We start from the raw sequence: 255,664 nt of genomic DNA on the forward strand, positions 1-255,664 counted from the left end.
CGGCATCAATGGCTTATCACCCAGCAACCATTCAAGCCATTAGCAGAGATTCTGCTCATTCACCATGCATTCAGCAGGTCCACAGGGATGCCGCTTTGTGCAAAGAGGCTCTTTGCCCTCACAAAACAAAACTTCATATAGAAAAAACTCCAGATAATCAAAATGGGAGCAGGAAGAGAATAATCCATATATGTCACTCTGTCTTTATTTTTATGAGTTTTATGCAAAAGAGTTGGTTCTGCGGTAGAGTGTGTTTACAGTTTTACACTAATCCAATGCCGTTTAATTTGGATTTTTGATTAATTTGGAAAAACTTTTGTTTGCATTATTCTTTCATTTTGAAAACAAAATAGATTAATTAAATATAGTTTCTGTACTTTTTTATTTAGTTAAATGTAATTAAATGTTACAATGGTATAAATTATATTTCTAATCTTAATTAAATTAAAATGTATATAATATATAATATTTTAATTAATATATCAGTTAATATCTGAATATACACAATCACAAAAAAATTATCATTTTGCATAATACGTTATCCTCCTGAGAACAAACTAGGCTAACTCAAATTTAACTATATTTCAATTTATTTAAAAGTTATTTATTGAAAATGTATTTGAATAATTTTTTTAAAATGTCATTTTAATAAATGTTATTTTTTGTGCTTAAATAAAAATGTATCTTCTCCACTATCTGAAGCCAGTTAATATCTAAATATATACAGATCCAAAAAAATGAATAACTTTACACTCCTGAAATCAAACTAGATTAACTAAATCTAAATACATTTAAATGTTTATTTATGTATTTATTTATACATTTTATACATTTTTTATTATTTATTTTATTTCTTATTTTTCTTGGCACTCCTGTGGTTTATTCAAAGAGGTCAAAAGGGAATTTCCATGCCTGTAATACTGGTGAACTTGAGTGGACATTTCCCCCTTCACATGACCTCACTGTGACCTCACTGTGACCATGAGCAATCACTCCCCCATAACCATATTCACACCACCATGTTGTTCAAAGAAAGAAAATCAGTCAAAAGCATGGAGCTGGGTGTTTGGGGAACAGAATCAAAAGGAAACAAAAGACACTTCCGAGTTCACACACTTGGGAGTGGTTCATGGTATATTGAGCAGTCAGCCTCAAAAGAAACTAAAGATGTTAACAGCACTAATATGAAGCAGATCCACCTTAATGAAGTAAAATCATAAATTTCATTAACATTAATAGAATGTTCGTTCAGATTTAAAAAAATATAAAAATAAAATGTAAAAAATTAATTAACCCTTTGAGAGGTACAGTCTCACATATGGGATGTCGAATGTTGGGTGATGTCACATAACTGTCAAATTCAAACTGTGCTTTCCTACTTTAGCTGGCATAGTGTTTTTAACCACATAATGTTTATTTTAGTTTTCAGATATTTAAATACACATAAGTACTAGTAAACAATACATTTATATGGAATTACATTTGCTTCAATAAAAATGAACGTGACTTTATAAAACTGAATGTAACTTTTCCAGAAACTACCAAAAATATGCCATTACAAAAGAAGAAAAACACAATGTAAATGAAAAAAATGAACTCAGTCGCACAAATTTAACAGGCTCTTTAAATATGCTTCATTCTTTGTTAATGTTTTTCAAAGATTAGTTTTCGAGAATCGTGGATTCTGAATTCATTGCCACAGATTTCGCTTACGCTTCGCAGTTTTTCGTTTAGTGTTTTGACACAAACCTCTCGTGGGGGCGGGCTTAACAGTGATCTACTCTGATTGGATAGTGAGCTTTTGATGGATAGCCATCAGTTTTATAAAGTTTCGTTCATTCTTATTGAACCAAATGTAATTCCATACATTTACAGCCATGGAAAGAGTGGGGAAACGTTCTAAAATAACGGTCGCCTTGAAGGGGTCATATTATTTGGCGTAATGAAATGTGTTTATGCGGTTAAAGATAAAAAAAAAAAATCTTTATTTTTCACATACTGTACATTATTGTTCCTCCTCTATGCCCCACCTTCTAAAACGCGTCGATTTTTACAAGGCTCATCGGTCTAAAAAATTAGGTGTGCTCTGATTGGCCAGCTATCCATTGCGTTGTGATTGGCCGAATACCTCAAGCGTGTGATGGAAATGTTACGCCTCTTAACATATTGTGATGCCCTGACTGGCCGGAGCGATGAGACAAACATAAAACCCATTATAAATGTGATATAAAATCTCAATGAAACAGTGTCACACACCACAGGCTTGAGTGAGTGGAGGCTGGCAGGCTTGAGAACGGTGCGGAAGACGGATTCTATGAAAGAACGTACCTTGTGCTTGCAGCAACCACATGTGATGACCCCGAGCTGAACGCCGCTTCATCCTCGGTGAAAGCCGATTCAGCGATCCACAATGCAAAGTTGATGTATTTCCTCAGTGACCAGCACGGATCAGCTCCAGGCATGACGAAGCAGATATAGTCCTCTTTAGGAAGGAATAAAAACATACAAAATCATAAGCATACATCACATAATATCAACCACAAAAATTAAATGGATACAAATCACAAGAAAGAATAAAATAAATCTAAAGATAAGATGGCCATCATCTAAACATGATTACACAAGGAGATCAAAGGCAGAGCAAATTCTAACAGTCCTTATAGCTTTCTTATTAGTAGACACTGAGATTACATTCAAATAGTTTTCCATTTCTTTTAGGAAGACAGAGAAGACACGTTTACAGTTGGAGGATTTAAATTTGTGAATGTGAAATTTGCTTAGGAAAAAAATAAATATCAAAACTGATATTTTCATTTGTGGGGTCGGAATCATAATGTCCAAATATAATATTTTTTATATGTACACACCAATATCCTCCCAAAGCTTCTGAGTGTAGTGACATGACCAAAATAAGTGTACCACGGTTTCTTCAGAATTCGAACAAAAAGAGCATGTAAGCTCAATGTCAGATTTAAATCTTTGTATAAACTTCTTTACAAGGTAGAACCTGTGTATGAGCTTAAAATACATTTCTTTCACTTTGTTGGTGAGAAAGAATTTTTGCGGTGGAGACCAGATTTTTTCCCAATTAAGGTTAACAAACAAATTATTCTTAAAGGAAATCAGATTTTTAAGAAATAAAGACCGTATTTTATCATTATGGGCTTTCGACTCAGAGGAACAAATTTGAATTTGAATTTTAAAAGCATGCATAAACCAGAGGGGATGGCTCCCAAAACTTTAGCAAATTCTTTTGGGGCTATTGGTATTTGGAAAGAAATTCGGAGTACCTGAACACCTTGAAGACCTTGCTCATTAAATAACTGCATAAACCATTACTTAACCAACTATCATAAAACAGAAACTTATTCTTGAATAAAATGTTCTTATTGTTCCAAATAAAACATCTTTGTGGTGAAAAGTTATGCTTATAAATTAGTGCATGCAAAGAGAAGCTGTCGATGAAAGTTGGAAAGTTTGGTAGGGAGTTTGGATATATCATAATTTACACATTAAGAGAAAATTAATGCCACCAAGTTGTGAAAAAACTAATTGAAGAAAAACATTGCAAATAGAAGATGGTTTGGCTAGATATTGGTACAGCCAATTCATTTTGAATGTATTGTTGAGGGAATCAAAATCAATAAAATTCAGACCACCATTATTTTGAGTATAATATGACTGATTTTCTCAAATAATGATATTTATTTTTCCATAGGAATTTTATTAAAACCTCATTAATTAATTTAGACGTGGGCTTATCGTCAAAAAGAGACTGAGCTGCATAGGCCAAACGAGACCTTTGTAACCAACAATTTATTTTTTGTGTGTGTTTTGATAATAATAGGTTTGAAGTTTGCTGAACACCTATATTCATCTTTAGTAATATAGCAATATGATCAACTGAAGTAAGAGAGCAATCTTTAATTGGTAGCAATTCGCATTGAGGTTATGTTTTAATAGTCTATTGTTATAGCCTAGCCTACCTCATATTTCTACCGTCTTTACCACACGATTCCAACAAATGAATTGTGGGATATAAACACAGAATTGTGATATTCCACAATTTTCATTCCTTTTCGGGAGCACGCTAACATAATTAGGAGGAAGCTTGACTGCAAAAAACTGAACTAAAGACCTACTTCTAGAATTATATAGCCTACTTGATGAAACATTTAAAATACATTGAAAATAGCCCATAAATTTACATTTAATCGTCAAGCCTGAGTATTTCGCCAAAACAAGTAGGCTTTTTGAAGGGGCCAAATTCAGAGGGTTCTCACCCGAGGCATTATATCTGTTCCCCTCCCTTCACCCTCATGCTCTATTCTCCATCACTAACACTCATTCTTCTATACAAACTCAACCGTTTGAATATCTGAGGACTGTTAACATGCAGAGAGGAGCAGCATTAGTATTCCACTCAGACAGCATCGCCCAGACTCTGCGGTAATGAGATCCGAACGAGTTAAACCTCTTTCACAGCTGGTCTCCATGTTAGCAGATCTCTTAAGAAAGGTTATGTGTTAACAAAAACTCTCGGTCTGATCAAAATGTCGATGTTGAGCGAAAGATCCAACAAATGAGACAACAACGTAAGAAGTGTTGCCTGTTTCTAATTTCGGTGTTGCTATGGTGATGCCACTTACTTAAGATACAATGTGGGATCAGATGGTTAAAGTTAAGGAGAGACACAGGACGGTTTTTAGAGAAAAGTCTCCAACTAACAGGAATTCTCACAGGGAGTTTTGAAGCGAATGCCAGAAACTCAAAAAGAATTAAAGATGAACTGATTGAAAAAGAACGCAGCACTCTTGGCTGTAAATGAGTTAAGGTTGAGACTTCTCTCACTGCTCAACCCAGCCTAAAGTAGTTTGCTGGTCTTAGAGGATTTAAACTGGTTTCCCAGCCTGACCTAGTGAAAAGTGCTCAAAACAACTCTAAAATCAGCCTTAGATCAGCCTGGGGTGCGTTTCCCAAAACCATAGTTGCTAACTAAGTTAGCAATACAATTTCCCATTGCCAACCAACTAAGTTGCTAACAGGTTAGCAACTATGCTTTTGGGAAACGCATCCCTGGTCAGGTTGAGAGCAGAATTATTACTGTAAAACTACAGTAAATAAATAACATTGCAAAAATTTATTTAGGCAATTCAAATTCAATGTTAATTTATATACAGCACACATAAACCTTTCAGAACTAGGTGTAAAACCAGACACGTTTTAAACACCATAGACAAAGATATTCGTTCATATCTAGTCTCACTAATTGGTCGCCACCATGTGGTCAGATTAAGAACTGCAATGTCAGATATACATACAATAACGGTTCAGTACCGACCTTGAGTTCAGTGTTCTCCTCTCTTGCTCTTGGACTATTGCTGGTGATACCAGTAAGAAACTGGCAGAAAAACTGTTGAAAATATAACACTTTGACAAAATGGATTTGCATTTGCAAAACAATGTTTTCCAAAATATTAATGTAAATAGTGCATCAGTCAGAAAACGTAGAAGCCGACCGTCAAAACTACAAAAATAATCTTTGCACATATAAAAGCATTACACCATCATTATACAGGTTTCATTTCCTTTTTATTATGACAAATGTACAAGATAGTAAATCATATGAAAGAAATTACAATACAGATAACAAAAAGAGAAACAGACTAACACAAAGGAGATTTCGAAAAGCCAAAACCAGACGGCCTCGGTCCATCTGCTGTCAAACTACATCAGCCAGATATCTTAAAACACTGGAGTCGACATCCCTCATGACATAATATCAAATTAAACAGATTTTTATGTATGAAATACAAATATATACTGTGTCATTATAGGCTGGGCCTCGATTTCAAATGGACATCTGTACCTTAAATTGTTTTAATGACACAAGAATTGAACACCAGCCCAATACTGTTGATAGACCACCTCGAGAGAAATGCATTGTGGTCCAGTACCTAATGCTGCTCTTAGTCTTAGCATGGTTAAAACTATATTTGTAAAAAATTATGGATGTTTTATTTTCAAAATCTGATGCCCTTATGCCGCAAGAGCAAATAACGGACTAGAATATAAGTGCATGCCAAGCATAAACATTAATGTACAAGACATTTTTACACCAATTAAACTGTCTGTTGGGCTTTACATCAAATGCTTTTTCCTCTAAGAACAGACCATTCTTGGAAATGTTTTAGCAACCAGTGGAAATAGGACAGTGAGACTGAAAACCCTCAAAGAAGACAAAACTGAAATAAAACGCATTAAAAGACAGACGTGCCCACTTTGGAGTGGTAAATGTACCTAGAAAACAAATTATAAACAGCTGCAATCATAAAAGGACTGCTATGTATACTTTAAATGATTTAAAAATGCTTCTAATATGTTACAGCAGAAAACTACAGATATACACACCAGGATAATGCAAGATCAAACAATGTTTCTCAGATGTGTTCTTACATCTCAGAGGGGCGTCTCACATCACGCTGCTTTCGGAAAGGTCGGAAATCATTCGAATGTCACCAGCAACATGAATTACGGTCTTAAAAACAGACAAAACCAGGAGATGATGAATCTCTTCCTGCATGTCTTGTAAGAAAAATGTATTGCTTTGTAATTGATGAACAACAAACAAATCATACACATCATTAGTATGCTTACAAAACTAAAGGAAAACATTACAATGATTATATTCATATATTTATATAAAGAAAATGAATATAGTGCACTGAAACACAGACATAAGCAGGACACAATGGGTGTCCATACAGATGGAATATCTGTATTAAAATGAGATGAACAGCACTAAACTTCAAGGAATCCCTCAGAGAAACAAACTGCGCATCGATGTGGGTGAGAGTCCTCAGCGTTTTATCATCCTCGAGTGGAAGATTTGGCATTTGATACATTGAAAAGCTGCCAGAGTAAATAGTGTTTGAATTCAAATCAAAATGTGGTGCTAAAACAGCCCAAAGCAAGAGAATTGGATGCAATGTTAGTATGTTGGCATAAGTAAATGAGCAATTTTTCACCATTAGACACCTTCCAGGAATCTTGTGCTCTAGTGGTGCGAGCAGCTGATAATTTCAGGTACAAATTCTATAATAAATAGTATAACAAAACAAAGCTTATAATGACATCACTTAATAAAAACATTAATTTTTTCCGCCACCAAATGACACTATGAAACCAATTGGTAGAAATTCAACTTCCACTCCAATTAGATTATGAAAGAATGTTAAAAATGGCCTCGGAGTGGATCAAACGCTAACGATATTTAGCGTTGCGTGGAGCATCGCTGAAATGAAGGCTCCGCCCCCCTCTGCACGGACTCCACCCACTTCCAGTTCTCTCTGAAATGTGCAACTGACATCAGTGGAGATCAAAACGCATGTAAACTTGACAAATGTCTACGTCAAGACGTGTGAGCGTGAGCATGGCTGTGTGATTAGTGTAAAAAGAGGTTTTAGAGGTTGTTTCCAGAGAGGGTGTGTTTGAGAGCGATTGCCCTTATCGAACAAAAACAATACTTTAGAAGGAATATCTCGGGGAGTCTCTTAGAAGGATTGTGGTCTCCTTCCCTTGATACTTTTGCTCAGTAAAATATTTACAGCTATTATTCATGTGCCACCTAGCACATTTAACAAGGGACTGTTGACGTGATCCGTGGTGAAAACAGGATGAGGGTCGAAAAAAAGAAAAATTGAAAAAAGAAAAAGAATACCAAGTTATAACTGTTCACTGTTGCATACATAGTCTACGAGGTCTGTGACGCCCAAAAGGTCATCTTCATCTTCGTCCGGCGCAACAAGCTCCATGCCATTCGGCACTATGGGTACTGCTGATGGGGCATTGCCATTTTTAGTCATCACTCCCACCCCGGGTCGTGGCATGAGACCCTCCAAACCCTTCACTTGGCTCTGTCCATTAGCTGGAGGAAGCTCCACCAAGTTGTAGTCCAGTGGATTGGGCCCTTTGCCAACAGTCTCCTCTGTCTCTTTCTCCGACGGGCTCTTCTTCACCTCCTCTTCACTCTCGCTGTCGTCAGAGTCGATGCGGTTCACACGCTTCCGGATGGGCCGCTCCTCTTCCTCGGATTCATCTGAATCGTCATCATCATCGTCATCCTCCGACTCCCTCCGGCGTTTAAGGGACAGGCGTCTGCGGCGTTTCCTGGATTCTTCCTCGGACGAGTCCGCTCTTATCTTCTTGGGCTTCCGGACTTCTTCATCAGATTCGACGGACTGGAAACTAACTGGAGGAGCAAGAGACATATAACATATAACCCAGACAGATTAATTGACCGTGTGGTGTGGTTTCCGGATGTTGATGGAGTTACTTGCATTGCTGTCTATGGGAGGGTCAAAGAGCGCTCAGAATGCATTAAAAAAAAAAATCTTAATTTGTGTTCCGAAGATGAATGGAGGTCTTATTTTGGAACAACATGAGAGTTGAGTAATTAATGAAAAAATGGGGTGGAGTAAGCCTTTAGATAGAAATCTTTTGTAACATAAATCTTTACGGTCACTTTTGACTGATGTATCCTTGCTGAATAAAAGTAATAATAATAATAAAAATAATAATCTAAATTTCAAACTTTGGAATGGTAAAGTATATTATTAAAGTACATAGTCATCCAGGTTTGAAATTGAAAAACCTCTATCAGTCAACCACAGAATAATTCTAGCAATATTATAACATTACTGTCATATTTATATAATGTCAAAATGATATAATGACTGAGCCTTATGCTGTGAAAATGCATAGGTGTAAATGGCACTGACCTTCACTGTCGGAGCTGGAAAGACGTCTGCGTTTCTTCTTCTTGTCTTTGTTGGTGCTGGCCTGTGAGCCGTCAGAATCTGTGCTTTCACAGTAATTCACCTCTTGCTTACGACTCCGATAGGACCGCCGACATCGGACGTCCAGGTCACTGGCACTGAATTCACTAGAGCCTTCTGTCGCTGCATGCACCCCACACATACACACACACACACACACACACACACACACACACACACACACATACACAACAAGACAAACAAACCGAAATATCAGTGAACAAACAGTAAACCAGATGTACAGTACAAATTCAACTAAATATTTTTATCCAATTTTTTCAACAGTTTTTCACCTTCAGAAAACACTGTCTACCTCCACAGTTCAAACTTAAATATTATACAAGCTTTTCATTTTTAAATATCTGAGACTCATAATTTGATTTTATTCATATTTATTTTTACACAAATAAAAAATAAACGACATAAAAAATTCAACAATTATATATAAAAAAAATTCAGAATACATGTTTGTATTAGTATAATTTTTTTAATTTTTTTTATAAATGCCTCACCCATCTCCTCCTCTTCCTCCTCTTCATCAGTTTCCAGCTCCTCCTCATCAGAGTATCCTTTAGGTCTGCGTCTTCTGCGTGGCGGCTGTCTTCTCCGTGGGCGGCCAACATCGCTGCCGAAGTCGCTGTCCTCAAAGGACGGGACTTCTGCTTCACTCTCCGCGTCATTATCAGAGGCCACAAACTCCTCACACTCTGAACTGCAGACCAATTAGAGCAGAGTAAGTGTTATTTCATTGACAAGACTCTGTGATTCTCTTAAATTTAAAGCTGTTTAATAGGGCTGCACGATATTGGGAAAAAATGACATTGCGATATTTTATTTTTCTGCGATATATATTGCGATATAAAATCTAATCTAATTTTTTCTTACAAACAAAAATGGGGTGAGCACACTTACATTCTCATTTTAAATGATTTAAACATCGACACCATCGTGCTAAATGATTAATATGCGTGAGGGAGAGAGAGCAAGACAGCGCTCATGTTGTTTGAAGACTGTGAGCTTGCGGCCGGGGCTCGCTCGCTCGCTCTCTCGCGCGCTGTCTCTCTCGCGCGCGCTGTCTCTCTCTCTCTCTCTCGTGCTCGCTCTCTCTCTCTCTCTCTCGCGCTCGCTCTCTCTCTCTCTCTCTCGCACTCTCTCTCTCTCTCTCTCGCTCTCGTGCGCGCGCTCTCTCTGCCCTGTTAAACTGACAAGACTTAAAAACACATGCATAATGTGTTTGATAAACATGATAAACTGTCACTCTATGATGGTTAAGTTGTGCAATAATTAATTAATTAATCCGCGAATCACAGTCGTCAAGGGCCAGGGAGCAGCTGGCCCGTACAGTTAATGAACAACGGATCAACTACGACAGCCTACATCGCACATCCTGCGATGTGACTATCGTGGATTCGTACATCGCGATATCGATGCTTAAACGACACATCGTGCAGCCCTACTGTTTAACATTACCTGTCGCTGAGACGGAACTCGTCTTCACTCTCTTCCTCGTCCACGGTGCTGTCGCTGTCTAGATCGTTCAGTCGCCGCCGCTTCTTCTTCTGAGCTGCAATGATTCGTCGTGGCCGCCCGTTCTCCTTCCCATCTTCCTGTAGGATGGTGGAAATGTCCTTCTCTCTGTGGCCTGTGATGTTCGCCATGTCCTTTCCCCGGCCTGCTCCTGTGCATTGACATCTTTGATCAGTCTAAACTTGAATTAAAAGCTCAAATATCAACACTATTGTGATGTATGAAAATGCTCCTCTACCTCCACCTTCAGCCTCTTTAATGTCTTCCTCGATTGCCTCTTCAATCGCTTCATCAAACTCATCAAATCTGACAAAAATGTAACAAACAGTGAATAAACGACTATGTATATAAACAGCACAAGATAATGAGCAAGCAGACTGACAAACCTGTAGCTTATGTATTTCTTTGCCCTGGTTGATCTCCGTCCCCAACCTTTGCTCTTCTTCACATCTTTCTTCTCTTTCACCACCTCCACCTTTTCTTCTTCCACTTCCACCTTCAAAAATATGTATAACTACAGTTTTACTACCATGGGGTACGAAAGATTTTTTTTTTAAGAAATTAATACTTTTATAATGTTATAAAGGATTTCAATGTCAAATAAACGTGTTTTCACAAAGGTTTTTTTTTTGTTCATCCAAGAATCCTGAAAAGTTTATCTCAGCTTCCACAAAATGATTAAGCAGCACCACTGTTTTTATTGATTATAATGTGTCTTGAGCACCAAATCAGCACATTATGATATTAAAGAGGAGTAATGGCTTGTGAAAAATCTGCTTTACCATCACAGGAAAAAAATGCATTTTAAAATACATTTAAATAGAAAACTGTAAAAATGTTTCTCAATATTGCTGTTTCTATTGACTTAGTGAGCATAAACCAATTCTCTCAAAAACAAAAATCATACTAACTTCAAACTTCTGAACGGTAGTGAAAATGATGATTATGCATTATAGAATTGAAAATACTCCAAATATTTCTTTACAATATAAAATTGCAATTAGGCTTAAAAAGGTAAACAAACTTTCTATGCTTTTTTATAATTTCCTCAAATCTATCCTACTATCTTAAAATAATAGCTTAGCTTTGTGATAGCAGACATTTCATACTTTAAAGTGTCTTTGGTAAAAAATAAATATAAATAAGTATTAAAACATCAATTAGCACTTTGGGCACTTACGGAAGGTGTGATGATGTTCTCTACACTGATGCCAACATACACCAGTCGCTCTTTCCTGTGACAGAAGAATGACAATGTTTCTGACAGGAAAATAATTTCTCACATAGGACATCATCCTATAGCACAATAGATTAACAGACTGATAAAGGTTAACTGGATTAATTTAGAAACTTTTCTGGAACTGGTTAAACTAATTCACTTGAGCTGGTCAAAATATCTCTTTATTCACCTTCGCTCAGCACGTTCTTTCTTTTTGAGGGCAGCATCCAAATTCTGCAATTGCTCTTCGAGCTTGTCGCAAAGTTGCTTCTGCAAGAGAAATGAAGGGCATCAGCATTTAAATAGCCAGAATTGTGCCTTTCTGTAAAGGAAGTCCTGAAATCTGAATTGACTCACATGCTGGCAGGGGGGGCAGAACCATTCCCCATCTGGAATGATCATGAGAGGAGGCCGCAGACAGGCAGTGTGGTAACCGCTGTCACAGGAATCACACAGGAGGATCTAGGGGAACAGAAATGAGAAGGTAAAAGCAGCACTTCTGACTGTGAGAACATGAAGATGTTTTGCAGAATAGTGTCACACCAGCTCGGGATGGTTGGGAAGGCCACAGTGTTTGCAGGGGTCATCATTAGGTTCATCTTCTGATGAAGAGGTAGAGTCGTCAGAGCTGTTTCGCTCTCGGTTTCTCCTTCTTTTCCTGGTCTTTTCCACCTTATAGTCTTCATCGCTGTCGTCCTCCTCCGTCTCCTCTTCCTCACTCTCGCTCTCCTCGACGACATCATCGTCATCGTCAGAACTTTTCCTTTTACGTCTCATGCGAGACCATGGTTGTCGTTTCCGACGTCTCCCCACCTGTTGAATGATAAGTTACATTATGAATGACCTTCAATTATGAAATCTCTACCACTCAAAAGGTGTTTTTTTTTAATTAATGCATATTTTTTTTTTAGCAAGGACCCATTAAATTGACCACAAGTCACAGTAAAGACATTTATAACGCTACAAAGAAAAAAACTAAGAAACCTGAAAATAACATCTTGTTTTCCAACAAATTAAGCAGCACAAATGTTTTCAATTAGAAGAAATTTTTCTTAAGCACCAAACCAGCATTTCTGAATGATTTTGAAGGACCATGTGACACTGAAGACTGGATTCATGTTGCTAAAAATTCAGTTTTGCCTCACAGAAAAACAAAAAACTATTACATATTAAAATTGAAAACATCTATTTTAAATTGTAATAACATTGCACTATATTACTGATTTTTTGTTAATTTTGTTATGGCCTATAAATTGCAAATATTAATTATACACTATTTTGCCTGAGTAAATGGAAAATAAAACACTAAAAAATACAATCAACCATTTAAATTGCTACAAGTGAATATAGTCATCACAACATTACAATGTACAGTATGCTGAATTCATATTTATTGAGATTTGCTAAAGAAAATGCATATTTAACTGTTATTAATCATGTTTTAAAAGATTAGATTTTAAGTGATCATAAAAAAAAAGCAATAACCAAAAATACTTTGTATGTCAAATGATTTTTCTTTTATGCCAAAAATCATTAGGAAATTAAGTAAAGATTGTGTTCTATGAAGATAATTTGTAAATTTCCTACCATAAATATATCTAAACCTAATTTTTGAGTAGTAATATGCATTGCTAAGAACTTCACTTGGAAAACTTTAAAGGTGATTTTCTCGCTATTTTGAATTTTTGGCACCCTTAGATTCCAGGTTTTCAAATAGTTCCAAATATTTTTCTATACTAACAATCCAAACATCAATGGAAAGCTTATTTAATCAGAAGGTGTATAAATCTCAATTCTAAAAATTGACCCCAATGACTGGTTTTGTGGTACAGGGACATATATTTAAGCAGAAAAAAAGGTACTCATACCTTTGGTTTTGTTTGGCCATCTGGCTCAGCTTTCCTTGGTTTGCTTGGTATAGAATCCTCATCCTCTTTGTCTTCGTTTTCCTCCTTTTCTTTCTCAGACACAGGAGTCACCTGCTTCCGTTCAACCCTCCTGTCCTGGATCTCCACAGCTTTAGCAGTGGGTCTGCTGATTCTCGGAGATCTCCGCAAGCACCTGCCGTCGGTCACCTCAGACTCTGAATCTCCCCTTACCTCTTCTCTCTGACGTTCTGCCTTCCTCCTGTGCCCTGGGATTTTGATCTTCATGCAAATTCCTTCCTGTTGTGCCTTTCCTTCTTGGTCTTCGCCTGTTTTATCCTCATCCTGACTCTCCAGAGCTTTCTTTGGAAGCCGTCCCGGTCTTTTACTGCTTTTCACAACAGCAGTGCTTTTTTCTTGAACATCCTCGGAAGCCTCACATTTTTCAGAAGTTGCGTCTTGCTTAGATTGTTTGCTAGAGGTTGTGTTTTGATCCACAGGAACATAAGTTTCCTTCTTACTTGCTGTTGTAGACTCACATCCCTCCTCAATAGCTGACTGAATTTTATCAGCTTTACTGATCTCTGAATCAATGTCCATTGGCTTCTCTTTGCTCCCTTCCTTTGAATCAGGTTCATTTTCATGTTCTCTATCAGAAGAAGGATTCTCCGAACTGTTGGATTCATCGGGTCGTTCTGTAGCTTTAACTTCTTCTGATTTTTTCACTGCAGATTCTTCTGAACTGTTTGCAGCTTCAACCTTTTTATCCTTGTCTTTTGACGTTTCCAAATCCTCTTTTTTATCAGTTTCAGCTGTATCACATTTTTCCTCACGGTCTACTTTCTCTGTGGTTTTTGGTGTGCTTGGCTTATTCGTTGAATCAGAAACAGATGGTTTTTCTAGATCACTTGATGCTGGCTTTAAGGATTCGGACTGCTCTTGCTCTTTGTCTTGAGGGCCACCTGTATCTTCAGAAGGTTTAAAGGCAATGGACTCACTTTCTTCGTTGGTTGAGAGCTTGTCTCCTTCAGATATACACTGTTTTTCAGTTTTTGAGACAATGGCAGTTGGCTCTTTTCCTGTGGTAGTGTCTGCAGAGCTGTGATGAGGTTTCGTTTCTTCAGTGTATACTGGCTTTTCTGTGCCAGAAAGTGGTTTCATTACTTCACAGGAAGAAGACTCCTCTGTTTTAGTTGATTGGAATGGTTCAGTTTCCATCGACGTGGAAGCAGTCGGATCTGGTTTTTCATGGTCTTTATTGGAGTCTTTGGGAGATTGCTGACTTTCTTCTGTGAGGACTTCGTGTGATTCTTCTTCTGCGAGATCTTTCTTGGATTGTTCATTTTTAAGATTTTTCATTGACTTTTCTTCTGATGTCTCTTCTTTCGAAAGATCTTTAATTGACTCTTTTGCAAGTTCATCTTTTGGAAGACTTTTTACAGACTCTTCTCTTACGAGATCTTTTGATGATTCTTTCACTGCTTCTTTTGAGAAGTCTTTTGTTGACTTTTCAATTGATGTGTCTTCTTCTGAGAGACATTTCGTTGACTGATCTTTTGCCAGATCTTTTGTTGGCTCATCTTTTAGGGAAATTTTCACTGACTTGTCTCTTGTAAGATTGTTTGATGATTCTTTGTTTGGGAAATCTTCTGTGTCTTCTTTTGAAAGCTCAATTGTTGACTCCTTGTTTGGGAGATCTTTCATTGATTCTTCTTTTGTTGACTCTCCAGGCAGTTTTGATGTATTTACTTCAGTGGCATCTGTATCATTACTACTGGAAGACTTTTTATTGTCAATTATGTCTCCAGAACCAGGGGTCTTTTCTGATTGTTCACTTACTGATGAGCGCTTTTCTTCTCCAGGGATCTTTTCATGAGATTGAGAAGTTTCAGATTTTTCCTTGTTCTCTTCTGCAGTGGCGGCACAGGATTCCTCAGATTTCTCCACTTCCATCTGCTCTTCAGCACACAATCTGGTTTCATTTGTGTCCATCTTCTTTTCCATCTGGTCATGCTTTCTTTCCTTTTTTCTCTCTTTGGATTTATCTAAAACAAGAGGGAGTTTCTCAGAATTATTCTCTTCTGTGCTTTCTTTTTGAAGACCCTCTGACCCTTTTTGCATTTCACTCTCAGATGTTGCAAGGTGAGGGACATGGCCGTTGATCTTTTCAGGATTCAATCTGCTGTCATCAAAACATGTCAGTGATTCTTTCACAGGAGCGTTTCGTACTCCCATGTTGCTGGTGTCAAAGTCTTCCCTTAGTTTCATTTCTCGCTTTTTCAGGGGGATTTTAGCTTGATGGTCATTTTTCAAAGCTCTTTGTGTCTCTTCTAAAGATTTTCTTTTTACATCCTCTGTCTGTGCTGCATTCTTTGAAGGTGTTGACAAATCCTTGACGTTCTCATTCTCATCCTGTGGTTCTTCTTTGATCGACCTAGTAGAGCCATTTGCCGTCTCCGAATGTTTCTGCAGCTCTTCCTTCACATTTAAGCCTTTTTCCGACAAAGCATCTTTGGTATCTGTATCTTCTTGCTTTGCATTTTCCTTCTCCAAGATGTTTTCCTTATTTTCAGATGCAGACAAATCATTTTGTGACTTCTCATCTCTGATCTCCACTGGAATCCAAAAACACAGAGATAAAACAAATCAGTAAAAACACTACTCAACTCCTAACTCAAGCTGTGTTCAGTCAATACTTAATATTAATTTTTAGATACCTTCAGTGCCCTCTTTTTTCTTGTCTTCTTCATTCTCTGGGTTCGGACTGTTACTAGATGAGCCATCTTCCTGATCCTTCTTTACTAAAAGTGCTGGATCAATCTGAGTCTTCAGCAGTCCAAGGATTTGAGCCAGGTCGTCTCTATTTCTGAAATGGAAAATAAAGTAGTTTTTTTTTAATAATTTTGTTATGAAGATGTGGTTTTTATGCCCACTGGAAATTGATTGCAGAATGCCTACCTTACTATACACTTCCAGGATGACCCATCCAGATCATCCTGTTCTTCCATATAGACCCTTACATTATTGTCTTGATCAAGCTGGAACCAGTACATGAGGCCATCTTTGTCTCTGCCAATCGGCTGAAGACGCATTTTATCTGGGTCCTCTTCATTGATAGCGGTTTTAAACTTGACATTGTCATCAAACTGGCATTCACACAAGTACTGTTTGAAAAACAGAATATTTTCAAATTACACTGGGTTAATAAAAACAGAAATACATTACAAATGCAACAACAGTTTTTACAGATGATGTGAGGCTCAAATGCAACTTCATTTGGAGGTGTGATATTAACAGATTTTCCCATCTTACCTTCAGTATTCCTGTCTTACACTCCACTGTCATCTCTCGATAACCCTTCTTTTCCAGCTCCCATGCCCATGTGGTGTTAAACTCCTGACAGACCTACAGAGTAATAAAGAAATCAAAAATTTTATATTGATGAGACTTCTATTGAATAAACACTGTCAAGTGCTTATTGTGCTCACAGCTATTCAAGAAATCATTACGAAATAATCCATAATTCACAGCTGTTTGAATGTGATTGTTAAAAGCAGAATGTGCAGTCATCTAATACTTAATTCACTGTTAACACTGATTTACTCACCTTAATGAGATATTTCTCCCATCTGTCTGCCGACACAGACTTGCCAATTTTCCTTAGTAACTTCACATGAAGATCCACAAGGAGTTTTGGTACTGAGGACATATAGATATTTCAATATTAAAGCAACACGTAGCACATACTTACAATTTACACAGCCATAACACATCTTATTAGTTTTTTGGTTTGCGGTTCTTAAAATGTTGTGACAGTGAATATTTAATTTCTGATTTGTGTATCTGTTCTTTCAGTAACATAACTAACACAACTGTGTTCTTAAGTGTTTGGTCTAACTTCTTAAGTAGCAACAGTAGGATCATTTATATCCATCAGCAAAAAAAAAAAAAGTTAAAAAGATTTAAAAAAAAAAAAAAAAAAAAGTAATACTAATGCCATTTCAGGATTTAAGAACTCTTTTAGGGCAAACTGGTAATGGTTTTTAACCACTAGTCTGAAACTTATTCATGCATGAACATTACATTTGCATTTAAAATAACTGCACTATGATAAAAACCTTCCTTGGCGTTTAATATTGCTGTTGTTCTTGTACCTGCCATAGTGGCAAAGTGTGTGTGTGTGTGTGTGTGAGAGAGAGAGAGAGAGAGAGAGAATGGATGGATATAAGTTAAATAAATCATGCTTCAGTTCATCTTAAAAACACCTGACGCGTATACAATGCAGCAAAACCATCAGAGATACAAATTAAAGTGCCTATTGTTAACAATAACCAAAGTTTGACAATCAAAATAATCCCATATTGTCATTTCTCCCTCTCAGCGTCTCCAACAGGAAGTTTACACGTTCTGCGCATGCGCGCTTTTCACATCCCACTAATTCATGCCAAATTATAATTTCACTATGAATAAACAGACTTATTTAATTCCTCTCAATATGCGTGTCGTTATATGCAAATACAAGTGATTTTCCATATGTAAAAGGTCGCATATAAACGCAAATAAAGCAGCAATGCGTTTCTGTGCGCTGTGATGAGTAAATAAAGCGCAATAAAAGCTCCCGTCGAGCGATACGCTGATATTAACGGCAGAAAAGGCGCTTTAGAGGCACAAACGGCGACAAAAACACCGACACCCACGGGTGGAGTACTAAACGGCCAGTTTAAACGCATGTAAAGCGGCTGTAGAGCAACAATGGAGGAGCGGCTCACCCGCGCTGCTCTCCTGCAGACTGCGCTCCAGCTCCGGGAACGACACCTCCGGAAGGTCCAGCAGAGCTCCGTACCGCTCCAGAAACGAGCAGATCACGGCGAAGCTCGGGCATAACTCCGGGGAAGAACCGTCCGCTGCCTCCGAGGCAGACATTATTCCGAACCGAGCCGCTGGAGGACCACAACCTCCCCACAATGCAACGCGACTATGGCAGACACATGGCCCAGAAGCCCTTGCGTCGAAGATACTGAACTGATGTAAACAAACCACGAGCAGCAGCAGAGAGACGGAGAGAGGAATTTAGAAACAAAGGCCCCTAAACCACACATTACAAGTGGCACAATATTTATATTCCAGATGTTAAGTAAAAACAAGACAAAAATGTAGACAAACGAAAGAAACACGAACACATTATAATGCAACAGTGGTAAACTGCAACAGAGAGAGAGAGATTTTGAAGAAAGAGGACATGAAAGAAATCCAGACAGACATAAATACTAATAGGGAGTGTATTTGTAACATCTCTCCTGTTACCTGAATACAAATGTAATAGTAGTTTTTATATTAAAGGATAGTAGTAAACACTGATCAGTAATAAAGTGAACTTGTGTGTATGAGTACATCTCATTATGCATTCATGAGTCCAGGTGAGTTAATGAACTGTTAAAGGAATATGTTACCAGCAGAGGGTGCTGTCAGTTAACTATATTTATCACACAGCCGTTTATTATTATAACCATTGCGTTCCCTCGATTTGCTAAATCGTGCGCACGTTTTATAAATCGAGTGAACGAAATAGTTAATATAGGGAACGCAATAGTAATCGTGCGCACATTTTAGTACACTGAGGGAACGAATTAGTAAATCGTGCACACGATTTAGCCTAATATTTTTTTTTCTGCATGGCATGTGCGGGGCTCCGTACAATGTAAAAAGAGGTAAGCTGCAATCATTGCCATAAATAGTTATTTCGTCCTGATTTACCACAAACATTTGTGTTGTTGCTATAAAAAATCATGTAGGTTGATTCAGTGTTGTTACAATATAATTTTGGTTTGAATGAAATTATTGTTTTCAGTGACCTGTTCATGCTGAAATTCATTCTGCTGTTGTTTCATAACCAATGCCTATTATTTCATAATAAATCCAATGATTTTGCTATTCCTGGTATAAACTAATAAATGAAACATCACATTCAAACATTTTTTCTGGCTTATTATTTTATTTGAGAATGTGTTAATGTATTTTTTACAAGTATATTTATTTATATTATTTATGGTCAGTAAGATTTGAGGCGATAATCAGGACAGAAAATTGTCTGGTTTGGAGAGTACATTCAGTTCTGGTTTAACTTGTGTCAGATTTCCTCATTGTTACTGGGAGATTCATGAAGTCAGCACAATTTTTGTTTAGTGGCTTGATGAGATAAGAAAATGAGACTAAATAAGCAATAATGAAAGCTGATGTTTTCTGTTCAAGTCAGTGGAGGTTTAGTATAACTTGTCGGCTTATTTTAAAGACATTTTAAACTTTATATTATTTTGTCATATACCTGTGATGTTCAAATCAATAAAAATGTGATAATGACAGTACAGTAACTGTATTCGGTAAAGCACAATGCCTATTCTATTTGGAGAATTGGCGTCTAAATCTTATGAATCTTACACTATTAAAGTGGAGCTATTTGTGTGTTGTGTACTGGGGTGGTCCTTTCCTTTCAATGAAGTTTGGATAATGAGGAGGGCAGAGTGTGTTTAAAACAGCCCATTGGCTGAAGCCAAAATCATTCCAGATGCTGTCTGCCATTTAGCAAGCATTACATAAGTTTATGAGCTTGATATGTAGGTCTGTAAGTCATTTAAATCATAAAAGTTTACAGTTTTTTTTTTTTTACCAAAAATTGTGGACTGACAAAAATGCAGCTATTTCATTGGATCATAGTCTGCTGAGTCATGACAAGACATGCTGGGAAAGTTTATGATAAGCAATATGAAATTACAGAACAATCATGTGACACCTTTGTTGCTTTGTACATATAAACTGAAGCACTTCTGCTTTCTTATAGTTTAATATATGCCTACAGAGTTTAGTGTGTGAGAACATCATATTATGCATTCTCAGCAACAATATAACTACATTAATTAAAAAATAAATTTAATTACATTTAAAATAAGGATTGATAAGGTTTTATTTGTATTTGCTGACTATAACTACACCAGTGACATTCACAACCCCAGGCAATTCCTCATTTCTTTCCCTCCCTGTGGTTATTCTCTTTCTTCTTTCTTGGAAACATGCAAATGTTTTCTTGCCATCACAAACACAACAATTTATACTAACAGGAACTTGAACCTAAATACATTCATACAGTCTCCTGAAATGTTTTGCTAAACAAATGTTAATGTAATATTACATTTACATATTGCATTGCTGATCATTTACTGCACATAACCAATTCTAATATGTTAATATAAAATATGTCTTTGTATTTCACTCTTTAAGGATACATATAAACCAATATGAAACTGGTAAAACTAATAGATCAATAGTTTTAAAGAAAAATGTTTGCGGAAAAGAAGGTTAAAATGTGAAATTACACCCAAAAAGTAGAACCACAAACAATTTCTCAGCAATATCTGATGGACAACAGCTATATTGTACAGAATTATTGCAATTCTGTGTTGTGGGAAGTGAATTTCTGGATACTTTCAACTGTCTTTAACTATTAAACGTGAAGTTTATTGGTTAAGGAGGAGAATGTTTTTTTTTTATTCCAACATTTATGCGCTATGTGTTAAAAAAAACCAATATTTAGATCACATGAGTGACTTTCTAAAGTTAATCGCCACTGATTTCCATGCAGCCAGCCAGCTGACACAGCAATTAGAGTTGTGACGTTCGCGAACGAACCGATTCTTTTGAACGGCTCATAAACATGAACGATGGGAGCCGAGTCGCGGCTGGAGGGGAGCCGTTCTTTCTGTCGTTCTTTTTTCCTATGCGTGTTTCACACAGATGCACACAAATGAGCCCTCGCGAGACAGAACAGTTATGGGGGAGGGGCGCACCCAGCGCAGGCAAACCCTTTATAGCGTGATGATATTAGTTATTAGTTGTGCACGCATCCTTCACGTGAGTAGGACTCCAGTGGAAAAAAAACCCTGCGTGCCTCTGTCATTGTCAGCTGTCACAGACATTCATTGCAGCCCACTTTGTTATTGTTCATTGACTTGAAGGGGCTGATGTCCTATTTGCAAAGTTTACAGTAGTATGTAGACATTTCCATTTTATTTATTAGAATTTTATCTACTTTAAATATTTTTAGTTTTCTATCAAAATGTTCTTGTGTGATAACAATGTTCTTGTGTGAAAGTGTTTGTAGTAAAAGCTGTTTTGCACAGAAATTCATTGCAGCTGGCTTTGTTTTTGATGTTTATTTGTGAGTAGGTATTGTATGAATAACATAAGTCAACGTAGCTTTACACACACACACACACACACACACACACACACACACATACACACACTTTGTACTAAAGGTAGATCCAAAATAGTGATGTCACTGTCTAAGCAGAGGGATTTGTGCAACCCTATGGAATATAGTCCACACATGACAAATGAGGTAATAATCAATATTTCAGAATAATTCAAACTCAGATATTGGTGTGTGATATCTGAGTTTTAATTATTTGACTACAAATCTCACCTCATCATTCCTCCCAGTGATTATTTCCAGGATAAACTGAGATGCCCCCAAGCTGGCTTCTTAAAACTGACTAAATATTTAAAAAGAGCCAAAAGAGCCGTTCTTTTGAACGGCTCTTTGAAAGGAACGGATCGCGAAGATCCGGATCCCCTCAAAGAGCCATAAATCCCATCACTAACAGCAATAGCCTGCACAGAATGATATGGCATAATGGGACAGCCATGTTAAGAATGACAGGAATACAGAACGCCATTTCTGAAGTCAGCAGTGACGTTAATGTGCAGTGCACCGCCTGTTTGTTGGTTAGGTTAGTGAGTGCACTCCTCTAACACACCTTTTAGGACCTTCAGGGGGTCAAGAAAATTACTAGTGCTACCAAAGAGTATAGAAGCCCAAGAGGCTAAACTCTTGTTGTGTTATGGGTAACAGTAAGTGTTGCCAAGTCCGCTTATTATAAGCGACTTTGGGCTTGTTTTTCTGTAAAGTCGCTTACAAATATTGGTAGTCGCGGGTCGCGTTTTTTGGGCTTGTTTCTAAAGTGCAGTTGCTTATTTGGGCTTGTTCCCAGCTCCATAATAAGTTATCAAGCAGATATTTTCTATATGTTATTTAAACGTAGTTCTAGCCTGTTCTCTGTCCCTCCCTTTCCCCCATACACACAGGAGCCAACTGAGTTTTTTCCCACCCACATCCTGCTTCTAATTGGCTCTGACCGAGATGGCAACGAGTACTAGCCAATCGTAGGCAGAGCAGGGCAATCAGTTTTTTTTTCTCGTTAGGAAAACGTCGTCATTGAGTGAAGTAAACTTTAAATAAATGCGCGCTTTGCGAGTTGCGACTGATGGTCATGGCAGCGCCGCCGCTTCCACCACGCGCATCACGCACTGTGCGTAGGGCACCAAGTGCTAAGGGGGCACCAAAAATAGCCTAATGATTTTTTTTTTTAATGCCAGTATTATTTCATTAGCCTATAGAAATATTAGCCACATTTTAGCCATGTATATGTAACAAAAAAGGGGGAACAAGAAAGATATTTAATAATTGCTCTAGTCTAGTCTAGAAAGTACACCCCCCCCCCCCCCCCCCCCGTGCCGGATGGTCTGTTCCGGTTGTTCGGGCGGGCGAACGTTTTTTTTTTTTCGGGGTCGGGGTGGGGGGCATCATAAAGGAATTATGCTTAGGGCACCAAAATGGCTAGCAGCGGCACTGGGTCATGGTGACTGACTGGACTTTTTAATTATCAGATGTTTACTGTGTATATAATACTCGGTACATCAGTCTATATTTGATATTTTCCTAAGGGTAATTAGGCCATGCATAACCAACACATAGACGTATATTTTCTGTCATTTAACGTCATTTAACGTCGGTCATCCTCATTAATGTATTTTAAATTGTTTTCATATTTAGATATGACGGCCAGAAAAAATTAAGTTCTGTTAAGTTTTTGTTATGTAAAGTTTTCAGTGCCATTGACTCCCATTATTTCTCGGCGTTTTCCTTCAGTTTTCAGTCCATAATGGCGGCCGCGCCGTCACGTCATGGGGGCAACTGTTGCTATGGAGCGTTCTATTGAGTTTCGCCTCTTGGGCTTCTATACTCTTTGGTGCTACATGATTCAAACTCCAGTATTATAAAAACAGGCCTGACATTCTTCAGTGTATTAACTACTAGATTATATAATTGTAGTATTTTAATTATACAATGAGACCAGTAGAGCATTATAAGAGAAAAACAGCAGAGTTTAAAAAAAATTAAACGGTAAATAAACTGATTAAAATGAAGAAAATAGACTTGGATTTGGATATTATGGTTCTCAAACATAGTAGAACTAAAAAAAAAATATATATTTTCCAAACTAAATATTTTATGCTGCATTTATTTAAAGAAAATGAACAAGTTTTACATTGTGCATGAAACAATAAATATACTGTACAAAATTAACATATTTGGACATTTTACAGTTTTAGATGTCATTGCAAGTAAAGTAAGAACAAAAGATCTAGCTTGATGCTGTTTGACATTTGGACATTTTCATGTGTCTTAATTTTTGGTTGACTGTTATATGATAAATGACCACTTATGGAGTTTTGATGAGATACTTGAATACCTTTCCATACACTGAGTGTGACCTACTGACCTTTGCTCGAGTACGGAAAAGTCTATTTTTAGATGTGCCTGTGCTTTCCGAGGAAATATTTATTCATACATAAAGCAGGTCTCAGTGGCAGCTGTCTATAGTAGACATGAATTCATGTCTGCATCTGCGTCAGCTTTGGATGTATCCGCTTTCAGTAAAGGATAGGGGGAGTGTGTGTCTGGCAGGACACAGGGGGTTGTTTACCTCTTTCATAAGCTGAAAGATCACAGGGTACATTGAAGAAACTGGTTCTAACTGGATGCAGACAGCATAGATATGGCATCAAGTTTGCAGATCAAACATTGTGGAAAACATACAAGGGATTCCAGTACTAGACACAAACACACAAACAAATCATGAAAATACAGAAGGTAACAGTGATGCAAACCCATTCTAGGAGCTCACAGGTCACTCATTAATACTAATAGACCTTAGTGCAGTACCTGCACAAACATGTCTGAGAAGAATATTTTGCTTTAATTTTTTTTTCAGCTGATCTTCCCATGTTTACAGGCCTAGACAGCAAATATTTCTCACCATTTATTGAAAGATGATAATGCCACTGTCACGTAACTGGCCATTTGGCCATTTGTTCAAAGCCATAGTTTAAATAGCAGCCAAATGGTAATGAATGATCATATTAACCAGACTAAAATAAGACAGAGAGAGAGAGAGAGAGAGAGAGAGAAAGAGAGAGAGAGAGAGAAAATTTCTCTATTTTTGACCCCTTGACACTTCTGGGAGAATCTTAATACAAAAATACATCTATACATATTAATTAATTAATTAATTAATTAATTAATTTTTTATTTTGTAAATATGACCTGGACTTTTCTTGACATTTCGATAAGGACGAGTAGCCTGTACCCTCTGGCTGGTCTAGACCTGATCTGGATTCATCCGGAATACAGAGGTTCCTGATTTACTGTTAGCAGATGCCTTACATTCACTCCCACCACGAGAAAAGCACAGATTGGCTGTTAAGAGTCAGCGTTCCCCAAACAACTTATACAACTTTAACAAGTTAGGAGGTGGAGCTCCATTTTGGTACATATTGTTGTGGCATGGATGTCAGGTGTATTTATGTAAGGTGTTGGTTTCTATTTATCCGGCAATGACCAAATGATTTGAAAAACCATTGTGTTTTTTAATAAATGGACAGCAACTTTTACTTGAAACACTGATCCCTTCTCTGTAAATAGCAGAAATGAAAATGATAGGTCAAAGCGACAAGCCCCCTGTTTCATAGGATGAACATATAGCCCAAAGAACACTCAGCAGCCAATGAGATCACACTCAGATTACAGAACAAAATTCCTGCTGGCCGCCCTCCCGAGGTGTTTTGGAAAGCAGGGGAAAGGTGACAAAGCAACACATGTGTGTCTATGAACATCAGTTTTTGTGAATAACTATAAACAAACAATAAAATTAACAATTTTAATTCGAACTGCACAAGACAATTCTATGACATTGACATGTATAACTAATTAAATTAGCAGTAAACATTCCAAAATGACATGTAACCTATGTGTGTTTATATATACACACAGTATAGATAGATAGATAGATAGATATAGATATAATTTATATGTAACATATTTTTAAATAAATAAATATATAATTTGTATTAAAAAATATATTTGTTATTTTTTTTAAATTTAAAACAATTAACATTAAAAATGAACATAAATGTTTAAGAATGTTAAATATATAATACTTTAATATATTTCTATTGTTTTTATTGATATGTGTGTAAATTTCATATAGAGGGCAGACAACAACCCTGTCAGTGACAACTAGTAAACAAGTGTACACGTTCTCCCGCCACACAGAGTTAAAATTAGAGTCATGTGTGATGAAAGGAATACATGGGACTGGCTGCAACCGGAACATTCACATATAAATTCAGGTTTGACAGACCGGTTCCACCATACTCAGGTGGAAAACACACTTGCTGGATTAAACCCAGGATGAAAATAATTATTTAGTTTTCCGTCAATTTGAACAATTTGGACTAACAATTTCATATTACCAGAAGGTTGGTGAGCACACTGTTTTTTATTATATTTTGCCCAATGTTGTATGCTGATATGTTTCTGGGTACCCAGAACTTAAGTAACGAGAGATAAGTAATATCTGTAATGTTGTACTCTATTGTTTCATACGATATAGTATGCTGATTTTTGTATTTATATCCATTGCTGAAATTACGAGAAATATTGAGTTAACAGTCATGGTTTATCTATAACCACAAATCACAGATGATTTGCTTTGATCCTGAATGTTTCTTTGTAGTGTTGTGCTGCTGGAATGCTGCTTTGGGACACTGAGCCACAAGTTTTTATGGCCAAAGGTGTTGAAACATTTAAAATAAAAGACAAGAGAGTTATTAACTTGGAAGAAACTTGATCTTGAATCAGCAGTCTGTTGAGGTAAATCGAAGCCTAAATATTTATTTTCAATTCTTGGATCTGAATCAAGATAGTTAATTTGCGATGATGAATCTTAATCAGTTTTGGCCTGCTTCTTATTCTCCCTCAGGTAGGGAAACACAAAAAGCGCTAGATAAAAATAAAAAAAGTTCCTTTCAGAAGCAGAGAAAAAATGGTTGGAATTAAACCTGCCGACCTGCCACCAACTGCTGCTATCAAGTTTTTTGGAGCTGGTACAGCGGCATGTTTTGCCGATCTGATCACTTTCCCACTGGACACAGCAAAAGTGAGACTTCAGGTGAGTACTTAGGTTTATAATTTATATAATTCTAATTTTACTAATATATAAGCTGTATATGCAAAAAGCGTGGCATAAAGAAAATAATTTTTGGTGCCATTAAGAGCTGTTTAAAATGTGTTTGCACTGTGACTGAAACAATCAAATAACTACACAAAAAGCATATTTTGCATATCATCCATCTGTCTTATTTCAGATCCAGGGAGAGTCTAGATCTGCCTCAGGGTCAGCTGTGGTGAAATATCGTGGAGTATTTGGCACTATCACCACAATGGTGCGTACAGAGGGTGCGAGGAGTCTGTACAATGGCCTGGTGGCAGGACTGCAACGACAAATGAGCTTTGCATCTGTTCGTATCGGTCTTTATGACTCAATGAAGCAATTCTACACCAGAGGATCTGAGAGTAAGTATCAGACTGGTGGTTTGAATAGAGACAGAAAGGATAGTGGTGACACTGATCCTTGCACTCTGCTCTTTTCTTCTCAGATGCAAATATTGTTACTCGCCTAATGGCTGGCTGCACCACTGGGGCCATGGCTGTCGTGTTTGCACAGCCCACAGATGTTGTAAAAGTGCGTTTTCAGGCTCAAGTGCGTGAATCTGACGGATTAAAGAGATACAATGGCACAATGGATGCATATCGGACTATTGCACGTGATGAGGGTGTTCGGGGGCTTTGGAAGGGTGAGCGAGAGTTCTTAAAAAGGAATACTTAACCTTCCCAAAAAAATCTATCAGAATTTACTCACCCTTATTGTTAAACCTTTATTTTCATTCCAAACCTGTATGACTTTCTAAAATAATAATGAAATAGCAATGTCAAAAGCAACAAAGGACCCCCACTGACTTTCACTGTATGGATACAAATACAAAATATCTTCTTTTTAGTTACACAGAAGAAATAAAAGTTTTGGGGAAACATGAGGGTGTGTAAATGATGACTGACATTTTTTGGTGCACTGGCCCTTTAAATTCAACTTTCACATGCTATTCTAAGTGAATGTGTTCTGGTTGAGATAAACATGCATGTGTTTCTCTATTTTAGGCTGCATGCCAAACATCACAAGGAATGCGATTGTAAACTGCGCAGAGCTGGTCACTTACGACATTATCAAGGAACTCGTATTAAAATATGACCTCATGACAGGTATGAAATCTATGAACCCCTATGCTTTTATTGTGGCTTTTTGTATGTTCTTGTTGTCTAACACATATGCCCTCATTAGATAACCTACCCTGCCACTTTACCGCTGCATTTGGAGCTGGTTTCTGCACCACGATTGTGGCGTCTCCAGTAGATGTAGTAAAGACCCGCTTCATGAACTCAACTGCAGGCCAGTACAGCAGTGCACTAAACTGTGCCCTCACTATGCTGACCAAAGAGGGACCAACAGCTTTCTATAAGGGGTAAGACAAATATGCTATGAACCAAACATAATTTGTATAGAACAAGATACAAGATACAAGATACAAGTCTTATTTTCAGTACCATAAATGTGTTATCTTGATCTTCCCCAACAGCTTTGTGCCCTCCTTCCTACGCTTGGGATCCTGGAACATTGTGATGTTTGTCTCCTATGAGCAAATCAAGAGAGGTCTGACTAGAATGCAGAGCTCATGGTAGTCACCTTTCTGAATGGACATTGTCAACATCTTCTGATTTAGATTAAACAGAGTGAAAATATAAGTCAAGTCCTCCGTCATGAGAATAAAGGGATTTTCGGGTTAAGTCTTATCACTGAAAAAGGCTGCAACTTGTTAAGGCCAAAGGTCAAGTTCATCGAAAATGAAAGATGAGCTGCCAAAAATTATGAGACGCATGAGTGAGAAAGCAAATGCAGATATGTCTTAGTTACATTGTCATTGTACACTGAGGATATATGTCCATTTTTTATGTAAATACTTTTAAATATGTCAGTAAACGGGTCCATAGCTCTAATTAATGAATTTATATTTATACTATAATTTGGAAACTGTACATTATTGAAAAATAAAACTTTTTTATGATATATCTGTTTCCTTGAATGAGGTCTAAATTGTTTTAAGCTTCAAATCAGGTACATGCAACTCATTAAGATCAGATGCATTTGTCTCCCCTAAAGTCTTTTAATCAATCAATGATCTAATCAACTGAGAGCCTGACACCCAGAGGGTAACTTTAATACTAATGGCATTCACATGACAAAGGAACTGAAAGTGGTTTCAAACTGCTCTCATGCTGACCTAGTAAAAGACAGACAAACAAAATCTTCGTTAGAATGAAGCTGTGAATTCCATGTGCCAAATTAACATTAAGACAAATGCAAATCTGTGAAGTGTGAATGACAAAAAGCACTCACATGTTTCAGGATACTGAGGATGTGTGATAGAAGAGATGCCTGATGCTCTCTGAAGACTGTTGTGCAAACATGAACCTTGAAATTAAAAGTCACACAATAATACGCAGCAGTGTGCAGTTCATGAAGCATGTGTGTCACTGTGTGTTTTTAACACAATTAGCTTTTTTGCCTTGAAGTTGAACCTTGTCTATTACAGTTCTGTGTTAACATATCTATGTGAAACTTAAATAGTAGCAGCTCTTTCTGCTTGATGTGGTGAAATGAAGTTCAGTTCATGTATGCAGTTTAAATGCTTTTGGTCATTTAGTTATAAATGTAATATGACAAATTCCTTGACAAATATCAAAAACAGCTTCTGCAACAACATATTTACATCAATTATCAATGCATGTGAAAAAGCAAATCCAGCAGATGTCCCTTTAAAATAGGGAGAAAGTCCTTTTTATGAATAACATATGTGCACATACTACACATTCAGAGTGACTCAGCATTTCGGTCAAATTGGGGAGACTGGGGCTAATTGTCAGACTTTTCTCAAATTTATAAAGACAAATTTGTTTTTGAAAAAGTCAACTACATGTGTATAAGCATATAGCCTACCTTAAAGTATTGGTATGTTGTCATTACATAAGTTGTCACAATAGAAATGCCATTCAAAATATTTTAAAGAGTGAATAATTCTGAAATACAAATCAACACCAGACCTCTATAACTTTAATATTCAACAAGTTTGAACAAGAGAAAATACAAAATATATTATTATTAATATTATTATTTTCTTGTACTAGTTGAGGAACGTTTAGCAGCATTTACCTGCACATTTTTAAACATAAACCGAAAACAATGAAAGCTCAACTTTGGAAAACGGGTTTCATGTTTTATCAGTAAAGTTGGTAGAGGCGTTAATTTATGCGCTGAATGACGCGTCACGTGACTCCTCGAAGGTGTTTAAAAGGCTCGCCGCTGCGTTCGAACCAGAACAGAGCACCTGCGGGTTTTAACTGTGTGCGTTCCGAGGAAGATATTTTTCGCTAGTAAACACTTTTCTTCGCAGACACTTTATACATTTTTGTTTAAGGTGAGTATTGTGACCTTACACGTCATTAAACAATAGACTTTCTTCTTTACTTTAAGTTGTTTTGTTGAATGATTAAATGTAGCCTAATGCAGAGCTGTATCTAACGCAAAACAATATTCTTGTCTTGCAGAATTTGGAGTATGTTTTTGATTTGTACTGGTTTTAAAAGTTTCTCTATGGAACAACGCGGCAACAAAATTCAAGTCGAAAGTCATTTCAACCAGAGAGATACTTTCAGAGAATCTTGAAGTTCTCATCCAAAACGGTTGGTACAAAAAGTTTCGTTAAAATGTTTATTCGCTTGTTTTAATCTATACGGTTAATACAGTTGATATAATATTATGCCAGCATAACATAAATTCGCCTTTTGTGTATATCCGCACTTCCTGTATTGAAGCTCCTTTGTGTGGTAGAAAGCCAACAAAGCGACACAAGATGTAAACAGGATGGTGACGTCAGCGTATAGATTAACACGTCAGAGAGAACATGATGTTCCTTTTGTGTGTTGACTCAACTGAACCTTTACATTTCATTTAAATTGTCCCACCCCAAATGACAAAAATTTGTTTAATGAAACGAAGGTATTAAATGCAAACCATAAGCTTCAAAAGAAAGTAATCATTATGTGTCTTCCTAATCCAGGTTAGGGTGGAGTTCACCTATCTTGTGTTCACTTCATTGGTTTTCAACGCATTCGATTTCAACTTTACATCCCTGTGATTCCAATTGCAATTAAACATGGTTGGATTCAGAGCTGGTGATGTGCCTCCTACAGCCACTGTGAAGTTTATTGGTGCAGGAACCGCAGCCTGCATTGCAGACCTCTTCACATTTCCATTGGACACCGCAAAAGTTAGACTTCAGGTGAGTCTTTGTAGAATTTGAGAACTTCGTTTAAATGACAAATTTTTGCTTCTGTGACAGCTGAGCCAGCAGTTGAGTCTGGAGACAACAGACGCGTGTGATGACTTGACCCAGATCAACTTGCATCAACCAAAAACTAACCTTTGATTTCAGGTGGAATGTTTAAAGTCAAACCTATACTGACATCAGCTTTATCTATCTCTCTTGACTCTCTTTACACTAGCAACGTAAGCAGGTCCAGGCCTTGATGATTGTCCTTGCTGACCCAGGATCACTATGGACCCTTTTAACCTGAAGATGCTGCTTCCCTCCCCTGTGATTCTGTAAAGTATCTCCATCCTCCTTTTGTTCTGTACAGATTCAGGGGGAGACCATAAGTCCCGTGAACGCAGGCCATGGTCCAGTGAAATATCGTGGAGTGTTTGGCACGATCCGCACCATGGTGCGTGTCGAGGGGCCGCGCAGTCTCTACAGCGGGCTGGTTGCGGGACTGCAGCGTCAGATGAGCTTTGCCTCTGTACGCATCGGCCTCTATGATTCGGTCAAGCAGTTTTACACCAAAGGCTCAGATCGTAAGTTGCCAAATGCTTGTATACAGGGAAGATTGGAAACCATTTGTTATGCAATACCTTTCATATTCATGCCATTCAATAAATAATTCTCCTTAGATGTTGGGATTGGCAGTCGGCTGATGGCTGGGTGTACGACTGGAGCCATGGCAGTGGCTCTGGCCCAACCCACCGATGTGGTGAAGGTACGATTTCAGGCTCAGATCAGTGCTGGGGCCAATAAACGTTACCGTGGTACTATGGATGCATATCGGACCATTGCAAAGGAAGAGGGGTTTCGTGGTTTGTGGAAAGGTGAGCCTGGACCAACTTGGGATGATAAAAATGATGATGATGATAAGATCAAAGTTAATTTAGTTATAATAAATATAAATAATACTAAAAACAATTTTTTTGTAAAAATGAGTTAAAATGTATGATTGTACTAATTTACTGTTAATTTTGATTATATTGTAAACCAATAACACTTTAAAATATTTTTAATTGGTTTCACTATTAAACTAAGTTTATTTTGATGTATTTGTAATACCTTTAGTTTTATTAAACTAAATTTAAAATGGTTTAATTGGTTAATAAGCTTATAATAAACATTTTATCATTTTTATTTTAACTTATTCTATTTTAGTTTATTATAATTATAAACTTTTTTTTTTAACCCTTTTAATAGGTTATTAGTTCATAATTTTATAAATGTTACTTTATAATACTAAATTTATTTTATTACGATTTATATATCTTAATGCCAATTACTTTTATCTATTCAGTTTATATTATAAACTTTTAATCGTTTTAATTTAATTAGTTTTAGTTAATAAAAGTAACATAAACTAAAGTTATGATTTTGTTTTTAGTTTATTTGTATATTGATCTGTATTGTTGTTGTCATCACCATGCTCTCCTTTTATAATCTATACTTTTTAGGAACTGGCCCAAATATCACCCGCAATGCCATAGTAAACTGCACTGAGCTGGTGACCTATGATCTCATCAAAGATGCACTTCTTAAATCATCGCTGATGACTGGTGAGATGAGATCGCAAAAAATGTATTGCACCCCTAAGTGTCATATGGTGACAAATATTTATAGCGGTTTTTCTTCACAGATGATCTTCCCTGCCACTTCACATCTGCATTTGGAGCTGGTTTCTGCACTACAGTTATTGCTTCTCCTGTTGATGTTGTGAAGACAAGATACATGAACTCTGCCCCGGGCCAGTACAGCAGTGCCCTCAACTGTGCTGTAGCCATGCTGACTAAAGAGGGACCAAAGGCTTTTTACAAGGGGTCAGCTCTATTTACCCACTATAGCTTTGCTTTAATGATTTGAGGATGAATGTTGAACTGACATCTGTTTGTTCTCTTTAGATTCATGCCATCGTTCCTGAGGCTGGGCTCCTGGAATGTGGTTATGTTTGTCACCTATGAACAGCTGAAACGGGCCATGATGGCAGCACGCCATAACTGGGCCACTCCTCTTTAAGTAGCGAGTGCAGTTAGTTGAGCATTGCTGATGTGGTTCTGACTTGTATCTCTTGGTTTGGTTTTTTTTTTTTTTTTAAGGTTTTCTATAAGAACTGTTTACAAGTCCATTAAACTTGATTTTGAATTTTACTCTTCTTGTGACTTGCTTGTGCCAAAAATTGGGCACTTAACACCAATTTCAAATTATAGTATTGAGTTGAAACGTTTTAATTCATTTAATGTATGTATTCATGACCGAATGGACTAAGATGCCTGAATGAGTTTGGATGAGAGGGCTTGTTTTAAAAGCCTTTTCTTTTCAGGTGAGCGCTTCTCTGGGAATTGTGTAATGAAGCGAATGATCAGGTCCCCTCTCTTGGACTGGTTGTTGGCTAGTGGCATTCCTTCCCCTGTCACAATTTTGGTGTACTGAGGGCTATAATATAAAGAAAATACTATATCATTTTCATTAAAACCACAACGTTTTGTTGAATTACATTAAGTGTTTGAGCAATGTCAAAGAGAGAAGGAGACTGTTACTCACTGCACAATGTCATTGATGGGGATGTTGAGAAGCCTGCCATCTAGTGTCTCAACTTCTACTGAGAAACCAGTCAAAGCCTGCAGAGTTGCCACAAATATTTATTCAAAATCCTATTAAACTAAAACATAATGTTGATTCAATTCAAGTGTTCGCTTTTAGAGTGGAGCTGGTAATTTTTAAAGTCCGATTGAAAACCCTATCACATATTCGGCATGAAAACTAGACCAAAAAAGGAAAATATGTTTGGTCATAAGCTATTTATCTAAATGAAATATATTTTTGCTTTTTTTTTACCTTCTCAAGGGAAATGTGTGCTGTGTAGTAAAGATCATCATTTTGGCGAACAAAGCGTGGATGATGCTTTTGGCGTATGACAAAAACAATATCTGCTGGGATGTTGTTTGGTCCCTGTGGAGAAAACAAACTTACATTCTGTGATGACTAAGATCAATTAAAAAACACAGTGAAATAAAATTGTGTTCAGCCATGCCTGGTCTCCCTCTTTTGGAAATGTGATCCGCGTCCCTTCATTCCATCCTGCTTTTACAGTGAAGGTTAAAATTTTATCCCTGATGCTGGATGTGTGTCCATCTTCATTCATGACCTATATCAAACACATCTCTGAAATAAATTTCTCATGAGTCCAAATTATGGTATTTGTACACCTGCATGCAGAACTTACCCTACGGGATATCTTAATTTTTTTAGTGCATCCATAAAAAAGGTCCTCCAAGGCGAGGTGAAGGTCTCTCTCTATTGGTGGATCCTGTAGCTTTTCTTTTTGTCCACGCAAGCTCTTAAGAGCTGTGTTGTCCTCACTGCCATCATTGGTGAAAAAATCTATGACACATTACTAATAAGAGCTGGGGTTCTTCAAAACACCAAGACGTTAATACATTATTCATTTAGGACTTAATTGCACCACACTATTTTTTTTAAATCTACATTCATGAAATGATACAAGGTCAATCATTGAAGAAACAAAAATACAGCCTTGTCATCCAATAAAAATAACCTGCAAAAGGATTATCTCCTCCAAAAAACTGTCTGAATGTTTCATCTGCATTTCCATGGTACACATATCCTGATGACCAGGCGCCATTCACTCCCAGCTCAGATGGGATCCCTCCTTTTAAACCCTCCTCTTCAAACTTATCATACGTGGCCTTTTTACGTGCTGCATTGGATAAAAAAACAGAAACATGATGACCAGTTTACCAGGATAAAACTGAGGGCTGAACTTTGTGACATTTGTAGGTTTGTCTGGGTGCTGTTTTCTTTAATGAAATGGTACAGTGATAGGATGAGATAGTAATAGGCCTACTTTGATGCTTTAATCCAAGTATATATGAAAAATAATAATTAATTACGAATGTTTTTTCCATAGTACCTCCAAGAATACCATTTCAGCAAGAATGTTCCCCTTTTGGGCTTAATTTGGTTGTTTTGGGAAACCAAATCTTAACGTTCTAAGATTATTTTAATGTGACAACAATACGAACTTATACACAACGTTCTCTAAAGGATATGTTAGGGTTTCTTTTTATAACTACAAACTAATCTTGCCAGAACTTTCTAGGAACCAATAATGTTGGGAAACATGGCCGTTACAATATCAAACCGTCTATAGTAAGCATTGCGACGCTGTGTCGCATATTCAAGAGCTGTTGTGGGGTTGTTTTGTGTATTTTATATTAAGTTTGTATTTAATAATTTGTCTCGTGAACTCACGGTCGCTCAGCACGTCATACGCCTCCGCGAGCAGAGTGAAGCGCTCGGCGGCGCGCGCGTGGCTGCTGCTGCGCGGGTGATGCTTCAGCGCGAGCCGCCGGTAGCTGATACACAAATAAAACGTCCTCAAAATTATAATATACCATATCGTTTTCTGCTTTTAGTGAAGTGTATACACATAATACTTCTTAGAAACAAAACAAATTGTAACTTACGCCTTCTTTACGTCAGCATCAGTGGCGTTGCGGTTTATTTCCAAAACAGCGTAATAGTCTCTTCCCATGGCTTGGTTATTTAACTCAATCTTTACACTTTAACCGAATTAACGCACAAATGCAAAGCCTTATTATTGAGCTCTTTCTGTTAAGTTAGTTTACTGTTGTCAAAAAGGTTGCTATGGAAACGGAGCCTGGAACTCTGGGAAATGCGTTCTTCTATATAAAATTAGAACACTGCCAATAACAGTGATGTGATATCCATAAGATTCATTTAAACTAGTGCTGTTAAACGATTAGTCGCGTCCAAAATAAAGTTTTTGTTAACATAATATGAGTGTGCACTATGTATATTATGTATATATAAATACAAACACATGCATGTATATATTAAAAAAATGTGTTATTTATATAATTTCTAATATAAATCATATGCATATACATATATACATGTAAATACTTGTCAATGTTTTCAAAATATATACTGTGTGTTCTTTATATATACATAATAAATATACACAGTACACACACATATTTTATGTAAACAAAAACTTATTTAAACACTTCTCAAATTACTGTTATTGCCTTCAAACGAAGACAAAAATGACTAAATATGGAAAACATTCATGGGGTAGTATATTGCTTCACAAATTCATTACAGCACACATGGGGCAGAAAACTGTCTGACACTTGTTATTTCACATGAAAATTTTTTTTTCAAAATAATTTATTAATTATTAATTTTTGCAAGAAGTCCCTCAAGCTCAGATCTTGTCTTGAACCATGCTTGAAAATCTGTATCCGAGTGCTGGGGAAAAAAACAAACAAAAAAACAATTAAGCCTTACAATTACCATAAAAGTTTATGGAAGTGTCAAATGCAGCCAGAAAGATTTAAACTAAAAATAAGAACAGTGTCAATAAGTGTAAAGTGTAATTTTCTAACCTGCTTTACACAGAATCGCACCCCCTCAGGCTGGTTCTTCAGAACAACGTCCATAAATATGGGAAAAAGTGTTGCCTTCATTTCACTGATCTAAAAAAACACACCACCAAGAAATCTGGTATAGCTACATGACCCCAGTATAAATTACATTCAATCATACAATTTAGTAATGTATTCATACGCCCAAACACGAACTCAAAGCATTCACCTGAACAATACGCTCATTGGTTTTCAGGACTGCATCTACATACATCTTAGTGCCTTGCTCCTGCATCACCATGACCTCTGTGCTTTTCGTAGGCCGGGCATAGCTTTCAAACATAAATGAGATCATTAATTTCACCACTTCCTAATAATAATTAATATGATGTACAATTAAATTAATTAAAACAATTATAAATTAATTCTCTGTTAAATAACTTGAAATCACTAAACTTGTTAAAATCACTTGATTACTGTCAGTTACCTATACATGTAAACACATACATATATGAAAATTAAACATATAACAACAGATTCTCTTACCCAAAGGCATCTGTGTAGTTAACACCTGACTTCTGTGACATTAGAGAGAAAAAACACCGATTCATTGTAAAACATCACTTTAATATATATGTAGATAGATAGATATCAAAGATTTATGTAGCATATTTAAAAATAAAATGAGACTTACTGAACCGATGCTGCTGCACACAACAGCGCCCTTGTGTTCTGCAACAATAAAACCTGAAACAAAAGATTTGCACAAACCAAAAATATGATTATAAATACAGTAAACTTATAAAAAATATATATAACACACTTATATCTGCTCTTCTTCTACGACCTTGGCTCGTGTCAACAGCATGTATCACTGCAAAACATCAACAACTTAGATGCCATACTCTAAATACTGCACCTTGTTCAGTAAAGTGTTCATTGTTTCCCGCTAATATTTAATTCAGCGGTAAAGTTTAAAGAGAAGCAGCCAAAACTCGTACCCGAGAGGCGTGTACTGCATCGATCTTCTTCACGGACTTCAGCAGGTGAATGAACGCTCGCTCGGTGCATTGTTGCCGCCTGCTGGAGCAGACGCGTCACATACTTGGATAGTTTTGCGATTAAAACCTGTTTTGTTTGTTTTAGCATTTTATAAGTTATTACTGTTATTACTGTTATTGCTGAAATATTATTTGGAAAAAAACAAAATTCACAAAATTGGCCTAATATCAACCTATTCTACACTAGGAACTTGAAATTATCATAAACAACCTCGAACACAGAAATCAAGCATTAGTGTAACTTATCTTGTATTTGCATATAATTGCATTATATCTTAAAATTGGCAGCGACAGAGTTATTCAATCCTGGCAAACTCCTACTTTGCACAGTTCCAGGGTTGATGCAGTCAAAGAGTATAGAAGTAACTTAAGTTACTTCTATACTCTTTGATGCAGTGCAGTGACATGGCAGTGACGTGGCGCTTGTAAAGCTCAATCTAACCTGTTTTGCGTCCCGCCTCGTTTCCATATATAGACAACATTCACACAAATAACAATTTAACTTTCATGAGCAAATACATTTTAAGAACTCAAAAAAATAGATCACATTTGAACACGGATGCGCATTAAACAGTTCAGCGAGCCTATTCAATTTACATGTTATAAAGAAAAGACATCAAATGAAATGTAACGCTCAAAAAATAATAAATCATATGACGAATGGTATTGACATAATATCTGAGTAGTTTCAGTGCGACCTAATTAATTATCCATCACTGTGTTATTAATTTGACAAGAACGACGTGTTGAATGGACGCATTTTATTGTTTTCTCTCAAATTCTATAGGCTGAGCTGAGCTGTCAATCACGCCTCTGTGAGAGTCACGTTAGGTTAGGTTGCGGCGTAGAACTGGGCCTGTATAGGCGTAAAGTAAAGTCTCGAACCGACCCGAATTGGAGGAATAGAGATAACGTTACTAGAGGATTTATTTTCTTGTTAAGACTATTTTAATAGTTATAGCAACACATTCACACGCAGAGAACTCTCTTTTCTATCGACATTCACACGCACGTTAGACCCAGCGGAACCGGCAGCATGTCTGCAACAGGAGATTTCGGCAACCCGCTCCGCAAATTCAAGCTGGTGTTTCTGGGAGAACAGAGCGGTGAGATTCGAACCGAACCTACTGGACCTGATCCAGTCTCTTTTTCTTCATGAGTGTGTGTTTGTATATATGACGGTTTGAATTTCTGCTTAAATATCTGTGTGTATGTAACATTATGAGTGAATGTGTGTATCTTGAATGAATGTATCATATTGCAAAATATATGTACTACTTTTTATAAATGTTTGTAGAACATATGTATTGTGTGTGTGTATATATATATATATATATATATATATATATATATATATATATATAATCTGACCTTTTTTGTGCCAAATATCTAACTAGAAGTGTGTGTTTGAATGTTTGTGCATATTTTGTTTTACTTTTGATAATTTGCTCACAAATATAGTGAAACCCTGTCCAAAACTAACTTGTGTTTTGAAGCCTTCATACATCAGTCAAAACTATAAATATCTCATAAACATCGGCTACGTTACTGTAAAGTCTGGTCTTGAACTTGTTTTCACAGTGTATTTTTGTCTGTCTCCTGTGTGAACAAGATATTCACATGCATGACTGTGCTTTGCTGGCATGCTGAAGTTATGTGGATCTTCTAACTATTGACTATTACGTTTCAAATGTTAGGAGAACTTAAGTGTATTCATCAGATAAAAACACTGACTAAAAGATACCACTTCATTCTCGGTATGAAGATCCATTCCCCTTTCTGAGATCTCTGGAGCAAACACAGGTGGTCTGTCAATCAGTTTTTAAAATAATGCTACTGAAAAAAATTACTGGCCCCAGAATTCAACAGTACAGCAGTGTTCTATGTAAATCAAGATAAAGCATAAACAAAGATCATTTGGCTTTTTAATTTTTTTTCTTAACTTTAGTTAAACTAGATGTGTAAAAATAGATTTTTTGGGTTTCTAACTGAAGTAAACATTGCAAATATTCAAACTGTTTGCATATATTTACATAGATACTGATGCATGTGTTCATTTCACATGCAGTTTTTAAATCTATTTTATCTTATGTTTCATTCATGTGAGAAGAATCTGATGTGAATCCACAATGAATGTGGACAGATTTATGTTTTCATGCAGACATTTGCTTCAGTCAGTTTTTTTTTTAAGTTGTGATTTTGGAATGAAATCAATTAACATGACAGCATCAAATGTTAGGTGTCTCAAAGGATGGATACACATGAAATGGAAATTTAATTTGTCTCCCTGGATGGATCTGTTCCTTCTAGGAAAATGTATTGGCATTAAAAGTGATGATCACTGATGCAGAAATGTCTCTGAATAAGAGTTGGCATACAGGTCACAACTTCACAATGATGTTATAAAGATATGTAATGTTTTGATAGTAACCGGTTAATTTCTCATTTGATTTTGCAGTGGGAAAGACATCTTTAATTACCAGATTTATGTATGACAGTTTCGATAATACCTACCAGGTGAGTGAATATTTTTTCCGACTCATTCTGGAACTTTACACAATGTTCTAATGTTCTTTTGAACTGGATGTTTCTGATCAGATGCATAAAGTAGTGTATTTTGTCCTGAAAATTTAGTTTCCTTGCTTTTAATTTTCAGGCCACAATAGGAATCGATTTCTTGTCGAAAACAATGTATCTTGAGGACAGAACAGTAAGTAAAATGTTTTTTTTTTTTTTTTTTAAACAGTAAATGCGCATTCCTTTCAGTTTTTCAAATGTACTAAATTGCAGGAACATATTCGTTTTATATAATAAATTTACCAGTGTGTAAATGTCCGGGATGCTATTTATTGACGACTGAGGGATTTATGGTTTACATTGCATGATATGTCATTTTTTAAAACATTTTTAAGTCTGCTAACATTGTAACCATAATCAAATTGGTATATTTATACTGTTGTAAAAACAATGCTGTTATATTGTTAATTTTCTTTAAATTATATTATAATTATTATTATTATTATAATTATTTAAATTTATAAAACTGTGTTTACCATGAATTTGCTACTGATATGGTGTTGAATAAATGATGGAATCAATCATTTTGATTGTAATGCATTCTACATTAAATTTACTTGTAGTTAACTATCCCTTTTATTATAGAAAATAATTTTAAATTGATTTGACAAATCAATGTTTGGTTCTTCTAATGACATATTATGATTACATTATGCATGAAATTAATTGTACATCACATTTTTCTCCTTGTGAAACCCTAGTATTTTTAATTTATTTGTTGAACGTTAATTTAAACATTTATATTGTGATGCATCTGTAAAAACCCAACATAAACCGCACCGTGAGAAACTCCTGTGCCTCTTTCCTCTGGTGTGTCTCTTATTTGTTTACATGTGTATGTTTCCTCCTATAAAGAATTGTTGAGTTTTTTTTGCATGGGAAGGTTTTACTCTGAAGATTTGCAGTCTTGATAACATAACCCAACCCTTAACCCGTCCTAACATGAGCCCATCCGAAGACTTACAACTTAACCCTTAACCTTAATCCGTTCCCTAGCCCAAATCCTGAACTTGAAGTCCTTTCAGTCCACTTTGCTTTTTCTTATTCCTTACATTTCATTCCACTCTTTTTTTTTTATCTATCATTTTTCCTTTTGAATGTTACATTTTCCCCCTTTTTTCCTTTATTCTCCTCCTTTTTCTTTTGTTTGTTTTCCATTCACACAGATCAGGCTGCAGCTTTGGGACACAGCGGGACAGGAGCGTTTCCGTAGCCTTATTCCCAGTTACATCAGAGACTCTGCTGCTGCTGTTGTAGTTTACGACATCACAAGTAGGTATCTGAGACCCGCACTGCGTCCAGTTCCCCTCTTCTTACCTCTTCCCCTTTCTCCCCCTCTCTCTCTCTCTCTTTCTCTTTCTCTCTCTCTCTCTGCTGGATCTCTGGTACTAAAATATTTGGCCAGGTGCGGCTGCAGCTTTGGGACACAGCAGGACAGGAGCGTTTCCGCAGTCTGATTCCCAGCTATATCCGGGACTCTACGGTTGCTGTGGTAGTCTATGACATCACAAGTGAGTGTGGATCCTAGGCCGGGGAACTTAAGGAAGAGGAAAGCTATCTTTCATCTCAGCGCAGTCTCTCTTTTTCTGTTACACCATATTTGTTTTTATGTCATTTCATTCTCTTTGTCTTCTTTTTATGACTTGGTTTTAGTTTTGCAATTGCAATTCAGTCTTAAAAACTGAGAGCACATAATTTGTTTTGTATGTATTTACATTTAAAGGTTAACAGATCTGTGTGTCACTGTAGCTGCTAATAAAACAATACAAAGCAGCGATGTAATACCATTTTTATAAAGACAAAAATTCCATATATTTTAAAAAAGAATAGAAGTATATTTTTGGCAGCTGTGGTCAGAAGTTTATTATACATCCTCAGTACTCAAAAGTAAGTTCCTACTAACAATTTCACTAGTCTATCCAGTTTTTTTTTAAACCATAATTTTTAGCAATGCATTTTTATATTTGCTAAAAATGTTATTTTCTTAATTCTTTGGTTCACTTAAAAAATATTTGAATTATTTATAAAAATGAATATGTATTCATTGACCATTTTACAGACTGATGAAATGTAGTTGATGTAGATGAGAGATAATTTGTCTATTTCTTTTCAGATTAACTCTTTCTGCAGACCACGTTCCTGTGACAGATTCATGAGCACAGAGACACTTCCAGCTTTAGAACTTTCTCCTTTCTTTCCTCTTATTTTTATCCCTGTTTTTTTTTCTTTTCTGTCTTTTGAGTTGTGTCTCTGTTTATGATCCTGGGATTCCCTCTGATAGACCCCTGAGGCTCATCTTGATTATTAACCCAGTGTTTCTGAAATACCCCTGACAGATGTCAACTCGTTCCAGCAGACCACCAAATGGATCGATGATGTCAGAACGGAAAGGGGAAGTGATGTCATAATCATGCTGGTGGGAAACAAAACAGACCTTGCAGATAAAAGGTATGTTTAAATAGTTGCGTTTACAAACATTACGCCATGGTTTTTTACACTATTAAATTGTGTTCAGCCAGTATATATTATTTTTTCACAGTATTACTGTTTTTTGATCAAATAAATGTAGCATTGTTCAGAATAAGAGACTTTTTTTCAAAAACAAAATCTTACAGCCCCCAAACCTTTGGTTAAGGTAATGTGTGTGCACAAAATTGCTGCAATTAAATTGTATTTTGTGCAATATTTACATAAATTTACTAAACTAACAGAAATGTATCTAATGACAAAAACATCTTTTTTTTTATGACCCAATGTAATACTAATACTCTCTTAATCTGCTCAAAAAAGCAAAATATCAGAAGTAGGGAAATATTAATTCCATGTTTTTGGGGATAATTTCAGGCAAGTTTCTATTGAGGAAGGGGAGAGGAAAGCCAAAGAACTGAATGTAATGTTTATTGAGACTAGCGCTAAAGCCGGATACAACGTCAAACAGGTGAGTGAAACTTGAGATTTAACTTGAATCAACAACATACAAGTATGTACTTTGATGATTTAAAATTAAACCCTGCATTAAATTATTAAATGATATTTGAGTGATTATTAAAAAACGGCATTACTGTACATTTCCCTTGTCTTCAGAAGAATCCAGATGATTAAATATTCAACTTTTCGGAATGCAAACCATCTCAAATACACCGACACACTGCTTGTTTTTTCTAATCCTGGTGTGAGAGTTTAATAAAGGGTCTTGTGTTTGTCTCGTCTAGCTTTTCCGGCGTGTAGCAGCAGCTCTTCCTGGTATGGAGAGCACACAAGACAAGAGCAGAGAGGACAGTATCCTACACAAATACAAAAATATGCATACTTTTACATATATAATCGGGCTTTTCACACTTGCAATTGCTTGTTTTAGTACTTGATTGTATGTGTTGTAGTGTAAACATACTACAAAACATTGTTTTTCCTTAATTCCTTTTTCCTTCAGTGATCGATATAAAATTGGAAAAGCCACCAGAGCAGCCAGTCAGCGAAGGCGGCTGTTCATGTTGAGGATTCAGTATACATTTCTGTGCCGTGTCTCTTATTGTCGCTCTTAGTTGCACTCACAGCATCTCTCTGGATATTCCGCAGAAGCACCGCGCACCTGGAGGCAGTAGAACACTACTTGCCCGTCACCCTCGTTACCGCTGACCCACTCAGATGACTTTAAATTCGAAAGCACAATGTGGATGTGTGTGCTGTTGCTTCTCTATTAATTGTTTCCGTTAATCCCACACCTTTTGTGGTGTTTTTGTTTTTCACTTTCAAAACACTTTATAAAGTGTTGTTTTTGTCCATGTTCCGTTTTATGTGAAATAATACTTATATTACTGTAATAATGGCGTGAATAGGAACAAAACAATAGAAATAAATGAAATTACAGAACTGATCGTTCCAGATTCACGGTGCAGAGATGAATGAAATGTTTGCGGGTGTTTTTGGAAATGTTCTAGTCTAGGTTTCATCGTATGTGGCTATGAGGCGTTACTTCTGTGATGTTGCTTATGTCTCTTCTTCATAAGGAAGAACGGAAAGTGTAAAAACAAATGTTTTTGGAATTTGGGAGGAACAAGTGCTGCTTTTAGCTCAGTTGACTCTCAACCATTGCGTCTTTTTTTTTCCCTTAGATGTCATTTCTTATTTTGAGCATTAGAAAGGCTATAGCTTAGTCAAAGAAAGAGAACTACAGTAATTGTAAAGAAATATTATGTATATTAAGGGGAGTATCAGTTTAAGAGATAATATGCAGATATTGATGGTTTGTTTTTGGGGCTTCCACTGTTTTTAATTTTTTTTATTAGCATTGTAAAGTTTGATTTATTGTAATAATGACACACTAGATATGATTTGTTGAATCAACCACAAACCCTAATATTTATTTGTAATGTCTTTGTTTTGTTTTTAAAGTGCTTGGTTTTTCATAATTTGTAGACGTGCGTTTAGACATTCTGCCTCAAAGCACCTGCCACGTCTGTTTTTTGTTGAGTATACAGTGATGAGTTTGTCCTCCGACTGATCTAAATGTTTTTAATATATAGTGCATTTTGTTTGGTTGTTTTCTTGATACGGTCTCATACATTTCGAATGGATTTTAACCAGTTTCATCTGGCGACACTGCTTGACACCAATGCTCATTATTTGCACTGCTAAAATTGATCAACATCTTGAGATGTCCCTAATAAAATCTTGCATTTAGCAACTGTTTTTTTTTTCTTGATGGATAATGTATAACTTGTTAATCAGGACATTAGTAGTTTTGATTGTAAACACACACACACACACAATCCAATCTTATATGATTCTCTATGTAATATCAGCATTTTATTTTAACCTAAGTGTTGTACGACAATATAAAGGTTTTTATACCTATACTTGCAAGGTAGTATAGTAGTGCATGAATACTGGTCGGTCATGAGAACTATTTCATATTCAGCTTTTGTTTGCTACTTCAGAATCATATTCTCTTGGAAGAAGACTTTTCAAAATCATATTTGAAGAGCATTCAATGGTCTGATGATCACTCTCAAACCTCATGCAATGGAAAATAATAAATTCAGGCTTTAGTGTTTTATAATTAGAAAGATCTTGGAGCTATTTATAAATGATAGGAGAACTTATAGGAGAACAATATAATCTTAAACTTGTTTGCAAAGCTTTACATGTACACTATACACAGAGCAAAAAAAAAAATCATTAGCTGTGTGCAAAATTATGTAGTTTTATATATATATATATATTGATATTCTACAGAAAAATCTGTTGCTAAATCTTGTCCTGATAAATATGAGCAGCTAAAATAGGATTGTTTTCTTTAGACTGTAAACAACTGAAAAAGAAGTATCTCTCTTTTGCACACTGATTGACCACTTCATGAGTTTAAATCAGCTGCAGCTATTCTCATATTTACATGTTTATATGCAGGAACAAGAGCATTTGCTATGGCTGAGGTTTATGGATGGCTCTTCCAGTCTGTTCTCTCACTTTTTCCAGTTATCATCCCTCTATCTGATCGGTCTTCAGCAGAACCAGAAGGGCATCCATAAAAGTGAACGCATTGCTGCACCTGCAGCAATTCCAGCCAGGAGACCCAATGCAATCTGCTCTCCGAAATTGTCATCACAAGAGTCTCTGTGTACCCAGACATGCTGAGTCCCTGCAGGGAAGCACATCAGCATTAGTACATCCCTGGTTAAATGTGATTCTAGAGGGAACCAATAAGACCACTGAAAATCAAGCAGTTAGATTTGAATTTCAAAGTGGCAATAAATTGTTACATTAAAAATGAAATATTTACATTTCAGCACAATTTCTTATATTTTACCCAAAACTGAAAACTTACCAATGGATCCTCTGCAGTGAATGGGTGCCGTCAGAATGAGTCCAAACTGATAAGAACATCACATTAATCCACAAGTACTCCACATGACGCCTGTCCATCAATTAACATTTTGTGCATATTTCTCTCCTGATTCAGACAAGATTACTTTTTCTCTGGAGAAAGGTGTGAGGACACATTTAGACGGAAGCAACGGTTTGAAATTATATTAATCTTAATGATAGATTTGTTTCTTACAAACACGTGGCTTTTCACTTCTGGTGACTGGAGTCATGTGGATTACCTGTGGATTATAGTGATGTTTTGTATTTTCTGTTTGGAGTGGACTGTCAGAGGATCCATTCACTTCAAATAATCCAATGGTGAGCAAGTGATATAATGCTAAATTTCTTCAAGTCTGTTTTGATGAAGAAACAAAATCATCCACATATTCCTGAGGGTAAGTACATTTTCTAGGTGAACTATTCCTTTAATTTTCTTTTTTAAGTAGCTGTAAAATGCATTCCCTTTCTTTGTTCTTTCTGCAGAATGAATGATGTGTTTGTATAATTACCTCCACTACCTGTACTTGGCATGATGTAAACCGCATTATGACTGTTAACTGGAACGGTCTGGTATGTATCGTCATAAGGATTGTATGTGAGAACCTATGAGAGTGAAAAGAAATGTAAATTGAGAAAATAAAAAAATTAAAAATTACAAATGACAGAGAAATCATTCTGCATGTCAAGGAAAGCACTCACAGGATTTCTTTTTGCCTCCATGAGTGTGAGATTCCAGGCCCTGAAAAGTGACAGGATGGAAATAAATTTGAGAGGAAAGTGAGTGGGGCTTAAAATGTCAAAGGTCAAGACTTACAATGCCTCATCTTCACTGTTGGCGCACAGGACCAGCGTGTTACCATCCCTCAGAAAAACAACCAGCAGATTCTCTCTGGGGTGACTCTCAGGTGGACATACACCTGCTCACAAAGACACTATCTGTTAAAACAGTCTTAAAGTATTTTCATACCATGCACATGCACTTCCTACATGACCAAATCAAACTGAAAGGTTGAAAAAGTTCCTTCCTACTTGGACACTCCAGTCCAGATTTCACATTCACACAGGTGGCTTTCAGATTCACTTTGGCCTCGTAGTCTCTTCTGGATTCAGTTTGGTAAAAAACAAAGCTGCCATCTATCCACAGGTCACACCAGTTCAGCTTCCATCGTTTGAGGACTGAAGCTGTGAATAAAAAATTATTAAATCATAATAAAAATCAATATTGCTATTATTATCTGTCTCCATTATCCTTTTTCAGAGGTATGCGGCTTCCACCACAGTTAGCATTGTTAGCAACTCAGACATCTGTATGCTAACGAAGAATAGACCTTTATTTATTGGTCATGTTTTATTTATACTATCAATAGTAATATTCCACTGTTTTTTTAAAGGGGTCATTTGATGCGATTTAAATTTTTCTATCTATCTATCTATCTATCTATCTATCTATCTATCTATCTATCTATCTATCTATCTATATATAATATATATATATATTAATTATTTTTTTATGTAATCCCAATGGCATCAATTTATCTTTTTTTTTTAATGAATGTGCTATTTTGATTCTCAGCCTGGAGTCCAGAACTAACATCTACTATTCTGTAGGCTACTGTAACACTGTAACACTGACCGTAAGAGGATTACTGTAAACAGTGTCAGGCCCTGAGTTTCATAACAAACCTTCTGGAAAAGTCTTTGTAATAATAATACATAATATATAATAATATTTTATCTATTTATTTTAATATACATACAAATTCTTCCCTCAATCTTCTGTTGCAACTTCAACTACTTATTTTTTCAGAGGTTCCTTGAGAAGACTGGGAAACTCTTCATATAAGCATATATAAATGAAGAATCATATACTTACTCTGTCTCCAGAGCCAGCCAGATTTGAACAGAGCCATTGGGCCTGATCAGTCAACTGCCCCCGGAATAACAGCTGTACTCCTAATGTCGTGGTGGTTGTTTGTGAGCGATGACAGTGACTGTAAGACGTCTCAGCAGTCGCAGGGGGTTTTGTAGTGCTTGAATAGTTTGATAACTCTTCCTCTAATCCTTTAAACAGGCCAAAGTGAAGCTTCGCTTGTCCAGTAATCTCAGATTACCGCAGTGAGTTTGTACTGGTTGTACATGGAATATTCCCTTCCTTTCCTGTATTTCTTAATCTCTGCTTAATGTTTTTGTGTATTACTGTAAATCTTAACAATTTCTCCTGTTAACAGTCTCCTTGCTCAGATTCAATGCCATATATGCATAATGAAGTCCACTCATCTAAATCACACTTTCTGGGTAAACAGGCTTACATTATATACCTTTGCCTTTTTTTTTAGATTTGAATTAAAATTATTGTTTTTATGAACTCATTTACTTTCTGGAGATGTCTTAACAATAAAGAGGTTCTGAATGATTTTGTAACTCTGTGGACAGGCAAAGCACATCATGGTCAAATGCACACCTTTGGCTAAATTTAGCAAACATTGAGTAATTGAAGGAGTCATATCAAGCCAATTATAATTTTTTTAACCATTAATGACAAATGTATAACAGAAGCTGTGAAACCTGTAATTAGAAACTTCATCATCACCGCATGGCACTGCATTTTTTTCTAAATCAGGAATTACCTGTAATCTAGAGTATTTCCCAGGTATTGAAACCGTTTGAACAGCTAGTAACAGTGTACTTTTAGAAATCTATGTATTGCAATGCATGACCATGAAAAGTATAGAAATTAACTACAACAATAATTATTCATATTGATATTATAAATACATAGCCAAATGCAATATTTAAACTACTGCTAATTAGCATTATTATTAAAAATAGAACTAAATAATTTATTATATTGAACTTCGTTTAGTTCGATTTGGGAAGTGTCCCACTTTATTTTTACAATCGCCCACCACTAGATGGCCTCATCTCACCAACACGCAGGGCCTTTTGAGTGACGTGACATTCAGCCAAGTATGGTGACCCATACTCAGAATTCGTGCTCTGCATTTAACCCATCCGAAGTGCACACACACAGAGCAGTGAACACACACACACTGTGAACACACACCCGGAGCAGTGGGCAGCCATTTATGCTGCGGCGCCCGGGGAGCAGTTGGGGGTTCGGTGCCTTGCTCAAGGGCATAAGTCGTGGTATTGAAGGTGGAGAGAGCACTGTACAGTTGTCGCCAAAAGTTTTGAGAATTACATAAATATTGGAAATTGGAAAAGTTGCTGCTTAAGTTTTTATAATAGCAATTTGCATATACTGTACTCCAGAATGTTATAAAGTCATATTCTCAGATGAAGCCCCTTTCCGATTGTTTGGGGCATCTGGAAAAAGACTTGTCCGGAGAAGAAAAGGTGAGCGCTACCATCAGTCCTGTGTCATGCCAACAGTAAAGCATCCTGACACCATTCATGTGTGGGGTTGCTTCTCATCCAAGGGAGTGGGCTCACTCACAATTCTGCCCAAAAACACAGCCATGAATAAAGAATGGTACCAAAACACCCTCCAATAGCAACTTCTTCCAACAATCCAACAACAGTTTGGTGAAGAACAATGCATTTTCCAGCATGATGGAGCACCGTGCCATAAGGCAAACGTGATAACTAAGTGGCTTGGGGACCAGAATGTTGAAATTTTGGGTCCATGGCCTGGAAACTCCCCAGATCTTAATCCCATTGAGAACTTGTGGTCAATCCTCAAGAGGCGGGTGGACAAACAAAAACCCACTAATTCTGACAAACTCCAAGAAGTGATTATGAAAGAATCGGTTGCTATCAGTCAGGATTTGGCCCAGAAGTTGATCGAGAGCATGCCCAGTCGAATTGCAGAGGTCCTGAAAAAGAAGGGCCAACACTGCATATACTGACTCTTTGCATAAATGTCATGTAATTGTCGATAAAAGCCTTTGAAAAGTATGAAGTGCTTGTAATTATATTTCAGTACATCACAGAAACAACTGAAACAAAGATCTAAAAGCAGTTTAGCAGCAAACTTTTTGAAAACTAATATTTATGTAATTCTCTAAACTTTTGGCCACGACTGTACATGCACTGCCCCCAACCCACAATTCCTGCCTGCCCGCCCGAGACTCGAACTCACAACCTTTCGATTGCGAGTCCGACTCGCTAACCGTTAGGCCACGACTTCCCCGAAAATGGCAAATGTTCCCCTCCACGGAAATCTTTAGTAAAAGGCAAAAGATTTATGCGACAATGAAGAAAAACTCGAGCTTTTTGTGAGTATTTTATGATAATTAAGGTGTAATACATTTCATTGACAGTTGATAACACGTTTTTTATCGTCAATGCAATTATATGGAATGAGAGAGGCAGATTAAGAGCAAAGACTATATAAATAACTTTCTAGTTTCTAGTTATGAATGAGATTTTTCTCATTCATCTTTGTCTGATACACACACTTAGGCTACTGCACGATAGTCTGTACATATTTAGCTTCATATTCTAACGGAAACATGTATCACATACACACACATAAACATGCATTACAAATTGAAATTTACAATAGTGAATTGTCTTCAAAACATATATTATTACTCGTTCACTGGAGGGCGCTGTTCTTCCGAGTTCTGCTCCTCTGACTAAAGTTCTCACTTCACTTCTCAGCGGAGTTTTTACGTGAGCGGCTCAACGGAGGGGTCTGGAAGTATTTTTGTGGGGATTTTTTTTCTTTCTTCCGTCTAAACAGATTATTCTGCACTGCGTATCTCCGTCCTACATATGTGTTTGGGTTTTGCGAGGTGAATTTCTGAGTTTTTCCACTGTATTTTCCTGTATCCAGACATGCAGCCTCCTCCAAGAAAGGTGAGACGACCTGCTTCTTTTTACGATGTTTTGTTGTCATGATAGTATAGGCTATTTGTTTGTTTGCTTTCTTTCTTGTCTCCTTGTTTGTTTGACTAAAACAAACTGATAGATAGATAGATAGATATATAGATAGATGTTGATTAGCTGTCTGTCCTAACCATAATGTCAGTTAATTATCTATTAATTAGGATAACTGCAACATCTTAAAATACTAGTAAACTATATATTGTGTAATGTGTGTAAATGTTCACATAAAACCCACTGCATTATACATGATCCATTATGTTTATGTTTACGTTGAGTCCAGCATCTGCCCTGTCTCTATTGACTCCAGTATGCCAGACACAGGTTTCTCTTTCAGGCTGGTGTGATCTGGGTCAGAGTTGGTTCTCCATAGGCTGTCACTGTGTGTGTTGCAGGTAAAAGTCACACAAGAGGTGAAACAGACTCACACAGAGCAGCTGAACAGACTCCAGCTCAAACACCAGACAGATTTGGACTTCCTAGAGGATCTGAGGTCGGGTTTGATTCACATTTTACATTGCTTTTAAAATACCTATCAGGCTATTTTCTGTCTGTCTGTCTGCTGGTATATTAGTGCTGAACTGCTTGACTGTGTGTGTGTTTAATCCTCAGGACATACAGCCAGAAGAAAGCGCTAATAGAGAAAGATTACTCGCAGGTGAGTTGAGGCCATTATATTTAATTGTATGAGTTCATAATTTAAAGTATGTTTATTTTTGATGATACAGGTTGATTTTTGTTCTGATTTTATACAAATCTTTTAAAGATTTTCTGTTCAGCATAATGACAGATGTATTAATGATGAACAGATGCATCTTCCCCTGATCCCTGACATTTTGTTTAGTTTACAAGTGAGTTTAGTTTCGATAGTAATTCGTTTGTTTTTGTAGTGAGGTAGAGGAATAAATTAAAAGCCATCATAGCAATAAATAACATTTTTAAATATATTAAAATTTAAATTGTAATACTTTTGCACAATATTACTCTTTGTTCTGCATTTTGATCAAATAAATGCAGCCTCGTTCAGCATAAGAGAATTAATTGTAGTGTATATTGCATTAACAAACACCCAAATTATTTATATTAAATTATATTATTTACAACCTGACATGGTGACCGTCTTCATCAAGATACTATAAGATCTGTGTGATCACCTGGTGAATGGAGAGCCCAGCTGTCTGAATGACTCTCAGTATGTATATGTGTGTGTGTGTGTGTGTGTGTGAGTGAGGGGTTCTTTTCTGTTGGATCTGAAGCTTGTGCACCTGCAGAGCTGCTGCATGCTGATTGGCTCATGAAGACAGGAATCTCTCTCTTCTTCAAGGTCTCTTCCTGAGTCGACTCTTCAGAGCTGGCAGCTTTTAGGACTGGGTTGACAGTGCCAGATTGTAGTCTTAGGGACAGAAAGCAAATCCTCTCTGTTTTTGGGGGATGGTACTCACTCTTTGTACTTTGTGGAACTTGTTATGGTTCAGTTATTTCAGTTTGTTGAAACTTTGTTGGAATTATCATCAGTACACCTTTAAAAAAATGCAGTCAACGGCAGTCCCATTGAAGAACCAGTTTTGGTTGCCTTCCAAGAACCTTCCGGTAAACAGTTCTTAAAAGAACCATTTTTTCTTATTATGATAAACATTTTAAAATTCTAAAGAACCATTTTACATTATAAGGCACCTTTTGTGAAATGGAAAGGTTCCATTGATGTTAAAGGTTCATCTTGGAACTGTTGATGCCAAAAAATAATCTTTTTTTTTTTTTACTTTAAAAGAGTAGTGGTGAAGTAATGAAAGGAACTAAGTTTTTTTATTTTTTGGTTTGATATTTTACCAAATTGTTTGTGATTTTTGGAGATCAGTCCAATACAGTGACATTTACTTGACTTGAAGATGGAAAGTGAGTGTTATTTGTTCTTTTCTTCTGTTTCAAAGGCAGCCAGTTGCTTACTCGCTTGTAAATCCACACGTTGGCGCAGTTTGTACCGCTGTCTGGCATTTAAGTGTCAAGCAGACAGGAAGAAATAGTCAATACCCATGTGGGTTTCGCCTTTACGGACTGAAAGTTGTCCTGCATGTTTTCCACATTTGCACTGATCTGGAGTGATGGGATAAAAGGAAACATTTCTCTAAGGCATCTGTTTTATTTTTTGTTGCAATGATTGAAGTGGGATTTTTTTTAAATGCTGCTCGGAAGCTTTAAATCTAAACTTTCATGAATGTTTAATGACATTATATTGAAGCAACAGGAAAATTGACTCATCCTCAGGCCATCCAAGATGTAGGTTTCTTTCTTCATCAGCATCAGAACAGACTTGGAGAAATTTAGCATTACATCACATGCTTACCAATGGATCTACTGCGGCAAATGGGTGCCGTCAGAATAAGAAGCTATACAGCTGATAAAAACATCACAATAATAATCCCAAAAGTAATCAACACCATTCCATCAATTAACATATTTTGTGAAGTAAAAATCCATCATCAAGACGTTTTCAAACAATCGCTTCCAACTAAAATATGAGTCCTCTATCCATATTATTGCTTTCTCCAGTGAAAAAGTAATCTTGTCTGAATCAGGAGAGAAATCAGATCAAGCACAATTCACAAGCAAAAACATTTCTAAACAGATGTGTTGGTGGATTTTGATGTGAGAGGAGGACAAGAAGGGACAAACCTTTTTATCTGAAGAAGCATTATTATGACTTATGGAACTGTGATTTTGGCCAGAAGACCATCAGTATTGTATGAACTGCTATATAAATGTATATGGCTTGACTTTGTAGGCTCTGCAGAAGCTTGCATCACAGTATATGAAGCGAGAGTGGTCTGGAGCCCCGTCAGAGGAGCAGAAAGACTCCAGGTAATAAGAGGGATGAATAGAGCACAGAAAAGAGCATTTATGATTGATTTTCAATTTTGAAAGATGTTTGCATGTATGTGTACAGAAATGTTTGGACCGTATGGCGATCCTACTTGGAGGGTGTGATGAAAGTGAGCCAGTCTCGTATCAACGGATGTGAGAACTACAGAAGCCAGATCTCAGATCCTGTGAAGACATTCAGAGCACAGAAAGACCTTCAGCTGAAGAAGGTAAATGCATTAAAAGATACTCTGCACTAAAGCGTAACATCGGCCATTCACGAACATGTTAATTCATCTGTTCTCTCTCAGTGCTGCGAACAGCTGGCAAGAGCTCAGGCCGATCTGCAGGTCACGATCAGAGACCTGGAGAAGAACAGGAAGACCTACCAGGAGGCGGAACAAACAGCGCAGACTGTGAGAGAGAAAGCTGATATGGAGGCTAAGTACGTTTGCCGACCTGTCACATGTGAAGGAAGAGACATCAGCTGTCCACAAGAACAGGGCAGAGGGTTATCATGTTTTTCAGTTTTAAATGAAGATTCCTCTTTTTTGCTGTTTTCCCTTACTCTTGTTTCTTTTTCTCTGGTATTTTTCTATCATTCCTGTTTATTTGTGCAACACAAGGTCAAGGCTCAGTCTGTTTCAGTCACGCTCCAGTTTGAAGAGGGCGAGTGTGAAGGTACAATGCACAATATAGCAGTAACATATTGGTTTTATGTTAATATTAGTGCATGCTCATTTCTCCTATTTTTCATGTTAAGATTACCATGTAACACTCACCCAGAGTTAAACTTGAAATAAAACAAATTACTTAATAACACAAATAAATGTTATCCAAATTGACATTTACCACACAGTACATTAAAGGGGTCATATGATGCGATTAAAAATTTTCCTTTCTCTTTGGAGTGTTACAAGCTTTTGGTGCATAAAAAGATTTGTGAAGTTGCAAAGAATAAAGTCTTAAATTCAAAGAGATATTCTTTATCAAAGTTGAGACTCTGCACCGCACCCCCCAAAACGCCTCGTTTAAACACCCCCCCACATTTCTACATCACTATGTGGAAATATTTGCGTAATGCCACCCAAATGTTCACGCAAAGAAAGAAGGTGAGGTTTCAGTAACCGCAGTTAGTGCTGAAGCAGCCATGTCAGGGAGATGCTGTGTGTTTCTAGACGAAAGCAAAAGCACTTTATTTGGCCTTTTGAAATTAGATGCATTTAGGAATCTCTAAGATTACTTACAACAGAACAGCAAATTTGAAAACAAAAAAATGTTATTGACAAAAATACATTTAAATAATAAAAAACATATACATAAATTACAAACATAAAAGCAAATAACATAAAATAAATTAATTTTAAGATATAATCCATTTAACTAGAACATTATTTAACTACAGTGAATGATGTTTTGCCATCTTTATGTAGTAGAATTTGCTCGCAAAATCATTGTGACAGTTTTCTGTTGATTTCAGCTGAAAGCCAAGAAGAACGAATGGAAGTCCAAAGCCACACAAGCGAGGAATGATTACCTGCTCTCACTGTCAGCCACTAACGCTCATCAGGACCGCTATTATGAGACAGATCTGATCAGCTGCATAAGGGTGAGGCCAAATGTTGCTCATCTTATTCATTGTTTTTATTTAAAATCATCTTCAAAGCACAACTGTTTTCAACATTTTTCAGTATTTTCATTGATAATAAAAGATTTTTTTTATTGAGCATCAGATCAGCATATAAGAATGATTTCTGAAAAATCTGGTGACATTAAACAATGGATTATTGATGCTGAAAATACAGCTTTGCATCACAGGAATACACATGATTCTATAAACATACAGTGTATATATATATATATATATATATATATATATATATATATATATAATTTATAATCACTTACATCACAAACAAAGATCCAATTGGAAATAAAAATACTATTCCTTGTTTTTGAGTCCAGGTTTTAGATGGCAGTTTCTACGATCACGTACAGAGTTTTCTGATTTCACTGTGGAAGACAGAGCTTGAGACATCTCAGAGCATTCAAGACACTTTTCAGTGCCTGCTGGAGACTTCCAGTGGGGTGAGTTACACACACACTTGAGTATACACTGCTATGGAAAAACACACATGAACCACAGTGGCCAAATGTAGAGCAGGTAATATGATATGCCACCAGAGGGTTATTGGATCAAATCCCAGCTCAAGCAGTTAATACTGACCTTAAAGAAAGAAATGTACCTGCTTTGGAGAGTTTTCAGTGGTTTAGGAATGAAATCTTTACTCTATATTAGAGCAGACAGTTTTTTTTAAAGATATATTTATGTTTCAAGTCTGCAGTAACTGGGGAAAACATAAAAATGTTGAAATTAGAAATATAAAATGACTGTTAGTTATTATTATGTGTACATTTGAAGAGTCATCGACTGATTTTCAGCAGTGACAGCCTTTAGCCTGTCATTAGGTCTGTTTGTAGTCCTGTGTTGTTGTAATTCGATGATTCTCACAGTGTTTCCATTCAGTTTGTGTGACTGTAGTCTAGCATCAGATTACAACACACACACAGACACACACACTATTCATGAATAGTGGTCTCTCATTCCTCCCAGGGAAAGATTATGTTAGCTGTGCTATTGTTAATGTGACATCTTGACATTAGTCAAGTAGTTTACATAAATGTAATTTTGTTTGCATGTATGTGTGTGTGTCTATAGGTGACACAGGATATTCACCAACAGATATTAATTCAGGACAACCCAGTGTTTCAGAAAGCTGCCCCCTTTCAGTATCAGCCCTGTGAAAATGATTCGGTATGTTGCCTTCCTTTCAAGAATGTACTACAAAATCGCACAAACAAAAGAGCATATAATAGTCATTCAAAAAGATTTTACATTTCTTGTGGATTCAATGTTTTAAATGAACGCGCACCACATAATCTTATCCAAAAACTTCTCTTTCGCTTTAAATGTCATTTAAAACATTATAATAGACTTATATGTTCATTAATCAGTCTGACAAAGAGAGAAAGTGCTCTAATGTAGGCCGAATGCGTTCTTCCATGATTGTGCAACTGTTTTACAAATATGCACTAGCGCCCCCTGCTGCCAGCAAGTCATCTCACCCCCACCACACTAGCATAGGGGCCCGTTTGTTCGCTAACCCTCTTTTTGTTTGCGAGTCAAACAAGCATTAGTCTGTTCCTAAAGAAAACATTAGAGATGCAGCCCTCAGCGCTGGTGGTGCGAAAAGAGCAGGGAAAACTGGGCGTCAGTGCAGGCAGGAAGCAACGCGGCATGTGAAAAGAGGGCATTGAGAAGTGAACCTGCCCCACCTCTTGCACCCCTCATGAACACCTCCCATTCCCCCATCCCAAAATATATAAAGCTTAAAAAAACAAATACTGTAAATTATTAAAAACTGTTTTATCACATTCATTGGATGTATAATCATCAGTATCTGCATGTAGATCAGCTGGTGCATGCAGGGTTCTGTGTTTTCTCACTCCCAGACAAGACTGATGGTTTGTGTTTTTCCTTGTATTATGCTAAAACCATTTTGTCAGGGAGTTGTGGTGAACAGGAGTTGCTCTGTAAAGTAGCATCGCGAAGGATCATTTTTCAAGAGCTCACGTCACCTAATCATTTAGTCTGTCAATATTTACAGACATAATATTTGAAGAGTGCAAAGCTTTCAGTATGGGAGATTGATGTTGTTCCAAGTTATGCTGGGACTTTTGTGTACATATGGGCTCTGAGAAGCTATCAAGGTTTCATCTTCAGAAATAAGGACTGTGTTGTGTATAAGTAAACTCACTCTTTTTTGGTCTCTTTAGGTCAGGGAGCTGCTGAAGGAGAGTGGCACGGCTGAAGAACACAGTCTGAATAAAGAAGCACGGAAATGGGCCACACGTGTGGCCAGAGAACACAAAAACATCATCCTTACACAGCGGGTGAGGGGGCACTAAAACAATAATGCCTTAGCATGTTGATGTTTGATATTAAAAATATTGTTATATTCCATCATTTATTTATATGTTTATTTTTGTTGTACTAGTATTAAAATGTGACTGATAAAAGTCCAAAATGGAAATAAATGTAAAATCTTAAAAGATTATTTTCATGAAAATTAAAATTTAATAATTAAAATTAAATAATAATAAAAAATAAAAATGTTAAGTAAAAATGAACATGAACTAAAAATGAACAACATTTATTAAATGAGTTCATGCTATTTAAAATACATCTATTAATACATAATTAAAATTAAAATTAAATTAAAAGTTGTATCTGTTAACAAACTGAACAAACAATGTATAAATGCTATTTGAAATATTATTTATAAAGCTTAATAAATGCTACGAAAATATATCACTCATTCTTAGTTCATACTTTAATATTGCAAAGTGTTACTATAATATAAAATCAGTTTTGTCTCAAATTAAAAACAAAACAATAACTAAACTGAATAAAATATCATATAAAATTATTATAAAATGTATTTATCTAAATAAAACTAAAACAATAACAACCAAATTCAGTCAAATAAAAATATAAAACCTGTTTCTTTTGAGTGAATTATCACAACAATAACAACAGCATTCAATAAAATAAAAAAAAAATTAATAATAAATCTATTTTGTCAATAAATTAAACAAAACATTTGTAAAAAAAAATCATTAATTTTAAATGCTGTAAGTTGATTTAGGCATCACAGCATTATAATGTACAGTATGAAATCTGTGTTTGGTTTGATGGTTTTTTAGACTCTTTTGGAGTATGAAGAGTCACATCTACAGGAGCAGAATAACAATGAGCTGGAGCTGAAAATGGATGATGCAAGAGAATGCATTCGGAAATCAGAGGTGAAGAGTGTGTTTATTTGTGTTTGTACATCAATCTAGTTCAGAAGTTGTCTATCACCTCTGGGAAAATCTCACGTGCCCTCTGCTGGTCGCTACTCCTGACTAAACTAAAGCTGCACATTCAATACATTAAAGTTTGAAATAACACCCTTTCATGTTGGAATAGTTGATATACATAAACACTGTGGTAATAAAATAGTAGGTTGGTAGATGATGAGTCCACTCTTCCTGTAGACGGTGAAACTGAAGGCAGAGGCGCGTCTGAACCTCCTCAGAGACATTGGTGTGGCTGTAGATGTCTGGCTGAAGAGTGCCATGAACCAAGTGATGGAGGAACTGGAGAACGAGAGATGGGCGGGCCTCAATACCCACGATGCTTCATTCTCTGTAAGTCTCTCTTACAGTCAAAACCAGATTCACGCAAACCTATAAACCCACTCTAATCAGGTCTTACAATAAATGTTTAAAGCACTCTGTAGATGTTGACAAAGAAGATGATGAGGACACAGAGACGCTGGACGACAGCAGCTCCAGCCCCTCCAGCACTCACAGGAACTACCCTCTCACCTGCTCTGTGCTGTACTGCTATCAGGTGCACACCTAGTGTGATCTAGCCCCATGTTCTTTGGTCTATTCATCCATTTGCAATGTAATTTCCTGTGCTTTATTTCCACAGGCATCTCAGTCTGATGAGCTCACAATCCAGGAACAAGAGATACTGGAGCTTATTGATGATGGAGACATGGAGGACTGGGTTAAGGTATACACAGACCCTCTCAAATAGGTCAGGGGTTTTTTGAAACTTTCAAATGCCTATAATCCTATTGCTTCACTCATTCCTTAAAATAGAAAGGCATGTAAATATATATATATATATATATATATGCATACACATTTATACTGTGTAAAGAAACATAATTTATTTATTTATTTTTATTTATTTATTTATTTATCTATTTATCATAGACTACTTTTCAAAGGTTTGGGGTCCATAAGATTTTATTTTGATAGAAATGAATACTTTTATTCAGCAAGGATGCATGATCAGTAGAGACAGTAAGGGGATTTATATTACAAAAGATTCTGTTTCAAGCAAATGCTGTTCTTTCTATTCATCAAAGAATCCTGAAAAAATACGGATTCCACAAAAATATTAAGTGGCAAAACTGTTTTCAACATTGATAATAATAAATGTTTCTTGAGCAGCAAATCAGCATATTAGAATGATTTCTGAAGGATTGTGTGACACTGAAGACTGATGATATGATGCTGAAGGAATGATGCTGAAAATTCAGCTTTACTTCACAGGAATAAACTTACTTTTAAAAATACTTTTTTTTTTATTTTTTATAATATTTTAAATAAACGTACCCTTGGTGGGCATTAGAAAGATTTAATAAAACATTTATTAAAAATGTATTAAAATGAATGACAAATTAATAAAAATTTTAATTATTTCAAAAATACATTTCAAAAATAATTTTATATCTTTAAAAATCTTTAAACTTTTAAACAGTAGTGTGTGTGTAATATAAAAAAATTAAGTATGATATAAAAATTATAATCATAACAGGCTTCTTTCGAATGTATCTTTGGAACAACCTTTGAACTGTAGTGTACATATATTTGTTATTATAATTAATTTAAAATAATTAATATTTATATTATAATTAGCATTTATAAGTTTAAAAATTATTAAAAAAAATTAAATTGTGCTAAATAAAATCAAAATTCTTGAAATATATATAAAAAAATACTTATTTTAAAGATGTTTATGTTTTTGCTTTACAGTGTTTTACAAACTGTACAAATATTTTGTTTTCAATTTTGTTCTGTTCAAATACATTTGGTCTGTTTTATATTTCTAATTTTCTACTGACACATTAACATCCTGTTGGGGCCCATAAGGTTTGAAAACCCATGAACTACGTGGCACTTAGGATGTTGTCATTAATTGGACAAGTGTATGTTTTTCAGGCTAGGAACAGAGCAGGGCAGGTGGGATATGTACCAGAGAAATACCTGCAGCTTCCGACCTCCAGCTCTCTACTGAGGATGCTCCAGTCTTTCTCCAGCATGGACTCCCAATCACACACCTCCAGCACTTCTGCAGAACAAGAGCCAGAAATAGAGACACTCACCCAGAGCAGCCCGAACACTCATGGCAGCCGTGAGACCACTGGTTATAGTATAATAACTGGAGTACTGCTAGTTTATAGTATTATAGTACTGAATGCTTAAAATAATTGAACAAAACTCTACATTTTCTACCCTCTTTCTCTTTTGCACAGCAGTAAATCTGGCCAGGGCTTTGTACGCCTATGAGGCTCAGACAGAGGATGAGTTGTCTTTCCCAGAGGGAGCCGTAATTTGCATTCTCAGCAAACACAACCAAGAAGATGATGGCTTCTGGGAGGGCGAGTTCAACGGAGCAGTGGGCGTCTTTCCCGCAGTGTTAGTGGAGGATCTATGCAGAACGGAGAGTGCACAAGCACACAAGAGCATGAATGTACAGGTTTATACACGTACTATCGGAAAACACTGGCCACATAGAAAAAGTATTTTGTTCATGTTTACAGCAAGCCTATGTTCAATGCTGAAATGTTTTGTAATAACTGTTTCTTACCACCAGGTGTCTCTGTCAGTTTTGGATCAACCAGCTTGTCCACCCACTGTGTTTCCATCCTGTAGCAGTCCAGAATCTGTCCCACTGCCATCTTTGACCAGCACACTCATTTTAAATGGCTATCAAACCCCAGAACCCCCCAAAATCTCGAGCCACAGTAAGACAAGGCACCACTGCAAATCCTAAAGTTTTATAGTAAACCTCACTGTAACATTTTTAGTGATGTTCAGTTTCACAACTCGATTCTCTTAAAAAGTTGAATAATAAAAAGACACACTATGTGCATTATATATATATATATATATATATATATATATATATATATATATATATATATATATATATATATAATAGTATAATAGTAACATTAATATTACTATTGTAGTATTTGTTAATATTTTGATGCAGCTTTTTATTTGTATATTTTAGTTTTCAATATTTTAGAAATTTTGTTTTGTATATATATACATACATATATATATATATGTGTGTGTGTGTGTTTAGTTGGATTTTTTTTTTCATTTTCTTTTTTACGTCTTTCAATTATATCTATTTTTTTATATATATTCAACTTTATTTCAAGTTACGAAGACCATTTTTAATATTAGGATTATGGAATTATGTAAATTATGAAAAGGTTTTAATGATAAAACAACATTACTGAGGCTTTTGTTCCCTTATTAGATTTATCAGATGTCAGAATCACATTCATCTGTGTTATTCCTCCACAGGTCACACCCACACCCCATCACCCAGATCCCCAGGAGAGGGCGGGTCGGGCCTGAGACCTGTAAGATCTGCACTTCTAAAGCTGCATGCCAATGATGGGCGCTTTTCTGTGAATTCTGATGGATGTTTTTGTTTTCTGCAGGTAAGAACTGCTCCTCCTCCACCCAAACAGCAGGCGCAGGGCCAGGTGCAGAAGAGAGAAGAGGTGGAGATTACACTGGTTTGAGTGACACTTTGGGACACATTTTACAAACGTCGTCATGCTGGGATGCACTGCGTGAATTTGTTCCGATGCAGGGTGGACGTTCTGAAACTTCTTGAAGATAGAGATGCACAAGCTGATGAGTCCTTAAGTGGTTCTGGACCTCCTCCTCCAGTATGTTTTTGACAAGGCCCAAATGTGTTAATGAATGGACATGCAAAAGCAGGCTTTACTAGAGATACAAATAGACTTTAAAGGGAAAAGTGGCAATTTCAGTGTTGACTTTCTATGTATGATTATATATTCTGTCCATAAACAATTTTAGGGCTAACATGTTTAGATGCATATTGTAGTTTTGGCTAATCTGTACCTTTATTGTCAGTATTTTAATCATCTGATCAGTCATTATTTGAATGAATATTCACTTTGTAGGTATTTTATATTTCATCAGGGTAAACAACCTGAGCACTTTAGATTTAGTTTGTAATGTATTACAGTATTTACTTTTATTTTGGAAATTCTTGTTTTCTTTTTGTTGTCATGTTCTTTAATTTAAAAGAGACATGTGGAGATGGTGAGAAACATTAATTTTTTGTTTCACGGTATTTAAAAAAAAAAGAAAAAGAAAAAAAATTATGGTTCACCAAAAAAAAAAAGAGAGAGATTTTTTTCATCATTTATTTATCTTCCTCTTATTCCAAGTGTTTGACTGTTTCTACAGTGGAGTACAAAAGGAAAGGGTTTTGTAGCAGCCACATGTTCATTTGTTGTTGTGTGGGAAAATATGAGGGGAAAATATTTTATTTTCCTTTTTTATGGCTTAATTTGCAAGACCTTTTTCATTTAGGTAAGATTCAGAGGTTTACGAATGTTACTACACTCAGTTTTGTGTCATTTTAAAATAATGTCTCAGGATGATGCACAGATTTATTCCTGTCAGATTTCATGTTCGTTCAGAGGCTGCCACGGGCACTTTTTCTGATCAAAAAGAAAGTAAAAACATTTCGGTCTACATACTTTGTGAAGTGGATCACAATAAAATTAAATATTCAATATATATATATATATAAAATCAGTTTCTGTAACTCCTTTTACTAATAAACGCCTTATCCACCTTATATTTGAGGTAAGGCAGACGAGACCGTTTGTAACTGTGGTGCGTTGCCTACGTTTCCTGTATTAAACATTACTCTATGCTGTTTTATATTGCAAATTTATATTTATTAAATAATTCTGGTTTATGATAATTATAAACAATTTGTTTCCGTGTTCCAAAAAAAGGTCAGTTTTATAATCACAAACCCACTAAACCCTCTAAACACATTAATAATAATGGTTTTATTCTCTGTGTAGCGAGACGTGCTCGTGTACAGTTGAGCTGAGCTCGGGTTAAACGCCTCTGGGTTCACGCCCTCATACCTAAACAAACCTGCTTGAGATACGATCTACGTTCGAAAATGATATAAATAGCTTGTTTGCAGGGGCATTTTACACTTGAACTCAACTATTGTGCGATATTATGTGACGAAGTCAAGTCATAGTTTGAGTTGTTCACTCAAGAATTGAGTGCTTTTCATTTCTTGTATATGGAAGATAATTTTATATATATATTTTAGAACTCTTTCCTCGAAATTCTGCGAAAAAAGGAGCATTGCGACAAATACACTGAATTACGATACTTTTTGGTTAACGTCTCGCGATTCTGAGGAACAAAATGCAAGAAAAGGTCTCAGTTGGGAGACAAAAAAAAACTGCAGTTAATACGTAGATAGATCGTTGTTCTTTTATCATGTGGCAGAAACAAGTTTTAGCGGCAATATGTAACAAAAGGTGCATGTCGGAGTTTAATCAAGTTGGGGATTAGCCAAGCAAAAATTACTATCACTCATGTTTGTTGGAATTTTGCCTTATAGCAAATATAATTTCACTATTCATACAAGAAAGAACCAACCAGGAGAATAGTGGTTCCATTAGAAACTTTAATACAGTATAAAAAAAAATATATATATATATAAAAAAAAAAAAAACCTCAAGGGCATATAGCAGTTAAAAAAACAAAAATTAAAACGTTGTAAACCTTGTAAATAATTGTGCGTCCGTAAACATTAAAATGCCACAATCAATTTTATCCCTTCATATGTTTTGGTCTTTTTCCCCTTAAGGGATAAATAAAGTTCACAGGCAGCAAACCGTTCCTCTGGCTTTATAAAAGGCCGCTCAGTCGTTCACTGACTTCCCAAAGCTTTTTGGCCACCGCATCATCTTTGGCTTTGGCACAGACTTCCTCCACAGCGCAGCATGAGAAATAACGTCCACTCAAGTGCTCGATTCCTTCCTGAACGGCACAATGAAGAGTTGTTTGGGCTCCGGTTTTTGGGTCCAAGAATAGCAGTCTAGCCACTGGCTCGATGAAAACTTTCTGCCAGAGACTCACATGGCGGGAGAGCTCGGTCTTTACAACACCTGCAAAAGGGTGAACAAATATGTATGTGTTCAACCAGAACCCAACTGATAAAGGGATTAAACATCTTCAATAGAGAATATACAGTCGTGGCCAAAAGTTTTGAGAATTACATAAATATTGGAAATTGGAAAAGTTGCTGCTTAAGTTTTTATAATAGCAATTTGCATATACTCCAGAATGTTATGAAGAGTGATCAGATGAATTGCATATTCCTTCTTTGCCATGAAAATTAACTTAATCCCAAAAAAACCTTTCCACTGCATTTCATTGCTGTCATTAAAGGACCTGCTGAGATCATTTCATTAATCATCTTGTTAACTCAGGTGAGAATGTTGACGAGCACAAGGCTGGAGATCATTATGTCAGGCTGATTGGGTTAGAATGGCAGACTTGACATGTTAAAAAGGCGGGTGATGCTTGAAATCATTGTTCTTCCATTGTTAACCATGGTGACCTGCAAAGAAACGCGTGCAGCCATCATTGCATTGCATAAAAATGGCTTCACAGGCAAGGATATTGTGGCTACTAAGATTGCACCTAAATCAACAATTTATAGGATCATCAAGAACTTCAAGGAAAGAGGTTCAATTCTTGTAAAGAAGGCTTCAGGGCGTCCAAACAAGTCCAGCAAGCACCAGGATAGTCTCCTAAAGAGGATTCAGCTGCGGGATCGGAGTGCCACCAGTGCAGAGCTTGCTCAGGAATGGCAGCAGGCAGGTGTGAGCCCATCTGCACGCACAGTGAGGCCAAGACTTTTGGAAGATGGCCTGGTGTCAAGAAGGGCAGCAAAGAAGCCACTTCTCTCCAAAAAAAACATCAGGGACAGATTGATCTTCTGCAGAAAGTATAGTGAATGGACTGCTGAGGACTGGGGCAAAGTCATATTCTCTGATGAAGCCCCTTTCTGATTGTTTGGGGCATCTGGAAAAAGGCTTGTCCAGATGAAAGTTGAAAGAGGTGAGTGCTACCATCAGTCCTGTGTCATGCCAACAGTAAAGCATCCTGACACTATTCATGTGTGGGGTTGCTTCTCATCCAAGGGAGTGGGCTCACTCACAATTCTGCCCAAAAACACAGCCATGAATAAAGAATGGTACCAAAACAGCCTCCAACAGCAACTTCTTCCAACAACAGTTTGGTGAAGAACAATGCATTTTCCAGCACGATTATTAGAAGCGATTCACGATTACTGAAACAAAAGATCTAAAAGCAGTTTAGCAGCAAACAGGAAATGGCTCTAAGCATTCCAGATGATAGGCTAGATTAGTATCAATGATCTGGAATTCACACGCGCGCACACACAAAAACTAAGGGTCTCATTCACTCATTTTCCTCATGTCATTCTTTATCATTTTAAATAGTTTCAATCATACTGGGAATGGGATTTTGCATTTCAGTGTATCCAGTTGGTAGTAGACATACAGATTTCATGAACAAATAAGTGCATATTCACGATTAGTAAACAAGTTGTGAATGGCACTCAAGTGACACAACTGATGCTGGTAGGTCATGTGATTGTGAAAACATGGTGGATGTAGTACATCAGAATTTCACTTGTACTACCCATATTAATACTACATGTAAGAAATGTTTTCATGAAGTTTCAAACAAAATGTAGTACTAACTAGACAGTATGAGCTTTTGGATGGAGCTTCGGTTGTTGTATGGTCAAAAAGTGTGGTCATATTTACCACTTTGAGGATGAAATCCAATTAATTCAAAAGAAATGAGCATGATTGGAAACTTTTTGTGAGTGTGCAATATTTTTCCATGCAGATTCCCAATGGGTTTGTGGGTTTTTTTTTTTTTACAGACTTGCCACGTTGGCCAACTGAAAATTGCTTGGTTTGAAAGTCACTTCTGTGTGACTTTTGACAACATCCCCTTTTTTTGGATGGTTACATTTTGCCGGAAGGTCACTATCAGTCACTTCCCCTGAAGAACACTGAAAAAAAAAATGACGAGACATTGCTCGTCAAATTCTTATTTAAATGACTACAAAATAACTACCATCATTTACTCAACCTTGTGACATTCCAAACCTCTAGGACTCTTCATTTGTGGAACGCAAAAAGAGGACTTTGAGTGATGTAAAAACAAATGGAAAAAAAAAAAAAAAAAATACAGGTTTTGAATAACATAAGGGTGGGTGAATAATGACAGTTCTTCAACTTGATAAACTATTCCTTCAAGTATGATTTACCTGGATGAACACTGTAGCAGGTGACGTTTGTGCCCTTCAGTCTCTTGGCCAGTTCGTGAGTGAACAGCACATTACAGAGTTTGCTGTTGCAGTAGGCCTGGAAGAACTGCCAGCTGTATCTCCCTGACCCCAGGTCTTTGGTGGTAACAAGAGAATCGAAATCAATCTTGCCCCAGCGATAGGCCATGGAGGACAGCGTGACAACACGAGCAGCAGGACTCTCCTTCAGACGATCCAGCAGAAGACATGAGAGCAGAAAATGGCCAAGATGGTTGACACCAAACTCTATGCCAAAACCATCCTCGGTTCGACCATCTGCCACAAGACCTAAACATAAAAATCGCTTGAAAGCCATGCCATGTGTGTAACATAATACTCGGTACTCAATTAAGATAGCCAAACAATCGCTTACAGATTGCTTACAATCTGATTTGAAACAGAATTGATGGTTTGGCTTACCTGCATTATTGATGAGCAGGTCCAGTTTTGACTCCGATTTGAGGAAGTTTTCAGCAAACGCTCGTACAGATTTGAAGCTTCCAAGATCAAGCTCCATAAACCGGATATCATTGCTTCCTGTGGCCTGAACAACAAATACGGGTTCAGTAAACACTCAAAACTCTTGAATCAGTGGTCAGAATGGTACTCACCTTCTTGATGTAATTTATAGCAGACTCGGCTTTCTTCTGGTTTCTGCAGGCCAGAATGACTCTTACTCCACGACCTGCTAGGTCTAGAGCTGTGGCCTTACCGATACCAGTATTCCCGCCTGAAAGAAACATCAAGCCAAACATCTCTCTCATTACCACAGAAAACACGTGCAGGCTTTCCTCGGCGTCCCAAAGCTACCGTGAAGGATAAAAGCGCGTTTTAAGAATGATAATGATTAAAAAAAAAAACACTTGCCTGTAATAATAGCCGTTTTCCCGGTCATGTCAGCGGTTCCTTTACATTTTGACTTCTTAAACAACGTCTCCACCAAAACGACATAAAGAGCTGCGACGAGCGCACCGGCGATGACGAGGTGAATCATGTTTGTGATCCGCTGGAGGAGTCTTCGGGCGGTTTTATGTAGTGCGCCCGGGCCAGAGCCTGATAAACCGGTCCGGGTTTTTCTCCATCTCCGCATGAGTGCTCACCGAAACCAGTTTTCACGTGTTCAAGAGAACAAAAGACCGTTCAAGGCCAAAGACTGCTCATTTATCTTAATATCTTGGCATATTTTATTTACAAATGGGGTACAAAGTAGAGCTGGAAACTCTTGAAAATGGAGTAGCCTACTTTTGTTTTAACATAACGAATCAGTTAAAGGTGCTGACATATTCATAATGTGTTGATCGATCTTTGAATTATATTTTACAAAAATATGGGTCTAAATCCCTGATTTATTTATTTATTTTTAATTACCAACAAATTATTAAATAATCATCACAAGTAAACAATTTATAGAAAACAGACACAAACTGCCCAGAGTAAATAACAAGGTTGTAAATTAAACCGTTTTAATTCAATTCAAAATGATGTATCTTTTTTTCCTTACAACAACGTTTGGTACCAAATACAGCAAATGCCACAGTTTGTGTTAGAACTGACAAAATTATATCATTATACTATATTTAAAAAATGTGGTTTATTCTGGTAATGGCAAAGATAAATTTCACCAGCCATTACACAAGACTGATTCACATGATTCTTAAAAAAATCATATTAAATTTGTAGTAGTTACTGGTAAAACTGAAGGAACATGCCTTGACGTATTTGTGACACCTGCAATTCGCAGGTGATGATGCATATTGTTTTTTTATTAAACCACTTACATATTCTAACTGGGAGAGGTGACACATTCAGCACAGTAAGGCTTCGGTATCCCCAGACACACCCAGTGAGTTACGTCTTTACTTTGGCATGACAAAGAAACATGATTTATGCAGTGGAAACCTGGTCCCATAAACTTCAGGAAATGAAAACGTATAATATACACAGCGGTTTGTGTTACATTCAAAATGTGTATACAAACGCTATCTGTAAAACATAGAAGAGTTAGAAGAGTTAACAGCTCATTTTTTTGCTGTCAGAGCATGTTATGAGCTGCAAGATTTTACTGACACAGGCCATTTATAATATGCAGAAACACAGATTTGTCTAACACAGTTGCCCATAGGTGCCACTACGCAATCTGTGCAAGTGCAAATCCATACAGGTGTAATGAAACTGATGATTTCATGCTAAACCAACAAGCCTCTCGCTGACTTCCCAAAGCTTTTTGGCTACTGCATCATCTCTGGCTTTAGCAGAAACATTCTGCACCGCACAGCTAGAGAAGTAGCGTCCACTTAAGGGTTCAATACCCTCTTGAAGTGCACAGTAAAGAGACGTCTGAGCTCCAGATTCCACGTCCGAAAAGAAAAGCAGGAAAATCGGTGCCATGAACAGCCGCCACCACAAATTGCTGTGGCGACCAATGTCCGTTTTGATGGCCCCTACAAAATAATTCAGCATCGATTACTTACGACTCACAATATTTTATCAAGCACTAATTTCTAAAGAATAAAGAACACAGACTGACCTGGATGAAGACTGTAGCAGGTGACATCTGTGCCTTTGAGTTTCTTGGCCAGTTCATGCGTAAACAGGACATTGCAGAGTTTGCTATGACTGTACGTCCCTAATAAGGCCACTGCAGAATTTCCTAAACCCAAATCTTTATGAGTGTTGATGCAGTCAAAATCAATTTTTCCCCAGCAATGGGCCATTGAAGAGACTGTCACAACTCTGCTTGGGCCGCACTCTTTTAACCTTTCCAACAGCAGGATGGTTAACAGAAAATGACCGAGGTGATTGACGCCAAAGATCCTTCCAAAGCCATCCTCAGTCTTGCCATCAATTACAAGTCCTACAAAAACAGAAACATCAATACAAAGGTTTTAAGCATAAGATTTTAAATTAGTTATCTTCAAAAGTTACTAAGTGTATCATTGCAATTGCATATATTTAATATCTACCTGCATTGTTGATAAGGATGTCCAATCTGGATTCTTTCTTGAGAAAGTTTTCAGTGAAAGACCTGACAGATTTCAGACTGGCCAGATCCAAATGCATATACAACACCTCTTTGTTTCCTGATTCCTGTGTGCCAGTCACATCAGTTTATTGATTTCACATGCATACATTCACAGATTTCATGCATTCCTACATTAATTCTGCAAATTTATATAGCAGCATCACAGATTTGTGCAATAAAACAGCATGCTACTGATATGGATAAGACTGTACCATCTGCACAGTGATTGGCTGGGAGTAGTTGCACCTCATCATTGTGTCACTCACATTATGAGATCACGTGGTGATAATATCAAACCGGTTTGAAAATAGCATCTTTGATAGCTTAAGACAGGATCGGATCACATTGCTGACCATGCGCTAGTAAAATAAATAAAGTCTATTTTGATTTCATGCGGACTTTAAGTATTAAGTATCTTTGTGAAGATTAACTCACTTCATAACATCAAACAATATAGGTTTTTTTTAATAAAAAATGATTTCTTGTTAATTTAGCTTACAGCAGTTTTAAAAGGGTCATATGATGCAATTTCAAGTTTTCTTTTCTCTTTGGAGTCTCAAATCCAAAGAGATATTCTTTATAAAAGTTAAGACTTATCCACGCCCTCTTAAAATGCCAAATTAAAACATGCCCCACGTCTACGTCACTGTGTGGGAAGATTTGCATAAATGGCCAAATGTTTATGCAAAGAAAGAAGGCGTAACTTTCTCGCTGTAGCGCTGTCTATTGTTGGCTCTGCCATCATGAAGCTGTTTGAAAGTGAAACTACTTTGTTTGGCCTTCCAAAAGTGGACACAACTAGAAAACAGGACTTTGCAAGGACAGTCTGTTTTCATAGGTAAAGAATTTGCCACTGATGATTCAAACGCGAGTTTTGAGTAGTTTAGAGTAGTGCTTGTTGTATGTCGTTTCTCCAATCTCAAATGCAGACATGGTTTTATGTTTAGGTGGTGTGATATGCAACTCAGCACGTAAAAAGACAGTATAAGTCATTATAATCAGTAATTATGACCCCACTGGATAAAAAAAGCCTTGTTTGTCATGGGTTTTATTGTTTTTCAGGCATCACAGTATGGTAAGGGGCGTAACTTTTCCGTCACACGCTTGAGGTATTCGGCCAATCACAACACATTGGATAGCTGGCCAATCAGAGCACACCTTTCTTTTCAGACTGATGAGCTTTGTAAAAATAAAAAAGGCGGGGCATAAAGGAGCAACAATAATGTACAGTATGTGGAAAATAATGTTTTTTCCCTTAAACCGCATAAACACAATCGACAGGCTTTAATAAGCTGTTATGATTCAAAGAGCTAATAAAGTAACAAGGTGTTTACTGAAATCTACTAACCTTTTTTAAATTATTTTAAATATCTTTTTTTTTATAAGATAATCAACAAAGTTAAAATCTAAAACTTGTGAAAGAAAACACGACCTGAGATTTGAATGCAGCTGAGTGGTTTTGTGTAAGACGCGCCCCCTAGTGGACCTTTAACTTCTGTCTTACATGGCCATTATCTTCAACAGCAGTTATTATGCTCGCCTCGCTCTCACCCTCTGGATGTCTGTGACAGCAGCCCGAGCTCGGCTTTCGTCCCTGCAGGCTAGAATCACTCGAGCTCCCCTTTTCGCCAGATCCAGCGCGGTGGCTTTGCCGATGCCAGTGTTTGCTCCTGCAATTAAACCAGCTTAAAATGTCAGTCTTGGCTATTCAGTTCCTGATCAAAAAATGCCTGTGCAAACGATAGTGGACGAGTTGTCAATTTTGCGTTGTGTAACGAGAAGAGTAAAATCTGCAAAAGCGGTTTTAAATTGTCAATAATAATAAAATGAGGACATGCGTGACTGGTTGCAGAGAATATCAAATTAAACCGAGCACATACCAGTCACGATCACGGTCTTCCCGCGCAGCTTGGCCATACTTTTACATTTTGGCAGGTGCAACACCGTCACGCACAGCAGCAGGTAAAACCCGACGACTCCTCCGCAAATGAGCAGAACGGTAAACATTATATTCAAACGATCAGAGCAATAACTGTTATATTTGCCTATGAAAGAACTCGGTCTCCTCCAGAACGGTAACAGGAAGATGAGCCTGGAGCCAAACACGCCCTCCTGTAAAGTCTGTTCAGATTACACAACCAAAGTCCAGACACTCACAGCTATTGTACTGAACACTGAGCTGCTTTAATTCATTACACTGAATTAAAATGGCATCTAAATATTTGTTTAATCTTTGATCTAAATATTTGTTACAGTTTCTGTGGAAACGGACCTGAAATAAAAGATCCAAATACAAATTTAGGATAAAATAAATAGCAAAATGGATTCAAATCAACAAATAAAAGGCTAATGTTATAGAAACTAAAGATTTTCTACATTTATTATATTATTACTTTACAGTATAAATTGAGTCTTTAATTTATACATGAACATTTATACAGCTGCGTTTTAAAATTTAAGTTGGACCTTTTTAGGTGTCAGAGGTATCTAAATGATTGAAACCCCTTGTTTATGCCAGCCCTTCATTGTAAATGTATCCGATTCAAGCTTGTCCAATCATACACTAGATGAAAATGTTAAGTACGTTTTTTTTTTAGTACCCCTTTAAACCAACTATATTGTTTTCATCATGCAAAAGTAAGGCAGGCATTAGAATATTTGTACTGTAGATTTTTAAAAACCCCTTGATATAAAAATAATACTAATGCTAACTTTAGAAAACTACTAATCTTACAGAAGAGCAGGCTGTGAATGAATCAGTAAGCATGAAACATGAACACAAAACTACTGGATTTCTAAAACATGTTATTTAAAATCTGGTTTGTATTTACATAGTTTGACATAAGAACCTGGTGAAAACTAAATTACGGAACCACATGAAACAGACACATAAAAGGACTAAACAGCAACCAAATAATGCACAACAGAAATAATACAAACTGGAGCACTTTTGCGCACTGAATCCTGTGGATCTTTGGCTATTCACATGGATACTTACATATATGTACATGAGTCTCTTTGCACGCCAAAGAAACACCAGGTCTGACTGTGCTCCGGTGGACATACATAAATAAAAGCATCCGTTTTTATAAAGAAAATTTAAATGCGTATTTATATAAAAACTATTGTTAATGGCACAAAATAGAACATGTTTTGAATTTTTTTTTTTTTTACATGTGAAAACTGCTCATTGGTTCTGAGCGTAGAGGATGATCAAAGTTTCCCTTTAAAAAATGCAAGTTTTGCATTGAGACAAGAAAAAAATGTGCAACCTGCCAAAAAAGTCTGAAAGAAACTAGAAAAAAGTCACCTCATGCAAGTGTATAAACAATTAAATAATTAGGAAACCGTTTAAACTGTACAAGTAGATGCTTTAAGGGTTAAGTTACAAGATTGTGTTGGAGCAGAGGAGGCGTGGCCTTGCTCAGCTGCTCCCCCTGTTGCCCAGGTGTGGGAATGAGGCTGCACGTGGTGAGCTCCTCTCGAAGCGGCTTGTTGGCGAATTCAGTGATACTGAATATAAACTGCAAGCAGCCCAGTTTGACGTGGCTTCCATGATGCAGGAGTGCAGTGCCTTCCCATCCTGCACCACTGCCTCCAATCAAACTGGAGCCGCTGTTTTTACAGTTACACGGAGTGATGGAAGCATCGTGGGACAGGCAGCTCATAACTCCACCCTCTGTTGTTGAAGCCATGCCCATTGCAGACTCCTCCTGCTCCTTTTTTCTGCAGCGTCCTACAAACACACTTGAGTTAATACTGAAGCTTACTCTGCAACGTTTTCATGAAATGGAAATCACTTATCTATTTTCTAAATGCATGTTATTGACAATGCATTTTTCATTATAAAAAACATTTTTCTGCACTTAATTTTTTTTTTAATCAAATGGAACTGGAAGAGAAATAACTCACGGATGATGTTCTGCACTTTGGCTAGCAGGTTGCTGGATGGACTCTGGTTCATCTTCTCAGAGAAGTCACACGAATATAATACGTTGTCGACGGTTGTCCCGTGTTCGCTGTAGTTCAGCAGTTCATACTGCTTTGTATTCTGCAGAAGGAGAGAACAAACGTATGTACGTGTAAATGACCTCCTTTGTGCTTAAAGCATGTTAAATGTTTAAAAATCGCATACCTCATCATAAAATATACAGGCATGTTTCCCTGAAACATAGTTACAATGCCCATAGTTTGTAAGGCACACGTCCATATCAGCACCTGCAATGAGAAAACAGTTGTACTGAACACTGTAGGATCACGCATTTACTGCAGCCACAGAATGATAATCACCTGTCCCGATGTAGAGACTCCTGTAGCACATATTTACAGCCATTCCATTTTCCGAGGCCGAACACAATGAAGCTCTTGCCTGCACTTCCCTGTTTTGAGCTGAAATTAAAAACCTCAAGAATTTATTCCCTGAAGGTAACACAAATAAAAAAAAAAAAAGCATAATGAATAATAAATCTCATACCTTCACTGTGTTTCCTGCCCGTGGGTGATAAAGTTAAAGAGGAACTGCTCTCAACAGGAGAGGCTTTCGATTCAAAGAGCTGCTGAATCCTCTGCCATGCTAAAAGCTTGATAAATTTCTCATCCAATGAGCCAAGCTCAACTTCTGCAATACCAACAGGGTTTCAGAATGCGTTCAAAATGCTGCCAACTTTTGAAGTGTTTTGTTTAATATAGCTCAAGTAATAATAATAATGATCCTAATAAAATAATTATTTTATTATCAAATTGATATATGTGACCCTGGACCACAAAACCAGTAATGAGTGTCAAATTTGAAAAAAAAATTAGATTTATCTATTATCTATTTATCTTATCAGAAAAAAAAATTTGATTATTTCTGACCCATACAATGTTTTTTTGGCTATTGCTAAAAATATATCCAAGCGACTTAAGACTGGTTTTGTGCTCCAGGGTCACATATAACAATTTTCCCCTAATTGTGCAGGCTTATAAACATGCAGATGTATTCTATATTCTAATTCAACTATGTAAAGTTGCTGAGTATGTATGAAATTCTATGAAAATAGCAGTCCGATTTATGGCAGCTTTATGTACAGATATCAACTGTAATTATGACTGGTATATTTACTAGTTAATTTCACTGACTTAACTGTAGGGAGCGCCAAAGTCACAAAAATACACAAAACTACATAAATGTTAGAACTAGGAGGGAGTTAACCTAACTTGAAAAGCAAAACAGAAATATTACAAGATTCCTCTCTGAAACACACAAAAACCCACCTCCGCTGTCCTGCATGATATCTTTTATTCGTCCGGACAGCTCCAGCATGTTAGGTTCTGTGCGAGAGAAGACGTCACCACTGCCTGATGTCACAGCATCCAAAACAGCATTCCCATCTGATAAGAGTAATCAGCCAATCAATATTTTTAAAGCATCGCTATGTAATACTCAAATTAGAAAAGTAAGCATTTACCACTGGAAGGGGATGTAGATTTCTGACCTTTTGACCCGGTGTCTGAGATGCTTTTCTGTGATTTAACAGCATGCGCTCCTGAACATAAAGTAAAGCCTGAGAGTTTTGCTGCTACTGTGTCTGAAGCTGATGTAGTTTTCTCATGCTCACATGATGGAGCGCTGGGTTCAGATTTGACACACACAGGAGGAGAGTCCTCAGTTCTACTACAGGACTTTAAGCTGGCTCTCTCAGTCTTGATCTCTGTTTCAGTGTTGGCATGTTTGGGTGGAGAGGGCGTGTGTAAACGGGACATTTCATGGTCAGTGGTGTTTTCTTGGGTTCTATCAGGACCATGCATTCCATTGGACCGAACCAATCGGTCTACAGGGCAATTTGTGGTCTTACAGTTCTGACACAGTCCATTAGTACATGAGCTACAGGAAACTTTCGGAGCAGTGTTCTGGCTGCCCGTTGATACGGCACTCTGGCAAGAGTCTCTGGGTTTCAGATCTGTCTTTTCTGTGTGCTCTGAATCCCAAGGAGATGTTTGTCTGTTTCGTAAATGCCTCAAAATGCTGCACTGCAGCGAGATGACGTCTTTGAGCCACTACACCATAGCATAATAAAAACACTGGTTCAGAAACAATACTGAATTCAAAAGCAGAAGCAAACCGCAGGCTGATTATACACACCTGACACTGTTCGTCTTCACTGGCTAAGTGCTGTGGGGCAAACGATTCTGGAAGGCCAGTGCAGATCAGTTCCCCTTCACGGATTCCTGCCGTGGCCATCAGAGTAGGCGGGTTCTGATACTGTGACTTAATGGCATCTGGAACCTGCGATTAACCAAGCAATATTTCAACATCATCTCAAGTGTCCATCACTAGTGTCAAACAGTACGTTTAAAAGAGGACAGATTACCTTCAGAGTCTTTCTGCTGTTGGCATGAGAAGTTTGCTGTGTAGGGGGGTGCTGCCGATGTATCCGCTGCAGGAAGTCAAGTTTGACGGCATGCTGGGATATGCGGTCCTGAAACTGGTCAAATAACTGGCAACGGTTGCTGAAGGTCAAGCTCCTCTGGTTCAGCTGTGAGGAAATGAAGAAAATTCATGAGTAGCATGTTTGTAGTGGTCTTTTCCAATTTATCATATGAAAATGTCACAATTTAAAAGATACTCAAGTCTTGGTTTCTGTTTTACACAAGCTTCCTTACTACCAGGTTCTGGATGTGGTTGGGACACATCCACCTGCCTGTAGGGAAGGCAGTGAGAGGCGGGTCCAAACAGTCCATATGAAACAAAAGAGGGCAATAATCGCACTGGATCAGTGGAGCCAATCGACAGCTCCTGAGAGAAAAAAAGACAACTATTAATGTATAATATCCTAAAAAGGGATCCTTTTTGAAAAATAAATAAATAAATAACATGTATATATTTACTAGGGGTGCTCCGATCACGATCGGCCGATCGTTAATGCGCATCTCATCAGTAAAGCCAGTTCGCTAATCAGCGGTAATTTCCCTCAGGTTCGTGGTTTCACATTTGTTGTTTTTTGAGCAGTTGTTACTACACAGAGCCGTTGTTAAATGAGAAGATGCGCAAATAAACGCTGAAAATGAACGTGGATTTGCGCATCTTCTCAGTTAACAACGGCTCTGTGTAGTAACAGCTGCTCTATGTGAAATCACGCACCTGATGGAATTTACTGCTGATTAGAGAACCGGCTTTACTGACGAGATGCGCATAACGATTGGCCGATCGTGATCCAAGCACCCCTAATATTTACAAAAGCTTGTACCTGCTGCATGTGTAGCACACCTTCACTGGCAGTGGAACCAGTCCAAAATGGTCCAGTTCATGTTGTGGACGTTTAATGTTCTTGGCTGATAACTCGTCTTTTCGTCTCCTTTTGCTGGTGCCTGAGGCGAGAAAACAGATGCACTGAATCTTAGAATAACATACAGTCTGTTCACACTATTTTAAAGTGAGATCAGAATGTACTGTGCCTGGAAGTGCGGTCGTGCAAGTGAGGTCATTTGGAAGCTGGAACTGCGTAGGGTTCATTTGCATGGCAGCGGCGATTAGGAGGTGAAATGGTCTTTTGAGGGTGGTTGTGATGTTTAAGAGTTCAGGCTCAGAACCCTGGGCCTCGTCCTCCACATCCAGGAGGTATTCCTCCATGTCGTTCTGCTCAGACGGTGTGTCTGTGGAAGAAGTGTTGGAGTTGGGCGTTGCGGGTCGGCTGCTGGGTCGTCTCTCCAAAAGTCGTACCTGAGCAACAGCGGCCCGAAGCCCTGTGCCGCACGACCCCACGGAAGGATCCAGACGTAATGTCCCACATTCCTGCTCAGGAGACGGAGAAGGCATCTGCTTCCCCAGCTGCAGCTCCAACAGACCGTTAATTTGCTCCTTCTTCTTCTCCCTTTTCTGTTAAGAGCCAAAATACAAATAACATGATTTTGAACATTTTTAAACTTAAGGCCCGTTTCTTTCTTTTCTTTTTGTTGTTTTAAAGGACCCACTGGCATAATCTATAAAAATTTTGTAGAATTAAAGTATAAAGAATTTTCAAACACAGTAAATATATAATAATCAGTCATGTGATCAGCTAAGAAAAAAAAGGAAAACTTTCATTCAGTATGACTATACAATAACAACTTAAGAACATAACATCAATTACACAATAACAATAATTTTAAATATATTAAGTTATAAAAATTACATATTACTATTACTCTAATAACGTTAATGTAAAATAAATGACTTCAAATGTTACACCATTTTACATTTATGCATTTAGCAGACGCTTTTATCCAAAGCAACTTATTTTTTTATCAGTATGTGCGTTCCCTGGGAATTTAACCCACGATCTTTTACGCTGCTAACGCATTGCTCTACCACTGAGCCACAGGAACATCATCTGAAAAATTTGATCTGAAAACTGCAGGGAGATTTTAAGGCTTCTTTGTTGTATAAACTATTCTCATTTAAAATTTGGGAAGATTACAAAATTAGGGGCAAGTTTAAAACTTCGCATAACATGAGTGGTTGTTTCATAACAGACAGAACACCAACCTTCTTGCGAACAGTGCAGCGATGGCACATCCAGTCTCCAGGGGGCAGCATTTCTCTGCACAATGGCGGGTTACTGAGGAAATGTAAACAAAGTCAGAGGTAATACTACAGGCTTCATTTAGCACAGAGAAAACATACACTGTTATAGTATGCACAGCCATTCAACACAACAATGAATGATAATGGGACAGCAGACCAGCTTTATAATTTAGCCTACTTTGAATGTAAAATTTAAAAAAAGCAAAAAAACAACAAATAATATGAGACTATAATTTTGGCTGTTTCTAAATCTATGCCCACATTAAACATCTATGCAAGAGATGATTTAAAAGAGGCAACTTTGACTAAACTATCTATACCCAGCCGGTATTGAGAGGGAAAAATCAAAACCGTTCTCTGTAAGAAAGGAGTCTCTCTTTTCTAATGCATTGCACATGTGCAAACAGATCTACGTTCAAACTACTGATGGTAGAACCTGTAATGAAGTTTAAAAGCACCAGGCCTTCAGATTCTACATTACTTCAACAACTGGGGAAAAACATAGCAAATAAAAACCTGTTCTAACTTTCCTATCTATAACTTCCCACAGTTCTTTCAAATACCTGACTCAGACCTGTTAAGAGATGTTCCTAATGTAGTTTCTATCTGAAGCACATCTGATCAATCCCAGAAACTCTGGAATTTAGTACTACACAAATAAAGGCCAGTGTGGCAGATTTCCAGTGGCCCATGGCCCACTCAGCACCAGCTGCATGTGTTTCTCCTCAAACACACATGGAATCATTTCACCTCCCAAACAGACAGAATAAACAATGAGAAAATACGGAGGGGAAATCGAGATTCAAACATCCTCCACTGCAGCTGACTGTCTACTACGGCATGAAGTGAGATTAGTCACAATAAAACAGAAAGAGAGACATATCTTTTCTTTCAAACTGTGACGTACATCCGAGTGTAACAGACTACCAAATAAGAAAAAAAAGCTGCACAGCAGGGACTTGGTTCTGTGCATCAGTTGTTGACTAGATTTTGAGATGTGGACGGTGCGCTCAAAAATGGAGGCAGATGAGCGTTAAAGCTTGCAGGGTCGAAGTTTAGCCGGAAGCCCTGCATATGTCATCAAAAAGAAGTCTGTCTTTTAACAATTAAAAAATTTAAACCTGCACGGATTAATTATTTACAATAAAATCTATAACATGCATTTCTAAAACAGATACAGCACATTTTTATTTCATGCTGACGTTAATAAACGAAGCCGCTCAAAAATGTGCAAACATCTAACAAAGTGAAAATCCATCTCATAATCTTAATCTTTTCATAATGGAGACATGGGCGTGGCGTTCAGATGTCCATAGTTAATGATTATTCATCAGCTCCCTGCTACAGCTTTTCCCTGCTCATGCAAAAAACATCAGCAAATAAACTCTAACACCCATGATGTTCCATCTGGAGATGCAAGAAGAAACCTCAGCCAAATCCGATGGACATATAGTTGTAATGTATGTGCCCTAACTAAACAAGCATCACAATCCTGGGCCCAATGTTGTCCCAGCTCCAGCATCACACACACCAGCACTGTAGATGGAAGGCAGCGGGGCAGTGATCACAACACAGCAGGTCCCCTCCTTCCCGGCAGCTGTCGCAGGTATCGTGATTGGTGGCCCTGCCGGCTCTCCTGGTGCTCCTGTCCGGTTTCTTGGTCCGCTTCTCTCCATCCTCAGATTTGGGTGGCGCCAGCAGAGTCTGGATTTGCTGCAAGAGACAGTTTCAGAAAACTCATTAGTGAAACATCTGCCCGCTGTTTTCATCACATCAGCCACTCGAGCCATTGTTGGGCCGTGACCGTGAACGCGCGCGCGCCCGTGTGAAGGGAGCCTATGGAATGGATGACATTAGCGAGCAAGAGCGGGTTAGCGGCGGCACTGACAGTGTTAACCGGACACTGAAGAGAGGAATAAACGAGTGCACAAGCGTGTTTGTCTTACCTCCATCAGCCCGCCGGAGGTATCCAGATCGTACACGATCGTCGGGGTCTCCATTTTTCCCCACATCAACACCAGCCCCAACTGGTACTGTCTCCCTCAGCCGCTACGTTACACCACGACTCCTGTCAGATGAAGAGCGTCTGACCTCCAAACAGCCGTGGGATTCCCGCCCGTGTCTGTTGTAGCTCCGCGCGGGCTCTCCGTTAATCGAGCAGGCGCGCGGAGGCCTCTATCCGTGGTGCTGTGCGAGACTCCGGCCCGGCAAGAGAAAGAATAATAAAGACACAGAAATTATCATTAAGTCCATGTTGGAAAGACGTCAAACATCAAGCCCCCCCGAAGAAAAAATCCTCCGAGGAACTGGCAGCGTCGAAAACCAGACGATTTTCTCCCGGTGAAACAACGACTTAACGGAGGAGCGTTTCTGTTGTGATGAAGGAACGCTCGCGCGAACTGACGCACAAACCCGTATGCGCATGCGTCACCCCTTCAGTAGCGCTGGGAATCCAATTCATTTAGAGAATCGGTTCGCTTTAGTGAACAGGTTCAGTAGAGTCAATTTACTGATTTTCCATGGAGGAGGGTTATGTAATAAAGAATTAACATTTATGCATCTATATATTAATAGATTTTTAAATAACTATATATATTATAAATATTTAAATACTGTTCTGAATGACTTTGCATTGTTTATGGTTTTTACAAACCTTAAAATTCTACAACCAAAGTTTATTTTTATTATTTTTAAGGGATAGTTTACCCAAAATAATTACTCACCTTCCAAACACCCGTTGACAGTGTTGACAGCCTCAGTCACCATCCGCTTCCATGTATTTTCTATACAATAAAAGTGAAGGGTGACTCAAGGTGACAATCGGTCATACCAGAGGGGGGAAAGAGGAAATTCATTCATTTGTAATTAAAGAAAATAAATTCATGAGGGTGAGTAAATGATGACAGATGTTTAAGTTTTGGGTAAAGTATCCATTGTTTACTGTCGAGTGGTTTACAAACGATTTGTGAATCGGTTCGAATGAATCTTTATAAGGAGCCGGCTCAGAACAACGATTCGTTCGCGGTCGGGCATCACTTACCCGTAAACAGTGGAGCCATCTTGCTCTTTTCCTGTTTCTTAATAAAAGCTCTCTGTCATTGTAGTCATTGTGGGAAACGTCAGTATATCCTTTTTGTGGGTGTGAGGAACTTGTAAAATACATCAACCGGCGAAGGTTAGAAAGCGGATGCCATTATCCGGTTTGTTTACGTGTTCGAGCCTCTTTGTATTGTGAGGGAAATTTCTGGCCTCTGATTGGTCCGTTCTGTCGCCGGCGTGACATGAATCAGTGTGTGAAACGGAAGAAATGAAACAATTTATTTTTGGTGGTTTTGGAATGGACTACTTTTAAGATCTCCAATGAGCACTGGAACAAAAAATGGCGGTGAACAATTGTTAATTAATTTATTATGTATATAATATGTAAGCTATCATAGTCTATATGTATAATCTAATTAATTTTCTCATTTACATTTATAAAAATTCAACATTCAGAATAAATTAGCATTCATAGATATTCAATATTTAGAATAATTGATAATAGAATGAATTCTACTGAAAAATTGCATTTTATTCTAATAAAATCAGAATAAAAATATATAAGCAGTAGAATGATAAGAAATATAAAGCAGTGATATTTTTCAATAAATAGCTGGAATCTTGTTTAACTTTGATAGCTGCAGACTATATTGCATAATAAATACATAACACAAAATGAAGTTTTAGACCATTTATTTACAGTGTTCTGCAAATAAGCCCCCATGCAGCGACAGTTTTACATAGAGAAATGGCTTTATCACCATCATGAGCTCAACTGAACTCAAGATTCTCAGCCATGCTCAAAACTCTCATAAGGTTTTGCTGCATGTGGGTGAAAACAACTTCCACCTCTGTGGTTCCCCAATGTGAAACAAATAATCCAGTGGATTCTGATATACCTAGTCCAGACTCCAGCCTCAAAGTGTGAGCCTTGTGGAGTTTCACCAGACCAAAAAAAAAAAAAAGTACAACACAAATCGCAGGCTCTGATGTGCTACAGAAATAACACCCTATTGTCCACCATCATTAATATGCTGGCAGAGGTCTTGGAGAAAAATACATTTACAGGAGCCCAACAGAAAAAAGGAGAGGTGCCAAAAGAAAGACAGGTGAATTTTACATACACACCTTGTATTGCCTTGCATCCTGAAAAGATAAACAAATCAGATTTCAGTACAGTACATTAGTTCCGCTTAGTTGTAATGTTCAAAGTCTTCATTCAGAGCCCACTTCAATACAGCTGGTGATCCAAGTTGTAATTGAAACAAAAAACATTTAATGGAAAAAATACACAGCTTTGGAAGTGACATATTTATTTACTAATGTTTTTATTAGATAAAAAAATGCAGTAAAATAAAATGTAATTTTAAAATGTAATTTATTTCTGTGAGGCAAAGCTGAAATTTCAGAAGCCATTATTTCAGTCTTGTCTTCAGTGTCACATGTTCCTTCAGAAGTCATTCAAGTATGCAGTAATATGATTCGGCACTCTGTAATTTCTTCTTATTTTTTATCAGTGTTGTGCTGATTAATATTTTTGTGAAAACCATTATGCATTTTTGTAATAATGTAAATGTCTTTTCTCTTACTTTTGATCTATTGAATGCATCCTTGCCGAATAGAAGCATCATGTTCTTTCATATAAAAAATAAATCTGAATTTATATATAAGTTTATGGAAGTATAATGTGCAAGCTAATTCAAGAGATTCATTATTATTTATTGTTATTTGAATCAAACTTATGAAGACATGAAACACAAAAATAATGAACATGTGAACATAAATGACTTGAAACAAAACATGAATCCCGTGAGATTCATATGAAGGTAATATAATGTAAATAAACAATAATAATTGTATAATCATTCAAGTGGAATTTGTTATTCACATTCAACAGATATTTCACATTTTTCACATTTGATAGATATCAGCGAAATTATTTTTTGGTTAGTATTTGGTACTCCAGTATTAGTAAGAACATCCGATATGAGAACATGAAGAGGGTAAATTGAGACACACACACACACACACACACGCGCACACACACACACACACACACACACACACACACGCACCATCTGCTGAGTTCTAGATATCAATGACCCACAGCCTCGAGCCTAAATGGGTTTTTACATCTAGAATGAATGTTTTCATGAGGGACCCAGAGTCTTCCCTTTTCCACTGCAACCTGACATATTTTATTCTAACCATTTGTATGTTATGAATAAACAACAACAAAAAACCAAAATACATTTCTTAAGATAAATTTCTTAAATCTTAAGATTTTATGTAACATTGCACTAAATTATGAAGATATAATATTATATATCTTGTCCTTAATTCTTTAGTAGCATCATTACATGGTACTGATACGGCTACATTACAGTATAAATAGTCTTTAAAATAAAAGCATATTTCTCTTTTTGCTGTTTAGCCTTTTAACTTTGTTTATTCACACTATATGTTCTGCAGACCTAGTCAGTGTCACAAATGACAGGTGGAATGACAGAATGGCAGGTCAGGACAGGACGATGGTGTTGTGAGAACCCACGTCTCTGAGGTTTATGGCATCCATACTTACTCCCGTCTCATACACAGGGTTGTCAAATGCAGATTCTTCTGTCATATTGTCATATGGTGGAGATGATGGCCCAGGAAGCTGAAAAGTTTTGCTTTGAGCTCTGTGGAAACCCCCCCCCCCCAAAAACAACCTTATTAGTGAAGAACAAACTCCAAAAGAAAAAGCAGTGTCCTTTTCCCAGCCCTTGAAACTTACACTGAGATGCAGAGGAAAACGACCAGGAGAAGCATCAGCACTGCCGCTACAGGAATCAGAACGGCGATGTCGATGTTGACGCCCTCCACGTCAAACTCTGAACCAGCAGCTGTTATTTGGACATTTTATGGAACATTTAAAATAATATATTACGATGACGAATTAGGATGATTTAATCTTTTGTGATTACAACATATTAATAATACTGAAAATAGTGTCACCGTTCAATCTGTGTTCCTCACTATTTCTTGAGGAGGCTGAAAAACACCAATAACATCTTCTGTAAGACATCTGAATCATTAAACAGTGCCTTGAAATGCATAAAGATGTATACCACCTGAAAGAAAGGAGTTCGTACCTCTGCACATAGGGGGCGCTCCGCTCCATTGAGACGGATGTCCAGGGAGGCAGTGGATAGTGGGTTCACCCTGAAGCGCATAACCTGTACGGCAGGTGAAGCTCAGAGTCTCTCCGGCCTGGAAAAATGCTTTCTCTGAACTTTGGATGGCCGTGGATGGAGCGCCAGGGTTACTGCAAGGTTCATATCTTTCAGCTACAGAAAAAAACAGAGATTTCAGTCTGCTGTAATGCACTGTATGTGCCGGGATTCAGTAATTCTGAAGTCCACTAGATGGCAGTAGAGTATCAGGTTTAGGGTTGCATTTCTTGTAATGCTGAGAAATAAATGCAACAGCACAGATGTTTTACCACTTACGGACACATTTGGGCAGTCTTTCACTCCACTTTGGGTCTGCAGTATCTCTGTTGTAGCAAATGAGCACTCCTGGGCCAGAAAGTGAGTATCCTTTGTTGCAAATGTACTCCACGGATGATCCCACAGCGAAACGAGAGCCGGTCACCAGTCTCCGGCTGTTGTCCACTAGCCCCGGCTCATTACATGACATAACTAAGCAAATATCAGAAATAAAAACACATGATAACAACAATAAAAACAATACAGAATTTTTTTTTAATTTCCTAAAACTAAAAAAAAAAAAGAATGAAGATAAGTAAAGAAAACAAATTAGAGAAACAAAACTATAGGCCTACTGGAACTGAAAATTATAATGTGTTATAATTAAATAATTAATTGTTATAAAACAATTAAATATTATTTATAAATATTAAATATATAAATCTAAATTCTATTTTAAACATCAACTAGGGTGGTTAAAACATTAATGATGTTTAAGAAAAACTATATATATTATTAATACATAATATTAATTAGATTAATATTATACTATGTAAATTAATTCATTTAATTATTTAAAAATAAGGCATTTGTGCAGAGGTATTGGCTCATTACACTGTGATCCACATCATTATCTTCAGGAAATTTGAATGGGAATGAATTCAGATATAATATTAGTTTTCAAGAAGTCTAATTATTTTCAAATATCCTTAAACCAACAAACTTCCATCGCTAAACCCACACAGATACCTGCCAGTTAATGCTTCTGAAAACTTACTCTTGGTATTCACAGTTAACGGACTCTGCATCTATCTTCATAGGGAGGTTATTATTTGTAGTAACCTTAATGTACCAATAGGTGGCAGTCTACCTTGTTTTAAATCTATGCAGTAATTATCCGCATGTTAATTAAGTTTCTTAGTGTGACTTAAGCACTAATGATCTGCTGTGACCTTTAAGTCTGATATTAGCTCTTACTTTTCTCACAGATGGGAACGTCTCCACTCCATGTCAGATCCCACTGGCACATCAGGATCTCTGAGCCCTGCAGACGGAAACCTGGGTAACACTGGTAGGTAATAACAGTGCCATGGGTCAGGTCGGGATGAGACGTGCTCTTCCAGCCATTAGGGATTTCTGGCAGCTCTGCGCAGGTGTCATTACGTGGCACTTCTAGCATTTGAATGGTGGAAGGAGAAAAGAGACATTGGGTCTTGGGATTTTTCTATTTTTACCGTTTAAGTTTTGAATGTAAATGAGGCTGCTGTGAGAAAACAGTTGCCCATTTGAGTCTTTGCCGATGACTGGCACTGCCAAGCAGGTTGGCACCTACTGCTACTGCTTGTTCAGACACTGCCCAAATATGATTCATTTAGGAAAATACAAGCTCTGGCTCAAAAGACATGTCAATAACGGATCCTTAATGTACTAATATTAACTGTAAACTGCTTAATGTACATACAAATAAAACAAACAAGAATGTAAAGATGATCGGCACATTCCCATAATGCCACTAACCAAAGAAATGCACTACAAAGCCATTGTTGTATCCGTAGACATTGGAGGCTGGATCAGATTGAAACTGGATAGTCACATCGGCTGTGGAGGTATAGAGTCTAAATCGGGGAAGAAAACCGCTGTACTGGCCCAGGATGTTGGCTGTGAGGTCATCACCATCATAAAAGGTCAGCAGGTCATTCCTCCCCAGACGAAGACTAATAAAACAACACATATGAATGTACATCATTAATGTAGCTCATACATTTTTAAAGCAAAAGAAGGGTAAATGAAGACAGAACATTATTATTTTTAGGTGAACTATCCCTTTAATTAAGAAGAATGGTGGCATTCTAACATAAGAATCTGTCACGGTACCAGCCACATTTTTTCCCAGATGGTTTGCTGATGTCATCCTGCAATTCATCTTAATTTCCAAACCAACATGAGTAATGCAAGGGGAAAACAAATTACACAGCCTAGGCAGAAATTTACACAACAGTATCCACGCTGAGAATCAATCATGTTTTCCATTCTGTCACGCTAAATGGCAATAAAGGCCAGTGTTTAGATTCCCTCATCTATCGGGAGGCTGCATTTACCTCTTCAATGGGGAAGTGACATTTTGCAAAGAAATGAGATTTATTTAGTGTAATGTTGGAAAGCAGAGAGGCAGAGCCCTCAGGGCCGTCACACAGCTGTCAGCCCTTCGGGTTCTGTTGTTTGGGAAGGTCATAGATGAGCTGTGTTAATATTCACAGCCTGACAAAAGACAAGGGTACAATAAGGGTTTACAGAGTTAAATACACATATACATGTCCTGATAATCAGCTGAGATGGACTGTGTTTTTCTTCTTATTCCATCGAACAGGCTCATTGTTAGATACTTTCAGGACTGTGTGTGTGTGTGTATGTGTTTTGGAGGGTAAGTTTAGAAGATAATTTTGTGCAGAAGCCACTAAAGCTGAGTTAATGATGCATGTTGAGACACACAGAGGCTCAGGGTGCAGAGATAATGTCACACTCAGCCTCAGGAAGATTCGATGACTGGTGGACCATTGGCTTCTAAAAGGGGCAGAATGTCAGAGCAATAAATAAAAAATGCCACATTGTCTCTTTGTAAAAACTAATAAAACAATATCTTTAGATTATGCCAAATTTACCTATCACAAATAAACTTCCTTACTCCCAATACCTCTTTAAACCCATCCCAAAACTACTTGTACTGTGCCAAAACTCACAGATAAGTCCACAAACTAATCCATACCACTCTAAATCCACTCATACCACCACAAAACACACCAACAACTCCATAAAACCCATCCATATATATCCAAAAAATCTATTTGTTCTCCCTTTATCCCACTCATAGACCACAAAACCTACCAATAACACTACAAAAACACCTATATAACTCCAAACCTACCTATACCACCCAAAATATACCAAAAATATACCACCATAATAACCACTCATACCACCACAAAACCCATAACTTCACAAAACCCATCCATATCAGTCCAAACCAATTCATACCATCCTAATCTCTGCTCATACCACCAAAACCCATCCATCTCACTCTAAACTTATTTGCCTTAATGTTTCTCTCAGATCTTCTGTAATTATGAAAAAGTCGCAATCAAACCTCAATACAATAGAGTGCACATCCAATAATACTGTAGGTCACTGAGTAATTGAAGAAGCTTTATTGCCTTGAAGTAACGTGCAGGTGTGACCCCTATCCAGGTGTTCAGCCTGACACCTGTTTGTGGGCCCATTAGCGCTGAGTGTTAATGAGTCCGTGGGTGGCCTCCATGTCTGTGCTAAATCAATTAATCAGCTGTCATTACACACACTGTTCCTCTGTAATTGGAAGGTGGTGAACTGTACAGAATGCTAATAGAGAAGTGAAAGCTTTCTCATTAAAGGAGAATAGCAACACAAACATTTAGCTACACAAAGACGGTGCTTAGATATAACCATCTACCATTTCTGTCCGCACACATACATAGAGGTTCAGATACTCACACCTGGACATCCAGCATAAATCTCTTGTCCTCCTCCACATGTAGACCCCAGATACAATCCTGGCCTTTGTCATACGCTTCAGGCCAGTTTGGAGAAAGAACCACTCCTGCTGAATCTGTTATTTCTCCACTACACACCGCTGTAAAACAAACAAATGGTGCGTTCAGGTCCTCCTGGGAATTTTGTATTAACGATTTGGAAAGTCCTAATTACATCAGGTGCTTTTAAATCACTTTGGAGGGAACAAGATGACAATTTAAATTTAACAAAAAAATTTATCTATGAAATTTATAAAAACTGTGAATCGGGTGTGTTTTTGCTTTTTTATGTTTTTATTCAATTAGTATAAGTGCTATGATATTCAGTACTATTAGATTTTGTTCATGCAACATCAATGGCATTCATGTGCGATCAACATGTACATGTAAATGCAATCTTTACATCCAATATGACTCGAACGCACCAAAAGTTAAAGGGATCAAACGGTTTAATTTAATTTAAATTTAAAGGGATACTCCATTAAAAGGGAAATGTTCAGTTACACACACTTATGTTGTTCCAAATCTATATGATATATAGCTAATATTTTAGCTAACTGGCTTTCATCATAAGGACAAAAATGCCAATTTCTTCAAAATAAAAGAAGAAAGAAAGTCATGAAGGTTTGGAACGATATGAGGACGAGTAAATCAATGTTTTAAAAAAACAAAACAATTAATTTGGATTTCATATTGACTTCAAATGGCATGTAAAAACAAAAATCTAATCAGAGAAAAATTACCAAAAAGATTGGACTATAAATCAGTCGGCATGCTGAAAGAGACATCACACACACAAAATCACCTCTGCAGGCTGGTTCTGTCTCATTCCATTGTGGATTTTCATCATTTACGCACTCTAAAATAATAGCGCCCTGCTCCAGTGTATAACCAGGCTCACAGGTGAACTCCACAACAGAACCAACTCCAAAAGCAGGATCACTTGCGGAGAAATTTCCATACTTCACAAACGGCTCATAACAGCTGCCCTGAGCAAAAGCTGTAGAAAAATAACATTGATACAATATAATAAACACAACAAAACAACAGTGCTGATTATTATTAGTTTTCTCATAAACAGTAAAAAGGCATTTTTACATTTAGATTTATGCACTTGGCAGATACTTTAATCCAAAGTGATTTACGCTGCAGTCAATTAAGCTCATTATATCAGTTCTTGCACTCTCTAGCAAATATAGTATTTATAGTATTATTTCAGCAGGATGTTGTTTGTCAGCAGTCCTTGGTCATGGTGAACCTGTAATTCTATAAATATATGTAGTAATTTTTTGTCTCTAGGTAACATCTGTTCTATCTGGTCCTCTCTGTTCTTCTTCATCTGCTGTAACTAATTTGTTCAGGCCTTAAAGACACCAGAACTAATGAGAGGCAGAAGTGAACAAGCTCTTTTGTAAAAAATTACTGGAAGACAAGAATAACTCGTGTTCAGGAAATACAACAGAAGAGTCCTTGTACCTTCAAATCGGATGGCAGCGCCTGTGCATGTGCCCGCCTCGTCACTGGTGAATTCCACAAACAGATGCCTGCCGGTGCTAGTGACCCCCTCAGTGGGCAGATACTCGACTGCATACGAGTCATACAGGGGCGAAGAGTCAATGTTACTTCCATCCTTTATGAGGAGCCTGAAAACAAACAGAAGAATGTCAGCATCGCTACAGAGTTATTGTGTGAACAGATCAAGATTATTTGATCAAAAATGAATAAAATATTATTCTAATATAAAATAAGAGATTTCTCATTTTAAAATTTAATTTATTCCTGTGATGGTCTTCAGTGTCACATAATCTTTCAGAAATCATTATAATATGCTAATTTGGTGCTCAAGAAACTTTTTTATTGTAATTAAAAAAAAAAAAAAAAAAAACATGCCTGTCATCATCCTCAGCCAGTGCCACTTTCTCAAAGTGGACATGGAGCCGATGGCCCTCAGGGGCCTCCAGTACCCAGTGGCATGTCAGATTGTTGCTGTAATTTCCTGGAAACCCCGGAGAGATGATACGACCCTGAGTGGCATTTTTCATCATCCCCCCACAAGAAACTAAGCATGAAAGACAAAAAGAAAGAAAGTGCTGTGAATTTGCTGCAATCAGTTTTCTTCATTTTCATTATGCTTGGCACAGATTTCCAACAGATTGACAAAAACTAATGTCACTAATGAAAAGGAATAACATGGGTCCATTTAAATGCAACTAAATCACATTCACAAGTCACAAGTGTAGCAATTTCGAGACATAACATAGCTTTGGGTTGTCCTCTCATACCTTGACACCTTGGCTCTCTGCCACTCCAGTAGGGTGTGGTGGCATTTCGGCAAGTGAGAGAGGAGAGGCCCTGGAGCTGATAGCCAATCAGACAGGAGAAATAGGCCACGCCCCCCACCTGAAGACCAGTGACTGATACTTCACCATTTTCAGGGGCCAACGGGGATGCACAGCTCAGAGCAAAGGCTGAAGAGAAAAAGAGAGAGAAACAGAAATTGATGGTATATGACTGAATGTAAAATTTATTTGAAAATATCTATAATTTTAAACATTTAGTTTGGTGATGCTTGTGGCATTGAAATTAGTCACTGTAAATGCTATAAGGCAGCCATTAAATACGGCAAAAAATCGTGGTTAATCCATTTTTTTTTTTGGCTAGTTTTCATAATGTTTAAAATCAAAATACATTTTCTATGAAATAAAATGACTATTAGAGCTATTAGATATTATGTCTTGCCTTTGGAAAAAATCTATCAAAATTAAGCAAGTTAAAATTTGTTTATTTATTTATTTAATTAATTTTTTTTTTCAGAAAACAAGACTTAATATCTGAAAGGTACACTCCACTTTTTTTGAAAATAGGCTCATTTTCCAACTTCCCTAGAGTTAAACAGTTGAGTTTTACTGTTTTCAAATTCATTCAGCCGATCTCCGGGTCTGGTGGTAGCACTTTTAGGTTAGCTTAGCATAGATCATTGAATCTGATTAGACTGTTAGCATCTCACTCAATAAAGACCAAAGAGTATATTTTTCCTATTTAATACTTGACTCTTCTGTAGTTATATTGTGTACTAAGACTGATGTAAAATAAAAAATTGTGAATTGTGAATTTCTAGGCTGATATGCCTAGGAACTATACTCTCATTCTGGTGTAATAATCAAGAGACTTTGCTGCCGTACCATGGGTGCAGCAGGCACAGTGATGTTACACAGCGCCTGAAAATAGTCCCCAGCAACTCTCCAATTACACAAACTAGCTGGGCACTATTTTCCATGGTACGACAGCAAAGTTCCTTGATGATTACGCCAGAATGAGAGTATAGTTCCTAGCCATATTGGCCTAGAAAATCACAACTTTTCATTTTCCGTCGGTCTTAGTACACAATGTAACTACAGAAGAGTCAAGTTTTAAATAGAAAAAATATAGAAACTCTTTGTTCAGTTTTGAGAGAGATGCTAATGGTCTAATCATATTCAATGATCTATGCTAAGCTAAGCTAAAAGTGCTACTGCCAGACCCGGAGATCGGATGAATGGATACGAAAACGGTAAAACTCAACTTTTTAACTCTAGAGGAGTTGGAAAATGAGCCTATTTTCAAAAAAAGTGGAGTGTTCTTTTAAGTAATTTCCTTTCTTAAGTAAATATGTGTTGATTTAATAATTTTTTGATATTTCAAATGTAAAACAAGACAAACATACAAAATATGTAATTTTGTTGTTGTTGTTGTTGTTGTTGTTGAAGTGTAGTTGAAGGTGGCTGAATTTGTTTGTTAGAAATAGGCAAACACTGAAAACATGGATGTCACGACATGAACAGAAGTTATGTGACCTTTGACCTCTAAATTAGCAATAATATTTAATGGCATTTTTATCTGAAGCAACTTTTTTTCATTACTATTCACGATCCCTGGGAATTGAACCTTTGAACTTAGCGCTGCCAGTGCAATTGAGCCACATGAACACAGAGCTGAGCAAACAGACCAAAAGCAGACGCTTAAATCTGACCCAGACTCCTTTATCTGTCACTAAACCCATCAGGTGCTTCTTAAAATTGTGGAAGCCACATTTAATGGCCAGCTGATCTTACCAGCTGTGAATAACCTGCCCTCCTCTCTCTGTTTCCATGGTGGTTAATGTTCCATAATGCCCAGTTGTTTAGTTATTACTAATAATGACTCAGTTCAAGCACAGCAGGGCATATTCACTGCTTGGGGGTTACAGCCAACAGATGCCAGGGCTTTATGTAACACTAATCCAATCTGTCTATTAGTGGAAAAGGGCCACTGACAGACATTTCCATATAATGGAAAGGGAATTAAAATGGCAGAACAAAAACGTTTCAGAGTCAGCTGACAGAGTCTAAAAAAAGAAACTTAATGCATCATGATTAAAATAAGTGGAGAAGTGTGTAATCAAATAATATTTTTTTTGTTTGTAAACAATAATCTGTGCAAACAAAGTCTGAAGAGATCTTAAATGCTACACAAAACGAATAAAATGCCACATTTTTGCCATTTTTAATTGTATTAATATAAGCATGAAATAATATCTGAACATCAAATAATAACTACAATGATTTGCATAAAAAGAGGGGTGTCTGGACTGAAAATAAATAATTTTGATTGAAATATTCCAGCACCATGTTCAAGCTAAACTGGATTGATAGTAAATAAAACGTAGGTTTGTTTTCTTTGAAATTGTGCATTCTAACATGGTGCAATCATTAATTGTTTCATTCAGCTAGATGTTATGATTAAAATACTAGCTGAGAAGAGCATGATATCAAGGGAAGGTCATCATATGCCGAATGGTTCATTAATTTGACTGCTTTTGCAAGTGTATCAGTTCTCTTCATGGCCTCTAAGCTGCATCTCTCTTCCTTAATAGCATTTATTGAGCCCTTGACCATTTGAACAGAGCATTTAACCCCAGCGCATAAATATCAATAGAGCACAGAGATGCATTATAGCTCTCTCTCATTTAATCTCTCTCTGGGACAAACGCTATTGATCTCGGTTTAGCAGCAGGAGCGGCGTTCACGTGTGCTTCAATTGCATTTAAACTCAACAGACTTTTGGCCAGCAACTTCATCTCTGGTTTCTGCCAAACCCAGAGGATGCTGGGATTTCGAAGGATGAGTTAACGCAAGCATACATTTTTTAAAGAAAATATTTATCTTACAAGTAGCTTTAAGTATGTACCTGTATATATGAATATGCATATATATATATATATATATATATATATATTCAATTAGATGCTGTCTGTCTTCTCTGGAAAACAACCTGAACATGTTTACACTTAGGAGTGCCATCAGTATCAAACCCCTCGAGGACTTTAGCATGAGAGATGATGTTTTATTCCTGAGGCTTATTTCCATGGCATTATTCTATAAACCAATTAGTACTAACATTTTCTTATAGTTCTGTAGGCCAGATTGAGTAAGAATCATATAGCAAATTGATTTTTCCTCTTAATATTATGCCAAATCATTCAAAATATTAGAACAAAAAATAATGAAATGGTACCTCTATACTGTAAAAGTAATAACCCAGGCTGCGTGGGCCATTCACTGCTGAACTGCACTGAGATCTGGTTACTAGAGCTCCGCAGCACCAGACCTCTGGATAACATGGAGTTGTTGGCCAGAATTGAGGCCATGGGTCCGCCTAGATCCTCTAGAACCACCTCCATCCCATCATCCAAACTCACATTCAGCACCTGCAGCACAAGGGCAGAATCAGATCAAAAGGTAGGCTGTGATATTCCAGACTTACATCATTGAATCTGTGTAGATTTCTATTAGGATCAGCTCAACTGAAATTGTGTTTTGGGTGGACTTCAGTGGGTCCAGAATATGAAAGTTTGTGTAGAGGTTCTTCTGATCTGTTTTGTTGCATGTGTCTCTGAGATAAGCATATTGAACAGCGTTGTGTGAAGTGTTGAGCTGCCCGGTTGTGTCAGAGCTGGTACCGATACACACTGATATGTTTGTACCGCTGTGAGAATTTGTACTGAGAGCAAACTTTGGAGAATTTGATATCTGGGGAAATAAGCATGATGCACTTTAGCAGTTACTTGGAACTGCTATCTACAATACAGATATGAAAAAACTGAATTGAATAAATGTATGCCAAAAAGTTATTAAAATAGCTTTTAATACATTTCACAGACCTTTAATATTAATATTCTAAACTATAGATTTAATTTCCTCATTCATACTGTAAGTGTTTTGGAAAAGACATTTCTTATGCTCACCAAGGTTAACAGGTGATTAAAATACTGTAAATATAAATTACAGATTAAAAAAAAAAGAAATAAAGCGATATAAAAATCTATTTAAAGAGACATACTTTGTTCCATCATTCCCTTCTGTGGTAGGTATAAACCAATGTGATATTTGCAAACAAATAATGCTACACCGAGAGCAGAGTTTCAGACCTCTTTCCTTTTAAATGAAGCCACGTAAAATACTAATTTGTCAGAGGGTGAAGGAGCTGATAACCTGCACAAAAAGATGCATGCATGATAAATGTAGCTTCATATTTCCAATGCCTTTGCTTTTCTCTTTCCCTTGTGATTTGTCAGTCTCTCACGCTGAGAGGAATAACCGTCCCTGACACTCTTTTGCTTTACATCTCTCTGCTTTTTATGAAACATACTGGAACCAAGGTGAATTAATATCAGTTGACAGCAATCTCTCCAACTGAGACCTTGACTGCAAAACTCATTTCAGATGTGATGGCAAGACCCTGAAACTCTCCTCAGGTTCAAGTGACTCCTTTCTGTGAATATAAGCTCATTTGCTCTGCTATGATTTGAGCTATTTAAACTCAAATGCCAACTGAAAAAGCACAAAGACCTTAATTTCCATTATCTAGGTTTAAAAGTGTGTCATCATCAGATGTTCAGTTGATGCTCCCTGACCCCTGTGCTGGGTAGGGTTAGCAGGGCAGTGCGTATGGAATAATATGAGCGCTGTCATGGTCAACAGGTCGACAAGCAATTAAAATGAAATGGTGTTGAGAATCTTAATCATTTGTGGCCTTTCACAGGACTTTTGTGGACTCGAGCAGACCAGTTTGTGGAAAGTTAATGAGGGTCTGTCCGACTGGACCCCGGAGAGACAGTATTGTGAATACAAGGTACCTCTAATTACAGCTCAACTCACTACTAAACACTATCCACCAATTCATCAGCACACATACATTGATTAGATCATGAGCTTCTTACAACTATCTAGAAATTCTATGAAAGAATACATATTATGGATTTTGAGGAAAGCTGACTCATGTACTTCTGCATCTGTTCCATAAATCAAAGCAAATGGCCATGAATCACCACAACCTTGGTCTCATAAAATTTAATGATTGATAGCCAATCAGCAAAAGGATCACAAACTAAGCTAGAAATGTTCATAGCAGTATCAGAAAACACATCAAACAAGAGGCTTTTCATATGGAGGTGATAACACACTGTGAAGTTCAAGGCGTTTTCACAAATAAATATGATATTCAGTCATGTTAACGGCTCTTGCATATTCATTCTTCTAATGAGCATGCTGAAAACTATATTAAAATACTCTGATAGTATGATACTGACTGTTTGCTAGTGTAAGCAGCACCTTCAATACAGTGTGAAATAGCAAACATAGTAATCTGATTCCTGAGCCATTTTCTTTCTTCTTCTTCTTTTTTTTTTGAAACATGCATAACTAGTACAACCAAAGCAGTCTAACTGATTCCCAAAAGAATGACTGTTCTCTTGGCTTGAGTAATGAAGTAAGACACGTAAGATAAGTAAATCCTCTTTGTAACTATTTAGAAAAGCGTCTAGTTTTCCTCTGTTTCCTTTCCTGTTCATGTTGAATGACTCTTATGAGCATGTTCTTTCTGGTGAGTCCAAACTGTACAATATTACTGGTGTAGTCCAACTAATACTTGAACAAATGAATCAGTTCATTCTAGTGAATTAAACATAAACGGCTTACAACTTATGTTTTGAGAGTCATGTAGTTACAGAGATGGTTGTTCAAAGTCAGCATGTGGTTAAAGATGCACATTATGAATTCTGAGTAGTACTTTAGATAATAAAAGTTGTTATATATGATATTACGGGATTCAGCTACTGGATTGAATTTAAAAAAAAAAAAACTAAAAAAAATTTGAAAAGTAATTCCTTTCATAAACTTTTACATTTATTTCTTTCTGAAAATATTTCATCGTCTGACGATGGAATTGCATCTCTTTTTTTGTTGATGGCAAATATGGGCATAATAATATTTCATTTCACCTCTTTGGAGCTGGAACCCGCAACTGTTAGCTGTCCTGATCTTTAACCACATGGATCTTTAAACATCCATATTCAAAAAAATTTGTTGCCTGTGAGCCTTTAGCATCCCCTTCCAGAGTAAACACATTTAAATAGCATTAAATCTTATTTTACACCCAATATAATATCCTCAAACATAAAAAAAAAGAAAACACGTCAGCATTTTCATGATCTGCCTCAAATAAGATCAATATGCATTATAAATGAAAAAGTTTTGACTTAAGACAGACCTTTAAATGAATAGAAAATGTCAGCTGTTGGTGAATATTGTGAGCAAGTACTCAGAAAACTAAATTCACCAAAGCACAGAGATCAAATGAAGTCAAAATCCTGATGAGGCCGTCATATCTAAAATGTTCAGAGTGTCAAGTGAGCATCACATGTATGATTCAGCACACCACTCTCATCCAACTTATCTACTGTAGGGCTTTTTAGAGGGAATTTTGTTGTATTCGACACAGCAGCTGTTCTGCAGTCAAACACTGATTTGCGAAACAAATCCTCCTGGAACTCCATACGGAAACTTTCACAACTTCAGACTGGAGGCCTTTATAAATGCCTGAGAGAGAATTGGCAGCATCTGTCTGCATTTCTCTAAAACTTTTATATGCAATGTTCTGTCTCCTCACAATCAAATTTTAAATGCACTTCTCTCTCTTCTGATCAATCCAAAATTAGAGGTCTGAGAAATTGCAGTGCAGTCGATCGAACTGTATTGAGTTGGATGGCTGACAGGAACAATAACAAGTTCCACCTGATTGCATGAAACGCAGAATAGACATTGTCTCCGATGCTTCATTAGCTCAAAATGAACGGCTTGATTTCTCTTGGCTTGAGTAATGAAGTAAGACACTTTGTAAATCCTCTTTGTAACTATTTAAAAAAGAACCTAGTTTTCCTCTGTTGTTCATAATCACACTAGTTTATCAAAGATATCATTCTGTGATTTAAAGATGAGTGCGCTTAAAGTACCCCTATTATGGATTTATGAAAATTACCTTTCATGCAGTGTGCAACACAGCTCTAAGTGAATGAAAACATCCTGCAAAGTTTTAAATCTGAAAGTGCACCGTGTATAATGTTATCGTTTTTCAAAATAAAGAGTAGACTCTGAATCACTGAAACAAGTCGTTTTTAAAACGAATCCCAAGCGTTTCATGTTGATGTAAACATGAAACATTAGCATATTGCCCACCCACTTGTTGCGCGCCAGATCTGGGATAACTTGATTTTCCTGTTGGTCTGAATGAAAATGCTAAATCATTCTTAGCCACTAGGTGCAGCTTTAGGAGCGGTATAAATACCTGTTTCCCCGGTAATGGCTGTACACAAAGCAGCACTGCGCTCACAAACGCTCATTTATCAGTCAATACAGGCATGATGAAATGAAAATGTGACCAATCGGACCAATAACCACAGATTAGCGTCAAGCAAAGGAGAGGTTTGGAAAAATTAATCATTGAGCGAATGTTTGTGAGTTGTGAGCAAATATTACTATTACTAGTTACTAACAATTTAACTATGCTATTTCTTCACTTTTTCAATTCTCATTTGTATTAGATTTCTTGCATTACTGGCACACATTCAAGCACTGTTCGTCTGTCTATAGCAATTTTACAATCGCAGTGGCCTGTTTGCAGTTGTAAGGCCTCTCAGTCGATATTTGCTGTTTAGGAGAATTAATATTTATCTCATATCCATGTAGTTATGCAGAAAGCACAGAAAAGAATATCTTGTCATACTGAGCCTGTAGGGACAGGCTGAGACTTTTTAAAATTTCTGAATACACTTATGAAATTTCAGTGTTAAGTGTAGAGGAGACGGAAATGCACTCTGTTGCCCTTGAGAGACAAAGATGTGCAGCAAGAGAGATGCTTCTCCTAATCTGCATATGATAAAAGCATTAGATGAAAAAGTACTGACCTGAATCTCAACGCCATAACCCAGATATACAGTAACCAGGCAGGTGCAATGAATGTGAGAATCAAATGAGACATCCGGGGGAAGCTCAATATAACCCTCGGCGTCTGTGAAGTTCATACTGCAGTGAGCTGGAAAAAGAAAGACAGAGAGAGAAAAGGGCACCATTGTGAAGTCACCCCTTTTACAGCTGTCTTATGTTTGGTTGGCTGTGCAATAATCCTCCATTAGCTCTGTGGCCTGTGCATTATCATAGAGATCAACATCCATATCTTTCATCCATATCTAGCCATAGCCATCTGTAGCTGTCCATATCCATCTATATCCATATTTACCTACCTGTCCAAATCTATCTATGTTCTCCATATCTAGCTATGTATATCCATCCATCTATTCATATCAATTTGTCCATATTAATATACACCTACATTCATATCTATATCTATCCATCCATATCTATTCATAAATCATCAATATCCATATCTGTCTATCCATATTCATCTATCTATCCATACCCATATATGTCATCTGTATTTATCCATATCCATATCTTCCTGTCCACATGCATCTATGTCCTCCATATCCATTCATATCTAGAATCCATAACTATCCATATTTATCTTTCCATCCATATCCATCTTTAGCCATCCATATCTATTATCGATATCCATCTAATGTTATAAAATAATGTTCTTAATGTACCTGGAGAGGAATATCCTGGTGTGGTTTTCCCCTCTGGCCTCCGTGATTCTTTCTTAGGTGAAGTTGACAGAAACAGTGGTGGCAAAGTACTTTCCTTGTCAAAGGCTTTCTTTGTTGTTGTGTTGAGAGTTGTCTTTTGACCTGTGCTTGTGGGAGTGCTTATTGGAATGGTGGGGTTTGTGAGAGGCTGAGAGGTGACCATGCTCTTCTCTGATGTTCTACTACGGCTTTTGCTGGGCTTTCTTTGTTCCACAGATGTTGCCGCAGTCATGGTCAATGTGGTCATAAGGTCAGAGAAGACTGCTGCATCCTCCTGAGGCACCAGAAGTGAATATTCAGTGTCAGATGTAGAGGTAGAGACTGTTGGCACGGTGTGCGGTGCCTCTTTAAAAAACTGCTGATCTCCCTCGAAGCTCTTGGTCAGCAGAGCCGAGTGGAGTTTGAGCAGTCTTAGGTTGGGGAGGATTGGGACTGCGTCTGTGGTGAGCTGCTGGACATCAGTTGGTGGCTCCTGTTTGCTGGTGAAGGGGTCAAACTCTCTCTCTGATTCTGACTCTCCTCTCCTCTGAGTTTGTACAGTTCCATCTTCTGCAAAGTCCAAACAGATTGAAAATTAGTACCAAACAAATTTAGTCTGGTGTAAGGCAGTGATGTTTTAAAATGGGCTCTACAGATGCCCAAGGAGCCAATGTAAAATATGAATGATAATAATAATAATAATAATAAATTATATGTACTGGTATTATAATAGTATATGTATACACACACACACGATTTTATACATATTTAAAGGTAGTATTTCAGGCTTCTGTGCTAAAATATGCAATGTTTAAAATGTAAATCCTCATTAGGAAACAACATCAATGCAGAAAAATAAATGTAAAAATTTTTGTGGCCGCTATTATGGGCTCAGTGCTAAAAATATTTTGTACAGATAACCAAATTACAAGCAATAGCAGAAATAAATACAATATAACAAAGACACAAATTAAATAAACAGTGCTTTTATTAGGTTTTTCAGGTAGATCTAAAAAATATTTTCAGGTACAGAAATGTAATAATCAAATGTAAAATAACACTGCATAGACTTAATTGTATAGATTAAATATACTTTAATCCTTATAAAAGTTCAGTCAAAATCATTGAGAGATTTTTTTTTGACAGAAGTCTGCTTTCACTTCAAGAACGAAAGCACGTATCCAAGATACCGAAAACACACATGCCAGGACTGCACAATGAATCGAATTTCTAATCCCGATTACAATCATGGATGCCACAATTACGTAATCATTCAAAGTGGCAATTAATCGTTAAAGTCCACTTATGTTATTCTGCATGCTTAAGATATGTTTTTTTTTCTACATGCTATCTTAAGGGTTTTTCCATTATTTTAGATTAGTGTAACATTATAAGACATTCATATATATTTTTTTAAATATATAATTTAAAGAAGAAACCAATCCGATGAATAGTTGACATTTGAGGCTTAATACTGTAAAAAAGTACAAAACGTTTTTCAGTTAGAGTGTTTTTAGCTTGTTTATTTTCATATAAAAATATGACATGCAGTTGCAATGGTATAAACATAATTCAGTGTAAATTCTAATAATCTTAATTAATAAGCGCAATTACAATTTCAAGGGAATAATTGACAATTGTGACCCTGGACCACAAAACCAGTCGCTGGGGTATACTTGTAGCAATAGCCAAAGAATGACTATATAAAAAATGATTAAATTTTAACATTTTAAGGCAATTTTTCCCTGAAAAATAATTATTTTGTAGTTTAAGAGTGACACAAGAGGTTCAATATTGCTGTGATCTTCGGTGCTGAAGAACAGCAGCATCTTTCAGGGAAAAGAAAGTGTGAGGCAATTACAGCACATCTTTCATCTAAAGATTAACACACCTCGCTAGGCAGGAGAGCTCTCAGAAGGGTTCAGAGAGAGAGAGAGAGAGAGATAGAGCTGTATAATGACAGCCACCTCTTCAGGCCTGAAAGTCTCAACAAATGTTTGTGATCAGAAACAAACTGTATTCAGAAAAGCTGGCCTCATTTGCCACTGAAAGGAAGTGAGTCATTCGAATATGTCATTCAGACACAAAGATTCTTAAAAGCATGTCTGATAAAAAATATAAAGGTCCAGTTCTCAAAAACAGTCATTATAAGAATGTCAGACTGTTGTTGATCATTCTCTGACTTTAAATGCATCATACCATTCAGATTTCATGTGACCCATCGATGACATACACGCACATCCATTCTTATCAGTGATGCAATTTTTTTTAATCAGCTATTCATCTTCTGGTTAAAAATGTTTTTGTAAAACACATTAATATCATAAGTGAATATATTATATATTATTGCTGTCAAACGATTAATCGCATCCAAAATAAAAGTTTGTGTTACGTGTGACCCTGGATCACAAAGTCATCAGTCATAAGGGTCAAATAATCTGAAAGCTGAAAAAATAAGATTTCCATTGATGTATGGTTTGTTGGGATAGGACAATATAGGACAATATTTGGCCGAGATACATATTTGAAAATCTGGAATCTGAGGGTGCAAAAAAAATCTAAAATCTAAATACCAAAATATTGAGAAAATCCAAATGAATTCTTAGCAATACATATTACTAATCAAAAATTAAGTTTTAATATATTTACAGTAGGAGATTTACAAAATATCTTCATTTAACATGTCTTTTCTTAATATTGTAATGATTTTTGGCATTAAAAAAAATCTATAATTTTGACCCCATACAATGTATTTTTGGCTATTTCTACAAGAATACCCCAGTGACTTAAGACTAGGTTTTGTAGTCAAGGCTCACATGTACTGTGTGTAAATATATATATATATATATATCTCGCTGTTCTGAAAACAACATCTGGAGTTAGGTTTTATCTGTCAGAAAGTGTTCCCATTATTGAGACATGTGAGGGAAATGCTGTACTGAACTGCAGCCAGATCGTCTGTCTCATTCCTATAGGATTACAGCAGTTCTCCACTGGGACTTCAACACAGTCTAGATTTAGGAAAATTTAGTTGCAAACGTGTAGACTCTCTTATGCTAACACTCATGTCTCTATAATTGTGTATTTTTGCTAAATCAGTCTTAAAGGAGCAGTTGGCCTTAAAATGAAACTTGTCATCACTTGTTCACCCTCATGACGTTCTCAACTCAAAATCCTCCATTCAATATTCGACATGAAGACAAAAAATCATGAATTTTGAACAACACTGAGGGTGAGAATGATGACAGATTTCCATTTTTAGCCAAACTACCCCTTTTAATGTGTTCTGTGACAACCAGAAACAATCATTAAGGTTTATTTTGCCTTCATAGTACATCCTATACATCTCAAAACAAAGCCCTGGGAAGACTGTGAACCCCTGAAGAGCAGATACCTCAGAGACATACTGTTATTTCTGCTTTCAAAAAGCTTGAGATCTCGAGTGTGTTTTTACTCCCTAATTAGGGAATTGGATGACAATGTGTTCTAACAGGATGTAGCTTGGCGACACAGTGAAGACAGTATAAGATAAAAAGAACATCACTGACACAGACTGTAAATGGCAGACAAATCCTAAAGGGATCAGAGATTTGGAGACGGCTTTTGGGGACCAGCACACAGTCAAACTCTCAGCGGGAGCTCCAGCTCTTCTGTATTATTGGATCAGACTATAGTAAGGTGCCAGTGAACATTGGGAGAAGACAGAATGAAGATAATCAGTTGTGAATTGTAATTGTTTCATGGGCTGAAATGTTGTTGGGTACTAAAAAGGTCAGAAAGCTGAAAACAACATTGGATGCAATCAAATCTTGGGATGTTTCTTTGTCTTGTTGCTTTTTATTTGTTTTAATCTTTATCCAGTCATCACAAATTGCTGTAATTGGTCCATTAAAACAGCTCTAAAGAGAGAAACAAATATGTTGTTTATGTGCTGTTAATACTGATAAATAACTGAATTTAGAAAATGAACAGAAAAAATAAAATAAAAAAACACTGTTGGGAGTCCAACTAGACTAGCTGAAAACTATAGCTTGGCCAGGTTAGGAGAACATCTTAAACCAGCTGAGACTGGTTTTAGCCAGCTTTTTTTCAAGAGTAGCATGTGCTAGCTAGTCTGTGCTGGTAGATATTTTTACTACACCATCCATTCGAAAAAAAGCAGATTACTGTTTGTCATTGACAGCCATTCAAAATGTAGCCATAAATTATGACCAGTGCTGTGATCGTTAACAGAAACTAAAACAAACTAAAGCTATTAAAAAAAATTATATAATAATAATAATAAAGATTAAAAAAAGCACTGTTTATGATTATACATTTTATATATATATATATATATATATATATATATATATATATATATATATATATATATATATAAAATAAATTACGTTGAAAAACTAAAATGATTAAAAAGAAAAATATTGAAATAATTTAGAATATATATTTTAAACATTAACAAAAACTTAAAATTACAAAAACTTAAGCTAAAATGAAAAAGGAAAATAGAAAAATAGAAAAATAAATGCTAATTCAAAATATTAATAAATAATATATTAGTATATAAGTAATACTTGGCCTAAACATTTGCATTAATTAAGCTTAACTAGATTAGCTTGTGGTGTTTCCAGAAGTCAAAATCTGTCATATATTCCAGCGACTGAAACATTTGTTTATAAATGCTGACTGTGCAATTCAAATTCTACATGCTCTTGTTTCTCCAACCCCATAAATCACACAATAAATCTGGGTGCATAAACTGGATTCTTTCCTCACATTGTTTTGAGGCTCACAAACGCATCCTCCTTTCATCCTGAAATCTCTTTCCAATAAACAATAAACAGATCTGAAGCCTTAAAATAGCTGTAAATCAAGCACTGACCTCACAATCTCGCTTCTATTAAGAACACATAGAGCACGTCACTCCAGAGTGAATCCCATTTATCAAGACGACACATTCTGTAATAGAAGTGTGATCAGATCATTCCAGTGTCAACAAATGGCTGCTTCGCAAAAGCCACACAATGTCAGACCTTCCAGTCAGATTAAACCTGAAGATGTAGACAGTCATTAATCTCTAAAAGAGACAATTCAACTGAGTTTTTATAGACTGTGACACAGAAAGACTAATCCCACTGCACTTCTGCAAATAAATACCACCTTGAAGGGCACAATACAGCCCATAAAATAGTGAACTTCTACTTATACTCAAGCTGACACATGCATTATAATCTATTTCAGATAACTCTGCCTCTAAACGGCATGTAAAAGCAAATAATAATAATAAATTGTCAAGCTACACAAGTCTTTCACGTATCAAGTATGTTTTTTTTCAGCCTGTGAGAATCCCGCAGAGACGTAGAGAGCACTGAGGTGTTTAAGTAGTCTGAAATTGCTTTTATTCGCTTTGGCAGCCAGGTGTCAGAGTGCAGCATGCTGCAAGTCAACATGTCTAAAAACATAAACGGCCAAAACAAAGGTCCTACCTGCCCAACGGACATCAGCTTTGCTTGGGTCCCAGGATGGACACAGTGACCCTGAGTTTAGGATTTTGGACAGGGAAGAACCAAACTTGCAATGCACCGATCTTGACCTCGCATTTCCATTTAGGAGCAATACCAACAGCACTTTTAACAGTGTTTTTTTTTACATTTGATACATTTATACAGATAGACAGACAGATAGATAGAAATGAAGAAATGTTTAAAAGTGAATTAAATTGCATGCTTAATTCAGCAAGTTAAATAAATATAACTTGTTTAATTAAGCATGTAATGTAATGAGACGTGACAGTGTAACATAAAACAGTTTAAAACATTAATTGCACTTTTTTTATTTATAAAAAATAAAGTCAGTATATGAGTGTGAATATACAGTATATACACACTTTTCAAAAGTTTACGTTTTATAATGAACCACTTTTGTGCAGCAGGTAGAGACAGTAAAAGTTGACTCATGCTCAGTGACAAACAAAGTAAAGCATAACTGTGTAGGTGTTAGTGAACCGCATGTATTATTTACTAAGCTCATACATTAGCAGCTCTTCTCTGACACACAGCTTAGCTGAGTGGAAAAAGTGCCGTTATACCTGAAAGCTTACGATTTAATTGTTGGAAGCTTGTGGAATATATTAAAGTGTGGACGTTCAGACAGCTCTCCACCCACACGGAGGAGAGGTCACTGCATTCCTGTCCTGATGAAACCTGTTAAAAATGAGCCATTTGGTGGACCTGAAAATAAAGGGCTGGTGCATCATGAATTTGTTATTAACATCATCTTACTGATATTGCTGTCTGCAGTCATTATGTCATAAGAAGAAGGACAGCTGTCAAAAGAAAGTTAAATACGTTACATATGGTATGTGCATAGAGTATATAATAAAAAAATTATCTTTTTTTTTTTTACACATGATAATATGGTAACTCAATTACATTTATCTTGGTTAAATTGTGTCATCTCAAGACATCGCAGGGCATTCTAAATGAACAAAGTCTGGCAACTTTTACAAATACCCCCTTCTCAATGTGTGTAGGGAGCTGTGAACACTGAAAAGGGATCATGAGAATGGAAACACAGCTACAGACAACAAACTTCTGGGGCTTATTGAGAACAAACAACCGGTTTAATCAAAGAGATAAACAACAAATCCCTATCCTGTATTCTGAGGTATCCATGCTCTCTCTGGGTTTCATTTAAGCAGAGTTTGAATTCAGCGTCGCATTCGTTCAAATCCAGTTCTATGATTAATACAGCATCGCTGAAAAGCTGTGTTTTAGAGAGACCGATTTTTCAGAAGGTTATCCTATGACAGTTAGCACAGAAGGAGGGAGAGAACATGCCCAAGGAAATAATAATGATCTTATTTGGCCATCCATCTACAAAGGCATGCTGTAAATCCAGAGGAGCATCGTTAGAAGATCAGAAAAAATCTGCGCACTCTAAATAAGGGCCTGATTTGTTATTCATCTCTTCCTTTTTGTATTTCTCTTTCTCTATTTCCCTTCTCTCTTTGTCTTTTGTTTATAATGGTCACTTTCTCCCAAAACATTCCTTTACAGTGCAGTCTGTGCAGTGAGATTAAACAAAGCATTATGGGTAATATAACAAAGCATATTTAGATACTCATAACTGACATTATGCACTATAATATTATAAACAATGTATTAGGTTATATTATTTTTTTAGGATGATTTGAGTCAAATAATAAACATTTGTTAGATTAGGAAACGCTTTGATAAAAAATCTTTTGCATCACTTAAAGAGAGGATTGACATATTTTGCTTGTAATATATGTAACAGCTCACATATAGCCTAAAACAATTATTCTTTTCAGTTTCTTTACTCTAAAATGTAAAATGAATTCTAGTCTTTTTGTGATCAATATTTTCTCTGTACAAGAGGAAAGAAGAGCTACACAGAAGATTTATTTATTTGTCTTTCGAAAACACAGACGCATGTGCGAATACTCTGAGGATTGTGAAAGCTCACAGGCAGGCTCTAAGACACTTTAATTCTGCACCCAACTCTTCAGAAAACACTTGATCAGCGTGACAGCAGAGAAAGAGAGAGAGAATGAAGGAAAGAGAGAAAGCATAATTCATGCTATTTGAAAGAACAAAAGCCTGTTGAGAAAATGACGGCTTGTCAGAAAGAAATAAAGCCACGGAAGAGAAGAGACAACAACACGAGGCATAAAATCAAACAAACAGAGGTAAAGTAAACAGACTTTGGTTTATCGGTGCACTTGCATAGGCCTTTTTATTTGTGTTTGCATAATTTTTTATTTCTTGGAGTAAATTAACATGCAGTATATAGGCTGTCAGTGAGATGATATAAATGTGCACAGTGATTCTGAACGCTGTTTTCTGATCTTCTCTGTACATATGCATATGTAGCTGAATTTGTTTTATATTCACCTATAGGTCAATTTTTCTGTGACCTTTCAATTGGTCAGTCCAAAATCAAACCCCTGATCAGCTGGGATTTACATTGGAGATATGCAATACAATGTTTGAAGAAAATCTTGGTATTCTGCTCGCTTTTATTCAGCCTGCTTCTCTCTTCTGAGACGAGTCCTGAAAGACATCTGTGATTGACAGGCAGGTTTTATTGCATAGGAAAGGTCAAGGTTGCTAAAAACTTAGACAAAGGGAGGGCTGATTAGATGCTCTGTGATGAGCTCAGAAGTCTCCCAGAAGCCTTTACTCAATATCCGCCCGTCTCCCATCAACCCAGAGCATAAAATAAAAAAAAGTTAATATCCTTATATAAATACAAGCGCACATTAGGTACATAATTATATTTTACGGCCTAAAGGAATTATTAAGGAATAGTTAAGAATTTATTTTTTAAATTGTAAAAATATACCAAACAACATTTTTTAAAACTATCTTATGCTTATGAAGGCTGCATTTATTTAATCAAAAATACAGTAAAACAGTAATATTTTTTAATTTAATTATTACAGCTTAAAATAACAGAATTGTTTTCTATTTTAATATATTTTGAAATGTTATTTTTTCATCTGATAACTAAGCTGTATTTTCAGCATCATTTCTCCAGTCTTCAATGTCACATGATCCTTTGGAAATCATTGTAATATAATGATTTGCTGCTCAAAAAATGAATACTACTAATGTTGAAAACAGTTGTGCTGCTGAATAGTTTTGTGGAAAAATCATTATACACTACCATTCAAAAGTTTACAGCAAGTAAAATAATAATAATACTTTTATTTTGCAAGGATGCATTAAATTTATTAAAAGTGACAGTAACAGTATTTACAGTATAGTGTTACAAAATATTTATATTTCAAATAAATGGAGCTCATTTTAACTTTCTATTCATCAAAGACTTCTGAAAACTCCTGTTTTTTAAGCTGAATTTATTCAAACACTTAATTATCTGAGTAATCATATTATTTTTCATCCATTCTCTATATGCAAACAATTTCATTTATTTATCCTATAGGGGATTTAATGAGAAACGTCTGAGATAGCAAGTCATGGATTGACAGAAAGAGAGGAAGAGAGAGAAAGGCTTGATGCTAATGGTGTAGAATGTATTCCCCTTGTGTCTTGTTAACTTTTCAAGTTTTGCACGGTTTATTTGGAAGCTCCCGCTGGGCAGAAAATTACCATTAAAACATCTTTTAGATATGTCCCACTGGATATTTTCAATTTATGCAATGAATGATGAGTAATGAATATACAGGTTTTCCCGGGCTGTCTGTCTGGGTCAACACAGAGGATTTTTTTAAGTGTATGAATATTTAACAGGGTGAGATGTTGCTCGTCTCTGACTGGAAAAAACACACTGATGCGGGGCAACAGAGCAGCGGGACGTGCGCAGTATAAAACTGACTTCTTAACACCACAGATTGTTTCACAAATATCCACAGACCTCTAAACATCTGAATGTCTAGACTTTACCTGCGTGCCATGTTCAGAAAGTACATTTCACAACAATCCCTGAACTTGGAAAATCGAGAACACTTTGTTTCTTTTCAAGGTCAGATGGACTTGAGTGAAATAAAGATGCTTTCAAGCATGAAAAACACTTGTTCAGCTCATAAGTACCATGAAGAGCGGAAGAAAACATGTTGCTTTGGCCTTGTTGTGTAAGATATTCAAGCCAGGAGATCTGGATCTTCTACTTTCTTCTGAAAAACAAATGCACAAGAAAACTATATGCACTAAACACATTATTTAGATTTGTGCTAGTATAGTAAATAAACAGATGACACAATACTTTAGCATTGTTTCACAAATTAATATTTAATTTTATTACGATATATATTACAAATATGCTTTTATATGTGATTTTGTCGTTATTATTAATTTTTGCTCTTTTCAAATATTACAGTTTAGGCATAATTTATTTTTATTTAACTTTTTTTTCGAATTAGTAATTTCAGTGCTTTTAATTAATCTCATGTTAGTCAAAATGTTGAAGTTTAATATTAATATTTAAAATGAATTATAAATATTATATGTGTTATTTTAGCTTAATTAACAATTAAATAACAATTAAATATGGCAAATGAATAAATAACCATGTTTGTTTCAGATGTTTTTCATAGTTTTAGTTTAAGTTAATTATAATGACTGATTCTAAGATACTTTCTTTAGATTGCACTTTTATGTATTGTTCTCTTTTTTGTTTTAAATGCATTTTAAATAATTCTTTATCATTATTTATTTATTTATTTCTTATTAATCATTTTAATATATAATTATATCATTTATATAAACAAACTTGTCTTGTCTATATAGAATTCAAACACTTAAAAAGAAAATTAGCATTTCATAAAGCAACACAATTAGTAGGGGCACTACAAGCAATAGTGTAAATGTCATCTTCTTCTATAGTTAGTATTCTCTTTCAGTTTAATTACTGGCATATCTGATCAACAGTAAGACAGTCTTTCTCCACAAGTTAATTAAGGTCAATATGTTTAGCAACTAACCTGACTAATAATACATCTGGTATAGCAAACATTTATAGATAACTCAATTGCTGCTTTGAGTAGTGATGTTTGTTTGTCTGCAAAAAAAAAATCAATTAAAAATGTATTCAAAATGATATAGAAGTGTTGATTAGAAACATACAAATTTAACTCAAAATTAGCTCTTAAAAAGATTGATCGAATTAAACAATTAACTGTTTATCCAATATGTATGTATGCTAGAGAATCATTTCATTAACAATGTCTGTCTGAGTGTTTTTTTTTTCCTGGCGTTGTGGTGCGAGGAACCCAAGCTGTGATTGGCAGCACTGACTCTGGCTCTGTTCTCTCATCAGCTTCTCTTGTGTGTATAATCAGTCAGACCCAGGAAAAGTCTGAAAAGAACCAGGACCGCAGTTCCCTGTAGGAGTCCTGATGCCTGAACCTTACACCTCTAATGACCAATTCTCCTTCTGACAGAGCAGACCAGGTGCCACTTCAGCTATTTGAGCTCATTTGTTATAGAGCGGTTATGCATTGAATGAACCGTGTGAACTCCAAACTGTCAGTCGGATTCTCAACCGTACTGCTGGTCATATTTTTTGTGAATTCACTATATTTAAGGTTTACTCACACCAAGAGCTAGATGAAATATTTTCACATTGGGCAAAGCCAAAATATTGGTTCAATGCATCTTCTAGACATTTTTTTTTTACATTCATATGCTTCAAACACTATAATAACATGGGGGGGGGGGGGGGGGTCTAAATTTACTGTTTTGTCTGAAATGCTTAAAAATCATGTTCAAAACTGCCCATGGAAGATATTGTATCTATTTTGTGGTAAGCTACTAAGCATTGGCAGCCTGTTTGCAAATGAGTGTTTGTATGTGGGTACATAGTGTGAATGTGTTTGTATTGAGCTCTAAAACACAAATTTTTAATCTCTGTTTCGGATGATGGGGACGAGCTGGTGCGAATAGCTCTGACGGCATGGCAGATCCAGAGATACGTCTCCCGTAGCAACGGAAGAGCTTTAAAGTCCAACTGTGGCTTTGTCACCCTTTCAAATCACCGTGAAGGTAAACAGCACAACACCTAAACAACCTCACAAACAGCAGCTACATCTGCATCACACACTGCTTTAGCCAAATTCCTCATTAACTGGACTAATTACTGCAATTAAAAGGGAGTAATTACTTTTAGCACAGAAATCTCTTAGCATCTCAGCTGGCCTCCTCTTGTATTGTATTTAGTGTCAGAACTTTTAGAGCCAAAGGGAGTGTCGAACCAATTAAAGCCAGGAAAAGTCAGTAGCACAGAGGGACTTGAAGTCTCAGACACACACATCTTTATCTACAAATCTAAATAGTATGTGCAAAAGCTTGTTTACTGACTGGTTAATGCATATTGCACACAAAAATGTTTCTGAAGATCTAGTTTCTGAATTTGATGGCATTTGCAAGCTTCATGCCACAATATCTGAATATATATATTTGTATATGCATATATGTATATATATATATATATATATATATATATATACTTTTTTGTAATTTACTAAAATACACAAGTTATGCTTATTTGGCCAGCTTGAGCAATCTGTAGCAGTCAGGCTGCATTGGTTTTTATCAGTCCTACTGGTTTACATATTCCCAGGGTGCTAGAACAACACTTCAGAAGATTTAGTTTCCGATTTGCAAGCTTCCTGTCATCAGATCTGAGAGAAATTCAAGTTTGTAGCACTTAAAGTGATAACAAGAAAAAAATTCAATCAGTTATCTGTGTGTCTGCCTCTAAAGGAAGAACACAGGGAGAAGAGTCTCAAACTGAAGAAGATCAACAGTGCATTTATTACAGCATGACAGACAGTCTCTGATGCAGAATTCAGATGGCATCGATTGCAGCAGCCCTTTCAAATACAGTGGCGTCTGAATGCAGAAGCAGAAGGACACCATGAAAAGTCTGTTTGTCCTGGAGCCTTTGAGAGACCAGTGTCCTCTGCTCTGACCCTGCCAAAACACAGAGTCTCTTATTTGACAAATGAGCTCAAGGGATCTACAGACACCTTAGCCACTTTATTTAAAGACATTGATCAGTCGTGTTACCAGACAATGTCTCTCAGCATTGGCCGAAAACCTCAGATAATTCATATACAGGATAGACATCCACTTAATATTTTATCAAACTCTCATTAATATCACAAAATGCAATTAAATTGACATATAATTATACAAACTCTAAAGATGTCTATCTAAGTCGGGACTCGAGAGATTAACCAAAGCTTGGGGCAGAAATAATACAAATTAAATAAAATAAAAATAGAATATACCTGTACTGTACCTTAAGAGGCAGAGATTTGTTGTAAATGGCTTTAAAAGTTGAAATCAAGGCTTGAAAGTTGGAGAAATGTTTGATATGTCATGAATCAGATATTTCCTTTAACATACTACAGGGTGACATTTGAGGGCACATCACAGACTGGTCACAACTCTCTCAAACATCTTCATGGAGGCATATGGGAAATATGCCAACAGCTCAAAGAGCATAGCTGTTTTTCATTGCTTAAAAAGCTTGTTTTTTCTGTTTCACTAAATGCCATTAGAGAACTCAAATTTGACATTTCTTCAAATATAAACAGGAAAATAAAAAAAAGCATTTAAAAATGCTATGAAGACAGTTAAATCAGAACCATTCAATCAGAGTCCATTTTTAACCTTCATTAAAAAATCCTTATTTAGTGTCTGTGTGCGTGAAAAATGCATTCGAATCAGAGGCCAAGGAAACCTTCAGGATACTAAATAATGAAATGTCACACATAACAAGAGGGGGATTAGGAGGTCAGTGAACTTGTGGCATTTTAAAAGTCAAAATGTCAACTTCTTCCTCTTAAATATACCAATTTAATGGTTGTGTGGCTGCAGGTGTCTGGCATGTAAAGAGCCTCAGCTTTGTGCTTTCAAAAGCATCAGTGGGTATTGATGCCCAGGAAGTTGATGTCGCCGCCCTTTAGGCTAAAATGAAAACACTTGAAATCAATACATGAACCATCACAGCATGCCGATTAAATAAAGTGTTTTAAATGTCATTTTAACACAAAAGGAAATGTGTATGGCAGACTTTAAGGGATTTACATTGTCACACACAGATGAAAAGCTGTCTTCTATAATCTGCCATCTTTCTTTAGATGGAAACACCACCTGAGACGAGCCTGCTATTGCCACAATGCAATGCAACCAACTTAAAGGAATAGTGCACACAAAATGAAAATCTGCTGAAAAATTACTCAACTTCAGGCCATCCTAGATGTAGTTAGGTTTATTTATCAACAATTTGTTCACCAATGGATCCTCTGCAGTGAATGGGTGCCGTCAGAATGAGAGTCCAAACAGCCAATCAAAATGGTCCACAAGTAATCCACATGGCTCCAGTCCATTAATAAATACCTTGTGAAGTGAACATCTGCATGTTTGTAATAAACAAATCCATCATTATGATTTAAATTTATAATCCATAATAATGCTTCCTCCAATGAAAAAGGCTATTATCCTCTCACATAAAAATTCATTGAAATATTTGTTCAGAACTAGACTTTTTTCACTTGTAAAAAGGGCTTGTTCTGTAAATTTTCCTGTCGTGACACAGTTGAGATGACTTGTACCTGGATTACGGACCTGAACCAATGATTTGATTTACTTCAAATGTGGAGCTTTACACTTCACAGGATGTTATTTAAAGTCATCTGGATTAGTATTAGATTATTGTGATGTTTTATCAGCTGTTTGGACTCATTCTGATAACACCCATTCACTGCAGAGGATCCATTGATGAGCAAGTGACGTAATGATAAATTGCTCCAAATCTGTTTCGATGAAAAAACAAATACATCTACATCTTTGATAGCCTGAGGGTGAGTTAACTCTAAGCAAATTTTCATTTTTGGGTAAACTATTCATTTAACCTCTGATTTGTATTTGATGAATGAACTGAAAGTAATATCAGCCACGATTTTGAACCAAGAATCATGGTTTGATTGGTTCCTCTGTTTTTTCTTTTGAAACTAGAAACACATGTAAGTACATAAACCATCACCGGAGAAAAAGTTATCTTGGAAGAGCCCAAAACACTCTGATCATTTCGTTTTCTGTGAGAGACAGCAAAAGGCAGTTAGCATCTCTGCATCACCTGCAGAGTTCAGACAGCATGAGGATATTAGAGAGCATTCTGCCATAATGACTCATTTACAAGCCATAATCTGACAAAGCGCCAGACTAATTATGTCAACTAGCAGCTTCTGAATAGCCCTTGATCAAGCTAATCACCGGCAATCCAAAAAACAGGTGTTGAACATTTTCAGACCCTCCCCTGAAATCAGAGGTATGAAAGGCAGAAACTGAAACCATCAGATTGTTTCCATGCTTCTGTTTTTGAATAGCCAGAATATGAGAGGAGTCTGCACAGAATTATGAAAGGATCTGATAAGAAAGCTATGGCGAAATGAATTCAGAAATAGACCTTTTGAAAGACCTAGCTGCACACTTCAAAATTACTTCACATACCTCTGTATGAAATAGAAATAAATTTCCCTCTGGCTGCCTAAAAGACTCTTTCACTCTCAAATGCTTCTCATAAAACTTTCATTCAGAGCTCAAAAAGTCTTCATACAGTGACATTAACTGTATGCACCACCACTTTTAAATATCATGAAACCACATTAAAAAGAAACCACTGATGGAGGACTCTACACAGAGTACAGTATGATTTGCAATGAAGAAACACATGCACAGTTTACAGTAGTAATAGCTCATTATTCCTGCTAATAGCCGAATCAATGTGATGAATACCAAAATGTGCAACAAGATTTACCAAGATTAATAAACACAAAAATATCCTCTGACATGTCCTTTTTTAATGATATAGTGTACAGTAGATGTTTCTGCACTTTACTACAAAGAACAAAGCAGCATTAATTTAGACAGCTTTAAACAACTCTATTATGTTTATTTAAAAAAAAATTCCTGGCGTTCTGTCATTTTTAAAATCTTGCATAAATTATCATTTATTATTTAACCGAGTGCATCTTTTATTAATTTTAAAGTTCATTTGCGCATTTTCAGCTGTCTCAATGAAAGAAGCAACGAAAATCAGCAGAATTTGTACTTATAAAGCAAACATGAGCCCACAGGATAATGCAGGATGGCTGCATCTCATTATCCCAACAAAACATATAGCCACCAAACATGCTTGTCACTAAATTAAATACAGCAAAATATAGACAACAACTGACTTATGAAGCAGTTTTATTATACACACACATATATACGAACTCTTCCATCTGTAGTCTATGCGTAACTGTTCAAATGACCTGAATAAGTAGCCTACTGTCTGTTGGTCAAAACAACACAACTTTGCTAGTTTCAAAAACAGGTCCGTTCGGGACGGTGATAATCTGATCTTCAGGATTAGTGTAATTATATTGTGCTGCTGAGACTCACAGCACAATCATTCTGTCCCGCTGTAACACTTCGCCGATATATTGGTTCAAATTGAGGCCACTGATTCGGTAGGCTATAATATCAAATTTTCGAAGCGGAATACAGTTCAGCAACGCAAACGGTTAGCTATAATTGTGAAGTTATATAAATTCTCGTCGTGCTTCGTTTACATTCCGTCCGATATTTCCGTCGATCGCATCATAGTGAAGCGTACTGTTTCTATGGTTACTACCACAGATTAACGCGACTTTTTTTTCTCTGGCATCTTATTTGTTTAAAAAAGTGCTGTCAAGACACACTTGTAACTTTTATGTTCAAGTTATTATTTGTAAGAGAGACACTCCTGCAGTTGCACCCCATTTTGTAGCTCTGCGTCTGCTTTTAACGCATTATCGCGTCGAACAGCCGCTTACTTTCTCACAACACTCTACAGATGAAGTTCATGCATTCCTGCGATATTTGAGTTAAACAACACGTCAAAAGTAAATGTCTGAAAATATCCTAAACTGCCTCGACACATATTCGTAATTTGTTATTGTACTTAAATTGTATGTGTGTGTGTGTGGAGAAAACCTTTACGAGTAAAGCCACAGACAGTAGGCTACAAACCCAGTTATTCATTGTGCCCAAGATGAATAGCCTATCTCACTCTGTTACATACAGCAGCATTAGTAGATTTAAGTAGCCTACTTAAAAATAAATACTCACCTTGACAACGCGTGTGAATCACTGAAAGACTCAGAATGAGAAGCAGAAAGAGCCAGTTCGTTTGGTGCTCGATCCTTACACGCATAATGAAACGACTCGTCAGAACACACTACAATTTGTCCTTGTGTTAAACAATGCAGTGAGAATCACTCGAATGTCAAATAAAACGTCCGTAAGGTCTTGTAAGCATATGGGCTACTCGTGTCTGAATCGCGCAGAGCTCCGGCAGTAACGCAGAGAGATCTCGACTCACGGACTGTTATAAGCGGATTGCACGGTGAAGCTTCAGCACCACGGACAGCTCCAGTCAACCTCGGCGCGCCTGGACACTTTGGACAGCAGCCTGGCTTTCATCAAGTAGAATTGGGCTTATTTAGAGCAGCTGCTTTTGTGTGCGGAGAGGCTGAAGAGAATTACATCAGATACATGATTAATGTCTTAATGTAATGAGTATAAGTTCTAATTTAAACATAACCCTGGGGGATACAGACATTTGAAAGGTTGGGGGAAGGTACAGTGTGTGAGTGGGCTAAGTTGGTTAAAACAATGTTTTTTAAAGGAAACATTGTTGTGTTTTAAATTTCCCATTTTTTATTTCATGGTTTATTTAGAAAAAAAGGTACGTGTAGTTTAGTATAATTTCTTAGAAAATAATTTATTTGCAGATGCTACTTGATTTTATATTTTGTTATATCTATTGCAATGCACACAGTGGGGGTTAAAGGGGGGTTAAATGAATAGTTACCTAAAAATGAAAATTTGATTAAGACGTACTTACCCTCAGGCCATCCAGGATATAGATGAGTATGTTTGTTCATCTGAACAGATTTGGAGAAATTTAGCATTACATCACTTGCTTACCCATGGATCCTCTTCAGTGAATGGGTGCCGTCAGAATGAGAAGCTAAACAGCTGATAAAAACATCACAATAATCCACAAGTAGTCTGTATGTTTGGAAAAAACAAATCTATTATTAAGGCATCAGTTTTGGCCAGAATACATAATAAAATTTTCTTAAGTGAAAAAGTTTGTCCCCCACTGTCCTTTCACATCAAATTCCACCAGCATGTTTGTTTAGAACTGTTTTGGACTGTTCTCAATGTACACAATGTGTTTTCTTCCCCCCCCCCCCCCCGCCCCTCCAGATTCAGAGAAGACAACTGTTTCACTGGAGAAAGCAATATTATGGATAGAGGGCTCACATTTTAACCCGTATACATCTTGGATGGCCTGAGGGTGAGTACACTTTTAATTAAATTTTCAACAAATTGTCCAAAGTTTCCAAATAGTTTTGGAGCAACTGTGCATCTCCTAAACTACAATAAAAACAAAAATAAAAACAGAAGAATAAAAAAATATAGAAACAACATCAGGTTTTTCTGGCTCTATTTTACATGCTGTGCTGTATATTTGGCAAGACAGTGTGTGTTTTTTTTAATGCTTGTAATTCACCCAGGCAGCACTGCTGTCTGTCTGCTTAGCTAATGAAAATCAAGGCTGTGAAATAGACTGACCAATGTGTTGAGGCAATGAAGCGATCATCACAGGCTCTAAATTCATTTGGATGGGATGCTGACTAAACAGCTGTTTAGATATTGTTACTGAGAAATTAATCTATAGCCTCTCATATTGGGAGTAAGATTTATTGTGTCCATAGTAATGAGAGTATCAGGTCCGGCCATAATAAAACTGCATTAGTAACTAGATTTTTTATTTTTAACAATTACAATAACTAAACATACTGGAAAAGAGCAGGTACTTATTCAAATTGTTATATATATATATATATATATATATATATATATATATAGTAACTTAATTTTTTTTTTATAATTTCTTAATGATATATGTAATCTGTAGCATTTAAATGCCACTTTCAGTGAATGAAAGATGAAATATGAAATTCACATCTTAAATGTAGATCTACTTGAGTATATGTGTGCCTGTCGGAGGATTTGATCAAAACTGCTGTGAAAAGTGCGATTCAGGCACCAAGCCTTTCGCAGCTGCCAGATATTTTTGTCTCAGTCTGCTGATGTCACGGCCTCCCTCTGTTCTGCTAAATGAGCCTTTCTCTCTGAAAACATTTCCACTCAGAACTGGACAGCTCTGCCTGTAATGATGAAGTCATTCTGTCTACATGAGCAGAAGCAATGTATTTCATACCCAAGCGCTCTGCATCAACTGTATGCAGGGAGGATGCAAATAAAACCTGAGAGGGATCTTTTACCATTGCTGTGCATCTCAGTAGCAGCCGATGTTTCTGAAACAGTCTTATCTTAATGGCTGCAGAAACAGCATGAATAAGATCATGTGTTTTCAGATAATAAAAATACATCCTTCCAAGGTTTCTTCAATATCACGTACAACCTGTGTGGTCTTCTCCTCCCACTCGCAGTCATCTCACAATTCCTGTGACCTTCATATATCCATGTGAATGATGACAGAGATGACTGAGACCAAGAATACAGTATTACAGTCTATAAAGATGAACACCTTCCACATTTGTACCCCAAAATGTGAGACTTGACCCACACAATCCGTTTAACCTTATTCTGTTTTTTCAGAGTATGAAGTCAATTATGTCAAGCTAAACAAGCAATACATTTGAGATTAAGCATACTTGAACTCTGTCTTTTATGACATTATACATCATGTTTTGGGATTAGGTGCTTTTGTAGAATGGCTGCTGAGATCGTATCAGCATGAGATTATATAACAGAGTTTTATGCTTTTACACAAAGGATTTCACCTCAGGAAGAAACTGGTACAGTCTGACCCACAGGTTTAAACCGTGATTTAAAAAAAGCTTTTATTTCGCATTTGAGGACATGCTCGCACACCTGTGGCCATTACTAAGACCAAGTAAATTATTCATCAGGCAAGAACAAACATTACTTTGTTTGCATGTCGGGGTGGTAATATTAATATTCATGAGGCCGGGACCAAAGCTTAGACTGCTAATAAGTCATTTTAACAGAAAATGGGTACTTGACGTGACATTTCAAGCAGTGGTGGCAGTGTCCTGTTGCTATACTACATCTCTAATTATCTCAAATGCAGTTTTAGTGCCTTTTATGTCCATGTAGTAATTGGGAGAAAACAAAACAATTCAAAAATATGAAGTTATTACCTTTTTTTTTTAAAGCAAGCATGCATTCAATTGTTAAAAAGTGACAGTAAAGACATGATGTTATAAAAGATTTCAATATCAAATAAATGCTGTACGTTTGAACTTTCTAGTCATTAAAAAATAAAGAATCCACTATTTTCAAAATTGATAATAATAAAAAATGTTTCTTGAAGACCAAATTAACTATCGGGGGGGCACTGAAAACTGTAAAAAAATGACTGCTAAAAATTCAGCTTTTTATCACAGGAATAAATTATCATTTAAAATATATAAAATAAATTGCAGTAAAGTTATTTTAAATTATAATAATATTTCACAAAATTACCGTTTTTACTGTATTTTTAATCAAACAAATGCAGTCTTTGTGAGCATAAGAAACTTCTTTTAAAGACATGCAAAAAAAATTATTAAAAAGATCCCATCGACTTCAAACCTTTGAATGGTATATACATTTATTTATGCATTTATTTTACATCTTATCATCATTCTAACCAGCATCGTGATCTTATGTATCAATGGAAGCAAGAGAATAACATAGCAAGTCACACATTTGCATATTTGATAAGCACTATCTTAAATATTTTTTATCGTAATAATGTCAAATAAACCATTCTCACATTCACTAATGCAGGGAGCAGGTAACAGAGCTCCAAACAAAAGTTCACATAATTCTCTTGTAATAACATCTCTTGAGTGTGTAAAAACGAACTTCTCAGCATCTTCTGTGACAGTTGTGTGGAAGGTGTCGCACAAAGCTGCACAACAAAACAATCTGCAGTATCACAGATCACAGAGGAAACAAAGAATCCCAGAGCTCTGATTACATCTCTGTCTGCAGTTTGATGCAGCATTATTCATTTTCTGTTGTCATCCTGGTTGTACAAAAAAAAATTGCATTAATTTTCTTATTGACTGTTAGCGATAACATACAACTGAGATGTTTCACAATGTTATAGAATTCTGTATATCATTTCATCTCCCGTTCAGCCAACGAATATATGTTATGATTAAATATTTTGCAATAAACTTCAAATAAACTGTATTTTATGCATAAAGTAAATTATTAATAGCCAACAGTTATGAAGTAAATAAAACTGATTCAGTTCCATCATTTTAATGCATATAGAGACAAATGAATATTACTATATTACTTACAACCTAGGTGATCTATAAACCATGAAGCCAGAAAGCTAACGGCAGTTGCTCAGCTGCCAAATGACCCCCGGAAGTAGAATATATGACCTTTCCTCAAACAATTACCAGGCCTTATAAAGGTCAGAGGTGATTCGGACTGTTTGATTTGCATTAGTAAAATGAGTCCCCAGTGATTTATTGCACAGCACTGATAATTCACTTACCAAACAAAAATGATGCTCTATTACACTGCCACTGACCTTCACACCATCAGAAATCTCACTCTATTGCACTACATGATTGCTGGGCTGGAGGAGATTCTGTTGAAAAGGAGCTATGAAATGTCTCATTTAAGCTCTGAGAAAATGCAGGTTTTATTATTTAAGAGTACGTCTATTGGAACCATCTTAACAGCTTTTTTATTAGCTGATCTTTATGGGAAATTGTTGGCAGCAGGGCTGGACCGGATCTGACTGAAACATTTCGTCAGCAGTTTGAATAGGTCGCAGAGAGTCAAGGTTTATGTCTCTGTGTTCTACACGGCAAATCTACAATAACACTGCGACAGACGCAAAGACCGCTTCAATGTTTCCCAGCTCCTGTCAGTTCTGGTGAACAATTACATTTGCTGTACGAACAGAATAATAAATATTTTCCAAAATAGGTACAATGAGGAGACATTAATCTACTCACTTTTATTCACTGAACATTAAAAGGAAACGTAAACATTTAAAGGCATTTTACAAATCGCTACAGCAGACCATGAATAACTCCAAAAGCTTGATTATTTCCAAAGGAATATTATAGACTTGTTAAATATCACTGTAGATATTTAACATTAATATCTAAATTTATATCTAAATTATATCTAAATTTATATCTAAATTACGTATAGTCTTAATCATAGACGTTTATTAACTGGAACATTGAGTGGTAAATGATCAACACGATCATCCCAAACCTCCTCCTGCCCAAACTAACTCAGCTCTCCGTGCCCACCTCCGTCTGTCAGTGGATCAACAGCTTCCTGACAGACAGGCAGCAGCTAGTGAGGCTGGGAAAATACACATCCAGCACCCGTACAATCAGCACCGGAGCTCCCCAGGGCTGTGTTCTCTCCCCACTGCTCTTCTCCCTGTACACTAATGACTGCACATCTAAGGACCCCTCTGTCAAGCTCCTGAAGTTTGCAGATGACACCACACTCATCGGCCTCATTCAGGACGGTGACGAGTCTGCTTACAGACAGGAGGTTAAAGAGCTGGCTGTCTGGTGCAGTCTCAACAACCTGGAGCTTAACACGCTCAAAACAGTGGAGATGATCGTGGACTTCAGGAGAAACCCCCTTGCACTCCCCCCACTCACCATCATGAACAGCACTGTGACTGCAGTGGAGTCATTCAGGTTCCTGGGCACCACTATCTCTCAGGACCTGAAGTGGGACATTCACATTGACTTAGAGGTTGTACTTCCTTCGCCAGCTGAGGAAGTTTAACCTGCCACAGGATCTGCTGAAACAGTTCTACTCCACCATCATCGAATCCATCCTCTGCACTTCAGTAGCTGTCTGGTTCAGCTCAGCTTCTAAATCGGACCTCAGAAGACTACAGAGGGTAGTCCAGACTGCTGAGCGAATTATCGGTACAACCCTCCCATCTATTCAAGAACTGTACTTATCCAGAGTGAGCAAAAGGGCTGTTAAAATCACTCTGGACCCCTCACATCCAGCACACTCCCTCTTTGAACTGTTGCCATCTGGTCGACGCTACAGAGCACTGAGCACCAGAACGACCAGACACAGGAACAGTTTCTTCCCTCAGACAATCCATCTTATGAACAGCTGATAATAACTGTGGGACACACTACACTATTTATATTTATATACACTACACTTTTTATCCAACACACATACTTAGCGTACACGTAAATCTTTTGCACATAATATACATGTACATACATGGAACACACTATACTACTTATATTTATATACACATACACTTATTTATCCAAACACACATACTTAGCGTACAGTTACAATTTTTCCACATAATATACATGTACATACATAAATGCTCTTTTTAATATACCTGCCATACATTGTCAATTTGTATATTGTCAATCCTTACCCACCTATTTGTATTTTTTTGTATTTTTTATTCCTTATTGTGTTTTTTGTTCTGTCGCTGTTATGTTGCACTGCGGAGCTCTGTCACGAAAACAAATTCCTCGTATGTGTGAACATACCTGGCAATAAAGCTCATTCTGATTCTGATTCTGATTCTGATTCTGATTCTGGTAATATTTCAAAGTGATTTCTGTAATTCCGACAGATAGCAAATATTGTATTTACCTGCCTTAGAAACATTGCAGTAATCACCGCTTATAGGGATTAGAAGTGAAAAGGGAGACAATTAGATTTTAAAAGCATCTGTGTGAAAACAAACCTGGAGAGAGACAGGAGAATTTGGGGAGAAAGGCAAGAGATCTTTAGTGCATTTCAATGATTTTTTTTAGGAATTCAAGTAAATTGAATCAGGTGAACAGACCTCACTTGCACAGTACTGCATATCTTGTCTTTTTTCACATTGTTACAGTGGAATAAAAAGGAAAAAAAGTAAATAAGGTGGAAAATAATGCAGTGGACTTGAAAGGAGCTCTTTCCTCAAATTCCAAGCATATTTTCCTCACTTCTGAAAATAAAACATAAAGGAAAATTTACAGCTCATTCAGTCATACTGATGAATAAGTATTATTGGTATCACAACTTTATTAAGGTCACACTTTTTGGGGACCAATTCTCACTATTAACGAGCTATTAATTACAGATTTTGCCTCAATAAACTTCTAATGTGCAAGTTATTAATAGTTAGTAAGGTAGTTGTTAAGGTTTAAGTATTGGGTTAGGGATGTAGAATACTGTCATATAGAAAAAGGCATTAATATGCTTTATAAATACTAATAAACAGCCAATATACTGTTGGTCCCTAAACTAAAGTGTTACCTTTGATTTTCGTTTCAGTCTTTTAAAGTGGCACTTCTCCAATCAGGAAATGCAGTAGGGGGATACAACGTGCCATTTTTCTATGACTGTCCAAAGCACATGAATACGAGGTGTGTGGTTGGTTGTCTGTTGCTAAGCATAGTAGTAACATTCTAACTGCATCCGTTCACATTGTAGAAATGTTTCACTGAAATGCAGGGGTTAGCACCGCAAAAGTGGTTCAAGACTTGCTCTGAGCGAACACCACTAAATTACAATTGTGAAATGTTTCTCTACTTGGTTAAAAGCGGTTTAGAATGGAAATAAACCCAGGGTTAAGCACAACGTGAGTTAGTAAGTGTATAAAGTTTGCATCTTGTGCAAAATTTCTGTAAACTGCTTCTGAAACAGTCTGGCAATCTATGGTTGGATCATTTGTCTATATATACCCTACAGAATTCATTCCATCTGCTCTACTAATGAACTTTGGTATTAAATGGTTAATTAATTTTTTTTACTTTTAAGCAGTTTAACGTTCTGAAACATAAGTCTTTGGGGGGAGCTATATAATGATCTCAACACTGTAGAGACCATTAAAGCATGAATAATAAAAATGCAGTATTTTTAGTTAAGAATAATTCTTTCACATATTGCAAATCGTTTATGCCTCCCAACCCTGCAGTTATAAACAAAGCTAGCTGTTAAAAAACGATTAGCCGCTTTGAATCATGATTCCTGATGTTCCTGCTTCCCTCTCAATGGGAACATCAGTCTGCAGACAACACACATTTCCCACACTTCAATGGGGCTCCAAACAGGAACCGCACAGTGAGAAGATCAGAGCGTGTTTATTAGGGGAATAATAAAGTAAATTTATATTGACTTTGTATGACAATGCACACATTAAAAGACCATTAGCTAAAGCAGAAGAAATCCATCCTCAACCCACAGAGGGCTATGTTAATTAGTTTCGGGATTGCGCGATCAGTGGAAAGCAAAAGACGGGTGTTAAATCACAGGATTCTAGCATAAGTTTAAACTTGTTGAGGAATTTTATATGTGATATTAAAAGACCTCAGAAACAACTTATCATCTGTCAGAACAAGACAATACACAACTTTATGGTTATAACTATCATAGACCTCTAGTTCCTATCCTTTAATCTGATTGGCCAAGAAGCATTCAATTTGTCTATTTAGTAGAACGGTATCTCTTTGATCTGAACAGCGCTTGTCAAATTAAGAAAACAAAGGTCTGACTATCATTCGTTACATTACTGTTTAAAACCTGCATTATTTTAGTAGTACCTAGAAGACCATCATCGATCATCTTTGTACTTCAACCAAAACAAAGCATGCATTTCTACAGGTCATAAAATAACAAGCTCTCATGCATTACCCGTTAATGTCATGTAGGTTTACAGTGAAAACAGCAGTCTTCTAAAAGTGTACACATCCAGCACTTCCTCGGACAGATCAAATCAAGCACCATAAGCTTCTGCCAGCTAGAAAATCATGGGACAATGGAAGGGAGGGTTTAAACCAGTGTCCTGCTGGTTTAACTTTTCCACTGAAGAGCAAATGATATCAGTGAACACAGATCAGAACAGACTAGACAGATAGTGTGGATGAGCCCAAACACAAAGCAGTGGGAAATCCCAGCATGCCTCTCCTGTACGTTCCTACAACGCTGTTTATCTAAGGGCCCCCTGGAGACTCCAGGGATTAAATGTTATTCTTGTGTTTGCACACTGCGTTCCTTCTCTGCTGGTCCAATGTTTATATAAACCCTAAAACACAAGGCACATTTCTCAACAAAAAAGAAAAGTTAGTAACCCAACAAATTTCCACTGTTGTTCTTAGGGTAACTGAGGATAATATATACACTAAAACAAGTTTGTGCACCTAATGTGAATCTACTGTTTCTGCACATGGAAGTACCACTTTTACACAACTGAATAAGACCCATTTTAATACTTTTTGATCTCATTAAGTATGTCAAAATTCAAAATTTCCTTATTTAAAGGGGTCATATGATGCAATTTCAAGTTTTTCTTTCTCTTTGGAGTATTAAAAGCTGTTTGTGCATAGATAAGATCAATAAAGTTGCAAAGATTTAAGTCTCAAACCCAAAAAGATATTCTTTATAAAAGTTAAGACTCATCCACGCCTTCTTAAAACACTTCGTTTAAAAATGTCTATGTCACTGTGTGGGAAGATTGCCATAACACTGCCCAAATGTTCATACAAAGAAAGAATGCGTAACTTTTATTCTCGCTGTAGTACTGTTGCTGCCGCTGGTGCCATGTCTTCGAGATACTGTGTGTTTCATTGTGAAAGCGAAACTACCTTATTTGGCCTTCCAAAAGAGGACACAAGTGGTTAAATGGTTAAGTTGTATTCCTGAACCATAGCGAGTTGTTTCTACAACTTTATTGGTTTTGTCTCGTCGTGCTGGGACACACAGCATCAAAGTATTTTAAGGGGTGTAACATTTCCCTCACACGCTTGAGGCATTTGGCCAATCACAACGCACTGGATAGCTGGCCAATCAGCATACACCTCGCTTTTGAGAATGATGGGCTTTTTAAAAATCGATGCGTTTCAGAAATGCAGGGCATAGAGGAGCAACAATAATGTACAGCATGTGGAAAATAATGTTTTTTGATATCTAAACCCCATAAACACATTGCATAACACCAAATACACAAAATAATGTTCTTTTTAGCAAAGCCATATGACCCCTTTAAAGATAATGTTTCAGACAGTATGTGATAAAATAAGCTATCATCCTCGTATCATGTTCTTTTTCATTAGCTTGCATAGCACTTTTGGATGGGACTAGGTAAAAGAAATCTAAAATACCCAGAGATCAGTTGTTTGGAAAGTATTGAAGTACACAGTCACCTGAGCTGTAATTGCCATGTGACTGATCACTCATATTAGAACATGGTCACTGATAATATAATATAATATAATGTAATATAGCATTTAAACCTTTATCTCAGGATCAGATGGCATACCCACAAACTTCCCATAGTCTGCTAAGTAACAGTTTGTTGAATATGACACAAAACTGATAAGAGCTGACTGGGTCACCTGGCTCTATGCAACTTCCAGGTATAAGGGCTGTCATAAGTCATATAGTCATATCTGTCATAAATCAAGTTCACAGCCATTAAATTGGATCAACATGTTTTATTTACAATAAAACAAATGCAGAACTTTCTTATATATATTGCTTTTATATATCATTTGTTTTTACTGCATAAGCCACCGAACAGACAAACAGTCTCTTGTTTGTATGTACCTTCATAATAAAAGTATTTAATGCATAGAAAAACAGGAGGACACACACACACACACACACACACACTACACATGCACACACCACACTTAACCACAGACACATCAGAAATTATTAGACTCCCATCAATAATTTATTTTGGCAGAGTTAAATTAAATGGAACTAAATTATCTTAAATTAATGGTTATAAATGTCATTTAAGGCCTAAACATGAAGCACCCCCAAGAAAATAAACTGAGTCAAAAAGAAGTTTATAACTAAAATGCAGTCATTCAGTAAATCAGTGTTAAATTAACTTCCTCTGGTTAACAGTAGTTCACCAGCTCATAGATAAATAAATGGAGAAAGATAAATACCCTATTTCATTAACTGCAAACTACAGTAAAGCTGTACTACGTAGTTCACTGAAGCAAATTCAAGGCAAAATGTCATGAAGCAGACACTCTAACCAAATAAAATAAACATAAATTAGATAAAGATTCTCATTTCCTTTTCATAATATATTACTTCATTTTCTTGGAGGGGTTGTTGATGGAGACATGTGTGATCTAAATTAATACAGGTGCCATGCAGCTGCAAAAAAGAAAAAAAACACTCTAAACTCTAAAACACACTATATATGTGGACCTGCAGTGATAAAATGTAGTCCCATTGTAGGCTATGAAAAATCCGAAGTGAATCAGTGCTAGGGTAGATGAGAGGTAAACAGGCACTTTTCAGTGCACGCCAGCAGCAGATCAGATCTACGCAGCGCTTTCCGAAGGTTGACCATCACCATTGCTGTCTTTAAGGATAGAACTTTCAGTTTGTGTAGTGTCATTCTCTGGTCCAGTGTTGTCTTCATCATGCACTGAGTGTGGTCTGTAGAGTAGGAGTCTGGAGGGAAAACAGCCAAAAGATTGTTTTAGAAACAGAAAGATATGATTATAGCCACACCTTAATACTAGTCCCTTGCGAGAGGTCAGATGGGCACAATGTCATGCAAAGATAGATAGCAGGACAAAAGTCATGAATTAATGTCCCTGACTGGTCACACATGCACATCTACAGTAGTTCCAAAACATCCACTTTGTTTGCAATAAGGTCTTGCTCAATTATCAGTTTAAACTCTTCCAGCATCTCTAAAGCTTTATGTACATTAATTGTGGTTTAATGCATTTCCAAGAAAAACTTTTGTTGATGCTGGAACAAAAATCCTGTCAAATTAACAAAAAGTCTGAAGCTTATCCCTTATTACCCCCATACTTTCCTATTAAGTTTCCAACATTTCCATAAGCAGCCCCGCAAAAAATCAATGGTTGATAATTGGAGGTACATTAAGTTTTTCAAGTCAAACCTACCACAAAGATCTGATTGATAGTATATTGTTTCAGAAGCAACAAGGAACATGTCCTACTTGGAAAATCAAGATTAGCATTTGTGTGTTAGTACAGTACTTTTTGTGGCCACACTTTGAATCTGTTGATGTTCAAACCCAAAACAGTGTTCAGGCAACAGTGTCATGGCATGCCTTGTTAATCCAATGATATAACTACTGTTTAGAGTTTAACACACAGCAGAACACATCATGCATTTAGAGAGAAGCTTCTTGAAAAAATCACTCCTCAGTCTGGCCCATCCAGGGTCACCTGTTAATGATCCTTAATCACTGTCAGGCTTATAGAGATACTTCATAACCAGACTATCCACTTTCTTCTTCTGTTTCTTTATTTCTTTTTTGCTTGGGGGTCGTTCTTCATCAGGACTTTCCGGACCCCCATCGGAGTCTTTCTGTCCTGGGTTTCTCTTCACGCTGTTTGAGCTGCGGTAAGAAACTGTTGATGCAGAGCTTGAAGATGATGATTCAGAGTCAGATTCAGACTTGGACGATCCAGATTCTTTCTTTCTTGAGCTTTTGGATCTTCTCTTTTCTTTCTGTCTGGAATGCCGCCGAGTATGACCCTCGTTGGAGGAGCTGTCAGACTCAGAGCGCCTGCTCTTCTTCTTGTTCTTCTTTTTGCTGCTCTTGGAGCTGAAGGAACTCATTGAGCTTCCAGAACGTCCAGAATCTACAGCAAAACCTGAAGTGGAGCGTCTCATACTGGACCCGCTAAGGCCCAGACCTTCATCGTCCTTGTCTTGCAACAAACTCTTGATGCTCTTCCTATCTTCTTCCTCTCCTGGATCACCACCTCCCTCCTCTTCTTCACCTGAGTCTTCTAAGCTGCGGCGTTTAAATTTAATTGGCTTGAAGCTCAGGACTTCATTAATGGCTTTTTCGAGCTCTGGGTCAAGGTAGTTGCGGTGGCTCACAGGTTTAACGTCAGAGGTGTCCAGTGGGTTCTCAGAAGAGCGTAGCTGGGCGGGAGTGGACAGACTACGGCCCACTGAGTGTGGACTGTATGCGGCCACACTCACAGAGTCAACATCATCATCATCATCAACACCATCATTATTCAAACGAACTCCAAACTCGCTAAGTCGGGTGCTGCGGGCCAGGGAAATTCGTGAGCCAATGCTGGTGCTTCCAGGACTTCGGCTTCTAGATCGTCGACTCATACTGGTACTTGTCGGCCCGTAATCACTGCGACTGTCATCCATCCAAGAAGTACTACGTCGCAAGCTGAAGCTGCTCACACCAGACTGAGCATCATCATCTTGGTCTATCCCACGCCGTGTGGAAGCACGGCTCGGGGCAAGTGAGGACACCATAGACTCTTTGTCAAATTCTGGACTGCTTTTGGTCCAGCGACGATCTAGACCTTTCCTGGCCCTACTGGCAGCCTCAGAGTACGCCTGGGATATCACTGAACCTCGGTCATCCAGGTCATCACCAGTCTGAGGCCTCTCTGTGGATTTGCTTTTAGCTTTGCGCAACGACAATCTGTCAGGCATGTCCGGCTGCTCCCGAAGGGCACTGAAGAGGGAGCTATCATCCCCTGCACCTCCGTTCCAGTCCTTCTGGTGGGAACGTTTCCTGTAGCTGAGCGAGCTCATCACAGACAATGAACGGCTCTCATCTGAATCTTTTTTTACTTCCTCCTTCCCCTCTTTTCCCTCTTTCCCTTCTTTTATATCTTTCACATCTGCATTAGCAGCATTGGTGTATCTAAGTCGGACAGAAAAAACATTAAAAACGGCAGAATTGCAGATGATCAATAAATGAAACAGGATGAGACCCGTGACAGAGATAAACAGGAATTCAGAGAACGAAAGAAATTTGAGAGGTAATTTAGGAGCATATTTTACACCAACCCCATGAATAAACTTAAAAGGATTAAACTCCTAATGGCAGTTACGTAACCGCACAGTACTAATACTACTGAGGAACAGAAGAGTAACAGCAGCTGTCGGTGAGACAGTCATGAATCCAACACCATCAAATGCTGTCTTGAGCTTATTAGCGCTTCTAACAGATGGAGAGGACATATGTAAATCTTGGCTGGAACTCTGGTAAACAACATCAGTAGCGCCCCCAATGTTCTTACCCTGTAAATTTAGCTACAAAAGCTGCCTATACTCTTTGAACGATTGTTCAATCAGCTCTCCAAAGAAAACCTATGGAGGATTAAATTAAATACCATAAATTAATTAATTAAATCTGTTAAATATGCATTTTTGTTTAGCTTGAAGGGGGTTCAAAAATCAAAACACTAATTTATACTTCCAGAAAAAAGACCATATATTAAATGTAAACAAACTCATAATTTAGTCACCAGTTCCCCAACAACATTAGTCACGATTTAATTTCTCCAGCTCTGGGGATCATAAAAATGATCTGTCTTTGAAATGAAACTCCAATATGCAACTAAAGGAGTTCCACACTGACCTGGTGGTCTTCTGGGGACCCTCATCAGAGAGTGTCTTGGCAGATCCTTTGCTCTTGGAGAGCAATGACTTCACCCCATCTACGCGGTCCTCCACCTCAGAGTCCATATCCGATTCATCTCCACTGCCAACAAGAGAAGCTCAATCAAATATAGCAGCTGACATAAAGGTCATTTCGGCTGATCAAGGCAAGAGGGTTATGATACTTTGGTTAGTGGTTAGTGCCAAAACAACACGTTATTTCAATAAAAGAAATAGGGGAAAAGAGGATTTCAATCCATTCCACACTGTTTTACTGCATTCTCTGTAAACGCAGTGGGACGTTACATCATTCCCATATGCCTTTGCAGTCACTAATACAGTTTATGTCAAGCTTTGATTTTAAGAAAATACACAAAAGCATAGCACAAATACACAATCAGGGATGCCATGAGTACAGTGAATTTAGGCTACAGATGCTTCTGGATAATTTCTACTTACTGTTTCACACAATTTAAAGCTTAAGCACACACACAGCTCACATTTAAACGCTAATCGGCTGTGACAATCTGCTTCTATTGGTTGCATATCGCAGTTCCACTCAATTACGGCAAATCAACCGAATGCAATTGATTCCCCCTTTCCAGAATCCAAGCAGTTACACTTGCACAACAACACATATGAACATATCACAACTGGCTAAGCACAGTTAAGTAGCAAGACGCAATAGAAACGTAATAAATTAATTTGGATTTTCGAACAGAGAATGAAAACGGGATTATAAGTAGGATTAATTATAAAACTGGCCTCTCTGTATTTTTCAGTATTTAAATTTGATATTTTCATATTTTTCTGGGTGCATAAATGGCTCTGATAAAAAGATGGCTGATATAATGGGTAAAAACAGATGAGCAACACGTAATGATATTGTTAAACACCGCACATGCTGATGAAGACAGGAAAATGCTGCTGTGTTCCTGTAAATAAATGTGTTCTAAATGTGTTCCTGTAGCTCAATTGGTAGAGCACTGTGCTATCAAGTGCAAGGTTTGGGGGTTCGATTCCCCGGGAACACAAGATATGTAAAAATTGATAGCCTGAATCCACTGTAAGTCGCTTTGGACAAAAGCATCTGCTAAATGCATAAATATAATATACATAAATATAAATTAGTTACTGGACAAATAATGCTTCCCACTTTAGCTAAAAAATAATACTTGCCATGTGAGACTTATCATGGTTTGTTGGACTGAAGGGTAATACAAAAGCATTTTCATGTTTTTACAATGAATAGCATTATAAACTCAACAAACAGATGTGTAACGATCACCACTTAGCATCCTCACGTTTTGTTCTTTCTTTTCTGATACTTTGTCACCGTGTCCTGTAAACTGCCAAAAATAAAATAAAAATAGATGAAAATAAAGGGGGAAAAGGAAAATAAGTAGTTGATCATATAAAAAAAGAAGAAGAAGAAAAGAAAAAGAACTTAAAAAGGGTCTATGTAAACAATAGTAACATTCAGCGGTTATCCTGATCAACTTCAGAGAACTGTTGCCATGGAAACAGTGGCACTGACAGGAGACTAATCCTCATACCTGTTGATGAGGTCATCATCATCATCCGTCTCCATTTCATCTTCCATAGCAGCCTGCAGGTCCCCAATCCGCTTAAAGGCCAACTTCAAATCTGCTTGTAAGCTCTGATTGGCTGCTTCCAGACTTTCAATATCCATTTCCTGTTTAAAGTCCAACCAAAGTTATGAAAAAATGGCCATGGTTTTGCTACAGCAACTTTACTGTTTTATGCCATTCCATTCCATTTACCTGAGAAGCCATCTAAGGTTTAACCAGTGGCCTTACTACAAATACCACAGTTAAGCTATGGTTGCTGTGCTAGAACTATGTCACTTTTCATACATAAAAGATCCATTGTGACAGTTTCCCTTCATTATAGTTGCTATAGCATTGGCAAGAGAATCTCCATACAGCAGGGGGCGCTCTGGAACTCACCAGCTCATGTTTTTTGCGACTGGCTTCTGCTTCTTTCTTAGACAGTTCAGTCATCTCTTCCTTAATGTCTCGGATCTGCCGTTGCATGCGCTTGTTCTGGTCCTTCTCCCGGTTTTCGCTGCCAATACGCTGGTCTCGTTCCTCAGTCATCTTCTCCAGGTTTTCCTTCAGCCTTGTGACAAGAGACTGGTGGAAGAACATGGACAGATGATAAAGCCAAATATAAGAGCTCATAAAAAAAGATAGAAACACACTGAAGCAATTAACTGTAAATGAATTGTGGCCACTGATGGAGTTGTTTATCTGCATATGCTATGGACGTTGGTTTAGGATCCAGTTGACTAAAATAATTATGCATGGAATTAAATAAAAACATTAAATCAGACTAAAATACAAAATGAAATCAAATATTTTTTTCTGAACTATCCTGCTTCAGTGTCTTACTATGAATTCATTGAATATGCCATGCAGTATGAGTATCACTTGACTCACCTCCAGACGTTTGGTCTGGGTCCGCTCATATTCTAGTTTGGTCTCTAGTTCACGGATTTTGGCTTCCTGGCGGCTGACCAGCGATTTCTCCACCATAGACTGTTCCTGAAATTCAAGCTGTGACTGCAGGGAGTGAAGCTGGCAAAAAAAAGAAAAACACACAGGTCACTCTGAGGTCATGTTTAAGACCACATTCAGCCAGCCCTCTGCACCTTTCTCACTGCATGGGCCCTAACCATGCAAATACACTATGTACTGTAGAACATAATGATGAGGGGACAGAAGGCAATTCCAGGTTCCTGCAAAGAATTTTTTTTTTTTTGGTACCTTGTCCTGGATCTCTTGTTTTTCTTTCATGGCCTCCTCCACCTGGGCCTGTAGGTCACTGATCTGTGCCAGATCTCTTGTAGACTAAACACATACACATACATATGATACATACGTTTAATTTGAACTCTTAATCTGTGCTAGTAGTATTTTAATTTTACTGATTTAATGTGGATACATATATAAATATATAATTTAGACTTTGTCATACAAATGTATTTGTTTTTTAAATAAGTCTCTTACTTTCACCAAGGCTGCATTTATTTGATCAAAAATACAGTTAAAACACTAGTATATTAAAATAGTATTCCAATTTAAAATAAGGGTTTTCTATTTGAAAATATTGTAAAATATAATTTATTCCCCTGATGGAAATAGTGAATTTTCAGCAGCAAAACTCCAGTCTTCAGTGTCACATGATCCTTCAGAAATCATGATTTGCTGCCCAAGAAATATTTCTTATTGTTATTATTGTTGAATACAGTTGTGCAGCTTAATATTTTTTGAGGATTCTTTGATGAATAAAAAGTTCAAAAGAACAGCATTTAAAATCTTCAGTCTTCTGTAAAATTAAAAAAAAAATTGATCAATTTAATGCATCCTTGGGGAATACAAGTATTAATTAATGAATCTTACTAACTTCAAACTTTTGTACTTTTTGTACTGTATATATATATATATATATATATATATATATACACATGTATATATATGGGGTCACCTGAGCCACAGCAGCTTTGTGTTTCTTCATGAGTTCATTCATGTCCTCCTGATCCTCCTCAAAGCGAGACTGCAGGTCGTTCTTCTCTCTCTGCAGACGACTTATCTGCTCCTCCAGCTGAGGGAGACAGAACAGACAGGGTTAAATGAGTACCTTTAATTGTTTTATTCATGGTTTTTGAGGATGAGGAAATGCTACGCAACCTGTCCGTGTTGGCATCTGTCTGATTTTGGCAGCTTCTACCATGTGACAGATCAACATCACACCAAAATACTGCAGAGTTTGAATGGATGCTCAGAGATTTACATCAACAACAAAATTCTCAATTCAACAATCTCAATTCTTTAAAAAAAGAAGGATAATAGTGGCACTTTATTATTTTTGTTGTTTTTCTCTGCTCTCCATGACACCTTCAGGACTACACTGTCTAGATAACCCTCAAAAAACTACTTTTAATAACGGATCACTTCCCATAATATAGTCACAGAAGCCTTCAGTGTTTTAAAACTATGTTTCTGTCATTTTAGAGTAGGAGTTTAGAGTAGCATTTTAGACTGGGTCTAAAATACTGTTATTACACACAGTAATTGCATATTTCTGGCTGAGGCTGTGACGAGGAGATAATACCCTTAAACTCTTCTATTTGACATCATCTCCTCTTCCTCATAAATAATAAATCAAATGCACACCCCAAGTGAACCATTTCAATCTGAGTGCCATATTTTTGGAGTCCTGAAAGAGCCTGTAATGTGAATGGGGGAGGAATCAGAGAAGGGTAGCTGCACTGATGTTTTTATTTTATCTCCATCCTTTTTGTCGTCACCAAGGTAAATTGTGAAGCAACCAAATCAGAATAGATTTTTGGTATAAAATTCCATGTGAATAGGGATTCGTGTCAGATTTCACTGTGGGTGGAGCCAGACAGCATGACACTGCAGGAATAAAAACCAAGCAACTGTCAAAATGTCTTGTCGACTGTCACAGTCGGTTAGGACAAAAACTCAGATAAACATGGAAGAGACAGGATTTAACGCTTTATCAAGTCATGCTTGATTATGACACCATGATTCAGGGTTTTTATATCTGACTCGAGGTTTGAATTTTTTCCTCTGGAATATTTATTTTAAATGTTTTTTTTTCCATCAGCCTGAGCAATTGAACTGTAAGCACTTTATTTCTCTTTACCCAGCTGTTTGAATGAATTTACACATTTACTGCTCTATTCAACTCAAAAGATAAATTTTGCCTTAAAACGAAAATTTTTCCCCATAAAAGCTCTAACGACTCTGGTGAACAAGTAGTAAATCTCATGTTTAGAATGGCATATTCTGTCCTGTGTAAAGTTTTAAAAGAGATGTTGATGACTGGCATTCTGTTGTCTATAATAATTAACCAAACAATTTCTGCTTAGTAACTGGAGGAATTAAATTAAACTTGTCAAACATCTGAAAAATGTGGGTTAATTCCTCAATTTCATAAAGGTCATAAATGTTGTATGAGATCTTTTCTTGTTTTAAACAAATGAACTATTGAAACAAAATTAACAAAACGAATAAAACAATCAAACAGTAAACATTCACGCCAAACAATGAGAAAGTAAACAAACAGCTTAAACAAGTAATCGTCAAACAAAAGAGGGTAATCAGTAAACAAACATCTTAAACATCTAAAGGACAAACAATAAAGAAAATAAACACTTTAAAAACAAACACACAAAGAAAAAGCCCAAACAATCATATATAAATAAATGCTTGAACAAACATGTTAAAAACATTCAAACTTGTAATTTTTATGGCCACTGAACTGTTTTCAAATAAAATAGAATGTGACTCACAGCCATCTTTGCTTTGGTGATATCGTCCATCTGTATATGAAGATCTTCAATTTCCAGCTCCATAGACTTCCGTGCTTTAACTGCGGCTGCGCAGGCAAACTCTGACTCCTCCAACTACACCAGACACAACATATACTCACATGAACCAATAAGTCATATTCTATTCACAGTGAGGGACATTAATTGTAATTTCTACTGCTCTGATTGTGGTTCTACCTTATTTTTGAGTGCGATGATCTCTCTTTTGCTGGGCGTATTACTCTTTAGGTGGTCCAGCATCATCTGTGCATCAGCCAGAAGAACTTTTGTGCGCTTCAGATCCTTCCTGAGACGTTTCTCTGTCTCTACATCCCTTTGACCAACCTTCTATATAGTGTAATACTGTGTTATACTTTCTCAAGTATTGTATGCTGTCTGCAATATTTGTGTTCTGTTGTATTAGTACCTGTTCCTGTGCCATCATCAGTTTGGACTCCAGGTCTCTCTTTTCTCTCAGAACTCTCTGTTTATCTTCATATTCCTCTTCTAACTGCACTTCCATTTGCTTCAGCTACACACACATTTCGAAAGAGCCATTAGGAAACCTGGAGGTCTCAAATTGTGTGATTTGAACCCATGACAGGGTGTTTAGATCCTGTTTGTTCACCTTCTTACTGCAGGACAGTCTGATGTCCTCCACATCCTCATCTTTACTGTCCAGCTCTTTAGAGTGCGTTTGTTTCAATCGTTCCATCTCCATTTCCAAACGGAGTTTAGCCTGAATACACACAGATTTTACATTTATTTCAGTTTTACTTTTCAGTTTGAGCTTCTTTTTAGACTCGGTTATATTTAAGATTTCAGCTTCCATGTTTCCATGAATGAAAATAATTTTGAATAGTTTTAGATGACAATAACAGCATTTGCCATTTTTTAGCTTGTACCTGTTCCAGCATCTGAATGGTTCCAGCCTGTTCATCAAGCTCCTCCTCTTGATCTTTGACCTTTGCTTCCAGATCCCGCAGTTGCTTCTTAACCTTTGCGAGTGATGCCTCTTCTTTTGACTCCTGAGAAGAGAGATCCTGCAGCTCGGATTCCAGCTGCTCTACCTTCAGACTGACTGTACACAGCTCTGTGTCCTTCTCCTGTTTTTAAATTATGAATTTGTCATTAGTAACGTACCATAGACTTATTACAGAAACCTGAAGTTTAGCATCTTGCTTAAGGATGCGAGAGAGAGCAACACACACTGTTCTATCCTTAGTCTAACCTGTAGCTGTTGTCTAATTGTAAACAACTCGCCAGTTAGCATATCTCTCTCTCTGCCCAGTTTCTCCCGCTGGTTCCTCTCCTTCTGTAATTCCTCGTGAAACTGGTTCTTCTCCACATCAAACCTGCCAGAAAATTTGGAAGATAGATGGATTTTAAGACAGGTCATTTCAACCACAGTCTGACAAGAGCAACATGATAATGTGCTCATGGGCATAAACTACCAAACAGAACTTTTAGTCTGTAGGCACTCAAGCAAACATTTCCTCATCTGCTTGTGATTTTGTAGATTTTCAGATCACAAAATGTTAATCTGCGTTGTTAGTAGTTAGTTTTGAGTAAGACGCTTTTTCCTTTTTTTTATTCTCCAGATGTTGGAAATTCTGTGAGAAAAATGAAGCCTGTACACTGAGGATATTTATGAATTGTCATGTATGTTGAGATTTAGCTCCAGCTCTAAGTCTGATGTGCTAAGTTTTTAGTTATGAGCAACATCAGCCAAATACTAAACACACACACACACACACACACACACACACACACACACACACAAATAAAAACAGTCCAGCAATAAACAAATCCAACCCCAAGATCAAACAATCAGACAGTAAATAAATATCAAAACACTCAAATAAACAGCCCAAACAATCAGACGGTAAACAAACATCTTAAACAACAAGCAGCAAACAACCAAACAGTAAAGAAAGAGCTCAAATAGAGATGTAATCATACCATAAACAATCAATTTAAATGCCTAGAAATAAACAAGAAGTAAACAAACCCAAACTATAAATAAACAGACCAGCTAATCAGAAAGTAAACAAACTGACAAAACAACTAAACACTAAACAACAAACATAAGACAGTTAACAAACAGCCTGAACAAATGAACTAAACAACAAACAAAAGACAGTAATTAAGTAAACAAAATTAAACCTAAACAGCAAACAATCAAACATTAAAGAAAGAGTCCAAACAATCAGATAGTAATCAAATAACAAATTGTTTACTGTACTGTATTATTAAACGAATGTATGATTAAACAATGAGTAAAAGAACAACCCAAACAATAAAGTAAACAAACCACCAAAACAATCAAACAGTAAACAAACATGCCAAATTATAAACAAACAGCCCAAACAATCAAACAGTAAATATATGGCTCAAACAACCAGAGTAAACAATAATCAGAAATCTCTATAATCAGACCCAGCAGGTGACCAGCTAGGAGACTGAAGACACAGACTAAGATATGTGTGTGTGTGTGTATGATTGGCTCTTACTTCCTCTGCTTTCTCTCCAGCTCATGGTTGCGTCCCTCTTGATTTTCCAAGTGCAGTTTGGTGTCTTGGAGCTCAGCTGCCAGCCGCTGACATTTCTTCTTCAGCTGCTGGACTGATCGCTGGGACTCCTCGTGGTCAGCCTGCAAGTCCGTTAACTATACAGAGAGACAGGAAGGTGAAGTTTATAAAAGTCTAAAGATTCTAAAGTGTTGCTGGTCAACGTCAGAGTATAATTTATTGTAGCAGAGTTTGAATTTGGATACATTTCACACTGTGTGTAGTCTCTTAGCAGTCCTAGTGTGTGTGTGCACTCTGTGTATGTGTTTATTTATTGTGCTATACTAACTTTTCTCTCCAAGTGTCTCTTGTTCTGTTGTTCTGTCTCCACCTTGTCATCCATCTCCTGCTGAAGTTTTTTCTTTGTGAATTCTGTGTCTCTGATGGCGCGTTCATATTTCAGTCTCCATTCACCTCCTGACATGCACAAATATACAGAGACAGACAGATTATTTCTGAGTTGTTTTGTTGAGGTGTTTGTGTGTTTGTAGAGCAGTTGTTGACCAATCCGGTCCTCTTTCCATCTCAGAAGCCAAAAATGTCTATATTCCTATCAAAATAAAGCATTTTCATAATCAACTTCAAGTGCTGTCTGATTGTGGGTTTTTTGTTTTGTTTTTACCAGAATCATCGCCATCATTGTCCATCTCGCCATTGAATTCTGATGCTTGGAGGAGTCTGGCCTCCATGATCTCCATCTCCATGGACTCCATCTGTTTCTTCACATCATCAAACTTCACCTTCACCAGAAAAAAAAAGCACAGGTATGTTCTACAGCAGCCCACTGACAAATTCACTCTTACCACAACTTTCACCGACTTTAAAAGAAAGTTTATAAAAAGAATAAAAATCTCCCCAACACACTTTTACCATAATTTTTATTCAATCAATGACACAAGCTACTTAAAATTTAAAATATTTAAAATACAGTAAATATATATTCATGAAAAAGATACGCTACACTACAAGCTAATAAAATGAAGATGCCATACGATTTACCAAATTAAAAACATTTAACTAAATATTTGAACTGTTACTAAACAGAATTTATTTAATTGTTTTACTAAATCTTGTATAAAAACATGAAATATTATATGTTGTCCTGGTAAAGTGTAAATATTTACAATTTATATTATTTAAATCCAAATTAATACTGAATTAACCAATTTGCTAATATGTATCAGATATCCCAACTCTACATGTGTGTGTGCAGTGTTTTGTAATCTTAACCATATTATTTTACTGAATTATGCTACTTAAAAAGTTACCTAGCAGCTATCTTTTATTTAGTTACTCTTCATCACTGTTTAATAAAGACTGAAGCAGGACTGCTGGAGTTCATGTACCTGCATGTCCTTCATGTCCTTCTCCAAACGCAATCTCTCGCTTGTTTCTGTCTCCAGCAGCTGGGACGTCGACTCCGCAGTGTTTCTCTCATCTGAAAGCTCTGCCGTAAGCTCTGTGATCTACATTAACACACATATGCTCTTGTTTTTCTAATATGGTGGAGGCTTTCTGCATTTCTATATTTTCTTTTATTTATACATCACTTAATACATTTATTTATCAATACTTCTGGAGACACTCAGCCTATCTAACACAAAAATAACACCCTTTGCGTTCTCATTTTCTCTCTGGTTTTCTTGAATTAGTCAAGAAGGACAGCAAAAATTAAAATAAATAAATACATAAGATCCTTGGCTCTCTTACTCTGCTCTCCAGACGATCCGAGGTCAGCCGTAGCTCATTTCTTTCCTTCTCCACCTTCTCCAGCTTCAACTTCAGATGCATGATCTCCTCCTACAAGTCGAAACAAAATTTTTATCACCATCAAAAGACAATACTGAATATTAGATTAGAACAGGACAATCTTTGGCCTGAGGCTTGTTGAGCTAATATTATGTGATCTGATGTTCTTTTGATCAGGTGAGATCTTTCTGTCTTCAGGTGAGTTCAGGAAGGGGCCAGACGGCATTGTTGCATTTCTAAAGCTAATGCTTTGAGCTGGGATTGAGATGTGATGGCAGCAGGAATCAAAGAGAAGTCTCGGCTCTAACGCTGATGCAACAAAAGCCCTCAGATTGTGCCATCTTTAAGGCAAAGGCGTCCACACACAGAGAAACCTTCAAGTTCTACTGTAAACTGACAGAAGCTTTGCATAGCGAGCAAACCAGGGCATAAAATAAAGAGACTCACGTCTTTTCCACGAATCTGTTCTTCAGTGAGCTGAACCTCTACTAGAGGTCGTACTGTGGTGAAGAGCTTCCACCAGGGCCAGTCCTTCACACCCCGATTCTTCTTAATGTTCTTCTGGACACAACGGATGGCCAAATCCTGGATCTGAGAGACAGAGAGATTTGTTTTAGATTATTTAAAGTGAAAATGAAAACTTTTATGCAGTCCTAGTCTTCATTCATTTTCATTATATTAAATAGATTGGTCCATATATTCAGCAGTCTTTATGTTTTAGAGTAAAAAAAGAAGCCATGGAGGTTTTGAATGACATGAGGATGAGATAATGATGAAAGAATATTAATTTTGATTGAACTATTCCTTTAATCATCAAGCTGATGGTACAGATCTCCATCTGTGAATGACATGACAGTTGCATTAACAGCGAAGCATGAAATGATTAATGTTCCATAGCAAACACAAACATAAAAGCCACAGTATGACTTTGGTATGACATTTCTGAAAAAGAACAGAAAGACTTGCAAACCAAAACTGCAAATCCGACTGGAATTAATTAAATGCACATCATGAAGAATTGAGAGGCCTGACTGCATGCCGTGATCTGAAAGTGTTCAGAGGAGCTTTTATTAATTTGAGATCTTCTAATTCTAGGGAGATTAAATGGGAGAGGACTTAAAGCAGAAGTGTGTTTTTTTTCCAGTATTAAAAAAACTTATATTTGCTTTCAAAACATTTTCGGTATGTTTGAGCTGCATATCAACAGCAACAATGGCTCAACCAATGGAGCGAGTTTGGGGCAGATCTATTTGTTTGGCTGACCAATGGGAGACGGGGTCATATTTTGTCTGCAGTTCTGCTCGATAACACTAGTGTTGCAGAAATTACTAGCTTCAGCTTAAATAAAATCTCGTCACCAGCTCAAGACTGAAGCAAAATGGAAAACTGGCTTTACCTTTCTCTTTTTGAAGGCCTGTCGAGACAAAAAGCCCCTGCAGGCGGCCTGGAACAGCGTGATGTTCTGTCTGGTGTGTTCATCCCTCTGTCCCTCTAGTTTAGCCACCGTTCCAGCCCTGAAGAACACCTAACAGACACACACAAACATAGTTGTGACAGCAGCAATCGTAACAGCACAAGTTGAGCAGAACTGACAGGAAATCAGTGTTTTGTTCCTCGAATCTTTCATGATGGGCCCCTGGCATTGTAATCCATTTCTGGGCGCAGTTCAGCCTTCGCAAACCTTGACGCCAATTGCAGCTGCCACAAAATAATTACTAACTATTCCAACTTATAATACGGTCCAATAAATCTCCATTCTTCTGGGAATGCGCCAGGCGGGGCTTGTTTACACACTCCACCCTTTTTTTTTTTTTTTTTTGGCTCGCCCGTGGTTTTCCAGCTGATGGGATTAAACTGTTGAGCGCCAGCGTCTGTTCACACTGATTAGGATGGCATGAAGAACCAGGAAAGACACAAACAAACAAAGCAGCTCACGCCGAGATGAGAGTTTATTGCGTCCAGCCGACGGACCGCGAAGTAGTAGACAGAAAAACGATACAGATGACATATCATCTGCTGCATACAGTTCAAAGTTTGACTCACCTGCATCCTTTGACGTTTCCGAACTGATCAAATGAATAGTAACTTGTGTGTGTGTGTATGTGTGTGTGTTACTCACCCTGCTGAGGCCCATGTGATAGCTGCTCTTCTCCAGTTCCAAAGACTCCAAAAGCTCCTCTACTGCCTGCAATGACATGTCATGTTTAATTCACACAGTGAACATTACAAAAACACTGCTGACCCCTGTGTAGGCCTATTGGACACACAGGCACAACACTGGTTATTCTCTGCTGTACAGTCCCCAAACTGTCCAGACGACCATCAGCCCTCTGCCCACTGACAGTGTCTTTCTCATGCGGAAAAGTCTTGAAAACTCCATCTATCTGAAAGGGCCCATCTAGATAACAGCACTAAAGGGGGGCACTCGCCCCTGACAACCAAAGGGCCATTGTTCGAATCGCTTCACAAAAATCTTTCCTCAGAGACACGGTTCTACCTCCCTCCGACTTTTTCTTTCTCTCTGCGTCTCCCTAGATTTCCAATTTTGCATCATTTCAACTTCCTCTGGGACTTGAAACGCGACTGACCTTCTCTGCTGTCACAAAAAGCGGACGGTCATCTTTCTCTATTCTTTTTACTCTGAAAAGCGAATTGTCAGACTCCAAAATTGAAATTTTTACCACACCCGTTAATTCACCAGCTATTTCACACCAGTTAATTCACTGACTATCTCTCACAATTGCAACCCTTATTTATCATAACTGCAATTTTATCGTACAGTTTCTCAAAATATTATTTTTCACATCTCATAATTGTGATTTTTATCTTTCCATTGTGACTGCGTATCAGAATTTGACATATATATCTCAACTATATCTCATGTTCACAGTATGACTTTATATATCATAATATCCCTATTGTGGCTTCAATCATTTCTCATAATTTCAATTTATGCTATATATCTTCCATTATGTATTATGCTACATTTCCTACCTGAGCTTCCATTCAACTCATGAATAACGTCTCAGGTTACGAATGTAACCATGGTTCCCTGAGAGGGAACGAGACACTGCGTCCTCTAGGGGTCGCTTTGGGGAACACCTCGTCGTGATCCGTGTCTGAAGCATACTTTGAAAAACGGCAACGTGTTGGCCGGCGACAGCCTCTGACGTCACTACCGGCGTGACTATAAAAACACGCCCGTAGGACCCGTCACTTAACTTCTTTGTGAAACTTGCGTCCGAAGCATGGCAGGGAGCTAGAGGATGCAGTGTCTCGTTCCCTCTCAGGGAACCATGGTTATATTCGTAACCTGAGACGTTCCCTGTCAAGTGAACTTCGAACTGCATCCTCTAGGGGTTGCTTTGGGGAACAGTATACCCACACTGCCATGCTGAGGGGAGTGCAGGCCAGAATCATGGCAAACACTAAGTACCAACTCTACCATTTCACTGCGAGTCGCCCCTGGGACGGTTAGACGGCTGTCCATGACAGTATCCCTTATGGCCAAAGGCCTAAGCTACATACCCAACTTACCTGTAGGGCCTCGGCCCGGGGTAGAGCTGAAAGCTTGGAATCACGAAAGATTCCTTTAAAGGGATATGGCTAAGAATCTAGCATGTTCTTTACCAAGTCTTGCCTGTCACACAGGGGCTACCGCTAGCTTTCACAAAAACCTGCCGAAAGAGCTGTCTCAACAGTTCTCTAGTAACAACACCCTGTTCTAGATAGGTATCAGAGGATATCTGGGTGGAGTGGCGCCCAAGATGAACGGGGCTTTAACCGACTCAAGAAAGGGCATGAAGCAACCGCGCGAAGCCCTCACCATATAGGATTTTAGAAAGAACGCAGAGTACTAGCGTGCGAACTTACCACAGTGTGGATTTCAGAAAGTGTGCAAAGACTTCACGTGCACACTTACCATAGCATGGATTTACAAATACTGTTCTAAGGAGGGGCTCTCGTGGCACTCTGATAGCGCAGCTTATAGATGGAATGGCCCGGGAGCAGAGCAATTGGAGGGAGAAATGTACAGATGAAGCCTCGGCCACGCCTGTACCATGGCGTCCAGCCCCAGTGGAGCTGGATGAGTCAGAGGAAGCCAGAGGGGATAGTGTGATGCTCTCTCGAGTCGCAAACCGATTCACCCAAGTCTGGCCAACCTCTCCAAATCTGCTTCACCACCTTGGTGCGAAGGCGCCATTCCCAGAGCCTCAGCCCCTGCCTCAACAGGATGTCTGCTCTCACAGTGCATCTCAAAAACAGTATGTAGTACTGGAGCGCTCTGGTGAAAAAAACGAGAATTCAGTCTCATATGAGAGGAGGACTCCGAGCTCAGAGTAGCACGCTCATAAGTGACCCTTTTTCTTTTGGAAAAGGGGAGCGCTGCTAAACTACCACGAGAATTGCCCAAACAGCCCCTCATGTTGAGGGAAGCGATGCTTGAGGTGTATAACAAATACACACTGGCTGAATGAAGCCCAAGGAACCCAGGGCTAATCATCTTAAGAAAGGGAACGAACAGAGCGCGTAACCCCTACCGTACAGGATTTCAGAAAGTGCGCAGAGTCTTGCGTGCACACTTACCACTTACGTGGATTTCAGAAAGTGCGCAGAGTCTTGCGCGCACACTTACCACTTATGTGGATTTCAGACAGTGCGCAATGTGTTCACGTGCACACTGACCACCATGTGGTTTTGAGAAAGTACACAGATTTAGCGTGTGTACTGAAAGGTTCCTAAGCATCGCAGAGGCGCTGGATCGCACGGGAGAGGCCAGCTCCAATTTTCCAAACCTCAAGCGAGGGGAGCATCACCTGTAATCAGTAATCAGACCTGACAGACCTGTAATCAGTAATCAGACCTGACCATCAGTAAGGTGGTTACTATGAATATAGGACCAACCAAAAACATCATAGGTCCAGCATAGGAGACTGTTATGTGAGAAATTTTCCACCTAACCTCGATCAGGTGGAGAGCTGGTGGTTACAGGGGAATTAGGCAGGGGAGGATAAAAGCAGAAGTTAAAAACATCCAAAGGAAGTGAGTAACTACTTAGGTATCGCTCCGATCCGGACGAGAACGCTGCCTCGTCTGAATCACATCCCTCAGGTCCTGCTTACCTCTTCATGGCCCACGATTCCTCTTGCCCCTGCCCTTAGGCGGGGGAGGAGCGTGAGCCGCGACACTAGCCTTCTGTGCCCGTCTTTGATCCTCAGATCGAGATGGGCCAGGACCCCTTTGTTGTTCGGGCTCAGACCTGGACCTTCGTGGAATGAAGGATTTAAAGGCAGCTGAATGCGCCCTTGCCTCCCTGAACTTTTTGACCACCATCTCGATGGAGGTACCGAAAAGCTCAGAAGGCGAGACCGGAGCATCGAGAAGAAACCCCCTTTCTTCCCTCCCGATGTCTGCCAGGTTCACCCACAGATGTTACCGTTATCACCATGGCCGTCATAGACCTACCCATGGCGGAGGCGGCCTGCTTGGTAGCACGGAGAGAGAGGTCTGTGGAGCAGCGCAGCTCGGCTACCTGGTCAGCTGAAAGGCCCTCGCCTGTATCCAGGTCCTTCACCACAGCCTGACCTGCTGCTGCGTATGCTTTACCATTTAAGCGGGATGTATCCTGGAGGGGCTTAGTTTCCCCCACAGAGAGATAGCTAGCCAGCGTCTCTTCTACAGGGGCATCCTCTCATAGCCGTTTTCGTGCATGCCCTCGATATTAGCATAACTCGTATGCTGAAACCGATGGATGCGAGAGGAAAACGGCCTCTTCCATTCCTTTTCGACTTCTGCATGTAAGTCAGGCAAGAATGGAAGGCTCACCTGGGCTGGAGGGCTATGGTCAGACAAATAACGCTCATCGAGGCGACCTCGCGGCGTCACTTTTCTGGCACGCTTCCATGGCAAGTCTCATTTTGCCATGGCACGATCCACAACCTCTAACAGCTCCCCATACGCAGGGCAGGAGGATTGAGAAGGCTCAGCCTCAGCTTCTTCGCCACTCTCAGATATCTCCTGCTCTTTCTGGGTAGAACCCAGCAGAGCACTAACTTCAGTATCAGAATGGGTTAATGACAACACATCTTACTCCTGAAGTTCACTCTTGTTTTCCGCCGAAGAGTGTGAAAGGAAAAGTCCCCCTCTACACTCAGCGAGATCCACCTGTGATCCCCACGAGCTCATTCTCCTCCGTGCCTCGGCAACGGCGGGTCCTGAGCCGCGGGAACCAGATGGCTGTCCCTCTTTCCTCGAAAAGAGAGACAAACGAGAGTGGAGATTGCCCCCTCAAGGACATCGCGCGCCTGCTCTTCGCCCAAACAAGAGACGCAAAGACTGTGTGTGTCATCAGGTGTCAAATAACGCTGACATGGATGCACACACTGTTTAAACGCCTTGCTAGTGGATGCCATGATAACAATGATAGATCGCTCTTACCGTTTTGGTCGTTTCTCAGATGCACGCTTCAAACAAAACAGTCAATGAAGACGAAGAAGATAAGTGACGGGTCCTACGTGCGCGTATTTATAGTCGCGCCGGTAGTGACGTCAGAGGCTGTCGCCGGCCAACAAGTTGGCGTTTTTCAAAGTATGCTTCAGACACGGGTCACGACGAGGTGTTCCCCAAAGCGACCCCTAGAGGACGCAGTTTGAAGTTCCCTTGACAGGGAACTCAATTTTATTTACTTGGCAAAGCAAATTTTGATTTGCATTTGGCACTTGGCGAGTATTAAGTTTGGACCCTGTGCAAAGGTTTTGTTTATATCTCTCCTTTCCCCTTAGTTAATCACTGGGCCAAAACGAGATCAGGAGACCCCTGGACGGAGACATTTTTCTAGCTGATAATTACAGTACATTTGGGCATTTAGTAAGCACTAAAGCCCAGAGCAATTACTACATTTTTCCTGTCTGCTCTGCGTATTGATTCAAGTCTGAGACCCAGCTGGGGTTTCTTGATTAAGCCATCACAATAACCCTGATTATCCATAGTTCATTCTGTCTTGGAATCATGGCACACAAGAGCAAGAAGAGTTCAAAACTTCATTTCAGTCATTTCTAAAGCTTTTGTTCAATTATTTTCACGCTCATTGTTCTCTTAAATAGTTACTCACTCGTTTCTCATCCTTCACGATGTAGTTTCGGCCCAGTTTCTTGGTCAGATGAGGGGCCAAAACGTCAAAGCGTCTTCTGAACTCAGAGAAGACCATGTGATCAGGGTAACCTGCAAAAATCATGTGGATATTCAGCAGGAAATAACAAAGAGGACTTGATTTGATCTATTTGATTGGATTTGATCAGTCTCTCTACTCACCTTGTCTGTAAATCCTCAAGCTGTCCAGCAACTTGAAGCCACGGATCTGGGCCCTGAGCAAAGCCACATCTATCTGCATGAGTCCAGGGTCACAGCTCTCCTCTGGGGACCCTGTTGCCCTCATAACCTCAGCTCGGGGTAATAGACAATGGACAAAGTGAACCCTGGATCTGCGCACAGTGTCCAACAGTGCATCCTGATCAAAAGAGAAATACATCATGTGTATTTGTAGCCATTTCTTGGAACTAATAGGGAATTTGAACAATTCCATGAAAGAAAGATTTTCTACGAGTATTCGGTTTAGGACCCTCTTAAAAACCCACCACTTGTAGTTTAATCTGAAGACAGAGAGACTTCTTTTTGACGGCTGCCATGCCTGTGGTGAAGGTCTTCCTCATGCTGGTGGCCCGACGCATGGCGAGCTGAGAGACGCCCTCCAGTCCGGCGATGGAGCCGCTCAAAACCGCAACACTGCTGGAGCGGCCCACAAACATCCCGCTGATGCTCTTCCTGTTAGGATCATCCAGTGAAAACCTGAGTCTGATGTAAAGGTGTGTAATATGTATATTCTACGATAACATGTACAAGCTTGTGTATGTTCCTCGCAACAAAAACACTGCTGTTTTCATGAATATTAGCACAATTACAGAATGTTACATCAATAAAAAAATGAGTTAACATTATAAATTAGATTTTACACAATATTCTTGCTTTATTTAGTCAAGAAAATGTTTTACGTGTATCTGAGCAACACATGGTGTTGCTTTATTACAGAATAAATCTGCATTTGCATAACTCAGCCACTCAGCTCATTAAAGAAGGAAATTCCAGCCGCCCACTGGCAGTTTTCATTTCAGATGTAAAATCTTTTTTAGGGATGTGGGACATCTCTATTTTGGGAGTTTATTTTGTCATTCTTCTTGAATTAAAAAAAAAAAACTATGTTTTTTGACTGATTTATTGATGTGACAAGTACAAATGGTTGTGGGTAGTTCTTACTTCTGGGAGTTCTGCAGAAGATTGGCTGCGTTCTGGGGGGTGGGATTTAGCCTGGCTAGGTTCAGCCATCCAAGTGTGTCATATTCCACCCAATCTGTCCCGTGACTGTGGCCCAGCAGGAAGTGATGTGTGTTTTCACTTTTTAGCACCACTGTGTGACCTGCATAAAAAAACAATGCATAAATCTGTCTATGGCAGAATGTAAGTGTGTGAGTTTGTACACGTATATGTGTGTGACCTGTGCTCTCTCCCTCTGCAGGGCCATAGTAACTGAAGAGTCGCTGCAGGAGTGTTTCCTCGGACCCTCCCGGCTGCACAACCTCTTCCTCCATCAGCCAGAACAGACCTCTGGCCTCATCTGTCCGGGACAGAGTACGTACCTGAAACACAGACAAGAATATCCACTGTCAAATAGTCATAGAAGTTTCTTTTCTACACACACCAATCTCTCTCTTTCATTCTGATACTTATAAACACGTTTTAAAATGACTGCAGCTTATATAACTATGACCGGCCAACTAATTACTATTAATTTAGGATTAAATGTGCCCTACATTGGCATTCTTTAAAAGTGAAATCTTTTCTAATAAACACAAATGCTTAGATGGAAATAAAATCAAGTAATTATCCACAGAGCTCTTATTAAGATAAATACACAGACACACAACTTTAAACATCAGCAGTTTTGACTGAAGGAAGTGCGTCTCACCAGGGTCTGACTGGAGGACTGATCAACCACAGCTACTGAGCGAGAAGGGCTCGGCTCCAAATCATCCAATGTGATCTCAATGTTCTCCTATGGAAAGATAGATACAGTTATTAAAATGAATAAATAATTAATAATTTGCAAAGACACTAACTGTGATTACATTTTTATTCATCAAAAATCCTAAAAAGGATTCTAAAAAAATATTAAGCAGCACAACTGTTGATTGATAATTATAATAAAAAAGTTTACATTTAACATTCATAATATAATTATTGATTAACACATTAACTTTCTGTCTGAGTATGGTGTCACAGAGGTCCTTGGACATTTTTAGCACCATCTTGTGCCATGAACCTTGTTTTTCAAGATTCTATGTGAAAAGTAGTTCAAGTTTTGAAAGAGCCATTCACAACCCCTGCAATACATTTCATTGCATTTTTTTTACAATTAGTAGTAGTAAAATTTCAGAGGAGAAGTGCACTAATCGACTGTCCCATCCAGTAATGGCAAATTGCTAATAAATACAATAAATTAAAAAGTAAAAATGAAATTAAGTAGTTTGGGAATAATCTTATACAGCTATATATTTTAGTGTTTTAATAAGAATTGTGAGAAAAAGCAGTAGATGTTTGGATGCTGGTTATGGGTGTTTGGTGCACCTCTTTATAACGCTCCAGTTCCTGTACGAATGTTCGCTCCTGGAACAGGGTCTGCAGACGTTCCTGAGCGTAATTATGGCAGAGCTCCTCAAACGTGGCCCCGCGCTGGTTCTTCACCTGCCGAGGGTTCTGGAACCCTGGTGTGTCCACAATCAGCAGAGAACAGAGAGAATGCTGACTGGACTTCAGCGCTCTGAAAGTAGAAGAAGATATCAGAATGCATCTCTTGTTCATTAAATCCTGTTGCTCTAGGTAATCACCGGTTACCGATTACCTGTTAATGAGAGAGATAATGAGTGTGAAAAGCTCAGAGTATAAACCAGACGCCATGAACTCCAAACACTCAGCTGCTGTTGCTTTAGACACTGAAACACACACAAAAAAACACTTTTTAAGACATAAAATAGAGAAGCATTTATCGCATATTTAAGAATGTTATGAAACAAACATTACCTGAGCTATCCGTATCATCCGTACTCTGCCGGACACTTGAGGAGCGTGGAAGTGTGCTCTTGCCTTGCGTTTTAAAGATGCCAGATGACAGCTCTTCTAGTGTGCAGCCCAGGAGATACGCTGCTTTTTGTGCCCACTCGTGCCTGGCAAACTGCTTTCGGCCCGCTGAGGGGTCAGAATGCCACATTCACAAAAGTAAAGCAGTGTTACCACAAAACGTGTCACATTAAGGGGAACTACAATAGGTAGTCAAGAGTCCAGAGAACAAGCAGAAACTTTCATCTACTGGATTGATGATCAAAGAGAACAAACATTTTCATTCTGGCATTCGACATCAGAGTGGAAACAAGCACAAAGGGAGATGAAAGATGAACACAGTTCTGTTTAGATGCTAAATAAAATAAAAATAATAAAACCACCTGCCTTCAGTCTAAAACAGAAAGATAGAGACCTGCATTTACCTGCTTCGGTTTCTGTATTATGATGGGGGCAGCATGCAACATCAATATGCAATAAAAAGACATGATTACAATGGTTAAACCACAAACAACAACTGTTCAAGACAAAGAAACATGATTAGAGGGATAGTCCACCGCAAAAATTCTAATTCTTTCATCATTTACTTCCACTCATGTTGTTCTGAACCTGTGAATGACTTTTTTTCCTTAGTGGAAATTGAAAGAAGGTATTTTGAAGAATGTTTGTAATGAAATAGATTTGGATTTCCATTGACTTCAATTGTATGGACAAAAACAATATAGAGGGATCAATGGGAACTGGAATTGTTGTTTTTTGCTGAAAAAAGAAATGCATACAGGTCAATGATGTCTGAATATTTGGATGGACAATCCCTTTCAATACTGAAGATAAGTGACAAATGTTTTTAGACACCAAACACACACACTAAAGTCTAAACATTTTCTCAGCTACATGACAGGAAAGACTCTAGTGACTCTTAGTGGACAGATTTTAAAATACACTCTATGCAGTCAGATATGCTGTATATTACTGTCACACATTTAGTGTTGGTTTAGACACTTGAGGACCCGTAGCTTTACCTTTGGTGGCCCCAGCAGCACCGAGGTGGTATATGGCCCCTAAGATCAGCCATACGGTTTTCTGTTCTTCAGCAGAGATGCCCAGGACCTTCATGGCAGCCTGTAGCTTAGTGAACTGCTGAGCGGCTCTCTGCTTGTCCTCGGACTATAGAGCATTTGACATATGATACACTGTTTTCAGATCAAATAGATAAAATGTGTGTCTGATGATGGTACATGTGGCTTTTCTTACCTTCGAGTGAGGGAGGAGCCCGAATGCACTGTTCCCAGCAAAGTGATTAAAATGAAGTTCAGTCCTGAAAGGCATAATATTCTATTACTTGTTCAACTTTAATCTGTACATGTTTCCTGTTTTGACCTAAATCTGCACGCTATATTTGCTATTTAAGCATATATACAGTAGTCAACATTTGAAGTGGATCAAAGTTGTCCTAAAACCTAAAACCAAAATGCATTCTTGTCTAAGGACAACTTTGATTAACTTCTTTGATCCACTTCAAACATTGACTACTGTACACACACACACACGCACACACACACACACACACACACACACACACACACACACACACACACACACACACATATATATATATATATATATATATATATATATATATATATATATATATATATCATATTTGCCAGAATATCACAAGATGGCATGTCAAAGGTGGCTGGATAGATTTATGCAAGACAAATGCATTTAGTTTTCATGCTTTTTAGGTTAATACACTGTAAATGTCTATGACCAGTAAGTCAGGTCAACAATGATACAAGATGATGGGGTAGATATCGATTTTTTTTTTTTACAGTGTTATAGTCTCTCATTTACTTTAGAGCTGCATCTGCTCCAGCCATCAGATAGTAAAACACATTGAAGCTTGTTTCTGCTTCTGGTCGTCTGGTCACTCTGAACTTCTCCAACAACATGGTCTGCATGCAAGACATAAAGCAAATCAGAGATAAATCCCCCAATGTCTTTAGAAATTCTAAGTACCTGCCCTCGCTGTATCCTACCTGAACAGAGGCAGAGGCCACCTGTCCTGCCTGGTCGAAGTCAAGAGAGACTATGTGTGAGAAGCGACTGGCGTTCACATTCATAGCTGTGGTGCAATTCCCGAACGCCTCCAGAACCGTGTAGACCGCCTGCCATTTCTCAGCTGTGGGAAGAAGACAGCAATAACATATCTAAAAAAAAAAAAAAACTTAAATAAAAAATAAAGTGAAAATGAACTCTAGGAAAACTGAAAAGGAGAGTGGGTTTATATTGGGTCCTCCTCGTCTTCCTCACCTGAGTACACCTTGCCACTGCCGGCTGCGATGGTGACCAGGTACTGTAGCAGGTGCTGGCAGTTAGTGGTCTTTCCGCTGCCACTCTTGCCCAGAAGCACGATGGTCTGATCCTGACGTGTGGTCAGCAGCTGATGATATGCCGACTGAGCAATAGCGAAAATGTGAGGAGCTGTTTCCTCCCTCCGGCAGCCTTTAAACATCTGCATCACCTGATATAAACAGACCATGTCACTCCATCTCTCTCTGCCAGAGGTTTAAGGTAAGACTTTGTGTGAAGTTCGTACCTTCTCTGAGTACAAGGCAGGGGTGTTGAGAGGATTGATCACCAGAAGATTTGCCCCAGCATAGGTGTGAATGAGGTTTCCACCATAGCGCTGACGAAGGCTGTGAAGGATGCTGGACTCGTTGAGGTACAGAAGAGAGGAGAGATCCTCCACCCGATCATATGATAGAGGATTTGCCTGACAGACAGACAGACAGATGATATTAATTAAACAGGTTTCTTGGCTTTTGCATGAGTAATGTCACATGTTTGTGACAATGACTCCACCCACCTTCTCCACATCATCCTCGTCCACTTCCAGTACTGTCCCATCATGCTCCAATCTGATCTTCACTTTCCCCTCTGGGAGAGAACCCATCTCTGTCCTGAGCTGTGTAGCTATACAAACAAAATGAATATTTATTTGACTTAAACTGGACATGAGTATTCGGATCAGGAGTAATAAACTATGACTTCACTTACCCAAAGAGAAGCCATCTTTATGGACAAGCCAGACTTTCTCAGTGTTATACCAGGCCTTCTCTGCAGCAAGCTGCTCCTCCGTCTTCACCTGCAGCAGGAAGTGAGAGAGATTGTCATCACAGAACATGAAACGCTACAGGTTTCCAGTCCACGGACTGATGTGATTCAGTTTAGATTTTCATTCTGTTTAAGGTTAATTGTGACAGAGACTTTAGAAATGGGTGCTTCAAAGACAGCAGAGCAATCCATATCAGGTTAAAGCCTATACATGCTAACTATGGAAAATTAATTCATATTCTCTTCAGAGACAACACAAAGAATACTTTAACACACAGAAAACTGCAAATAAACTGAACTGTAAAGCATGCACATATATGTGTAGAATTTGAATGGGAAATGTGCTTTGGTTCAAACAGGAGCTCTGAGGTGATAAGATTCCCTTCAACGGCACAACGAGACTCTTACTAAGCTTTACCCATAAGCAGAATTACACACAGGCAATGCAGTAGCCAGACCTTAGTCAGACTGGCAGCTTCATGTGCAGCCTGCAGGATAGCCACAGGATCTTCAGCTGCTTTGGCCTGCAAAGGGCCGGGAAAAGCAAGAGAGCAGAAGTCAAAAAGTCATAAATACACAAATCCTCACAGGACTTAAAAGAAATTAACAGGAGAATAAAACACTTCATATGAGAACTGTGAAAGAAAGAAAGAAAGAAAGAAAGAAAGAAAGAAATGGGAGAGGTTAAGGGAGGTGTTTCTGCACCTGATTCCCTTGGGTGGGCATCACTGGAGATCCCTATAGATGGAATCATAAAGGATCAGTGAAGAGCCTAAGTGGTTCTGACCGCAGGATCAGCAGTGTGATTATCAAACCACCTGATGCTAACACTGAAACCAATGCAAGACCAAGCCTGACAGATAGAATAGTATAACTGCTAACAATTGTTAACCACGATCAAATCTGGAAATAAGCAGTGAGACATAAACACCAATGATGTAGAATATATTTAACTAACCACATATCTACTTTCAGGCAACACACAACTCTCACAACTGAACACCATTGTCTTACACAAACATCTTGGCAGTGGTGGGACACACCTGTTGGTTGGCGATAGTGGAAACCTGGGATGGAAGTTTTCCAGCAGGAGAAGGTTTTGAAACCTCCTTCACCTTCACAGACACAGCACTTGTCAATATGATGCAAACATATGGTCTATAATCATGCCCAAAACTAGCAACATAGAAGCCACCACATTACAAGTCTACAAGAAGTCTGCAACTGATATGGTCAGCACTAATGCAATAATAGTCTGATATGCGGTCACGACTGCAGCCATCAATACTATTTACCTCAACTTAAAGCCATTTAAAGGGTCGACATACATGGTGTGCTTTAGTTTTAAAATTAAAAAAGTCACTTCTAGCATGCTGAACTCTTGCAGGCATCTTGCAGGCATCAGTTATTTGAATCCACATCAGAGGGTTAAAATGAGACAGCAGTCAAAGTCATAATGCAAAGTTGAGAAAAAGAATTTGACAAGAGTTATGGCAAGATTAGTTCTGCGCTGAACTTTGCAGAGTTTCACGGCATTGGCCTGCTGCGCAAACATGCATTACTAAAGCATTCAGAAACACATGTAGTATGTACCTCAGGCTTTCGTACAGCAATGGACCGTGGTACAGGAATAAAGCCTGCAGGGGGTGCTAATGGATCAACTTTAGGCTTGGGGATAAATCCTGCCACCGGAGCAAAAGGGTCTCGCTTTGGGGTGGGAACGAATCCCACCGGCGGTACCAGAGGATCAGGTTTGGGTGTAAGTTGAGCAGAAGGATTTGGTTTAGGAGCTGGAATGAAACCAGCAGGTGGAGCAAATGGATCAGGCTTGGTGACTGGAAGGAATCCAGCAGCAGGGGTAAGAGGATTTGGCTTAGAAGGTAAAAAGCCAACCGGAGGGGCAAGAGGGTCAAGTCTAGGAGGTGGACTGATTGCAGGGGTGGATGGTTGGGGTTCTTCTGAGGGGGTCTCGCTTTCACCAGTCCTTTCTTTGCTTTCCTCTTGAGTTTCTTTGTGTTCGGCAGCTCTCAAGCGAGAGCGATGCTCTTTAGTCCTTGCACGGCCCATTAGGCTGGTCAACCCAACAGAGAGGGCATCTCCATCCACAGAGCTGCCAGCTTGCAGTGGACGGCTTGTTTTGGGGACTGAAGTGGCTGTCGAAGGCTTTTCCTCTGACCCTGCTTTGTGAGCCAGGTTCAGTCCTCTCCTCGTCAATGTGTCAGGCTCAACGCTGCCATGTCGTCCGTTCATGGAGTCGCTGCTTCTCTGGTCTAGAGTCAGTGGCCGCTCTGGATTCAACGCTGTTGATGGTTCACCCCGGTATCGTTCGGTTGAGCCACTTACTGCTGTCTGAGACTGACTCATACTGTTCTCACCATCCGACTGTTCACACAACCCAGAACGCACATGTACAGGTCACCACAAAAGAAAAAAACCTATGAAATTACACACTAGTAGCAAGAACTAAAGGTAACAGTTCACATCCCTTGTAACCTATAATAGCTCTATTTTGAGGTTCACAATAGCTTCAATATAATTCCACAAGCAACGACCTTCCAGAATTTACCAAATGATGACAGATGGGTGTCCGTTCTGAATATCAGAGGGTCTACACACTCTCCAGCCCAGCTGCAAGTACTGAAAGTTCATCTGAAAAAGACTCATGCTTCCAGATGGCCAGGCACTTTGCAGTTTTATTCTGTCAGGCAGGTTAACAGACAAACCCAGTAATTAAGGTCACTGCAGTGCAACACTGGCTCACAGCCCTGAAACACAACTCTACAGGACCAACCGCAAAGGCTTTGGTAGTCTCTCTCTCTCACACTACACAATTCAGAACCTGGAGTATTGTAAAGACCTCACAAATCACTTCACACTATAAAAAAACACAAATTAAAGTGCATATTTAGTGATAAGATACAAGGAATGAGCTCTTATGTGGAGACAGACCTTCATGTCTATCCTGAAGGTGATGATACTGGTGCTCTTCCAGCTGTGCACGGCATTCTGTGGGACACTGAAATTAACAGCAGCACTTTGAGAGCGCTGGACAGGCCTCCAGCCCTGTGCCTCCATGATGACTTGCAAACGTCTCACACATTTGCTTCAGACACACACAATCTTAGCTCAGCATCCCTCTCATGCTACTTCCCTCTCTTTCTTCCTCCAGCTGCCCCTCCCACTACAGCAGTGATTGGAGGACAAAAATGGCAGGGCCTGATGTCAACAAGCCCCACCCACTAGAGTACAGCAGCAGTACAGTTCTAAACAAACATCCACATACAGTCACTCTCACCTGCTAATATTCACATTTGAGCATTTAGGACTCTGTAGTTTAGAAAGTTACTTTTACTCACCCTGTTTCCATTAAATTGCATCTACTAAATCTGGATGAAGTGAAGAAACAGATGAACTGCTTTCTTATGGTAATTACAAAGTAAGAGGTTGGAAGCAAACAACTGTCCTAAAAGAAAAAGGACCACCATTTTCTAAACAAACCCTATCTTTAGCACCTCCTGATGATATACGTGAAGTAAACACAGAGGATGTGCTTTAGAGTGAACCACAGCCACAATAACAAAGGAAGAGTTCTGGGAGATGTAATCTCTACTGATCTCAGAACAGACACCCATCTGAAATCCGAGTCATGCGGTAATGCTGCTCAATGCTGCTCAAACACTTACATTCGAACTTTTTGCACCTGGGACATTTTCATCTTTCACCTGAAGGGAGGCAGATAGAGACAGGAAAGTTAAATCAGTGATCATGCTCTAACCTGAGACATTGTTCTTGATGTTCTTCTCTCTCTGTTCTCTCAATATACAGTTTATCCCTCTGTCTTTCTCGGTTACTAAAAACCAGTCCTGCTAAACTCTCAGATACATGCACTAACACTAATTAGAATGTGAGCAAGGGAGGTTCTTCCGGTGAAAACTATTACTAAGAGAATGCAAAAGATTTGCAGGCGAATGCAAAGCTACTTGGTGGAATCCAATACTTTTGAGGGAGAACGCTAACGCTTGGCAAGCAAATGCAAAAGCAATGAAATATATTTTTTCCATCACAATCTCTTCTTAAGGGCTCTGTAAGATATTGTCCAAACAATAATTTATGTTCATTTGGAGAAACATCTGGTTTTATGTGACCTGTACTGAACAGACAATAAATTAATAAACAAACAGCAAAAAGTGGTACTTTCCTTTTTTTCCCAAAATGAGAAACGAGATGAGAAGGCCATGATGAAACGGACAGTTCAAGAGAAGAGAGGAAAGGAAAGGAAAGGGGAGAAGAAGGAAGGCTGGTTTGTAGAGAGACAGAATACAGGATCGGCTAAATGCAGGCAGTCTTTCCGATTGAAGTTTTGGGGGTACTAGGACCCTGCGGTGAATGGGTAGAAAAGAAATAAGGATTAACATCTAATCTGTTAAATGGAGTAAACGTAAAGCAGGGAGCTTTATTTAGCTTTCAACAACACAGTCAAAACACATTCTCATGATGGTCAAAACATTCAACTTTCAATGTGTACGTTTTTGAAAATTATATTGGTCCATTCTGAAAGAGTTTGAATGACATGCGGGGCTGTCGATTTCCAAAACGACAATGGATAGTGGTTTATATGACTTGTGTTATATTCCAAGTCTTGTGAAGACTGAAAATAAAGTTGTTATTTGGAATGATGAGAGAGCTGGAACTCAAACTTTACTGTAGTATACATTTAGAATAATGTGAATCAAGCTTCACATGGACTAAAAAAACAATGCTGAAAGATCAGATTTGTAATGCAAAAACATGTCTGAAAGTGAAAGTGCAATTTAAGGCAACAGGACTGTGCTTTCATGACACACCAGAACATCCACTATAAATAGAGCACATGTGAAGAGGCCACAATGTGAAGTAACCAACACACACACACACAAACGGCTGTCCGGCAGCCAATAAACACAGATTCCTGTACCTGTCAAACATAAAGTAGACACATCGGATCCCCTTTGTTAAGTTAAGCAGGTGGTCAGGTAGACATCCATGGGCAGACGTCTTGAGCGAGGTTCAACGTGGGGCAGGACGTTACGACAAGGACGTCAAGTAAGAGTGCTCTAGCTCGGGAGGGGAGATGACAGCTGCTTGAGGACACTAAGGATATAAATAACCATGCAGACCCTAGTACCCCCTGACCACACACACACACACACACACACACACACACACACACAAACACAACAAACTGGATTACAACAGCTTAACTGTTCTTTAAGAAAATCCTGCCAAATTCAATTCACAAATTTCACCAAAAGAGACAACAAGTTCAAATCCCACCACAAGGGGGCCACAACACGTGTAACTAAACAAAATAATGCTGTTTTACATAGATCCACCAGAGGGTGATGTTGTGCACATCTCTTGGAGACTTGGCTGGCATTGACCTAGCTGGCCTAGCTGAGTTTTTTAACAAACCCCAACCCTAAGTGTTGCCATGTAACCCATCCCACACACTGTCCCTTCAAATCTAGAGACCAGCGGGTCATTGTTGAGCTCTTTTAACTTGCACAAGTAAGCAACGCCCCAAACAACCAAACAAGAACGTGCTACAAATCCTCAAAACACTTAAGCAACCACATAGCGACATACCTGCAACCACTCACAGCATCATAGCTTGGTGCTAATGACATGTTTAGCTTAAGAAAATGTGCAAATCTAAAACATCTTCAGCTCAGAAATAAACTATTCATGCTGGTGAAGTTTATCAATTGAATATAATGGAGCTGCAGTGAGCCTCTGTGATTGGTAAGAGTTGGTAACAGGGTAATTGATTGTGCTACAACTGAGGGGTGGTGGAAAATTTGTTTTATGTAAATATAGTAGTCCAAAAATACATACGTATGAAGATATATTATTGTTTCATACTATAAACTCTATAAGCTATAGCTCTTTCACCCAGACCAGTTCATAACACACAATATTGATGATCGATTACCTCATACAAACCCACGAGGCCTTATATTCTGGTGGGGTTGTAGGCCAGTCCAGGCCTGTCATATCATATCATATCAGTGCTGCAAAGCAGGACACAAACAGGCTAGCATTGTCTATAGAGGACATGGTGGGCTCCTTAATCTGATTAGCTCCCCATGTAGATGGATCCCTTGTCTCTGTGTGGTCTAAGAAATCCTGATGGATCTTGTCTTATCGGCCATTTTCACTAAAAGCAACTGCATTCCATGCACAGTATTCACAATGAATGCTATAAAATGAAAAGAAAATGAAAGACTGATGTGAACCTTATCAAACATTCTTTCATTTCTTAACTACAGCAGCTGATTAGAGGAGAAATAAACATAAGGCAGGACTAAATGGCAAACATGCGCTAACACATGCACACATCAAAACTTACATTACAAGTAGCCTATGATGAAGTGTGAAGTTTAGGTGGGTCTCCAAACAAGTACACAATGTCACATGATGGGAGGTCTAAAGACTTTTTAAGCCCCACCTAGTAGCCGGCACGTTGCTAGGGTAATGAAATGTGGCACCTCCTTCCCTTAAAGCCTGATTATTTTTAGCTGTTTTTGCTAATCCAGCGTTTGCTAATACCAAGTGGTAATGGAGCAGAAAACTATCCATTTCATGTGCTTTTAAACACATATGTGCTGTTTAGTCATGTTTAATATAAGCTATACTGTAAATGAAGGATTTAATCAAATCTAGGATAAAAGCATGATTTGATCTCGGAGGGAAAACAGGTTATACGTTCAAGTATACAGTATGTTGTATCATTCATTTGGAATTGAAAATGTGTCTTTTAACAAATTTCTAGTGTACAAGTAAAGGTGGGGACAGGCAAAAACTGCTACCCGATTTAAACACCCGCTTCACAAACTAAAAGTATTGCACAAATATGTAAAAAAAATATATAACAAAAAAAAAACCCCAGATGTTTCTCTCATTCAGAAACATCCTGAGGGTACAACCCTGTGGACAGATAACAGCAACAGCATGTCTGGTCTTGCTGCTACTCTGTCCATAGTGATTTACATAACATTTACATTATTGAAAAAGTGCCCATATGATGTCTTAAGTAAATGATACAAGAAACCCTTAATAAGTTCACAGGTTTGGTTACAATAAACTCTGGTCTGATTGCTCTGTTAATACAGTGACTTGAATAAGTGTGAATGTTGCTATCCGAACCATGTTGTGCAGCAAACAAGCTTTCAAACTAACTCTGGTGTATTTCGACTGAAATAAGAACACAACATGGACCAACGACATCCAAACAAACACAAATTCCATTACAATTCAGTACAGGTGCGGGAATTGCCATCTATTTGCAGCAGAACTTCATATGTACACATACAACGAGCACATTTAGTCCAGTCCACAGCATTATTTTGTATATTCAGTAAGTTTTGATGCAAAATATATGTCATAAAACCTGTTGAATAAGGTTGTGACCTTATCCTATTATGTTTTGTTTTGTGTCTTGTAATGGTACTTTGCTAAGCAAATAAGGACCAAATTCATCATTTTCTTTTTTGGTATGGACCAAAACAAAACTACAAGTGTGAACACACCCTTAGTGTCAAATTTAAAAGAAACTGATCTTCACCTTTGTGAAAAATAAAGCTTCACAACCAAATCAAATCGCAGACATTATGACAACATCGAATGGCATTCGAAATGCATTAAGAACGTAAATATGGTCATTGTTTTGATTCCATGCATTGTCATATTCTGAGGGTGTGAAAGGCCAGCAGGTAAATGACTAACCAACTGCTTCCATTAACCCAGTCACATTTAATGTACAAGTGAACTGTCTGAGGTCATCCCTATACCAACATGCTCACATTTAGAGCTGAAACACTGGACAGCTTCACACAGTCCCACTGCCAAATACCAGTGAAATTCAGCCCAAAAAACCGCAGCTGGTCATCACACAGACCCGGCGATCCAAACCAGGATAATTATCAGCCTGAATAAAGACACTTCCTGGACCCATGTGTCCCCGGACCAGCGTCAATATTAAGGTCCTTTCAATCTCTTGATAGCACTGGGGCGACACTGACAGCTCAAGAAAAACTTATGGGTCATCGGCCAGGAAATAAAGTGGAGACATAAAGAGAGATTTGACAGAGAGGACTGAGGGACAGCAGACATTGATGACAGATGAAAGACACTTCCTGGATTCAGTGCCTGATGTGCAGCCAAGTTAATCCATTACATAATCTAATCTGATACTAGTTAATGAAGCCATTCACGGACAGATTGTTTCAGAGCAGTCGGAGGACATTCATAGTCCACATGCTGTTGAACCCTCACAGGGCAGACGAAAAAGAGAGCCATTGAGCCCAAAGAAATAATACAGAATAGCTTTCATAAAATTTAGTGGGGGTAATTTAGAATAGCAATGCAAACATTGACTGACACAGATTGATCTAGTCTAGACTGTTGGTAATGCGCAATTTAAAAATTACTTTTTTTTTACAACCACAAAGCGTTTGGGGTCTATAAGATATTTTGTAATTTTTTTTTTGTTTTCTTTGCATACAAAATGTATTCTCGAAGCTTCGTAAAATTACAGTTTAACCACTGATGTCACATGGACTATTTTACTGATGTCCTGTTGCTGTCAATGCAGGGTCAGAAAGCTCTTGGATTTCATCAAAAATATCGTAATTTGTGTTTCAAAAATGAACAAAGGTCTTATGGGTTTGGAACGACATGAGGGTGAATAATTAATGATAGATTTTTCACTTTTGTGTGAACTATCCCTTTAAGACACCATGTAATGTACATGTCAATTATATTGCTTATGACTGGCTAACCTTCACATATCAGCATTGTTCGCATTGTTGTTCATCAGGACAAGCCTAGTTGCTAAATACTGAATAGACATTGATATACAAGTGTGGGTGGTTTTAGGTTAGCAAACATTGCATTGTTAACCCTAAAGAATGTCTACATAGTACATTGAAAATTCAAAAAAGCCTAAATAGATTTTTGTGTTCAGATTTCCCAACAGATTCAGCAGTCACACACAAAAGGGCATTATAAGAGCATGTTGTTTCATTCATTCAGAGGCCAATCCTTCAGCTGAGGACAGGAGAGGGTGTGAGGAGAGTGTGTGTTTTTAAGTGTAGGTCTTCTCACTACAGTAATGCAGCTGAAACCTGTCTGTCTGGTAACTATCAGCGCAAACAATCAAACCTGTCAAACAAAATCAAAAGCGTTTCCTGTCACATTCACAGACACACCATGATTGAACAAATAGCTGACATTCTACTGGCATAAAGCCACTCATGCTGCATGACAAACTGTAAGAGTATCTGCCTTCCATTTCAGTTCTGGAGGGAAATTACTATGCATGATTTGCGCCCAGTGATTTTAAAAATTGTTTTTGTTAACTGAAATAAAGGCAAAATTAAAGAGTTAGTTCACCCGAGAATGAAAATTCTGTCATCAATTACTCGCCCTCAAGTCGTTCCAAACCAGTACGGCATTCATTTATCTTCAGAACACAAATTATGATATTTTTGATGAAATCTGAGAGCTCTCTGAAAAGAATACACAAGTTTTCTCCTGAACGTAAACAACCCTTCCATCTAAAAATGGCTGAAGACAGTAACTCGTGTAGAAGAATTGTTGATTAAATTATGTTATTTTTGTTTTCTTTGCACACAAAAAGTATTCTCGTAGCTTCACAAAGCTGAAGTTGAGCCACTGATGTCACATTAACTGCTTTATCGATGTCCTCACTACGTTTTCTGGGACTGGGAACATTGCAATTGCATTGCTGCCCATGCAAGGTCAGAGAGCTCTCAAATTTTATCAAAAATATATTAATTTGTGTTCAGGAAATGAATGAAGGTCATACGGGTTTGGAACGACATGAGGGTATTTATTGACAGCATTTACATTTTGGTGTGAACTAACTGTAATTAAAGCTTTAATTAAAGCTTAAACTAACATTTAAATGTTGCCTTTGAAACTAACTGAAATAAATAAGTTATTAAAGTCCTATAATTACCAAAAAATAAAAAAATAAATAAAAACGAAAGTTAATTCAAATTTGTATATTTGGATTAATAAATATATAAATAATACTAAAATAACTCTGCAGTGTTGTTTATTTGCACATGCTGTCTGCACTATTTTAGCATCCAGTTCAAAGGAACTGCATATCAGGTAAAGGTGTGAATGGGAACAAAGGTTTTGCTGTATTTCACTGACCTTTTCAAAAAGGTAAATTTAAAAAAAGGTTTTGTGAATAATCTATACTGATCCTAATTGGCACAGAATGCTGTGTTGCACAATGAAAATGACAGTGACTGTGGGACTATTACAACACATTTAAACATAATTGCAAGTGTTTAAAAGCTGGTGGGAAACAAAAGTGTCTACATTAAGTTGCAACAAGCAATTTCTCCATGCAGCTCTCCACAGTGGCATAGTCTAGATTTCTGTATCACAGTCTTTATATAGAATAACCTCTTCTAGGTCAATCCCAAATGTGTCATGTCTTTTTCTGTGCTCCTCTTAAAGTGGGCCAGTAAAAACCCCGGTGGGACTCCTGCCCCCTGCAGGCTGGGTCAGACTGGCCACTTTATCACAAAGGGTGCAGTTTATTGCAGTGGCTGATTTGACATCTCCTATCCAGATGACATTGTCATTTGAGACGGACGGTATGAGGATACGTTTTTTTTAATCATTATTGTAAAACCGAATATTGTGAGTTAGGCTACTGGTATTTGGTAACAAGAACTGGGAGAAAACCTGGTCAGCATAACTTGAATATCCTAGATTTTCAGCATTTCTTTTGATTGATATGACAGGCATTTTTCAGCATCTAGACTGCATAAATGTATATGCATATAGGCAACTATAGGATTTATAAGAAAACTCAGTTTCACCAACGGATAAAAAAAAAAAAAAAAAAAGCTTTTTTATCTCACAATTTCCCCCAGAATTCAGAAATGTGAGAAAAGTCAAAATTGCAATACATAAAAAGTTTTCTTGCATTTCTAACTCTTTTTTTTTTCAACATTTTGAGTTTGTATCTCAATTCAGTCTTTTGGTTTCCACCACAGAAAACAAATTATGACCTTTTCCTTGTAACTGCAAGTTTAAATCTCACAATTCAGACTTTTCTTCTGAGAATTGTTTGAGTTTATATATCACACACATTTTTGAGTTTATATCAAAACAGAATGTAGACCCACAGATATCAACAAGGGAGAAATTCACAGAGAAATTTAACATTAATGATGTAGAATAAAATATATGCATAATTTCACATACATAATATAAAGCAATCATGTTAATGTTTCTAATGAAAGTTATTAGAACATTTTCCCAAGCGTTTTTTATTTTATTTACATTTTTACATATGATTGGCTATGAAACATTTCTAATGGTCTGACATACTCTAATGCTGATGGTGTTCTAAAATAACGCTCAGACTTTGACACTGAGATTTCACTGGTTATCCATTAGCAGAAGGCATGTAAAGAGCTCTTTCCACACACACTCCTATTCAAACTCAAGCAAACCAACACGACAACAGGTTCAGCAGGAGTGATTGCTGACTCATGCGATCCATGCCACCTCATTTGATTAGCTTGACCAAAACACTCTCTTCAAACACCTGTTTCTTCCTATCTTCACTCCATTAGATAAAATGCTGTTTGTGTAAAAAACTGCTCGGTCAGATCAGGCCAGATCCTCTCAGCTGCACTAGGATAAACCTCTTATGTTTCAAAAGAACAAATATTACAGTACAGAAATACAGTATTCTACAGCATTCAAGAGAATGCAAGGGACGGTTTCCATTTCAGTTGTGAATAAAAATGTGATTTTTTTTTTAACAACCTAACTTAAGATTTGTACTATTTATGCATAGATATCAAGTCTCTAATAATAATAGGGAAGTGTAACCACTCTAACTTCCTATGTGACTTTGAGCAAGGGCAACTGGCATTTTGAAATATCTGAGGAATCACAATGACAGACGATTACATACAAAAAACAAACACAGCTGACATTACATCTGCTTTCACCCAGACCACCTGACCTTCAGACTGACTACAGAAATCAAAAATCTGTGTTTTCATCTCTGTTATCAAAAGACCCATCAATGCTTTACGTCATAAGATTAAAATATACTAAAAGTGCTGTCAGGCCAACAGATTTGCTCCCATTCTGAAACGGGGCCGTTTGCTGAGCTGTATCAGGATACAGAGATGAAAATGTGTCAGAGAGCAACTGGGGAATACAGCAAAGCCAAGAGAGCAGACAACTAAAAAGTTTCTAATTGTTCTGCAAACATTGAAACAGAGATTTCAGGAGAACTGAATAGACCTTCAGGAATAGTTTCACAGATGCTTTTATCCAGATGCATTCAAAGTATACACTTTATAATTCCTTATAAATCCTTATAATACATTCCTTATATGAATTGAACCCATGCCATTGGCATTGCTAGCACCATGATTTATTCTAAAGTTATGTAGGGTTAATATCACAAAACATTCAGTGAACAAATAAAAGACTCTTTCTGACTCAGAACCTCTCCGTTTAACAGCATATTAGATAACAATAATAATTTGTTTTTGCTTTTTTTTTTGCAATTTGTTCCACTCAGATGGGACTCTACATACATACAGATCCATTATGGGTAAGCGACAAAAATGCATTAGACAGGTTATTAACCCCCCTGAGCTGTCTCGCTGAAACTGTTGACATTATCAACAAATCTCTGCAGAACGCTCTTTTCAGATGTCAACAGACACACTCGTATTGCTCTGAATTCCCAGAATACCTCAAGGCTCTAAAGGATCTTCTACCTGAAATGTTGCTGAAACATACAATATGTACCCTCAAACTGTATTAGTTTTCATGAGAAACGTCAAAATGCCAAACATGTATGATGCAAACTGCACTTTTAGTTTAAAAAAAACACTAATTATCAGATTATACTGACAACATTTCATTGGGTTTTATTGGCCTAGTGGATGTTGGGAAGACCACAGAACATCATGTGAAGAAGAAGAGATTGCACCCATGTAATTCCATGGCCCAGTCTGTGTTAGAAGAGTTAGTCTTCCATGTGTGATTCAACACATCAAACCATAACACATAAGCATCTCACCTCGTAAACATCATGGTACGGGCCTCTGGTGTTCCTCAACCAACAGCGGCTCAGCTCACTCAACTCCACGATGGGCTGCACCTTCAGACGTACTGTGTCTCCAGACTGCCTGATCATCTCCACGATCTCATCCCTGCTTTTACTTTCCACGTTCCTCCCATTGATCTCTACCAGACGGTCGCCTGGCACCAGCCCCAGAGTCAGGTCCTTATTCCTAGCACCAGGCTCGGCAAAGTGGACCACCTTTCGGTAGAGCGACCCGTCGGGCCGCTGGTCCACCATGGTGGTACGACGAAGGGAAAAACCGAAATCGCCCGTGTTGCGGCGCTGAATTTCCAACTCTCTTGGTGCAGGAATTTGCGGAGGTGCTACAGCAGGCAAGGACAAGTCTGCTGGGAACGTTCGGTCCACTATCTCTGGGACTTGGATGCTCTTTGCAGGGCTGGTGGGATGGTGAGGTGTATATAGAGGCGGGGGATTGAAGACCTTGACCTCTACCTGGGGTGAGGGAATGGTGGAGTTCTGCCCTGATGGTGCAGTTGACCCTGAAGGGCTTTCATCTTTGCTCTTCATTGAGAAAGAAAACCGCTTCAAGATTTGTTCGACTGGGGAATTCTGCTTCGTCATGGAGTCGTATTTGAGTACCTGTTCTTTGATGGATGACTGGCGGATGTCTTGGACCATCTTAATGTCATCACTGGAGCCCGCAGGTGTTATGGTACCCTGAGTATAGAGTTTCCTAAGGTCCCCGTCTGTCAGGCTGAGCTCTGTGTTTCGGACCACCTTGATGGGAATAGGGCTGGAAATCTCCAGTTTTCCTTTGGCCTCCCGTTTAGAGCTGCTTCGATGAATATGAAAGAAACCTCTCCTCACGCTCATTTCCTCTAGGCTCTTCAGCTCGGCTTGAGACATTCGCTCTTTTTTCTCTTTCTTCTCCTTCTTCTCCTTTTTTATTCCATCCTTCTCCTTGTCTTTATCTTTCTTGATCAAGTGGAACATGGTTGGGCACAAAAATAGAATCCACCAGATGTTGGTCTCCTCACAGCATATAAATTAATGTTGGCATTGAGTCATGACCAGCACTGGTTCCACAGCACCAAGACCACCACAGCAACAGGTGAAGCCCTCCTCTAAAACAACAGATCGACAAACAGAACACAGTGTTTTTATATTCCCTCCTATTTGCAATGACTGTAGTAGTCATGAGGTTAAAAATGCTTCTTTTTTTAGAAACTTAAAATATTATTATTAATAATAACAATATTATTATATATTACAATTAATAATAATAATAATAGTAATAATAAAACGTTAAAAAAAATTAAACACAGACACAATCAATAAATATTATATAAAACAAATGTAAAAATGCTATGCCTATGTTTGAAGTATAATTTTATTTGGTAAAAAATACAATAATATATTGCACCGGACAATGTTCATATCAATCATTTCAGTAATTCATGGATTAACATAGCTAAAAAAACACATAATGTATTAATCAAGAGTAAAGAAAGTGTACACGTGACGGTATACCCCTATGTGACGTCGCACACTCTCATTGGCTGTTCTTACCTTTTCCTGACAGGTACACAAAATCGGTAAGAGACGTTTATCATCGATAACAATTAGAAAACTTATACAATAATGTCATAAACATTATGTAAAACACAGCGACATAAATCAGTGATGATGTTGAAACGATCCGTTTTCACGATTATCCAAACAAAACGAGTAGAATGAATCACTTCCTGAAACTCTTCATCTCATCGCCCCCTGAACGCTTCCTCTTCGAATTAAATGAAACTCTATGTTTGGAATCTCAAATATATGTAACTATACTTGTGCTACGAAATCACTTGATCTCACCTGCAGAATCATGTCTATCGTGTAAAGTTGAATTCAACTCTTACTGATTCAGCTCTTAATGTAAATCTACGAGGCTTTAAAAATGAAACTCTTTGTGCTTTTAATATATTCCTTAATTATGCAATATAAACCCCTATACTCATATCCTACATTTATATACAATAATTTCTAGATCATGTATGTCATGACTTTAAGGTGAATGTTTTGGTGCGCGTAATGCCCTTCTCTAAGCCTATTTATTCCGCATCACCGCAAACAGACAGTCTGTTCACCTGTACAGTGAACTAAACACAAATGTCGCTAAAGATAATCAAACTTACCTTTGAAGCAGTGCTGAAATAGTGTGTCGATGCCCTTGTGCGCACTGAAGTGCGGCACTGGTGCTGTGAAACGCGTCTGGAGCGTTTGACGGTCAGTGGGACGCGCACACCAGCCGAGCGCGCTCTCGGATCACTGAGCACTGCTGGATATGATCCCCTCAAGAAGAGTTGAGCACATCAGTTCATCCCTTCGCATGACTTTGATACCTAGAGAGTTTTAGGTCGAGATACTAAGTTGACTAACTTCAAAGTTTGGTTTGTCTGATGTGACCAGTTAAACTAAAATAAAAAATAAAATACATTTAAAGATAATAATTTGTAGCCTATCATTCGATCATTTGTATAATAGTAATAACTATAGGTATTAATCAATTAGCCGTATATAGAAATAATAATAGACTTGTATGCAAACTGTTGACATTTTAAATGAAAAGAAAGCAATATAAATATGTAAAATATGTTCAATAGAAATTATTGTCTTTTCAACCATGTCCTTGATTTTGGGTGCACAAATTTAATCGCAAAATGCCGTGTGTTGTATTCGTAGTGGTTCAGGTTTATTTGCATGGACATAGCGCCCTCCTCTGGACCGACTCTGTGACAACACCAGTCCCTCTTTATGTATGTTCTTAGATTTTTTTTTCAGTTACGCAATAATCTTCAAAATCCCCAATCTGTTGCACATTTGTGATGTATTTATCTAATTCATATTCATACAACATCTCTTTTTCTGGTCTTGTAACCTGAATGAGCACATAGCTTTAGATATTTAGAAGGTTCAGTGGCATAAATGGTAATAAAATAACAATATGGGTCCATTTAAAGTCTTCAAATATCCAAACCATTAATGGAAACTCCTCAACCAATACAGATGAATAAACCATACGTTCAAATTCGGCTGTGGTGTTTTGGTAGAAAAGCTACATGTAAATCTTGCTTATGTCATACTTAAATCATGATTACAGCATATCAGATACTTAGCCATAGCCAATCAATTTCGCCAGTTTCTCCACACCTGGCCTAACTTTATTTAACTGATCTAACATTATCTGTATTAGCTTCTATGTTAGACAATTTTGTGTCAAACATAAACTATTTAAAAAGTTCACCACAGGTTCATCGTGGATGAAGAGGATTTTAAACTGGCCCATATGAAGAGCACATTCAGAGCACTTTTATATCACATTCAAGGACATATTGTACTAATAAGCTGGTCCTGATGTAATCACAGTGTAATAGTTGGTAAAATATAACAGACGCTTTCTGTGAAACAGCACTGTGCAGTTATTCACTACTAATGCTGCTTTACTATATTAAAGGAAAAATATGCCATTATTATATTTAGTAAAATAATTATGTTTTTTTTTTATTATTTAATGGACATAACAAATTGAAGGACTGAAATCTTCACTGAAGTTCTAATTAATTGCTTGACGTATAATGTTTGGTAGCCACGTACAGTACACACACACACACACACACACACACATACACACACACACACAAAGCTACTATACTACTTCTGGGGAAAAACAATCTTATAAAGCATGACCTTTTAATCTCTCTGTGACCTGTTAGAAGGGAACCCGAATCCCGCTGACAATAAATCGGGTTATTAAGTTAATTCAGCTCAGGACTCGCCCTTAATTATAAAACGATCCTAAAATAGACCGCGTCTTCAGCTAATCATTCTGGTGTGTCCACTGGGGGGGGGGGGGGGGGGGGGGGTAGCAATAAATCAGGTTAAAAGGGGCTCACAACTCCGCCCCTGTCCCATGTAGGTTTGTTGCATCTGGTGTTTCGGTGTTTTGAACAAATATTTTAAGCGAACGAGTCGTTTTCGTTCACTTCCATACAATGACTCAGAGCATCTAGTTTTGAACGAACCAGGACATCTCGTTCATCGACTCGGTTAAGTGAATGATTTAAAGAATCATTTAATACTGGAGCAACCTGCAGACAGAGACACTGAATGAATCAATACACGAGTCTGAACAAATCTTGTTAGTGAAAAGATTCAAGTCCTTTAGATTAACTAAAATCCCCAACACTAATAGGCAAATAAATGAAGCCTGGATATGCATAATGTTGTATTTAAATGTGTAAAATAGACTTTACATGTACAGATACAACTAGATAGACCATGTATAATCGTATAAATGCAGATAAATCCTGCAGTCAGTCTCGCGCAGTGAGTTATGACGAGTCTCGCGACAGTTCCACGCTATTCATCAACTTCACTCCTGTTTTTTTGGAGCGTCCCGTGAGTCTGTCGAGATGGAGATGAAAAAAACAGGTGTGTTTTGTAAATCACTATAGCCAGTACTTCATGAATTTTTCCCCTGAAGCATAGACAGAATGGGTTGTACCGGAAAGTGTACATAAATGTGTTTTTAAAGTACCATATTGTAAAACCGGACAGTGTTTTATTCATTAAATCTTTCAGACTGCTGTTGCATTCCCCCCTCCCGCGAGTGGTACGTTCCGCGGGGTGGCGGAAGTCTCGCTCTGCCATGTTGAGCGCTTTGTTTCTGTAAGTGAGACGCGATGATGGAGCAGAGCTGGAGCTCTTTCTTATTCCAGGTGAGAAACTCTTTCTCTTAAACACACAGGCACATTCACACTCACACGCCGTCCGCTCGCCGTTCACTCGTGCTACCGGCCTGCCTGCTTCAGTTTGCTTTATTACCAGAGATATTTGAAAAGGCGCAGTTGGAGCAAAACAATAGTAGAGGAGTCCCAGGCGCCCAGACGCGCTCACTCTCTAACGTTAGATGTAGTAACACTCAGTCTCTGTGTCTGTAGATCTAACCCTATATCCCTCTTTACTCCTCTTGTCTGACTCTATAGATGCAGCCGTGTGTAAGTTACATCAGTTTGTTACTCTATCTGCAGATCTGTCCTACTGTTTACTCCTCTGTCTGTGCTGCATCTATCCCGCTTTATTTCTTTGTTATCCTGTCACTATCTCCATCTCTCTTCCATCTATCCTTCCCTCTGTAGACCTTTCCCTCTGCCTCTATCTGTTCATTCATCTCCCTATTCACTCCTTTATAGATATTTCACTCTGTCCGTCTCTCTGTTTGTTCCTTTATCTCCATCAATCTCTTCATTTTCTTTCCCTCTCTAGATCAGTTCATCATCTCTCCATCATAAATTCCTAAATCTCTGTTTTCCACCTCTACCTTTATCTGTACCTCTGTCTAATGTTCCCATAGTCATGAAAAATCTGGCTTTTTTATGTTGTGGAAAACAATGAATGAAAAAGTTATGGAAATGTCTGTAGTCTACGTATTTAAAAAAAAATTGGTGGAAATATTTTGACAATGTGTATTCAAATTTTAAAAGTTTAACAATTATTACAACTTATTACAGCAACAGTCATAGTCATTAGTCTGTATCTATCTATCTATCTATCTATCTATCTATCTATCTATCTATCTATCTATCTATCTATCTATCTATCTATCTATCTATCTGTCTGTCTGTCTGTCTGTCTGTCTGTCTGTTTTAGGACAGAAAAAATCAGACGATGCCTAATAAACTGCTGTAGTGACTCAGATCCTGAAAACTTGTTCACATGTAAACTCACTTTACGAGGTGTTCAGTTAAATAGCATTTTGCTTTCTTAGTCACTTCTATCCTCCGGGCTTTAGTTAAAATTTCTGCTTTTCATTATACCTTTCATAAAATGCATTGATTCCCATTGCACCTGGTTCCTCCGTGTGATTTTCTGCAGCTGGATACATGTATATTAATATTGTTGAAGATCGTATTTATCATGCCTTGTGATCACAGATCTTTTGATGTCAGTGAGTTTTACAGTATGTACAACTACTATAAATCATTCTGGGGAACATGCTTTGTTTGCAGCACATGTTGAGAACACATGGATGTTCTTTACTATGCATGGTTTTGTTATGTGTTTTTATAACATTGTGACCCATACTTCACTATATTATGACTATTCTGAAAAGAAACATGCACATTGTTTTACATTATAACCTATCCTTCAATAAAGCTCAAACTGATTTGCAAGATATCATATTTCCTCAAGCAATGGATGTTTGGGGTCCTGTTTTGCCCTTGAAGTGCTGCACGACTGAGTCATTCCACAGTCAGTTCTCAGGAAGTGAGATTAGACACGTTTGATCTAATGTGACACATGCCGCCATACAGTTTTTTTTCTGTCTCTTTTTAATTGAAAAGCTGTTTGGATTAGCATGAATCAGGCTGGAACCTTTGGCAAAAACAGCAGCTGTGATTGATCAGGTGACTTGTTATTGGAAGAGCATCGTAGTGAAAGTAGTGACTTAGGGCTTTAGTCATGAACTTGGTGAGACTGCAGAAGCTTTTCTGATGGTAAACCTTACTTTGAGGGTGAATCACTTCAGTGGGTGTTTAGTAACAGGGCATATCCTTCAATTGTCTTGGGATGCATTTTTAAAAATGGTCTAAGTTGGTCTTGATAAACTAGTTGATCTCACTAATCAGTTATTGGACAGCTAGTCGGTCGTTGTGACCCATCATGACCTAGTGTATCCTAGAGAAAGTAGAATTCCCGTAATCCATTTATCATCAAGCTGAGGTAGGTTTGTGACTCATGAGTCACTGACTCATAAAACACCCTTTATTTGTTGATCAGACGCACAGCACAGACGAGACGCGCCTCAGACCTGCCCCGTCATCTCTGGGGCCCATCTGCATCTTGCCTTTAGAGCCTAACAGCTTTAGTCTTTCATATTTCCTTGTGCTGAAGATGAATGAAAGTTGTGACGTCTGACTGTCTGGGATCTAAGAATGTTTTTGGAGTCGTTGTTGGTCACCAGAGTGAAATTGTTTGCTGGGACACTTTCTCAAATGTTTCATGCAGTGTCACAGTTTGGTATGGGTGGTATGATGCTATATATCAAGAAACAGTATTAATGTGTCATCAACACACCAATCTGTTATACTATTTATACCACTATTTTGTCAGAGCTGTGGTTTTAACATCATTATCAGCTCTTTTACAATGACTTAAAATATTTGTTATATTTACAGTGTATTACAGCCTTAATTTTAGCTTGTATCGTGTTTTTACACTGATGCCAAAATTCTTATTAAATTTATCTTCTGATTTGCACCCATCAAGTGTAAATACCAGTATATACATGTATTTAAGTCAAGAGATATGCAAAAAGAAAATGTTTCATTGAAAAACACAACTTCAAATTTTTTATTTCTACTCAAATATGTGTGTTCAGTAAATTCAAAAACATCATTAAATTACAATTTACATCAAAAGATTATTTAAAAAAATGATAGAAATATAGAATTTATTATACAAGCACACACACTTTGTTTTTATATCATATCATAGTTAATTCTAATTAGCATCTGTCTATTTTTTGTGGATTAAAACATATATTAATAATAGACAGAATAATAAATTCATATTTTAAATATTAATTTTTTTTTTATCATGTGAAATATTATTCTATTATTTATGGACAAAAACAGACATATGCTATGATGATGTAATATATTCAACATTATGGGGTTGAATTTCCAGCAAAAATTATTTGCATGTATTCAGTTACCGTGGTATAATATCTCATAGCATGATGTAAGGATGTGGTCACACCACCCACCCTAGTCCCAGTGAAACACAAGCTTCATGCGTCTGTGAAAATGTGTGAACTGGAGGGAGATTATGCATTGGGATTCATCCTTTAGGGTCTAATAGTTGTAAACAGCTGGGTTGTGTAGTGTTATGAGCTGTTCGCCTTCCCACAAGCTCCCTGTTCCTTTTGTACTGTTTTTTTTGCCCGTTTAATCACCCTTTCTTCTTTGCGGTTTCTTTTCAAATTCAAATTTAAGAAAGCTTTACTCCAAAATGGATTACCATGTGTTTCAGCATCCAGCCCGGGCCTGTTGCAGATCTCCATTGTGCGGCCACTGGCTTTTCAAAACTCCTTATTCTCTGGCTGAACTCGTTTTCTCTGTTATTTACGTTACACTGACCTCACACTTCAGACCCGATTTGTATCAAAATTGTCAGAGTGGCGTGAAGACCCAGCAGGGCTACAGTCATTCTGCGTCACGCACTCACAGAGTTCACATACATACACACACACACACACACACATACATGGAGCGGCCTAGTCTAGACTTGTGTCCCCAGACGTACCCAGTAAACTGATGACTGGGATGCTATAGGAAGAGAGCAAGCAGATATATGTGTGTGTGTAAATATGCAGTTCTCCTAACGAATAGAGGAACCAAATCAGAGAAGACTCCTGCACAAAGACCCCCTGCGGATCCATGAGGGCATCCCGGCTCCGATTTGTGTCCATCACAATAGAGCAGATGAAATAAGGAGCAGAAAGAAGCATTCTTTTTTTTTTTTTTTTGTCCTGCGTCTGCCTGCATTGCGGTCAGCCCTGCGAGATGGATGGATGATGCTGAATGCGAGAGGTCAGGTATTTAACCCTGCCCTCTCCGTGATTGCACGAAAGTACGCATCTTAATTGCGGTGTCCTCTTTTTGCTGCATCTGCAGAGAGCAACTGCATCATGCACCTGATTAAGCAAAATGACATATTTATTAAATCTTCTAATGGACCCTGTTCATAGACTATGGATGTGTTTCCACAATTATTAACATCGTGAATATAGTTTTTGTCTATTTTCATAGTAAAAATATATAACACAATCCATTGTTTTACATTGCATTGGCATTATATCTAAAAAAAAATAGAGTATTATGAATATGGCAGCTGAAGGAGTGATGGCAAATTTAACATCTTTCTCTCTTCTGACCAACACAATATTTTTTCATCATATGTAATGTCATATTTTTGACATAGTATTTATTTTCCTATTTGAGCAAACGGAAATGCGAAAAAAAAATGTGCTGTAGTTTCAGTTCACCACCAAAGAGGTTTTCCTAATTATGATCCTAATTCCTAATTATCCACAAGTTCTTATCAGGAAGGTCCAGCAGATCCTGGCTTTCATACAGAATGACAATACAGTTGTATTTTCATTTTTCTTAAAGTCATTTTTACTTGACAAACACCTGTCTGCATTTATGCATTTATATAAAAAACAAAATAAAAAACACAGAAACAGGCTGAATGCAAAAACATCCAATGCTTTAATACTAAAGATATTAAACAAAAATGCTAAATCTCAATCTTTTTCACAAAATCATATTTAAAAGGATCCAGTTACTACAAGACTATAGGCATACAATTTTTTTTCAGAATATATAGTACATATAATAAGTGCAATATTTTGAAGTCAAATATTCATCAAATAAGCATGCTAAAAATCAAAGTACCTTTTTTAGTTTTTGCACAAGGCTATATTATTGGTCTATTATAATATATTTTGAAATTGAGAGACAATAATTCAAAGGTTTTAGCATCCGCAGTTATTTTGAGACCGTAAGCATGCTAAAACTCTCTGTATCAAGTTGAAAAATATTAACTAGTCCACTTCACTAATCAGTTAGCTTATAGGATGACTAGTGAACCAATATTTATGTTTCCTTTGCCTCTGAGAATTGACAGGCCTTGTTGTTTCATCAAGGCAGGGGAAGCTGTTCCCTCAGGGGCCGAGCACTAATAATGCCACCTTTGACCTTTTGCTGACTTCATTCATGGTTTAAAATCTACATCTGATTTTTGCTCATTAGTTGTGTGCATTTGGGGAAGGTTTTTTGATTGTTGTTGTTTAAACCAAGCTGGTTTGGGGCTGTTTCTGTGGTTTGTGGGGGCTGTGCCTGTTTTAGATGCTCCATTGAACATCAATAGTGGGTTAACAGGGCGTTTGCCGCACTTTATCGAGTCATTTAAACCCCACAGGCTGCGGTAGAGTTGAGAAGTCGGATTCATTATAGTGAACCACTTCGTTAAGACTGTTCATAGATGCATTGAATTTAACTTTCATACATGTTCAGAAACTCCAAGTTTGGCAATAGATGTGTTTGTGATGGTTGTATATTGTTTTCCCTCTGGTTGTCCTGGTGTTGTGGCTCAGAGATGAGTGTCTGGCGGGGCAGGTGGCTCTGGTGTAGGTTAGCAGTGAGTGTCTGTAAGCTTTTGCCCCTGACTGTCTAAACAAATCCCTTACGCTGCTCTGTGTGTAAGGGAGAACTAAAGGAGTGCGTCCAGCCTCCCAGAATCCTCAGTAAACAAATAAACATCCACCTCTGTTTCCAGGCCTGCGAGGTGGCTTTCACTGTGTGTTCAAGTTGGCTGCATCCCAGTTCACATACTTCTGTGCGCTGAAAGTAAATAATTCACTCATAATGGGAAAGTATACTGGCTCACACAGATGTAGACTTTAAAAATCCATTGTACCGTATTTTTCGGACTATAAGTCGCACCTGAGTTTAAGTCGCATCAGTCCAAAAATACGTCATGAGGAAAAAAACATATATAAGTCGCACTGGACTATAAGTCGCATTTATTTAGAACCAAGAACCAAGAGAAAACATTACCGTCTACAGCCGCGAGAGGGCGCTCTATGCTGCTCAGTGGTAGACTACAGGAGCACTCAGCAGCATAGAGCGCCCTCTCCTGGCTCTAGACGATAATGTTTTCTCTTGGTTCATTTCTCTCGGTTCATGTCAAATTCATTTTGATAAATAAGTCGCAACTGACTATAAGTCGCAGGACCAGCCAAACTATGGAAAATAGTGTATTTGTGAAAGACAAGTTTTCTATTTATCCATTTATATTTAATTCTACATTACCATTTAAAAGTTTGAGGCTGGTGAAAAAAAAATCTTGCTTTTGCATTTGGCTATGCACAATATATCGGCCACTAAATGTAAATTTGTCGGTTTGTTTTAACAGTGAGACTAACAGGCTAAAAAAAAAAAATTCTAAAAATTTAGATTTATCAGCCAACATATCAGTTATTGGCTTTTTCGAATTATCGGTTATCATTATCGGACACAATTTTCCCTAATTTAGTTGATTAAAAGTAGAGTAAAAACAGTAATATTGTGAAATATGTTTACAATTAAACTGCTTTCTATTTTAATAAAATGTAGTAAAGCTGAATTCTCAGCCAACATTACTCCAGTCTTCAGTGTCATTCATAAATCATTCCAATTTGCTGATTTGGTGGCCCAGAAACATTTCTTATAAATAAACAATTTTGTTGTTAATCTTTTTGTTAAAACCATGATATATTTTTTAGGATTCTTTGATGAATAAAAAAAAAATGTATTTGAAATAGAATCTTTCATAACATTATAAATGTCTTTGCTGTCACTTTATCAGTTTAATGCATCCTTACTGGATGCATTAAATACAGAAGAGATCTAGACCTTCAGCTGTGCAAAATGTAGTTTGATATCTCTCAGCCAGTATATTGCTTATCAAATCTATCATATTCCTGTCGATCAAACACAACTATCTGTAGTGTTAATGCTACAACTCTCTTGTTTTCTCTGTAAAGTCCTTGTCATCTCGTTCACACACAGGTTTAGCTGAGTTTGATCCTGACCCGCTGAATCATCTCACTTGTGTTACAGTTCATTTTGCAGTCACATGAAGAACCGGGAGCATCTCAGCAGATCGGTTTACGCCAGCCGAAACAGATTTAGATTTCTCAGCGGCCCGGCGTTGTTTTTGAGCTCAGTTAATGCCTCTGCCCTGTACCCAGCCCTCATGCCAGCATGTGCTCTATCACGACTCCAGCGTAATCTGTGTCATTAGTTTGGGGCCAAGATGACACTTTTGATAACACTGTGAATCATTCTGAATCAGGATTTCTGAATCCAGTCATTAGCCCAGCATGCATTTCTGTGGTTGAAGAGGGGAAACTTGACTCATTTGATTTAATGAGAAGTTTCTCAATGGAGAGCCTCTTCCTCCTGCCAGTTGTCGAGTCCAGTGTGTGTTTGTATGTAACGTGAGCGTGTGTTCATTCCTGAACTTCTGCTCATCGTTAGTCACCCCGCAGGCTGCCGGAAGTGCTGATGGGAACACAGAACACACACACACAACAAATCTGTGCTAGATGGACTTTGTCATCTACATCAGTGAGATCAGAGTTTTTCATCTCTGTTCAAACGTACTGGATCCCCAGAGTTAAACTGAGGAAAAATAAAATAAAAGTAAAATCCAGTATATATTCTATTATTTAATCTGTTCTATTATATATGACCCTGGTTCACAAAACCAGTCAAGTTGCACAGGTATATTTGCAGCAATAGCCAACAAAACATTGTATGGGTCAAAATTATCGATTTTTTTTTTATGCCAAAAATCATGAATATATTTAGTAAATGTCTTACCGTAAATATATTCAAATGCAATTTTTGATTAGTAATATGTGTTGCAAAGGACTTTATTTGGACAACTTTAAAGTGCAATTTTCAGATTTTTTTTGCACTCTCAGATTCCAGATTTCCAAATAGTTGTATCTCAGCCAAATCGTGTAGTATCCTAACAAACCATAAATCAATGGAAAGCTTATTATTCAGTGTTTAGATGATGTATATATCATCTATAAATCTCTTTGAAAATAATTTACCCTTACGAAGGTTTGTGGTCCAGGGTCTATATATATATATTATTATTATCATTATTATTTACTACTTATATTAGTTATTTTTCTAATTTAAAAATTATGCCCGGTTACGTAAGTAATTAAAGTTTTCCATCTTTTGTACTGTAAGATACAGAGTTTTGATGTCTGATTTCACTTAAGAAATCTTAAAATCATAAATATATGTGATTTATATAATAAATATATATCATAAATACTTTAACCTGTGTTCAAAATAAAACCGTTTGGATTTATAACATTTCTCTGAACTTATTTTTGGGGGTGTTGCCGTACATGACTCTACTCTGTGTGTTTTAAAGTTTAAACCGATAACGGATTTAAAATGATTTATTTTTGGGAATTAATTCATTTATTTATTTATTATCTCATTACTCTATTTCTTTTATTGAGTATTCCATTTTTATTATTTAATTTAGTTTCATTTTATTTAGTTAATTATTTTATTTTTTATATTATTATTCTGATATACTTGTTTATAATTTTTTTAAATTCATCTTATTATTTAGTATTTTATTATATTATTTATTATTTGTAATTATTAAGTGCAGAATGTCTCTCTAGGACATTTTTAGCAGCCATAAATTTGGTCAACATTGTTTTTATTAGTTTTTTGTTTCCTTTTTTAACCCCCCTGTCCGATTCTGTCTTCTCCTTCCAGCAGGCTAATGAAGCCCTTCACCACCAGCACCAGGTGGCCCCAAGCAGCCTGCTGCCACTGCTGAACTCTGAGCCCCAGGACCAGAAGCCTGTGATGCCCATTCCTCTGGACCACAAGCCCCCCGTCAGCGCCGCCGAGCTCCTCAAGGACAATGTAGCCAGCGGGACTGGGGGAGGAGGGGGTGGCAATGGCGGAGGAGGTGGTCCAATGCCCGTGGTTAAGAAAGAGCACAAGAGCAAGACCCCATTCATCTGCGGCTACTGCAACAAGGCCTTCCGCGACAGCTACCACCTCCGCCGACACGAGTCCTGCCACACCGGCATCAAAATGGTGTCCAGACCCAAAAAGATGGCGCAAGCGGCACCCACCATGGTTTCGCTCATCTCCACCATGCCCCGTGAGAACACAGGCGACCCTGCCTACATCTCAACCGTCGCTGGCATCTTTTCCACAGCAACCACTTCCACGTCTTCTGCCTCTACTGTCATGTCCCCGACGTCCATGTCCAACGTGACCCAACACAGTGCCCCCAAAAAGCCACCCAAACCCGTAAAGAAGAACCACGGCTGTGAAATGTGTGGGAAAGCCTTCCGGGACGTTTACCATCTGAACCGGCACAAGCTGTCACACTCGGATGAAAAACCATTCGAGTGTCCTATATGCCAACAGCGCTTTAAGAGGAAGGATCGCATGACGTACCACGTGCGCTCACATGACGGAGGGGTCCACAAACCCTATGTCTGTTCTGTATGCGGAAAGGGATTCTCGAGGTATGTGGAGCTTTTTCACTTGCTTAAATTTAATCAGTGTGTTTGGTTTCGAAGTTATGAATTATAAGGAATTCAATGATTCTGGTTCAGATTCTAGTGAACAATTCTGGATCTTTAATGATTCCTAAAGTATTTTTAAGGAACCTCTTCCCTTTTTTGACAACATACACTATGTTTGGGGTCAGTGAGTTTAATTAACTAAATTAATACTGTTATTCAGCAATAATTCATTAAATTAATCAAAAGTAAATTCACAATAAAAATCTTTTTTTTTAAAATATTTAAATATTTGCTGTTCTTTTGAACTTTCTAGTCATCTAAGAATGTTTAAAAATATATATGTTTACAAAATAAATTACACAACACAGCTGTTTTCAACATTGATTGTAATAAGAAATGTTTCAGTAAACCTGCATATTAGAATGATTTCTGAAGGATCATGTGACACTGAAGACTCTATCTGCTGCTGAAAATTCAGGTTCGCCATTACAGAAATAAATTACATTTAAAAATAAATTGAGAAGAAAAATGTTGAATTGCAATAATTTTTCACAACATTAGTTATTACTGTTTTTGATAATAAATGGAGCCTCAATAAACATAAGAGTTTTCTTTCAAGAACATAAAAATCTCTTCTCGACCACATACATTTGCCCAGTAGTGTATTTAGTTTGTATTATTTATGTTATTAATTGTCATTTATTACAATATTTATGAAGTAAAAAAAAAAGTAAAAATAGTAATTAAACTGAACTAGTGCAAGTTTTAAGTACAGTAATGGTTCATTTCAAGTTGGAAATTGAAAAAAAAAAAAGATTGGTAGCTTGGTATAATTGTTAATTGATTGATTTAATGATGCTTAATCATTTAAAAATTATTTAATGTTGGTTCCGAGTTCTTAATATAAATTCGTACAGATAACTATATCTCTACACTGTAAACAGTATTAGAATGTATACGTTAATGGCAAATGTGAATCATTTCCATCCTGCATTAAATGAGGTTGTTTGTGGATTCTGATGATGTCAGTGCGTTTAATAATGTCTGTTGAAATATGCGTTCAAAGCTGGAGCCGAATCCACCATCTGCTGTTCTGATGATGTTAATGTTGTCTCATTCCTATTGGCTGCTGCTGGCTGATTTATAGTTGTTGTGAATGGATCTGACTGGCTGCCTTTGTAGGACCCAGCATGCCGAGGGTCTGCGTGAACAGAAGGAGGAGGGGGTGCTCTTTTTCCTCTGTTATTCCCCCTTTCTCTCCTGTTTGTTCTGTCTTAGAGGATCAGCGCTGGGGTTTCCTTTGAGTCACTCAGGGGCCGCAGACATACGGCTGCTTTAGGAGTCTCGTCTATAGCTCGTCCATAACGTCCCTGAATATCCGGGAAAGCATCGGAGAGGCCTCGCTATCCCTGAAATTAATCCTGGGATTATTTATCACGCACAGACCCAAGTCAAAGCGCAGAGATAAAAGGGGCTGTTTTTAGAGCTCTGGTTGTTTCTGAGAACACCACCTGAAAACAAAATGTCCCAGTCTCCTCCGGCTGGTCGTGTCACATTCATATTTAGTGCAGTTTTCAAACCTGAATTAAATTATTTTCCTGCAAATGCCCCTGTTCATTTGCATTCACTAATATTTTGTTCCAAATACTTTGGCTATGAATATGAGAGGAAGTTGTGAGGTAGCAAAAAATTTAATCTGATAGAATGTTATTTTGATGTCTTCGAGCTACTAAAAGAGATACGACGTGAAATGATTATATTATTTGATTAATAGATACTGCTTAACTAATATAATTACTTTTATTTGTAGATTAAAATTTTTTACTTTTTTAATGTCTATTATTAATGTTTATGTCCATTTTAGTTATTATAGTACATCATGTCAAACTAAATTAAAATAATGAAGCTGACATATTAATCAAGTTAATTTCATTAATTTTTTTTACTTTTTTAATTTATCAAATTCTGTAAAAGTGTACTATTCTGAAATATTACAATTTAAAATAGCAATTTGTATATATATATATTCAAATGCAATTTATTCCTGTATATAGTACATAGTAAAGTTGCATTCTCAGCATCATTACACCACCTTTGTGCACCTTAAGTTTTCTTACTAAGCATTAAATCCAAATAATATAGGTAATTAAACTTAAGGTCATTGCACACTTAGTCTGAAATTTTTTTACATGTTTTTTCATATTCGCATCCTTTCCTATCAAAATGCTTGCTATGGATGTGAAAATGCATAAAATGGAACCTGATCCAAAAATAATTTATGACTGAAAAACGTTTCGGAGGCAGTGTGTAAATGTGATGTGTCGTATTTATTTTTTAACATGCAAAAATTTCAGACTCATGTTCACATCAAAGCCTCCAGTGTGAGAGCAGCATCAGTTTTTTCTGGTAGCAGATGTGAATAGTGAATTGTTGCTGGTATAGGCCAATATTTACTGTATGCCACATCTGCTAGCATGCTTTATAGCTCACGGCAGCTGATGAATCTGCAGCTCAGAGGCAGACTCGCAAAGTACAGCACCTGAGCCTGCTGGTTTTGTTCTTGTGAGGTGTGCACAGCAGCTGGTACCAAAAGCCAGTGGCTTTGTTACAGAGACTTGATGCTGTTTTAATTCTTGCCATGCTTTTAATTTTTCCCTCTCTTTTCAGGCCTGACCATCTCAGCTGCCATGTGAAGCATGTTCATTCCTCGGAGAGACCTTTCAAATGCCAAGTAACGGTAAGAACAGGAACCCCTTTACCCTATTTATTCAGTGGAGCCTCAACTTTTTGAATGTTTAGTTGCTGGCAAATAAAGGTTTGAACGCCAGAAAGGATTATTATTGAAGACTTAACAAGCTTTTATCAATTTGGATAATTAAAAGAAAAATAGTTGTATATGTGCTGTAAATGATGTAATTCTGTCCATTTATAGGCCTGTACATCAGCCTTTGCCACCAAAGACAGACTTCGGTCGCATATGATTCGGCACGAAGGGAAAGTCACTTGTAACGTGTGTGGAAAGATGCTGAGCGCCGCCTACATCACCAGCCACTTAAAAACACACGGCCAGAATAACTTCAGTAATGCCTGTAACAAAGGTAAGTGCAACGTGATTGGCTGCCCTGGCCAATCACCCAATCAGCCGGTAATCTCTCCCAGCCTCTCTGGGTGACTCATGTAGCTCTAGCTCCAGCATCTTTCTACTAACACTCTGTTCATCCTTTCCTCAGAGCTCTTTGCTGTCCCTACAGCTCCCAAACTCTCCTATACACTCAAGTGCACTAGTTTGAGAAGTGACTTTGCAAGCACAGTTGGGAGATTTTTAACACCCTTTTAGAACCATCCAGAATGACACCGTGATCAGCCTACAATAAATGATATTCTGTTGTGGTCTTAATAAGTCCTACAACTTTTCAGAATATATTTTTCAGAAACATCTACAATAATTTAATTAAATGTTTTCACGACATCACAAGTTATTCTGAAAACTTCACTATCCCGTGCCTGGCCTATGATTTTACAGGTTCTTGGTTTGAGTAACGTAGGTTTTAGGAGCCAGTGCAGAGTTGCTATTTCTTAGATGGAAAAAATGGGTATCTGAAGAAGCACAAAGAATCTTGGGAGTGTAGTCTCTGTAAAGTAGACATGAGAGCCATTTGAAGCCATTTTTTTAGCATTTCTGTCCAGAATGATACTTGAACATGGCTTTCAAGATTCTTTTCCATTGAAAGTCCTGTGCCATTGGCATCATTTATGTTTGGGATTGTTTCACCCTGATTCTTGAGAGTTGTTTGGTTGTGCTGTTCATGACGTTTCACTGGTCATGGCATTTGACTCATTTGTTCAGATCTTAAGTTAGTCAAGCATGTCAGTGGAGAAGACCAGTGCTTTGATTCAGGCAGAAACTTCTCTGACTGAACCGGATCCTTTCTAAGGATGTGTACAACAGGGTCAGGAGTAGGTCAAGGGGCAGGTCTACTGCAAGGATTGAAAACAGCGCCCTGCCAATTTGTTCTTTCATTTACTTTCATTAGAATTTAATGGGTAGAGTTTGCTCAAATTAATGCCTGAGCTCTCAGTTTGTCTTAGAGCTGTTGTGCTATTTAGTGATCGGTGCCATTACATGTACTTATGGATTTTTTTGTCATGAATTAACCCACTGATCCCCATCCTATATCTCTGTCATGTAGTTTAGTTCAATTTTATTTTTTATTTTTTTTTCTTGATCACGATTAGCTAATTTTTTTGTTGTTGTAGACTGTGAATCTTTTTTTTTTTTTAATAGAGTGTTAGAATTTGGTAGAATTATATATTTATTTTAATAGCTAAAATCTCTGAATGTTCTGGTTTCAAGACACATTCTCTCTTTATTGACACAATCTGTGACCATGCTGTTGATTACCACAGAAATTGTATTTAATTAAAAGTATTTAAAAGTATTTTTATACGATAGTATAATATCATATAATGTGATACAAATTGTAAGTATATTCATTTATTATATTTAAAACATTTCTCAGACAGATATAATTGGGTGCATATGTAATTATTCTAAAATTATTTGTTATATTATATTATTGTATTGTTATATACTATAGCAACATAATTCAAATACTTTTTAACAGTAATGCCCTTATAATAGACAAAGAATTTTTGCCTATTTTTGCAAACTGATGAATATGATTTTTTCTGTGCTAACGTCTACATGCTGTTGATAGCTTAACCTGTTTTGAACCTGAAACATTCACATTACATTTAAATTTCTCCCATTTTAACACTATAGTCATGTCTGTATTCACACTGTGCATAAATGCTGCAGCCCTGCATTGCTAAAAGTCCCATAATGCATCACTGCAGGCAGCTGCCTGCCCATCATAACCCTCTGTCTGTTTCTAAATAGGAGATTGGCAGTGGAACCACTCAGGGCTCCGAAAAGGTAAAAATGAAATGGAAACAAAAAAGGTGGAAAAGACGATGTACACATACAATAACAGTTTGCTCGCTCGTGTCTCTGCTGTTGATAACAGGAAGTTCAATCACAAATGCTCTCATAGGTCATTTGCCACATGAGTCTAGATGTCCAGAGGATTTGGGAACAGAATACACACAAATCCCCAACACAAGCACTAACGCTTCTCCTGTCTCTTTCTCTGTGCTCTACAGACAACAATGAAGTTTGCCACTCTGCCTCCACTACACCAGTCTCGGCCACAGCCCCAATCACCTCTGCAATGAACCGCGGCAACACCAGCAACCCCGTTACAATAGCAGCCCAGATGAACATCTCTACCAACACAGTCAACATCACGTCTCCAGTCAGCCTGCAGCACCAGGTTACCATCACCGGGCCTGTGAACATTGCATCCGTCAACATCCCAGCCTCAGCGTCCATGAATATAGCCCATCCGGTGGCCATCACCACGCCCATGGCCATGCCCATGAACATCGGCACCCCACTCAACATTGCCATGAGACCTATGGACACCATGCCCTTCCTGTCCCAAGTCTTGCCATCTTCTCACTGGTAAAACCAGGGGCACTGACCAGCATTTTTTCCTGACATCTGAGTGGCGCGAACAAACCCATCGCGTGGCTACATTGCAACACTAGCAGAAGATTTGCACGGATTTCCAACTCTCTCTGGCCTTCGAGTATGCTTGCGTTTTGCGCACCTGGTGAGCAGCTCTGTAGCGGGGCATTGCGCAAGCTCCTCTGAGCACTTCAAACCCCGAATTTAAGGACAAATGCAATAATTGATGTGCATTTCGAACCCATTTTTTTTTTTATAAGCAGAGTGCCAGTGGGTTCTTCAATGATGTTTAAGTGTACCCTGCTAATCAGTATTTAAGGAAATTCGTTTAAAATGGACTGTTGCTTCCATTGGGAGGATTTTTTAAATATCTTTTGCATTATTTAGATTTTGCGCAGGGTTGTGAGTGTGTGTGTGCGTTGTTTTTTTTTTGTGTGTATGGAGGTGCCGTAGATCCCTTTTTTTTTTTTTTTATTAATGGTGTTCGTCATGACACTGTTTACTACTATTCAGTTTTTATTAGGGGAGGGCAGCTTCATTCTCTTATTGTTTACGTGACCATTGTTAGATGTCGCGTGTTTTTTTTTGCATACAGAAGAAAGCTTTGGAGGAAGGAAAGAGTCTTGCACTGAAAGCATATCTCTAGTTTAAAGAGGCAGTATTATCTAAATATAAATATCAAGATGTGTTCCAAATGGTGCACTTGATGTGGTCGCTACTATCCCATTTTTGTGCAGATCTATAAAGTCCATGAAGACAAAGAGTATCCTATTTGTCATTTAACAATTGAGAAAGGTTCCCCCTTTGCACAATAGTGCGGACTTCACAGCCTACTACTCTACAGTCTTTGCAGCATTTCTTCACCAAAGTGTGGACTCAAAGGGCCAAGTGTGTCATTTGGGATGGGGTTTATGGGCTGTAGGTAACCAGCTCATTTATAACAGCGCCATCTATTGGTTGGAGTACTGCGCTGATGCCCTTTTAAAGTTTTCATTTGGACATTTGCCTGTTAAAAGTTTGTATTTGTATTTTTTATATGATGTTTGCAAGATTCCTGTTCTAAAAACATGTTTTACAAAGGAAATGGCTGAGAATAGGAAATGAACGTGAATAATTCCAGGAAAATGCCTTGGAATTATTCATGTTTGTTTGTATATATATTTCACTTTGATTTTTTTTTTTTTACTATTTGTTTTTTAAAAGTTTTTATTATTATTATTATTTTTTTTTGCATGTTTATGTTTTCAGTTTTGTTTTAGATTTTATTTTTTGTTTGTTTGTTTTGTTTTATGAAGTTTCTCTCTCTGTAGATGATGGTATTTTCCTGTAGTTAAAGCCCAGAAGCAACATAAAATTAACATAAAAGCACGTCTTCAGTCTGAAATAATGGAAGATGTTTACAGACTGGCTCTGGAAATTTCAACACTGTGTGCTTGTCTATTTGGACTAAATATTTTAATAATTTTGTGTTAATGAAACACAACAGTAGGAAGAGTCAGCTGTCACTCACTACACAGTACTGCCACCAATGTGAGAGAATTTAGGTACATTTTGTCAGCCACTTCCTCTATATGCTTCCTGTGCATGGAGCAGATGCAAAAGAGAAGAGACTGCTGTAGTGAAAACACTAATTATTTGACTTGTATGCAATTTTTTGTGGGTCGTTATCCCGCCAATGATTTGACGATCTGGAGTGTCTGAATGGACACCGTCCACCCCAGCACTGAGTCTCAGGAAGGGGATGCTTTTTCCTGATCAGACACAATGAATCCCTGATCCATGTGTGTGTGTTTGTGTGCGTGTCTCGTGAGGCATTTGATTCTCCCATCACACTAGAACAAACAAAAGCATGTTTCCATAGTTTAGCGAGTGAGAATGCACGTTTATGCATTTCATGGTGGATGCATTACAATTGCCTCTTTTATTTGCCAAATTGAAACCAATTATGAAATCCAATGAAGTGAACATTTTCAAATTGAGTCCAATGTTGTTGTTTTGATTCAGTTGGTGAACTGGATGATTTTTGGAGCCCCTGTGAAAGCAGTTGAATGTATATGTTTGTACAGAAGTGTTTAGCTCAGAAGATCTTAGAGTACAGATAGACAATGTGAGCAAAGAAAAGCAAAATAACCTTTTATAAAACTTTTGTATTAGTACATTAACAATGGTAATTTTGTATATATGAAGACTAGGCTTTCTGAGTAGCAGAAAGAAAAACATTCCTACATTTTTTCTTAAATGTAAGTTTGTCAGAAATAATTATGTAAACATGCGCAATGTTTATGTGCCTTTTATTTGGGTTGTCTAAATAAATAAAAAAAACTGTAAAACAAGCATTTAAGAGAGATCTACCAGCATTTATTTTCAGCAGTGCTAAAATGTATTGCATAAATATGGAAAAGCAACATCTAGACATTAATCTTTTATGACTTTCTTGCTCTCTTCACACAGATGTACCTTTGTTTGACAGGTTCTCTGCAATCATCAAGAAGTAACCGTATTAAAATTATTTCTAAGCACAGAAATTTCTATTCTCTTTCGATTTTCTAATTACACTCATTTTTTTTTTGGCCTTTTAATCAATGCAATCTTAATGCAAATTATTTTGGTCCAAAAAAATTAATTTGCTGCTAAAATATGGAGACCCTGATCTGATATTTGTTAAACTAGCTTCTGTCTTTATATCAGGATTACATGAGATACGTTTGTTGTTTTTGTTATAGATTTACTTTTTTAAATTAATTTGTTTTGCATCTACTTTCAAATTATTTTTGCTTTTGCTGGTCAAAAAAAGTGGAAACTCTAATCTGAAAAATCTGTAAAATATTTTGCTATAAGTCTCTTTGTAAAGTTGCATGGGAAATTCGGAGTCTGGCCAATGGGAATGCAGAAGAGAAGACCAGCAGGCACTCTCAGCCTAGGCAATGGGCCAGATATTTTGACTTCCACTTGATTTTGCGTCAGGCATTGCACATCACATATAAGCGTTTTCTCAATGTATGAACCTCACCTAAAAAAGAAAAATCCTTTTTCATCTCTAATTCATGGCTCTCCATCTGGCCCTGTTCTATTGTTCCCCTCCCCCCACACTAGTTCCTTAATCTTACATGCTGCCTTTTTCTTCTTCTTCGCGAATCTCATATTGGTCGTTAGGACTCATTTCCATGTGCATTGTCTCCATTGGTGTGCGTTCACGGCCTAACGCTTGCCGCATCATTTGATCAGGCGTGACGCGCCCCTGGGATCCCAATATAATCAGCCCTGGGTTTAATCTCGTGTCCATGAGCAGGTGCTTCGGGTTCAAGGTCTTTTGTTTCACCCCTGGCTGTCGCCTCACAACGGGGATAAAAGACAATGAGTCCCATTGAAAGAACAATTGCGCTTTTTTTCAGGGCGCCGCTGTTCACCATCTGCCCGTGTCTGTAAGTACAGGCAGCTGTATTAGTATTTGAAGAGCATTTTTCTTCGTTCATTCATATTCATGAAAACACCTCATTTGGTAACATTGAGCACTTAAGTAATAAATAATTTAGACATATTATTGAAACAGAAAACCAGTGGTTACACCCTATATATCGCCCCTATTATTGTGGGGTTTTCTGTGTTTTTGTTTGGTCTTGTAACTTATGTACATACATAAAAGACCAAACGATAACACAGAAAACAATAATATATCTTATAGGGGCAATATATAGGGTGTTACCTCGTGTGTGTGTGCATGTATAAATATATATAAATATAAATATATATATATATATATATATATATATATATATATATAGACTTTAAATAATATCTTTATTAAAGTGGAAATCAGTTTACTAAATAATAAACTTGACTGACTGCTTCACTTCCACTTTAAAGGGATATTTGTTTTGTTCATTATTTATTTTTATTTATACTAGCCTATTTGTAATTTTATGCAATTACTTGCCTGTCAGTTGAGTTTGTGGCAAAACCTTTTGCAGTGTTTACATGTTGTTTATACCTGAATAAAATTAATTAAAATAGATGTTTGATTTCATAAAGTACAATTTGATTGCAAAATGCACTAGAATAAGACTATTTTCCCCTATATATTTCATAATTGAGGATTTCTTTAAAAACTCGTCTCATCTCGTTCTCGTGAACCCAGTCTCATGTCTCATCTCATGGGATAATTGTCTCATCACACCCCTTATATATATATATGTGTGTGTGTGTGTGTGTGTATATACAGTACAGACCAAAAGTTTGGACACACCTTCTCATTCAAAGAGTTTTCTTTATTTTCATGACTATGAAAATTGTAGAGTCACACTGAAGGCATCAAGGGCTATTTGACCAAGAAGGAGAGTGATGGGGTGCTGCGCCAGATGACCTGGCCTCCACAGTCACCGGACCTGAACCCAATCGAGATGGTTTATGGGTGAGCTGTGCTAAGCATCTCTCGGGGAACTCCTTCAAGACTGTTGGAAGAACATTTCAGGTGACTACCTCTTGAAGCTCATCAAGAGAATGCCAAGAGTGTGCAAAGCAGTAATCAAAGCAAAAGGTGGCTACTTTGAAGAACCTAGAATATGACATTTTCAGTTGTTTCACACTTTTTTGTTATGTATATAATTCCATATATAATTCCACATGTGTTAATTCATAGTTTTGATGCCTTTAGTGTGAATCTACATTTTTCATAGTCATGAAAACAAAGAAAACTCTTTGATTGAGAAGGTGTGTCCAAACGTTTGGTTTGTACTATATATATATATATGTATGTTTATGTTCAGTTATTTCACTTTAATGGCAATAAAAATAACCTTTTCATTGCCATTAAAAGGATTTAGCATTTGAACTCTACACACACACACACACACACACAAATTACAATTTAAAATAATTATTTTCTGTTTAAATATATTATTGATGAATATATTAATAATGTAAAATGCCATTTACTCCTGTAATGGCAAAGCTGATTTTTATAGCTATTAGCCTCAGTCTTTGGTGTCACATGATCCTTTAGAAATCATTCCATGTTTATTTGGTGCTCAAGAAACATTTCTTATTATCAATGTTTAAAAAAGCTGTGCTGCTTAATATTTATGTGGACACCTTGATACATTTAGGCATATATTCAATATTATTTAATGAACAGAAAGTTAACATAAAACAGCTTTTATTTGAAATATAATTTTTGCCTATATTTGATCAAATTGATTTATCTTTGCGGAGTAAAAATATTATTTTAAAAATCTTCTAATTCTTGATTAATTTAATCTATGTATATATATATATATATGAATACATAAAATAATATTTATGTAACAGGGCCTCAGGAGTTGATTTTATCTTTTGGAATGAATGGGATGCTTTACTCACCTGTATCCGCTATAGGTTGCTCTTGAGCGCGGTGAGAGGAGGATAATCTGCCCACAGCTCAAGCGCTCATGAGCCGATAAAGAGCTTTCTTCTGACGCGCTGTGAACGTCGCGGTCTCCTGCTGTCACGCACATAACTGTTTATGTACAACATGGAGGAACACAACATCGAGTAATGTGATCAGAGCCGAAATCTTCAGCTGGTAAGCTTTTATCCTCATTCTACCTCTCTCTCTGCCATATGATTTGATTATGCATTTATTTAGATTAAATTAAATACAGAAGCGCTGTTCAGTTATAATTCTATTTTTATAATAGTGTCACTGGTCATTTATGTCTATATGTAACAATTAAATAATAATAGTAATAATAAAAGTAGTATCACTTGTGCTGTATTACTTTTTGCTCTTTTTTCCTGAAAAATAGTAGTTTGGTATAGAAAAAAAAAGCTTTAGGCGTACTTATGGCTTAACGTCACAGATTTTATTAAAGGGATAGTACATCAAAAAAGAAAAGAAAATTCTGTTATTTACTCCCCTCCCCCTCATGTCATTCCAAGTTTTTGAGAAGAAAGAAAATGGACTATTGGATCCTCTGCAATGCATGGGTGCCTGAGAGTTCAGACAGCTGATAAAAACATCACAATGATCCAAAAGAAGTTTCTAATGAACTTTTTGCTTCACAAGATGATAAATGATTGACTGGAGTGGATTATTGTAATGTTTTGATCAGGTGTTTGAACTCTCATTCTAAGGCACCCATTCACTGCAGGGGATCCATTGATGAGGAAGTGATATAATGCTGCATTTCTTCAAATCTGTTCAGATGAAGAAACAAACCGATTGCCTGAGGGTGAGCTAATTTCAGCTAATTATCATTTTTGGATGAAATAAGTTGTTATGGTTTTTAAAGGTGATATGCAACTTGATTGCCTTAGTCTAAACAGCATTGTAAAAGAACTGGACTGTCACCTCCCCTCTGCACTGTTCCTTCCTGTTCTCTCCTTCTATCTCAGTGGATCCAGGTCAAAAACAAGGACAATGTCAAAAAGCCTTGCTCATGCTTTTAGTTCAGTGCACTCTATGCAACTGTTCCCCTTTTTTTAGGCTGAACATTATACAAAAGTCATTGGGAAAATGCTTGCATCCATTCAGTACAATCTGCAATATATTTATTTTCCATTCTGTTCCTATAAAATGAATTGAAACAACAATCTTGAAAGTCTGTAAGTGACTGCTGGAATTTATCCTCATGGGTTTGGCCCCATTAGGGCTAATGATAGCATGAGAGGTGCCAGTGAACATGCTGCTACTTTTATACGTAGACAGCAGGCATGTGTTCTGACATAAGCACTAACCCACAGACGAGTCCTGTGGTGATAACAGCTCTCCTTGTCAGACACCACAATCTGCCCATTTGGATTTCACTCTCCTCTTGGCTGCTGAATCAGCCAGAAAAGCATCCGAATTTGGCACAGTAATACAGAAAGGGAGACTGGGATCATTTTGGCATGGGACTGCCTTCTGAATTTCATTAAAATTTTGTTTATAGCTTATTATTAATGACAGGGCTGTCGTACATATGGCAGCTTCACACTTCTGTCCTGTTCCAAAGGGAGTCATGAAAGATTTGTTCAACTTTTAAAGGATTAGTTCACCCAAAAATAACAATTCTGAAATGATTTGTTCACCCTACACTGTTAAAATTCTTTATTGGCATCTGTGCTTCTGTGAAGATCCTTTAAAAACCATAGAAACGTTCCCTTCCACAAAAGGTTCTATACAGTATAGAGCAAAAAGCTATTAAAATGATCTTCATACTAAGGAAAATAAATAGTTCTTTAAAGAATTATTCACTAAAATGTGAAAAATGACATTGCTCTGAAAACCCACTTCTGCAACTATTATTTTTAAGAGTGTAATATTGAAGTGAACCTGTGTAACAGGTTTTCTTTCATAGAACACAAAACATACATTTTATGAGAATTCATTAAACTTTTTCCATGCAATAACACTAAATAGATACTGAATCTTTTAAGCTTCAAAAGCACAATGCAATATCTTTATTTTATTATAGATAACTAAAGTTATTTAACAGTTTATATAGATATAGTTTTAAACATTGTTCTAAGTTTAAAGGAACAACAGAGTCCACACCATAAAGATAACAATATAGAGGATCAATATAGTTGGAATCACTTTCACAATTTTTTTTTTCAGCTTATAAATTATAAAACATTGATAGCCATTCAGAGTATCCTGATTTAAAGCAGCAGACAACAAAACTGCAGTGCGCTTATTATGAACAGAACATGATTTTGCATTAGTGTGGACACTAATAAAGTTATCGTTATAGTTATCGCTCTTGGTGTGTGAACGGCCCTTTATAGCTTATTACAGGGGAGGTATGTCCAGTATAAATCTAATTCAGCTTTGAAACCAAATGAAAGTGTGTAAATGACAGAATTTTCATTTTTGGGTGAATTATATGACTACTTGACCCCAGGTTTGACCTTCACCCAATAAAGTTCAGCTTGAGTTTTGTATCCAAAAAGCTTTACACTTACACTTTCAGTTTTATTGATTTCATATGAAGTGTGTATCAAACAGCAAGACTGACTTTTAATAGTGTTCGGTGCTTTAACACCACTACTGTGGTTTATTCTGAGCTTCCTTAATGAATCACTTCCTCGAAGAGTCCAATAGTGGGATTGATGGTCGTGGGGTTGCCATGGAGACGAGACCAGCAGACTCTGATCACATTGATTGTCGATGATGGTTGTGATTTAAAATAACAAGTTTTCCTGTGTAGCACCAGAAGGATGATTGTCCCCATTCTCCACCGTGCTGAGATCTCTTTCACAGTAATCAATCAGATCCTGCTCTGTGTGGCATTCCTCCAGCTCTAATCCATCTCAGTGGGTCACACGGACCCCTGCTTAACCGATATCAGCTCAGCGGGCGTATTAACTATGGATGACGTCCGTCTTCGCAGTATGTTATTCACAAGGGCACAGCTGCCCTTCTTCAGAGACACATCACTAAGCTGCTACTGTTCCTGCACTCGCTGGCAAACTGTGCCAGAGTCTGTGGCTATATTTAGCACAGCCTGTTTGGTTTTGGGTGCAGATTAATGTGAAGAGATGAAAATGGGAGCGAGGGATATCCGAACCTCTCCGATGACGGATTTTACGGAGGAGCCTGCAGCCTGTGATGGGAGCTAAAGGTTTATACTGCTGGTTGTAGTCGTTTCCTGGTGGATCTTTTGGTGTGAGTCTGCATCTCCTCTGCAGATAGACGGTAAGCAGGAAATATAGATACATATATGGGCATGTGAAGCACACTGCACATACATGATTGCATCGTGAGCATAGTGTCCGATCATGTATGGTGTGAGGGCAAATTGTGCCCTTTTTAAGAGTTTAATACCTCTTATGGAAGCCTTGTTTGTTAATGACCCAGATCCATTTACAGTAATGTCCAATGGGGACCAACCACTGTGTGACTCATGCTATAAATGTGTGTGTGTGTGTATGCATTATGATTTAAAATAATACATTTTCTTAAAAAATTAAAATAGATGTAAAGATGTAACTTTAAGATCTATAACCATTTCTATAATTGCTTTGGGGTTGTTCACATGACACATTTGAAACTATTTTAACTACTATTTATTGTATAATATGAATTATATTATACTATATTATTAAACTATTTATTACTATTTATTGTATAATATACATGATATTATATTTTTTGATACACTGATGTTAAAGCCAATAAATACTGTACAATCCACCAAAAACCAATAAATAAATATAGGTTAATGCTGTTTTGGGTGCCTTATATTGAGTGTACTGTTAACTAAAAATAAAACAATTAAAAGTAATTTTAATTTTTTTTTTAAATAAAGCTGAAATACAAAATAAAAGTATCAGATGAAAAACTTACATTTCGAATTACATTACTGCCATGGTAACTAACTTATGGAGAGCCAAAATTCTCTAAATTAAATTATTTTCAGGGTTACGGTTGTCGCCACGCCCCGTAACGCTAAAAATGAAATGTGAAGGAAATGAATGAATGGCTATTTATTTATTTTTGCATTTATTTATGTATTTGATTATTTAATTAAGTATATGATTTATTTATTTATTTCAAGTTCAACATCTATTTAATGGTTTAATTTTGAGTAATTTGGCCCTCCATACTAACTGAAAGAAATAAATAAATTAAGTATTAAAATGTAGTATTGAATTATTAAAATGACTGAAACTGAAATAAAAATACTTTGAACCTATATAGAATTTTTTTTAAAAACACACAAAAAGACAAAAGCACATAACAATTACTAAAACTTAAAAACTAAAACAGAAAATATAAAAAAGTATCTATTCAAAATATTAATAAATACTATAATAGTATAGATGGTAAATAGTACTAAAATAACAGCGTTCATATTAACTTGAGAGTCTACATGTAATAATTGTTATATATAAAAAAAAACTAGTTTTGCTCTATACAGAACCATTTATAATTAACTAGTGATGACAAAAAGGTTATTAAAACTTGAAACAATGTCCAGTTACAGAATATACAATTTCCTTTATGTATTCATAAACGCATACATGTATATATGCGCACACACATACACACATAATAAATATATATATATATATATTTAAAGTTATATCCATGTTTTTTCAACAACCCTTTTGCTGAATGAAATATCAATGGTTAACATTTTGCTGTTCTTATGTAGGTCTTCAGGAGCGGGCTGCTGTTTATCCTTTGCTTTGAGGGTGACTGTGAGAGTGAGAACAAGGCATTCTGGGAATCCCAGCCAGCCCTGGATGTGGTTGAGTCTCAGCTGTCAGCAGCAGAAGAAAAGTTTGTCCAATGTTGCCTCTCTATATACTGAAGCTCACCTCCTGGGACATCATGAGTGGATAACGGGCGTGGCCGGAGGCGGTGCATAGGTCAAGGGGTGGAGCCACTGTGATGGATGGGCAGTTTTGAGTGGGAGGGAGGTGCTGTAAATGATGACCAGTCTTTTCCGCCGGAGTAACGCGAACAGTAACCATGGCAGCGGTACGCGAGGGGGCGATGCTGCCTCAGGAGAGCTCAATAACAGGAGGCCTCCACGTCAGGTCCGCCGTTTGGAGTTTAGCCAGGCTATGGATGACTTTAAGATGATGTTCCCCAGCATGGAGCATGAGGTTATCGAGTGTGTCTTGAGGGCCAACCATGGTGCTGTCGACTCCACAATTGACCAGCTACTGCAGATGAGCTTGGACAGCCAGGCCACAGATGACAGCTCAGATTCTGAAGACAGCATCCCTCCAGAGGTGAGTCTAGGAGTCTAGGAGTCTAGGTTTTATTGAGACCCAGAAGTCTAGCATTTTTAGATCTTGGTACACAAAATAATCTTTCCATCAAATCTCCTGCAGATCCTGGGGAGAAGGCTTGAGCCGTGCAGCTCAGATGAGGAGCCTCCACCCATCTACGTGCCCTCCTATGACATGCACATCTTTGACAGAAAACATCCTGCAGATGTTCCATCCACACCACCACCCAGGCAAGAAGAACATCTATTTGTGGTTCCTTTTGGAAGAAATTACTAATAATAACACTTTAATATATGAGAGAGATATTGAATCTGCATTCACTTTGTTCAGATGCTTTTTATGTTGACTTGACAACTTTCACTTACTATTTATTCTTCCTCCTCTTCAAACCAAAACGCAGGCATTTCAGAATGACTAAAACAACATTTGAGATGGTTTGCAGTGAGATTGCTTCACTAGTTATCCATTCACATGATCTGCTGATGCAAAAATCACAGGAGATTATTTTTTATATCTTATAAATATTATTATTATTTTTTATCTTTGTGTTAGGAGTTTATTCTGTAAATTTGTTCCCATCAGAGTTTAAGTCTTTGTATTAGATAAAAATGTAGCCACCATATACTGATCTACAATTCTTCTTTTTCTTCTTTGTCTAAGACAAAATTTGTAAAATTTCAAAAATCAGCATCATATATCGGCCATCGGGCTGCCCTAATTTCTAAATATTGGCATCGGCCAGATAAAACCCCATATCAGCCTCAACCCTCATCCTATAGGGTATTTAAGATGTCATATCACTGCCAAAGCCTAGCAAGTAGCTTATGTCTTCCTACATAATAAAATACTTGTGCGGTGCCTCAGATCACACAGACAAAACACATTAACAACCGCTGTCAGGTTATTTTGTGTTGGGAGGAAGGAATCTGGTGTCTGGGAATCCAATTGTGTGGGACAGTTTTGTGAGGGAACCAAATAATTTTTATGTCAGACTTTTGCCCAGGGATTTCAGAACTATTGAAGCAACATTTGAGATGGTGTACGATGGCATTGGGATAGTGCACTTATCCAGTCAAATGATCTGTTCATGTGTTACAAATGTTTTTTTGTTGTGCATTGAGGAATTAATTCCACCTCAGTTGAATGCATACATTTTTATGCACAGATTGTTATTTCCATCAAGTGTTTTTAATGCAATATTACAAAATGGAAAGATGGAAAATTAGTTACTGACCAATTAGTCTGTGAACTCAAACAACAGTGTATTAAATTATTTAAATCATGAAAATCCCATCAGGTCTTTCTAATTTCAGCAGAGTATTTCATAAAAAGAATTTGTTTTCTTTTGTACTCATTATTTTGTCAGGTTCAATGATTATCCACCTCCTGGGCATCAGCAGGTTAGCAGATACAGGAACTGGAATCCACCGTTACTAGACAACCTCCCTGATGAATTCCTGCGTATCCTGCCTCAGCAGTCAGAAACTCTTCAGGTGGATTTACAAACCACTAACATGTATTCTGTATTAAAATCCTCGCTAAATATCATGTTTACATCAACAAACATTTAGCCACAGATTCAAGGATTTAGATTCAGATCCAAATCAAAATCTGTCCAAATTTGCTCTGTTACCATATCATACATATTGTATACATTTGTTGTTGCATTTTATGCATACCATTTTTTTTTCCAGCCACAATTTCATTCAAAATTTCACTCAAAAGTCTTCAGTTTACACTCAAAAAATGATTTTTCAGTTTTGTTCACTTTACCTGAACAATTCATGTTGAATTAATGCCATTTTGGCTATTTTTCAGTTCAACATGATTGTGTCATGTTAAACTGACTTAAAACTGCCACTCGTTGGTTAAACATAAAGTTTTCATTTTGAAAGAACATGTTTCAATCAAGTACCTCAAAATAAGTTTTACACTTCCCATCATGCTTTGCACAGGACTGGATATGGGGAGAGAAAATGTTGAAATAAAGTGTTATTTTATGCAGTTTTTAGTAAAATGTGATAATAAGGAGACTTTTTCATGTCTAATGCTCTATTATGTGGGCATTTTAAAAGACTTTATATTGGTGTATTTTGTGCGAGTTACCATTGTGGTGAAGTGTGGAGCTTGTGGTTGGGTTGAGGACCTGCCAAGTTAGCTAAAATTATAATGTTGGGAATTTTATCTAGTAGGCAGGACAAAAATGTATATTGTTGACTATGGCTTTGTTAGATATATTAGACATGACACAATTAAATGTAGTTAACAGGGCATTATTTTTTAGAGTTGGCATGGCAAAATTAGACCTAGTTAACCTGAAAAGATTTTCTCTATTAGGGATGGCAAATCTTTATCTAGTAGGAATAACACTTTTTTTTTTTTGAAGTCTTGACTAAATGAATTCAAGTTCATACAACAAGATTACAACAAATCATATCAAACAAATTAGATATTGTTGGAACAATGTAATTCAATTTCGTGGAAAACCTTTCCTTATTTTAATTAAATTCGTTCAACAAATTTTTTTTTTGAGTGTACAACAACAAGCATTACATCTTGATTTGAGGACCTCAAAGTAAATGTCAATTCATTTGTCTCATGGTTGATTCCCCCCACCCCCCCATCATTTCAGTAAAAATATCATTATTAATTTCCTTCTCTTGTAGCGTTCTCAGAGCAACCTGTCTCAGCCTTCCTCCTCCTCCTCTACCTCCCTGTCGTCCCTGACGCAGCTTTCATCCAGCAGCAGTGCCCTGTCAGGTGGTGTTTGGTCATCTGAACAGGACAGGAAGTTGAAACAGTACTTAGAGGATGAGCGAATAGCCCTTTTCCTGCAGAATCAGGAGTTCATGAAAGAGCTACAGCGTAACAGAGACTTCCTCATAGCTCTGGAGATAGGTACACATACACACATGTATATGCCATATTGTGATGTACATCTTGAGTGAAATGGATTATACAAAAGAAAAATTTTAAGCAGAAAGGGGTAGAGTTTAAGTGGACTAAATGATTGGAAAAGACCAAAAAACAACATTAAAGAGGACTCTGTCACTTTACCAGAAGATTTGGTTATAAAATTTTTATTTTTCAAAACATTACAAGGCCAAAAATCATTCACAATAAGTGGATTTTATTTTATTACATTGCATTAGATTACTATGCGGAAAATTCGCTATGCGGAAAATCCCTCCCCAAAGGTTTAGTGAAGCGTATTCATAAACACATTACACACTGTCACACATTACACACTGTCACACTCATTTCTCAAACATACTTCACATAAGATGAAATAATGTTTGGATTTCTCCATGTGAGGAAAACCCGTCATTCATATTAAAAAGTTTATAAACTAACATTTCATTCAAGCATCTTTTTTTCAGGTTTTACTGTATTTTGGGGCCCCTCAAAGTCTTGGTTCCTTCCAAGATTTCTTCCACATCTTTCCTGCTTTTTGTAATGATTTGTATAATGAATAGCACCATACAAATAAATTCACAATTAACTGTACTCAGTTTTTCATTCTCATATTTGTAATCCATTCCTCCTATCATTGCGCTAAAATGCATTTTAAATAAACCCCAGAGGGGTGTGTGTGTGTTTGACAGCTTTCATTCCTCACTCACTGTGTGCAGTGCTGTGTTGTTCCCTCCACTCACTCTGGAGCGGCTGATCTTAACCTGCCCTCAGTGACCCTCTTGCCTGCTGTGTTTTAGATCGTCAGAGGTGTGAGAAAACACAGTGTGGTCATTCATCTGCTTGCACGGAGAATTCCACCGAAGGTAGATTCCCTTCATCTTCATCCATCAGCCGTCTGCCACACAAACACTGACAGGAAGCTTCATCTGAATCTGTCAGTGCCGCCACATTAAACAACACTCAGATAACGGCCTACAGGGAACATATTCTACACTTTTCTGCATTTTAATTGTTCTATTTTAAGGTTTAATTAGTCTGTTAACCAAAAAATGACATTTCTGTTATCATCTGCAGAACACAAAGGAGAATTGTAAATGTGAACAGTTATATGTTTGACGTGCTCATGTCTAACTCTTGGTGTAGGTGATAATTGTGGCTCGGCGTCTGAAGAGGCCTGTTCATCAGTCTCTGATGATGCCTTATTCCTGGAGAAACTCAAGCACATGGGCAAATGTAAGGAAACACAGACCTGAAGTTTAACAGTAAATTCATGTAATGGCTTAAGCTCTCGTCCTTTTCTGACCGCTGCATTATTACCTAAAGCTACAAGGAAGAAGCTCTTTGAAATTGCTAGATCATTCTCGGAGAAGACTAGAAGAAAGAAGTCCAAAAAGCGAGTTCTGCCCAAACACCAGTCATATCCTTACATCTCCAGCCCTGACAGTCGCTGCCTGCAGTTTGCATCTATGTATGTTTTTATTTCTAGATCTTTCTTAGTCTAGCTTTTAGTTTCAATGTAATGTGTGTGTGTGTGTGTTTAAATCTGATTATTTGATCTGCTTGTTGTAATATGTATTGCATGAATTAAAAAGTAACGTTTAAAAGTTAAAAGTGCTTGTTTTAAAATACATCTTAGAAGCTATATGACCCTGTGGTATTAAAGTTGTAGTGTGTTTGGTCCTTGACTTCTTCTCAGTCTGGGCTCTGCAACCTCCACCGTCAATCTCCTGGAAGAAGTAGAGGGTCCGCCATTGGGTAAACATTTTCCTTATCTAAATGCAAACATGAACTGTATTGGCACTGCAAAAAAGTATAATATTTGCTGAAAACCTTATAAAGTGAATATGTGTGTGTGTGTGTGTGTGTGTGTGTGTGTCTATTTAACAAACTATCAGGAAGAGAGGAAGGGGAGGAGTCAAAGGAAGTGATGTAATGGTAAGCACACACACAAACACATTAAACAACCTTAAATAATTGGACGAATTGAGATAATTAGCACATATTTTTATGGTCTTTCAGAGATGGATGAATCCTGGCTGGAGCAGCCAGTGGTTTCTGCTTTAGAGAGCTTGTTTCAACAGCTCTGAAGACTGAAGAATCATGAAGATCGAGATTTTATTCATTAGTTTCCTGCAATGCTTATTAATCCTGAGCCATAAAGTCATCATAGTTCTATATTGTTTGTAATATTCTGGTTCAGCAGTCTGGTTTCTGATGAGTATAGCAGATCTGGTCTGTCGGGACAGTGCTCATGCTGTGCTGGGACTCAGGACTCAGAACATCCACAAGCACAAAACCTCATTGCTCAGCTTGATAAGAAAACCTGTGTTTATCTCAGGAGTAATTTAAATGGCCTGGAGCCCGTGTACAGTTCCTGCCATGTTTATAGATTACACTCTTCCCATTTCCCATGATCTTATTTGATAGGTATTACTTTGATAACTGTGTGATTGATTAAAAAATAGTTATAAGATTTAGTTGCTATGTTGCGATGGGGTTTCAACAAACTCACAATCTGAAATCAGCTCAATATCTTTTCAAAAATTTTGCTTTTTTTCACCATTCATTCCTAAAACTAACAGTCATATTTTATTATTAGTGTTAAGTAAGGTCTGGTTGTGTGTATTTACACTTACATAGTAATTATTAAAACTAAATTGTAATTTTCACATTTTAGAGCTGTCAGCTCACTGTAAATTGCTATAGATTTTCAGAGGATCATTTTATCCAAATGAAATAAATTACATTTTGAAACCAGCACGTCCTTGTTTGTCCTTTGATTATTCCTTTCCTGAATGGATGAAACTTATCTTTTGCACAAATTTACTCTAATATTTTGAAATATTTACTCAAATATTTAGAATTTGAAACAGTTTTGTTTCAAACTAGTAGAGGACGTTATGTGCCAAAAGGCCAACCCTTATGAAAATTACATGTTTTTTACTATGAAAAAAAAAAAAAAAAAAAAAAAACATGGTTACTGTAGTTAAACCATTGTAACCACAAATCAACCATGGTTTTGCTATAATAACCATAGTTTAACAATGGTATTTGTTGTAAATCTGTGGTTATACAAATGGTAATCAATTCACCCAAAAAATTGTTACTACAGTTTTAATATAATAAAACCATGGTTAATTAAAGGGCTTTTCACGTTACAAAAATTAACAACAGAAATAACATAGCATCTTTAGGCCAGTGTTTAAAAAGTCATCAGTTTTATGAAACAAATTTAAAACTTTGTCTTTTTTCTAAATAAACATAGCCTATCGATTTATTAATGAGTATGATTACTTGATATGTAGTGGGCTGAGGAGGTTTTTTAGGATTTTAGGGCTCACATAGCCCTTTTTTCTCCTTATTAAAACGTTTTACACATGAAGAAATGAATAGCACTTCCCACAAAATATCTTTGAAATTACAATTTACAATAAAATAGAGCGCGGGTCTCCTCATGGGAGCAAACGTTTGGTCACATGACAAACTGAATACTCATTTTATCTTGATAGATTATTTTTTATTAAACACTTATTGAATAAATTCATAAAGTTTGACTACAGAATATTTTTACAATAGCCTTGGAAAATGAAAACTTTAGATTTTGCTTGATGTTGCATCCACAACGCTAGGTGTCAGTATTACCAAACTGTGTACGTTAAACTAATCAGCATCAAACCACTCTAATATAGACATATGTGCACAATAGAGAGAGGTTGATAGAAATGTCTGCCTATTTTAGATTAAATTCATGTCGGCACTGTTGACCTCGATTGTTTTTGACACTTTATTTTCACTGAGCCATCATATTTGACCTAAATCAGTACCTATAATAAACGAACATGATAAAAAACTTCATGCTTAGTCTTTGGAAACTGCTGTAACTGTCCAGCAGATGGAGCTCTACACCAGTGCCTTGCTGTTCAATATTTGTTTATCTCAAACACAATCAGATTTTTCTTTTCAGTCATAATCTGTCATTACTGTGATAGATGACATTTATTTTGTTATCAGAAACAGCCTGAACACCTGTAGGGCCTGTGAGAGAGAGATCTGGCTTTGGGTGCTCACGTGTCCGAGTGTTTCTGCTCATTGTCTGGTGTCTGCAGATTGGGGATTTATTTATAGCCATGTCTGTCTACCTCAAAGCCCCATAATGCTGCACTCCCAGATCCTGCGACTGGTGGCCTTTTTACCTAGGTCTCGAAAATAAATAGAATATAGAACATAAATAGAACAAAAGCACACACCGCACCTGCTCCGCAGACATAAACAGTCTGAAATGTGACTGAAAAGACGTGTCAGTCAGGTATTTACTGAAAGCCTGTGTCACGAATGATACCTGCCGTCAGATTCCCCACAATCCAATTTAATCAGCTGTATCCTGGGAAGGGATTCCTCAAGCTGACCAATCGAGTGTGAGGATCATGACGACGTAGCAGTAGGTGGAAGCTGCACTTTGTCTGTAGTCCTTTTATAGGCTTTTGGGGGGGGGGGGGGGGGGTGTCATAGTGCGCTGAAACTTTCTCACATAATTGATTTAGAACGTGGTTTCATTTCAATTTTTGTTTGACCAAAGAGTTTTAAGAATGCATTAACATCAGATATAATACAAAAACATATCATAATAGCTCGGCAAGAGGTCATGGTATGGCTGGTTTTTGGATGAAACAAACTCTCATATGATGTTTCTACAAGAGGTTCATGTGGTCATCAGCATGGAGCAGATGTTCACCCGACACTCTGACTGGTGAGAGAAACAGCTTCAAGAAAATGCTGGAGTTAATGATGACTGTTTGGTTCATTTAAAAAAAAATTATTTTTTAATATAATTTCTAATTAAACTTCTGCTCTAGCTTTATAACTACTCTGGGTTTCCCTTAAAGGGATAGTTCATATAAAAAATCTAAATCTGACATCACATACTTACCCTTATTTTGTTTATATATATATATATATATATATATATATATATATATATATATATATATATATATATATATATATATATATATATATATATATATATACTTAAACTAAAATAAATATTGAACTATAAAAATTCAAAACTAATAAATATGATCATAATATATATAATTTAATAAAATAACACTGCTTTGCATGAACAAAAACAGTTGAAATATTCTGATATTTGAAATGAAAGTCACAAAGATTTGGAAAGATCTGAGGATGAGTAAATAATGACAGACTGAAAAACTCCTTTAAAATTTGTATTCTTGTACTGTTCTGACTTTATGATATTACTTGTGCTTATTTATTTTAAATGTCAGTTGATAAAATAGCTTATTAAATTAATTTATATATATATATATATATATATATATATATATATATATATACATACATACATACATACATACATACATACATATATATATATATAGTACAGACCAAAAGTTTGGAAACATTACTATTTTTAATGTTTTTGAAAGAAGTTTCTTCTGCTCATCAAGCCTGCATGTATTTGATCAAAAATACAGAAAAAAATGTAATATTGTGATATATTATTACAATTTAAAATAATTGTTTTTAAATTTATTATACTTTAAATTATCATTTATTTCTGTGATGCAAAGCTGAATTTTTTAGGATAATTATCACATGATCCTTTAGAAATTATTCTAATATGATGATTCATTATCAAAGTTGGAAACAGTTCTGCTGCTTAATATTTTTTCAGAACATGTGATACTTTTTTAGGATACTTTGATGAATAAAAAGTAAAAAAAAAAAAAAGAAGAAGAAGAAGCTGTTTTTAAAATATAAATATTTTGTAATAACAATATACACTACTGGTCAATAATTTGGGGTCAGTAATTTATTTTCTTTCTTCTTTTTAAATAAAATCAATACTTTTATTCAGCAAGGATGTGTTAAATTGATAAAAAGTGATAGGAAAGAAAATATATTATTAGAATGTATATTATTAGACACGGTCATTTCTTTTGAATAAATGCAGTTCTTTTTATCCTTTTATTCATTAAATATATTAGACAGCAGAACTGTTTCCAACATTAATAATAAATCAGAATATTAGAATGATTTCTAAATGATCATGTGATAGACTGGATGTTACATGTGACACTGAAGGCTGGAGTAATGATGCTGAAAATTCAGCTTCGCATCACAGGAATAAATTATTTTTTTAAAAGTATATTCAAATAGAAAACTATTATTTTAAGTTGTAATAATATTTCACAATATTACTGTTTTTTCTGTATTTTTGATAAAATAAATGCAGGCTTGATGAGCAGAAGAAACTTCTTTCAAAAACATTAAAAATATGTTTCCAAACTTTTGGTCTGTACTGTATATGCACACACAAACACACATACAGTATATATATATATATATATATATATATTAATTAATTAATTAATAATAATGAATTAATAAGCTATTTTATCAACAGACATTTAAAATAAATAAGCACAAGTAATATCATAAAGTCAGAACAGTACAAGAATACAAATTTTAAAGGGGTTTTTCAGTCTGTATATACACACACACACACACACACACACACACACATATATATATATATATATATATATATATATGAGCAGAATATATATACACATACATACATAGGCTACCGGTCAAAAGTTTGGGATCAGTATGACTTTCTTTTATGCTTATCAAGGCTGCATTTATTTGATCAAAAATACAGAGAAAAACAGCAATCTTGCAAAATGCTATAACAATATAACATAATGGTTTCTATTTTAATATCCATAATTTATTTCTGTGATGCAAAGCTGAATTTCCATCAACCATGACTCCAGTCTAAAGTGTCACATGACCCTTAAGAAATCATTTTAATATGCTCATTTATAATTAGAAATGCAGCGTTGGCAACAGTTGTGCTGCCAAATATTTTTTTGGAAACTGTGATCCTTTTTTCAGGATTCTTTTATGAATAAACAGGTAAAAAAATATATTAATAATATAAATATTTTCTAACAATATTAATCTTTGCTATCACTTCTTAACAATTTATGACATTCTTGCTGAATAAAAACTTTTGAACTGTAGTGTATATTGTAGCACAACAGTTTCCAGCTAATAAATCAGCATATTATAATGATTTCTGAAGGATCATGTGACACTGAAGACTGGAGCAATGAGGCTGAAAATTCAGCTTTGCATTAAGGAACAAATTCGATTTTAATGTATATTAAAATAGAAAAACTTTAGAAAAAATGTTAGATTTTTTTTTTTACATCATAATAATATTTCACAATATTACATTTTTCCCTGTATTTTTGATCAAATAGAATCAGCCTTGATGAGGATCAGAAATTCCTGTAAAAAAGAAATTCCAGACTTTTGACTGGTAGTGTCAGGATTTGCTGGTGTGAGATGAGAAAACATGCACAAATGTCTCCGATCAAATTTGAACAGGAGACACCTGTACGGTTTACATACACCTGGAAATAAACTATGCAGATGAAATTGATATAGATCACAATGTGTGAGAGAGATTTCTGGACATATTTTAATGTCTCTTTTTTATGATTAGACTTTAAGGCCTTGTTTTACTCAACTGCGACTTTCTTCATAATTGCAAATTAAGACTTCTTTCTCATTATTTGAAGATTACCGGTTTGGACTATAATCCATCCATTCAAACCAAACCTCAGCGGACACCTAGAATAATGCTCTTTCTCTGAGATGTGTGTGTATGTGTTGAAGGGGAGGATGTAGAGTGTTATGCAGCACGCAGATGGAGAGATAGCGGACAGATGGAAGGATAGAGAAAGAGAGTGAGATGGAGGACAGATGGAAGAGGAGGTGAGGTTTGGAGAGTGACTCAGCAGTCAGATTGAGCGTTTGATGTGAGGGAACATCACACCCTCACAGTGAGATGAGAAATCCTTCTAACCCAACACACACACTTTACATTTTAATAAATGTGATTAAACATGCTTGTGCTTGCATGGAAGCACAAGGCGAGCAAAGGGGTGAATTTCCACCTTCATTTATTGCACCCTAAGATGTGAAAGGCCCTCTGTTTGAGTTGAGGATCCCCTAAGGGAAGAAAAACCACTAATAAAATCCCATTAATATTGCATTTGTTTTTCCTAAACAGTATTTAAGTTAAATTAGAATAAATATGGGTTTTGATTTGAGTCTTGTGCTTCACAGATGTCTTGTAAATGTGCACGTGTCTCCTCAGAAGAGATCTCAACAATGTGTTAAACTGTGCTCAGATTTGCCAAGATATTAAATATCCTGCTTTTTATTTCCAAGAGACCATATATGACACAGTTTGAAGTCCTATCATAAAGAGGACTTCCTGGACCAGGGATTCAGATCAGGGATTTGGCCATGACAACTTCCTTTCCTTTTTAAAAACTCACCAAAATATCTGACACCACAATTCAGCACATTTTATGGAAATATAAGCGGTGTTATTTTGGAATTCGTCATTAGTGTTTCAATAATTTACAGCGGTTTCTTGTAAATAAATATCTGAAGAAAGAATTTGTGCGTTTACAAGGACATTGATTTCTTCATTGTCCTCTACAATTGACCGCATGCATAGTTAAATAGTGTAAAAACTAAATTATTATGAAATGTTTCTAGTTACTATTTATTTATTTAGGTTTCTCTTTGTCATTAAAATCTGGTCACATTTTGGTCCTATCTATCTATCTATCTATCTATCTATCTATCTATCTATCTATCTATCTATCTATCTATCTATCTATCTATCTATCTATCTATCTATCTATCTATCTATCTATCCATCCATCCATCCATCCATCCATCCATCCATCCATCCATCCATCCATCCATCCATCCATCCATCCATCCATCCATCCATCCATCTATCTATCTATCTATCTATCTATCTATCTATCTATCTATCTATCTATCTATCTATCTATCTATCTATCTATCTATCTATCTATCTATCTATCTATCTATCTATCTATCTATCTATCTATCTATCTATCTGTCTGTCTGTCTGTCTGTCTGTCATTAGCCTACAGTCATGTACGTACGGACTTCATTTCCCAGCGCGCACCGCGTCGTGCGATGTTTCCCACAGCTGACAGACAGTGAGCGGAGCCTCACAACAGAGCGCTCAGCTCGCTCGACGCGCTTCCACAGCGCTCTTGGATTTGGGATTACCTCAAACCACATCTCCGTCGTGGATCCCAGTGTAGACCATATCTTTCGTCCGTTCGGACAGTCTGATGGCATGCGTTTGTAGTAGTGCATGTGGACTGTATTATTATTTGTAGTTGCTCTCATCTCTCCATCCACGGCGTGCCTGATGCAGTGGGATGGATGGTGTTAGAGTGGGGCTGATGATGGTGGAGGAGAGTGATGAACAGAGGGACAGCGGCGGCGGTGGTGTCGCAGCGATGGCCGCGCTACACCAGTGTGAACTGATCCAGAACATGATCGACATCTCCATCTCCAGTTTACAAGGGCTCCGGACTAAATGCGCGGCGTCCAACGATCTCACGCAGCAGGAGATCCGCACTTTAGAGGTAATGACGACGAGAGGGGCCGAAGTGCAGCGTCATGAAAGAGCGGATCCGCTCTCTCGCGCGCACTTTATTACTGTTTCTTCCTATTTTTGCACTGCAGATGTTTATTGTGTTGCACTATATAGGCGCACAGGACTGGGATTGAACCCCTCTTATTGCAATTTACCAATGAAGTATTACCGTGTTTGCACAGGGTACCGTGGTAATACTCGGAATGTGGACAGTACAGTGATGCTGCGTTTTTAGAAACGCACAGTGATGTGATAGAACCTCTCTCACAAACATATGCCATGATATTACCAGGGTTTCCTGAAGAATTTTTTCCGGGGTTCTTCATTAAACAGCATAAAAAGGAACTATGGTATTGCCATAGTAATGGTTTCTAGACTAAGGTGTAAATTTCACAGTAATCAAATAGCAGCACAATATAAATGTACTATGTTAAGAATGGTACAGCCACAGTACTTTCTAAATAAATGAGCATAAGAAGTTTTCAGATTTTTAAAAAAATATATATTTTGGAAGCACAATATAATCGAAAAACATCACAAATAAAACACCACAAATACCACAGTGCATTTTTGTAAGGGAAAACATTAAAGCACACTAACCCAGTGGGGGGTTTATTTGACCTGGTTCTGTTGACTAGGTGAAATATTCTTGGCAGTTAGATGCTGTGTAAAGCACAGCGTCCCTGCAGCATCTCCAAAACAGATCAGGTCCTGATATTTGAAAAGTAAAAGCCTTCACTGGACTGTCGTCTGGTCTGTGCGATATTTTGTCGATAGCGTCTCACCGTGACTTCCACAACATTGGCGGTTAGTTGTCCGTATTGATGTGTGCTCCACCTGGAAAGTGCCCCATTGCTCCACTGGTAGGGTTAATTAATGAGGAATCAATGCAGCCATGCGGTGGATGGTGTGCAAACAGCCCCAGAGGGCCTGTAGTTTTGAGTATTGGGTGAAGATCTGACCGCATGCACCAGAGGGATTGTTTTGGAGATTTGAGATGTTTGTGGAGCTCCTCAGAGGTTTTATGGAGTGCTACTGATCTGTGTTTCCTGATCTTTAAGGAAACTGGTCCTGATTGGGGGTTAAAGGCCCAAGATATGACAGTATAAAATTACTATTTTTTGTCTCTTTTTTTTTTTTTCGTTATGATTTACCATTTGATGTTTGTGAGCATGCATTATTAAAATTCTGTATGTTTTTTTCTAAATAAATGGGAAACTAAAATTGTTTTGAATGCTACAAGTGAGTTGAGTAATCATAATATAATGTACTCTTTAAAATAGGATATTTTCTTCACAGATTATTGGAGTATGTTTTGCAAGGAAAGTATTATTTCAGTCATTAAAAATGTTGTTTAATGTCTTGCTGTTTAATTGTGAAATTTACTAGCAATTTCTGAGTAAAAATTGTTTGTGCGCCATGATTTTATTTGTATGAAAAATATATACATTTTGAGACTTTCTTAAGATTGCATTTAACAGTGTTGTTAAATCGTTTGTATTTTTAAACTTCTACGTTAAGTTAGTTAGCGTTCACTGTGAAAGTAATCTAAATGAGGGGAAATACACAATTAAATATGAATAAATAAATAAATATCGTTTGATAAACGATATGGTACAGATATTCCGTACATCATAAGCTATTTCTTCCACCGAAGATAAAATAAAAAACTATTTAGTAAAAGAACAGCAAGTTGATTCCTTAAAGGAATAGTTCATCAAAAAATGGAAAATCTGTAATTAATTACTCACCCTCATGTCATTTCAAATCCGTGAGATCTTCATTCATCTTTGCAACACAAATTAAATATTTTTGATAAAATATGAGAGATTTCTGACCCTTAACCATCCCTTTAAGTTCTGCTTAGTTCAGCAGAAATGTAAAAAATATATAATATTGGGCAACAACCAGTATGGTACAGATCTATATTGTATGTATTGAGTAGGTCACTTTTGTGAAAGATAAAATTCTAGAGCAATTTAATGAAAGAACAGCAAACCGACTTCTTCAGGTCAAGTTGAATATTCTACCAGTGTTCCAAATCAGGCACTACTGGGCCGGTAAGTCTGCAGGAAATGATGGAGCCCTTTCTCAGCCTGCTTCCTCTTTATGTCTAATGTAGCACTTTCTGGCTGTGTCTGCTTCTCTTAGAGCTTGTATCTCGAGGAGTTGCAGTAAATTAAAGGTGCTTAATCATGTTTCAGGTAAGCAGCCCAGGTTCCTCTGAGAAAACCAGAGTCAGTATTACCTGTTTAACCCGGCTGAACAGGTACGTGTATTGTAAGTGTGCTCTTATGAGCGTCGTTCAGAGGGACAGATGGAGCCCGTCAATACTCCAGCTGTATAACAGGCCCTGGATGAACAACAGATCTGAAGTGATCACATTCAAACCCTCACCACTTCCTGTACACTTCAGCGCAATCAAGAGATGCTTGAACTCACATTAGATTCTCATTGAAAGCTCTTTATAACATCACTTCATGTCTTTTTTAAACAGCTCACCACTCTGGCTAGGAGATAATTATTCTGCTGAAGTGCTGTGTGGTTATGTTTGACCGAATGTTCTCACTCTCTCCTGCATCTGCCGTCTTGCTGATCTGCACTTTTTTCTGATCTGTACTTTTTTCTGATCTGTATTTTGCATCAATTATGAATCACTGCTTTACGAAAGTAGGATGGGTTTTTGGATGAATGTTGTTGATTCTGGGGCAACGTTGCTATCAACCAGTTTGATTTTAGGGTTAAAGTCAACATGAAACAGTTTTTGAAACAGGATATGGAGAAAATGTAGGGTAGGATTTGATATTGTCCATTGGGAACCAGTGTTGTTATTGTGAACTGAAACTATTAAAAATAATAAAAAAAAGACTAAATGAAAATTAGAAATGTTGCCTACAATTAAAAAAAAAAAAGATTGTTATTTTAATAACCAAAATAAAAATTAAGTTTAAAAGTAAAAATTAAAACAAAAACTGAAAATATAAAAATAAAAGCTAATTCAAGATATAAAGAAATTCTGTAATAGAATTTAAATGGGAAGTCGTGGCCTAATGGTTAGAGAGTCAGACTCCCAATCGAAAGGTTGTGAGTTCAAGTCCCGGGCCGGCAGGAATTGTGGGTGGGGGGAGTGCATGTACAGTTCTCTCTCCACCTTCAATACCACGACTTAGGTGCCCTTGAGCAAGGCATCGAACCCCCAACTGCTGCCGCAGCATAAAATGGCTGCCTACTGCTCCGGGTGTGTGTGTGTGTTCACTGCTCTGTGTGTGTGCACTTCGGATGGGTTAAATGCAGAGCACAAATTCTGAGTATGGGTCACCATACTTGGCTGAATGTCACTTCACTTTCACTTTTTTCACTTTTTAAATAATACTAAACTAACGCTGTTGAGAGCTGATTGGATTGTGAGTAATGCACAGATGTTACAGTTTTCACAGATACATTGAAAATTGTTGTCTTATGCCTGATGACTGATAAATGGCTCATATGAACTTTCTAGAGTATTTTATTTTGTTTAAATAAATTGAAAAAAAACTGGCTAAAGATTATTCATCTCAAGTGAGTGATTTAATTTTATATTTTCAGATTTCATCTTAAGCTCTTTTTTTTTGCAATTTTGTTATGTGCTTTTGTCACTTTTTTAGTTTTATATATTATTTAGGTTTAATTTATTTTTATTTTAGTTTTAATTCAGTTTTAGTTTATATTTTTTTTCCAGCGAGTAATTGTATTGCTTTATTAACCTTTTAAAGTTAATTTAATTTTTATATTTTATCCTATTTCTGCCTTTTTTTAATAAACACATTTTTTAGTTAATGGTTTTAGTTTTAATTAACCTGCTAGGTTGTTAGTAATTGTATTCAATTCTTCTGGACATTGATCTAAATCTTGTAAATTTAGCGAAATCTCTTGAAATCGTTTCTACTGATCAAACCAGAGCCAGTCAGCTTGCACCCTATGTCTTTTTCTCAAGACTTGGGAATGTTAGTCCTGCAGCAGTTGTTTCCCCAGCTGCTGCTTTCAGAGAGAGATTGGTGTGTCTCCTCACATCTTTTCATTGTGCAGATTTTGATGAACTGTGATGTTTGATTCGGTCAGCATGAGATGCCGTCTCAGGAACGTCGTGACCTACTTAAACGCAGAGATCTTCAATCTATCTCTATGGATAAATGAGTTTGTTGCTGGTGACAAAGGAAGAGCTAGCTTGGCTCCAGAGGGTTCCTGTTCTGCGGACTCGAGCGGTCAGCTGTTGAAGCCCTCCTCAGTCTGGGCTCCCCCCCGCAGTGCTGTTTGAGAGAGTTTTGCAGTGCATTCGTGTCGTGTGCTGTCGTGGCTGAGGCTATATTTAGATGTCTTCCTCCCTACGCGTTTTCAGGGTTGGTTGTTAAATAAGAAAATAATGACGTGAAGAGCATGAGCGAGGGGGGGGGGGAGGGGGAGGGAGAGTGCCAGCCAATCAGCTTGCATCTGTTTGAGGGCTCCCAATGGACTAGGAATGGGGGGGGGGGGGCAGATCCAGCCAAGCAGAGCAGGTAAGAGATGTTCCATCATTACTCGTGGCTGTCTCAGCGCTGAGCTCTTCCCCTGATATTCTCCAGCGCATCTGAGCTGCGTCACTAAGACCTGATGAGGAGCTGTCATCCTGGCTGGCAGCGATCATGTAATACAATGTAGACGTTCAGATTGTAAATAACACTGTTTCAAATAACGCTCTTTGATGGCAAGATTGTCAGATCTTCACTGTTTTTGGTATTTATGAACATGTGAGGAACATTTTCAAACCTCCATCCACATTTCCTTTAGGTTTGGAGAGGTGTGAACGACCTCCTCCTTGAGTGTTTGGTGAACAGGTCAAGACAGATCAGTCCAGAGCCAGATCAGTTTTTGTTTTAGTGCACATTAGGTTCAGCTTAAACTGCATGACAACAAGTGTTTGAGTCCATCTTCAGTGTTGACTGGCTGCTGTTGGGTATAATGTAGTTTTCCAACTAGAGGTTTGTTAGAATTTGATAGAAATGGCCATGAACCTTAAAATAAAATAAATAAAACAAAATAAAATGTGTGTGTAAAATATTATGTAAATACTAATACTATATATATATATATATATATATATATATATATATATATATATATATATATATAATGTAATTGTAGTTTTTAGTGTGTGTGCGCATATGTGTGTGTGTGTGTGTGTGTGTGTATGTATATGTGACCCTGGACCACAAAATATACACATGTATACTGTATGTATGTGTGTGTGTGTGTGTGTATATATATATATATATATATATATATATATATATATATATATAATTTTTTTTTTTTTATAATATACAGTATATTTTATAAATTAGATAAAATATTTAAATAATTTTTAATAAGATGTGTGTGTGAAATATTCAATCTGTAAATGATTTATATATAAAATAAATTGTAATTGTAGTTTTTAGTGTGTGTATTTAATATAGTACATTAAAAAACATTTTGTACGTACTATAAAATGAGTATATATAATTTTTCCATAATATGTTTTAGATAAAATATTTAAATAGTTTGTATTTTTATTAGATAAGATGTATTATTATATGAGATGTAATGTAATATAATTTAACATATTAATTGAAAGTTTAGATTAGAACATTAATTCATCTTTGGATGTCAATTTAAATCCATTGTACAAGTAGTTTTTCCAGAATGTGTAGAAAACCTGAATGTGTAGTTTGTGTCATTAATTACCAAGTCAAGTATTCAAATTGTGTTTTTCTTTAAGCTGCTGGGAATGGATGATTATGTTTATTTCTTCTATAATGAATCCCTAATACATGCTCATTAATGCTCCTGTATTTTATGAGAATATCGGGCCGGTTGTGTCAGCATATACACAGACACACGACCCAGATGTGACACAATACTTTACATGTGTACACGTCTGTGAAGCAGTGCAGGGATTAGCTGCAGGTTTTTGTAAATCTCTCATGTGTGTAGTGTTGGGGATTGTCTGAGGTCGGTATTAAACTCCTGTGTGTCCTGCAGGTAGTTGAGGCCTGCTGGCAACTCGTAAGCAGGGATTTGCATTAAGCACATTAGACCAGGGTGACAGGTGAAACTGCATAGAGAGACATGCTAATCAATGTGGATCAGTCGGTTACCTCTCAGCTTGTACCTTGTAGCTTGTTTTTCTGTCTGTGGTCTTTGAGCAGCTGGGCGGTTCCTGCCCTTTGGCTGTCAATCACACCTGCTGACCTCACTGAGCCGTTGTCATGGCAGCCTCGTCCCTGTGTTGCAGTCGGGCAGGTGTGACCCCCCCCAAATATCACTAATGTTGATTACCATAACATTTAAATCATAAAATGATAGATTTTCTTTTATTTTACATGTGAAATATCATTATGCAGTGATTTGTAGGTGTTTTTGTCTCTAAGTTTGACTCCATTTGAGTTTTTTCCTAATGTTGTGTTGCTGTCTGAGAACAGGTTGCCCCAGATATTCCTCAGTAAGATTAAAAACCTCATCTTTTTAGCAGCTACCCTATAATAAAGTGTGTTATCATGGTATTACTATATGATCGGATGCTATTCCCATGGTGCTCCGATATATCATTGTATAAATTATTACTGTTATTAATTTAGATTATGTAATAATATATTCCCATGGTGCCAAAGTATATAAGAAAAACCTGATTATGTTATTATATTGGAAACTATTCACAAATGATATATCTTTAATACCTCAGTCATTGCTCATAGACCGCATTTAGAAGGTAAATGGGCACTTTTTGGCTACAGTGTTTCCCTCAGATTTTTTTTAAGTTGCAAATTTAGTTCAGATTTGATTTTATTTCATCTTATTTCAGTTAACAAAATGTTTGTAATAGTTTTAGTCAAATATACATTTCAATTTAATGTTATTAATTAATAACATTAATTAATAATGGGACATAATATTTTCCCATTTGTGATATTTTCTCATTTATTTCTAAAAAATAAAAAGTTAGTATTTCTGAGAATATCTTAGGACATCCAAGGCAAAGTTATTAGTTAAATATAAATATAAATATAGAAGAAGATGTTTTGAAAAATGTGTAAGGTTTTTGTTTTGCCCACAGAATGTTCAATTAGAACAAAAAACAAGATGATTTAAATAACTTTTTTTTTTTTTTTTTCAATGTCCAATGAAAATCAGTGGGGTCCAGAACATAAAAAGTTCTTCAAATCATCTTGTTTTGTGTTCCACTAAAGAAATGATGACAGATCTTCAATTTTGGGTGAACTTTAAGTCTCCTAAATCATGAAAGAACAATTTCTGAATAATACATGTGCAAAAATGTTTTGTCACTGTAGGAACATTTTTAGCTTCAATAAGCTAAAAATATGTATGTTATATGTGATGATACAACAAGCTCAGAACAAGTTGATGATTCAACAAATTTCGGAGAATCTCGTGATTATGACTAGATGACTGTGCCATGCTGTGTAGAGATGTCTAGTTTTCACCATGTTTTTCTGTCTGTGGGAAAATCCCACTCTGAAAAAAAAAATGTTACTGACGACCCAGGAGTGTAGTTGCTAGGAAACCGGACGTCACACTTTCACCAGTTTATTGTTATCAGTGATGAGTGTGTGTGCGTGTATGTGTGCAGAGACAGAAGCATAGACTCAGGACCTGGTCTGGACAGAAACGGAAGCTACCTAAAACATTTAATCTGGGCCACGCATGCATGTGTTACCAATATGAGAAATTCAACTGGAGAGACTAAAATACAGAGACATTTTATCCTGCTAGACAATTTAGCGAAGTAGATTCAATACAAAGACATTTCCAGTGAGTTCTGTAATACCTGGAGAAACCAGCTGTTAGCATTCCCATTCATCTCAATGGCGGTTGCAACTTTAGCGCAGTACACAACTTAAAATCTGCCATCAGAAATAACACAACCCACATAAATGAAGTGTTTAGCTGTGTTAAGAAGAGAGAAGTTGAGATGGTGGGCTTTGTTGTTTGGTCTGAGAAAAATAGGCTGTTGGTGTGTCTCTGCAGGCTTTAAGCCACTGCGGCCTTAACTTTCACACCAACAGCGAAGAATCATCCTGTTCATCTCCGTCTAGCTTTGGCCAAGCCCCAAAATCAATGTTCACAGAGACAAACCAACAAAAGAACATTGAAAGTGGGTGTTTCTCTGCTTTGCTCAGAGCTGTGAGACTAGAAATCCAGGAATCATGCCAGTGCTGTGGCCGTTATGGCGGACATCACGATTAGTTCCAGAATCGTGACATTCTTTTTACACACATGTTCTCAAAGTAGTCATGGACTTATAAAGATACCAGCTATAGTTTATAAACCATAGGTAACTCTGCTGGACAAACAGAGTCATAGCAGCTTAAGGTGGTCAAGCGGTTTTAGACAATGTGGTAATTGTTTAGTTACTGTTCCAGAGTGATTTACCAGTTCTAACCAGCTTGACCAAGGTGGCCATCTTGAAACCAAGTAGAAACCACCAGAAGCTGGTTTGACCTATATTTACTAGAAGGTAAAACGATGGATGGCACCTCATTACCAAGGTTAGATCAATATAACTATGATTTAAGTTTAAAGATTTAAGGAAAATAGAGGCTAAGAATAATAAAGAAATGTAATATATATATATATATATAGTATATATATTAGGGGTGCTCCGATCACGATCGGCCGATCGTTAATGTGCATCTAGTCAGTAAAGCCGGTTCTCTAATTAGCGGTAAATTCCATCAGGAGAAATCACGCACCTGTTGGAATTTACCGCTGATTAGAGAACCGGCTTTACTGACGAGATGCGCATTAACGATCGGCCGATTGTGATTGGAGCACCCCTAATATATATATATACACAACGTGCAGTTTAATGTTTGCATTTCTTTCCCTTACTGTACCGAAAATGAACCGAACCGTGACTTTAAAACCGAGGTACGTACCGAACCGTGATTTTTGCGTACCGTTACACCCCTAATATATATATATATATATATATATATATATATTGTCCGCCAAAATCAGTATTGTATCTGAATCAGTAATTTTATGCAAAATGTGATATTCGCAGAGTTATAAAGCCATGTTTTCTCCTTTTTTTCAAACCGCGACATAAGCCAGTCTCCCTTTTTTGCAGAATGCAATATATCTGCTCGACCAATCACAGTGCACCTTTCCACGCACTCTAGCCAGTAATGGCGGAACTTTGAATACACCTGACATCCTAGTTTTACTCATATATTTGGTACTTTGTGATCAACAAACAAACTTAGTGCTGCACCATAAATCTTGGCAGCACCATAAATCTTGGCAGCCATATCACCCTGTAGCCCAAGACCTGGTTTCCCACTGAAGCTAAGCAGGGCTGAGCCTGGTCAGTACCTGGATGGGAGACCTCCTGAGAAAACTAGGTTGCTGCTGGAAGAGGTGCTAGTGAGGCCAGCAGGGGGGTGCTCACCCTGTGGTCTGTGTGGGTCCTAGCGCCCCAGTGTAGTGATGGGGATACTATACTGTCAACAAGCACTGTCCTTCGGATGAGACGTTACACCGAGGTCCTGACCCTCTGTGGTCATTAAAAATCCCAGGATGTCTTTTGAAAAGAGTAGAGGTGTGACCTCGGCATCCTGGCTAAATTCGCCCATTGGCCTCTGACCATCATGGCCTCCCAATCATCCCCATATCTGCTGATTGGCTTCATCACTCTGTCTCCTCTCCACCAGTAAGCTGGTGTGTGGTGGGCATTCTGGCGCAATATGGCTGCCGTCGCATCATCCAGGTGGATGCTGCACACTGGTGGTGGATGAGGTGATACCCCCTGACAATGTAAGCGCTTTGAGTGCCTAGAAAAGCGCTATGTAAATGTAATGAATTATATAATTATATTAGAGCCCGACCGATATATCATTTTGCCGATATTATCGGCCGATATATTGGTCTCGGTGAATTTGCCGCAATATTAACCTTTTTTTGCATAACAAATAATGCAGATAAAATGCTAATTATTTAGTTTGTCCAGCATAGCACGTTCCATTGTTTGCTACTGGCGTCCTGGATGAAACACTTTTTAAAGCTTATCATTGAAACTTTGAACAGGCATATCTCCATACCGGCACGGAGAATCCACACCAAATTCGGGGAATCCCTTCAGCTCAAGGAACCCTCTGGAATGCAATCATATTGTACGTCTAGAAATCCTCTTTCGACTGAAACCACCCCCGCGTCGATAGCCCCCGGGGGTTTAGTAGTTACGGGTGCTTAAATTAGCGGTCCGATCTAGCGATCCTGGGTGGGCTTCTGTTGCGCAAAGGGTGGCGTTTAAGATGTCTCCTCCAGCTGAAGGGATCCCCCGAATTTGATGGAGATCCGCCGGCACGTTCGACACCAGTCAACACTTTCACTTCAGTAAGGAGGTCTCTTGTGCAGACAGCAGCATTCAAGCATAGTCTTATTCGACCATAAGTGCCCTGCGAAGTGGACTTCACATTAAATTCCAACATTATTCCAGTTCCATGGGAATGTATGTTACATTCAAAGGGCATTAAACTGCACGAGACGTGAATTTATATTGTATTTATTTACATGTCATTATTTACATGAGGTATTTTATGTCACACTTCACACTTCTGTAGTATGTTTCGTCTGTGTGTGAAGACAAACGAGCGCAAATCTGTGAATGAATGTTCAGAAGTGAAATAAACTTTAATGGAATAAAGTTTAAAAGCAATTGAATTTAATTAAAGGTGAATAAACTTCGACTTTACTGTTCAGTGCACGGATGTTAGACTCATTTTGGATAATAAAGTTCATTGTTAAATGCCCTGTCTCCATTACATACTGTATCTCTATCTGATCCCTGGGTCAAAAACTGTAATTTGATTCAAACCGTGAGATTTGTGATCTGTTGAACAAGTATAATATACACAAAGAATATTGGCCAATATATCGATATCAGCCTTTTTTAAATTTCATTATAACGGTATCGGCCCCAAAAACTCATATGGGTACTAGTTACTAGTACTAGTTGTAAGTACTAGTATGCCCAATATCTACATTTAGAAACTGTATAGCAGCTTTATAATGGCTATAAAATAGAGATTTTTAGCTGGAAATGTTTCAGGTTTTTCCTGTGTATAGTGTGCAGTATGTGAGCATCAAATTAGACCTTGTGCTGTTAAACAGTTGTGAGGCCTTTTTGTTATTGCTGAAATCTGAGCGCTGTTAAAAATTTAGACCTCAAGAACTTGACACATATTTTCATATTGACTGTGATGGATAAAAGCTTTTGAATGGCACTTGAGTGGAGTGCTCACTGTCCTCGGTATAATTAGTAGGGCTGGGTATCGATTCAGATGTCCCAATTCGATTCGATTTTGATTCACAAGCTTTCAATTCGATTCTCAATTTTTTTTTTTATAATTTTGTTTTAATTACATTCAGTGCATATATTTTTTATACAAATGCTATTGAAATTTCAAACAAAATTAACATCAGTTTACAAATGGTGAGTTTATAAAAAGAAATTAAGAGCCACAGGCCTGTATTTTAAACTTTTTTTTTTTTTTCTATAGGTTCCTTTTTTAAACAATAATACGGCCCTATAAAATATTCTTCTTAATTTTTCTGGTAATCAGATGAAAGCATAAAACAGTTTAATTTATCCTAATCAAATGAAAAATCCTTTTATTATTTGACAAACAAAGTGCTGCAAATATGATTATTCCTTTAAAAATAAAGAATTATTAATATTTAGTAGTAGTAGTAGCATTGTTGTTACATTGAGTCTTAAGACTGCTAAATAGTAATATATTTTTGACAGTTTGTTCACGTTTAAATAAACTTTTATTTTGACGGTTTGCCGTGAGGAACTTGCAGCCACTGTGTATAAGATATGATGGTAGTTTTGTCAAATTAAATAATAGTAAATGCTAATGAAGTGAATCTCAGAGCAGCTGAGGATGAAATTCCAGTATTCATATCATCATAGTGAGATGACAGAGGTTAAAAACACCACGAGCGTCATCCGCTCTTGTGTAAACAAAACAGTGAGTTGCACCATCCGCCATTCATTCATTCATTCATTGTGGAAATTATGGCGCCTTTACGCTAGCCTGGAAATACCAAACTCTGCTACTTCGCTTTGCTTTGTAGACAGAGTCTGGAAGGGCATAATTGACAAGCGTTTACTTTCTCATGGGGGGGGGGGGGGTGGGGGGGGCTTGTTTAAAGTTTAAAATCATTGGTTACCCGTAAGCCGATCGCATAACGTTTGATTTTGACGTGTGTTATGTACCTGCTCAGCCGCCTCAAACTTCCACTGTAAACACAGGAATGCTGCGAAAACTAAACCATCAAGCGAGTTTTGCCTCCTCCTTTACCTGACCCTGCATGAGAGCAGCCAAGGGGGACACAATCACAATTATCGCCTTGCTGGACTTTGGCCTCCCCAGTTTCTCACTGACGATCGGTAACAATTGATAAATTAAACATTTCCCAAAACCTGTCGGCAGTAGGGCCACAACATCACCTCCATTCACAATGTGAAACAAACACTCTTCTTGTTCGGGCTTTAGTTGGCAAATGCCGGTAATATTCTCCACAACAGAGCGAATAGCATCCCGTGTCTCCATATCCGTGGTTGTTTTCGATTTCCCTAACCTAAACTACAATCTTAAACTTGGCGCTTGGCGTCTACGTCACGGCTCTCAGCACGCCCTCTGTTCGTTGATTGGATGGCTGTTGCGGAGCCGGAGGAAATCTGGGAGCTGGTTTGCTATCTCAGACTGAGTACAGAAGCGAACTGAAATTGAGCGGAAGTACGAATTCTGACGTAGTCAGGCTACCTTTACGCGTGATGTCAAATGCTTCCTAAGATTTTTAGTATTACAGAACTTTACCTGAGCATTGCAAATCACGCTTTGTTCTTGGTTCTTGTCAACATTATCTCTGCCATGATAAGCATTGAATGAGTGACAGTTTTTCTGTTGTGACATTGCGCAAGGTAAAAAAGAGGGTGACATCTAGTGGAGAAGACTAATGAAAAGATTTACATTTATCAAATCTTCTGTTAAATGTTTGCTGAAATAAATATTGGAAAATATCGATTCACGGCTTTTAAGAATCGATATCGAATCGACATCATTTTTAAAAAACGATTAATCGAAAAGTTTATTTCTTTTGCACAGCCCTAATAATTAGCATTTAGCTGTTAGCAATGAAGCTTTAATTGCTTGTTTATTGGCTCTCAACCTCCCACAAGGTGCTTTCGGTTCCCTCTCCTCCAACGCGGGTGACCCCTGACCCCTAGTGTTTGTTCTGCTGTCTGCCATGAGATGCTCGTCTGCAGTGTGCAGATCCTTTGTTGGCCTCTGCTACGACAGTGTGCTCAAGGTCTTTTTCCTTTTTACTGAAATATGCGTGTGTGAGAATGTGTACAAAGGGAGTGTGTTTGTAAGCTGATGGCTCTGGAGAGGTTGTCATTGAAGCACTGATTCACCTGTTGAGATACTTATATCTCTCAGGGCCGTGTGTGCGGGTACGTAAAGGAGATAAAGACTGAGATCTTTCAGCCAGAAATTCTCCAGTTCAAAGATCTGATCATTGCAATAATACAAATGCATTTAAACAGAGCACAAATTGAGTGTAGTTTTAGTATGCAGGGATCAGTTTGAGGATATAGGGATCATTATAATGATAATGTATGTATCATTTTGAATATATGAGAGACTTCTAGAAGTAGAGATCTGTTTGAGTATGTATGGATCATTATGAGTGGAGTATTTTTGTAAATAGTTTAAATGTGTGAGTTTTTGGACTTGATTTTAAGTATATAGAAATCAGTTTGAGTATGCAAGGGATCAGTCAGAGTATACAGGAATCAGTTTAAGAATGTAGCCATCATTTTAAGTTGCCTATATATTGATTGGTCTGAGAATTTAGTGATCAGTCTGAGTATACAGTTCAACTATGTGGACTTGGAGTATGCAGAAATCAGTTTGAGTATGCAAGGGATCAGTTTAAGTATGTGGACATCATTTGAAGTAAATAAAGAGCAGTTTTCTTATTTATGGATCGTTTCATGTGGGCATGATTTTGAATGCATCAAGATCCGTTTGACTAAGTTTGAGTTTACTTTATTGTGATCCGTGAGTGAGAGAATATGGTTGAGTTTGAGGGATTAGGGATCAGTATGAATATAAAAATTAGTTTTGGTATGTGTGGGTCATTTCGCATATATAATGTTTGTCAGATTAAATGTGTAAAATCAATCGGAATATGATTTTAACATCAGTTTCAAAATACAAAGGTCTCTTTGAACATGCAGACAATTATATGCACATCAGTTTAAATTACCTGCATGCAGGGATCAATTTATATATTCTGTATGTATATGTTGGTGTGTCTGGTAATGATGATAGAGGGATGAAGTGTGTCTGGCCGCTGCTGTTTAACACATGTATAAGCGCGCTGTTCTCATTAAAGCAGTGATTGCATGCGGCCGCAGTGGGATGGGGGGCAGCAGAGGGGGAAGTGTGAAAGGATGACTCGTTTTATGGCCATCAGCCTCATGGTAACAGGCCTCTGTGCGTCAGTGAGCCGCTGACCTGAACTGTCACAGCAGGTGAGCCCTCCTCTCACCCTACCCCCTTGTTCTCTCTCTCTCTGTCCCACTATTTCCCCCCTTCTCTTCTTTCTGTCTCGCTGTGTCATCAGCGCTTCTGTTCTGCTGAGGTGTCTGTGCATGTACCGCTGGAAGCAGATGGCGACGGCTGAGTTCGACGAGACGGACCGTCTTAGCTGGCGTGTGAACTCTGCGTCTCGTGGAGCTGTGATGTCAGAACGCTCCCACCGTCAGCACAGTGTTCCGATGACACTCGGTTGCCATGCCAGCAGTGCAGTCACCCCCATGAGGAGGGTTGCAGCTCCCTTCCATATAATAACAGTTATTTATAGCTGACAGCCCTGTTTGCTGAAGGGGAGCACAAAAAAGAGAGAGGGAGAGAAAATCCAGTTAGATTTCAAACTGCGTGTGCTCTGATGCCGTGTTATTTATCTGTCTTGCAGGTGTTGTGATTTAATGGCGACTGATGCTGATGAGAGACACTGTATAATGGAAAGCTTTGGATCGGTGTTAATTTGGGAATTTGTGACTGATTCATTTATGTACCAGAACGACGCTGCTATCCTGAAAAAAAAATGCATTGTTTTTTTTGTTTTTTTTTATGTTTTATGTTTATTTTATTTTTTGTGCACCATATGTGTGTGTGTGTGTGTATATATATATATATATATATATATATATATATATATATATATATATATATATATATATATATAGTACAGACCAAAAGTTTGGAAACATTACTATTTTTAATGTTTTTGAAAGAAGCTTCTTCTGCTCATCAAGCCTGCATTTATTTGATCAAAAATACAGAAAAAAAATGTTATATTGTGATATATTATTACAATTTAAAATAATTGTTTTAATTGTGTAAAAATGTATTACACTTTAATTTATCATTTATTTCTGTGATTCAAAGCTGAATTTGTAGGATCATTATCACATTCTAATATGATGATTCATTATCAAAGTTGGAAACAGTTCTGCTGCTTAATATTTTTTCAGAACATGTGATACTTTTTTAGGATACTCTGATGAATAAAAAAGTAAAAAAAAAAGAAGCTATTTTTTTAAAATATAAATATTTTGTAATAACAATATACACTACTGGTCAGTAATTTGGGGTCAGTAATTTTTTTTTCTTTCTTTTTTTTTTATAAAATCAATACTTTTATTCAGCAAGGATGTGTTAAAATGATAAAAAGTGAAAGTAGAGAAAATATATTATTAGAATATATATTATTAGAATTATTTTTTAATTTTGAATAAATCCAGTTCTTTTTATCCTTTTATTGATCAAATATATTAGACCGCAGAACTGTTTCCAACACTAATAATAAATCAGAATATTAGAATGATTTCTAAATGATCATGTGATAGACTGGATGTTACATGTGACACTGAAGGCTGGAGTAATGATGCTGAAAATTCAGCTTTGCATCACAGGAATAAATTATTTTTTTAAAGTATATTCAAATAGAAAACTATTATTTTAAGTTGTAATAATATTTCACAATATTACTGTTTTTTCTGTATTTTTGATCAAATAAATGCAGGCTTGATGAGCAGAAGAAACTTCTTTCAAAAACATTAAAAATAGTAATGTTTCCATTAATTTATAAACAAGAAACAAACACTATAAAGTACAAAAAAAAATACAATAAATGAGGAAAAAGGTTTCAAAATGTAGGTTAGTTGAGTACTGACCACTACAATATTTTGAGATTTCACACCCATGTCAATTAAATCTGAATTGAAATGATTATATGTGCATGTGTCCTTTGTGACGTCTATCATGTTCATGTAACAGTTTCTGATGAGCTGTATGTGAAATTGTACTTTGGTTGTGTGTGAAACCGCAGAGGCAATAAAGGCTTCTAACAGACCACGCCCCCCCTGACGGCCCCTCCCTCATCTGCTCTGTGGTCTGCTGCCCCCTGCAGGTCAAGCTCATGAAGTACATCTGTAAACAGCTGCAGTGTAAGCAGAAGGTGCCAGACACAGAAAGGCCGCTGGCCCTGAACAGCTACCCACGGCTGGAGAACTGGTTACGCACCATCAACATCAGACCTGAGCTCATAGAGGTAAGATGTTTCTGTTTTTTTGGAGGAGAGGGAATATTCCTGTAAATATTCAGTACTTTGATAATGTCACCTGTTTTTACACAAAAATGCAATTTATCGATGTAGCAATGTGACTCTCAGAAGGCCAATCAGTGGGTACAGTATATATGTCTGGATAATATTTCATACCAAATTCAAATGAAAAAAAAAAGAAAAAAAGTAATACTAAATAAAAATAAGTCAGAAAAGTAATACATTTTTATATATTGAAAAAAAAAGAAAAATTAGTATCTGGTGATTTTGTGATTGTCATGTACAGTAAATATTCGTTATTTGATGTGTGTTTATGTAATGTGCTCTATCATTTATGTTTTTGATTACTAGAAATTAAAAAAAAAAGAAAGAAAGAAAAAACATGGTTTTATTTGTTTGGATAATATTTCACAAAAATTAATTTTTGTGTAAAAAATTATAATAATAATAGTAATAATGTTTGTATATATATATATATATATATGTAGATAGATAGATAGATAGATATAAATGCATATAAATAAAATAAAAAAGACTGCAAGTGACGTCACTAGTGGAAGCGCAGGTGTCTGAGATTGTAAGTGCATGTCTGCATCTTGCCTATTATTATTACCCAATTAAACGATGTCAGAGCTTCCTCTAGGAATGTGTGAGGCTGGACTCAAATCTTCTTAGAAATTCACTAACAAAATCATACTATTGAGTGTTCATTTGAGCGTGTGAGCGAGGATATGTTTTTTTGTGTGTGTTTTATGCTTTGTAGTTCAATATCCTTGAGTAAAGCTGAGGAATTAGAAAATCTGCTGTGTTTTGGCAGTTTGGCCACAGCCACATTCCCAGCAGACCCGAGCTACACCAACTCTAATTACCCAGCATGCTGAGTCAGCCTCTCTCTCTCTCTCTCTGACACTGCTCTACTCCTACATTACATAGCATCCATTCTCACGGACAGCAGTGGATTTTCCTCACTTTATTCTGCTCAGCTAAATCATTTGCTTATTTGTGGTACGATACTTTGTCATATACATATCATTTCATTTTATAATTGCTTTTCTTACTTCTCCACATTATATCCTGTGCTCTCCAGTATGAATGGCATTAAAAATAAAGCCCCCAAAATAAATCATGTTGTGAGATTTACCACATATTTACAGTATGATTGTGTGAGATGTTCTGGTATAATTTGTTATTAATATCAGTCCAGCTATTCACTTCAAATCCATCATACCTATTTAACCCTCTAATTGATAGTTAAGGACATGTCAGCATCTTGCTGATGTCTTTAAGAGTGTTTCCTTATTATTTAAAGAGTTTGCATGTGAGAATAGACACACAGGCACATGATTCGCATTCGCATCATCTAAATAGAGGCAACATAAAATAAAATAATGTTAGGCTCACCAAATTTGCATCTATTTTATAAAATATAAAACGGTAATAATGGGAAATATTATTATAGTTTAAAATAATTGTTTCCCATTTTAAAATATAATATATTCTTGTTATAGAAAGCTGAATTTTCAGAATCTTTACTCCTGTCTTCAGTGTGACATGATCCTTCATAAATCTTTCTAATATGCTTTACTGTCACTTTTGTTCAGTTGAATGCATCATTATTGCAAAAAATAATAAATAAAACAATCGTACTGACCAAATTTTTAAAGGGGTCATCGGATATGACATACCGTATTTTTCGGACTATAAGTCGCACTTGAGTATAAGTTGCATCAGTCCAAAAATAGGTCATGACGAGGAAAAAAACATATGAGTCGCACTGGACTATAAGTCGCATTTATTTAGAATTAAATTAATTTGACAAGAACCGAGAGAAATGAACCAAGAGAAAACATTACCGTCTACAGACGCGATAGGGCGCTCTATGCTGCTCAGTGGTAGACTACAGGAGCACTGAGCAGCATAGAGCGCCCTCTCGCGGCTGTAGACGGTAATGTTTTCTCTTGGTTCATTTCTCTTGGTTCTTGTCAAATTAATTTTGATAAGTCGCACCTGACTATAAGTCGCAGGACCTGCCAAACTATGAAAAAAGTGCGACTTATAGTCCGGAAAATACGGTAAACTTTTTAAAAATCTCATTAAATTCTAGACTTACTGTTCACAGTTTATCAGTGCAAATTAGTAAAACAAAAATATTTATCAATATCTAATAGTGACTTTATGATGATGTAACCAATCAAATCCTAATGGATAATATAAAATCTATTATTTTTCCTTACATTGTTCTGGTTCACATTGCAGAAGGGTTTTTAAAAAGGTATTTTAGACTGTCGTTCTGTCCCTCTGGCTCTTATCAGGCAGTGAACGTGAAGCTGTCATTGGATGTGCTGCTGCAGATGCCCAACAGTCAGGTGAAAGAAACCATGAGACGGCTGGGCTCCAGTTCAGAGGACTGCACCAGGCTGTGCGCTGCCCTTAACTGTTTAAAGAGTGCCTCTGAGTCAGGTGAGTGCTCTTTCCCTGAGATTCCCCCAATACTACATATCTTCTGAATTGACTTTAACTTTTTGTCCTTCAGGGGAGTTTAAAGAGGACAGCAGTTGTTGGTTCTCCGAGCCCATGAGGCGGGACAGTGGCGGCTTGACTCCAGTGGACCAGATTCCATTACTAGGAGGTTCAATGCGTCCCCACAGCCCTTCCCCTCTGGCCCGGCCCATGACCACTCCCTCCACCCCCTCTACACCCCTCACCACCTGCCCGTACCCCCGCTACATCCTGTCGCCCGGCGAGGCTCACATTTACCACGGTTACGCAGAGAGTCTGACCGACCCCAGCCCGTATTACACCTCCCGTCCCGTCAGACTCCATGGACACACCTCGACTCCACCCATAACCCCTCCCTCCCGGAGGAGACACCGCCACAAGCCTCCCTGCACACCTCCTCCACCGTCCCGCAAAGTTCTGCACCTCCTCCCAAACATCTCGATGACCCGCAGCAAGAGCCACGAGAGTCAGCTCGGACACCGCATCGAAGATACACCCACTAACAAGTAGGTCATGAGGAAATCAACCACAAAAACTGACATACTACAAGTACACACTTCAGAAAGTACTTTGTCAAAGTATTTAACGTTATAAAGCCTACATTATTCATATTTGATAAGTTTGTAAGGCATAAGATTTTTCTAAATGTTCAATAAAGTCCATTTATAATATGTCAGGTTTTATAGGGTTAATTCACTGGAATTATAAACAGAGTCATTGACTCATAAGTCATCCCTGTTTCTTTGCAGTGACTAATAGCAATCTGTGATGATGTAAAAACCAATAACGCCAACAATGTGACCACAGAATAATGACACTATTTGCCGGCTGTTTCATGACATTTTTGTTGGTGTTTGTTCGATATGGGCTGATTCAGATATTTAGAGTCCAAGATATTAGTCAAAAGTTTGGACACACATGACAAAAATGTGCGTAATGATTTAAAAACATTTTAATCTGAACACTTAGGCTTAATAAAAAATAAATAAATAAAAGTAATAAATTATGCATACATATGATTTCCTTATAAACTCATTTTATTTGAATTGTACTAGTGCTGTACTACACTGTACTAGTGCTGTAAAAACAATTAAATGCGATTAATCGCATCTAAAATAAAAGTTTTTATTTACATAATATATGTGTGTACTGTGTGTATTTATAATGAATATACTGTATAAATACACACACATGCATGTATATATTTCAGAAAAAAATATGTTGTTTATATATTAAATATATTTATTTATTTATTTATAATATAAATTATATGAACATAAATATAGACATGTAAATATTTTCTATATATACACTGTATGTGTTTATATATACATAATAAATATACACAAAACACACACATATATTATGCAAACAAAAACTTTTATTTTGTATTAATTGTTTAATCTATTAATTGTTTGACAGCATTAAATTGTACTAAATGATGCAGCTTGACTACATAGTGATGGAAATCAGCTAACAAATGTCCAGCATACTGTACATGGAAACATCAATTTTCAAACTAAATGATATATTTAGTTTGAAATTATATGATATTTGTAAAGAAAAAGAAAGAAAGTGACATACGGCCAAGTAGGTGACCCATACTCAGAATTCGTGCTCTGCTTTTAACACACAGCAGTGAGCACACACACACACACACACACACACACCATGAACATACACACGGAGCAGTGGGCAGCCATTTATGCTGCGGCGCCCAGGGAGCAGTTGGGGGTTCGGTGCCTTGCTCAAGGGCATCTCAGTCATGGTATTGAAGGTAGAGAGAGCACTGTACATGCACTCCCCCCACCTACAATTCCTGCCGGCCCGAGACTCGAACTCACAACCCTTCGATTGCGAGTCCGACTCTCTAACCATGAGGCCACGACTCCCCCCTAAGGAAAGAGAAGAAGAATACAGAGAGAGAGAGAGAATGCATTATTTTACATTATTATTATTATTGTCACGGAACACACACAAACAAGTAGATCCAAATGCAGTGTTTATTAGGGGAATCCAAAAATCATATATCCAGCCAGGCAAAGGTCAAAATCCAGGTAAGCAGTCACAATAAGAAACATAAACACACGAAATACAGAGTGACATAAGACAAGGACTCCATAACCATGACAGAAACAAACAGGGTATTTCTAGGCATGTGCAAACAATGTAAGTGGGGACAGCTGTGTGCAATGAACAGTGATGAGTCCAGACAAACGCTTGTGGGAAATGCAGTTCCTAAAGTGGGGTGATGATATGGGGAAGTGAGACCTCTAGTGGACACCCAGGGATACACAAACCAGACACTGTGACAATTATCATCATTATTATAAATAGATTTTTTGAGGCATAAATGCATTTGGCATTGAATAATGTTTGTTTCCTCCAAATTGACAGTAATATTTTTCATAACAGGAAATGTGCATGTTCATGTTTCATGAAGAATTGACCAAACAGGCTGAACTTGTGCAATTAATACCAAATTAACCAGATACCAGCCGAATTATTGGCCTGAAATTGACCGTCTTTCATTATTCTTAGGTGTGTGAAGAAAAACAAGCTGTTTCTGAATGTTCAGATTAATGGGAACGGTTGTGAGGACTCTCCATCTCGCTCGCCCACTCTCTCCACATGGACCCCTGGGGCAGCACCCGCCACGGCCCCGTACACTTTGCCAGGCACTCCCACACTACAGGAAGAGCACATCGGCCTGCGGAGTGAGTTCAGAAGCACAATTACAGCATTTCAAAGACATGCACAGTTCTTGACTGAGCAGATCTGTAGTTCAAATAGACCAGACTGCAGTGAAGTGCCTGCTGAATGCTGATCAGACTGAGGTCAAATTTCAACCTCTCAGAGTGAAGAGGAAGCTCTCACCTGCGCTCTACACACTCAAATACTCCTGCTATCGCCGACAGTTTTTTTCAGAGAGCAGAGTAAATGATTCACCAGCAGGACTTTGTAAAAGCACAGCTGTTTACTAAGAGTTTACTTCTGAGTCTAGACGAGTGTTTCTTATGTTTTGGAGGTCAAGTATATCTGGTGGTTTTGTTATATCTAAAAGCGTGCTGTTTAGAGATACTTATTCAAATGAAGTATCTAATTTAAACTGTCTCTGTTCTGTTGCTCTCTAGATAATGTTGCTGTCCACCGCAGCTCACCTCAAGCTCTGCGGAGAGACATTGGGCTGGCTGTCACTCACAGGTAACCCCGCCTCTTAGAGTTTCCTTTATTGAACAATATAGGTGGAAATGATTGTTGAATTTTGTCCTGGAAACATAAAGATATTTTGTGTGTGTGTATGTGTGTTTATAGGTTTTCTACAAAGTCTTGGCTCTCTCAGACATGTCAAGTGTGCCAGAAAAACATGATATTTGGGGTGAAATGCAAACACTGCAGGTGAGTAAAAAATAATCTTTATAAAATAATTTTGTCTCCCTCATGTTGTTTCGAACCCATGTGACTTAATTTCTTCTGTTGAACATAACTAAAGATATTTTGAATAATTGTTAATAACCAAACAATTTCAAGTCCCATTATTTTTTGTCCATACACTGAAAATCAATGGGAACTGAAACTGTTTAGCTACCAACATTCTTTAAAATATCTGAAAAACTTAAAATATTCTTCTTTAATGTTCAGTATCAAAGTCATATTTCACATCCCAAAAAGAAAAAATAAACTTTGTTTTGCATTAAAAATTAAACATATTTTAAGGAAAATGTATTTATTGCATTGTGAATTTTTCTTTTAATGACAATACAGTACTGAAAGTCAACCTGCCATCCATGCTAGGAATATTTTTTTTTATTAAATTCAGTATAAATTAAATTCAATATAGTACAAACTACCATTGCTGAAAATACTACATATATTTACAATTATAATATAATATATTGCACATCATCCTTTAAAATAATTATTTTATATATATAAGTTTTATTTTCTTTCCTTAAATATATATAAGCTTTTTAAAGCATGCATGCATATATATATATATATATATATATATATATATAGTATTATAGTTGTATATAGTTTTTATAACCTGTAAATGTTCTCAACTAGTTTTATGGGTTACCCAAGAAAACTACACTCATTAACTGCTATTGTCTTTGTGTCCTCAGAGTTATGTGAATATCACACATTGATGTCTCATCTTGTCCTCTCGTAGGTTAAAGTGTCACAACAAATGCACTAAAGAAGCTCCACCCTGCAGAATCTCCTTTTTGCCCAGTAAGATTCTCTCATCTGTTGCTCGCATATAAGAACATCAATAATGACAGACATGTTTTTCTAATCATTTCATGTGTGTCTCTCAGTCACAAAGATTCGTAGGACTGAGTCTGTACCCTCAGACATTAACAACCCCGTGGACCGTCCCCCCGAAGCGCCACAGTTCGGGACGCTACCGAAGGCAATAACAAAGAAGGTACTTGGTTCCTGTGTGACAGAATGTGACAGTATATATTCTCCAGATTATGTACATTATGTCATTTTTTAATAGCATGCAATTGAAAACAATTCTGCGGCATCAATATGGTTACATTCTGGCAGGATCAACCGCCGGTGCTGAATCAGCTGGACTCTAGCAGTAATCCATCCTCCACCACTTCCTCTACTCCTTCATCTCCCGCCCCCTTCCAGCATAGCAATCCTCCAAGTGTAACCCCGCCCCCAAACCCCTCCCCAAAGGGCCACCGTGACAACCGCTTCCACTTTCCAGGTAAGCACCTGTAAACACTGACACTGCAATAAATGAACACATGAGCTAATAATACACTGATTAATACATAACACACACATCTGCATTAATCCCAGGTAAAAAAAAATAAAAGGAGAATGCTGATATTCAGGACTCTTTATCTGCATGTAACACTGTAACTCAACATAAGGCATAATGGGACTTGGTCTCTAACCCCAGACTGTCTCTCTGTCTGCTTCCTGCCTGTCTTCCTCTCTTCCTGTCTTCCTCTTGTGCGGCAAAGCTGCCTGTTATTTTCAGCACCGACAGCAGTTCATCTTTCCTGGTGAGTTAACAAACAAACTCTGTCATGTTCTTCAGCCCTCATAATGACCTCCAGGATTCAGAGGAGCAAATGCAATAAACAGTTGCACCATCTGAGTGAGATATTTTAACACAGTTATTCATTAAATAGTGATCAAATAACAAATGTATCATGATAAATAAATGCATGTTATTTCATATAATATATACAAAGTGCTAAAATCAGTCTCAAGCTATGGTGGTGAACAGAAAAGCCCAAAAAACAGTTTTTGTTTTAATACAATTTCAGTTAATAAAAGCATAAGAAAATGAAATATTTGTAAAAAAATATATATATATATATATATATAAATTAATTAGTTAGCTAAAATGAAAAAACAAGATTATTCTAAACTAAAACTATTAAAAAGTTTTTTTTTTTTTTATTAAAATAAAATCTTTAAAATAAAAAAGTTATGCTGAACAAATCTATATACAAGCACGAAAAACACAAAATGAAAATTAAATGTATGAAAAGTAACAACTAATATATATATATATATATATATATATATATATATATATATATATATATATATATATATATATATATATATATATATAAAAGATTCTTAAATATAAATTTTAAAAAGCTAATAAAAATGACAAAGGCAAACATCATAACTGAAAATATTAAAATGAAAGCTAATTTGAAATATGAATAAATACTATGATAGTACACTGAACGCTTCATGCTGCTAACGTTATTCTGAAAAGAACTATAAAGTACCTCTTATCTAAATCATCTCATCTCAGGAACCACACTTCAATGGTTTGAGTCTTACCTATCAGATAGGTCCTTCAAAGTATCTTGGAGAGGTGAGTGTCCAAGTCACAACATCTAACTACTGGGGTGCCTCAGGGCTCAGTTCTTGGACCACTTCTCTTCTCTGTCTACATGGCATCATTAGGTTCTGTCATTCAGAAACATGGCTTTTCATACCACTGCTATGCTGATGACACTCAACTCTACCTCTCATTTCATCCTGATGATCCGACGGTAGCTATTCGCATCTCAGCTTGTCTAACAGACATTTCTTCCTGGATGATGGACCATCACCTTCAACTCAACCTTGCCAAGACAGAACTGCTTGTGATTCCAGCAAACCCATCGTTTCATCACAATTTCACCATCAAGTTAGGCACATCAACCATAACTCCTTCAAAAACAGCTAGAAGCCATGGAGTTATGATTTGATGATCAGCTGACTTTCTCAGACCACATTGCTAAAACTGTCCGATCCTGCAGATTTGCTTTATTCAACATCAAGAAGATCAAGCCCTTTCTTTCAGAACATGCTGCACAACTCCTTGTTCAAGCTCTTGTTCTGTCCAGGCTGGACTATTGGAATGCCCTCTTGGCAGGTCTTCCAGCCAATTCTATCAAACCTTTACAATTAATTCAGAACGCAGCAGCAAGATTAATTTTTAATGAGCCAAAAAGAATACGTCACACCTCTGTTTATCAATTTGCACTGGCTTCCAACAGCTGCTTGTATAAAATTCAAGGCATTGATGTTTGCCTACAAAACTACCACTGGCTCTGCACCCATTTACCTAAATTTGTTACCTAACTACCTTTCTAATGTTTTTATATTCTATTTTCTTTTAATTAATTATGCAATTGTATGTGTGTGTGTGTGTGTGTGTGTATGTGTAAAGACCTCTAACACTAGCTTGCTCTATTCTTCTTTTATTCTAACGGTTTTCTTTATATTATATTATTTAAAATCCCATGCTAGGTGTTCTGTGTTAACCTAACTGAGACTTGTTATAGCACTTATATATCATTGCTCTTTTTGTTGTTTTTGATTGCTTCCACTGTCCTCATCTGTAAGTCGCTTTGGATAAAAGTGTCTGCTAAATTAATAAATGAAATGTAAATGTAAATAAATCTTATTTTTCCCCCATCATTTTATGGATTCCTTGTCTAAAACAATGAAATTCAGCAGACTTTCAGTCATGAAATGGCTAGCATAGTCATTTTGACCAGTCTGCAGTAAACTGAACTGACTTTTACAAATGTTCAAATCTGAGCAATGCCTAAAGTAATGTTTCGCATGTTTTGCATGCTGGTGTTTATGCAGAAGCAGGTTACACTTGTGAGATGAACTGCACCCTGCTGGTGATTTTTGGCGTTGCATGTTACATTGAGCAATAATAAAATCAGTAATTCTGTATCGGTGCAACTAGAAATAACAGGTTTACAGAGTCTTTCAAACATAATACACTGGTCAATATTATCATGTCTTTTACAGATGTGTGCAGTCCCAGCATCCTTCATTCAGATGGACTCCCAGACACAGTGTAAGTAACTGTAAAATTACTGCTCAGAAGTGTAAATATACTGCTGCCTGTTCTGCATTCAGTCATAGTGACGGCTAAATATTTCATTTTATATACAGTAACGAGATCGATCCATCAGTGGAGGAGATGCACGCAGAGCAAGACGAGGAAGATGACCGAGAGGTGAGACGCTTGCGGAACTGAATCTGATTTTGTATTTGGAATACAGATATAATAAAAAATAGGCACTGTTTTTCCTCTGTAACCATTTACAAAGTTGGAAAGAGTGTGACACAGAAATTGATTCCGTTCTTAAGTCGCACTTCCAGCACTTCTCATTGTGGTTGGTTCCTCTCGTCTAGGATCTTGAGGAGGAAGAAGAAGAGGAAATAGAAGCAGAGGAGGAAGAAGATGTAGCAGAGGAGGAGGATATGGAAGAGCTGAACCACGGCTCAGAAGGAGAATGTGAAGGAGACGAGCTGGACGACCTGCCCAGCACAAGAGGAGGAACCCACTGGAAAGGTCCCATCTCTCGTAAGGCCAGCCAGACCAGCGTCTATCTGCAGGAGTGGGACATTCCCTTCGAGCAGCTGGATCTCGGCGAGCTCATCGGGAAGGGTCGCTGGGGTCGGGTCCATCGCGGCCGCTGGCACGGAGAGGTGGCCATCCGACTCCTAGAGATCGACGGAAACAACCAGGACCACCTGAAGCTCTTCAAGAAGGAGGTGATGAACTACAGACAGACGCGGCACGAGAACGTCGTCCTCTTCATGGGCGCTTGCATGGCCCCACCTCATCTCGCCATCATTACCAGGTGAAGTTTCAAACATCTGAGTCCGTCGAGTGATCGAGAAATGGTCACTGACAAGCACGTCTTCATCTCCCCACAGCTTCTGCAAAGGCCGGACGCTGTATTCCGTCGTGAGGGACACGAAAAACACGCTGGACATCAATAAGACTCGGCAGATCGCGCAAGAGATTGTGAAGGTAGTGCTTGCGTGTTTATGGACCGTGTTTTTCATCAGAGTTGGGAAAGCTTGTATGGTGCTGAAGAAAGATAAACAATCTAGTGCTTCTATGACAATCTATGAGATTGATAATATTGGTCAGAAGAGAGAAATAGGTCAAATTTGTCGTCATTGCCATTGCATTCGAAACACTCATGCAGCAGAATTAAATATTTTTCTGTTATTTAATATTAAGATAATAAGAGTCTATAGTGTTAAAAATGTACACCAGTGATAAAAAGTTTGGAATAATTCATTTTTTGTGTTCACCAAGGCTGCATGCTTTTTTTTTTAGAAAATCATTAAAAAAATTATATTGTGAAATAAGATTCAATTGTTAAAAAACTTTCTATTTGAATACATTTATTCTTTTGATGGCAAAGCTGAATTTGCATCAGCCATTAATTCAGTATTCTCTATCACATGATCTATTAGAAATCATTTTAATATGCTGATTTGGGGCTTGGCTATTGTAAATTATTATTGGTGCTTGATTATTAATGATATTTATTAATATGAATATATATTATCAGTGTTTTACTGTTTACTGTTTTTGTGGAAACCATAAATTGTGGATTCTTTCGAATGGTGTATCACAGTTCCCACAAAATATTAAGAAGATTTTTTTTTTTATATTTATTTAAAAATATATTAAAATGGAAAACTATACTTTTAAATTGCAATAATGTTCCATATTATTGTAATCAAATATATAAATATACATACTGTAGATACAGTATTTTTTTCCAATATAATTTGTACATTTATGTAGATTTTAACGTAATAATAAACGTAATAATAAACGTAAATGCATGACTCTGAAAAAACAAAAAAACAAAAAACAAATCCAAACATTTGTCTGCTAGTGTACATTATTTTATGTAAAAATAAATAAATATGAAAACACTTTGCTAGATAGATTTACAATGGTAATAACTGTGGAAACACTTCTGTGAAAGTGCTTGATGTGTTGTTTATGTGTGTGGTTTGTACGAGTCACGTTACACTTGTGCTTCCTGTATTTCAGGGAATGGGCTATCTTCATGCTAAGGGCATCGTTCACAAGGACCTTAAATCCAAAAACGTCTTTCATGACACAAACAAAGTAGTAATAACTGACTTTGGCCTTTTTGGGATCTCTGGAGTGGTTCAGGAGGGCCGGTATGTCACTGCATTACTCTTGATAACATGGATTGGCACTGATGGTTTAAAGTGTCTGTTGTGTTTTTAGAAGGGAAAACGAGCTGAAGCTTCCTCACGGTTGGATCTGTTATTTGGCTCCAGAAATCGTGCGTAAAATGAGTCCCGGAAACAACGAGGACAGACTTCCGTTTTCTAATGCTGCTGATGTTTATGCCTTTGGGTGAGAAATGGACTTGACTTCAGACATAACTCATCCCCAGATAGTGCTGCGTTGACCTGCCGCCTTTATCTGCTCTCCTTCAGCACCATCTGGTACGAGCTGCAGGCGAGAGACTGGCCCATCACCAGTCAGCCCGTAGAGGCCACCATCTGGCAGGTGGGCAGTGGAGAGGGCATCAGGAGGGTCCTGGCAGAGATCAACTTGGGAAAAGAGGTCACGGTGAGTGCCACAAGTCTATTTATTATTTGACACATGCTCAGTGAAATGATGCTACTCTGCTGCACTTCCCATGCCAAGAGTCGAACCCAGACCGTTTATTGGGTGAGAATTAGGTCATGTGACAGCTAGACCATATTGGACATTTTTACGCATTATTAATTCTTAATATTATTTGTTTATTTATTTTGTGCTTTTTCTTAGCTCAAATACACTTGATCAGTCAGATTAATAAATCTAATTAAATAATGCAGTGAAAAAAATAACTGGCAATAAAATTAAAGAATAGTATCATTGAGAAATATAGAGACATGGCATTAAAATAAAAATTTTTATGTGTCATAGTTTAATGTAATTGTATATCTTGCTAGCTATTTGTAAATAATAAAAGTATGAATTTCTAAGTCTAAATTCTTTTAATTTAATTTCATAGTTTAATACTGTTGAAGTCATGTTTAAGAGAAGCACAAAACACTAAAGTGCTACCTTATAATTGGACCAAAATGAGGTGTCTTAGATGTTCTCCTTGTAAAAACCATGCAAAGGTCAGCTGTTTGTGCTGACTGCTGGCTTCCTGTCCGTCCCGCAGGAGATTCTGTCTGCCTGCTGGTCATATGATGCTCAGAATCGGCCCACGTTCACGCAGCTGGCCGACATGCTGGAGAAACTGCCCAAACTCAACCGCCGCCTGTCTCATCCTGGCCACTTCTGGAAGTCTGCAGAGTACGTATCCTAGAACCTGGCACGCTGTGAAAAGAGGACAAACAGGTGGAAGAAACGTGCACAGTCTGCAGAAACGACGACAGAGATGACCTCAGAGACACCGCAATGAATCAAATGTGTTGTTTGTTTGGTTACTTTCTGTCTGACCTTCTCTTCACTTAAGAGTATTTTTATCTTGTTCAGTCAGCGCCTGTCTAACATTCAGAAGAGCAGGATCAGCACATGTAGGGAAACTTTTAAATTGGAAAAATAAGCCCATAATCACAATTTAATAACAATACAAATTATGTAAAATAAATAATACACACACACACACACACACACACACACACACACACACACACACACATATATATATATATATATATATATATATATATATATATATATAATTAGTAGTATTTAATGCAAATATAATATAACTTGTGTTTATTTGTTTGTTTGCTGGTTTTTATTGTATTTGTTATACTTGCTGACATGGCCTTAAATAAAAATACACTACTAATACTATTTGATGCAAATAATAATACTTATTACGTATGTATTTAAATAATAACAATCATTGTTTATTATTATTATTATTATAATTAATAATAATATTATTATTATTTAATAACAAAATAATAATTATAATAAGCTTTATTACTTATATTTGAAACCCATGATAATTAGTAGTCTTTAATGCAAATAATAATTATTATTATAGATGGATTTAAATAGTAAAAACAATCACAATAATTGTTTATTAATAATAATAATAATAATAATGATAATAATAATTGTTTTACTATTTTTATATTATAATATTTTTATAATTTATAATAACAACAAAATAATAATATTTATTATTACTTATATTTTTAATCCCATAATCATAACAATTTAATTATAGCAATACAATTATTTAAAATAACTACACACACATAAATAATTAGTTGTAGTAGTAGTAGTATTTAATATAAATAATATGAATAATTATTGGTGATGTGTTAAGATAACAACAATAATTCTTTATTAATTATTTAATAATTGTTTATTAGATATTTATTTTATATATTATAATATATATATAATTAATTCCGGTTTTTCTAGTAGTGTTTGCTAGTAATTTCAGCTTTTTCTTAAACTACATACTAAATATGTAGAATATAATTATTTCTTCAGCTTGGTCAAGTTTTAGATGATCCCTTTGCTTCTTTGCACTCTTTACTTCCTTTCCTTCCATCATGAAGGTGCATTAAGTAATTGAATTCCAAAAATGTAAATGAAGCTCTCTTAGTCTGTTGTATTGTGTGGTCCTTCTGATTTCACTCATCACTGTAGCTTCCATCTTGAGAGCACATGACCAGTTAAATAGTAGGTACTTTATGACAAACAAAAAAATTGCTTAGTGCACCTTTAACAAAGTCTTTCCTACTGCTAATTTCTTTCTCCAACTGTAAATTCATAACTGTAGAACTATGGGTTTTGCTCTCTAATCTGCTTTTCTTTCTGTTTTTGTCTATGTTTGTTTCTTGTCGTTGTAGGTTGTAGCCGTGAGCCTGAAACATGAGCAATGCAAAACACAATTCCTGGCTCTGCCTTGCATGCCTGCTGAAAGCCTGACCTTTTCTGGACTTACAAACTAACATCGCCTGCTCTTCTGTCTCTCACTTTCTTTGATTCTGTGGGTGTTGGGATGGGCAATTGCTGTGGCGATGTGTAAAACTAAATGCTTTGCCTTTTTTATTCCTATTCCTATTATTATTTTCGGGGTGTGCGACTGGTTCTCCCTTTCTGCTACGGTTCGTGATGTCACGTGACGCATTTTTCCCGGATTTGCAGGATTCAGTGACACTACGATGAAGATGTTCTTTTCTCTCTCTTCCTCTCCTGTGGTCTTGGTGCCTCTTAGTCCTGTGTGACATGCGCTGCTTCCGTCTCTGATTGGCTCGTCTGGTTCATGCTAACACACCTTTAGTTGTCACTCTTCCTCCACGGTGTCCAAAAGAAGTAAACGTTTTGTTCCACAAATGATAATGTTCTTGATGGAAAGTTGTTGAGCTGTGGGTGTCTTAACAAAATTTGGTGTGTGAGTCACATGAGGGCCCTTTCTGAGCACAGATTGCAAAAATGAGCCAAAGAGAAGCAATGTGCGTCTTCTCACCTGACTACAGAGCCTGATTTTCCATGAAGAAGATGATGAACGTTTGTATTCAAGCGAGATTTCGATGAACCCAGCAGAACAGTGTTCATAGGTTGTGTAAACATGAAATCTCATGCGTGTTTGTGTGTAACGTGCGTGTTTGTAACATTGTGTATGTGGAAGGATGTGTGTTTGTTTGTTCTGTGAAAGACTGGACTCTGTGGTTTGGAAATATCAATGATATTGTAAAATATTAATGTATAAATATGGTTTATTTATTGTACAGTCAATGAACAGAATTCTTTTAATATTTATATGGACATTTTATATAAATATAAATAAATAAATATATATACTGTACATCATGACATTTTGAATAGGTACTGCTGTGCTGTCCCAGATGTATATATTCTTTATATTTTTTCATGTAAAAAAAAACAAACAAACAAAAAAACATGAAAACTCTTTTTTTAAATGGGTTGATAAATGTCATGTACAGTCATATTTTTGTATTGCATGTGACTACTGTACACAGTGTCTGTTCTCATCCTTGAAAGACAATAAAATCGAGCTTGTCACGTGACTGTGATCAAATCTATACACGTTAGAATCTCAGGGATTTGCAGTGATTTGTGACGTCAGACAGAATTAAACGTGTTTATGATGATATTGCAGTATGAATTGTTTTTCATATTGCACAGAACATGCTTAAACCTTAAGTATACAAGTGTGTGTTTTAACACCCTACATTAAATTAATGTTCCGGATTGAGGTGTGTAACCAAATAATTACTGAAAAACCTGTAATAGTTAACCACTCATCTGAACATTTAGGACTAATATAGGCTACAACAATTGCCTCAGACTTCCAAACACTTAACTGTATGTAATTATGACTAAACTCCCTCTCATTGAGCACAATTCTGTTTGATGTTATAATGAAAAAGACTCCTGTCCTGTGGATGTTAAGACTTTTGCGAAAAACCAAACAAAACACGAGAGTTCAGAATAATGGTTTCTCTCAGGGTTATACCTTTAATGACCTTTAGAGGTCAGTGTTAAACCGTCTCGCTGAAGAAAGTCCAACCCATAACTGAGTCATGTGTATCAATACATAGTTTCACACAGTGAAGCCCTTGATACCACTTTGATGTACCGTATAACCTTTATTTTTCTTTAAAAATAATTTTTCTCTTTCAAAGCTGTAACTAACTAAGCATTCAGAGGTTAAGGAAACTACATGTAACACTTGAGTGATGCAGGCCCCTCAGTGTCTGTGGAAGAAAACCCTGCTGTTTAATGTACTGATTACAATGAATGATATATATATATATATATATATATATATATATATATGTGTGTGTGTGTGTGTGTGTGTGTGTGTGTCCTATCATTAAAGAACAGTGAAGTTTGCATGGTCATATCAGAGCATTCAACTCTAAGAGAGTAAATGAACTGCCAAAACCTCTGAATCCAGCATTATACTCTTTGTGAGGTCTGGAGCTCCAGGGCTCTTCACAAAGGTTTTCTCGGTTCTTCGTTGACCATGCTGTTTCAGGCATCTCTTTTACACACCTCACTGCCTGCAATAAGCTGCTCTTTCCTCTGCGCTCTCTCTCTCTCTCTCTCTCTTTCCTCTGCGCTCTCTCTCTCTCTCTCTCTCTCTCTCTCTCTCTCTCTCTCTCTCTCTTTCCTCTGCGCTCTCTCTCTCTCTCTCTCTCTCTCTCTCTCTCTCTCTGCCTTTCCTAAAATTCTTAAATCTGTTTCCTTTAAAGCATGTGACTGTAAAATGGCTAAATGCAAGAGAGATGGCCTGCTTATAGACAGTGTTATTAAAACAGTACTTACTACAATACTTATTACACAAGAACTGATATTCACAAACCTCATTGTAATTCTAAAACAATAAAAAAAATGATATATTATTTGTATATTGTTTTGTTTTAACATTGTTCAGAATGATCTAAATGAGCTATTGTTATATTTAGAGCTAATATGAACACAGTATGTTTATTTCTAAATAATCATTATTATCATAGTAATAATGCAATCATAGCATAATCATAGCAAGTTATTTTCTTATTTGTTTGTGATCCAGTCCCATTCGTTCTCTCTCCCTGTATATATATACATCACTCTCCTTCTTGGTCAATTAGCCCTTGATGCCTTCAGTGTGAATCTACAATTTTCATAGTCATATATATATACTGAATGCGTCTCTGTTCTCATTCTGATGCTGTTGTGTTTATATCCTGTAACAACATTCATTGCTTGGGACGTGACTAGTTTAATAGTACATGTTGCTCAGCATCCTCTTCTGAATCTGAAACTACGTTCTTACCAACTCTAAACCAAAACAAACCCTACTAACCTAAAATCATAGGGCAAGGGTTCACCTTGAATTGTAGGTGCAGGATAAGGGTCAGGGTCGCCCCTATGCTCTAGACTTCTAGTGTAAAAAAAAACCATTGAGTATCTGTCCATTAAATAAATGCAATTGAGATTAAACATTCTGCATATTCAAAGGCTTAAAATTACTTAATAAGACAATCCTTAAATAAATGAATTATAGTTCTGGACAAAACAGAGGGTGTATGCGATAAGTGCTTTTGTGTGTGTAGATATTGAGACCACTGCATATGTTGCATCTTAATTAATAATTTAATCTATTTAGTAATTTATTTTATTTTCTAGCAAGGTAGAAGGCTATGAATATTTGAATGCCTTTGGGTATCCTTGAACATTCAGTTGATTTTTAGTCTTTTAGTCAGAAAGTTTTTTGTTCAATTATAATAACATCATTGTATACAAACATCTTAAAAACTTATCACATAAATGTAAAATAAGTTCTGACTGTAAATCATGCCTTTTTTGTGTGTGATGAGCAAACACTTATATATAGAGGCTATCAAGGGTTAAAATCATGTCTATGATTGGTTGACCAAATGTTCTCCAGGAACGTGTCCTGCTTTTGTAATTCAAATCATGTGAGATGAGTAATTGTTTATACTTTCATTTCATTTAAACCTGCAGCTGTACTTCATTTTGGGGAACCAGATTCGGTGGCGTATACACACTGACCAGTGTAAGTCTCAGAGGCTGTCCAGCCAACAGGAGCACGGAGGGAGCCTTGTTAAAGGGGCCTAGTCAAGGGTGGCTTGTGGTCTGTGTTGGGATCATAGCAGTGTAATTGAAGTTCGGTGGAGATTAGGGGTGTTTTGTGGTGCTAAACCTGGTCTAAACTCCGTGCCGCTGATTGATTTTAGCAATTGTCTGACTTGCTCTTTAAAGCCGAGATTTCACTACTGTTTACTTTGTTGTAGCCCAGAAAGTTTTTTTAAGAAATATTTTCTCATTGATTAAAGAAAAAGTTCACTATCTAAATGTTTACATCATGATTTTCTTACTTCATATTGTGAAATGCAAAGGCAATGTAGGGATGTAATGATTCACTCAACTCACGATTTGATTTGACTCGACTCACGATTTTGATTTCATGATTCGATTCAAAGTTTTGTTTTAAACAAAATGAAATTTAAGACAAATTTTTTATTAAATGTGTCCTTTTATTTTTGCTTGGACATCTTGGGGCTCATTTCTTTGTAATAAATGAAATATAACACTATAACAATATACTAATATAGTACTTACATATTATTGCTCTTTTGTTGGTTTTGATTGGTTCTATTGTACTCGTTTTTAAGTCGCTTTGGACAATATTTTAATATTTAAAACAAGCCCCAAGTCAAATAAATAACACAAATGACTGAAATCTCTTTATGTAAACAAAATAATGCTCTTTCCATTTAAAATTAGATGCAACCATTCCGTGTTAATCATCATGTTCCAAACAAAGATGCTGCATACATGCAACATTATCTAAATTAGATTGTATAATTTCTAAATTTGAAGCAAAAATGGATTGGTTTGACTTCAGTTTTGTGTAACTAAACATAAAATATATCTGCATGAAACAGAAAGGCAGAGACGCAGATTCACTCTCTGCCAGCAGGTGGCACTTAAAGTGTTTCCTTGGTTTCTGCTGTAAACAAAACAGCGCTACACTTGTGAACTTCAATGCACATTATACAGAGACAAGATGAAAAGAAAAAATACCATCTAAACTTTTCTAAAGACAGTAAGTTCCCCTCAGACATATAAACTCCTAACCGTAACTGAATCGCGATTTGTTTAGCATCTTAGAATTGGTTTTGAACCGGTAAAATGCCAGGACATCTGCTCACGGTTAATTGTTACGTCCCTGTTTCTGAAGTGTCACATAATAGGTTTATGTGAAAAACAGAATACAACGAAAACATCTCTAATTCAGAGTTGTCCTGTTAAGTGGGTTGAAACATCCTCTGAACATGTATGTCTGTATCTGAACACAGTGTATGTTTGTTGTCTTTAGCCTCCTGTTAAAGTCAGCTTGCAAAACACACACACACTAAAATCAGCACAGAACACAATAAGGAATGTCTGATCAACATTTCCAGGTACAATTCCTCCCAGGTCTCTAATGCTCAAAAAGGCTGCATTTATTTGATTAAAAATACAGTAAAAACAGTAATATTGTAAGAGAGTATTAATGTTTAAAATAACGGTTTTATATTTTAATGCATTTTAAAATGTAATTTTTTCCTGCGATGGCAAATATGAATTTTTAGCATTAATACTGCAGGCTTCAGAGTCACGTGATCCTTCATATAACATTCTAACATGCTGATTCGGTGTTCAAGAAACATTTATTTTTATTGTTAAAGGAGCATTGCGTAGGTTCTGAAATTTCTAACCGTTACTGACACCAGTGGCCGTTAGAGGAACTGCAGCCAGTCTCATGCTCGTTCTCAGTGCGCACGCTCTTTTTTTTTTTTACGCTCTTTTTTTTTTTTACTTACGAGGAGTGTCCGTGGGTGTCTGAATTGTGCTGAAGGCTGGTCGCTTCTTTCCATCCGCAGAGTCCATTTGAAAACACTATTGCCGCTGCTTACTATAATGGCTGGCGTGCCATACGGTTGTAAGCCCAAGTAGACGAGAACGTGCATGACGTCACATTTTGTGAATTTTCGCGCCAATTCGGGCCCAACTCCTCCACACACAATTGAGCCTACAGGCTGATAGAGGCAACCGTGGTGGATAGTCGAGGTGTCATTCTTTTTTTTTACATCATGTACAAATGAAAACTCTATCTTAAAGATTTTTTTTAAGTAAAAACCTCCACATAGCTCCTTTAATGTTGAAAGCAGATGTGCTGCTGAATTTTTTTTTGGAAACGGTGATATTTTTATTTTTGGAAGAACAGCATTCATTTGTTTATTTTCAATCTCTTTACTGTCACTTTTAATTAATTTAATGTGTTATTGCTAAATAAAAACACAACAGATACAGATATTTTTTGTTACTTTTGTTATTGACCCTACAGTATGTCAACATTATGTCTTACTGTCTAGTTATTAATATTGGTTATTAAGTATATTGGTCGGTCCCTAGGCAAGAGCTGATGTGAGCATTTGTTCTAGACCGTTGAAGATGGTTCTTCTTTGTTAGAGCGCCACATGTGCTGGTCTCTCTCTCTTAGTTAACTATCTCTATCTTTTACAGCGGATATTTGGAGATACTGCAAAGAACCTTTACCTGTCCCAGCTAATCCTCATGGACACACTGGAGAAGTCTGCAGACAGCTGCAGATCATTGATTGTGTCTCATCTACATAAGATGTCACCATTGTGCCATTATTGCCTTTTCAACTTCATTTTGAAGCAAGATGCACATCTAGGTGTTGATAATTCCTATCAACAACAAATGAACAAATCCTGTAAACTCCCTTTCTCTCTCCAGCAACAAAAGGACAGCATGCATCTGGATGAGACGATGCTCATCAAACACTTATTGCGTGAGATCTGTCATTTCATCCACACGTACCGTGAGGGAAATCAGTACTCGGCGGAGCTGAGGAACTCAGTCTGTGGGGTTCTGTTCTTTCTGAGCTGCAGTAATTTCAACATGTCTTCAGCCGCATCTCCACCAGGTATACACGAGTCACGACCCCTTGTGATTAAATGGAATGAACGAATGGATTTTATCTCTCTGATTTTCTGCAGATTGCAGGAGCTGACCGTTTGCTCTGAGGATAGCATAGACGTGCACGACATCGAGCTCATCCAGTACATCAAAGTGGACTGCTGTAAATTGAAACGCCTACTGCAAGGTTTGATTGACTCAAACTCAGGGTTTAATATTCTGAGCTGAAAAAAGTTGATGTGGGAAATTCTGGAGAAAATAATAAATTTTTCTTTTAATGTGTCAAGTCTTTTCTTCTTGCAGAAAGTGTGTTTAAATTTAAAGCCTCAAAGAAGCCAGCCCAGTTAAGTGCCATCTACAATTTAGAGAAGGCAGGTGGAATTATTATTATTATTACTATTATTATATGATCTATTACAGTGGTGTGGCTCATATAAAACAATTTAAAATAACAATATAATAATTATTTTTATTATATTATTTTAATTTAATTTTCTATATTATTATATCATTATGAATACTTTTAAGAAAATTACCTTAATAACAATATAAATATTATTATAATATAAACTGTATTATTATAATTCATGTGTTATTTATTATTATTATTGGCATTAAAATTGCATTATAAAGATTATTACAATTTAAAGTGTATCATTACAAAACAATTATGATAAACAAAATTATTATAATCCTTGCATCATTATTATTACTATTATTAGTAGTAGTAGTAGTATTATAATTATTATTGCCCAGATTGTTACACCTAACTACACTGTAATCATTTAATGGAGTAGTGACAACGGACCACATTATTTATATATATATATATATATATATATATATATATATATTTGCGTGTATGAATTAATTTTTTTTATTTCTAAATAAATAAATATATACCGTATATATATATATATATATATATATATATATATATATATATATATACCTCAGTTTTTTGGAATGACAATATACAAATTGACAATGTATGGCAGGTATATTACAATGAGCATTTATGTATGTACAGGTATATTATGTGCAAAAAATTTAAGTGTACGCCAAGTATGTACAGTATGTTAGATAAATAAGTGGATGTGTATATAAATATAAATAGTGAAGTGTGTTCCACAGTTATTATCAGCTGTTCATAAGATGGATTGCCTGAGGGGAGAAAATGTTCCTATGTCTGGTTTTTCTGGTGTTCAGAGCTCTGTAGTGTCGATCAGATGGCAACAGTTCAAAAAAGGAAGTGTACTGGATGTGAGGGGTCCAGATTGATTTCACTGGCCCTTTTGCTCACTCTGGATAAGTACAGTTCTTGAATAGAAGGGAGGGTTGTACCGATGATTCTCTCAGCAGTCCGGACTACCCTCTGTAGTCTTCTGAGGTCCGATTTAGAAGCTGAGCTGAACCAGACAGTTACTGAAGTGCAGAGGATGGATTCGATGATGGTGGAGTAGAACTGTTTCAGCAGCTCCTGTGGCAGGTTAAATTTCCTCAGCTGGCGAAGGAAGTACAACCTCTGCTGGGCCTTTTTCACAATGGAGTCAATGTGAATGTCCCACTTCAGGTCCTGAGAGATAGTGGTGCCCAGGAACCTAAATGACTCCACTGCAGTCACAGTGCTGTTCATGATGGTGAGTGGGGGGAGTGCAGGGGGGTTCCTCCTGAAGTCCACGATCATCTCCACTGTTTTGAGTGTGTTAAGCTCCAGGTTGTTGAGAGTGCACCAGACAGCAGCTCTTTAACTCGTCACAGGGAGAAGAGCAGTGGGGAGAGAACACAGCCCTTTGGATCTCCGGTGCTGATTGTACGAGTACTGGATGTGTATTTTTCCAGCCTCACTAGCTGCTGCCTGTCTGTCAGGAAGCTGTTGATCCACTGACAGACGGAGGTGGGCACGGAGAGCTGAGTTTGTTTGGGCAGGAGGAGGTTTGGGATGATCGTGTTAAAGGCCAAGCTGAAGTCCACAAACAGGATCCTCACTTAAGTCCCCGTTCTGTCTAGGTGTTGCAGAACATAATGCAGTCCGATGTTTACTGCATTGTCCACAGACCTGTTTGCTCTGTAGGCAAACTGAAGAGGATCCAGCAAGGGTCCAGTGATGTCCTTCAGGTGGGCCAGCACCAGTTTTTCAAATGACTTCATGACCACAGACGTTAGAGCCACAGGCCTGTAGTCATTTAGTCCTGTAATTTTGGATTTCTTTGGGATGGGGATGATGGTGGAGCGTTTGAAGCATGAAGGGACTTTGCTTCAAAGACATGCTCTGAGTCTGCTATACCATTCATGTCAGGTGTGTTCGTAAACCTGAATCTAGGTAATCAGGTTCTGAAGGTCCACAGCAGCACTGCAGATCTCATCACTGGCCTGGTGCAGATTGTGCCGCTTGAGAACATGGGAGATATTTCCCAGGAGGCCATGGAGGTGAGGTCATTGCATCTCGCTGTTTATCTGGTGCCTCTAGCATGAGTTTAGATAGTCTGTATGTAAGTTTTCAGTCATAATCTGTGTCTGTTTTAGGCTCTTCTGGTCCTGCATCAGCCTGAAAGCATCAAGCTTTGGAACCCAAACGCTCCTAATAAAACTTTCTGGGACATCAGGAAGCTCCTAAGTGAACACTACTCCAGTTAATACGTGCTGATAGGAATGAAACTTTGCCGTGTTGATTGTGTATGTGTTGTTGGTTCAGTTCTCATGAACTGCTCTCTTCTTCATCTGTAGGAAGCTGTTTGGTCTGCAGCTGATCAGCAGCACTGAGATTCTGAAGTGGCTTCAAGAGATTCTCACCTGCAGAAACACATTTATCATTTATAATTCAGGAACAAAGTGAGTCTGCACTCACAGTTTGAGGTACAAATTATGGAATTATATTCCGGACTTTATTCAAAAGGAATTGCAAATTGTATTTGCAATTGCGTTTTCAATTTGTGAATGCATAAAATGTGACATAATCCAAATGCAAATGCAAATCGCGCCTTACCGTTTGCATTTTCATTTAAGCGAACGCACAATGTCTGCCAAATTTAAAATGGAAATGCAAAGTCCATTTGCAATTGTGTTTCCCATATCTTACGAGCTGTGAGCCTGTCATATTTAAATAGCAATATTAATTACCACATTTGCCTTTTCACTCTCTCTGCACTGTGCATGTAAACTGCCAAAACTCAAATGAAATCACAATTTCTTTTGCATTTGAATTTCCAACATCTACACGGACACCTCTCAATCAAGTGACAGGGGTGGGGCCATTTTATTGGGCGTGTTTGCATTGGGAAGTGACGTCACTCACAGTCGACGGTAATAAAAGAGGCAATTGATATAATATTTAGTTTCATTTGTAATGACTATATATATATATATATACACATTTCCCTGAACTAAGTACATTTCTACTGCTATTATTATGTTTAAATGAAAAATGAAAGGAGGCAGTGGTATTTCATATCCTTTTTGTCTTATTGTAAATATACAGTTAGGAAAATTGCAGTAGTCAAGGCGAGCTGACATGTTATCAAGTACGCTGCTGTTTGCAGAATTACCGGACCTGCATCCTCGCAGACATCACACTCCCGAGTCGAATGCACAAAGTCTGAACTACTGAGGATGCAAGTCCGAAATCAGCGTACTTTGTATTGAGAAACGCGCGCAGACCTACGTCACCAGTCTATTTGCCTATTCTTCCCGGTGTTACGGTTTATCTGGTTCCCGTGTTATCTGGTGACCAATTTCCTGGTTCAGGTCTCTGCTGCAGATGTGCTGGAACGACGGCAGCAGACTCGGCGATTCTGAAAGCACAAACTGACGCGATATTAAGTGTTTAATAAACGCAGACTTGCTCATTGCATGATTCAGATATTCTTGTAAAGATTACAAGTTATTAGTATGATCGCCCGTTTTGCAGATGAAGTAAGTAGGATAAACACAAAATGAAGTCCATGTTGGTGCGGGTTTCGAACACGCGCTAAAAGAAGGAACGCCGCACCGCGAGACGAGTCACTAACCACCGAGTTACCGAACTACACAGAATCAGCTCCAGATCTCTCAATTCAAGACAGGACTCTCGGCGGCACATCGTGCAGCTGCTGAATCAAGGAAATGTGACTGTGTTAACTTGTGACCTGTTTTTACATATTATGAAAATAAACCATAGCACGCACTGACTACATTTTATGGTTCATGATGTTAAAGAACATTTCATAACGTCTCAGGCAACTGTACATTTGTGGCTACTGTGGTTTAATTATAAACACTATCGATAACTCATATTTACCATAGTAAAACATGGTACATTTTAGTATGATCAAAGATACAAAAATTCTTCCAGAACAGACTTGTATATGTGCATTCCCAGAAGAGATGAGAAATGGATTCGTGTTCAGCACCACAAAAAGAACATAAAGTGTCAATATCAGGAAACATCTTTTTTAAGTAAAGCTTCACAGGATAGAAAAGATGAAGTAATTTTTAAGACACATCCTTAACCTTATTGGTTAGTAAGTATTTAGATGACAAAGTCCACACTAATTAATTAATAATTATTTATTACCGTCGACTTTGAGTGACGTCACTTCCCAATGCAAACACGCCCAATAAAATGGCCCCACCCCTGTCACTTGATTGACAGGTTTCTGTGTAGACGTCGGAAATTCAAATGCAAAAGGAATTGAGATTCCATTTGAGTTTTGGCAGTTTACATGCACAGTGCAGAGAGAGTGAAAAGGCAAATGTGGTAATTTATATTGCTATTTAAATATGACAGGCTCATAGCTCGTAAGATATGGGAAACACAATTGCAAATGGACTTTGCATTTCCATTTTAAATTTGGCAGACACTGTGTGTTCGCTTAAACGAAAATGCAAACGGTAATGCGCGATTTGCATTTGCGTTTGGATTATGTCACATTTTATGCGTCCACAAATTGAAAACGCAATTGCAAATACAATTTGCGATTCCTTTTGCATAATGTCCGCAATATCATTCCATAACAAATAAAAAAGCAATACTGAAAATAAAAATTCATATAAATTATTAAGCACTTATGCAGTACAAATAACAACTTCTAATAATAATAATATTTATTATTATTATTATTATTATTATTTGCCAAAGTGGGTAGGTTACAAATAAAATGTAATTTTATATATATATATATATATATATATATATATATATATATATATATAGATAGATAGATAGATAGATAGATAGATAGATAGATAGATAGATAGATAGACAGATAGATAGATCTATTATTATTATCATCATCATCAATTGTGTGGCATATATAAATAAACTGCACAGTGAGGGGTACAAATACAAATTTTATATTTAAAATAAAAATTCATATAAATTATTAAGCACTTGTGAAGTACAAATAATAACTTCAAATAATAATAATAATAATAATAATATTAGTAGAAGTAGCTAAAGCTTTAAGTATATATCCAAACAACGATTTGTGGAGTACAAATAAAATATATATATAAAAAAACAATTCATATGAATTATCAGTATATTATAATAATAATAATAAGAATTATTATTATTATTATTGGCAAAATTAAGTGTAACAAACTACTCTACTGTACTATATCCCACAATGCAGTGTGTTTGACCGGACTTTGCTGTGTGGCAAAAAAACAAGGATATCAGGAAATGTAAAAAATAATTAAAATAAAAATAGAAATCGGTTGAAAATATGTAATAACAAATATTGGTTATATAGAGACAAACATAATTTTTTTCTTTGTTTTATCCGTTCTTCTCGTACAGGATCAGGCCACAGCAGGCAGTCACATCACCATCTGCCTGCAGGCCCAGACCAAGCTGGAGGTCTGTCTGTCACGGTTCATGAATACACCGTCTCCTGCTCGTCTCATGTTACGTCATGTTGATTGTTTCATTTGGGTGTTACTGCTGATCATCTGATCAGTGGCAGCTGCAGCTCATTCCACCAGCCTACTTAATGCCCTGTCTTTCGTCTCTTGTTTGTCAGATCGTTGTTCGAGGTCCTCCGTGCTTCTTGTCTGTGTTCCACCAGCTCTGCTTCATTGTGTCTTGTTCCTGTTCGGTCGCTTTTGGATTTACCAGTCATCACGTGGATTCCTCACCACCACCACCACCAGCGCACTCAATCACCTCCTCACCTGTCTGTGCTGCCATTGAGGTCCCTGCGTCACCCACCATCATCGAGCCTGACGATACTTCTCTTAATAAACATCAATTACTCGCAACTGCTTCCTGTCTTTACTTCTGCCGTGACAGAACGATCTGACCACCCATGGAAGCAGCGAGTAACCCATCAACGGCGTTGGAAAAGTTCCTCAGCGCCAGTGCTCGAAGGATGGACTCCCAGGAACGGAATCTTAACGACACTGGTCGCGCTGTTCAGGTTTTGGTGGCGCAGGTGTCTGAGCTCACCCAGCAACTACAGCTTATACGAGCTCCCACTGTGCAGCTCACACCGCCCGTTCCTCCCACACCACCGGAGACCCCCTCCCAGCCGGAACCACGCCTCCCCATTCCGGAGACCTACTCGGGTGAGCCGAATTTCTGTAGAGCTTTCTTAACACGATGCGATATGCATTTCTCTCTTCAACCCAGGACTTTCTCCAATGAACAATCCAAGGTGGCATTTGTGTTAACACTGGGAGGACGGCATTATGGGGAACGGCGGTGTGGGAGAATCAAGATCCATGCTGCGCCTCGTTCCAGACACTCTCCGCCGAAATGAAACGGGTTTTTGATCGGGCCGTCGCCGGGAGAGAAGCAGCTAGAATGCTAGCTGAATTACGTCAGGGAGAGAGATCCGTTTCAGACTTTTTCATCGAGTTCCGCACCCTGGCGGTGGAGTGTCGATGGAACGAGGAGGCGCAGTGGGACATGCTCCTGCATGGGCTGGCTGACCGCGTCCAGAGGGAGATCTACGCCCTGGACCTTCCGACCTCACTCAGTGGACTCATTGAGCTGGCACTGAGGGTAGATGCATGACTGATACGAGTTGATCGATGGAACCTACCCAATTTCACACGAGAGCTCAGACGGATGTTCGAGTCAGCGGCGGGGACGCGGCCAGCCCCTCCTACGATCACGAGACTCCTACGATCACGAGCCCATGCAGACTCACGACTGTCAAGCACTTCTGGACTCTGGGGCTGAAGGTAACTTCATGGACAATGCACTAGCACGCAGACTTCAGATTCCCCTCAGACCCCTCACGCACAACATCACGGTTCATGCCCTCAATGGACAGAGACTGCCGGTCATTTCACACATCACTGAAAACATCACCCTCATCACATCAGGCAACCACTCAGAAACCATCTCCTTCTACATCCTTGACTCTCCTCTTGCACCCATAGTACTCGGTCACCCCTGGCCCCTCCTGCACAACCCCAAAATAGACTGGCAATTAAATTAAGTCCAGATTCCCGTAAGGCCCTACAGAAGTTTCTGGGGTTTGCCAACTTCTACCGGAGTTTTATTCGCAACTTCAGCCAACTAGCCGCACCTCTGACCGCCTTGACCTCCCCCAAAACTATGTTCAGGTGGTCAGACACAGCCGAGGCTGTGTTTGCCAAACTGAAGTGCTGCTTCGTTTCAGCCCCTATCCTGATCACCCCTGATCCATCACGTCAGTTTGTGGTGGAGGTCGACGCGTCGGAGGTGGGGGTAGGTGCGGTGTTATCCCAACATTCTCCCTCAGACGACAAGGTGCACCCATGTGCGTTTTTTTCATATTGATTATCCCCTGCCGAACGCAATTATGATATTGGTAACCGAGAATTGTTGGCAGTCAAGATGGCATTGGAGGAATGGCGCCACTGGTTAGAAGGCTCGAGGGTTCCTTTTATAGTATGGACCGACCACAAGAATTTAGAATATATTAGTACTGTCAAAAGGTTGAACTCTAGGCAGGCTCGGTGGGGACTTTTTTCGGACATTTTGACTTTACTCTCTCGTACCGTCCGGGTTCCAAGAACATCAAACCCGATTCTTTGTCACGTATTTTTGACCGTTACAAACGCCCGTCTACTCCCGAGTGTATTTTACCCGAGACATTAGTGGTCTCCACACTCAAATGGGCCCAAATTACCCTCAGCCAAGGAGACAGCATTGACCGTCGTGGATCACGTCTTTCGTTTACATGGCCTCCCGATAGAC

The 255,664-nt window shown here is 37.3% G+C and overlaps 16 protein-coding genes, 2 long non-coding RNA genes and 2 pseudogenes across 34 annotated transcripts; 9 read left to right on the forward strand and 11 right to left on the reverse strand.

Annotated features, from left to right (window-relative positions):
• Window positions 1–5,570: 5,570 nt before the first annotated feature.
• On the reverse strand, window positions 5,571–18,456 carry LOC132127538 (remodeling and spacing factor 1-like). The gene is made up of 16 exons (XM_059539442.1): window positions 18,218–18,456; window positions 17,056–17,147; window positions 16,761–16,853; window positions 16,407–16,612; window positions 16,166–16,314; window positions 13,452–16,063; window positions 12,127–12,396; window positions 11,941–12,045; window positions 11,774–11,853; window positions 11,545–11,599; window positions 10,751–10,860; window positions 10,603–10,670; window positions 10,308–10,515; window positions 9,350–9,549; window positions 8,781–8,960; window positions 5,571–8,251 (listed from the first exon to the last, which is right to left on the reverse strand). Exons 1-16 carry the CDS (start codon window positions 18,369–18,371, stop codon window positions 7,725–7,727), a joined length of 5,109 nt encoding a protein of 1,702 aa, XP_059395425.1. The 5' UTR covers window positions 18,372–18,456; the 3' UTR covers window positions 5,571–7,724.
• Window positions 18,457–25,944: 7,488 nt separating this feature from the next.
• LOC132127258 (mitochondrial uncoupling protein 2-like) lies at window positions 25,945–28,799 on the forward strand. The gene is made up of 8 exons (XM_059539046.1): window positions 25,945–26,102; window positions 26,360–26,496; window positions 26,606–26,794; window positions 26,991–27,198; window positions 27,282–27,479; window positions 27,841–27,942; window positions 28,022–28,202; window positions 28,317–28,799. Exons 3-8 carry the CDS (start codon window positions 26,669–26,671, stop codon window positions 28,417–28,419), a joined length of 918 nt encoding a protein of 305 aa, XP_059395029.1. The 5' UTR covers window positions 25,945–26,102; window positions 26,360–26,496; window positions 26,606–26,668; the 3' UTR covers window positions 28,420–28,799.
• A 1,279-nt stretch (window positions 28,800–30,078) lies between these two features.
• On the forward strand, window positions 30,079–33,256 carry LOC132127257 (mitochondrial uncoupling protein 2). Its single transcript, XM_059539045.1, has 8 exons — window positions 30,079–30,212; window positions 30,343–30,477; window positions 30,855–31,076; window positions 31,435–31,648; window positions 31,745–31,939; window positions 32,567–32,668; window positions 32,749–32,929; window positions 33,011–33,256. Exons 3-8 carry the CDS (start codon window positions 30,951–30,953, stop codon window positions 33,123–33,125), a joined length of 933 nt encoding a protein of 310 aa, XP_059395028.1. The 5' UTR covers window positions 30,079–30,212; window positions 30,343–30,477; window positions 30,855–30,950; the 3' UTR covers window positions 33,126–33,256.
• Window positions 33,257–33,318: 62 nt separating this feature from the next.
• On the reverse strand, window positions 33,319–35,729 carry LOC132127256 (dnaJ homolog subfamily B member 13-like). The gene is made up of 8 exons (XM_059539044.1): window positions 35,597–35,729; window positions 35,382–35,485; window positions 34,666–34,827; window positions 34,333–34,490; window positions 34,141–34,254; window positions 33,945–34,058; window positions 33,651–33,727; window positions 33,319–33,542 (listed from the first exon to the last, which is right to left on the reverse strand). Exons 1-8 carry the CDS (start codon window positions 35,662–35,664, stop codon window positions 33,371–33,373), a joined length of 969 nt encoding a protein of 322 aa, XP_059395027.1. The 5' UTR covers window positions 35,665–35,729; the 3' UTR covers window positions 33,319–33,370.
• Window positions 35,730–36,322: 593 nt separating this feature from the next.
• LOC132127600 (large ribosomal subunit protein mL48-like) lies at window positions 36,323–36,877 on the reverse strand. The gene is made up of 3 exons (XM_059539533.1): window positions 36,750–36,877; window positions 36,542–36,631; window positions 36,323–36,404 (listed from the first exon to the last, which is right to left on the reverse strand). Exons 1-3 carry the CDS (start codon window positions 36,873–36,875, stop codon window positions 36,327–36,329), a joined length of 294 nt encoding a protein of 97 aa, XP_059395516.1. The 5' UTR covers window positions 36,876–36,877; the 3' UTR covers window positions 36,323–36,326.
• Window positions 36,878–36,981: 104 nt separating this feature from the next.
• On the reverse strand, window positions 36,982–37,478 carry LOC132127387 (uncharacterized). The gene is made up of 3 exons (XR_009427518.1): window positions 37,440–37,478; window positions 37,215–37,267; window positions 36,982–37,098 (listed from the first exon to the last, which is right to left on the reverse strand). It is a non-coding gene; the product is annotated as an uncharacterized LOC132127387 (long non-coding RNA).
• Window positions 37,479–38,415: 937 nt separating this feature from the next.
• On the forward strand, window positions 38,416–44,842 carry LOC132127259 (ras-related protein Rab-6A). Of its 2 annotated transcripts, none has more exons than XM_059539047.1 (9): window positions 38,416–38,546; window positions 38,580–38,687; window positions 40,040–40,098; window positions 40,238–40,291; window positions 41,325–41,430; window positions 42,495–42,606; window positions 43,003–43,096; window positions 43,371–43,437; window positions 43,589–44,842. In XM_059539047.1, exons 2-9 carry the CDS (start codon window positions 38,618–38,620, stop codon window positions 43,651–43,653), a joined length of 627 nt encoding a protein of 208 aa, XP_059395030.1. In that variant the 5' UTR covers window positions 38,416–38,546; window positions 38,580–38,617; the 3' UTR covers window positions 43,654–44,842. The 2 variants fall into 2 exon arrangements, with proteins under 2 accessions (XP_059395030.1, XP_059395031.1); XM_059539048.1 differs by lacking the exon at window positions 41,325–41,430 and adding an exon at window positions 41,564–41,669.
• Window positions 44,843–45,272: 430 nt separating this feature from the next.
• Window positions 45,273–47,998, reverse strand: LOC132127454 (pleckstrin homology domain-containing family B member 1-like). Its single transcript, XM_059539337.1, has 6 exons — window positions 47,897–47,998; window positions 47,053–47,205; window positions 46,838–46,940; window positions 46,723–46,762; window positions 46,533–46,626; window positions 45,273–45,796 (listed from the first exon to the last, which is right to left on the reverse strand). Exons 1-6 carry the CDS (start codon window positions 47,931–47,933, stop codon window positions 45,660–45,662), a joined length of 564 nt encoding a protein of 187 aa, XP_059395320.1. The 5' UTR covers window positions 47,934–47,998; the 3' UTR covers window positions 45,273–45,659.
• Window positions 47,999–50,185: 2,187 nt separating this feature from the next.
• Window positions 50,186–50,250, reverse strand: LOC132128339 (U5 spliceosomal RNA; annotated as a pseudogene).
• Window positions 50,251–50,631: 381 nt separating this feature from the next.
• si:ch211-176g13.8 (F-BAR and double SH3 domains protein 2) lies at window positions 50,632–62,741 on the forward strand. 3 transcript variants are annotated; one of them, XM_059539497.1, is made up of 20 exons: window positions 50,633–50,847; window positions 51,270–51,367; window positions 51,487–51,532; window positions 53,654–53,730; window positions 53,816–53,960; window positions 54,042–54,175; window positions 54,357–54,411; window positions 55,211–55,339; window positions 55,696–55,818; window positions 56,450–56,545; window positions 57,568–57,684; window positions 58,498–58,596; window positions 58,831–58,983; window positions 59,066–59,188; window positions 59,273–59,356; window positions 60,574–60,766; window positions 60,888–61,111; window positions 61,229–61,379; window positions 61,954–62,012; window positions 62,094–62,741. In XM_059539497.1, exons 1-20 carry the CDS (start codon window positions 50,827–50,829, stop codon window positions 62,175–62,177), a joined length of 2,211 nt encoding a protein of 736 aa, XP_059395480.1. In that variant the 5' UTR covers window positions 50,633–50,826; the 3' UTR covers window positions 62,178–62,741. The 3 variants fall into 3 exon arrangements, with proteins under 3 accessions (XP_059395478.1, XP_059395480.1, XP_059395481.1); XM_059539498.1 differs by having other exon boundaries at window positions 60,888–61,105; XM_059539495.1 differs by having other exon boundaries at window positions 50,632–50,847; window positions 60,888–61,379.
• Window positions 62,742–63,975: 1,234 nt separating this feature from the next.
• Window positions 63,976–67,966, reverse strand: LOC132127432 (dehydrogenase/reductase SDR family member 13-like). The gene is made up of 5 exons (XM_059539295.1): window positions 67,727–67,966; window positions 67,471–67,589; window positions 67,280–67,403; window positions 66,821–67,147; window positions 63,976–64,616 (listed from the first exon to the last, which is right to left on the reverse strand). The coding sequence occupies exons 1-5, from the start codon at window positions 67,947–67,949 to the stop codon at window positions 64,357–64,359; spliced, it is 1,053 nt and encodes a 350-aa protein (XP_059395278.1). The 5' UTR covers window positions 67,950–67,966; the 3' UTR covers window positions 63,976–64,356.
• A 603-nt stretch (window positions 67,967–68,569) lies between these two features.
• On the reverse strand, window positions 68,570–71,997 carry dhrs13a.1 (dehydrogenase/reductase (SDR family) member 13a, tandem duplicate 1). The gene is made up of 5 exons (XM_059539260.1): window positions 71,762–71,997; window positions 71,433–71,551; window positions 69,823–69,946; window positions 69,387–69,713; window positions 68,570–69,300 (listed from the first exon to the last, which is right to left on the reverse strand). The coding sequence occupies exons 1-5, from the start codon at window positions 71,886–71,888 to the stop codon at window positions 69,041–69,043; spliced, it is 957 nt and encodes a 318-aa protein (XP_059395243.1). The 5' UTR covers window positions 71,889–71,997; the 3' UTR covers window positions 68,570–69,040.
• Window positions 71,998–72,669: 672 nt separating this feature from the next.
• On the reverse strand, window positions 72,670–81,613 carry phf12a (PHD finger protein 12a). Of its 2 annotated transcripts, XM_059539258.1 has the most exons (15): window positions 80,373–81,613; window positions 79,958–80,139; window positions 78,388–78,460; window positions 77,319–77,739; window positions 77,111–77,231; window positions 76,527–76,659; window positions 76,235–76,399; window positions 76,006–76,149; window positions 75,359–75,920; window positions 75,138–75,254; window positions 74,356–74,499; window positions 74,172–74,270; window positions 74,017–74,099; window positions 73,794–73,932; window positions 72,670–73,617 (listed from the first exon to the last, which is right to left on the reverse strand). In XM_059539258.1, exons 1-15 carry the CDS (start codon window positions 80,436–80,438, stop codon window positions 73,262–73,264), a joined length of 2,805 nt encoding a protein of 934 aa, XP_059395241.1. In that variant the 5' UTR covers window positions 80,439–81,613; the 3' UTR covers window positions 72,670–73,261. The 2 variants fall into 2 exon arrangements, with proteins under 2 accessions (XP_059395241.1, XP_059395242.1); XM_059539259.1 differs by lacking the exons at window positions 79,958–80,139; window positions 80,373–81,613 and having other exon boundaries at window positions 77,319–77,516; window positions 77,584–77,739.
• A 530-nt stretch (window positions 81,614–82,143) lies between these two features.
• On the reverse strand, window positions 82,144–116,611 carry sez6a (seizure related 6 homolog a). Of its 2 annotated transcripts, XM_059539257.1 has the most exons (17): window positions 116,123–116,611; window positions 99,456–100,043; window positions 98,757–98,884; window positions 94,031–94,223; window positions 90,781–90,966; window positions 90,389–90,557; window positions 89,975–90,141; window positions 89,304–89,498; window positions 88,461–88,599; window positions 86,454–86,650; window positions 85,914–86,108; window positions 84,957–85,148; window positions 84,600–84,794; window positions 84,463–84,498; window positions 84,242–84,350; window positions 84,047–84,146; window positions 82,144–82,611 (listed from the first exon to the last, which is right to left on the reverse strand). In XM_059539257.1, the coding sequence occupies exons 1-17, from the start codon at window positions 116,205–116,207 to the stop codon at window positions 82,582–82,584; spliced, it is 2,904 nt and encodes a 967-aa protein (XP_059395240.1). In that variant the 5' UTR covers window positions 116,208–116,611; the 3' UTR covers window positions 82,144–82,581. The 2 variants fall into 2 exon arrangements, with proteins under 2 accessions (XP_059395240.1, XP_059395239.1); XM_059539256.1 differs by having other exon boundaries at window positions 82,144–84,146; window positions 116,123–116,610.
• On the forward strand, window positions 85,919–110,625 carry LOC132127407 (uncharacterized). Its single transcript, XR_009427522.1, has 3 exons — window positions 85,919–86,007; window positions 95,558–95,647; window positions 110,277–110,625. It is a non-coding gene; the product is annotated as an uncharacterized LOC132127407 (long non-coding RNA).
• A 10,809-nt stretch (window positions 116,612–127,420) lies between the features above and the next one.
• myo18aa (myosin XVIIIAa) lies at window positions 127,421–167,743 on the reverse strand. Of its 5 annotated transcripts, XM_059539881.1 has the most exons (47): window positions 158,427–158,569; window positions 157,670–157,849; window positions 157,156–157,193; window positions 155,066–155,854; window positions 154,516–154,587; window positions 154,178–154,210; window positions 153,931–153,996; window positions 153,416–153,503; window positions 153,225–153,331; window positions 152,955–153,131; window positions 152,669–152,879; window positions 152,395–152,537; window positions 152,210–152,310; window positions 151,607–151,670; window positions 151,363–151,519; window positions 150,317–150,481; window positions 150,138–150,228; window positions 149,864–150,056; window positions 149,205–149,291; window positions 148,734–148,875; window positions 148,496–148,655; window positions 147,820–148,006; window positions 147,497–147,692; window positions 147,297–147,406; window positions 142,305–142,370; window positions 141,582–141,710; window positions 140,633–140,776; window positions 140,147–140,236; window positions 139,783–139,902; window positions 139,059–139,176; window positions 138,726–138,853; window positions 138,380–138,534; window positions 137,098–137,221; window positions 136,772–136,972; window positions 136,495–136,605; window positions 136,294–136,398; window positions 136,065–136,214; window positions 135,849–135,962; window positions 134,015–134,131; window positions 133,294–133,377; window positions 132,967–133,104; window positions 132,475–132,660; window positions 132,061–132,200; window positions 131,809–131,853; window positions 130,485–130,607; window positions 128,305–129,764; window positions 127,421–127,552 (listed from the first exon to the last, which is right to left on the reverse strand). In XM_059539881.1, exons 2-46 carry the CDS (start codon window positions 157,707–157,709, stop codon window positions 128,318–128,320), a joined length of 7,452 nt encoding a protein of 2,483 aa, XP_059395864.1. In that variant the 5' UTR covers window positions 157,710–157,849; window positions 158,427–158,569; the 3' UTR covers window positions 127,421–127,552; window positions 128,305–128,317. The 5 variants fall into 5 exon arrangements, with proteins under 5 accessions (XP_059395864.1, XP_059395862.1, XP_059395863.1 ...); XM_059539879.1 differs by lacking the exons at window positions 157,670–157,849; window positions 158,427–158,569 and adding an exon at window positions 166,614–167,743 and having other exon boundaries at window positions 151,375–151,519; window positions 157,156–157,194; XM_059539880.1 differs by lacking the exons at window positions 154,178–154,210; window positions 154,516–154,587; window positions 155,066–155,854; ... (1 more) ...; window positions 157,670–157,849; window positions 158,427–158,569 and adding an exon at window positions 166,614–167,743.
• A 3,520-nt stretch (window positions 167,744–171,263) lies between these two features.
• Window positions 171,264–187,570, forward strand: LOC132127216 (vascular endothelial zinc finger 1-like). 3 transcript variants are annotated; one of them, XM_059538982.1, is made up of 6 exons: window positions 171,264–171,385; window positions 180,035–180,804; window positions 183,472–183,541; window positions 183,737–183,902; window positions 185,705–185,740; window positions 185,968–187,570. In XM_059538982.1, the coding sequence occupies exons 1-6, from the start codon at window positions 171,350–171,352 to the stop codon at window positions 186,330–186,332; spliced, it is 1,443 nt and encodes a 480-aa protein (XP_059394965.1). In that variant the 5' UTR covers window positions 171,264–171,349; the 3' UTR covers window positions 186,333–187,570. The 3 variants fall into 3 exon arrangements, with proteins under 3 accessions (XP_059394965.1, XP_059394967.1, XP_059394966.1); XM_059538983.1 differs by having other exon boundaries at window positions 171,272–171,385; window positions 180,038–180,804; XM_059538984.1 differs by lacking the exon at window positions 185,705–185,740.
• Window positions 187,571–191,821: 4,251 nt separating this feature from the next.
• cuedc1a (CUE domain containing 1a) lies at window positions 191,822–202,708 on the forward strand. 5 transcript variants are annotated; one of them, XM_059539469.1, is made up of 12 exons: window positions 191,822–191,891; window positions 194,817–194,987; window positions 196,450–197,035; window positions 197,138–197,265; window positions 198,402–198,528; window positions 199,702–199,933; window positions 200,749–200,814; window positions 201,095–201,184; window positions 201,275–201,419; window positions 201,648–201,706; window positions 201,847–201,886; window positions 201,971–202,708. In XM_059539469.1, the coding sequence occupies exons 3-11, from the start codon at window positions 196,727–196,729 to the stop codon at window positions 201,882–201,884; spliced, it is 1,194 nt and encodes a 397-aa protein (XP_059395452.1). In that variant the 5' UTR covers window positions 191,822–191,891; window positions 194,817–194,987; window positions 196,450–196,726; the 3' UTR covers window positions 201,885–201,886; window positions 201,971–202,708. The 5 variants fall into 5 exon arrangements, with proteins under 5 accessions (XP_059395452.1, XP_059395456.1, XP_059395455.1 ...); XM_059539472.1 differs by lacking the exon at window positions 191,822–191,891 and having other exon boundaries at window positions 194,485–194,987; window positions 201,275–201,368; window positions 201,851–201,886; XM_059539470.1 differs by lacking the exon at window positions 191,822–191,891 and having other exon boundaries at window positions 194,487–194,987; window positions 201,851–201,886.
• A 6,292-nt stretch (window positions 202,709–209,000) lies between these two features.
• Window positions 209,001–242,057, forward strand: LOC132127262 (kinase suppressor of Ras 1-like). Of its 2 annotated transcripts, XM_059539053.1 has the most exons (20): window positions 209,001–209,475; window positions 226,056–226,196; window positions 228,521–228,668; window positions 228,742–229,213; window positions 231,249–231,424; window positions 231,842–231,911; window positions 232,023–232,106; window positions 232,882–232,943; window positions 233,030–233,139; window positions 233,265–233,433; window positions 233,696–233,737; window positions 236,013–236,061; window positions 236,160–236,223; window positions 236,403–236,854; window positions 236,931–237,027; window positions 238,075–238,208; window positions 238,279–238,410; window positions 238,494–238,629; window positions 239,216–239,349; window positions 240,876–242,057. In XM_059539053.1, exons 1-20 carry the CDS (start codon window positions 209,266–209,268, stop codon window positions 240,880–240,882), a joined length of 2,889 nt encoding a protein of 962 aa, XP_059395036.1. In that variant the 5' UTR covers window positions 209,001–209,265; the 3' UTR covers window positions 240,883–242,057. The 2 variants fall into 2 exon arrangements, with proteins under 2 accessions (XP_059395036.1, XP_059395035.1); XM_059539052.1 differs by lacking the exon at window positions 240,876–242,057 and having other exon boundaries at window positions 239,216–239,362.
• A 3,640-nt stretch (window positions 242,058–245,697) lies between these two features.
• LOC132127013 (neurofibromin-like) overlaps window positions 245,698–255,664 on the forward strand; it is a 74,764-nt pseudogene continuing 64,797 nt past the window's right edge.

The sequence above is a fragment of the Carassius carassius genome, chromosome 45 (genome assembly GCF_963082965.1).
Source record: "Carassius carassius chromosome 45, fCarCar2.1, whole genome shotgun sequence".
NCBI lineage: Eukaryota > Metazoa > Chordata > Actinopteri > Cypriniformes > Cyprinidae > Carassius > Carassius carassius.

Coding starts and splice junctions, on each gene's coding strand:
- LOC132127538 (XM_059539442.1), bottom strand. CDS start 18,371: ATGTCTGCCTCGGAGGCAGCGGACGGTTCTTCCCCGGAGTTATGCCCG. Junction 11,600..11,773: donor AAAGAACGTGCTGAGCGAAG/GTGAATAAAGAG, acceptor CTTCTGTCACAG/GAAAGAGCGACTGGTGTATG. Junction 10,861..11,544: donor AGAACATCATCACACCTTCC/GTAAGTGCCCAA, acceptor ATATTTTTGAAG/GTGGAAGTGGAAGAAGAAAA.
- LOC132127258 (XM_059539046.1), top strand. CDS start 26,669: ATGGTTGGAATTAAACCTGCCGACCTGCCACCAACTGCTGCTATCAAG. Junction 26,795..26,990: donor CAGCAAAAGTGAGACTTCAG/GTGAGTACTTAG, acceptor GTCTTATTTCAG/ATCCAGGGAGAGTCTAGATC. Junction 27,943..28,021: donor AAAATATGACCTCATGACAG/GTATGAAATCTA, acceptor TGCCCTCATTAG/ATAACCTACCCTGCCACTTT.
- LOC132127257 (XM_059539045.1), top strand. CDS start 30,951: ATGGTTGGATTCAGAGCTGGTGATGTGCCTCCTACAGCCACTGTGAAG. Junction 31,077..31,434: donor CCGCAAAAGTTAGACTTCAG/GTGAGTCTTTGT, acceptor TGTTCTGTACAG/ATTCAGGGGGAGACCATAAG. Junction 32,669..32,748: donor TAAATCATCGCTGATGACTG/GTGAGATGAGAT, acceptor TTTTCTTCACAG/ATGATCTTCCCTGCCACTTC.
- LOC132127256 (XM_059539044.1), bottom strand. CDS start 35,664: ATGGGAAGAGACTATTACGCTGTTTTGGAAATAAACCGCAACGCCACT. Junction 34,255..34,332: donor AAATTAAGATATCCCGTAGG/GTAAGTTCTGCA, acceptor TGTTTGATATAG/GTCATGAATGAAGATGGACA. Junction 34,059..34,140: donor TTCCAAAAGAGGGAGACCAG/GCATGGCTGAAC, acceptor TTTTCTCCACAG/GGACCAAACAACATCCCAGC.
- LOC132127600 (XM_059539533.1), bottom strand. CDS start 36,875: ATGATCTCATTTATGTTTGAAAGCTATGCCCGGCCTACGAAAAGCACA. Junction 36,632..36,749: donor CCAATGAGCGTATTGTTCAG/GTGAATGCTTTG, acceptor GTGTTTTTTTAG/ATCAGTGAAATGAAGGCAAC. Junction 36,405..36,541: donor TGCGATTCTGTGTAAAGCAG/GTTAGAAAATTA, acceptor TTTTTTCCCCAG/CACTCGGATACAGATTTTCA.
- LOC132127259 (XM_059539047.1), top strand. CDS start 38,618: ATGTCTGCAACAGGAGATTTCGGCAACCCGCTCCGCAAATTCAAGCTG. Junction 40,292..41,324: donor TGTATCTTGAGGACAGAACA/GTAAGTAAAATG, acceptor CCATTCACACAG/ATCAGGCTGCAGCTTTGGGA. Junction 43,438..43,588: donor AGACAAGAGCAGAGAGGACA/GTATCCTACACA, acceptor TTTTTCCTTCAG/TGATCGATATAAAATTGGAA.
- LOC132127454 (XM_059539337.1), bottom strand. CDS start 47,933: ATGGCTCTGTTCAAATCTGGCTGGCTCTGGAGACAGA. Junction 46,941..47,052: donor ATCTGGACTGGAGTGTCCAA/GTAGGAAGGAAC, acceptor CTTTGTGAGCAG/GTGTATGTCCACCTGAGAGT. Junction 45,797..46,532: donor GCCAAGTACAGGTAGTGGAG/GTAATTATACAA, acceptor GCTTCCCTGCAG/GGACTCAGCATGTCTGGGTA.
- si:ch211-176g13.8 (XM_059539495.1), top strand. CDS start 50,827: ATGCAGCCTCCTCCAAGAAAG. Junction 53,731..53,815: donor GAGGAGCAGAAAGACTCCAG/GTAATAAGAGGG, acceptor GTATGTGTACAG/AAATGTTTGGACCGTATGGC. Junction 55,819..56,449: donor TGCTGGAGACTTCCAGTGGG/GTGAGTTACACA, acceptor GTGTGTCTATAG/GTGACACAGGATATTCACCA.
- LOC132127432 (XM_059539295.1), bottom strand. CDS start 67,949: ATGCGGAGATGGAGAAAAACCCGGACCGGTTTATCAGGCTCTGGCCCG. Junction 67,590..67,726: donor GAAAACGGCTATTATTACAG/GCAAGTGTTTTT, acceptor TGTTTCTTTCAG/GCGGGAATACTGGTATCGGT. Junction 67,148..67,279: donor CCTGCTCATCAATAATGCAG/GTAAGCCAAACC, acceptor TTTTATGTTTAG/GTCTTGTGGCAGATGGTCGA.
- dhrs13a.1 (XM_059539260.1), bottom strand. CDS start 71,888: ATGTTTACCGTTCTGCTCATTTGCGGAGGAGTCGTCGGGTTTTACCTG. Junction 71,552..71,761: donor GAAGACCGTGATCGTGACTG/GTATGTGCTCGG, acceptor GTTTAATTGCAG/GAGCAAACACTGGCATCGGC. Junction 69,947..71,432: donor CTGTCACAGACATCCAGAGG/GTGAGAGCGAGG, acceptor ACTGGCACACAG/GAATCAGGAAACAAAGAGGT.
- phf12a (XM_059539258.1), bottom strand. CDS start 80,438: ATGTGGGGAAAAATGGAGACCCCGACGATCGTGTACGATCTGGATACC. Junction 76,660..77,110: donor GTGTGCTACACATGCAGCAG/GTACAAGCTTTT, acceptor TTTTTCTCTCAG/GAGCTGTCGATTGGCTCCAC. Junction 75,255..75,358: donor CTCAGACACCGGGTCAAAAG/GTCAGAAATCTA, acceptor TACTCTTATCAG/ATGGGAATGCTGTTTTGGAT.
- sez6a (XM_059539256.1), bottom strand. CDS start 116,207: ATGCGTGTAAGGATCGAGCACCAAACGAACTGGCTCTTTCTGCTTCTC. Junction 98,885..99,455: donor ACCAGGATATTCCTCTCCAG/GTACATTAAGAA, acceptor TTCTTTTTCCAG/CTCACTGCAGTATGAACTTC. Junction 84,147..84,241: donor GTTTTCCTCTGCATCTCAGT/GTAAGTTTCAAG, acceptor GGGTTTCCACAG/AGCTCAAAGCAAAACTTTTC.
- myo18aa (XM_059539879.1), bottom strand. CDS start 167,612: ATGTTCCACTTGATCAAGAAAGATAAAGACAAGGAGAAGGATGGAATA. Junction 148,656..148,733: donor TGCAGAGGGAGAGAGCACAG/GTCACACACATA, acceptor TTTTTTATGCAG/GTCACACAGTGGTGCTAAAA. Junction 136,973..137,097: donor CAATTAGACAACAGCTACAG/GTTAGACTAAGG, acceptor ATTTAAAAACAG/GAGAAGGACACAGAGCTGTG.
- LOC132127216 (XM_059538982.1), top strand. CDS start 171,350: ATGATGGAGCAGAGCTGGAGCTCTTTCTTATTCCAG. Junction 183,542..183,736: donor CTTTCAAATGCCAAGTAACG/GTAAGAACAGGA, acceptor GTCCATTTATAG/GCCTGTACATCAGCCTTTGC. Junction 183,903..185,704: donor CAGTAATGCCTGTAACAAAG/GTAAGTGCAACG, acceptor GTTTCTAAATAG/GAGATTGGCAGTGGAACCAC.
- cuedc1a (XM_059539469.1), top strand. CDS start 196,727: ATGATGACCAGTCTTTTCCGCCGGAGTAACGCGAACAGTAACCATGGC. Junction 199,934..200,748: donor CCTCATAGCTCTGGAGATAG/GTACACATACAC, acceptor GCTGTGTTTTAG/ATCGTCAGAGGTGTGAGAAA. Junction 201,420..201,647: donor TGCCTGCAGTTTGCATCTAT/GTATGTTTTTAT, acceptor ACTTCTTCTCAG/TCTGGGCTCTGCAACCTCCA.
- LOC132127262 (XM_059539052.1), top strand. CDS start 209,266: ATGGATGGTGTTAGAGTGGGGCTGATGATGGTGGAGGAGAGTGATGAA. Junction 233,140..233,264: donor CGAAGGCAATAACAAAGAAG/GTACTTGGTTCC, acceptor ACATTCTGGCAG/GATCAACCGCCGGTGCTGAA. Junction 233,738..236,012: donor ACAGCAGTTCATCTTTCCTG/GTGAGTTAACAA, acceptor TGTCTTTTACAG/ATGTGTGCAGTCCCAGCATC.